At 37.8% G+C, this 280,733-nt stretch overlaps 2 protein-coding genes across 10 annotated transcripts; both read right to left on the bottom strand.

Moving 5' to 3' along the window:
- Positions 1 to 11,747: 11,747 nt before the first annotated feature.
- On the bottom strand, positions 11,748 to 76,321 carry MAPRE2 (microtubule associated protein RP/EB family member 2). Of its 6 annotated transcripts, XM_083360766.1 has the most exons (9): positions 76,197 to 76,264; positions 62,904 to 62,965; positions 41,084 to 41,240; positions 34,552 to 34,679; positions 23,332 to 23,477; positions 21,141 to 21,354; positions 17,027 to 17,166; positions 15,335 to 15,493; positions 11,748 to 14,270 (listed from the first exon to the last, which is right to left on the bottom strand). In XM_083360766.1, exons 4-9 carry the CDS (start codon positions 34,670 to 34,672, stop codon positions 14,199 to 14,201), a joined length of 852 nt encoding a protein of 283 aa, XP_083216892.1. In that variant the 5' UTR covers positions 34,673 to 34,679; positions 41,084 to 41,240; positions 62,904 to 62,965; positions 76,197 to 76,264; the 3' UTR covers positions 11,748 to 14,198. The 6 variants fall into 6 exon arrangements, with proteins under 6 accessions (XP_083216892.1, XP_083216891.1, XP_083216890.1 ...); XM_083360765.1 differs by lacking the exon at positions 41,084 to 41,240 and having other exon boundaries at positions 76,197 to 76,321; XM_083360764.1 differs by lacking the exons at positions 41,084 to 41,240; positions 62,904 to 62,965; positions 76,197 to 76,264 and adding an exon at positions 51,366 to 51,635.
- Positions 76,322 to 85,999: 9,678 nt separating this feature from the next.
- DTNA (dystrobrevin alpha) lies at positions 86,000 to 217,538 on the bottom strand. 4 transcript variants are annotated; one of them, XM_083360757.1, is made up of 24 exons: positions 217,410 to 217,538; positions 170,378 to 170,445; positions 163,994 to 164,074; positions 148,520 to 148,733; positions 145,578 to 145,663; positions 143,363 to 143,517; positions 142,228 to 142,333; positions 140,421 to 140,587; positions 138,709 to 138,833; positions 135,639 to 135,716; positions 134,078 to 134,167; positions 127,726 to 127,803; positions 126,681 to 126,773; positions 118,950 to 119,037; positions 110,613 to 110,719; positions 109,707 to 109,820; positions 108,948 to 109,044; positions 107,664 to 107,684; positions 99,675 to 99,834; positions 98,478 to 98,567; positions 97,134 to 97,302; positions 96,051 to 96,183; positions 91,176 to 91,223; positions 86,000 to 88,571 (listed from the first exon to the last, which is right to left on the bottom strand). In XM_083360757.1, exons 1-23 carry the CDS (start codon positions 217,424 to 217,426, stop codon positions 91,206 to 91,208), a joined length of 2,355 nt encoding a protein of 784 aa, XP_083216883.1. In that variant the 5' UTR covers positions 217,427 to 217,538; the 3' UTR covers positions 86,000 to 88,571; positions 91,176 to 91,205. The 4 variants fall into 4 exon arrangements, 2 of the variants coding, with proteins under 2 accessions (XP_083216883.1, XP_083216882.1); XM_083360756.1 differs by lacking the exons at positions 96,051 to 96,183; positions 97,134 to 97,302; positions 98,478 to 98,567; positions 99,675 to 99,834; positions 134,078 to 134,167; XR_014492262.1 differs by lacking the exons at positions 86,000 to 88,571; positions 91,176 to 91,223; positions 96,051 to 96,183; ... (6 more) ...; positions 127,726 to 127,803; positions 134,078 to 134,167 and adding an exon at positions 131,645 to 131,669 and having other exon boundaries at positions 110,668 to 110,719.
- Between the last annotated feature and the right edge of the window lie 63,195 nt (positions 217,539 to 280,733).

Here is a 280,733-nt window from a genome sequence, read left to right as displayed (position 1 = left end):
CAAACTTGGCCCTTTTATGACTTGTGGACTTCAACTCCCAGAATTCCTCAGCCAGGCATGCTGGCTGAGGAATTCTGGGAGTTGAAGTCCACAAAATCATAAAAGGGCCAGGTTTGAAGATCCCTGATATAAGCTATAGCAGGGGTAGGCAACCTCGGCTCTTTTATGACTCATGGACTTCAACTCCCAGAATTCCTGAGTCAGCATAGCTGACTCAGGAATTCTGGGAGTTGAAGTCCATGAGTCATAAAAGAGCCGAGGTTGCCTACCCCTGAGCTATAGTGTAAGATTCCATAGCCCCTGAAAAAGCCCCCTCAGGCAGGGTTTAATTACCGCCATCCAAAGCTTAATATTCGCCTTTCTAGGCAAGCGCAACTTTCTACCCTTCGTTCTCTACAATGCTCATGAGCCCCCGTTATTGAGAATTCATGGAAGAAGACTCCAACGTCCTACTCTCCGGGCAAAGCCGTTCTCCCTCCCCAGAAAATAATTTGGTACCTTCCTCACGGCCATCTCCCCTCTTCAGAACGAGTCGCCCGCTTGTCACGTGACGAAAAAGAAAGCGCTCTGCCGTTTGGGGAGGGCTGGTATAAGGCATTCCAAGCTATTCAACGGCAGTCGAGAAAAACGTTTCTGTAGTAGGTTAACTGGAGGGAAGCCACGCCCCCTCGCTTCCAGCTTGGCGCCGTTTCATCTGCCGAGCTCTGGATTGGGGAAGACATGGCAAGATACGTCTGACGTAATACTGAAAGCGGATGACAGTCCTGCTTCTCAGCTATTCGCTTTGGCCACACGGGGGCTGTCCGTTTCTTCTCAAGTCACATGTATGTATAATATATGTATTTATTTAGTAATATGTAGCAGCATATTATCGTTCGACTAGGACTGAAAAAAAGCGACGCACCAAATCGTTGTGGACAATTCATTTTTTTCCTCCCTACCCTATTTCTAAAGATATCCCGAGCAAGTTAGCGGAATATGAATATAATAAAAGTATGCCATGCACAGAATACTCAATAATGCTGCTCAAGTTACTGAAGCTCATTTAATCTTGTCTAATTTAATGGAACTTAAAAATGCATTCAAATCATTAAAACACAATTAGAAAAGAAACAGAAAACCTAACCTATCTCACCAACTGAAGCCTATTTACGAAAAGCGTCGTGTACTAAAAAAATTACTTTCCTGTATATATAATGAAACCATCAGAAAATACTTGCACTGACATCTTTTAAAACTGAGATACTAATATAATTTTCCTCTGCCAACTGTTGTGAAGAAAATGATATAATTTTGACCACCGTCCTAAAGGCGGTACAAAATAATATCTAAGAAGATGATATAAAGAAGGGTAAATGTATTTGCTTAATGACTGCAATGTTTACTTAATGACATCACAAAAAAGGTGGTAAAATCAGGCTTGATTATGTGTTTACCTGCTTAACAACTGCAATGATTTATGACCATTTATTCCCAGCTCAATTAGTCAAAGACTACCTGTTTTATGGACCTATGGAGCAACATGTTTTACACCACCAGGTGACTTTCTTTCAATCCTTAGTGAAAGAAGTTTTAAATACAAATTTAGGGACTTAAAAAAAATATTTTGGAATAAACAGCACAATGGAGATTAGAACTTCGATTTTGGAAATGGATTAAAAATGGATGAAGCTCCGAGATGGATTGGAAGTAAAATAATGGAATGAATTATAAGAATTGTAGGAAAATGCTTTTCTTTTACATTCTCTTTAAAAACAACAGGATGAGACTTTGAAAGTTAGATACTAGAGGGAACCAGAAAGAACTAAATATTACAATAACAGGAGAAGGACACTTAAACTTGACTTATTAATACAGACTGGAGCAAAATATTTTAACACTGGACATTTGCATTAGCAAATAGCATTAACTATTTATAGTTTATTTCAACAAACTAAGCTTTAAGATAGATAATAGGCAATTTCTGAAAGTGATTAGAAATGAAGATTTGAGAACTTAATATCGTTTAAAGGTCTATGCTGTGGTTGGCTAATCCCATCATTTCCTGCACCCAAACCTATAGAATATTGCTGTTCTATGGTCGCCTTGCCTATTTAACTTATATGCAGAGCACATCATGAGAAAGGCAGGGCTAGATGAATCAAAAGTTGGAATTAAGATTGCCGGAAGAAACATCAACAACCTAAGATATGCAGATGATACCACTCTAATGGCAGAAAGTGAAGAGGAACTAAAGAGCCTCTTGTTGCGAGTGAAGAAGGAGAGTGCAAAACGTGGGTTGAAACTAAACATTAAGAAAACCAAGATCATGGCATCTGGCCCTCTCAATTCCTGGCAAATAGATGGGGAAGAAATGGAGGTAGTGACAGATTTTATTTTCCTGGGCTCCAAGATGACTGCAGATGGGGACTGTAGCCAAGAAATTAAAAGACGCTTGCTCCTGGGGAGGAAAGCCATGGCAAATCTAGACAGCACACTAAAAAGCAGAGACATCACCCTGTCAACAAAAGTGCGTATAGTCAAGGCTATGGTCTTCCCAGTTGCAATGTATGGCAGTGAAAGCTGGACCATAAGAAAGGCTGAGCGCCAAAGAATTGAAGCCTTTGAACTATGGTGCTGGAGAAGACTCCTGCGAGTCCCTTGGACTGCAAGGCGATCAAACCGGTCAGTCGTAGAGGAGATCAACCCTGACTGCTCTTTAGAAGGCCAGATCCTGAAGCTAAAACTCAAATACTTTGGCCACCTAATGAGAAGGAAGGAGTCACCGGAGAAGAGCCTAATGCTGGGAAAGATTGAGGGCAATAGAAGAAGGGGACGACAGAGAATGAGGTGGCTGGATGGAGTCACTGAAGCAGTAGGCGTGAGCTTAAATGGACTCCAGAAGATGGTAGAGGACAGGAAGGCCTGGAGGAACATTGTCCATAGGGTCGCGATGGGTCGGACACGACTTCGCAACTAACAACAACAACAATGGTCTCTGCAGCCAGGAGCAACTTTCCTGAGCACATGTGGTCACTCTTGCATTCTTTCCTTCTGGAGAGGTTCCAAGAAGTCATCAGTTCCTTGGTCTTTACCTTGGTCATCAGTGCTGCTTTTGCAGAGCTGTCATCAGTTCGCCATATCTCCCCTGGAAGTCCACAAGGATTTTACAGTTCAATAAAACTGAGGCAGTTTCTACAGCCAAGTTTCTTGTTGTCTAGTATATAATATCACAATAACTATATATTTTAGTTATTATCTAAACAAAGTTTGGCACCAGTAAAAAAGTAAAAATAGGTTTTAAAAGGACTTTTTATTTTATATTAGACTGCTATCTCAATAACAAAGTCACAGAACAAAAAAAAGAATGGCTTTCCGTGTCTCTTCCAGTTATTGTTGTAATATTAAGAAAACATATGGAGCATATTTTTCTTGAAAAATAGATGTTAGGAAACATTTTTATCTATTACATTCCTTGAAATCATTTGATTGCTATTTTATTTATATTGATGTCCTTGAAAGCAATTTTTTTATTTTTCTGTTCTTGTAGCACCAAGGCATACATAATGAACATAAAATAGTGACTCAATATAGAATACTGATTTTCTTTAAGTTCTTTGGTCTTTTTTTCCTGGATGAAGTCCTTGTTTCAGGACTTTTTGGAAATAGATACATATAGCCAGAATTGTGTCCTCTTTATTATATGTGGAAATGAGAATTGAAAAAGTCAGAACAAATATAAAAGTCAAATGTAATGGAAATGGATTGCTTAAGAAATGTAAGTGGTAAAACAAAGAGATAAGTTTAAAAACATGTATATAATTTTATTACATAGAATATAAAGCACATATGAAGGAAGAATGAATGGCTTGAGAAGAAATGCGAGAACTTTATGAAGGAATGGAGCTGATGGATTTAAAGAAAAAAGGAATATATGAAGAGGTCTGTTAATATGGTGAAAGCAAGGGTATATTTCAAGGTACAGAGCAATACAGTGATGTATTTGACTTCATTGTCTTACTATTTTCTACTGTTTTTCTGCAACCTCTGAAATGGCCTTTTCTTTTTCTGATATCATGTCTAAAAAGTTTACTATAGAATAGAATGTGAGAAAAGAAATAGAACCACTTTCTCATAGTAGTTATACATCTATTTTAATATCAAATTATAGCAGAAAGACAATTGTGTTTATTTCTATTCTTTAACCTCTTGCATTCAGTTAACATACCATGTTTCCTCGAAAGTAAGACCTACCCCGAAATAAACCTTAGTTTTGGGGCACACCTAAAAATCAACCAAGGGTGGGGGGTGGAGTTGCCCCATGTGCCCGGGACCCACTTATCATTGTAGCCAGGCCTCCCATGAAACGACACCTGCCTCGCCTTGCTGGCCCACTTCTTCTGCAGTACCCCCCCCCACATGCATTTTGCCATCAGAGGCCTTCCAGAAAGGCCTCTGCAGCTGAGAACCAAGCTACGGATTCGCCTCTGACAGCGAAATGTAGGCTGGGGGGTGCTGCGTGCATCAGTCCTGAGCTCCATTTTCAGCTGCAGAGGCTGAATGGGGCTAGCTGGCTGGGGCTGTTGGTGAGACCATGGAAAAGACCCCCCCCCCTTGAAAATAAGTCATAGTGCCTCTTTTGGAGGCAAAAAATAAAAAAATGAGACTGGGCCTTATTTTTGGGGAAACACAGTACTACATTTGAACTCTGTTTTTAGTAATCTCATTATTCATTAAAAACTGTTTAGAGCAATACAGTAAATAAAGCTCTTAGGAACTTAAATTTAAAAGGCATGATAATAACTTGCCTCAATAACAACTTTTGTGAATAGTTATGTCCTTTCAACATTATAGTAAGACAATTTAAGGACAGCAACTGGTAGATTCCATGACTTTGAGTATAGTGGGGTGGGCTTTGACAATTGTGGGCATGGGTCAGAGATGGAGGCTAACCCTCTTGTGGGACATAATGCCAATGTAGAGATGTTTGGTGTCGATAACATCACTCAAGCTTACTTCTAAAGATAAAAAATACCTACAAAGTGAGTATGAAGGTTTATGAAGTAGAAAATGAATGCAGCATGAAGTAGAAGGGAATTTTCATGGTACATTGCTGAAACTTCACTGGGGCCTGTCCGCCATCCCACTAACCATTCAACTGGTCTATTTTTGGACAAAGATTTAATAGTCTTTCAGGAGACTAAATTGTCTATTTTCCTTTCCTTTCAGGTTAAAAGTGATAGAACATGTCAATTTTCATTCCAACACCCAAATAAAGTATTCCAAATCTTTTATGTTTTCTAGGACATCTTAAAGGCATTCAGAAAATCTTACATTCATTTCAGAGAACTAGCAGTACCTCTCAGTTCAAATCAAATAGGATTTTTTTTTAATGCAGGTCTACTGTTCTTTTAAAAAATCTTCAAATGTAGTAACAGAAATAGCGGTCTTCCAAAAGATGGTATATCAGTATGTATAAAGAGCCAATAAATATCTGATGCTTTGCAAAATATGGGCTACATTATGTATGGGCAAATCCTTGTTTCTCCTGCAGCCCAAGACAAAATGGCCATGAAAGGTGCTGCCTAATGGAGGAGAAGCAACTTCAACTGTCCAATAGAACTTTAGCAAATGCTAGTCCCTGACTGCATTATCAACTGCATCACATCCAGAAGCTGGGCTGTAATTCCCATGATTCATAATTAATGGCCATATTAACTAATGTGTGTGGGAGCAGCAATATTTGAACAATTTTGCTCATCCTTGTCCCAGATTTTCTACTCTAAGGATGCCTGTTGTATTATGAAACCAAAAGTGTTGGTAATCAGCATGTCTAGCCTGGTTAAAAATTTCATTTCATATAAAGAATAAATAGTGAGTAGCTAATAGCCTTTGACTGGTTTATCTGCTTTTCTTTTGTTCTTTTCTGTTGCTTTTCTTTCTAAAAACTGAGAATTTTGGTTTGCAGCAGGATAGGGCTAACATCAAGCATCATGCTGCTTTATCCTTAGTATAATATAATGCAGATGTTTGACTGCTGTATTTACATAGCTTTTAATGCAAAAAAGTTTAATAGAAACCATAACTACAGTGCAGATTAACTATAGGCAATTCTGGAAAAAGCAAGCTCGAAAATATTCAGGAAGGTATTCTAAATACTTAAGATCCTTCTTGTGGGAGATAAAGTAGATGTTTATATATAGTACCACTGCCACTCTATTTTTAGAGGAGCAGCGGAGGAAATTACAAAGTACTTACTATGCTAAAATAATAAACACTGGGAAAATGAGATCTGAAAAGAAATCCTAAAATCTTTTTAAAAACAATTGTTTGGGACCAAAGATCTATATTCTTAGAGCTTTCTCCACAACCTGGCAATATGCATATCCAGGGAGCGAAGCACCAGCTTTGAGAAACTGTTGCCCCCACCCTGTCCTTGCTCTGTCTCCAAAATGAGGCCAGCAAAGTTGCTGCTCTTACACGAGAGCAGGGCTGCAGGTTTTGTCATACTGTTAACAGTGGGTGAAGCATGGAGGTAAGGGGAAAGAGGCAGAGTACAAAGAATCCCTGGCTCTTTAGGTTTTTCTTCTCTCTAGCTAGCCTTTATATCATTTATATGATAAGTCTTCAACTTACAACCATTCTTTATTGCCCATTCAAAACTACAACTGAACTGAATTGAAAAAAGTGACTTATGACCATTTTTCACACTTGGAAGAATGTTGCAGCAGCCCCGTGGTCACATGATCAAAATTCAGATGCTTGGCAATTGGTTCATATGATGGCTGCGATGTCTCATGGTCCTGTGATCATCTTTTGTGACCTGATAAGCAAAGTCAATAGGGAAGCCAGATTCATTTAACAACCATGTTGCTAATTTAACAACTGCAGTGACTCACTGAACAATTGTAACAAGAAAGGTCATAAAATGGAGCAAAACTCACTTAGCAACAGAAATTTTGGGCTCAATTGTAGTCATAACTCAAGGACTACCTGTATCTCCTTTTCCACATAGAGTTCTAATCTACACTGGATAACTGCAAGGATTATTTTGCTATTTTATGTACAGGTTATTGCATGATAATTTGCACACACTCTAAATCTCCTTTCTTTGGGATTACTATGTAGATTGACCATTTTCAGTCAGTTGGCCACTCTGTCATTTTCCAGATTTCCTGGGATAGCTTGGTAAAAACTTGCTGATTCTTCTTTTGTTGCTTTCCATATTTTTGTAAATATTCCATTAATTCTAGTAACCTTCCAACCTGATAATGACTAGATTCTATGTGGGGAATATTTTGTAAAGTATCTTGGGTGTTGATATCTCCACTGTTGATATGGTTTCAGTATACTATTTAAATAATTTATTAATTATAACATTTTATAATTTGCTTTGATTAAAGTATTGTATTTTATGGATTAAGATTTTTGGTGCATTTTAAATGGACAAAGCTTTCTCATTTTCTTGAGTATAACTCACATGTATTGATGAAATAAATTATTATTGGATCATGCTGATCTATTGATCACTGATAATTGAGGTTAGCATTCACCTATATTTCTGGTTCCAGCATCTTTGTTGGCATGGCATTTAGTACCATATGCATAGCTTTGCAGTGTAGTTTGAAGTGAAGTATTTTTATCCATTAATTAAATTTCTAGCCTTTCAAAATGAAAACTGTATTGTTAAATTGTAACACAAAAGTTAAAGATGTCTAGTCTACCAGTTGGACTAATTAAAATAAGCCTAAATCAAGAAAGATTATGGTTAACATTATACGATATTACTCAATTTGAGACCTCCAGAATTGGGAATATAAAGCAATGCTGCTAGGCTGGATGCTTGTTCCAGTAAGAGACACCATTTATTGCAATACCATTTTTCCATTCTCAATGGATTCTTTTGTTGAGTTCAGGTTCTGTTCCTCAGTGTGAAAAGCTAGCTTTGTAATTTTCTGCTTCTGATATTATCCAGACATATTCAAGTCAATAATAATGAGATTCTTAAAAGAAAAGACACATTGGCAGATGTTTCTTGTTATGCAGCAATTTACTGTGGATTTTTTCAGTAAGTTACAAGTTTCAAGGCATTGATTAAATCTTGTGTTAAAAGAATTACATGTTTGGAAGGCAAAAGTTTTTTTTTCATATTTCATAAACCAAACAGCAATATCCATGGTTCTCTTTTGAGATAATTTAGTGCCCCAGCAGTTTCAATCAAATTCTATAATTCTGTACAAAACAGATGGGGTTGTGCTGTCAATGTTTGCAACCCAAACAGTGGCCATCTTTGTTTACCTCTTCTGTCTTTCACAGCATTCAGTTGCTGTTGCTGTTCAGTTTCCTGTTACAAAATGTTGCACGCTTTCATTCAGTGCTCTTAACTGCCACAATCAATTAAATACATACTATTTGTCTTTCAACTAACACATACCATCCATTTGTTTACCCAGCTCAAAACCTACAGAATTTTAAGAGATTGTTGACATGGATATGTTAGAAGAATTTACAGTTGGATTCCAAGCTTGGTTGTCCAATGAAGGACTCAGGACAACTGCTTGAAGTTGAAGTAGTAGTAGTAGTAGTAGTTGTTAGTTGCGAAGTCGTGTCCGACCCATCGCAACCCCATGGACAACATTCCTCCAGGCCTTCCTGTCCTCTACCATCTTCTGGAGTCCATTTAGGCTCATGCCTACTGCTTCAGTGGCTCCATCCAGCCACCTCATTCTCTGTCGTCCCCTTCTTCTCTTGCCCTCAACCTTTCCCAGCATTAGGCTCTTCTCCAGTGAGTCCTTCCTTCTCATTAGGTGGCCAAAGTATTTGAGTTTCAACTTCAGGATCTGGCCTTCTAAAGAGCAGTCAGGGTTGATCTCCTCTAGGACTGACCGGTTTGATCGCCTTGCAGTCCAAGGGACTCGCAGGAGTCTTCTCCAGCACCATAGTTCAAAGGCTTCAATTCTTTGGTGCTCAGCCTTTCTTATGGTCCAACTTTCACAGCCATACATTGCAACTGGGAAACCCCATGGACAGTACCAAAAGGAAAGAAAGTTGAAGTAGAGTTTATTCAAAAAGCGAGACAATGAAACAGAGAGAGAATTGAAGGCAGCCATAAATTAAAGGCAGAAATATTTATAGGGGAAGTTGGTTTCTTGTTTGTGAATTCTGCCTGCCAGTGTGTTTTGTCCTGGGAAATGCATGGGCTCCGGAGGGAAGGAAATTCAGTTTTCTCACCCAATGCAATATGATAACCTTGTCTCTTTTGTGTGTCTCGGTGTTGGACTCTTGCTAATGCTGGAGGACCTGCATTGTCTGGATAAAGGATTTCCATATCTTGAAGGGATTTCTTTAGTTATGATTGCTTTGGTATTTGTCAATTTCCTAATAGGAAATGTGCTTAATGTGTTTCAGCCAATCTGTTAATGTAGTTAAGCAGTCTTTTGTTTTATTATTTGTGGGTTCACTGATGGGTTGAGGAGATCTGAGCTGTGCGAGAGGAGTGGATTTTAAGGGGTGAGGTGGATGACATGAGAGGTATGTGGGCATTTTCTTCCTACAGATGCTTCTGTATTTTTCTGGTATCCACCTTTGCATGAAAAGTTTCAGTAGTGACCCTGGAATCACTTGGTTAGTATTTATTTATAAGTATCCTCTGACATCTCCAGGTAGTTAGAATGCCATTAAATATATTGTTTTGTTTTTGAAAACCTTCACTGTGAAACTGAGCGGCTCTTTCTTTACTTTACTTTGGTCATTAACTTTGCAGCAATTTTTTAAAACCAGAACAGTAACATTTGATTTGTTGTTGAACAATAACATAATACCCGTGAACCAATCATCTGAAATTTGGAAAAAAATTATCACCTATGCCTAGAATATATTTCCAAGTTTGCCAAGAAATAGAATATTATTTTCAAAAGAAGGAAAAACATTTTCCTTTAATACATCACACTGCAAACTTGGTTAAATTTCAGACTGTTTTTAATTGAAAGCAAGGTAGAAAATGAAGAAATTATAACACACAGGAAAAAATCTAATTGTTATTTGGTATTTCTCATCTATAATGGGAAAATGTAGAGGCTTGCAGTTTCCAGTCAAGTTGCCAGCCTAAGCTTTATTTAATTTATTTTAATTTCGAGTCCCACCAGGCTCAAGGTTGACTCAGCCTTCCATCCTTCCGAGGTAGGTAAAATGAGGACCCAGATTGTTGGGGGCAATTAAGCTGACTTTGTAATAATGCCGCTTGGGGTGTGTGTGAAAGCCCTAATAAGCAGGCATATACATAGAATGAAGGCTACTGCTAAGCTTGTAAGCCGCCCTGAGTCTTCGGAGAAGGGCGGGATATAAATGGAATTAAAATAAAATAATAAATAAATAATTCATCAAGTAATCACAGTGGAAAACAACCAGCTTGGGCCAGAAATAAAGACTAGCTCCTTTAGAATCTACTGGAGGAGTAGTTAGTGTCAAGAGAAAGATGCCCCCATTGAAGTGTACCTCCTGTGTCACACACGCTGCACCAGCAATGCAGCCACTTCTTCAATTTGTCCCAAACAGCAGAACATGGTTTGGCAAGACCACTCAGAGTGCACCTTTTTTTCTGTTGCCAAGCATGGATAGCATTCTACCTTTCTTTGTATTTATCAGGCATCCTTTGCCAGGATACGCTAAGATATCATATCACTGCTGCTTTCTATGCCTCTACCCTCCTTTCCCACCATTCTTTTGCACTCCAGCAAACAGCTGGGGAGCACAAGGAAGCCATGAACTATGCTGTCCTCACTCACCTCTTGGCTGTTATTTCACTTCCAACTAGAGTAAGCAGGATGAATGGCAGACAAATGGGAATGTCTCTTCCATGCAGCTTTCCCTGCTCCCATTGCAGTTCTTCACTAACAGCAAAAAAAGGCATTTTCAACAAGTTTTTCAGAAAATAGATGACAAAGTTGGCAGAGGAGTCAACATCCGCAAATATAAATTACGGTAAGATACCTTCCTTATGTAGACTTATCAGAGTACATTCAATAATTGCGCTGAAATAAGCAATGCATACAAAATTCTTTCTTTGCACTCTCTTTACTTATTTTTGTTTATAGACTGACTCCATACAAACTCATTTCCCATGCCCTTGCACAACCTTTGGATGAAGTTATATATTCTGTTAGTACAATACTTGTAGTCATTTTTTTCTGTTCAATCATGTCCGATTAGAAATTGCCTCAACAAGTAATTGCCGTTGTCTTTGCAAGTTTTTTTAGAAGAGGTTTGCCACTGCCTCTTTCCTAGGGCTAAGAGAAAGTGATTGGCCCAAAGTCACCCAGAGGGCTTTATGCCTAATAACTCATAGTCTCCTTGATACCTTATCTAACTTGATTCCTTAACTACTACACCAAACTGGGTCTCACTTGTAGTTGTAGTGGAGTGTTTATATCTGTTTCTATATGTCTATATTTATCTATCCATACGTTGGCAATGGTAACAATACCTAGAGGGTTTCTACCCTTACAGGTTACTCCATGACTCCATATTATGTACATTGCAGCCTCTTTGCAGTTGTTTCAGTGTGGGATGTCTATCACTGAATTCTTTAAACTGGATTGGGTTTAGCAATGGCATTTGCTATCCCTTCAAAAATAAGTATTAATAATAATTTAAAAATGCCAAGTAAATTATGTAATGCTGTGTATAAAACTTTGGCAACTCAAAAATCGTATACCATTTGTAAGTCATAAATCCCAACACAGGATCTCACAAAGCTCACTTTAGCAAGACAGATTGTAACATTTTTTTTATTAAATAGGTAAAAAGATAAACGCAAATCAAATTATTCACATATTCAGAGACAAAAAAAGTATATTCTGTCATGCGACAATTGGTGGGTAATGCAAAATGACTGGTACATCTGAATAAGACCTTTTGCATCTATTATGTCATTATCTATTTATAATTAACAATACATGTTTACATTCCTTTCAGTTTACATTTAATATATAACCAAAGCTTTATGGTGTGCTATTCAGTAAAAGTAATTGCAAATACATATTAAAACTGTAACGGAATAACAGGATTACTTACCACAGGGGAGGGGGGGTCCTCTTTCCTTCCAAGAGTCTCTCTCTCCCCTCAGCACAACTGAGCAGATCAGGTTTTATATTAAACTATTACCCTGCTGCCTCCTAAAGCCAGCCACTTCCCATCTCCAAATGGGGGGAAAAATGCTCCATCGACTAGTCATACAAAGGGGACTGAAGAAAACCAGATACATTACTCTCCTCCCATGGAAACAAAATATTCTTATGTGACAGGATGGGGAGCAGAGAGGCTTTGGATGAGAGCAGTTTAGAAATAAACCTTGAAAAGCCCAAAAAAGCGCTTCAAAAGGAAGTATTTTAAAAGTTTTCCTAGAAGGAAAAAGAAACACAGACATGACTGCATTGATGGTGATGGGAGTGTTCAAAAATAATGACTTCCTCTGGTTTTTTTTTAGCACAAGAAACATTTTGGAGGTGGCATAACAATAATAAATATTATGTATTTTTTTTCTTGGATTATGACAGCATATAGCTTTTGAAAAATAACACTATTTATAATTTGATTATCGCCTGCCAAGAGAAATCAAACCCTTTTCCTTAAAAATATTATTTTTTTAGAAAAGGTGAAAGTGTTATTTTAATTGTGATGAGTTGACATAGTATAGCTTTGTAAATTCATCTAAACTGAAGAGATGGAATTAAACTTCAGTTGAGCTACAGGATTTAAGAGATTGTAGTACATGCTGCCTGAGCTGTAATTAAGTATCATTCTGAAGCAAGAATTTTCAGAGAAAAAAAAACTTTGAAAGATGCAACACATCATTTATAGTAATAATAGAACTAGCATTTATGACCAGATCTAGAGTAGACTCGAGACCTTCAGTGCTGATAACCTGTACATTGAATTCTATTTGTTTTTTGCTAGAATACTTAAAACCAATCCAATTTAAAACCAAGCAAAACAAAACAGTGAATACAATAAAAAAATACTATAACTAGACTGTGAAAATGTGCAATTTAAACAATAAGGAATGTTTCAATATGATTTATTTCTATTATAAAAATGCCACAATCTAAGTGCAAATTTAACTGGAAGTTAATGGAACTCATGGCAATGAGTATTTCTGTAATCCAGCAATTTGTTTCTTCATGCTACCAATCTATTCAGTTGCCACAGGCCGACTAAAATAATGCTTAACTTTTCTTTCTGGATAAGTAATCTCCCACCAATACAACCTGTCTGGACACTGACATTGCATCTGTGTGTACTTGAGTTACTGACTTCGATTTCAAAAAGATATATGAAGATCTTTAGAAGATAAACTGTGTAACTGCTAGTAAATATTCTGAGATGGCCAATCACTAGTTTCTCCTCTTACACAGAAGAAAAAGTAAAAGTTTGTTTTCATAATCAATATAGCCAGCAGTGGGGATTGGAATATAGGTGACATCTTCAGACATATATACTGTAAAGATTGGTATAAATGCTTAAATTGACAAACACTGAATATAGAATTGAAACAGGAATAACCTTTCTAGAAGAAGGAAGTGTCCAAAGAAAGGTTAGGCAGGCATATGTGCATCTTCCAATACTACAAGATACACTGTATAGCTTTCTAGCATGCTTTGGATTATGACATCAGAAACATTACAGCTCTAGTATGTGTGCTTTTGTTCTAATTAGGGAAAAATATTTGAAATTACTTGAATTTATTTGTTTCAATTATTTCCCACTTTTGCCTTTTGTCCCAGCTAATGTCCAAGTGCACCGAATTACCATGAAACATGAGAAACCTAACTGAATAGTACTTTTTGTTGTAAGAGATGCCCATATAAATAGTTTTGAACAAATTACAAATGTTATTCATACTTAAAGACAGAAGGAAAAATAAATATATATATATATTATATTTATATATATATTTTAAAAAGCTGAACAAATTTCAAGCAGCCAGATAGTGACGTTGCAGTGGCAGAAACTGGGAACAAAGCTTGCAGACCTTCTTAGGTGCAAACGCTGATAGAAGACTTCTGCAAAACACATCTTGGCAAGTTGGCTGACACTCACTATGGTACATTTATGTTAATGGCAGACAGAGAGTGATTGGTTTCAAGTCTGAGGCCACACACATTCCATTCTTCCAAAGAAAGTTCCCACAGAAAATCAGAAATAGCCAATGTGCCAGATGGTCAGTATTCTTCCTGCTGCTGGGGCTGTTCATGAACCTGTTCTTCACCTTCATGTTCTTCTGTGTGGCTCTCCTATATAAAGTAGAAAACAAGAACAAACAAATTTGATCAAACACTGAAAACAAAATTCTGTCTGCTTATCTTTCTAAAAAAATGTTAAGTGAGTTCAATATTTCTTAATCTTTGCCACCTAGTTAAAATTGTTTAATTTAAAGCAAGGACTGAGGAAAGACGGAGTAAGAGAGCTTCATTTTTTTTAAAAAAAATCCATTTATATCCCGCCCTTCTCCGAAGACTCAGGGCGGCTTACAAGCTTAGCAGTAGCCTTCATTCTATGTATATGCCTGCTTATTAGGGCTTTCACACACACCCCCAAGCGGCATTATTACAAAGTCAGCTTAATTGCCCCCAACAATCTGGGTCCTAATTTACCTACCTCGGAAGGATGGAAGGCTGAGTCGACCTTGAGCCTGGTGGGATGCGAACCTGCACTAATTGCAGGCAGCTGGTGTTACTTAAGGAGGCATTAGCCCACTGCTCCACCAAGGCTCTTGGTTCATGGGGGATCATGGGATGGTAAGCAGACATTTTCTCTATTTATTGATCTAATCTGTATCCTCCAGGTTATTTTTATTATAAAGAATATTCATAATTCTCTGTGGGCGCGCCAGACCTATGGAACCGCTTGCCAGTTGAGCTCCGGACGGCCCCCAACCTTCGCTCCTTCCGACGCGATCTAAAAACTTATTTATTTGAACAATCCGGCCTGGTCTGATGGGGTTGGGGTTTGGATTTGGTTTTAACATTGTTTTAATCATTGTTTTATATTGGGCATAATTATTTAATTCCTTTTTTAACTTTTGTATGTATATTTTGATATTTATTGCCCTGTACACCGCCCTGAGTCCTTCGGGAGAAGGGCGGTATAAAAATTTAATAAATAAAATAATAATAATAATTTTTTATGGACTATAATTTCTACAAAGAAATTTTGTGCCTTAGCTAAAACCATTGTGGAATAACTAGCACAGAGAGCCAAAAACTGGAAGACCTTGAATATGAATGTTATTCAATTCCATTAAAGCTACATTATTTATGCTATTGTGTAAAGAAAAAAATAGATGATGAAGACTTACATGTTCTTCTGAAGCATACAGAACTTCCATTAACCGTTGAACAAGACCATTGTTTTCTTCTCCGTGTTCTTGACATAGAAGCTCAATCTCCCTTAATTTTCCAAAATAGAAATCTCTCTCCTTTTCCACACCTTCAAGTGCAAGTTTTAATGAATGTACCTGTGAAAATAAACATTTAGGTAACGGTATATTTATATAGCAAATCATACAAACTGCACAATTGCTAGGCAAAGAGAACGTTCACATGCATTCAACATGTAGAAACATATTTGTACCACATACTGAAGAATTCAATTGTTTCTAACTTTGATGTTTCTCCATAATACATCACAAGCATTCTCTACCATCATTTGCACAAGCTTTAAAATGGCCATAACTCACAATGATCATATTGCTTAGCGATGGAAAGTTCCAATCCCAATTGTGATCACAAGTCAAGGAGTTTAGCTGTGCTCATTAGCAAAAAAGATATTCCAGACAAACCTTAAACCAGCAGAACACTCCACCAACTCTGACAGGGCAAGCTGCCAGTATATAAAAAGAGAACAAACCCCACTCCCTTCTAATGTTACCTAGTTTGGTAGTGAAACACCTGCAAGAAAACAACCAACCTCAAAGAGCACCAAGGACCCCATAAGGAAAAGAACTAACCTCTTGGGCACTTCATATTGGGTGCCTGGGAACTCAATCTCCACACACACACACACACACACACACACACACACACACACACACTCACTGGACCCAACTACTCTACTTCCTAAGTAGAACAATCATATAATGGTGCATCTTAATCCTGTGATAGGTGTTTCAGAAGGATACTGAAATATTAAAAGTCTCCTCAAAGATCTAACAGAAGGTTGGGTTCCCACCATTCACACCTCACTGCCAGCTATCTGTGACAATGATCAGTGTGGCTTCCATTGTACCATAGCTTGAATCCTGACTGCCAAGATTCTAGAAAATCTGTTTCTTCCAGAGTCTTATGCAGTTTTAACCTCTCTTTCTCCACAACCTTTCCCTCCAAAAGGCCCATCTTTAGGATACTAACAGGAATTTATATTAAGCTAATTTAAACTTGCAAGATTTTCTTGCTCTCAGGTATATAAAAGGCAAGCAGGAAAGACTAGATTTTTACATAGAAAATCTAAAGGCACCTTCTAACTGTAGCATCTATTCTAGCTATTCTTCCCATAGACCCTCTATGCAGAAAACCAATAGTATAGGGTTTTCTTGGGGAAAGGAGGTCAAATGATTATATTTTGGGTGGTTCAACAAGGCCACCCAAATATGTAAACTCTTCGAGGACACTGATTTATATTACAAAATTACTATGATGATATAATGAGATACCACTTGACTAAATGTTTACAAATCATTTTTCATGTTATCATCCCAGGTTTCTCCACTGGCATAAAAATAACTAAGGTAATTGGTTGAAGATGTAATGATCTTTCAAGTAAGTCAGCAGTAAGCAGTGCTTAATTGTATTATGAGGACACCTGAAAAACTTGGTGGAAAGAATAAGGAAGAAATTTCTGTTGCAAAATGAAGAGTGTTAAGAGCTTCAGTGAGTCACATGGCACCAAAGTGTTCCGAACTGCTATGGTTATCTGTTTAAAATCATACTAGATTTCACTGCTTTGCTCATATGCAGAGTTATTTCCCATTTTGTTGGCCTAAGCATATTACCTGTTCGCTGAGCTGTATGACTTGTGTCTCCAAATCTTTATCAGATTTTGACACTGAACTGCTTGGCGGTGTTTTTTTTGCTGAAGATGGACGAGATGATGTGGACCCAGGTTTTGATGCAGGACTGGATTTGGCAGCACCTGAAAAAAATATGTTAAAATAGTTTTTAAAATATTAGTTAAAACCAAGACTTAAGGAAACAACTATAATGGATTTGGAGAATGAGTATGTAAAGCATTGTATGATTCAGTGGGCAAAGAACTTTGGATATAATGTAATGCTTAAATAATGGAAGAATATGTGGACAAAAGGTCTAAAATTCATATTAAAGTATAATTTAAAAGAAAATTTTTATAAGATGATGTCTCGATCTCCAATATGTTGTCAAGAAAGCATAAAGGTATCTCAAATGAATGTGGGAAATGTAAAGGTAAAGAAGGATTTTTTTTATCATTTATGGTGGACATGTGACAAAACAAAGCAATATTGGAAAAGGATTCACATTTTAATACAGAAGATTCTTAAAGTGAATATAAAGATAAAAACAGAGGCTTTTCTTTTAGGCCTAATGGGCAAAGAACTTGGGGAGAAAATGGAACTTTGATGTTATATATGTTGACAGCAGCATAATTACTTTATTTACTGCCTTAGCAGGCAGACCTCACAAAGATCTCTAGCTGCAAGAAAAAAGCAAGCTGCATTTGGTGCACAAAATCCTGGTAGGCATTGGGAATACGCAGGGGGATGTGTGATAAGCTGAGACTGGAAAAGCCAGGAGCCTGGGGGCCAGGGTGGCACAGGGGCAGGGAGCCCAGCAGAAGGTAGAAGATGTCAAAGATCAGCAAGGTCAGCAGAGGTAGCCAGCAGAATGCAGGCTAGCCAAAGGGAAGAGATGGGGTGGAGATAAGCAATCGGGGAAGAAATGGAAGCGAGCACAGCAGGGTAGAAGTCTGAGATCCTCACCTAACAATGGCATGATCCAGGCCTAACAATCACAACTGGGACTACTGAAACTGCTGTCACTAAGTGGTGCATAAAGTAAAGGTAAAGGTTCCCCCGCACATGCATGGTAGTCGTTTCCAACTCTAGGGGCCGGTGCTCATCTCCGTTTCAAAGCCAAAGAGCCAGCGTTTGTCCGAGGACGTCTCCGTGGTCATGTGGGCGGCATGACTAGACGCCAAAGGTGCACGGAACGCTGTTACCTTCCCACCGTAGTGGTCCCTATTTTTCTACTTGCATTTTTACGTGCTTTCGAACTGCTAGGTTGACAGAAGCTGGGACGAGTAACAGGGGCTCACTCTGTTACGTGGCACTCGGGATTCGACCCGCCAAACTGACGACCTTCTGATCAACAAGCTCAGCATCCTAACCCACTGAGCCACCGCGTCCCTTAAGTGGTGCATAGTGTTCATCTAATAACCACTTCACGTAGCAATAGAACTTCCAGTCCCAATTAGGCTCCTTCAGGTCATTCTGTGAGGATTACCTGTACTATTTTCCCTTTCGCTTATCTCTTCTTCCACAGAACTAGAAGAATCTATTTTCTTCTTCTTTTTTTAATAATATTTTTATTAATTTTCTAATTTTACATTTAGGTGTTTAAAAAGCAACGTGGTGGTTGGGTTAATCAATAGTTCACCTAACATACAAAAATCCTAAGTACAAATCTCAAACAACAACTTCAAATATTTCCTCTCTTTTTCTCTTAATATCTACTATCTCATATTTAAGCTAATACAGTTCTTATTATATCAACTAAATAAAAACATCATTATTACATTTATCAATAAATTTTTAGCTGATACGTATCTTAATTACTTTTACATTCAATCTTTGCAATGTCCTGTTATTGGTTTTTCCCAATTTTTAGTTTCCCATCAATATTCAAATTTAACATGTGATATTTATAATTTCCAGGTTTTGGGTAACCAAAGTTTCCTTTATCTCAATAACAGAATCTAATATTCAAAATACACATCTTATCTATTTGGGTATGATCTTGTTCTATTTCCTAAAAGTTATCTATTTCCCCCCATCTTACATCATCTAATTGATAATACAGTATCCTCTTTAATAAATCAAAGCCCATTATATATATATATTGTCTGAGTTAATCAATAAATCAAACATATTCATAGTATTTTTTTCTTTTGGATCTAATTTTTAAGTATTAAATAGCATCCTTATTTTCAACTAATTTCCAAATGTTTAAAATTAAATTTCCCTTATTTCAACTTCTCCCTTTGACCCTCTAAGTAGTAACATAAAATCCCCTCTGATAAACCAAAACCCCAATTTTCTTCAGCCTTATTCTAGCTTGCTTTCTTTACAGCTAGCCTTCCATCTCAACACTTTTAAATCATTAATAGATCTCCCTCTATTATTATACATATTGTTTGGAATAAGAAAGACCATTTAGTTGCCTTTTTTTGGAAGGGCTAGCCCATTTGTATTTCTAAAATCTTCTCCCTATTATTCCAAATCCCCATAATTGTCCTGGTATGTTTATCTTCCATTCAGCCTATTCCTCTTGCTCCACAAATTTCTTCCTATTTATACAGAAAGTCTTTTTCATTTTCAGTGTTGTCAGTCCCTTTTCTGGATATTCCACTGACTGTATTTGTTGGTCAATTGAGTCCTCTTGTCTTAATATTTGATTGTTCCACTTCTTCTGTTACCTTCTGCGTTGTTAGTTCTTTAGTTGTAGTTGGAATTTGGGTTTGTGTATCTAAGCTGACATCTTGTTCTTTTCCGTAATGTCTTATTTCATCACAAGCTGAAAGGATAGTTTCATGTATTGCTTTTAACATGGAAAGAACCTTTTCCTGGTCTTCATCCATCTTCTCTTAATGATGCGTTAAGTTGAGGACTTTGAAATCAGACGATGAAAATAATTTTATAGCTGGGCATGGGACCTCTATTTCACGTGTTTGTAGGTAGATTTTATAGTAAAAGTCCTTTTGTCAAGTAAGATTTTATAATCCAAGGTATTTTGATCCAAGGTATTTTGTCATCTCCAATAATGACCAATATTCCTCAGACAAAAAAGTAGGAAGGCAATTCCCCACATATAGCTCTAAAAATCAATAAAGGTTTACATTCATATTTCAAGGAGGCCAGCCATGCCACCCAGAAGTTCTCTTTACAGCTGAACATCTCACAGTGGTGTTTATCAAAGTTAAAAGAGTCTTATCTGTAGTCTGGGCTTCAAGCCAAGTCTCCTCTAGGCCAGGGCTTTTCAACTTTTTCACCCATTGTACCACTTTTAGGATATGGCAACATCCGAGTACCACCAGTCACCTAGCAAGGTGTCAAAAACTTGATGACCAAAAAAAAAGGAAAAAAGTGATGAAGTACAGGTAGTCCTCAACTTTCAACAGTTAGCTTAGTGACTGTTCGAAGTTACAATGGAACTGAAAAAAGTGCCCAAACCACAGCTGAGCAAGACACCTTCCTGCCCACCCAGCGGCACTCTTCCTCCTGTCCAAGGTTTTCATTGTTGTGAGCATTTCTGTTGAGGATTGGTTTTTATTCCCCCCCGTCTGCTGGGTGGTTGCAGCAGTTTTTGGTCACTTCACATGACCCTGGGTCACTGTGACCGTCATAAATATGAATCAGTTGCCAAGCATCTGAATGTAAATCACAAGACACTGGAGATGCTGCAATATTCCAGCTGATCGGCGCTTCTTCTGGGCTCAGAAGCGCCAGGATCAGCGCCGAGCTCCAGCTGGAGTCTGGCACTGATCCTGGCGTTTCCCCTGAGCCCTGACAGCCCTGCAGCTCCAGCTGTCTCTTGCTCAGGGTTGTGCGGTGCTGCCACCGGTTCAGCTCATTCCCCTCCCCCGCTACCACTTTTCTAGGATGGTCGCGTACCACCTGCCAGGTGCCAATGCACCACAGGTGGTACCCGTACCACTGGTTGAAAAGCCCTGCCTTAAATCACGTTATGTGATGTAATGTAGAAAGAAAGCCATTGTCCATTAAAATTAACTTCTTAATGAAGTTGTATTTTAACATATTATTCAAGTTGAACATATTATTGAAGTTGTATTTTAACATATTATTCAAAAATTACAACTGTAAATAGCAACAGTTTACAATCATGGATAAATACCTGCTGTAGGAGAGTTTGCATGATGAGACTTTTTTGGCAGATTAAAAATCTGTTCCCCAGGATCAGGTGGTGGAATTGCATCTTGGCCTTGCCGAGCCTCTACTGGATCATATTCTTTCCCATCATAGTTAGCATCAAAAAATTTCTTAAACCACTGTATGAAATCAAGGTTATCTTGGAAACGTCCCTTTACTAATTTTTCCACTGGAATGACCTGTATGACAAAACAAGGCAAATCAGTGATTTAAAATGCCCGAAGAATTTCAGTAAACATGTTTCCAAATGCTAATAACAACAATGCAACACCAAATAGTAAATGTAATAATATTACTACGCAAAACTTTGCATTGTTTTCCTCCATCCAAACTTACAGCCTTTATCTACATAATTTCAACAAGAAATTTAATATATTTCATGTGTTCAAGTGCTTTTTAAAAGACTAGAGAATAATTCTCTTTTGAGCATATTTATTTATAGGAATACCTAGCCAATAAAAGATTACATTTATTTTAGCTACTATAAAAGGAGTCATCACTTTTAGAATGACTTTCACCAATTTCAAACATCATTTTTCCATTAAATAGATGGTTGAATAGTATTATAGACAGCTCAGCATAAACTGGAATCTTTCTAGTTAGGATTCACGCTGGGTATGGAATTAAAAACCCACATTTTCTTTTCTTGATGACCTTTGGTGGAACTGGGATGGATGAACTATTCTAGTTCTGCTTGGCCTTAAGACAGCATTCAATAACACTTGCCATTATAACTTCCTGGACCAAGTAATCAGATTGGGATGGGGGCGGGGCACTATTCTTCTGCAGTTCTCTTGAGTGGTCTCTTCTACTAATCGGTGATGGTGGATGAGAACAGATCAAACTCTTGGGTATTTTTAAGTCATGCCACACAACTTGGTCCTCACTCCACTACCACTTAAAATATACCTGAAGGTATCCGTAAAGGTTACCCAGAGTTGTATTAGCACCATGATACCTAATGTTATATCTTCACCCAGGGCCAGCAAGATATGTTGTGGTATCAGGAAGACCTAATAGGATACGTGGATGGTGCTAGGGTCTGGTTATGGATGGAATCCTATGAAAGCCAGGATGGATGTGGATTTGGAATCCAAAGATAATCCGTCTATGACTCTCAGTGGAACATACAATCAAACCCTTTGAACTTATTTTGAGTGTGGCTTGAAAATCAGGTTATGCAGACTTCCACACTTTTACTATGAATACAGACAAAAATCCCTTGTTTGGTGGGCGGGTCTTGAGAGCTCATGAAATCACTGTTTTGAATATTTTAACAATATATGTTTATCTTCTTATATACAGATTTTAGAAAAAATAATGTTGAAAGCTAGTAAGGCACATTGCAACTGATTTTAAGCAATATTATCTATATTTCTGTAGGGATTTATCTTATTCTATATGTTGTTTAACATCTATAAAACTGACAGGCACAGTGATTTGTCATTTTGCAATAAGTATCTAATGACAGTCTTCTCTATTTTGCCTTTCTGATTCTAAAGAAGCAGTGAGCATGCCTAAATGTTGCTTACAGTACATAAAGAGCTAATAAGTCCAGACACAACAGAGGCACTATTGCTAAGAAACCTGGATTCAGGGACTAGTACTAGTCAAGTATGAGTACTGAGGTACTACTGTACATGGGAAAAGTCCTTTTTGTCAACTCCAGGCTATGATATGCATTCTTCAAGCTAAAGAATTTATCTCCCACTTTACTAGTACTTCGAAAAAGGTTAAATCAATTTGAATTCACTTGCTTGTAATGATGGTGCTTTTTATTTTGCCTTTATTGTAATTATTATTTTTATTCTTACATTTTATAATGTTAATTATTTTAATCCGCCTTGAGTGATGTATAATAGAAAGGGCGGTAAAATGCATAAAGGAATCAATTAATTAAATAGGCCATATGTTCCAATGTTGAAAAGTGCTTTTGAGTTAAATAACATCCATCTCATTTAAATTTAAGAACCAGTCTTTTCTCTAACATACATACAGTCCGTCTCACTTAACATTTTGTGCTACTTAAATTTTCAAGAAAGGTTAAAATGGCTCTAATAAATAAATAAAATATAATAGTGCATCATTGAATAAAAAAATTTCTCTAAATGCACCATTGATTTGTTGCATGAAAAATTCAGGTTTACCATGTTTACCTTATCCACATTCATTCTTTTAAATGATGCTTGCAGAAGTTTGAAGTTATGAATATACTCATGTTCAAGCTTTGCTTGAAATTTTACTTTCTTCAAACTAATACACCCTGGGAACAACATATCCATGAACTGACAGTAAGCTGCTCCTAGAACAAGAGAACAGAGCCCATATTAGTTACAGTGCAAGCAAATAAACTAGCCAGGTGTCACAAGAAACAAAGTAAATAGACTTACTTATCACCCAGCCCAAAAAGGAACAAAAAGATGGAGCATCTCTCCACCAGCAATCAGTACTCAGATCAGCATAGATTAACTCTAAGGTTAATATCAGACCAACAATCAAGTAAACAATACCCCAATCAAAAAACTGCCAAAGATGCCAACTGCAAACAGCCCTATGAAAGAATCTCTAAGACAGAGGTGTCAAACTGCCAGCCCGCGGGCCGGATGCATCATGCCGAAACCACGCCCACCCCATTGCCGGCAATGGGAAAAAAGTCGCAATACGTCGCAACACGTCACGTGACGTTGCAAGTTTGACACCCCTGCTCTAAGACCACCCCCACCAACACCAACAGGGAAAGCCACCTGAATATAAACTGAGAACATACAGCACTCCTTACTAGAATTGATGTTACCTAGTTTGGGTAATGAAACGTCTGTAAGAAAACAAGCAAGCTCAGAGAGCACCAAGGACCCTCATGTCAAACTTAAACTACAAATATTCTTCTTTGTTAGATTTACTTATTTCAGTTGCAACAATAGAGTTAAATAACAAACCTATCTTGGTATCAGATTGAAGTAATATGTACATTTAGTTTTAACATGTGGCTGCTTTTCCAAGCATATCTGCAACATTAGAATTGTAACAAATGTTACCAAGACACATTCCAGGAAATACAGTACAAAATGTCTCTACAGAATATATGTCAAAGACAAACTAGCAAACTGGACAGATCTTAAAAGTTAAAAGCGCTTAACTGATTTTTAAGAACCATTAATTTTCAAAGCATTTACTTTTTAATATTTAAGTATTATTTTATCTATATCCTGTCTTTATTATTTTTTATAAACAAGGTGAACATATCTTATATGCCTTTTTCCTCCTATTTTCCTCACAACAACTTTGTGAGGCGAGTTGGGCTTCAAGAAAGTGACTGGCCCAAACTCACCCAGCTGACTTTCTTGATTAAGGTGGGACTAGAACTCATGGTCTCCTGCTTTCTAGCCTAGTACTTTAACCACGAGACCAGGGGTAGGTAACCTTGGCTCTTTTATGACTCGTGGACTTCAGCTCCCAGAATTCCTGAGCCAGATGGCTCAGGAATTCTGGGAGTTGAAGTCCACGAGTCATAAAAGAGCCAAGGTTACCTACCCCTGCACTAGACCAAAACGGCTCTCTGTATGCTTAGAGATTCCTCGCTAAAATTATAAAAATGTTGTATTTGTTCACAGAACAGTACTTATAGTCCCAGTGAAAACTTTAGATAGCCATTAGAACAATTTTAAAAAAAAACAAGCCAGAATTCAGACAAAACTGAGTGGGGGGAAAATAATAAAAATTTTCAGTTGCAGAATTTCAGTAAGAGGCAGAAAGACTAATAAATTCTGACAATCCAATATGATGTTCATCCTAAACAATACCACAAACAATGGCTTATGCTACCTAATTAGCTGACAGTGTTAAATTAATCAGCAATGCTGTCAATTAATAGTGCAGTGGGCAAGAGCAGCCTCACTTAACTGTAAGTCTAGCAAAGATTATAATCCAATGCAATGATGGCAAAGAATCAGTTTTCTAATCCAGTAAATACTAGTGAAATCTTGCACAAATCTACATGCTGTTAAGGGACTATATCTGTCCCTTACTACAAAAACTAAACTGAAGCTTTGTTCTTAGAGATACTGTATAAAGCTGGGTGTCATCTGCATATTGATGATAATTTCAATATCAGGTTCTGTTAACATAGGAAGTTTGGGGAGAATACTGCTGGCTCTTCGGCTTTGAAACGGAGATGAGCATCAGCCCCTAAAGTTGGAAACGACTAGCACACATGTGCGGAGGAACCTTTACCTTTATGTATCAAGGTGGCTGAAAGAATGTAACTCAATTTTATTGGGGGACACATTTTTTTTCGGAGGCTGTTGGAATTGCTAATTTGCACTTATTTATTTATTTATTTATTTATTTATTTATTTATTTATTTATTTATTTATGGGACTTATATCCCGCCCTATCTCCCGAAGGACTCAGGGCGGCTAACAACAATAACATACAATAAATACAGAAATTAAGATAAAATTAAAATTAAAGGCCTCTGTACAATAAATTAATAAGTAACAAAGTACAAACATTAATTTGTTTGTTGTTTTGGGGAGTAGGTATATGTTCTCCTTGTAGAAACATTTCAATTCAGCTGAGACAAGGTTTGGCTCAAATTTACTTATATGTTTCCATATGGAAGACATTATCAATCCATAGCATATAGAGAAAGCTTGTTTCTTCATGAAAGTTATAAATTGTGCAGCTGTTTAATGGTGTTCTTTATTTACGAGGGCAATTTGGAAATAAACCTGTGTTTGGTTATCAATGACGGACACATGCAGATAGAGAACTACACAGTAGAAAACTACGACGTTACATTACTTTTTGACATAATCGCCATTCAAATTGAGGTATTTGTCATAACATCTCAAAGGTTTGAAATTCCTTAGTAGTAGTCACCACGATGTAAAAAAGATGTTGAGACTCTAATAAGAGTACAGAGAAGAGCAACAAAAATGATTAGGGGACGGGATGGGATGGGAGGCTAAAACATACAAGGAACGGTTGCTAGAATTGGGTATGTCTACTTTAATGAAGGATGAAGGCTGATATCTTAGGGGTTGCCACAAAGAAGAGGGAGTCAAGCTATTCTCCAAAGCACCTGAAGGCAGGACAAGAAGCAATGGATGGAAACTAACCAAAGAGAGAAACAACCTAGAACTAAGGAGAAATTTCCTGACAAAACAATTAGAACCAACACCACATCAGAAGTGGTGCCATAGAAAATCCCGCCAAATGTGAAGATGCCAAAGGAGTACTGCTAGTGAAGTTCATGGAGCGTGGTTCGACCATCAGTTCAGAAGTCTACTGTGAAACATTATGAAAACTCAGATGAGCCATCCCTAACAAGTGTTGGGGCATGCTGACTTCCAATGTGGTGTTGGTTCATGATAATGCTCGCCTGCACACCGCTAGACGCATCCAATAACTTTTGAAGCAGTTCCGTTGGGATGTTTTTTTATTACACATCTATAGCCCAGATTTGGCAACGAATAATAATAATAATAATAATAATAATAATAATAATAATAATAATAATAACAACAACAACAACAACAACAACAACAACAATAATACAAAGTTGGAAGGGAACTTGGAAGTCATCTAGTCCAACCCACTGCTCAGGCAGGAAACCCTATACCATTTCAGACAAATGGCTGTCCAGTTTCTTCTTAAAAACTTCCAGTGTTGGAGAATTTACAGCTTCTGGAGGCAGGTTGTTCCACTGATTAATGGTTGTAACTGTCAGGAAATTTCTCCTTAGTTCTAGGTTTTCTCTCTTTGATTAGTTTCCATCTGTTGCTTCTTGTCCTGCCTTTAGGTGCTTTGGAGAATAGCCTGACTCCCTCTGCTTTGAGATATTGGAACACTGCTACCATGTCACCCCTAGTCCTTCTCTTCATTAAACTAGACATACCCAATTCCAGCAGCCATTCCTTATATGTTTTAGCCTCCAGACCTCTAATCATCTTTGTTGCTCTACTCTGTACTCTTTCCAGAGTCTCAACATCTTTTTTACATCATGGTGACTACTACTAAGGAATCTCAAACCTTGTAAGACATTATGACAAGTGCCTCAATTTGAATGGTGATTAGTAATGGCAAAAAGTAATGTAATGTTGTAGTTTTCTAATGTGTATAATAAAAGTTCTGTATCTGCAAGTGTCTGTCATTGATAACCAAATGGTGGTTTATTTTTGAATTGCCCTCGTATTTATATTGCATAACTTGTAGAAAGGAAGATAACTTTAAAAGAAGCATTTCAAAAGGCACACTCTGCATCAACAAGGAACCATAATTAAAGTCAGGCAATCACATATTTCAGGGGTAAGAATTATTTGGCCAGATGCTGAACTTTACATACTTTACATATGAAGTTAGCTTCCCATGAAAGTAATAAATGTAAAATATCAGTATGACTCAAAATTAGAGATGATTAGGAATCAAAGCATATTGGACCATCATAAAATTTTTAAAAAGTGTTTCGACCTCCCTGAAGACACAAGGGCAAAGTCTCTATAAATAAGGAGTCCCATGAAATCATCCTACCTGCAGTGCTGAAGGGCTCAAAGTGGCTCTGCAAAAAACCAATTATCAGAAATTAATTGCTATGTAATTATAGCTTTGTGAGTTGAATCCTATTTAGCCATTTGCAGCAAAAGCAACTAATCTATCTTTCTGATGTTTATGAAAACCAAAATAATGTGTTTTACAGTGAAAAATACTAAGCACTGTATGATCCATATTTATCTAGCAGTAATGGGTTGCATTAATATCTTGTTCTCAAGTTAGAAAACTAAGATGTAATTCCCTTCTTGGATATAGAAGCCGAATGTTAACTTGCATGATGTAATCTATTTTTTTTTAAACAAGGAACCATATAACCATATAACCAAACAGAGCTTGGGTGAAAAAATTATGAAGAAAAAAAGCTTACGGTACAAATATTTTCGTTGAGTCTTTTGTGTGTGTTAATATTCTTTAGTAAGCAGCCAGAGTACAGCACAGGTTCCCCTGTGCTTTCTGATAGTCTGCTGTAATGTGCCAGATGATCTCAGTTCTGTAGTGTCTAAATTTAGACTGAAGTTCTACTAATGTCACTTTTGTGAAGCTACAATCGTTCATGCATACAAGAGGCCTAACAGTTTAATTGTAGATGTATATATGTTCTCAACAGGAAATTAATCGTGAGGATTCTAGAAATTTTTTTCAGTTCTGTGTATTTATGCACTTGAATGGGAAAGCTATGACATATACAGTTCAGATAACCTTATTAAAACAGAATCATGAGGGTGCAAAACAGAATGCAAATTTTGAAGCAAAATCTATGTCACAAGCCATCTTGTTTAATGCACTTGTTTAACTATATATATGTAAGTCATAAGGAAACCATTAACTAAAAGCCTATTGTTTGGCTTAATCCTACACATCTATATGATACTTTCTCAATATTACATCCATATTTGGCCTAAACAGTCTCTTCTACTATATAGTAAATTATGGTTTATGAAGCTATGGCCATGTGGCTCCCTTACTCATTGACTTCAGATACTGGTTAGCATTAATTCTAAACTATTCAAATTAGTGTAACATTTTGAAGTTTCTTCAGAGTTCAGCCAAACACAAAATTCTAGAAGGGGGAAAACAAACTTTGTGTAGAGCTCCTCAGCCACCACATATTAAGTGAAAAATCTCTACTCAAGTTATGTACTTGAGCACAACTCTTCATTCACAAAAATGTGGATGTAGTTTCTACTGAGACTTCTAGTTGACTGGGCATCAGGAAGAGAAGTGTGGGACCAGTATCCATACCTCAATCTCTACTGTTCGACGTGCTTCATGCCATCCACTGAATACTTGGAGAAGAAGTATCTTCACTACATTATATCAGGGTATCATAAACAGTAATTTTGAAAGTTGAGTGTCATGATTATATACTCTTTTCTCCCCTTAGCTTCCCTTACTTATTTGAGAAATGACTTTCTACATATGCTCAAATATTGCTATATTGCCATAGCTAATTGAAAGTCAAAAAAATGAATAGAGAAAAACATAAGCTAAATAAGTAGTCATGCAAACATGAAATCAATCATGGATTTCAAAAGAATTATCCATAAGCAACTGGAGCATGACAGGAGCAAAATTATTCAATAGAATAATTGGTCTCTGATCAAAGACATACAGAAAGTAAAAAAAAAACAAAACCATTAGTTTCTGAAAAATGCAACTGAAAGGAATTCATAATTTTAAAATTTTACATGAAAAAAGTTGATTTTATATTCAAAAATGTTACCAAAGAAATTTCTATTAAAAAGGGGTTTACAATATAATTCATGTTAACTGCTACATATGGAAATCTTTTGGAAAGGACCAATAATAATAATATATGCATCATGATGTCCTCATGCAAATGATATGATTTACATGCTTATATCAGTTATTGTAGTAAATTATATAATAATGTCCTTGTAGAACATATGTCCTTTTGATCTTTTAGTCTGAACTAGACCAAAATAATGCCCTTTAAAAGCAGAAAATACACATGGAACCAGTATCAAATAGCATATAAATATTCTGTGAAAACCTATAAGTAAGGTGACAATCGTGCTTCTCCTTGCTATTATTTGTACTTTGGTTTGGGAATCTCAATTTGACAGTATTCAGTATTGTTGTTAGCTGCGAAGTCATGCCCGACCCATCGCGACCCCATGGACAACGTTCCTCCAGGCCTTCCTGTCCTCTACCATCTTCTGGAGTCCATTTAAGCTCACGCCTACTGCTTCAGTGACTCCATCCAGCCACCTCATTCTCTGTCGTCCCCTTCTTCTATTGCCCTCAATCTTTCCCAGCATTAGGCTCTTCTCCAGTGAGTCCTTCCTTCTCATTTGGTGGCCAAAGTATTTGAGTTTCAACTTCAGGATCTGGCCTTCTAAAGAGCAGTCAGGGTTGATCTCCTCTAGGACTGACCGGTTTGATCGCCTTGCAGTCCAAGGGACTCGCAGGAGTCTTCTCCAGCACCAGAGTTCAAAGGCCTCAATTCTTTGACGCTCAGACTTTCTTATGGTCCAACTTTCACTGCCATACATTGCAACTGGGAAGACCATAGCCTTGACTGTACGCACTTTTGTTGACAGGGCGATGTCTCTGCTTTTTAGTGTGCTGTCTAGATTTGCCATGGCTTTCCTCCCCAGGAGCAAGCATCTTTTAATTTCTTGGCTACAGTACCCATCTGCAGTGTTTTTGGAGCCCAGGAAAATAAAATCTGTCACTACCTCGATTTCTTCCCCATCTATTTGCCAGGAATTGAAAGGGCCGGATGCCATGATCTTGGTTTTCTTATTGTTGTTTCAACCCAACTTTTGCACTCTCCTTCTTCACCCGCAAAAAGAGGCTCTTTAGTTCTTCTTCACTTTCTGCCATTAGAGTGGTATCATCTGCATATCTTAGGTTGCTGATATTTCTCCCGGCAATCTTAATTCCAACTTTTCATTCATCTAGCCCTGCCTTTCTCATGATGTGCTCTGCATATAAGTTAAACAGGCAGGGTGACAGTATACAGCCTTGCTGGACTCCTTTCCCAATTTTGAACCAATCAGTGGTTCCGTGTCCAGTTCTCACTGTTGCTTCTTGACCCGCATATAGGTTTCTCAAGAGACAAATAAGATGGTCTGGTACTCCCATCTCTTTAAGAACTTGCCACAGTTTGTTATGATCCACACAATCAAAGGCTTTGGCATAGTCAATGAAGCAGAAGTAGATGTTTTTCTGGAACTCCCTAGCTTTCTCCATGATTCAGCGTATGTTGGCAATTTGATCTCTAGTTCCTCTGCCTCTTCGAAATCCTGCCTGTACTTCTGGTAGTTCTCAATCCACATACTGCTGGAGTCTAGCTTGTAGGATTTTAAGTATAATTTTACTAGCATGTGAAATGAGTGCAATGGTGCGATAGTTTGAACATTCTTTGGCACTGCCTTTCTTTGGAATTGGAATGTAAACTGATCTTTTTCCAATCCTTTTTCTTCAGTTTGACTTACCAGGTAATAAGCATTACAAAAACTACTACAAATAAGGTAGATATCACTTTGCAGTTCTGTTCACTGAACTTCAAAAAGATACTGTAAAGCTAGAAAAATGCAGAAAAAAACAAGAAAAAAATTAGAGAGGTGGCACGTACAGCAGCTGTACCTCAACAGGGAGGGCAACTGTTGTCCGCCAGATACTGCAGAACTTAAATTTCTCAAGTCTCAGCTTTACAGTCAACAATGTGTTGTATTCTGCAACAACTGCAAAGCAATAGAGGTACTGATGGCCATCATTTTATACAGAATAGTATAATGATGCTTCCAATGTTTATATCCCTTATTAGTTCACTTGTCCATCTAAAAAAGTTTATTTTTTTCTCAAAGAAACATTTTATCCTTGGAATAACTGAAGAATTGTATGTTATCACTTTCTAAAAAGGCAATTCCTATTTGTAAGTATATCATATACTTAATAATGTTTCCTCATCTAACAAGCAAAAAAATATCTTGTGCTTTCTTACTCAGGCTCAAATATTCTGCTAATATTTTACAGCTTCAATAACAGAGGGTAATACATCTAAAATAATTGGGTAAGGATTCCAGAACCAATTCCTTTCACATCTGAGTCAATTAAGACAGTGGCAAACCACTTCCTATGAAAGCTGCATGAAGCCAGTGATGTATTACTTAGAATCAAGCTTCACTCAGGGATAGCTTTACTTTCTTAATTGTGCACATTACATTTAACATAGCTTCTAAAGTTGTTGTTTCACATAGGAATGCAGACTGAGGAAAATGTATCTTTAAACTTTACGTCTAAGCTTGTATCTGTATAAATAAAAGTCAAGAGACAATATGAATGAGAAATTTCAATAAATAGTTAATGCAAAACAGTATGTAAATAGAATTGCAAGAAACACTAGAATGATATTACATCACTTCTGGGATGTTCTCAAATCCTGATCAATGAAGAAGCATGGATAGTGAATCAGAAAGGGCAAATTAGCACCTGAGATCAAGACAAGAAAAGTTGATATATCATTTTATCAAGATTCTAGCCAACCTATTAAAATGATGAAGATTTTCTAATATACAGAATTACTTTGAAACTCAAAGACTCAGGTATAAGGGATAGATTAACAGAATTCCTAATTGCAATGCATTTATTAAGATAAAAGCCAAATATGAGATTTAACCAATTGATTTCCTGTCCACTCAGGAAATTCAACCAACAAATTCAAATCTCAGATTGGAAAAGCACATTAAAGAGCATTGCTAGGATATTCACAAGCACAAATTTGCAATGACCTATATTATTATTCTCCCTTCAAACCCACAATCATCTCTAGCTTCCACAATCCTCAGTTCCCTCAAACTAATACAATTGTATTCATTGAGCATTATTTGCAATTTATTGATAATTATCTGAATACTTTCACTGTAGATATTAATGTACAATAGCTAAAAGTGTAGGATAAGCATAAAGTTATGCAACATGAGCAATTAAGTCTTACTGCACCTATATTACTATTCAAGGATCATACATTTTCCTATTATCAAAATCTTACAATAACTCTTTAATAATCCTCTTTCCAGTGGATAAAAACATACATTGCACTGGAACAAAAAAGTAGAGAAAGGTTGAACAATAAACATTAATGACATCAAATAATAATTTATATTTAAACAATATAGATTAAGAACAACACCATTTTACCTCTTTCCCCTTGCACCTGCAGTTACTATATCTACATTCTCCCCTGGAGTTCTTTTAGAACCTGTTGCATACAAAGGTGATCCATGATACCGATTTAAATGCTTTTCTTTAATCATGTCAAACTGCATAGTTTACCAGATAAATAGATGGATGGAAAGATGGATGGATAGATATTCATTTTTAACAGCCTTGTCACAATTACTGTTGCTTTCAAGTCTTAAAAATTACCAAGTCTTCTCCCTGTGTGATTCTGTGATCTGCTTAACCAAGCTCAGACAGTGCTGTCTAAAGTGACTGTTAACTAAATTACTAAAGTAGTTCATATATAGATATGACTGATGTGGAAAGATCATAGAAGTAGTTGTAAACATGCATATTTATTCATTTGTATTCTAAAGGTGCCAAACTTGCCTACAATTAATTTTTATGGTGATTCTATGCTACAGGTGTTCTCAAAATGTATGTTCTATCCACCCATTCCTGTCAGTAGATAATAAGCCTATCTCCCTATATGTTAACAATGCAGTCATTCTTTTTTTTCCTAGTTCAGATTGGTGGAAGGCTCAGGCATTAACAACATTCTGCCATCATGTAATATTAGAATTTAATTTATTTAAAACAAAAGAAGTATTCATTGCTACCATGATTTTAAAATCAGTGGTATCCAAACTGAACAGATTCAGGTTTTAAAATGTTTAGGAATCCACTTTCAGTCTTCCATCATTTGGAAACAACAAAATCAAAAAATTACAGAATCTGCCCCCAAAGGCTCTATCACTGTAATTAGATTTGCTGTCTCTCATAAACAAAATACATAAATATATACTATACAGAAGTAAAAGGTTATTTTATACAATGTGGTTGTGCATAGCTCAGAAATTTGGGAACAGAATATTCTAGCAGCCTTCTAGTTCCCCTCTAGATAATGCCAATTTTCCTTTGTTCAGCAGTTTTTTTGAAGCAGATTCTTTGAACTACAGGTGTTTTGTGGTTTCCCTGACTTGGAGCTTCCAGACAAAACATGCCTGTTTCAGGTTCAGGCCATCACCTAGAACAGGCATGTCAAACTTGCAACGTCACATGACATTGCGCAACATAACATGACTTTTTCCCCATTGCTGGCAATGGGGTGGGCGCGGTTTTGGCGTGACGCATCTGGCCTGTAGGCCAGCAGTTTGACATGCCTGACCTAGAGTGTGAACAACTTTCGTTCAATATAATCTACTTCCAGAAATTGTTCGACCATCTTGAATGTCACAGTGTGGAGAGATTTGGCATGGTCTGGAAGAATATAATGTTCCAAAGCTATTAAAACATCAGTAAGTTTCTTCCTACCTGCAAGTATTTCCAGAACAATTAGGAAAATAAAGAGTCACCCTGAATTAAGACTAATGCCAGTAGCTGGCCAACAAAACTGCAAACAGAAAAAAATAATTTGAGCTTGAATGCCAAGACAGGAGGTAAAATTTTTACTTTACTCTAAAAGTTCTATGGTACATTTTCAGAACAGATAAAAAATCTTTCCAGAAAGCAACATCTTAGTAAAGTTAACATACAGTTCTGAATACCTAATAGAATGAAAAATGTCAACTATGTTTTGGTCACTGCTATGATTTTTAATTCTTAAATGTAATTTTTATTAAAAAATATCTTACCTGAACACAGTTGTTCAACTTTTGTGTAGTTTAAAGCTACTATGTCATTCACCCATGCAATGATGTCATGTCTGCTCATAGTCTCTTGGGTTATAGAGGTAGAATACACGTTGACCGCCATTCCCCAACTGCAAAATCATACATGAATAGGTAAGTTTGATACCAGAACATTTGCCATTCTGAATCCAATATCTATATAACACATACTAACAGTGGGAAAACCCCCAGTATTTCCAAAATATATTCATTACCAATTTAGTTTTTTCAGTCTCAAGCATATTTATTGATCTGTAACCCCTATAATCCTCACTTAGCATGATATTAATATCCAAATATAAATGACAAAGAATTAGTTAAAGGAACTGAAGTCCAATGCATCTTGAGGATTCTCTGTTATCTGAATTTTCCCATTAAGAAAAAAGAAATTGCATACTTTTATAAAGACTGGTCTCCATTGTTTGACAAGAGAGAATTCTTTAAGCAATTCTTATCTTAAATTCTCCCCTAAAACAGCATTGATGGTACATTATATGCAAGATGATGCATTATTAACATGCCTATGGAAATATGAGAACAAGTTCTCACATGGTCAAAAGTTCAATCTGAGTCCTTTGCATTGTGTGGGTATAAGAAAGTCCTAAAATTTTGAAAATTGATTTCATTATAAATAGAGTATGCATTTGAAACATAATAGTCACCAGAATTCTTCCACATCTTCAAAGCTTTTCTGCAATAAATTTACTTCCTTCTCTCAGATTTTGAGTCTTTACAAATATATTCTCAAAGTTTTCATCTTCCCAACAGTTGGAAGCCTGGCTTGTATCAATATACAGCAACTCCCATGGTATAGTATTTGTAAATGTGTTGGACATTTTAGGATGAATCCTGTTTATTGACTAACTTGTAGTATCTTATCTGTTAATTTGGGAACTGTATATCTATCAGAATAGCTTAATTCTAAAAATCAATCATTGTTTATATCAGTAAGTAGCATGGAGAAATATGTATGTTATGCCAAGATTATTATTATAATAGGCTTTAGCTTTTCATATGAACTGTATGTTCTTTAACCGAAGCATAACAGTACTTTGTGTAGTACAGTAAAAGGAAATTAGTTCTTCTATTTTAACCTGTAAAATTCTTTACTCCATTAGCTCCTCATCTCCCAAATTCAAAATGGACTTAATGGACATACTTGGCAATAAATTATCACTTTAGCAAAGTATATATCACAAGTATTTTGACCAATTTGGGGAATAAACAAGATTTCATAGAACAAGCCTTACTCTTCTGGAATGTAGGAGCTGACAGTTATATTTTACCAGAGGAGTGTAATAAGAGCCTTGGTGGAGCATTGGTGGAGCAGTGGGCTAATGCCTCCTTAAGTAACACCAGCTGCCTGCAATTAGTGCAGGTTCGCATCCCACCAGGCTCAAGGTGGACTCAGCCTTCCATCTTCCGAGGTAGGTAAAATGAGGACCCAGATTGTTGGGGGCAATAAGCTGACTTTGTAATAATGCCGCTTGGGGGGGGGGGCAAAAGCCCTAATAAGCAGGCATATACATAGAATGAAGGCTATTGCTAAGCACATTTGATTTGTGCTTAGATTGTAAGCCGCCCTGAGTCTTCGGAGAAGGGCGGGATATAAATGGGATTAAAAATAAATAAATAAATAATATGTAAAATATTTTACCAAGCTACCTATTAATCAGATAGAAAAAAAACTGATAATAGAATGGGTTACAATAAACAATCACACTTGTATTGTCACTCATCGCATACATCAAATATATATTAAAACAACAAATACAAAAAATGAAAAGATCCACATTAAAAGATAAATACTACAAAAACAAATGATGCCTGTGACATGAATTAAGATCATATAAAATCTACTGTTGCTTATTTCATGGTGAGAAATGATTTATTTGTTTATTTATAGATACATATCCCCACTTTTAATTCATCTGAACATTCATTTTAAAAATATCAAAAAGAATATCAACAGAAGACTAAAAACAAAATATTACCACAATTAAAATCCCAATTTTAAAAGTTTCATCTTTTTGAAACATTATTTTAAAGCTTTTATTTAAACCAACTTCAATATTTTCAACAAAATATGTAAAATAATTTACCAAGCAAGTTATTAATTGGGTGGAAAATACTGATAATAGAAAGGGTTACAATAAACAATTAATCAACACTTGTATAGTCAACATCTGTCGGATAAAATCGCTTGGATTCGGACCGGTTTGGACTCCAGCTGGGCAGAGTCTGACGACCAGGACACGGGCGGTCTTGTCAATGTTATCTGGGAGAAGATTGATTCTGTGACCCCTGATGAAGTGGACAGGATTATGGGGAGGCTGAGCTCCACCACATGTTTATTGGATCTGTGCCCTTCTTGGCTGGTTTATGCAGCTAGGGAGAGGACACGAGGCTGGCTCCAAGCGGTTATATCAGCTTCTTTGAGTGAGGGTAATTTCCCCACCGTCTTGAAGGAGGCGGTGGTGAGACCTCTCCTCAAGAAGCCTGCCTTGGACCCAGCTGTATTGAACAACTTTCGTCCAGTCTCCAACCTTCGCTTTCTTGCGAAGGTTTATTTATTTATTTATTTATTTATTTATTTATTTATTTATTTATTTATTTTATATACCGCCCTTCTCCAAGGGGACTCAGGGCGGTGAACAGGGCAATACATAAAAACTAGATACAAAAATTAAAATTATTAAAACATGATTAAACAATGCCCATAAAATTAATACAAATTTAAAATTCAAATCGTTTATAAAAATCCCACCCCGTCCCATCAGGCCAGGCCAGCTTGTTTAAAAAGATGGGTTTTAAGATCGCGCCGGAAGGAGTGGAGATCGGGCGCCATCTGGAGCTCAACCGGAAGATGGTTCCATAAATCCGGTGCACCCACAGAGAACGCCCTCCCCCTGGGGGCCACCAGTCGGCATTCTTTGACCGGTGGCACCCTGAGGAGGCCCTCTCTGTGGGAGCGTACTGGGCGGAGGTTGTTGAGAGTGTGGTGGCGCATCAGCTCCCTCTGGTCCTGGATGAAGCGGATTATTTGGACCCGTACCAATCGGGTTTCAGGCCCGGGTACAGCACGGAGACGGCATTGGTCGCTCTGGTGAATGATCTCTGGAGGGCTCGGGATAGGGGATATTCCTCTGTCCTAGTCCTATTAGACCTCTCGGCGGCTTTCGATACCATCGACCATGGTATCTTGCTGCGGCGTCTCAGGGGATTGGGAGTGGGAGGCACAGTTCTTCAGTGGTTCTCCTCCTATCTCCTGGGACGCTCGCAGTCGGTGTTGGCAGGGGGGCAGAGATCGGCCCCTAGGTCTCTCGTTTGTGGAGTTCCTCAGGGGTCGGTTCTCTCGCCTCTCCTGTTCAACATCTACATGAAACCGCTGGGTGAGATCATTCGTGGTTTTGGAGTTGGGTATCATCAATATGCCGATGATACCCAACTTTTCTTTTCGACCCCAAACCACCACAGTGATGCCCTCACTGTGATGTCCCGTTGCCTGGAGGCGGTTCAGGTCTGGATGGGGAGGAACAGACTTCAACTCAACCCTGACAAGACTGAGTGGCTGTACATTCCGGCATCCCGGAATATTCAAAATGTTCCATCGCTGTCTATGGGGGGTGAGCTCTTACCCCCCGTGGATAGGCCTAGCAACTTGGGAGTCCTCCTAGATTCACGGCTTACCTTGGAAGATCATATAGTGGCCGTGACTAGGGGGTCTTTCGCCCAGGTTCGCCTGGTGCGCCAGTTGCGGCCCTATCTGGACCGGGATGCCCTGTGTACGGTCACTCATGCGCTCGTGACCTCTCGCCTTGACTACTGTAATGCTCTCTACATGGGGCTTCCCTTGAAGACCACTCGGAGGCTCCAACTGGTACAAAATGCGGCCGCGAGAGTTGTCTTGGGAGTTTCCCGGTACTCCCATGTTACACCTTTGCTCCGCGAGCTGCATTGGCTACTAGTTGTCTTCTGGGTGAGGTTCAAGGTCTTGGTCATGATCTTTAAGTCCTTACATGGCATGGGTCCGGGTTACCTCGGGGACCACCTGCTGCCGGCGTCAACTTCCCTCCGCCCAGTACGTGCCCACAGAGAGGGCCTCCTCAGGGTGCCTCCGGTCAGGGAATGTCGACTGGTGGCCCCCAGGGGGAGGGCCTTCTCTGTGGGTGCTCCGGCATTATGGAACCAACTGCCGGTTGAGCTCCGGATGGCATCAGACCTCCGATCCTTCCGCCGCGGGCTGAAGACCCACTTATTTGAATTAGCTGGTCTGGCCTGATGGGGGAATATGGGTTTTTAAATTGGTTTTTTAGTATTTTATTATTGTTGTATTTTAATTGGGCACTGGTTTAATTTCCTTTTAACTTTTGTATCGTTATTTATATATGCCCTGTGAACCGCCCTGAGTCCCTTGGGAGAAGGGCGGTATAGAAATCAAATAAAACTAAAACTAAACTAAACTAAACTCATCTCACAAAAAGTGACCCTGGGTGGGGTACATTAAATAAATGTTAAAACAACAAATACAAAGAAGTAGAAAATCCACATTAAAAGATAAATACTACAAAAACAAATATACAAACCTTGGGCAAAGAGGGGATAAAAATCATTACCTCTAACTAAGCCTCTGGTTCCCTGAGAGCCCCAGGCCTGATAACTTAACCAGGACATGAGGGAATTCTGGAATGTCAAAAGAGATGGAACTAAACTAATCTTGGTGGAAGGGAAAAATGTTTCATAATTTGGGGTCCACAGCAGATCTGGGACTTACCAAATGTAGGTTCCTAGCTGATAATACATCTAATAGGGCAGGGTGAGATAAGACATTTCACAAATTTTGTTAACACAATGAAGCATCAATGACATACTTCTGGAAAACAGATAACCAGGATCAATATCAATTTGACCAGTCTTTTGGATTATTTGTTTAAACAACCTATCTACATAAGAATAATTTGGAATTTCATATAGCAGTTCTCCCTTGCTTCAAAAACATTCTGAAACCAAATTTAATTGTACTGAAAAGGACAATAGGATTCGCAGATCAGTCTCATGTTCTGGAAGAAAAATGAGAAAAGCTATTCTTAGATATCAGTGTTAATAACTAAATACCTTTTACCTTCATTAACACATCTAAGTCACTAACTAAAAATAAAGACCGGGAGAGGGGGGAGCTATAAGAGAGTTAAGAAACTGAAAATCAAATACCGTAGTCAACTGTGCCATGAAGAGCATAACAATAATGCACCAAGAATATTGAACTTTGAATTTTATGAAATATTCATTCTTAATTTCAATTTTGAATGGTGTTAGTTATTCAGGATAATAAAGTTTGATTTCTCTTTTTGCTGTATTTGAATCCAGACAGTGATAGTTAAGTCATCTTCCAATCACATGATATCAATGGAACACTAACAGTTTTATTATAGACAAGGAATGTTGTTCTACTGATTTTCCATATAAGTACTCTTGAAAAGGATTGATTGGTTAGAAGATCAACAGCTCTAGATTTGAAAAACCACCAAGAGCACTTAAGTTAGCATTTTATAACTGCTGCAAGGACTAAACCAAGCAACCCTTTCAAAAGAAAAAAAAAGTTTGAAGACAGATGACAAGAAGTGGATTAAATGCCTCAGCTCCTTCCACAACCCCCCCTCCCACTCATTCCAGAAAGAAAACCAATAATTTAATGCTGGAACCTAGTCTCTATTACCATTTTTATTTCTACAGGGGAAAATGTCCAGATCACCAATTCTAAAAGCAGACTTCTCTGCTTTCAAAGTGTCAGGATATAATGTATCATTGCCAAAGCAAATTTATTCAGATGCACTTGGCCTGCTCAGTATGCAAATAGTCAGGCAACTAAATAATCCCAGAATGAAAAGTCCTGGGAAAAGAGAATCGATTTAATAGAATATGGCTTTTAAATTCAATGAGATTGAAAAACCATGGCTTCCAGGACAGAATAATGTAACTTGTACCACTTAGCTTGATGTATCTGTATTTTATAAAATATCTAATGGGAATGTGCGGAGAGACTATTTCTTTCCTATCAGTTCTCATTCTTGAATCTTCCTAGAAATATTTTGCAGGCAGTGAGTGCATGATTTTTTTTCTTCCATTCCTGATAAAGTAAGCCACCAAGCCACCTGTACATTGAATTAATTATGTACAGATGTTTCTTGTTGGAAATTTGATGTTTAGAGGAAAAGAGGAGCAATTACAAGTTCCAGGAATCATATGATGCCTGGCCAAGATCTAGGTTTTTGCTTCTTGATTATTTGAAGTGATGACATGTGGTTTACCGGTATATTATAAAATCATGAAAATCCATATTTATTCATATATATAACTTGGAGGGTGAGGAATGAAACAAATATTGGAATGTTCTCGGAGATTTGCCTATGGTCTATAAGTCTGGTAAGCAGAAATAAGCATTAACATTTTTTCATGTTTCTTAGCTGATTTTGCTTTGGCAATAAGTAGTCTTTACCTTGGTAAAAGAGGCAGTTGTTGTTGTAGTTTTTAAAGGAAGTATTATAAGCACCCACTTTCTCATTGGCTGAAGAACCCAAGCCGTAATGGAAGATTTACAGTATTCTCATACTGACAACTGGGACTTGTGACATTTAGGAATTTGATTACTTCTCCTGTTATGACGAAAAGAAAATAATCAGTCACAGTGCTTGGGTTTTGATTGTTTGGGCTATCCATGTCCAGGCAACATAAGGATAGCATTCTTAGATTCAGTACAATTTCAAAAGATACAACTAAACAATTTCTTGCAGAAATACAGGATAAACAGCTATATGATAGATTTCTATAGCAGACTGCTACATTTCAGTACTTAAGAAACCGATCGTATCTATAATAGAAAAACTGCATACATTCCACTAAGTAAATCTTTCACGAGTGTTACCACTCAGATTCATTTTAGCTAGGCCACTGCAAAATTGCTTGGGCATTTGCTCATGTAGGTGCCTCCCCTGCCTGCCCCAGATCATACAGTTGAGTTTGTGCCAAATTGAGGCTACCTATTCCTGTTAGAAACCAAAACCAAAGCAGCAAAAATAAAACAAAAATACTGGGTGCTGTATTTTTATTCCATTGGAAGAAGCCTCTTTTTTTTTTTTACTAAAAGTGAAAAAGTACAGATCAAATGGGGAAAAAAGCAATCTATCTGCTCTCAACCTTCAACTCAGAAAAAGAGAAGCTCATCTGGGAGAGCAGAACCAGAACAAGGAGAAGCACTCAGCTCTAAGAAAGGAGAGATCGGTTTTGTTTATAAATCTGTTTCCTGACAGGAAGTGGGTTTTACTGGTTCCTCCCGAGATTCCCACACTGAATGAGAATGCATCCACAACCTTTCCTAATGTGGAATCCTCCACAAATTTTACATAGCAACTGCTATTGCCACTTCTGACTACAAGTGTAGCTTAAACTATCTGAAAGGGATTACATTAGAAAAGTGATAGTATGTATTCCTCAGCATAAAGTTCAGTATCATATAATTTAGGGAAATAATTCTCATAAAGAATCATATCCACATGCTTATTACTGGGTCTTAAATTCAGTTACAGAAGTTATAATTTTTGCCTGGACTCTTCAAGTGACTACTTATTATTTTTTGCCCCTGTATGATTCATTCAGCCTAGGAATCATCACTGCCCAATCTGTTCCCTTCAACTGTGTTAAGACTCTAAGTCTCAAGACTGCCATTTTATCCACAATTAATAAATACATGCAGCTCTCTTTTCTTCTCTTCCCTTTTTGGGCTACAATTCTCTCTCTCTCTCTCTCTTTCTCTCTCTCTCTCTCTCTCTCTCTCACACACACACACAAACACTTCCACTTTTATACAGAGAGTTCATTCATGGAGAATAATTGCAGCATGAATTATCTATTAAAAAAGTGGGAATTTTTTCTAATACACCAATATGTTTCATCTAAAAATGGGATTTACTGAAATGAAGAATATAATCTACTTTTAGAACTTCAGGCTACGTATGGCCAGACTGACATTTTAAAGTTAGCTGTGAAGGTGACATAACTGTTGCTTTTTGGGGGTTGTTACAACTTCTGACACTAAAAGGAATGAATCAGTATTTTTTTTTCAATTAAAAAACTATACTACATCCTAGTCTTCTTGAGAGACTCCACATCTGTGTTATTTTTACATTTCATTTTTCTCAAACCTTAAAGACTCCAATTAAAACTATGGATATATTATACCTGCCAAGTCAGGATAGCTTTTTATGATTTAATAAACTGGATTCCAAGGTTTCGTAATAGATCTTTTAGTCTGAGATGCTGCCAAAGTTTTTGTTATTTCTGCAGCAGCAGCAGTAGGCCATCATAGCTTCACTTTTATCAAAGGTTACTTACTGTAAGCTACCAAGCAGCTGCCCGTCTTTAGAATATAAACTTTATACGCAAGTTTGAAACAAGACTAAGATGCTATAAAATATATGCTTAAACATGCTGAACAATTTCTTTTCAAATTCTCAACAAAACTGGGGCCAGGCAAGCAGGAAATACTCAGAATAGGCCATTTTTGTAAGGTTACCACAAGAATAATATTTAAAGTAGACTAAAAATATATGCCACAATTATCATGTAAGTCAGATGTAATTTTTCACGAAACACAAGGATATATTTGCAGGGATTGTTAAATGAGATAATAAGAACTTATATAATTATTTGAAATAATCTGCCTTTGTTCAAGCAAAACTTACATTTATTTCTCTGGAGCAGTATTCAACAGAACTGGAATTTTTATTCTTGAAACAACTGAATACAGGTGTTAAAACATCTAGCTCAGTCATGAACATTAAGAATGTCAATAAATTAGAAGAAGAAATATTGTAGCTAAAACTAGCTACATTCCTACTCCATTCTATTTTGGTTCATTCACACAAGAGATTTCATTTCTAACTAAAAAGGAGTACATTTGCATTTTAATGGGAAAAAAATGAGTTGGAAAACTTCTTCCACATGCAAAAGAAAAAAAAAGAAGAGAAGGAATGTAAGGAAATCCCTTGGATTTCCTACTAAGAATCAAAGAAATGTACATGACCTGGTCCATTGCTACTGAAGATATACTAGTTAGATATGTATCCCCAAAGGTTTAGAGATGTATGAATACAAGGGTGAATGTGTATTTAAATTGTTGTTAGCTGCGAAGTCGTGTCCGACCCATCGCGACCCCATGGACAGCGTTCTTCCAGGCCTTCCTGTCCTCTACCATCTTCGTACTTAAATTACCATATTTATAGTTCTTTTATAGTATTTCTTTTATTCAACATAAATATATGATCTTATTACTGTTTTGTATTTTTTTGTATTTTACATGTTGTATTCTGATATGTCCTAATCACTAATCACTAAACTATTACTATTACCAGCATATATAGAATGTACTTAATAAAATATCAGATTCATAATCTGGAATTCTCTAGTCAGTTCCGTAAAAAATTAAAGCTTTTCAAGACTTTAGAAGGATGGAGGAATTTCATATAGATAGTCATCAATTTATTATCAATCGCCTAATGACTGTTCAAAATTACAAAAGACTCAGGAAAAATTGCTTATGACCCATCTTTGAAGTTACTGCTGCGCCACCTAGGAGGTGAAGAGGAACTAAAGAGCCTCTTGTTGCGAGTGAAGGAGAGTGCAAAACTTGGGTTGAAACTAAACATTAAGAAAACCAAGATCATGGCACCCGGCCCTCTCAATTCCTGGCAAATAGATGGGGAAGAAAAGGAGGTAGTGACAGATTTTATTTTCCTGGGCTCCAAGATCACCGCAGATGGGGACTGCAGCCAAGAAATTAAAAGACGCTTGCTCCTGGGGAGGAAAGCCATGGCAAATCTAGACAGCACACTAAAAAGCAGAGACATCACCCTGCCAACCAAAGTGCGTATAGTCAAGGCTATGGTCTTCCCAGTTGCAATGTATGGCTGTGAAAGTTGGACCATAAGAAAGACTGAGCGCCAAAGAATTGAGGCCTTTGAACTCTGGTGCTGGAGAAGACTCCTGCGAGTCCCTTGGACTGCAAGGCGATCAAACCAGTCAGTCCTAGAGGAGATCAATCCTGACTGCTCTTTAGAAGGCCAGATCCTGAAGCTAAAACTCAAATACTTTGGCCACCTAATGAGAAGGAAGGACTCACTGGAGAAGAGCCTAATGCTGGGAAAGATTGAGGGCAAGAGAAGACGGGGATGACAGAGAATGAGGTGGCTGGATGGAGTCACTGAAGCAGTAGGCGTGAGCTTAAATGATCTCCAGAAGATGGCAGAGGACAGGAAGGCCTGGAGGAACGTTGCCCATGGGGTCGCGATGGGTCGGACACGACTTCGCAGCTAACAACAATGACTGTTTAAAATTACAAAAGACTCAGGAAAAATTGCTTATGACCCATCTTTGAAGTTACTGCTGCGCCACCTAGGAGGCCACATGATTTTATTTCACAGTTGGCAACCTTACGACCGGTTGCCAAGCATCCTGCGATCATGTGACCACCATTTGCAGTCTTCTCTGTTGGCTCCCTCAGAAAGTCAGCATTACCGGAAAAGAACTTTATACTTACTGTTCAGAAAGATTGCATTTGCTAGCTTTCTAGCCAAAATGCAAATTTTCTGAAGGGTAGAAAAACTAGCACACAGAAGAGGAGGGCTTACCATACTTTCTCCAGCCCAGACCAGCCATCATCTTTTGCACAATGAGGGGAGAGGAATCACCTTGCTGGGCCAGAAAAAGGCAATTCAGGATTCAAGCTTCCTTTTTCTGGCCCAGTCTGGCAGTTCTCTTTCACACATGAAAGAGAGGGAAGGGTTTGTGGTAGGCAGGAGAAATGAAGCTTGGCTCTTTGGTATCCAATTTTTGTTTTTCCAGAACAGCACAGGATTTCCCTTCTGTGCATGGGGGAGAACTGCCTGCCCTCTTTCAGCGGGCAGCTCTTTCATTCTGCCTGCTTAGTGACATGACTATAAGGGCCAGGTTTGCAGTTGTTGAATGAAGCAGACACATAGGCACCTCGCTAAATGACTGCAATTAATTAAACCAAAATTCCAGGCCTAATTGTAATTGTAAGTGGAGGACTACCCATACCATTGTGAATGAATATTGGAGAAAGGGGTCCTTCTCTATTATTTATCTGATATTAACTCCGTATTTTCAGAGAAAAGTACAGTATCACATATCTCCAACTAAGAAGTCTGTATAATGGCTGTGTCAAAATTCATTTATTTTTACAGTTAATATTCTGGTTGCACGGCTTTCCTTTATTATAAAGATTGGGCCAAGGTTAATTAGTTCCTAGTAATATCATAGACTACTATACCAGGGGTCCCCAACCCCCCGGTTTGTGGACCAGTACCAGGCCGCAGCATGCCAGCAACCAGTCTGCACAAACAAACAAAGCCCCATCTGTGGGATGCAGGCAGCACACAAAACCACGCACTCTCCGGTTCCTGGACAAACCTTTCTCCATGGAACCAATCCCTGTTGCCCAAAAGGTTGGGGAACTCTGTACTATACTACTCTCTGTATTGAATTATAATGCAATACAGTTATAATCATACATAATGGCTTGTGGAGAATTTTGTTGGCCATCTCTTAATGGAAATTGGCAATAAAAACTTAGTTTAAAGCTCCACATATTAAAGATTTTTTTGTAACAATTTTTTTTAAAAAATCTATTAGACAATTACATAAAATTGTGTTCCAATCTTACTTCATACAAATAGCCAATTAGAATTACCAATACACCTCTTATTGCTAACATTAATAGAAAAATCCTGATTTAGTTCTTGAAAGTAGGATTTGGAAAGCATAAGATTCAATAGGAAGCTATATATGAGGCGCCTATTTGGTTCCTAGCTACTGCATTTTAAAAAGTGTATTGTTCTCAAATCTTTGTGATAATGAGGGCTAGAAAATTCTAGCATAAGATTTAATGTTGTATTTTTTAAAATAGTTTCCCACAGCTTGCACATTTCCTAAAATGGAATATAAAAAAATATGAAACAGTAGAATTATCTGGAGTTTGAATAATACTGCAGTTTTACCGTACTTTTTTGAATATTATCTAGATTATTTTTTTTAAAGAACTAACATTAACAATATCAAGTGAATATCTTTCTCAAAAACTAATTCTTTGCTTATTCAAATATAAATTCCTCCCCTATACTCTAAAAAAAAATTTCATCTTAAATATTAGCAACATAAATGCCATGCAAACTTATCTCGTCCTTGCTAGCTATAGGGAAAGAAACTATCTTTGGTTGTAGGGACTTTCAGCGTCCACATAATTCATTTATTTTTTGAAGTAATTATTCCAAAGTGGTGGCATGACCATTTAGATCAGGGGTCTCCAAACTTGGCAACTTTAAGACTTGTGGACTTCAATCCCATAATTTCTCAGTCAGCCATGTTGGCTGAGGAATTTTGGGACTGAAGTCCACAAGTTTTAATGTTGTCAAGTTTGGAGACTCGCAATTTAGACATAAGATTAAAAAATAAATGGAGGACAATTATGTATAAAATTTAACAAATTAAATTATAAATTTAAAAAATGAATATTACTGTGAAAAATTATTAATTCATGCAGTAATCTGAATTAATTTAAAAGAATTCTACTACAAATTATTGAATTAATTGAAGTTGTTAAGTACTAATCCAAACAGTTCATGCATTTTTTATATCACAAGATTACAATAAATTTAAAACTAAATGAATCAACTGCCATCTAAAACAGAGGTCTCCAATCCTCTGGCCGTGGCCTGTTTGGAACCAGGCCGCACAAGCTATGGGTGAGTTGTGCACATGCACAGCTCCACTTGCATGAGTGACTTTACAATTATTAATGCACTTAGCAGAAAATACTGTTAATCTTCCATTTTCTTTCCAGTCCATAATACAAGAAATGTTCACCAAAAATTAGATAAGAGATATGGCCGTATCCAACATGTGTAGAGCCATAGAAAAAACAAAAAAGCAGACTCCTTACTAGGTCTGCTTAAAATGTCAGGGAACTTGTAGAGCAGTATCAAGCAAATGTTAGTCTGGTTTTCTGGAGCCTTTTCAAGTGGTTATGCTTTATCAACTCTCACAAAAATGGAAATTGCATACATTAAAGACTAGGTCCCCAATTAATCAAAGAACTTATTAAAATTACATCTGGGAAAGTGAAATTCTGCAATATAAATGCTACCATTTATTTTTAAAGATTATGTCAACTGAAGTTGGTTTATTTATATTTCAAAATACAGTACAAATAGAGACAGATACCAGTTCTCAGTTATAATACCCACAAGAAGAGAATGCTGGCAGTCTCTGGAAAGTCCTGAGCATGTTTGTATTCAATTAAGAGAATTCGTGTTAGTAAAAAGTAAGATAATCTTAATTCAAACAATATTTTGGGTGACCCAATAATTTACACTTCTGCACTTCCCCATTTTGTGCAGCATTCCTCTCAATTTGATCAGCATTTTTCCCCAGCAAAGTGAAACAGTTGTGCATGAACAGAGATAACAGGGAACAGCTTCCAAAGTAGCCACTCCTAAGAACTCTGAAGAACATTTTTAAAGGGTTTTTACAACATTAAAACCAAGGAAATTTCATATTTAAAGTACATTTACTTAGCACATTTTGGCATATAAAGCATAATAGCAACTAGAGACAAAGCTAAACAGGAAATAGAAACCTCACTCAAAATCAAAGAAACAAGCATTCAAACTATAGCTTGTGTCCTACTTTGCATCCAGAAGAGTGCAGAAGTGAACAACTTTTGTGAGGCTGAGGGCCAATTGGTGTTTTAAGTGTTGCATCAGGCAAAACACTGCTACATGTGAGCAGAATAAGGAAAAAAACCTGGGTTTTTAATTTAAAATTCAATACATAGTTAATATGATTACTTCTCACATATTTCAACATTTCTCAAATTGGAATGTTAAAATTCCAATTCTGTGGCAACTTTTGCAAGGCGTACCTCTGTTTTTAGAAAGTTGTATATGACCCTAAGAACAAAATTTGCACACCTCCGATTTGGCAGTCTTATATGATTTCTGTTTTAGGGATCAACCTTATTTGTGTCTCTGCATGCAAAACTTGAGGAAATTATTTGAGAAAATTCTAATCTTTATCTTAAAGTGTGTTATACTTTTGTTAGCTATTAACCACAATCTATTAATCACAACACTATGGAGATGCAGCTGGGAGTAAGTCTACTGTATATAATGGGAATTATGTTTGTATAAGTATGCTGTGAAGATAAAATAAGATCACTGCCAGAGTGGCACCATAACTAGATAATTTACATTCTTTGTTTTTCTTCTGGAACTAAATATACATGAAATCATATAGTTGGCCTTTTGATGGATCAGAAGTAGTTCAAATATCAGCTTACTGAGGCTTCCATTTCAGTTGATCTTGGCATACTTTAGAGGATCAGACCAACTGAAACAATTACAATTTCATGGTGGCTGCTAAGAATGCACCCTGGTGAAATATGAACTAAATAATATTTGGCTTTCAGATGCCAATCTGTCATAAATTTGTATGTTGGTGTTTTTGTCTTGTTCATATTTCTCCACTGATGGGGGAAATATGTGAAATGGGTTATCTGTAATCATATAGTTAGCACATGTCAGAAATAAAACACAACAACCATCAAGTAGTAGCAATTAGAGTGCTGCAGGAACATTTTGCTTCTGTACCATATTTATTTCAAAAAACTTTAAAACATATTGAAGAAGGCAATAAATAAAACACAAGCCTATTACCTTCTAAACCAAGCACTTTCACGATCCTTTGAAATATATTTGCAGTTGTCTCCAAATAATGTGTTTACATGTTTGCAGTAGTCTAGACTTTTACAACATAATTTTTTTTCTCAACTAGGTAAAGAAGTCTTTTTCTTTTTAAAAAAATCAGTATATAATGTTAATCAGGTAATAAGTTATTTTCAGTAGTAACATTACAGTATTAAGACTGATATCTTCAATGAAATTGACAATTTATCAACAACCATTAAATGTTCTGTTCTTGATGAGATTAACATTAGACAGATCAGTTTTTCAATAAAATGTTTATCAAATAAATTTTCCAATAAAAATCTGCACCATGGAATGAATGAAGAAATAAGAGATTCTAACTTCTCAGTAAGACTTAAACAAAAATAATTCAAATTTTCAGGAATTATCCCACATTTTCAAGGTCCAATTAGTGCCACACCTAACAGATGCTATATATAAAACACAAGGGAGAAAGAAGTTTAAGCAATTGGTGCTTTTCAAATTAGTCCAGACTGAATGGATGTTAACAATATAAGAAAAAGGACTTGGATTTCACAAATAATTCAGAGTTTTATATTTTAAAACATGTTTTATGACTTCACCCATTCATGAACAAAATAGGGACTTACAGTTAGATTGATTTTAGCTGAGCTAATGGCATGCAGCAATACTTCTTCGAAGTAATATTCATAGACTAACATTCAACTGATCACATTTTTTCTGATTTTACATTTCACAATGTTGTCAAACATGTTTACAAATTTTCATTTTCAGAAGCTTGCTTCAGAGCATGATATTTTTAAAAAGAGAAAGATTGTAGGTTATGAGGAAGAAACATAAAGATATTGATGCATCCAGTTGTGTTATTCAACCATTCTTACCTTTTCAGAATGCAGGGATAAGCAAAGTCTCAAACATGAGGCTCATTCTCAGCTACACTATTATCCTTGCTGAAAATGGAAGCAATCTTAATGAGTCTATCTAGGGGAACATGCCAGATATGCTAATGTGTCTAGGGGGAGGGGCAGAAAGCGGGAAACATCTTACCAAAGGTACATGCCAACAATTATTAAAAATGTTTTATAACTATGGATAAGAAAAGAGCCAACAGCCTCTATCAAAACAAGAAACATAATAACACTTTTTTAAAGGAAAAAGACAGGGATGTCAATTTATATCCTTAGTGTCTCCTATTCTTTTAGCAGCTACTGTACAGTCCACCTAGTTTCCAAACTCGACATTAAGAGGATTTTTAATATATTCCTGACACTCTGACCTCTACTGTCAAGCTTCCACCAATCAGGGGGTTCCATTTCTTACAAAGCTCCATCAATCTGGTGATTTAACATCACAGACTGCAGCTTAATCTAGAGGATTCCATTTTCCCTCCTGCACACCAAAGCAGTGCAACCATTATATAAGTCTGCTTCTTTCTTCTCTCCCAGCCTCCTCTTCCGCGATCTTCCAAATGCCCGCTTTACACACACACAAAAATGAAGAAAAACACCAGCACTAATACTACAGCCCTTTGATTTTTGTGTGTGTGTGCGCGCGCGCGTGTGTACCTACATACAATCACTCACTCCAGAATGCGTATCCTTATTTTCGCTGTGCAAATAAAAAGAGAAATAATAGGAAGGGGAGGGGGGGGACAGGAAAATAAAGAAAGGGAAAGCGCCTCTATAAGACAGAAAGCATATTCGCGAGATGGTTTTTCGCCGACAATGCAAGCAGCTCATTCAAAACTGCTCAACACGCCACACGAGGAGACACGCTAGATTAGAGAGGTTTTGGTGCCCCGCTGTTTTTATATTATGCAATGTCCTGCAACCCTGCTCTTTTCCACCCGACACTGCAGCAATTCTCCAAGGGGGTAAAGGGTGTGTGTTTGTGTTAGTGTGTGTGTGTCCACGACGCACACGCAGCGCGCACGCCCAAATTCGCACCCCGGGTGGTGGGAGAGAAAAGAGAGCGGGTTACCTGTAGGAACGCTCCCCTCGCACTGTATGTTTCCTGAAAGGGATGATGGTGCCGTTATCCTGGATGATGTCGTTGTTGTTCTCTCCATTTGGGGACAGCGCTTGAGTAGGACCAGGCATTTGAGCGCTCCCAAAAGCAAGCAGCCCCAAACCTGGGTGCCTGGGCGAGGAGAGGCTGGGAACGGGCTGGGCTGCTGCTTTTCCTTCGCTACCGATCCTTCCGTCTCTCTTCGCCGCCGTCTTCTTTCCCCTCCTTTCTGCCCGGTGACGTCAAACAGCCGGGAGCAGCCCCCGGGCCACGTGACTAGCTCCTCGCCATGGCAACCAGCTAACTCATCAGATCTCCTCGATTCACGCAGGGCTCGAGCGCGGCCGCACCGAGGCAGCCAAACAGGCGCAAGGGGCGGGGCTAACATCTGGCACGTAGAACCCACTCGGCTTGGCGCGCGCCCCCCCCCTCCCCCGCTTCCTCTCCGATTTCCCTCCAGCCGTGCACTCTGCAAATGCAGCTGCCGATACAAAGAGCCACCTTTAGAAAAAGGGCAGGCATCGAGGGAGACCGGCTGCGCACGTTCTGAAAAGGCATCCCTCCCGTACTGTATTCGGCTTAGCCTTTTTTCTTCACGCCTCACCCAGTTCGTAAAATTTTTGCAGAAATCATCCTGCTTTTTCAGGGAATTCAACTATACTGGATCGAGCGTGACAGAGGACGGAATAGTATAAGCAAAACATGCGATCAACTGCTGGAAGAACCCGAGCTTTAGAATAAGAGGTTCTCTTTACTTGTCAATAATCACCCCGGATGAAGCTTGGAAAATGTGCACAGCATGGCAAGTAATTCTCAGTAAAGAAAAGGAGATGGCGCGCTAAAGGCCAGTTTTCTATACAGTTATATTTAAATGGCTATTACACTATTCTCTCTTGCTTTTTCCATTAAGGAGACTCATTTTTAGGCAAAGGACATGATAAAAAAGCTCTTCCCACTCCTACTTACGGAGACAAGCAAAGAGGCATTTCCAGTTATCTCCTTTCTCGACAATAATAATAGTTAATTACAATTATAACCCTAGCAAACAAAATGAAAAGTCTTTTGTTCATATCTTCATAATCCACTATCATCTCCACCCTGATAATAGCAAATTATCTTTGGCCCCATGACTGAAAGCGGTATCAAAACCGCTGTAAAAAACAGATGGCGTCAATAATCTAAATATTAGAAATGTGGACATAAATCCTAATGTGTTTGTACGGTATTCAGACATATATTCTTTTCTTCCTTACTGTGAACAAAAAATTGAGTAAAGCAATGCTGCTGAATTTTTAGAGTGTATTAAAGATCCGACTATAAAGTCTGATTGTGTTGTTAAACATTTTTCATTTGCCTCTTACATACTCTTAGCAGGAAAAAGAGTATATAAAAACTCTTCTTCCTTAAAGGCAGGGCTTTTTTTCTCATAGAATGCTCAGAATGGAGTTCCGGCACCTTTTTTGGATGGAACCTTGTAGGGTAGGCAAGGCAGGTTGTAAGACGTGTGAGTTCCGGCACCTTTTTCTTTTACAAAAAAAGCACTGCTTAAAGGCATTTGAAATCACCTTGAAAAGTTTAAATGCATTTTAAAAACCTCAAGAGTATTCACTAAATCTTTCCGATGGTTTTCTTCCTTCAAAATATGCATGAAGAGGAAGGCAGTTAAAAATGTTTTGTAAAAACCTAACAGATCTTAACAACAATCTTGTTAAGTACCTGAATAACCACACTCCTTTGGTCTCAAGTGTCCCTGGCCTGGCAATTATTTTCATCTACTTACCATAAAGTAATAAACAAAGCTTTGAGTTTACAATATTTTAAGCAGGAAGAAGAGAAATATCCACTCAAATTACAGTTTTTTTGAAGAGGATTTTACAAGATTAATTTAGGTCACTTGAGCAAGTTGGAAACGACTAGCACGCATGTGCGGAGGAACCTTTACCTTTACCTTTATGTTAATATCAGTCAAGGTAGGTAACATCAGTTAGGGCTAGTACACTGGCTAATACAGTTTTTTTTAAAAAAGTTTTGGATCTAGATAGAATGGAAGATCATCAAGACATCTCAAGTTTATAGTGTGGACTAGAAAATTGAAAAATAGCCTAGAAGAAGACAGTGAGAATCTACTTTTGCATCATTGCCTTTTATTTCCATATCAATTGTGATATGGTTCTAAGGAAGCCTGATTTCAAATGGATTGAGAACAGCTTTGGCGGAAAAGAAATCTAACACAAGCTGAATCAAATCCACTCTGTGTTAATTTTTTTCTTCTATTCAAGTTGTGTCTGATTCTTGAAGACCGCCTGGACAAGTCTCTGCAGTTTCCTTGGCAAGGTTTTTCAGAAATGATTTACCGTTGTCTCATTCCTAGGGCTAAGAGAAAGTGACTAGCCCAAGGCCATCCAGTGGACTTTGTGTCTAAGGTGGGACTAGAACTCCTCCTGATGCTTTAACCACTACATCAAATTGGCTCTTTAACTATTCAAGAAAATGCAACTCACACAAATTCATTACATTTCTTAAGAAATATTGACCAACCACAAGATATTCCTCCACATCCATATTTGTTTTTTTTTAAAGAAACCTTAGAACAGTAGACCATTACATAGGGAATAGTGCCAGTTTTTGGAAATTGGTTGAACTTCTCAATCAAGACAACTGCTACAGTCTATCCATCAATTTTGATAGACTGCAATCCGATAGCTTACTTTCTCATATAAACACTGAACTCATCTTTATTAACAAGTACTCTCTCTATATGCTTTTTCCTCCCTATTTATTATCCACCACTTTTACAGTACTGTATCTTGATTATGGAACAAATAAGAGAAAAGCCATAAATTTTCATATAAGATTCTCAATTTACTACTTCTTGCTTTGATTCTCAAATGCGTAAGTACTGGCTTCTGTCTATTCCAGGATCCTGAAGAAAACTCCCCAAGAATGTCTCTATTTTTATGTAAACACTCAGCTCCTCCCAGTCTTCCTGACTCTATCCTGAATAGGAGCTACAAGGTGATAAAAAGGGAGTTTTTTATGTAGCACCTGTGTTTCCCCGAAAATAAGACTGAGTCTTATATTAATTTTTGCTCCAAAAAACCCACTAGGGCTTATTTTTGGGTAATGTCTTATTTTTTTCACAGAGGAGGCAGTGAGTGCACGGGCCTACGGCCACTGCTAACTCGGCCTGAGGAGGGGAAGCAGATGTTGGGACAGACTGGGCAGGCAGCCATCCAGTGCATCTGGCAGACTGGCACCTCCGTCACGAGGGGAGGCAAGGCAGGTGGTGGGGCAGGGGTGGTGCCACGCAGGCCAGATTGTGTGCCTCCCCCGAGGCCTCTGCCACACCATGGTCCCTGCACACTTGGCCCCTGCTGTCCAATCCCACCTGAGCCCTGCCCCGGAGCTGCCCCCACATGACCTGCACCTGCACACCTTGGGGCCCCGCAGCCAGGCTGAACGTACCCTGCCACCTGCTTCGCTGGCACCCAGGGAGCTCAAGGTCTGGGTCAGGCACCCTCCGCCCAGGGCAGCCTGTGCTACTGTGAGCGATGTTCAGCTGGCCACACCCATGCCCAAATAAATGGGCTTATTTTGGGGGTTATATTACGAGCATCGGGAAAAATCATGCTAGGGCTTATTTTCTGGTTGGGTCTTATTTTGAGAAAAACACAGTATTGATACATCTTTGCACATTATTTTACTTGTACTATATTTTATATCTTGAAGGACTCCTCAAAAACACTTTTGCTTTTCAATTTTTCAAACAGTTGCAAGATGCAATCACTCTTTGTTCCCCCAATCCCACTTTTTTTTAAAAAAATTGGTAAACCTTTTCTGGTTTTCATGCTCTATGTAATTCCACCTATAACTAATCTAGCTGAAGCAGTTTCATTCTGTTTTTCTGTTTACTTTTACTATAAAAGTTTGTACTTTACTTGCATTTTCTCTCAGCCACATTATATTATAATTTGCCAAAGGCATATCTCTCTCTTCGTGTACTCTGCAAAGCATTACATGTTTACAGTGCTACGTAAACAGTAAGACAATAATAGTTTACCGCACAGTTGTCTAACCTTTTGGCTTACCTGGACTGTGTTGACTGAAGTGGAATTATCTTGGGCCACATATAAAATATATAGTTAATGTATATAAACAACAAGCTTCATATATATATAATTGTCTTGCAGGGCTCCACTAGCTGTCCAGGGCCACGTCCAGTCTATGGGCTGCGGGTTAGACATATACAGTAAATATTTAAGTATCACTATAGATGTTGGATTGTATAAATGTTTTATCTTTGAGAAATGTACTTTTGACACATTCTTGCACCATTAAAAAATAACATGACTGCAAAATGACTTAATGGATACATCTAAAAAAACCTGGAAACTATGCTGAGATAATAGTTCTGGATATTGTAAAATATTTTGAGTTACCTTTTTAAAACTGAAATTTAAATGTCTAATTCATTGAGCCCATTAAGAGAGCAACAAATCCTAAAAATACTGAACATAACATTGTAGCATTACATGTTAAATTTGTTTCCGTTCTGAAAAAAATCAAGTATATTTCCAGGAAGACCTATTCTCAACACCAGCTGTTTTATTCCAACTGTGTTGGTAAAATTAAGGTGTAGAAAGGAGGAAAAGGCCTACATTTTTTTCTTTTGCTTTATAGTTACGGTTTGGCCAGTGCTATTTGAGAACACAGAGAAGAAATAAGTTCCATATGAATAGCAGACTTTTTAGCTTGGTTAACATTCACTGCTTAGAAACAATGCATATATTACATATGTACTTAATTTTACCATCATCACAAGCTGCTACTAATACACTAAATCATTTAGTAGGATTCCATCTCCCACAGCTATAGTTGTACATGCCAGCCCAAAGTTCCACTTCCATTTATGAACCAACGTATATAAGAACACAGAATGAAAGCAGTTAGAATACTGTTTGGTTCTTTAATTACGCCTTTTAAGAAAATTAATAAATAGTAATTTGGGTTTTTGAACTATGCCTAAAGAGAGTGCTTTACATTCACCCTCCCCCCACCAAATGAAAGCAAAGAAAATATTTCTTAGTAAATAGAACGATGCAATGCTTTTTTTAAAAAAAACAGTAGACTAAATATCTTTAAAACATCTTTTAAAAATATTGGCCCAGTATTTCCCTTTCTTTCTACATAAAACTCATTCCAAGCATTGTTTTAAACTGTTCCACTTGGGTAGTTCTCATCAGAACAGAAGAACCAGATTCAAACAATAAAGCATTAAAATGAAAAAAAAGAATTACTTATATTTTGTTAGCATTTGTTATTCCAGGGAGAACTTTGATTTGGGAATTTTTACATTAGGTTATTTTGTTTTCCCATTTTTGTGTGTTTTTAAAAATGGCTGAGATTGTCACAGACAAGCATCCCATGCTGTTGCTAAAAAGTTGTTCTGTGTAAGAAAAGAGAGAGCACATGCAAATGTGTTTCAATCAGCATACAGTATCTTTCTTGGCTCAAGAGTCTCCTATGTCACAGCCATTTCTTTCCCTTTTACATTAATGATTATCAGATGCTCACATAAATAACAGGGAAAAGGCTCAAAGGACATTTAGTTTGAAAATATTTTGTGAACAACAGTGGCTCTTCTGTTCCTCTAGGCACTGTTCATGTATCCAGATGCAACAGTCCCAAGATTGAATTTGCCAAGAACAAAAAGGAGGATGAACAAATTATCTGCCAAATAATACTGAGAACGCTATTCACAGCTTCCATTCTCTTTCATTGTCTCTCACGCATACTGTTGCAAACATTTTATGAAATGCCTCTCTCCATCTCAATGTGGAGTAATAAACAAGAGTGCTAAAATGAGACTGAAACAAATAACTAAAACTCATTAAGTTGATTGGGATGGTTATTATTCCTCACCCTATTAGCGTTGTTAAGAATGTAAAACATGATGTATGATTCTGAGTTTCTTATGAGAAAGATGAGATCATTAAAGCCATTTAAGAAACGTTACTTCAGGAGGATTTAAACATTTCAGTAGCAAGGAGAGAACAGCAAACTCTGCCAGGGATAAAAATTGTGAAAATAACGTTTCATTTCTACTGTGAATGGAGAGTGCAACTTTTCCTATTCTCTTGGGATACAATACTGTCATTTCCTTGTAAATCCTCCCTATTCTTTTACTGACCAAAAGATCCCACGACAAATGTGTCCTCTATATGAAAAGGACTGGCATCAGGACAGAACAAAAGAATCACTTCCTCTGCCAGGATTCCTGCCTTTTGCACACATCAACATTCAATTTGTTGTTTAAATTAGCACTATACTGTGGTAGATCTCATGGTAAGGGTTCTAAAAAGTCACAAGCAATAAAAGAGAAAGTGGGAAAGGTAATTTCTGGGGTTTTTTCCAGTGACCCCCGTTTGTTGAGACAGCCGCAAAAGCTGAACTGACTTGAGAGAAGAGAGATCAAGAAGGGATGACTGTCAGTTTTACCTCCTCACAAAACTTCCCTCCACACTTTCACTTCTTATCATCTAATTTAGAACGTTAGCTCTTTGGCTTTATGCAATTTAATTTTAATTTATTTGGAAATGCCCTCTATTTTAAAGCTGCTTTGGGATATTTCCAACTGGTATAGTCTTCAATCCTCCACAAATCAATTTGAAGTTTATCTTTAATCATCTTCATTTCTGCAGCCTCCAAAGAAGGAGAATAGGCAAGGAATAGTATGAGCCAGTCAATTCTCCCTGTTGCTGACCTAAATACACAAAGAAAATAAATTGCCAGCATCCTGCTGCCATCCAGGTTTTCAGTAAATCCTGTGAGCAGCTGTTACAGGAAAAAGCTGCCTTGGTGTAAAAGCACCATCTATTTCGATCAAAATATCTGCAGTTGCCATTATGCTGAAAGAAGGCATGGCAGTTCTTTTGCAAATAAAAGCTTTCAAAGTAGCTTTATCCATCATTGTAAGTTTCCGTGTAGCCTCTGTATGAGGGAGGGAGGAAAGTGAAGGTATGGTTTGCTTCAGCTTAGAGCATGGGTGTCAAACTCGCCACGTCATGTGACGTGTCGCGACGTTTTGTGATTTCTTTTGCATTGCCGGAGCTGGGGTGGGCGCGGCCTCTGTATAATATAACCGGTGGGCCGGCAGTTTGACACCCCTGGCTTAGAGGATAGGAAGTGATTGAGGCAAGAACTGGGTGCATATTACTTATATAAACTATTAGGAAAAAATCAGTGCACAGTTTTTGAATCTTTGTTTTTTAATGTGTTTGTAAAATTAAGATAGGATAGGATCTGCTTACTGATAAAGTTACTAATATTTCTTCCTTAGCATAATTCAGCTGCAGTGGCTATTTCACAAAGATCTGTTTGCATCCAGGAAAAACCTATAGAAGAAAAAAACCTCTTTACAAATCCAGTACCACAGAAGAGGAGGATCAACTGCTTTATTCTTTTGGTTTCAGATGAACTAATGCAGCCTTTAATGTCACATGACCTTAAACAAGAATAAAAATAAATGTAGGAGACAGAGTGGAAAGTTTGACATAGTCCATAAAGGCAGTATTTTACAAAGAATTTTCTTATTTTCTAAATAAGCCTGAAAATGTCAAGCAAACAGTTGAACATACCAGAACATATCAAATGAAAAGTTTCAAAGAAAACTAGATAGTTTAGAATTCAAGAACATCTGAATTCCACAGAAACAAGCTGCCTATTTAAAAAAAGCATTAGAAAATATTCTATTAGTTCCTGAAGAACTACAAAATAAGATCAAGCTAGAAATCTTGGTATGATAGACAATACAAAAAAGAAGTTGTAGAAGGCCCTTGAGTTGAAGAAAGATGGAAAAAGATGTGCTTCATATGAAACAGTTGTAGCTTCTGTAATGAATAGTTATTTAACTCCATCTGTAGAACCGCCCATCTCACATAATAATTCTGGGTGGCATATACAGTAAGAAGCATACATTAAAAATATTAAATCAATCGATATAAATTAAAAACAAAACAAATAATGGCAGGAAAACAAACAGGGTGCAATCCATTAACTTTCATATAATCAGCTAATAGGCTCCACTCTACCATGGAATCACAAGATAATTAACAGAGCCAGGTTTTTAAGGCCTTCTGGAAGGCCAGTATACTATATACTAATACTATTAACATTGTTAACTAATCCTCTAACAATATGATTCACTATCTCTTTGGGTTTTTCTCTGCTTGTACCTTTTGATTGCACAAACAAGCTCTTGCAACTTATTGGTTCTGCTGCGCTCCATGACAATGCCTTCATCTTGTTCCCAGCTCATGAATGAGACAGGGTTAACTAATCTTTAACAATACTAGTACTTCAGTACCATTTCCCTTCTTATTTCAATACTTTTTTAAAACTGTGGAATGACTCCGGGGCAATATCATTGCCCAGTACTGAAATAAAGGAACTTCATGATAATTAGCATTTTAAAAATAAATATTCTGTTGCAACATGGTTGCTGAATTTAGAGTAGGAGAGAAATGTATTTCAAACATAATTTTAAAAATCAAAAATGAATTTAATGTATTAATCATGATTAGAATTAATGAAATTCAGCTTTTAAGTTTAAACACAATAGTTCTTCCTAGTTTACATTATTACTTGAATTATTCAAGCTGTGCAGATAAGTCTATGTTTTATTTTTAAAAATGAGACTTATTATTAGTCAGATAGCATATTTTCCAGGCAATAATTTCTGATTATAGAAAGAGGCAAAGCCAAAATAGTAAACTTCAGGTTATTTTAAAGCAGGGCCCTAAGAAGGCTCTGAATTTATCTTATCTTACTAGAATAGAAGAATAATTTTATTGTCACTTTGAATGTACACTAATTGGCGTACATTAAAATGAAATTTTGTCGCATAAAGCTCTCAAAAGGGTCACCACCATATACACTACATAAATATGACAAAAATAAATAAATACAGAATTATGCATATACCCATATATTATATGACATAGAGAAACAACAGTCTAGTTTGGATTATATATACATGTGCATGGCAAGAAAAATGAATCTTGTGAGTTTACCAGACGGCATACGGAACAAAGCTATTACAGAATTGAGTAGTCCTACTAGAAATTAGGTAGAATTGGGTAGTACTACTACCACACATGTACTGGAGCCTTAAATAAACATTCAAATAAACTTTTATTTATCATTTTCATCAAGGGAAAATATCTACATATCTCTCCAAGTTTTTAACTAAGAAGAAAGACCTGTAATTAAAATATCTCCACTTGATCATGGCACTTTGCAATTACTTTAGGAGTGACTCAAATCAGATGTTTGCACACATGATATTAATATTACTGTTAATAAGCATCATAATGTGAGAAATGGGTATACAGTAAATTCCATTTATACATCCATAAATATTTAATGTGTAACTTAGTTAAACACTAATAAGTTCAAAGATCAGCCTGCCAATTGAAAATATTGTAGCTGTGCTATTTTCTGATGGCAAAAATAATCAGAAGTCTGGTAATACTTTTCATGATTACAGGTAATCCTCGATTTACAAACATTTGTTTACTGTGTTTCCCCGAAAATAAAACCTATCCCCAAAATAAGCCCTAGCTTGATTTTTACATATGCGCCCAATATAAGCCCTAGCTCAAAAATAAGCCCTAATTAAGATCCAACCCACTCCATTGCACCTGATTGCATGAGGTGAGGCAAGGAACACGGGTAACAATCAAGCTAGGACGGGGATGGGGGAGTGGAGCTGCCCCATGTGCCCCACACCCACTCACCTTAGGACAGTTGCAGCCAGAACTCCCATGCCCCGACACCTGCCTTGCCTCACAGGTCCACTTCTTCTGTGGCCACTTGCATGCATCGCCCTCAGCCTCCGTTTTGCGGTCAGAGACCTTCTGGAAAGGCCTCTGCAGCTGAGAAATGAGCTTCGGATTGATGTGCACGGTGGCCTTGGGCCTCTGCTTTGCTGTCAGAGGTCTTTCCAGAAGGCCTCTGATGGCAAAACAGAAGCCAGGGGGCACCACGCATGAGCGGCAGTGAGCGGCCACAAAAGTAGTAGGCCGGCAAGGCAAGGCAGGTGTTGGGGTGTGGGAGGCCTAGCTGTGGCAGTCCTAAGGTAAGTGGGTAAGACATCCTCCGAAAATAAGACCTGGTGCCTCTTTTGGAGACAACAAATATAAGACCGGGTCTTATTTTCAGGGAAACACGGGTAGTGACCATTTGAAGTTACAATGGCACTAACCATTGTATGACCTTTTTTATGCTTACAATTGTTGCAGTATCCCCATGGTCAAGTGATCAAAATTTGGACACTTGGCAACTGGCATGTATTTATGACAATTGCAGCGTGCCAGGTCATGTGATCATCTTTTGCAACTTTTTGACAAGCAGTCAATGGGAAAGCCAGATTCATTTAACAATCATGATACTAACTTAACAATTGGAGTGATTCACTTAGTAATTGTGGAAAGAAAGGTCATAAAATGGAGCAAAACTCACTTAACAAGTCTTACTTAGCAAGAGAAATTTTGGGCTGAATTGTGGTCATAAGTTGAGGAGTACCTATAGTAGATTTCATTAAAAAGATATAAGCGTCTGTGAACTGCAGCTGACTTCATCAGATGAGACTAGCTAATCTGTTCAACTGATAAAATGAACGGCAGCTCACAAAAGCTTATGCTTTTTTTAAATAAAATCTGACAGTGGGAAAAGATACTATGCCAGACTCTTGATTTCTTACCAATTGCAGAAAAATGTATTATATTTAAAATCTCAGAAATAAAAACTGATTATGAGAAAAAAAATCATTAAATGCATCAGCAGAGCCAAATCCTGTCTGAAAGGTGCTAAGAAAGAATTTTTTTTACATATTTACAGGGGATTATAAACCTGCTTCATTAAAAATTAAACATTTATCTCTATTAATTGATTTCAATAAAACAGAATTGTAATAATTATTGTTCATTTGCTTGAATACTTCAGTGTTTACAATAGTTTAAGGGCTGGATGTTTGTTGTGTTCTGTGTTAAACTGAAAGTATTTGTAATAGACTTTTTCAAGCCCCAAATAAGATCTTACTATTTCTGTAGCAACACCAAGAATCTCTGACTGAAGAATAACTTTTTCAGAAGCTTTCTAGACATTGCCACCTTGTGGCTATAGCTGTATATCACTTCTTATGCAGCTTATTGGATATTTAATTGCTGTAATGCAGTTGTTATTAAATGGGGTAGTTTAAACTGATGTTATCTTTTTCCAATATCTTATATTTAATAGTTAAATCATTATAAATTTATTATAGTACTGAACTGTTTTATTGATTGTGTAGATATATAAGCATCAACATTTGATTGTAATATTGATGTTGTGGGATAATTGTTTTATACATTTGGTCAAGTACTTTAGACTTCATATCAAGAGCACAATGTGTACAAATGTGACATTTAATTTATTGCCTGCAAACTAATGCAACAAGTATTGAGAACTTACTTTGTATATTCATCCACTTGTACTGTCTGCTTAGATGAACTCTTTCTTGTAGTAGTTTGATACTATAAAAGAAAATATTGCAATTTTTAGTTTAACACAAAATATAAAAAATATTCAGTACATTGCCTTTGTATATCCTGATTGACATCAATTTAAACTTGTTTTAGAATCCTCTTATCTGAGTAAGATATCTGAAAATTTGAACAAAGCATCACTTTTTCATGCCAATGAGCAGACCTCACATCCCTCAGAATAATGAGGATGATGATGCAATTCTTACACTACAGCTAATAGAATCTATTAAATACTATATCTCTAGGGCATATCATTGCATCTGTTTAAATGTTGCATCATGCAATACAAAACTGTCAAACCACCACCACACACAAAGCAGATGCTTCTTTAGAATGTTTTTAGAGATACTAGGACTGCAGTTCCCAGAATTATTCCAATGCTTATGTAGGCTGTGGAATTTTGGTAATTATATCCAAACACCTCTAGGAGGCACCAGGTTGGAAAAGGCTCTCAGGAATTGTAAAACTAACCCCAAACCAAAGGAAAAAAAAACATGCTAACATGCCCTCTCAGAATTAATTTATAACAATACAATGCTGCTAAGAAAATATGTAAATTAACATATGCAGTTATTATTATCTTTGTTTTGATGGCCAAGCTCTATTGTAGTCTTTGAGGGACTGTAAGTTCTTATGTGCAATAGAAGTTGCATTTGAAAGGCTTGTTTAATAATTCTAAATCTCTCCTGTCATATTGTGATAAGCACAGAGATATATTGAACACAAGGGTTCCATTGATTTCAGTATCAATGCTGCAATATATTTATTTTAGAATTCTACTAAAATAAGAGGATTTCAGAATGTATGCATAAGATCGCAATCTTTGGACCCAAACCAAATACTATTAAGTTTTTATTGATATGCAGATTAATTTAAAAGTGTGTTTAGCTATTTAATGCAGACCTTGAGGACAAGCCAGAATTCAACCTAATGTACTAAGGGAGAGTTGACTGTTAGCAAAGTAATCACCAGTAAATAGACAGCACTGCAAATGCTAAATACTGGGGGAAAACAGAAATAAGCAGAATTCTACCAACCACTTGAAACATAAAAAAAAGTCACTTCCCTCTGTGGAAGACAGAAAAGACCATTACTTTTAATAGTTGTTTCATTTAATAGGACAGACAAATTTATACCCTACCTAGTATTTCTGAATCACATGCACATACACATATAGATACATATAGAAAGAGAGAAATATGAAGAATGGTTGCAGGGAACTGGGTATGGCTAGTCCAGAGAAAAAAAAGGGCTAAGGGTGACATGATAGCAGTATTTCAGTATTTGAGGGGCTGCCACAAAGAAGAGGGGTTCATCTTATTTTCCAAAGCCCCAGAAGACAAGACAAGAAACACTGGATGGAAACTAATCAAGGAGGCAAGCAATCTGGAGAAACTTTCTAATAGCGGGAACTGTTAACCAGTGGAACAACTTGCCTTTAGAAGCTGTGGGTGCTTCATGACTGGAGGTTTTAAAGAAGAGACTGGACAGTCACTAGTCTGAAATAGGGTCTTCTGATTGAGCAGAGGGTTAGACTAGAAGACCTCCAAGGTGCCTTCTAGCTCTATTGATTGATTGATTAAATGAAAGGTACTTCAAAGTATCCCATATAATATTGTATTACACTTCCAAATTGGATTTCTTTACAGGGATCCCTTAGAAAAGAGATGTACATCCTGAGAGTATATATAAAATGTATATTGTAAGTATATATTCCGCATATAAAATATGTTTTCATTTTCCACTAGCTAAACCCCTACTCTGAAACTTAAAAGTTACACAACAGCAAGGTAAATCCTCTTTCTCTTATCAGATGCTTTTTGTTTCCACCCAATTGCAGCTCACAACATAGTAAACAAATGTCTCAAAGTTTAAACACAACTGATCCAGTACGTATCAGAAGACAAAAACGTACTGTGTTTATGATGCTACAATGTGTGAATTGATTCATATGTCATAATTAATTTCTAAGGGATCTATTATCTGTACTGAATTGGATTCAGCCAAATTGTTCTTTAAGAATAGTCTCCCATTGTAGACTAGAATGAATCAATTAAAACGTGCCCGCAGAGTGGGAAAAATCATATAGTCATAATACTTACAATATGAAAATAAATTATTTCCATCTTAATATAGATGGAAATAATTGATATATATAATAGAGCAACCTTGAAATACAGCATCCCATTTTATGTATCATTTTATTTGTACACTGTTTAATTTGACTCAATCCTTTGTGGCTGCTCTAAGAAAATAGCATTCTATAAGCATTGGGCCTGTCTGGAAGTTTCTGACTAACAAGATACAAATTTCTGACTCATGGTAAAGCAGTTCCTTCTCCTTTTTGATTACAATTTGGAAATTTGTCAAGGGAACTGCAGTTATATTTCACCTGCCTATTCATACAATTGGTGTTTGTTTCAGTATATTATTTGATCTAATATTTCACCACCGGCAAATCCTTGTCCGGGTATGGACATTTTTTTGCCAATGTTCATTTTTCAACACATAGATATGCAGGAAGTGCTAATTTAAAATTAATAGAGTGTTAAGCAAAAATATTTTAGTGATTAATATTCATCTTTGTGAAGCACAAAATCTAAAACAGAAAAACAAGTTCATTGTAACCATAGAAAGAATACATTAAATGAATAGATTTAACTGAAAAATATTTGATGGAAAGCAATAGAGGACAAAACTAAATATATGTAAGAATATAGCCTAAATATATTCTTATATTTATAAGGAGCCTTGGTGGAGCAGTGGGCTAATGCCTCCTTAAGTAACACCAGCTGCCTGCAATTAGTGCAGGTTCGCATCCCACCAGGCTCAAGGTTGACTCAGCCTTCCGTCCTTCCGAGGTAGGTAAAATGAGGACCCAGATTGTTGGGGGCAATAAGCTGACTTTGTAATAATGCCGCTTCGGGGGGGGGCGGGCGAAAGCCCTAATAAGCAGGCATATGCATAGAATGAAGGCTATTGCTAAGCACATTGGTTTGTGCTTAAATTGTAAGCCGCCCTGAGTCTTCGGAGAAGGGCGGGATATAAATGGGATTAAAATAAAAAAACAAAATATCGTTTGACCAATAAAAGGCTCAAACGGAAAGAATGCGTACATTAAATGAAATGTAATGAAAAGTTGGATACCTCACTGAAAATGAGAGAGATTAGAAATGATTTGTATAATACATTTAATCATCAGCCCAACTCATCTCACAGGGTAGTTGTTGGGAAGGAAATAGGAGGAGGAAGGAATACTAGGAAGAAATGCTACCAGTTGCATTTACATTGTTTTCCCAGGGGATTCTTTCATGTGGTTTCTATGTCAATTGGAACCACCAGAGAGCAAGCAATCATTATGGATCATGTTAACAACCAGGTTGTATTCTCTTTTTTCTGCATGACAGATTACAGTTAGCTCATGAAACCTGCATTTTATTTTATTTAGCAAAACTGCAAAGGTGATCAATGTGCCATTTTGAAATTCCAGCATTTATGAGGAAAATCTTGTTACAGACAGCCTAGAAAAGAATCTTAAATTACTGTCAGTCTAGAACTGACACCCTTGCAAAGGTCACCAAACCTTGCAGCATCAGAATCCATTTTTTTAAAAAAAACAAAAAAAAGCCAAGATGCATGCATAGTTAAGACAACTATAAAACCTGAATCTAAATAAGCCCAGCTCTCAAATATTTTGGCTCCGATTTTGTATTTGTATTTTGCATTTCTACTCCAGGCCAAAGTTTTTCTCCATGAGCAAGACCACACAGCAGCTGATAGTGATAGGATCACATAGTACTCAGCTACAATGCTTATATGAGAAAAATATGGCAGCTTTTGCAGATCTCTAGTCATGTTGTGTAGTTTTAATGACAAAAATATTGTGGTGTCTTGGAAATTAAAAAAAAATACAATGTAGCACAAACATTCATAAACTGCATGTCACTTCCTCAACTTTGTCTTGACAGAAGAAATTATGCAACTAGTTCCATGTACTGTATTTTGGGCCACGAGTGAGAAAGAGAATAGTAAAAAGATCAGAGGAAAATAAGACATAGGAGGTATGTAAGAAATACCGGTAGTTATTGCAATATAATTGGGCATTCTTGAAAAGTCATTTTGATTTATTTAACACATGCAGCTAGTACACTATAAACCAATTCCTAGTTATATTTAACATAAAACATTTTCCAATAGCTGGTAGCACTTGGCTGACCTTGTATGCATGGTATGAGAAGTATAACGGAGTCAGGGCTGGTTAATATTTGTAAGAGATAGCATAGGAATCCTGGGACTGAAGTTACTAAAAAAAAAATTTAAGGAAAAAGGCAGTGGAAAATCAGTATGAACTTCATCCTTAGCTATGCATCCTCACTAAATGACTGGACTAAGCACTGTCTCTCAGCTCACTCTTATCATACACTCTATTTTATGGTGGTGAAAAAAATGGCCGCATGCTATAAATGCCATTTGGAGCTGCAGGAAGGAAGATGGGATAAAAATTAGTCAAACAAACTTACCAAGAAAGCACTTGGGCATGTTGAGGAGGTAAAGCACACTCACTTTTTCACCCACATTACATTTTACTGATATGACTCTAAGTACCTAATATTCCCAATTACTGCACATTATCTGCATGAAAACTTGCTATATTCAGCCTCTCTCTGTAGTTCTCTTGATGCAGCCTAAAACTGCATTTACCACTTTTGCATATAACTGTGATAGCACATAACACAAAGGACAAAAAAAATATAAGTTAAATATAACAAAATGAATCAACAATAAAAATAGCTTTAACAGAGGCAACTTTTATCAAATAAACTGGGGCTGAATTTTTATTGAAAGAATACAGTTTACAACAAACTAACAAGGTTGTGCTTATTTGTGTCTAAGGATGGCAACTGGTTCCAAGTGCAAGTACTGCAAAAGCCTATTGTCTGGTCTACCTTCTATGTACTTCCCAAAAGGGATGAAGTTCTTAAATCCCTCTAAAAATAACCAGATCCATATTTGTCTAATGTTTTTCTGAAATCAAGCAATATATATGTATATATATATATGCTAACTTCTGCTAATTAACATTTTAAAGATGTTTACAGATCAATCTGCATATGATCTGCTTTGGAATCTTCCCTGATATTGATATCTTACTGATTTATAGTTCCCTGGATCCTTCTTTTGTTTGCGCTCTTCCAATCACTTAACACTTCACCAGAACATAGTAAGTAGGCTGATATAGCAACTCTTACTCCCACCTAAAATAGATTTTGCTGTATGTTGGCTGTGATTTCAAGAAGTTTCATTTCAAAATATTTGGATGGCACACCATTGGGAAGGATGATATAGATTGTTTAAGCCAAATGCAAAACTTTGGTCATGTGGTTTTAAAAGGTAAAGGTAAAGGTTCCCCCGCACATGCGTGCTAGTCGTTTCCAACTCTAGGGGCTGGTGCTCATCTCCATTTCAAAGCCGAAGAGCCAGCGCTTGTCTGAGGCCGACTCCGTGGTCATGTGGCCGGCATGACTAGACGCCAAAGGTGCACGGAACGCTGTTACCTTCCCACCGTAGTGGTCCCTATTTTTCTACTTGCCTTTTTACGTGCTTTCGAACTGCTAGGTTGGCAGAAGCTGGGACGAGTAACAGGTGCTCACTCTGTTACGCGGCACTTGGGATTCGACCCGCCAAACTGCCAACCATCTGATCGTCAAGCTCAGCGTCCTAACCCACTGAGCCATCCTAATTAAAGATCAACTATCTGCAGTACTCCCGATCTTATTCTACTGGGAGAAGGATGCCTAAAGCAGCATTTCTTATTTTGTTTACTGGATGGAGCACTAATTTTTCTCTTACTCTGCAACCACAAACTATTTATTTTATGTTTACTCATATCAGGGAAATATGATTAAAAGAAGGCAGAAAGTTAGTTTACATTACTTAGGGGTTAATTTCAAAATAGAAGTTAAAATAACCTAAACTACAATGGGAAGAGTATATGTCAGATAAAATAAGGTTAATAGCAAATGCAATTTTTATTTGTGCAATTAAACCGTGTAATTAGAGTATTAGAAAAGCTAACGAGCAAATCAATGATCTGCACTAGCTTCATTTACCATTCCATATGGCCATAAACCTTTCAGATTTATAATCTTCACTATGATTATTATTTTAAGAGGATCACAAGACTCCTCAAATGTTAAAAGTAGGCCTGTTTAGAGGAAATATGCTAGTCCCTTTGTTTCCGGTTACCCTAATACACAAGAATCCTTATGAAAAATCCAGCTGCCCTGAACTTTATTAAACTGCAAACAAGAACATTTGACATGCTATTGAAACTTCTCTGGTGTCTCACCTCTTTTCTTCCTTTCAGAATTTCCCACAGTATTTATTCATACTCGGAACTAACATAGACACTTATAACTTTCTCTGCCTATATACATATTCTGCAAGTCTCCACTGATAGGTCTTAAGGGATAATAAAGAGATGGAGTAACACTGGATTATCCTTCAACAATATTGCCTTCTGTCCCTGTGCAGAACAGTATTTCCACATTTATCCAATAAGTTGTTTCCCTCCTCTTAAATCTTTCCTCAGTAGCTTTCCTGACTCTAGTCTGATTTATCTATTCTGGATTTATTTCTACTAGAATAGTTCATTCACTTCATAATCAAATCCAGATCTTTCCTACTGTCATTCTCTGCTTAGTTTAAAAATCTACCTGGCAGGCACCCTGTTTCAGTTCTCCATTCTGTAGAATGTCTAGCACACGCTGTTGATGAATTACTAATAATAACTTAACCTTGAACAGCACAAGCAACAGACAGATGGTTGACTGTAAAAATAAAATATTTTTTAACATGCATTTTAACATCAGATTTCTGTATTACTCATGCTGGAAAGAAAAGTACTAACTTAGCCAGAGTTTATAAAGCACAGCAATTTAGAAGAAGAAATGTATTCCAAATCACACCTAGGTGGATTTTTTGGAATATTACTGCTGCAATCTATATGCCTTTCTGGCACTGTACAACAGTAGATCAAACTTCACCTTATCTCCTATTACAAGAGTACTTCACTGAACTTCTGAAATCAAAGCATAAAATGCTACCTGAGTAGATCTCAGAAAGGGTTTAATTTTGCTTAATCTAATGCCTTATTCCTACCTAATTTACAATTAACATTCCTTTGGAATAGGGTGAGGGGTTGTATTCCTTTTGAATACAAATAGGTAAATCCTTGTTTGCCAAACCATTCTGCTGTATATTTATTAGACATTTATTCCCTAAATAATTTTATAAATCATTCTGCTTATAGAGTTGGGGAGTGAATCCTAAAATGCTGTATCCAAAAGCATCAGAAGGAAATCTCCTCCATCTGCAGTTTTTCTGCATCCCATTCTCCCACAAAAGTTCTGTCTTAAGAGCCACTGGGGATCTTCTGAAAGAAATAAATAATAGAATAGAGGACAATACACACCTATTAACTTCACTAGGGCCTGGAGGAACATTGTCCATGGGCCTGCGATGGGTCGGACACAACTTCGCAACTAACAATAACAAAGGTTGCAAATCTCTAGCACTTAACCAAAAGTAAGCCTTATAGCGGGTGTGTGAAACTGCCAGCCCGCGAGCTGGATGCGTCATGCCAAAACTGCATCCATCCCAGCTCCAACAATGGGGAAAAAGTCACAATATGTCGTGACACATCACATGACACCCCTGACTTATAGCAATAGCATTTAGGCTTATATACAACCTCATAACGCTTTGCAGCACTCTCTGGGCAGTTTACAATGTAAGCATTATTTACATATTGTCCCAAACAATCTGGAAGAATGGAAGGTTGAATCAACCTTGAGTCCCATCAAGATTGAACTTCAGGCTATGGTCAGAGTTTGCCTGCAATATTGAACTGTAACCATTGCGCCACCAGGACTCCTTAATGAACTCAACAGGAATGTATTCTGGGCAGATACAGTATGTATGTTCCATCTTCCTACACCTCACTCCATATAATTCAGGAATATCCTCAGCCTCCAGAAGGGGTTTCATTGAAAACAGATGATGCAATAGGAAGGGCAGAACTGCAAACATTCTTTCTGTGAATCATTAAATTAACCTTTTTAGGATCTGTAACTGTCTTTTCTGTCTTCTTTAAATTTAAATTTTATCTGAAGCATTCACAACAGCTGAGTTGGTAAATTCAAACCCCACTTTTGAAAGGATTCACTTGATGTTAATTGCTCTATGCTGCTAGTAAAGCTGTTGTGACTAACTGCAATATAAACAAGGGAACAATAGCTATAAAAGTAATACAGAAAAAAGATCCAGAAATGGGATACAGAATACTAAGCAGTTTTTGAATGACTGCATATGTAAAAAAAGTATGCTCCACTTTATGACTTGCATTTCATATAGCAATACTGTTTCCAAAACAAATATGAGAAGTATGGGACATTAAATAGAAATGTCTTGGCATTCCTTTCTCTATATTTCTTTTGCTAATCTACTGGGCTTTTCTCAGTTTGTTTATGCTTTGAAATTAATTCCATATTTCCTCCCTTAAAAACTATTTGCTATATATTTAAAATGAGGTGTGTTAAAAATACAATATATTTAGTCCCAGCTATAACACTGGGTTAAGGGACGCGGTGGCTCAGTGGGTTAGGACGCTGAGCTTGTCGATCAGAAGGTCGGCAGTTTGGCGGGTCGAATCCTGAGTGCTGCGTAACAGAGTGAGCGCCTGTTACTCGTCCCAGCTTCTGCCAACCTAGCAGTTCGAAAGCACGTAAAAATGCAAGTAGAAAAATAGGGACCACTCCGGTGGGAAGGTAACAGCGTTCCGTGCGCCTTTGGTGTCTAGTCATGCTGGCCACATGACCACGGAGATGTCCTCGGACAAGCGCTGGCTCTTCGGCTTTGAAACGGAGATGAGCACCGGCCCCTAGAGTCGGAAACGACTAGCACGCATGTGCGGGGGAACCTTTACCTTTTTACCTTTACCTTATAACACTGGGTTATAGAGTTCAAAGTTTTCAAACAAAATCTCCTTCATTTCTTTCAAAATTTATTCTCCTAAATAAATTTATGACTGTTACCCAACCCTACCATGAATAGGGAAAGCATCCCTCCCTCCCAGAGTACCCAATAAGAAAAAAAAAATAATCATCTCTGATTATAGCAATAGCAATAGCACTTATATACTGCTCCATAGTGCTTTACAGCACTCTCTGAGAGATTTACAATGCCAGCATATTGCCCCCAATGATCTGGGTCCTTATTTACCATGCTTGGAAGGATGGAAGGCTAAGTCAACCTCAAGCCCTGTCAGGATTGAATTCCAGGCTGTGGGCCTAGGCATTTATGAACATTTTGCTGTTTTTACTTATAACATTTAAAAGTGCCTAGGCATATGAAGAGTATACTATACCCATTAGTCTAATTTATTTTCTGCCAGGGCTTTGGGAGTGACTGATGTACTCACATGCTAAATCCTATAAATCAGATATTAAATGTACTTTTAACTCAAGCATACCTGCAGATTATTACAAGAGCAGGAACAGTGTTAATGAAAGCAGAAGCAGAAACTTCAAAACATTTGTTCTGATTCTGCTGGTCAAGTTTGTGGATGAATAACTAGGCAATCGACCTGTTACTCTGATATTTCCTTCTCTAAAAATAAATTATCAGTGAAGAAAATATTAGTAAATTTCCACTCTAAATTCAGAAACTGAAAACAATATACCTCACATTTTAATAACAAGAATAGAGACAGAGTGTATTTATTTTATTACTAGCTGCTACAACCATATGACTCAGTTTTGTACATAGCATAAAACACCATAGTATAATTATAACAGGTCTAACTGGAGGAACTATATAAACATTCCTGTCAGATTCACAACTAATTGAAACAGTTTTCCACAGAACTCCATCTTAACTTGCTTCTGGAAGGCCAATAATAGGGCCTAATTTAACTTAGCAGAGACAGCCATTCTAGGGTAAGGGGACCATCATGGAAAAACACCTCCTCTTGATCTCTGCCCTGATGTCATTGTGGAAAAGAACACACACATTCCCCTCCATTTTTTTAGATGTATCTACTGATTCTACCTAAAGACAGTCCCAAACATACCTTGGCACCAAGTCAAAAGGAGCACTTTTACATTCAGAAAGTATCTGCAGCCAATGCACCAGCATAAGTGGTTATGGCAGATAACACCACTTTAATATACAGAATACATTTGGACCAGTTGCATCCAACCTCATGCAGACAGCATTACAGTAGTCTATCCAAGTAAGGAAGAGAGGGTGAGTTACTATTGCAAGGTCTTTCAATTCAAGGTGTAGTTATAATGAGTATTCAGTTGGGCAAATGCCCTTCTAGCTACCAGCAATAGCAAATCAGGATACCAAAGCTACGGACCTGCTCCTTCAGATTCAACGTCACTTCTTGTGAAACACCAGAGCCTTGCTGGATGAACTGCAATTCTCTCTTGTTTTGGTTCAACTTCAGCCCATTTCTTTCCATCCAGACCTCAAGGGCACCAAGCACCAGGCAGAATTTCATCTGCATTCTCAGTGCAGCCCACTGTTGGACAGGTGTCTGGAAGATTTGCCACTTTAATGGGAGCTGGAGGAAACAAATTAACTAACCTATTTTTGAAAAGTTGCAGGCCAATTATAGTAATAAGAACATTGATTCTATAATATATTTGGGAAATAGAAAGCTTATTTTTTCTGTTTTCAAATCATAGTTAATCTGTTAGGCAGAAAGTAGTGATGTTGCTGTACCTCGAGAAAAGGTCACCTTAAAATAGATATCTCTTGACAAGTAAATCCTTATGCCCCGGAAAACTAAGTATCACCATGCCTACACACACACACATACACACACAGAGAGAGAGAGAGGGGGGGGAGAGAGAGAGGGAGAGGAAGAGCGCTTGCCAAGTTTATTTGTAAATGCATAAACACTCCTACAGAAATAAATCAGATTATTTTAGATCCTGGATGTAATGGTTTTTACAGACTGCCCTCAACAAATGATCAAAATATGTTAAGCCAATTATAGTGCACGTGGAAAATTTCCTGCTCATCTAATTGAACAGCACCCAAACTCCTGTGTCCAGACATAAATCAAGGTTCACCAACTTTTCAGATGGACACACTACTCACACAAATTTAAAAAAATACAAAGGGTCTAAAAACTCTTGCCTATTACAATGCAGAGAACTTGAAAGATTTGGCTATCTAGAGATTTCAGCTACTATATTTTGTTTTTAAAAACTGTTTGGTTTTGCTATATGCACCTAATTGCTAATCTCCAGTTTAACTTACATCGTATTCCATCTACTCTGCAGGATGTTTGTGTGTGCAAGTATTTGTCTAAAATTAACAAAACCAGAGAGATATTTGCTCCAACAACAGAGACCTAGGTAAAGGTAAAGGTAAAGGTTCCCCCGCACATGCATGCTAGTCGTTTCCGACTCTAGGGGCCGGTGCTCATCTCCGTTTCAAAGCCAAAGAGCCAGCCCTTGTCCAAGGACATCTCCGTGGTCATGTGGCCGGCATGACTAGATGCCAAAGGCGCACGGAACGCTGTTACCTTCCCACCGTAGTGGTCCCTATTTTTCTACTTGCATTTTTATGTGCTTTCGAACTGCTAGGTTGGCAGAAGCTGGGACGAGTAACAGGCGCTCACTCTGCTACGCGGCACTCGGGATTCGACCCGCCAAACTGCCGACCTTCAGATCAACAAGCTCAGCGTCCTAACCCACTGAGCCACCATGTCCCGTACAGAGACCTAAGCACAGCACAAATCAAAATTACTCAACTAAGTAATTTTGCAACTGTTCCTGCTTACTTATATGAGTAACTTGGGTCATGTTATTATGCATAAAAAAGTTATCAAAATTTCCTAAACCAGGATGGACTGCTGATTCAGAATGGGGTGCCAGTTCCCCCCCTTTTGCCATTTTGTATACTAAAAGAACACACTTTTCAGCAGAAAACCAGTACAAGGCCCCACTTCAAACTGCCTGTCACTATCACATTTGTGCTCAAAACAAAGGATAGTTGTTCACCCTGACCCCAAGATTTCCTGAATTAATAGTCTTCTAAAATCCGAATTGGATTGGCTCCCTGACTGAGAAATCCTTATAAAGACATCAGGGCTGCCAAAAGGATCGATGGCAGGTTTAGCAAGTGGACTAAATTTTGGAAAAGCCGAGAGTTCAGTAAATTCGATAAGCACAGCTCTACGACAAAATGCCTCAACCACTGCCGTTGCCCACAAGGAGTTAGGCGGAATAACCTTGACCTTGACCTTCGACATTTTTTACAGCGCCTAAAACAGGGGTCGGCAACCTCGGCTCTTTTATGACTCGTGGACTTCAACTCCCAGAATTCCTGAGCCAGCATAGCTGGCTCAGGAATTCTGGGAGTTGAAGTCCACGAGTCATAAAAGAGCCGAGGTTGCCGACCCCTGGCCTAAAATATTTACTCCAGATAAAATGAGCTTTGTATTTGGAGCCCAAGGTTGGCGACATTCCCCTATTTTCAACTCAGTCCCAGGGTTCAGAGGTCCAGCCCCATTCACCCAAACCCACCAAGAACTCTCAGCATCCCAACTTAGCCCGGATTTCCAACAACTCGGCTCTATAGCAGCTGTGTCCACTGAGCTATTTTAACTTCAGCCGGCCGGCAACCCGGGGAGGTTCGATCCAACCCACCCCGAGCAGCTTCCTTTGTAGAAGCTTCTTCCGCCGCGGGTAGCAGCAGCCTCATTTTCTCCACAAACAGGGGTTTTTTCCCCCCCCCCTCCCGTGCCTACCTAGGAGTTCCTTCCTACTAAGCAACCTCCTCCCTCCCTCGCCGCCAACTCAACTCTTTCTTCCTTCCAACTTCAGGTTTTTCTGGGAATCCCCCGCCCCCACCTCCGGCTCCCCTATCAACCAGGAGCGCGCCTACTCCGCGCGGGAAGCCTTCCAAAGAGCCTCAGGGGTTGCAGCGGGGCGACCGGCGCAACGCTTCCGTTTCCTCGCCTCGGGCTCCGCAAAGCCAAGGTGATTCCAGACGGCCAGAGACCGGACGGCTGCTGCTCTTAGCCGTTTTTGGGGACGCCTGTCGAAGAAGGGTCCCATTCCGCCCCTCGCTTCCTTCCCTGCCCTTCCCTTCTTCCAGAAGCGCCAGTCAGCGCCTCCTTCGCCCGCCCGTCACTCACCTGCTCTTTTACCGAGCCGCCGGGCGCTTCAGCTCCCCGCGCCGCTGACAGCTCCCTTTTGTTTGCCCCTCCTTCCCCGGCCTCCGCAACGATTGCCGCCGCCGCCGCTGCTGCTGCTGCGCCCGAGTGCCACGTGAGTCAGACGGGCGGGCAAGCTGGGCCGCTCTGGAGATGGGCGGTCCTGGTGCGCAGCAGCAGCAGCAGGGAGGGAGAGAGAGAGAGAGGGAGGGGGGCAATGGCCAGGATCCAACCCGAAGGCGGGGTGCGTCAGGCCCCTGTGGGGCTGCCAGGGAGGCAAAAGAGCTCTTGTCACTCCTGCGACTCCCTGAGCAAGCCTTATTGGGCGTTCTCCTGGCTCAGCCAAGGCCTGGGCAGCTGAGGCCACCTGCGGCTGCAGCCAGAGCAAAATACTAAAACCACGTTCTTTTCTGGAGGGGAGAATGACGGTGGGCTTTCGTTGCTAAGTCACTGTAGCTTTGAAATGACGACTGGCCGAATCTGGATACGCAGATGGATTTCTTATCCCCATACTTTATGGCTGGGATTCCTACTAAAGGAAAATAAATAAAGGCTATTCTTTTATAAAAGGTACCAAATGTAACACCAGTGAATTGTATAAAATGTAACACTAAAATGTGGGGCTATCTGCAGTATTTCCTGCTTAGACAGAGAATTCACACTTGGTAATCAACAAAGTTCTTTTGAAATGTCAAAAAGGATACTCACCTCAAGAAGGTGAGTAAAACAAGATAGTGTAGTGACGGATGTAAGGAAGTTGTTACAATAAGTCTTTTGGATGTAAAAGTTCAAAGAGGATCTTTTAGAAATGTAAATGACTTCAAAGACTAACTTAAGTTTCTTAGGGGAGCATGTATCGAGAAAAGAAAGTATAAATGCCTAGTTTGAAACTTGCTCAGTGCGCTCTTTGAATTCAATCCAACTTGGGAAGGGTCTAAGAGGCCGTGTTTGCAAATGCTTTCTTTCTTCTTTATTTTCTTTATTATTTTCAATTTTCTTTTCAATAAATCTTTGCCTTTGTTAAGCAGACTTGTCTTTGAGTTGTGAGTATCAAATTTTGGGTTTTTAAATCTCACACTACCCTTTCTTTGCACATTGGATTCAGGAAATTGCTGTTTCAAGTCCACCGCTTACCTTCAAGTCAAAAAATTATTGAGAGCAAACCTTAACTATTGCACCAAAGTCATCTTAAAGTCCAAATCTTGATCTGCAACTCATATTTTGTGTGGTTGATTTTGCAGTTACGAATATGGGTTTGTTTGTGTTTTAATTTACGGGGTGTTCTTGTTTAATTTTTTAAAATTTTAATGTAATTGACTTTTACACTTATTTTTTGTGAGTTCTCTGAGGAATTTAGCGTTGGCTTGATATAGAAATAATAAATTAATTAAAGCTGGTACATTGGGGTAGGATAGGGTGAGAAAAGCTAGAGGAGGCTGCTCTGATGGATCTCTGCATAAAAGACAATTCCTTCAGGTCCTTCCTCCCCTTAACTGAGGGGAGGAAGAGAAAGGAAAATGCCTTTTACTGAACTTAGAAGTCAGCAACCTTTGGACTCTGGTCTGCTGACTGGACTTGTCTTACATTTTACTCTCTATATTATTTTTGTCCCTCTATTCTAAACTCAGCTAAATTTGGATCTGTACTCAAGTCACTGAGAACTGAAGTTAATTTCCTCCGTTTCATTAACCTTTCCCTCAATTATTTCATACTCCTTATGCTGACTTTATTTATTTCACTTGTCAATTTATATAGCCACCTAACTGACATATGACTCAGGATGGGTTACAAAGACAACAGTAACACATAAGTAACATAAAAAATAACACAACAAAACATATCACATTTGAGAATTTTAACCCCAAAGAAAATAATCAAGATGAGCACAACAGATTGCCTGGGTGGATGGGGAAGTAAAGTCAGGTCTTAAGAGCCTTGTCAAAGGCAGGTAAAGTCTAATTTATCCAGATCTTGGGAGGAACACCACTCCATAAGAGATGCCTGGTAACAGGAAAGGTATCTCCTGGGTCCTTTTAGGTGACACTATTTAAGCAACAGGACCCAAACATGCCTAATATAACACATCTTGTCAAACAGATAATCTGAGACAGAGTTTTCTGTAATTACTGGTCCTTCATTATAAGCATATGAGCATAACAGGCCGCAACCAGCACCCTAATTTGTACCTGGTAGTCAGTGCAGATCATGGAGCAGCGGTGTTACATGAGCACATAAAAGTACACACTTTTAGCTTTAGTTTTAGCTTTATAGTGGTTTTTGAGGGCAGCTCCGTGTAGAGCATATTGCAATAATCCAGATAGGAACAAGGCAAGCTTGACTTGTGACGTATGGCTACAACCATCTTCAAGTAGAAGTCATGAGTCCAGACAGACTTCAAAATTGTGTACCAGTTCTGTCAGGAATAATGTAGCCCCATTCAGAACCAAAGGTGCAAATTCCCTAAACTCAGATATAGTCCCCAAATCCAGAGCCACCCTGGTTTTCTAGGACTTAGCTTGAGCCTAATTTCCCCCATCCAGGTCCGCATTATACAGATACTATAACAGAATTTTGGTTTATAAAATTTGCGTGGAATGGTATGTATATTTATTTTGAAAGTTCATAGTAATTAGAATTTTGAAAGATGCTGAAGATTAGCTCATCTTCCACTATCTCTGATGTGAAGGCTCTCTGATAAAGAATTTTATTTTTTTTCCTCATGTACAAGAGAGAAAATAAACAAGTTTATTTCTTCAAGCAAGAATCTGTTTTACTGTAAATGTCAAGTACAATCAAACTTTCCAAAATGCCGAAAGGAAGATGGCATGTGCTTGAGCAGAAATAATAGCCTTTCAATCCTATAAGTTCTCATAGTAATGAGCATGAAAATTAATATATTGGCAACATAAGAATTAAATAATACTTAAAGCAAAGTTCATGTTATCCAGTGTATAATATGTGATGTTGAAGCTACAAATGCTATTTATTGACGTTGCAACTGTTTCCTCACTAAATTCAGCAAAGATACAATCCTGCTGACATCATGTTTACTTCTCTAAAGATAGAAAGCTGAAAAGCTGTAAAGTTATAAAGCTGAAGGGAGGCATAACAATGAATGCAAGATTTAATTATTTCCTCTCAACTCCTTTAATATTTGCCTGGAGGAGGTTGAATTTAATGCTTGTCAGTTCAAATAGACTACTATACTATTTCTCTTCCTTTTTTTGGATATATGGTAACATTAGTGATCTCTGATGCTCCTTAGTTACAATGCTGGATCTACTTGGAAAAGCCAACTAACTGGCTGCTACAAAGCTGTAAAAATAATTGTTACATAAATGGGACCACGGCTCAAAAGTTGATATAACTTGCATTGAAATGAAAATTACAACGGCGTTCACATCAAAATTTTCAGTCCTATATTGTGCTGCTTTCTTTTTCATCGGAGGATATTCAAGTAATAAAATTAGAGTATGATAGAGTATGGACCTGCGTAGCTAGTATTCTGAAAGGATTATAATTAGTCTAGTGTTTCTTGTACTTTCCCCTCTGGAGCTTTTCCTTTTAGGTTCTTTATTTTCAAATTCATAACCTATCATGCTTGAGATATTTTAATATCCAAATCCCTTCAGATATGGGGAACAAGTATTGTGGGGTGATTAAGAGAATAAGCTGTAGAGTAAATCTCAACTATAAAATTGTCACATGGCCTTTAATTTTCACCTCAGCTATAAACTAGTTAGTTGATCTTTTTAGTATTTATGGATTTATTATAGTTTCTTGAGAAAATATCTCCATAAGTAATATTAAACAATTACAACAATATTTTACTCTGTACGCCTGCAATGTTGTACCTGCTTACTTGAGAGTAACTTCTATTTAACTTGTTTTTGAATAAATAATGATAAGTTAGAGAAAGAAAAATGTAAATTGCAGCACCATGGTTCTTTCTGTCCGTGATAATTTCTCTTTTCAAATGTTTAATGCATACCTTTTGAATAAGAAGTTCATAAACATCTAGAAGTTAGTGAAATGATTAATGGAGCAGAATAAATATCCTTGAGGCTGATAGATTATAATCCAACTTTAGCCAACATATCATATCCAGATGTGTTGGGATTTCAATTTATTACACTTTCATGGCTAAACCAATGTTTTTTTTGTTATCACAATTTGCTACCTATTTTTTAATTCAAAAGGACAAGTTGATGATCTGAAGTTTATCCTAGGTAGCTTATCAAGACAGAAGTTCTTTTTGCCCTCGATGGCAGTATTCTTGTTCTCAGATTCAAAATTTAGGTATTTCTCCAGATTGAGGGCTTTGTAAAAAAGCAAGGAAGGCTCTGTACCATACATATACGCACTCAACATCATCTATATTGACTCTCCAATGTTGAAAAAGTTCAGCTGCCAATTGTGCCATCTTCCATACGCAAAAGGAAGGTGGGTGCATTTTGATTCAACATTTTGGAGACAAGATTTTTTCAACCAGTTTGATCTGTCATGCTATATACAAGTATATACAAAATTGTTTTCTATACATATATCAGAAAAAGTGCATGCTAATCTACTTGCATAATAAGCATTAAAAGAACTCCAGGACTCTTGCCCAGTAAACGTAAGGAATAAAATGCTATTTCTATCTGTAATCATTCTGGCTGTATTTACTCTTAAAATTTCTGACAAAAGACAAAAATGGGTATATCTTATGTGCGTTTTAGTGAACTTCTAAACTGAATACTGTGTATACAGTATATATTGCTGCAAAGTTTTGAGTAAACGCCTGTGTAATTCGTATATCATTTTCAAAAACCAATTCATCTAAAATCCTCAGTAGCCTTCTGTAAACTTGTGTTTTTCCCCCCTATGTTTCTTTATATGACATAAACATCCCTTTTTAAAAAAAAAAAACTATAGAGGGAATTTCCTAGCAGCAAAGTCCCTTGAGCAGCAAAGTCCCTTGAGCATTAATTATGCTGCTTGCCAGGATATACAGCATGGTTTGTTGGTCTTTGGAAGGAATAAGTATAGAAAAGAAAATATTCCTGCCATGACAGAACTGTAAATAAGAGATACATATAAAGGGAATGCTACTGTCAATATCCTTTCTACTCTATATTGAAGAAAACACTTAAGCCCTAATACCATATTGTTGAATAGCCAAATATAGAGTAGTAAAAGTGAACACATTGAGCACTTTCAACATGCTCTAGTTCTCTTAATAATTATCTTTTTCTTAAGTCCCAGACATTCATCTAGATTTCAGTCAAAATATATAATTCTACAATTTGGCTGAATTTACATCTGTCTGCAATTGTTTCAATTCTGTGAATTCCTCTTTCAGTTGCATGCTTATTGTAACCATAAGACTATAAAATCTTCCGCTGCTCATGCATCTTATTGAAAGACTTAAGTTTAAACCTAGGCCTGTGGTAGGAAACCTGTGGCACGCAGAGCCCTCTGTGGGCACGTGCGCCATCACCCCAGTCCTAGGCCTTCAGCTAGGTTTTATAAAACCTTTTCACTTTAGGCCTCTGCCATGTGCAAAAAAAAAAGGTTCAATCAATCAATTTCAACTTCTCACAGGGAAAAAAAAGATCTCGCAATGTTGGAATTGATTGAACTTTTTAGTCCCACCCAGTCTGCCATTACCACTGCAGCCACGCCCACCCAATGGGCCACACCCACCTGATGGGTCACATCCACCCAATGGGCCACGCTCACCTGGCACTCAATACATGGCTTTTGGGTTGCAGTTTGGGCAGTCTCCATGAGCAAGTTTTTTTTAACTTGATAGCAATGAATAAATTAAAAGCATGCTATTGTGCATGCCTGCAATTGTCACAATCCAGAAGATCATCATTTTTCAGTATGCAGCAAGATTTTTTTTCTACCTAGTGTTTTCCTGCAAATTCCTCAGAATTTTCTTTTTTCACATCAACCAACCTTTGATCCACTAGTTGTGACAGAAATTGTTCAACTGGCTTGTTGCCCAAGCCTGAAGTCATGAGCTGAGGAGAGTGGCAACACAAAAGTAACTAACCCAATAAGCAGGGAGAATGCCTGCTGTCTCTCATGTAGAAGATGGTGAAACGCAAATAGCAAAAGTGAAGAAATCTACTTGGCATGAAGTTTGGGAACAGTCAAATACAAGATCTGACACCTCAATTATCCAACAAGCCATTTAAAACCATTCTTTGGAAAAGTGGGAGGAATATCTTCTGAACTGACCTATTTTGCAAATCACCCATTTGGGGCAGGTAACTTTTTTTCACTACAGTATCTTGATAAGAATTCCAAACATACTAGGATAATTATCAGATGAAATTCAGTCCATTTAATCCAGCAGATTGCAAAACCAGGATTGACATATTTCTTTTAAGACTATACATGCATTACACATATGCCTTGAGAAAACAGAGCTTATTCTATCAGATTTTATGATCTCTATCCTGCATGACTGAATGTGTGCATAAATGCATTTTTAAAAGAAAAATGAAAAATAAGAGTTCTCTTACCAAAGCCAGTAACATCTTTCAAATAAAATTCAATTTAAAGTTTAAAGAAAATGAGTAAAATAAGAGATTATATAACCATTTTTGCAAAATATGGCTAAAGTACAATTGCTGCATCTTTCTCCTTTGGCTATGCTGGCTAGGAGCTAAAACAGTAATTTAATATTATCTGGGAGGCTATTAATTCCATACTTCCAAAAGGAATCCAGTAGCATGACTTGTCTCCTTCAAATTAGGTCCTGAAGAATTAGGAACAAAATCTTGTTCTATTAATAAAAATTCACTTGTGCAACAATTGAACACTGACCATAAAAACAATGGGAGGGAAAAAGCTGGTAATTTTTGGCTAACAGATTGCCAGTGTAATTCTTTATTCATCTAAAGCTGTACCTGTAAGAAATCCAAGATTCTCCTCCTCATCACCATCATTCATCCATGCAGTTCTTTTAAAAGTATTTTTATAAGATTCAAATTATAAATTTCCCTGTTTATTAATTCATCTGAAAATGTTAAATTCTAACAGAGTTTCAATCTGATTGCAGAGTCATTACATCTGTCAATAATGCTGGTGACCATACTCTTTGAGATAATCGTGTCATTCTGATGTTAGCAATCTTAGATATTATTGTTAAAAAATATGTATCTCCATACCTCTTTTTTCTAAATGAATCTAAGAAAGAATTCTGTTGGAATAGGGGAAAATGTATCTTGGATTTAGTGCAAACAGCAAGAATGGAGACTCGATGAATTATTTTTAAAAATTCTTTTTAATGAAGAAATAATTCCATTCCAAAATATAGACACACAATTAAATAGTTTAATCACTTCAAAATATGTCCCCAGTAGGCACGCACGCACACACAAAACAATACTTAACAGCAATACAAAAAACCCCATACAATAATAGTTCTGTTTACAATACCAATGGATAATGTAAAATTTGCAGTGTGTCTGTTCAGACTGGTGTGAAATAACAGTAGTTAAAAACATCAGACGGTTAGTAGCTTCAAGATGTCATTCTTCATACTTTTTGGTTCACAAATAAATTCCTGTCTTGTCATTCAAGGCTCTGGCACTGGATTGAACCAACCTAACTGCTGCAACCCGCAGTTGTGGTATTTACAAGATATATCTACAGCAATTCCAAGGAACTTATAAGAATGGAGGAAAGTGGCTAAAGTAAAAGGCAGACATCTGTGCTAAATAATGATGCAACATTGTTTCTCATGCATATAAGAAAATACATATTATCACAACAAAGGCCACACACCTTTTAATGCAGTTTTAAAGTTAACATTACTACTTACAGAGATTCTATCCTCTCTTTTCTTTCAACATTCAAGAATCCTCCTATTTTCACATTCTAATTCCTGCCTCTTAATGATCTTTCCATTAACAATCTACAAGGAGTTTTAGGCTATGGTAATTAGCCATGAAAAATGGCTATTTCAACCATTCCAGTAACTTTGAAGTTCACCATCCAAACATGTTTAGCAAACAAAAACTGTATGGGCTAAAACATTGGCCCATTTGAGACAAAACTCTCACTCAACTTTCTTTACATGCTTGCTTCATTGTGCATGGAAAGGTATGTCTGTAACACTAGCTTTGGGCCTGGATTCCTTGGGCATGCAAGTTGATGTATATCTGAATAAGGACATCCACATAATATCCTATTCCGTTAGGAATAGACAAAATGGACAAAATAGACAGAAACAGGTGATCTGATTAAGGCCTTTGTTAGTGAAGTTTTGTGCAAGCATATCTTTATTCAATTGTTATACTCACACATTGGTTCATGGCCCAGAAGGTTGAGTTGCTCTGTTAGATCATGACAGTTTTGTTTAGTTTAGTTTAGTTTAGTTTAGTTTATTTGATTTATATACCGCCCTTCTCCTTGGTGGGACTCAGGGCGGTTCACAGGGCATACATAAGAAACACTATACAAAAATTAAAAAGAATTAAATCCATGCCCAATTAAAAACAGAAGTACAGATTAAAAACAATTAAAAGCCCATAATCCCCCATCAGGCCAGACCAGCTAATTCGAACAGATGGGTCTTCAGGCCCCGACGGAAAGTTCGAAGGTCTGGTGCCATCCGGAGCTCCACCGGCAATTGATTCCATAAAGCCGGAGCCCCCACAGAGAAGGCCCTCCCCCTGGGGGCCACCAGTCGACATTCCCTGACTGGCGGCACCCTGAGGAGGCCCTCTCTGTGGGAACGCACAGGGCGGAGGGGAGTCGATGCCGGCAGCAGGTGGTCCCTGAGGTAACCCGGACCCATGCCATGTAGGGCCTTAAAGATCGTAACCAACACCTTGAACCTCACCCGAAAGACAACTGGTAACCAATGCAGCTCGCGGAGCAAAGGTGTAACATGGGAGTACCGGGAAACTCCCAAGACAACTCTCGCGGCCGCATTCTGTACCAGTTGGAGCCTCCGAGTGGTCTTCAAGGGAAGCCCCATGTAGAGAGCATTACAGTAGTCAAGGCGAGAGGTCACGAGCGCATGAGTGACTGTACACAGGGCATCCCGGTTCAGATAGGGCCGCAACTGGCGCACCAGGCGAACCTGGGCGAAAGCCCCCCTAGTCATGGCCACTATATGCTCTTCCAAAGTAAGCCGTGAATCTAGAAGGACTCCCAAGTTGCGAGCCCTATCCACGGGGGGTAAGAGCTCACCCCCCATAGAAAGAGATGGAACATTTGGAATGTCCCGGGATGCCGGAATGCACAGCCACTCAGTCTTGTCAGGGTTGAGCTGAAGTCTGTTCCTCCCCATCCAGACCCGAACCGCCTCCAGGCAACGGGACATCACGGCGAGGGCATCACTGGGGTGGTTTGGGGTCGAAAAGAAAAGTTGGGTATCATCGGCATACTGATGATACCCAACTCCAAAACCACGAATGATTTCACCCAGCGGTTTCATATAGATGTTGAACAGGAGAGGCGAGAGAACCGATCCCTGAGGAACTCCACAAACGAGCGACCTAGGGGCCGATCTCTGCCCCCCTGCCAACACCGACTCCGAGCGTCCCAGGAGATAGGAGGAGAACCACTGAAGAACTGTGCCTCCCACTCCCAATCCCCTGAGACGCCGCAGCAAGATACCATGGTCGATGGTATCGAAAGCCGCTGAGAGGTCTAATAGGACTAGGACAGAGGAATGTCCCCTATCCCGCGCCCTCCAGAGATCATTCACCAGAGCGACCAATGCCGTCTCCGTGCTGTACCCGGGCCTGAAACCCGATTGGTAGGGGTCCAGATAATCCCAGATGCTGGATAGAAATCAGGGGAAAGTATTGTCTATGCTGAGCCACTGTCAGCTTAACACTGATTGATGTAGCAAATTTAGGTTTTGATTTTGGAGGCAAATGAAAAAGTGCTTTAACTTGGACTTCCAGAGTATAAGAGCCTAGAGTTCTGCTTTGGGGAATCTGTGCTGAAACCAGACTGAGAGAATGGTGCATATGTTGTAATGATGGTAAGTTTTGCACAGATTTTCAAAGTTTAGACTTACACATGAGCTTTACATGCAATATGGATGTGTAAATTAAGGACTATATCAGAGAAACACAATCACTACTCTAACTGTTAGGTATCTAGCTGGATTTAGATCTTTTTCATAAAATTTTGCTTCTCTTTAGGAAATACTTGGCTGGAGTCCTGAGCTGTCAGCAAGAATTGCCAATATACTGTCTAGTATTAACTGATGTGTGCTAGGCACTAGTAGAGAGTAACCAGTTCCTGAGAGAAGGGCGTAGGAGAGGTAAGTTGTCAAAAGTTATGTATCCACCATGTGAAGATGGTAGACATTACAGGAGTAAAGAGTAATTATTGCGAAGGTGGGGTTTCTGGGGTGTCTCTATGTAAACAATTTTTAAAATAATTTTCTGCAGTTCTCTAAATGCTGTGATTTGACTACATAGAGACAATATTGAGAAAGACACAAGAAGGAAGATGCCAGGAATAACAATTATTTTGTGCATGAGTGAGGAAATAGCTAGAGTTATTTAATTCATATATCTTTGATCTGAAACATGTCCCTTGTAGAATCAACAGAAAGATTCCTCTTTTAATTTGGACAATACAATATATAAGCAAGTTTAAGAAGTTATTGTTATTCTTTTAACAATAACTTTGGATTTACATATTTGAGCTATTCTAAATTCATGCTTAATGATAGAATTGTTGCATCATTAATAAACATTGCCCTATACACCTAACAATTTCTAAATCATTTGCTGTTTTCCTCAGGGCTAAAATTTGCTTGTAACTAATTTACTGTATAGGGAAAATAAGATTGCAAAGTATCTTTTCCATTTATAATCCACAGGGGAGCAGCCTCCTATTATTTTTAAATAGCGTATTAAGATTTACTCAAAAGAGATACTGCTATAATTACATAAAGTGTTTTTTTTTCTTTTTAGAAAGGACACATCCTCCCTCCATGTGCTTTTCATATTTAGCAGTTTACCCCATTTGGCCCCTGAAGAAAGTCTCTCTACTCATTCCAGGAGTGTCCAGAGGGTAAGATTAAAAAAAGGCAAAATGGCAGCCATGATAATGTGATAAAAGCTCCGCCTGTTTATGTACATTGCAAGACGTGCATGGCAGCCATCTTGATTTTTTGACAATACCCTGCAAATACACCTGGCCCATTTCCAAGAATGCACACAAAACAACTGATGGTTGACTAAGGCAATGCACATTCAAAAATAAGAGAAGAAAGTAATCACAAGCAATCTTTTAAAGCCTGTACATTTAAAGCTGAAGGCCTCAACCAACAAGATATGAAAGATGGAGATAATGTGAAAGAAAGTTCTAAAACTGCAACAAAATAATACAATGAAGATTATACAGTTAGTTTAGGGATTTTATGGCACCTGTGGTTTATAAACAGCTTTAGTAACGAGTATTTCAAAACATAGTTCACAGTTTTAAGAAGATCTGCACTGATTTTAAAAACTAGATTCTATATAATTTGAATGTTGTCTTTTGTATATGATTTCTATTTGGAAAGAAAATATTTACACTAACTTCTATGGCTGATTTGTTAGATTATATTTTGAAAGAAAACATTCGTTAAGTTATGTAGTAGCCCTAAGTCATAGAGATACTTCTTAGTGCATTTTGTACAAGTTTGTTTTTAAATTTTCATTTATTTTGCAGTAATATTAAAAACAAATTGCTATCCAAAGATGCAATATTGTAATATCAACATGTGTGCAATTCCTAGTAGTATCTGTAAGAATTCTGCAAGTATGTTTGGGTTCAGTATTGCAACTATAGTTCATTTTTGGGCTATAAATATGTACACACAGGAGTATATTTATTCAATGATAAATGCATCATTATACTTTTAAAATTCCCTCCATGGAAAAACAATATACAGTGTGTATGAAAATGTTCTAAAACCTCAAATTATTTGGAAATCATACTCCTAATATAAACAGTAGTCATTGTAAACTGAACAGGTTTAAAAGTATGTGCAAAGGGTTTATATTTTGTTAGTACGGTATATCCAGTGTTCTTCATCAATAATAAGCCATGTTACATATGATGTAGCTGATATAATTTAGCTTTAAATAAAAATCATGGTTTTTTAATCTTCAAAAATAAAACACCTACAAACTAGAACTTGGCAAACAAAATAATTGTCCTACAGTCTGGAGACCTAGTTGGTTAGAGAGGCTGCACTTGATTTTTCACTTCTTCGTTGAAGCTGGCAGCCAGGCTATCTTTGCCATTAGTCTGAGTGTTGTCTTCCTCCTCTTCCTTCTTCTCCTTCCCCTCTTCAGTTTTTATATCACTTTTATTATCCATTTGACTGCAGCTTTCCTGTCAAGAAACATTTTAATACTATTTATCACATTTCATAGAAGCATACCTTCTATTTAGGCTTCCATTTAGGCACTGTGGAAATGTGGAATACTCACCATGTGAACATTCCTGATAAGTCCCCCTCACTGTTTCTCAGATTAGGCTAGCTTCCTGCAGACACCTGATTGGGTTTGTCTAGCTAGCTTTCAGGATAGGTTAATCCTAACTTTCTGTTCTGAATGCACAGTTAAGCATGGTTGGTGGGAGAGTAGTTACTGAAAAGATGTGTGTGATGACTATTCCAATTCATAGAATACCTGAATAATATCATTAAACGTTTGTGTGTATGTGTGCTATGAGTGAATCTTGACTCCCGATCCATGCATTTTTCTTAGCAGAATTTTTCAAAAGCAGTTTACCATTGTCTTCTTTCTAGGACTGAGAGAGAGTAACTTGTCCAAAATTACCCAGCTGGCTTTGTATGTAAGGCAAGATTAGAATGCCGACTTCCAGTTTCTCATCTTGTGCCTTTAACCCTTATCCCAAAATAGCTCTATATCATCAAAGTGGTATATCCATCATACCTATTATCAAGTGAACAAAATCTATCAGATCTATAGCTCTACCCTATTCTGTTGCACACATGCACAGTATATAGATCACACACACGTTTTTGGCAATATTTCTGATTCTTTAAAAGATTTCCACAAACAACGAATGGTAGTAGACCAACAGAATGTTAACAGCACATATAGATTATGGTAGCTAGGGTTTCTTTGTTTAGCAAGGACATCACTTGAGAAAAGATGCATCATGTCATGAATTAAACTTGGGCCCCAAAAGGAGTTCCATCTGAAAAAGTTGCCCTCAAAATATCATGACTGATAAAAGTTGAAAGCCATGGAAAGATGGAAAAGTAATAGCAGGATAAGTCCTATTATCCATCTAGAAAAAATAATTGTGGCTTTAGGATTTAAATCTTGGAAACTAGCCTTCCTCAATATTATAGTACTAGATTACAGAACCACTTCCAGTACATGCTGGTTGAGAAATTTGGGGTAATATTAGTAATAGACCTGGAAAATATCAGGTTGGGGATATTTTTTACATGACAAAACCCCAAGCATTATTAATAAAAATATGAAAATCCTACTAGCTTCTAAACAAGGAATGGGAACAGATCTTATGTGGCTTGGTGATATAATTTGGGACAGAAACAAAATGGAAGCCCACTCCTTATGATTAGTAGCTCCTGGGAGAAAACTGCTGTGAAGTTAGTAGATGCATTTAGAAATGGCTCTTCCTTAGCTTTCCTGCATCTTTACCCACTTTGACATTCTGGTCAGAGTTCCAGATAAAGAAATATTTTGTTTGAGGCCAGATAATTTGGATTGGCAGGCCAGATTAGACATGTATTCTGAAGGTCTTGCACATTGATAATATTTCCAGCCTGATATTCATCTAAAAAAATGAAGCAGGACTTGCTATTTCTATTGCTTACCAAAAAGACAATTCAAACTTTGTCTACATATAATTCAAAGTACTAATGATTCAGCAATATTACTATTAAATAGTTTCAGGTAACTTCTACTGATCTATATGAAAAGCAAGTTGTGTCTAGATTGTAGTAATCAAGAGCATTCTAGCCTTTAAAAACGGTATTAATTTAAAATAATCTGAAAATTATTTATAGTTTGATTATGTGAAATTAAGTATTTTTTAAAATAACCTTACAATTACATTAAAAGATCTTCCACAGCATTTAAAAAAGGATTAGAGTGCTAGAATTCAACCTTTTGTACTAATGTAAAATAAAGTATTAATATTCAAAATTACTCATTGTTTTTAAACAAATTCTGCCAAAAGCATTTGTCATCTGTAATTCTTTGATGGCTAACTTTTTAGATTGCACTTCATAATTTTTAACATGAGTTGTTTAAAACAAACTAGAAACACTTGAATACTATTGGCATTGACAAAATCATGATCAATCAATTTCAAAAGGCTATTTATTTGGAACAGCTTACACCCTGTAACAGTACAGGGTTGCACCATCAAACATCATCTGCCCATCCCAGGTCTTTGGAAAGGACTTGATAGGTGGAGAAAAATGCCACATCGAGTCTAAACATCTGGCTGACTCTGTGACCATCCATAATTATATTGGCTCAAAACATTCTTATGCTATGTTACAAAATATTACTTTGAAAAGTGTAGACACTAATACATGATAACCCACATGCAACTTATTTGCATCCAGAAAGTAGATTTATCAGCTAAATCAGTAAATTATAGTTTGGGGACTTATGTTTCATATCATTCTTTCCAAAGGTGTCATTCATTCCATCCAGAAGCAAAGAGTGATTGATATTAGAGCTCCATAAAAACAAACCATGTTGCCTACAATCCTCTCAATAGCTTTCCCACTGCTCCATAATAGGAACATATTCTCATTTGACAGTTACAGTTAGAATTACAAAATGATTGTGGTATATTATAATGTATTGGTGAAGAGAAAATGTGGCCAACTTCTTTGCCTCCTCCCTGCCCCCATGCACTCCAATCAGCACAATTGCTGAATGAAACTGATTGATATCAGCTTTAAACCAACTTAAAACTTACTTGAGAGGAGAGTGATACAAGGATGGTTACTTATCCTTGTAAGCTGACCTGTAAAAAAGAAAGTGAAAAGAGAAAATGTGAGCAGCCAAATCAGTGCACCAATGGGACTCAAGTGAGAGGTGCCATAAGAGCATGCAAGAATAGTACACACCAAATGAAGAGGTTAACATGCAAGAAGAAACTGTGAGAAGGCTTTTGCTGCAGAAAATGCTAGAAAGGATGAAGATTCAATTTGTTCTTTTGAATAAAAATGGCTTTTGCTACAAGAGCCAACAAAAACAGAGAAAGAAGATAGTCTTGTAAGTCATTTCTAAATACTTTAGGCAGTTATGGGCAATCGTTTCTCATTTGTATTTGTAACTTTTACAATATACTCTTTTAAAGGATATATACAAGTGGTCTTAAAACTACAAATTTTCAACAGCATTTAAAAGTACTTCCTAAGGTAGAGTTAATTTGCTCATTAATCAGTATTCCTTACATATAGTGAAACAGAAAACACATTCCTATATTGATCAGTGCTTCCATCTCTTTAATATTTCTTGTACATATAATCCATAATACCAATAAATAAACATAATGTAGGCAGATTATCTGTTGGTTTACTTGGAAGTGACATTTCAACAAACTATACCAAGAACTTTACACTTTAGACTGATATCTATTATGCCAAAATAATGGTAGGCAGAGATTGCTATCTTTTAAAATTACTAGAAATTTTTTAAAATACCAAAAAATTACTAGAAAAATAATTTAGTTATAATTATACTGTTATAATTACAAAAGCCCCTTCATGGATTACTGCCTTGTCGTGGCGAAGGGGCTTGCGTAATTCAATGAAGCTATGAGCTATGCCGTGCAGGGCCACCCAAGACGGACAGGTCATAGCAGAGAGTTCTGACAAAACGTGATCCACTGGAGAAGGAAATGGCAACCCACTCCAGTATCTTTGCCATGAAAACCCTATGGACAGTACCAAAAGGCAAAACGATATGACGCTGGAAGATGAGCCCCTCAGGTCGGAAGGCGTCCAATATGCTACTGGGGAAGAGCAGAGGGCTAGTACTAGTAGCGCCAGAAAGAATGAAGCGACTGGGCCAAAGCCGAAAGGACGCTCAGCTGTGGATGTGTCTGGTGGTGAAAGGAAAGTCCGATGCTGTAAAGATTTTTTCTCCATAGGAACCTGGAATGTAAGATCCATGAATCAAGGAAAACTGGACGTGGTCAAACAAGAGATGACAAGACTGAACATTGACATCTTAGGTATCAGCGAACTAAAATGGACAGGAATGGGTGAATTTAATTCAGATGACCATCAGGTATACTACTGTGGGCAAGAATCCTTCAGAAGAAATGGAGTAGCCTTCATAGTCAATAAAAGAGTAGGAAAAGCAATACTGGGATACAATCCTCAAAATGACAGAATGATCTCAGTTCGAATCCAAGGCAAACCATTCAATATCACAGTAGTCCAAGTCTATGCCCCAACCACCAGTGCTGAAGAGGATGAAATTGACCAGTTCTATGAAGCACTACAGCACCTTATAGAACTAACACCAAAAAATGATGTTCTTATCATCATGGGGGATTGGAATGCTAAAGTAGGAAGCCAAAAGATAACTGGAATAACAGGCAAGTTTGGCCTTGGAGTGCAAAATGAAGCAGGGCACAGGCTGATAGAATTCTGTCAAGAGAATACGATGGTCATAGCAAACACTCTTTTCCAACAACCCAAGAGACGGCTCTACACATGGACATCACCAGATGGTCAACACAGAAATCAGATTGACTATATGCTGTGCAGCCAAAGATGGAGAAGCTCTATACAGTCAGTAAAAACAAGACCAGGAGCTGACTGTGGCTCAGACCATGAGCTTCTCCTTGCAAAGTTTAGGCTTAAACTGAAGAAAGTAGGGAAAAGCACTAGGCCAGTCAGGTATGAATTAAATCATATCCCTGTTGAATATACAGTAGAGGTGACAAATAGATTTAAGGAATTAGATCTGATAGACAGAGTGCCTGAAGAACTATGGACAGAGGTTCGCGACATTGTACAACAGGTAGCAACCAAAACCATCCCAAAGAAAAAGAAATGCAAGAAAGCAAAATGGCTGTCTGAGGAAGCTTTGCAAATAGCTGAGGAAAGGAGGGAAGCGAAAGGCAAGGGAGAAAAAGAAAGATACACCCAATTGAATGCAGAATTCCAGAGAATAGCTAGAAGAGATAAGAATGCCTTCTTAAATGAACAGTGCAAAGAAATAGAAGAAAACAATAGAATAGGGAGGACCAGAGATCTTTTCAAGAAAATTGGAGAAATGAAGGGAACGTTTAATGCAAAAATGGGCATGATAAAGGACCAAAATGGCAGGGACCTAACAGAGGCAGAAGAGATTAAGAAGAGGTGGCAAAATTACACAGAAGAACTATACAAGAATGAGCTTAACGTCCCTGGTAATCACAATGAGGTGGTCACTGACCTCGAGCCAGACATCCTAGAATGTGAAGTGAAGTGGGCCTTAGAAAAGCTGAGCAACAACAAAGCTAGTGGAAGTGACAGTATTCCGGCTGAGCTATTCAAAATCTTAAAAGACAATGCAGTAAAAGTGCTACACTCAATTTGCCAGCAAATTTGGAAAACTCAACAATGGCCACAGGATTGGAAAAGATCAGTTTACATTCCAATTCCAAAGAAAGGCAGTGCCAAAGAATGTTCAAACTATCGCACCATTGCACTCATTTCTCATGCTAGTAAAGTCATGCTTAAAATCCTACAAGCTAGACTTCAGCAGTATGTGGATCGAGAACTACCAGAAGTACAGGCAGGATTTCGAAGAGGCAGAGGAACTAGAGATCAAATTGCCAACATACGCTGGATCATGGAGAAAGCTAGGGAGTTCCAGAAAAACATCTACTTCTGCTTCATTGACTATGCTAAAGCCTTTGATTGTGTGGATCATAACAAACTGTGGCAAGTTCTTAAAGAGATGGGAGTACCAGACCATCTTATTTGTCTCTTGAGAAACCTATATGCGGGTCAAGAAGCAACAGTGAGAACTGGACACGGAACCACTGATTGGTTCAAAATTGGGAAAGGAGTCCGGCAAGGATGTATACTGTCGCCCTGCCTATTTAACTTATATGCAGAGCACATCATGAGAAAGGCAGGGCTAGATGAATCAAAAGTTGGAATTAAGATTGCCGGAAGAAATATCAACAACCTGAGATACGCAGATGATACCACTCTAATGGCAGAAAGTGAAGAAGAACTAAAGAGCCTCTTGTTGCGGGTGAAGAAGGAGAGTGCAAAACTTGGGTTGAAACTTAACATTAAGAAAACCAAGATCATGGCATCTGGCCCTCTCAATTCCTGGCAAATAGACGGGGAAGAAATGGAAGTAGTGACAGATTTTATTTTTCTGGGCTCCAAGATCACTGCAGATGGGGACTGTAGCCAAGAAATCAAAAGACGCTTGCTCCTGGGGAGGAAAGCCATGGCAAATCTAGACAGCACACTAAAAAGCAGAGACATCACCCTGTCAACAAAAGTGCGTATAGTCAAGGCTATGGTCTTCCCAGTTGCAATGTATGGCAGTGAAAGTTGGACCATAAGAAAGGCTGAGCGCCAAAGAATTGAGGCCTTTGAACTGTGGTGCTGGAGAAGACTCCTGCGAGTCCCTTGGACCGCAAGGCGATCAAACCGGTCAGTCCTAGAGGAGATCAATCCTGACTGCTCTTTAGAAGGCCAGATCCTGAAGCTAAAACTCAAGTACTTTGGCCACCTAATGAGAAGGAAGGACTCACTGGAGAAGAGCCTAATGCTGGGAAAGATCGAGGGCAATAGAAGAAGGGGACGACAGAGAATGAGGTGGCTGGATGGAGTCACTGAAGCAGTAGGCGTGAGCTTAAATGGACTCCAGAAGATGGTAGAGGACAGGAAGGCCTGGAGGAATGTTGTCCATAGGGTCGCGATGGGTCGGACACGACTTCGCAGCTAACAACAACAACAAATTACAAAAGGCCATGCTGCTTGGATCCACACCTATACTATGCTGATACTTTATGACATCCTAAGGTCTTGAGAAGAACTTGGTGAATATGATGGCCTGTAGCAGCTAAACACCTGGCAGCTGTGATTGCACACTGTTGTTCATATATTTGTAAAACAGGCTGTATAATTACATCAGAGCAATTGTGCTATCAGTGACTCATATCTTCTACCACTGTTGTCAGGAGTTACGCTATTACTAGTATCTGATACAGTTTCTATGGACTTTGTGAACTAGATCACTGATTTTTTATGTCTTTGCCCACGTTGAGCGAGCATAAGATTCCTACTACTATCAGTTTATACTAGTGGTAGCTCTCTTTGGGGGGGGGAATAGAATTGAACTAACCTCCTTTGCTTACTTGCATGATAGGTAATTAGGTTTTAATTTAAAATTATTTTGCTGAAGAAAAGACATTGTATCTGAGATGATTCTGAATAAGATGAAAGTTCTACCTTTGGAGAGTGTCTTGATGGCTCATTCACACATGCAAATTACCACTTCCTTTCACAGTATAAAAATGCCAAGAATGCATGTGTGAACACCCACCTACTCTCAAAGAGATTTTGTGAAAATAGAATAGCACACTGTTGACAGAGTATGTTACTAGCATTTGTGATGGACCAACTAACAGCTTGTGAAGGTTAATGTCAGCTTATTAATTTCAGTACAAAAAGTACTTCCTGATTATTCACAGAAACATGAGTGCAACTCACTATTATTTGGAATGTACACTCTTATCACTATATTGTTCCAAAAGAAATAAAATCTAGGACAGTGAAAATTCTTTCATCTATGTAATTTTGTTGAGTTTTTATCTTAGTTTTACCTGATAAGCTTCATCTTGCAGTTTCTGCTTCAAATACTCCTCCATCTTGAGTTCATTCTCTAGTTGGCGGACAGAATCATTTTCATAGTTCTCATCATCAGCTCTAACATAAGCATCTCCATCCTCTGTAACCCTAAACACAATTATTAATAAATAGGGTTGTGCAATTACTGCCTGACCTACTTTGTACTCAGATACTCCTATCTGAAAGCAGTAAGTTCCATCTGTTAGTCTAAATTTGCAGTGGTGGTGGTGGGCAGGCAGCGTATACAGCCCACACTGAGTCAGGTGAGTTTAGAAAAATGAATTATCTTTTTTCATAATTTAACTTTTGTAAAACAGATTGCCTAGGAGGGTCTTTTTGAAAATCAGAATAGAATAGAAGTGGCAGAAAAGTCAGGGAAGATTCAAGGATGTGGTAGCTTTACAGTGGCTTTTTACACTTTCACCTTGTCCTGTTCATCTGGATCACATTGATATCTGAAGCAATGACTTCAAAAGATAATTAAATTTCATTTGGTCGTTTGCTATAATGTTCCACTGTGGATCAAGATCTTTCCAAGATCTCTGCATCTTATAATAAAATGTCTGAGTGGACGTGTATAATTATAGGATCACCACTATGTAACTTTGTACACAGATAGATCATACACTCAGTTCCTAAATTTACATCTAAAATCACAGCAGTATCCTGATCTTCAACAGAAAGCAGTCTGTTCTTCTCAAAGGAAATAGAAAACTGCACCCAATTTTGGCATATTTTCTGAAATGCCCCTTTGAATGGATTCAAATGATCTTACTAAAAGAGACTTGGTTATTCTTTGGTATATATTAATTATCAACAACTATCAACCTGAGTTCAAATACAAAAATCACTGCAAATTGTTTTTCTTCACAAAATTTTATGAGAGTTTTATATTGTGGTTCAAAAGTCACCCTTTATTGCCATCCTTGGCTTAATCTTTAGTTTAAAAAGCATCCCAATATTAAATGGAAACTTATTTTTAAAAGCTTTGAGTGCCCTATTGAAGTCAAGAAAAAGATAGAAATCAAAGAGAAGGCAAAACAGGATGGAGTACCCACAGGTCACTGCGAATGGTTCCAGTAGCAGCTACATTGTGAAGATATCCTGGCTTCCGGGCATGGATTTGCGCCAGGAAAGCCTTTTCAGAAGTTGGTGATGGAACAAGATCATCAAAATGAGTCCGACCAAACTCTGAATCCACATTACTTTCTGTCTCACTTCCAACTTCTGTATGAAGAAATAGGTTGGTATGATAATTATATCTTTCTCTCCTATTTCTAGCATGCTTCTTTCCTGTTTTTATTTTTAGCATACTGTACATTGCCATCTTATATTGCTAAAGAAACACCATATTGTCTACATTAAAAAAACATGCAGAACTCTCACTTTTGTACAGTTCAAACTTGCCATTTATTATAACTTGCCATACACAGACAAGTAAAGCTTTGATGCCAAGTGGGGTGCCTCAGTGTACTCTGTATCCCTAAATTAATCAGGGAATATTCTAATGGCTGGGTAAGCTATTAAGCGAGGAAATAACAGCTAGACACAACACTGGATTGCCTCCTATTACAGTACTGATGCATGAACCCATGGACAGTGTTGTTGTATAAAGAAACTAAACAGCACTGAGCTTCTGTTTAGCAAGAACACACATTGCTGCATTTGAATTCATTTAAGTTAGTTCAATTATCTTCAATGAGATTTAATTTTTTAAATATTTCAGTAAAAGGTAAAGTTTCCCCCGCACATGCATGCTAGTCGTTTCTGACTCTAGGGGCCGGTGCTCATCTCCATTTCAAAGCCGAAGAGCCAGCGCTTGTCCAAGGACGTCTCCATGGTCATGTGGCCCGCATGACTAAATGCCAAAAGCGCACAGAACGCTGTTACCTTCCCACCGTAGTGGTCCCTATTTTTCTACTTGCATTTTTACGAGCTTTCAAACTGCTAGGTTGGCAGAAGCTGGGACAAGTAACAGGTGCTCACTCTTACGCGGCACTCAGGATTCGACCCGCCAAACTGCCGACCTTCAGATCGACAAGCTCAGCGTCCTAACCCACTGAGCCACCGTGTCCCTTAATATTTCAGTAGAACCTGTTATTACAAGAGATACCAAGGCTATACTCTACATAAACATAATAAGGCAAACAAACTCTTATTCAATAACCATAAAATTAACAAAAATCCAGGCATATAAAAAGCACTGAAAAGAAATAAATTTCAGAAATTAAAATGCTGGAATAAGAAGGAATCTTGTCCTGAAAAGACTATAAGTCTTGTCCTGAAAAGACTGTTAAACTAGTAGTTTAAAAATATTTTCCAGCACATTTTTCTAGATTGCAGCTTGTCTTTAGACTATATATTAAACCAGTATAAAACACTTATGCTTTGAATCATCAGACCTGAGTTTAACTCTTTCACCAGAGAAGACATGGTATTGGTGATTGAATCAGCAGCTACCAACAAGTCATTTCTTAAATTTCTTCTTGTACCTAATCAATAAAAAAGCAAAGTGCAAAATATTTTTAGCAATATTTTGAGTTTTTTGTGTACATTTTGTACAGTTAACAAGGTAAAATAATAAATGATAAAAAACTCAACTAAGAAAACAATTTAAAATGTATGAATTTTAAAAATCTGTTTAGGTAGTTTTTACAGTAGCACAATCTCTGATTACTACACATGTATTAATTTCTTTATGACCTCTGAAGAATAAATAGGCTTTAATAAGAGTAATTAGTTTGAAACTAGTATACTTTTTTAGGTAGGCAGTATAGTGCAATATATAGACAGCATCAGATGGGAGAAAGTTAGATTTGGGTTATAGAAAAATTCTGTCTGAATTCTGTGCTTTCTTCATGAAAAATTAAAGAGAAATTACTGATCAAACCAAGAGAATTATGCTAGAGTAGAGTAAAAAACCTGTTGTTTTTAGTTCTAAGATGTTTTGCATTTTTAAAATTATGATAGTCTGAGATAGACAGCATGAAAATTATACCCAACAGCTTGGCCTCTGAAGTACTTGGAGCCATATTATAATAGGACCTTGGAAGCCAATGTAGAAGCCTCCGGACTGTCGAGCAGTTGGCACAAGGAACAATAACTACAAAGCACAGCTTACAATAGCACATTATAAATAAATACAATTGCTATTGTCTGAGAATAAAATGCATCTATAAGTACATTTGCCAATAAAAGGTGCTGTATCTGTTGCAGATAATTTAGAAAGCGGGACATTACATTGGAAGAATTTTTTTCTCCTATTATTTTATTATGCAGCAATAAAAACTAATGTTATTTTTTCATTTCTGCTCCAGCCTGTCATGAATTTTCCTCTGATGCTGCTTGTCCCAAACACAAGCTCTGAATTACTTGATTATTTCGTTTTAAGAAAAACTCTTTTCAGAGTTTTTAATACATGGGTGTCAAACTCACCGCGTCACGTGACATGTCGCGACGTATCGTGATTTTTTTTGCATTGCTGGAGATGGGGTGGGTGTGGCCTCCGGCACTTTGACACCCCTGGTTTAATAGATATGCCATGAGGAAAGAAGCTATGGATTATCAATTTTTCGACAGAGGACGGTTTGTACCATTACCTTGCGCAAAAGCTTCTTGCACATCTCCTCCCACCCCTGTCAGAGAATCTTGTGGTGTGTGGGCAGGAGTTGAGCTGGCAGATGCAGATCTGATAGGCATTGGAATTGGCCGACTGATCGTGTGGCTGGGAGATGAGCGAGGAGAGCCTGCCCCTTGGGTCTAGGGGGAAAAGGAAGCCATGAGTGGTTCAGGATGAAGTAGAGAAGAAGACACTTCTGCCCCATCATCTCCAATTATATCTCTGCTGTAGAAATGATCAGAATATGCCCATACTGGATAGTGTTACCATCCTGATGGAAAATGAATGGATCAATATGCTGTTAGTTCCTACAACCAAAAGTACACATGCTAAAACAGAGATGATCAGAAACATAGGGAAAAAGTATTGGTGAACTTGCTCAGAGTCTTAAAGATCACATTCACATATTAATCCCAGCTATTGCAAAAATGAATTTGTTTTTGATGTTTTCTTTTTCTAGTTGCCTGAAAGTTAAACAACAACAAAAAGACAAATCAAGTACTAATTATGTTTTTCTTTTGTTTTAATTATCTGGCAGCAGCAATGGAGAAAACTGTTGGACACCACACTGTTGAGTCATGACAGAAGAGGTACTGAATTCTTATGTTATGTTAGAACTTAGAGCTGGCTGGTGGAAGCAAGAATAACTTGGTCCAAACTTCCCAAGTAAGAGGAAGGTAAAAAAAAAGGCAAATGTAGTAAGAAAAAAGTAAAGTTGTCACAGGGATGTTTTATTACTTTCCATGGAACTGAGTGTTTCTATGTCATCAATGGTCCCATATCTTATGTTTGTGGGAATGGAAATTAAATTTGGAGTCTCATGACTTTTGAACTAAAAAGCAGGCAATGCTCTATTCCAGATATCCTACTCCATACAGATGGGAGATTTTCTGGGATATACAGGGCAGAAGTCAGAATCCAGTCTAGAAACTGCCATTACCCTCTAACCCTAACCCCTAATCTATTTTAATTTAGATTCATCAAGTTCACGTAAGGATTACTTGTTTCCTTATCATGCAGACACATTTAATGAACCTTATTCATATATATGTGGGCAATGTAGTCAGACATATGTTTACATTTACTAAGAAAAGTCTCTCCCACCCATTCTCATTTATTTATTTATTTGGCATATGGCATTCTTAATACAAAATATGGTTAAGTGTGTTTTGTCTTTGCTATATAGCTCCCTCTGCTGGAACCTAGGATAACTCATAATGCAGAATTTTGTAATCAGTAAAATAACTTTTAATAACTGAAATGCTTAGGAAACATCATTTTACAAATACAAGAACTAATAATACACCATTTTTCTATTATTATTATGGTTTGTTGCATAGTCTATGTTGTTGTTGTTGTTGTTAGCTGCGAAGTGGTGTCCAACCCATCGCAACCCTATGGACAACGTTCCTCCAGGCCTTCCTGTCCTCTACCATCTTCTGGAGTCCATTTAAGCTCACGCCTACTGCTTCAGTGACTCCATCCAGCCACCTCATTCTCGCTCATCCCTTTCTTCTATTGCCCTCAATCTTTCCCAGCATTAGGCTGTTCTCCAGTGAGCCCTTCCTTCTCATTAGGTGGCCAAAGTATTTGAGTTTTAGCTTCAGAATCTGGCCTTCTAAAGAGCAGTCAGGGTTGATCTCCTCTAGGACTGACCGGTTTGATCGCCTTGCAGTCCAAGGGACTTGCAGGAGTCTTCTCCAGCACCATAGTTCAAAGGCTTCAATTCTTTGGCGCTCAGCCTTTTTTATGGTCCAACTTTCACTGCCATACATTGGAACTGGGAAGACCATAGCCTTGACTATATGCACTTTTGTTGACAGGGTGATATCTTTGCTTTTTAGTGTGCTGTCTAGATTTGCCATGGCTTTCCTCCCAAGGAGCAAGCGTCTTTTAATTTCTTGGCTGCAGTCCCCATCTGCAGTCATCTTGGAGCCCAGGAAAATAAAATCTGTCACTAACTCCATTTCTTCCCCATCTATTTGCCAGGAATTGAGAGTGCCAGATGCCATGATCTTGGTTTTCTTAATGTTTAGTTTCAACACAGGTTTTGCACTCTCCTTCTTTACTCGCAACAAGAGGCTCTTTAGTTCCCCTTCACTTTCTGCCATTAGAGTGGTATCATCTGCATATCTTAGGTTGTTGATTTTTCTTCCGGCAATCTTAACTCCAACTTTTGATTCAAGCCCTACCTTTCTCATGATGTGCTCTGCATATAAGTTAAACAGGCAGGGTGACAGTATATAGCCTTGCCGATCTCCTTTCCCAATTTTGAACCAATCAGTGGTTCCGTGTCCAGTTCTCACTGTTGCTTCTTGGCCCACATATAGGTTTCTCAAGAGACAAATAAGATGGTCTGGTACTCCCATCTCTTTAAGGACTTGCCACAGTTTGTTGTGATCCACACAATCAAAGGCTTTAGCATAGTCAATGAAGCAGAAGTAGATGTTTTTCTGGAACTCCCTAGCTTACTCCATGATCAAGCGTATGTTGGCAATTTGATCTCTAGTTCCTCTGCCTCTTCGAAATCCTGCCTGTACTTCTGGTAGTTCTTGATCCACATACTGCTGGAGTCTAGCTTGTAGGATTTTAAGCATAATTTTACTGGCATGAGAAATGAGTGCAATGGTGCAATAGTTTGAACATTCTTTGGCACTGCCTTTCTTTCGAATTGGAATGTAAACTAATCTTTTCCAATCCTGTGGCCACTGTTGAGTTTTCCAAATTTGCTGGCAAATTGAGTGTAGCACTTTTACTGCATCGTCTTTTAAGATTTTGAATAGCTCAGCTGGAATACTGTCACCTCCACTAGCTTTGTTGTTGCTCAGCTTTTCTAAGGCCCACTTCACTTCACATTCTAGGATGTCTGGTTCGAGGTCAGTGACCACCTCATTGTGATTATCAGGGATGTTAAGCTCATTCTTGTATAGTTCTTCTGTGTAATTTTGCCACCTCTTCTTAATCTCTTCTGCCTCTGTTAGATCCCTGCCATTTTGGTCTTTTATCATGCCCATTTTTGCATGAAACGTTCCCTTCATCTCTCCAATTTTCTTGAAAAGATCTCTGGTCCTCCCTATTCTATTGTTTTCTTCTATTTCTTTGCACTGTTCATTTAAGAAGGCATTCTTATCTCTTCTAGCTATTCTCTGGAATTCTGCATTCAATTGGGTGTATCCTTCTTTTTCTCCCTTGCCTTTCACTTCCCTCCTTTCCTCAGCTATTTGCAAAGCTTCCTCAGACAGCAATTTTGCTTTCTTGCATTTCTTTTTCTTTGGGATGGTTTTGGTTGCTACCTGTTCTACAATGTTGCGAACCTCTGTCCATAGTTATTCACTCTGTCTATCAGATCTAATTCCTTAAATCTATTTGTCACCTCTACTGTATATTCAACAGGGATATGATTTAATTCATACCTGAGTGGCCTAGTGCTTTTCCCTACTTTCTTCAGTTTAAGTCTAAACTTTGCAATGAGAAGCTCATGGTCTGAGCCACAGACTTGGACTACTGTAATATTGAATGGTTTGCCTTGGATTTGAACTGACATCATTCTGTCATTTTGAGGATTGCATCCCAGTATTGCTTTTCCTATTCTTTTATTGACTATGAAGGCTACTCCATTTCTTCTGAGGGATTCTTGCCTGCAGTAGTATACCTGATGGTCATCTGAATTAAATTCACCCATTCCTGTCCATTTTAGTTCGCTGATACCTAAGATGTCGATGTTCAGTCTTGTCATCTCTTGTTTGACCACGTCCAGCTTTCCTTGATTCATGGATCTTACATTCCAGGTTCCTATGGAGAAAAAATCTTTACAGCATCGGACTTTCCTTTCACCACCAGACACATTCACAGCTGAGCGTCCTTTCGGCTTTGGCCCAGTCGCTTCATTCTTTCTGGTGCTACTAGTACTAGCCCTCTGCTCTTCACCAGTAGCATATTGGACGCCTTCCGACCTGAGGGGCTCATCTTCCAGCGTCATATCCTTTTGCCTTTTGGTACTGCCCATAGGGTTTTCATGGCAAAGATACTGGAGTGGGTTGCCATTTCCTTCTCCAGTTGATCACGTTTTGTCAGAACTGTCTGCTATGACCTTTCCGTCTTGGGTGGCCCCGCACGGCATAGCTCATAGGTTCATTGAATTACGCAAGCCCCTTCGCCACGACAAGGCAGTAATCCATGAAGGGGAGTCTATGTAGTTGACTGCAATGAACCATACTAACTGAAAACTGATTTGTTAATTGGAAGAACAAGCCAATGCATAGCCAATACTTGAAGGATATAGATTTTAAAAAAATCCCAGGTGGATTTGATTAAGATCAGGAATGTTAAAGAAAGAAACTGAAGGCTTTATTTTAGCAGCTCAAAAACAAGCTTTGCCAACTAATTGCATGAACATGCAACAAAACAAAAGCAAATGTCACTTTTGTAGTAAAAAGGGTGATTTCAACTTTACAAATGAGCATGGTTAAGCCATTTCTCATTTGACGTTGCCACATAGAATGGAGGGAGGGGGGTTGCCCAGGTGGTTCACTAGTCAAAATAATCTTTTCTCCCATGGGAACCAAGGTCATAGGCTGCTCCCGAGACTAGAGACTGGGCATTTCATAAAAAGCCCGCCAAATAAATATATTGGGGACTGTAGTTGCTTACATAGCTTTTGTGGGTGGGACATTTAACTTTGTACTGGGGAAATGTTGCTTGTGTATCCAGACTTGGTTTCACTTTTGACAGGCCGATACTTTGTAACTAATAAACATGTTCTTTGAGGAATATGCAAGCCTTGGAGTTCTGCTTTATTCATCTCTGTCTGTCAGAACCATGACAGGTGAAACAATTAACCATTTGATTACTGCTGCAGCAAAATTTCACAGACTACAAGAAGTGTCATGACTGGATTGCCAGAATTATTCACTGGAAACTTTGCTAGAGGTTTGGATTTGAATGTAATAGAAACTTCTGGGGCCATCAAATTGAAAAGCTTTTGGAAAATGAGTGGCTTAAGATTTTATGGAAATTTAAGAGCTAAATAAAGAGGCATCTTGTTCATAGCATGCCTAATATAGCAATTACTAAAAAGAAGAAAGTCTAGTTCACCAATGTTGCTATTCCAGGTAATGCTAGGATTGAGGGGGGGAAATTGAAAAAAATATGAAATATTGGGACTTGCAAACCAAAGTTGAACACTTATGGAAAAAGAAATCTGTTGTTATATCAATAATAATTGGATCCTGCAAAGTTGCACCAAAAGGACTTCCTCAACATATGGAAATATTGAGCACCCCTCAAAAAGTTCAAGTTAGGACTTGAACTATTAAGTTTCCACCAGCGTGAATCTAACTATAGATTACCCCTACATAATAATATCATACACCATGTAAATGTATTATCACATAATTTACATAGCATGTTTTATACATAGTTTATATATATCATATAATATATTGATACATAATATAGTGATACGTAATATATAACATCTATAATATTATAAATGTTTGTCCTCTAAAAGAGTATGCAAATAGGGATAAAAATAGATGTTTATCACAACATTTGTAACTGACATAAAGCCCTCTTACAGTTGATTTTTTCCACATACTTTTGTGAAGTAATATCACAGGGCTTGCAAAGGGGCAGGTTTAAAGACAGAGAGAAGAGAGTATTGCAATTGATTAGATACAACTAAAGAAATGAATGTGCTTCATATCTGTGAAAGTGATGCTGCAGTTGCAGTCTTGGAGGGATTCAGATTTCCCAACCATCAGGATCACTGGAGGAGAATGCTAAGACATGTAATGTCAACCCATCCAGAATCATGACTGGGGAAAGCTGCTATGAAAGTAATACATACACAAACAACTCTACAATATTGAAATGCACATATAAATGGAACACCAATCATTTGCCATTTGATTTCTGCCACTAATAGTTATACGTAAGATGTACTCAGAGCAAATTATAGTAAAACGTTGCTAATATTTGTTCTTACATGAATCAAAGTGAAATAATGAGTGGGTTAGCTTTATTCTTCCTGTAATAGGGTATTATATACTTTTTCTTCCCGATCTACTACTTCTGATTGGCTGGATGTGGTTAGTTATTATGGTTAGTTCCTTGGATATTTTTATGAAAGAAGATATAATTTAAACCAAAGAAAATAAAAACAAAGTGCTGTCAGCTACATCATTACTGTATCTATATGAATTGATATCATTATCATGAAATGATCCACAATAAGCAGGAGTTACACCTTAAAGGAAAAACCCCTCTTAAGATATCAACGATGGAGTTGATACTGGACTAGCTAGTTAAAACATAAAAAGGTAAAGGTAAAGGTTTCCCCGCACACATGTGCTAGTCATTTCCGACTCTAGGGACCGGTGCTCATCTCCATTTCAAAGCCGAAGAGCCAGCGCTTGTCCGAGGACGTCTCCGTGGTCATGTGGCCGGCATGACTAGACGCCAAAGGCGCACGGAATGCTGTTACCTTCCCACCGTAGTGGTCCCTATTTTTCTACTTGCATTTTTACATGCTTTCGAACTGCTAGGTTGGCAGAAGCTGGGACGAGTAACAGGCGCTCACTCTGTTACGCGGCACTCGGGATTCGACCCGCCAACCTGCCGACCTTCTGATCGACAAGCTCAGCGTCCTAACCCACTGAGCCACCGCATCCCTGACAGTTAAAACATACAAGATCATTAAGAAACGGAGACTCGGAATTTCCCATGTTCCTTGAACACAATTTTTGTGCTTGAAAATACTACGGAGTGCAAAACACCTCAACATAGCAACTGAATCATTCTGTGTTTAAATTAATATAGATTTCAAGATGCTCTATAATTATTGCTGCATCCTTAAACAGAATATATTAAAGAAAGTAAAACAGTATCAAACTGACCTTAATACTTCATATGTTTATGAAACTGATTCTATTTTTCCCCAATTCTTTTACTCCAAAAAACTTCAACAATGCAATTATTTTACACTTTTTGTCATACTAAGCATTAACAAGGGTTTTTTGCTCCAAAATACAACTTGCCAAAATTGAGTAAGAAGCAGATATTGACATAGAAGTTACTCAGTGCTACTACTTTGTCTTTTGACAGTGAGCGACTATGCCTTCAATTGCACTGAACTGAAAATCAAAGTTCAGCTTTGTTATCATGGGAAACTTCTCACAGTACCTCTTGACCAATTATTCTGCTACAGTTTAGTAAACCCATGGAGTTAGTTATTCACTGAAATTAATATATTTACAAAGAGCATGCAAATGCAACAGTACATTTTGTGTACCCTTTATGAATCTATGTTTGAATTTTTTCTTGAATTATTAACCCGCATGCATTCTTGGAAAAGAAGAATGTAAACTGAATGTTAGACTAGATGGGACTTTGCCTGATTCTGTAAAGCTCTTATTGCCTTACTTTTTAGAAGTTATTACAAGTGATTTATCTGGAGAAATAAAATCAAGCACACCAAGTATATTTATCAGCAGCCTGAGTATTCCTGCACTATAAAACTCATATACTACTATGGTTTATATTACACAGGGTTATTACTGTTTAATGACAAAGTGCTTTTAAGGCCATGCAGATCTCTTGCACTTTTAGTGACATCTCAAGAAAACTATCTCATAATTAGAAGATTGAATAAAGTAGTTTAATTCAGTGGTGGGATTCAAATATGTGAACAACCAGTTCTCTGTGTGGATGCCACTACCGGAAGTCCATTCTCTCCATTTTGTTGCCTGGGCAACAAAAAATTAGCTACCGGTTCTGCCAACGTGGTGCAAACTAGCTGAATCCCACCACTGCTTTAATTCCTTAGATAAATGGTTAAAGGCATGCAAGGTAGTGTTGTTTAATTGACCACAGCAGTATACACATTTTATGTACATGTATTTACAGCACACATTTGGATCACAAGAACATTCCCTATGAGTTAGTGACATTGACAGGCTAAATAACTTACTCCCTGCTTCAATTCTTCTTCCTAAAGAAAAATGGGATGATTATGAATTAGATGAATCTAACTTTAGAAAATAAAATAAAAGAGAAGTGAATTGCAGTGCAGTGCAACAAAACATAATTGCTATTGCCAGCAACGGTGTGCAACTCTCACAATTTTGGGAGGAGGTGGCAACATAAATATTAATAGAAGAGAATAATAAATATTAGCAATGCCTTCAAGCCCTGTTGATAAAGTTCTTAAATATTTTGTTTTGTCTCGAGCCATATTACTTTAAGGGAGACAAGTTGGGAGTTGCATGCTTAGGGCATAACATAAAGCTACTAGCCAGAGCAGTACCTTTTCCTCATCTCCTTCAGTCTCCATTATTCTTCTCTAACTTTTAATCTCTTTAATCGTTTTTTTCTTACTTAGCAGACTCCAAGGGAAGGGACAGATTTTTCCTGTTTAATCTGGGCTGATTCCTTATAAACAGCTCTGGAGACTAGGCTGAAGTGTTTAGGTTGTGCACTTCTATTCTTCAAATACCTGCTTGACTACTTTTGGAACCAGTCTTCCACGTTCAGTGTTTATGCCCTAGTAGCATTTATGCTTTCAAATTAATTTTTCTGAAAATTCAATGCCCAAAGAAAATTTACTCTTAGTTAACACTGAGAGACAGAATGAATTTAAGATGCAGGAAAACTGCCTAATAGTCATTTCACTGAACAATTGCTCTGATTTTATTCTGAGAGTACCAGGATCAATCCCCCCTCAACTTCACAGTTTATCTCTAGTAGGTCAAGCAAGGTTCTTGCAGTTTAGGACAAGTCTAAAATTTTATATTTTCACAGAATTCCAAACAATTACACTTGGCTACTTCCTCAACTTATTTTCTTCTCAGAAGCATTAATACTTTTATATTAATCATTCTTCAGGTTAGTTGTGCTGAAGAGATTGTCAAAAGACATATAAATTAGTTCCCTACAGCACTTAGTATCTTCAAGGAGTAAGGAGGTAATTCTTGATTTACAGAAAAAGATAAATAAACTCAGTTCAGACTGTTTCATGAGCATAGTCAAGGTGCAAGTCGCAGAGCAGTAAGGTAATGCAATTATGTGATTTTACTTTAGAGAACAAAAGCAAATGATTGCTCTAGCAAGCGAGGAACATATCTGACCACCAACATCTCTACCTCTCTGTAGCATGGGTAGAATGAAAATGATGATACCATAATAACATTGTACTGCCTTCCTTTTTTATTGCAATTTTATCTGTTTTGCTTAATAGAGTGCTGGAACATTTTACCTTGAGTAGTTTCATGAGGCCTTCTAACTGAACCATGAGTTCTCTTCGGCTTTCCTGAAGAGCTGACATCCTCTGTTCCAACTCGTCTTTCCTCTGTCTAAACAATAAGCACTGAAGATGAAAGCAGTGCATTTGCTGCAACTGAGGTATATGACAATCTGAATATAAGAAGTGCACTTCATTTCCTAAGTTCTTCCAAACTTAGATGTGGACTGGGGAGAACAAAAGCAATAATTCTCTATTCATAAACATGTCAGCATGCTTTACTTTTAGTACTTCTCTCACAGTATAGAGTGCCTTAGAGGTCTTCATTAATTTTATCAACACAAAAATAACTCTGCAAGATGGATTTGATGCAAAGTCATCCAGGGAGCAAGAACTTAAACTTGTGTCCCCCTAGACTATGTCTAACGTTTTAATCATAATATATAGTCTATGTCCATTCTACACTGGATATTAAACTATGCATATTTATTTTGGCTCTTTGAACAGAACAACTGGTTTTATTCAACCTTGGATGATAAAGTAAGAATAACTCCTGTTTGTATTCAAAATGTTAACGAAAGCAACCTTACAAAGGGCTGTGTGCTTTCACTGGAATGTTAAAATAATGAATATTCTCTTGTAAGTTTAAAAATGGACACAGTAATTATTTCTTTTCCAAAATAGATAAGTCTTACATGGAATTGAACAAAAGAGACAAGAGCTGTTACGCTAAATATGACCTTCTACCTTCCCACATCTCTTTCGCATATTTACCTCAGGAGGCGAAGTTCTGCCAGGAGTGTAGGGTTTTGTGCTGCCTTCTCTGGGGTGGTCTGAGATGCCTGCTCATGTTCAAGCCGTAGCCTGTGAATCTCTTGTAAGATTTCTCTGGCATAGAAAGAGAGAATAAAAAACAGTGATAAGTATGTTTCTTTTTTCTATGAGCAAAGTTTTTTAACACAGAACATTGCAAATAATGTCAACTAATTTGAGATATTTATGGATATCTTCTGGATCTTAATGAGAAAATCACAGCACTCAGATAAGCTTTACAATGTTTAAGGCTGCTCTTCTGACAACTAGCCCTTTGCCCTCCATTCGGGAACTCTTCAAAAATTGTCACAGATGTAATTCAAGAAGTTGCTGCCCGAGACAAACACTTCAAAAATTGGTCAGGACTACGGCTACCAATCACCAGCAGACCCATTAGAATGACTGAGAATTCTCTCTAGTCACCTCATAAGTCTGAAAAGATTAAATATTATCATGATAAAATGGGTGGCTTCATGCCTACAGTAAGATGCCACTATACTCATGGTTTCTAAATTGGTGCCTTAACCACTGTATGAAACTGGTTATATTGTAATATCAGCATATTATTTCTCCTTCAACCTTGCTATTTTCTTTCTCGCACTTCTTACTAAATCATGTGTTTCCTGAAGAAAAGGGCTAACAGATTTCTGCCACAAGAAAATGTATATTTTTAAATATTAACTCTGTAACAATGTCATGACAAAGAAAAGAAGGAAATTTTTCTGTATGATGATCACCTGTAATATATCTATGGGTTTCTTATATAGGCAATGTTGTGAATTTTGCCTTGTTACCAACTACTGTATATATGCAATATGTTTTATCCACAGACATATATTTGGCTTAATGTAGGTTACGGGACTTTACCTGTTCTTATTTTCAAGTTCTGCAATAAGCTGTCGTTGTTGCTTATTTGCATCAAGAGAGAATGAAATATCTGGAGCACCTCTTTGTTGTGGTTGCTGTTGTGGCTGCTGTAAAACAAATCGAACATGTTACTACATAAATGAATATTATTTAAAGGAAGTAAACAATAGTTTTGTCCCTTAGTATATCTAACTATACTGTACATAAGCATAATGTCATGCATAGCTAAGTCCTTGGTTTCAAAATTCACATTAGCTGAAATTTCATATTATATAATTGACAAATATATAATTTCCCTCATTTCACCCCTATGGCAACATAGATGATAATAACTTTGCATATAATTTATAGTGTAACTGTTAGGACTGGGAAATTTTAATAGAAATCTTACCCATCTAGAGTAAGGGCAGAACTAGGGTTTTTTCATAGACATTGTGAGCTAAATAAAACACATTTGTATTTAAGTCTGTGTGAGGAGTCTTTTATTTTATAAAGCAGCAAAATGGTGGACAGATAGTAAACTTAAAACACAACAGACAATACTCTGCCTTAAGCTGTAATCCTAGACCACAGGTCTGCAAGCCGCGGCTCCGGAGCCGCATGCGGCTCTTTCAGCCGTCCCCTGCGGCTCCCAGTCCTCTGCCATGTGCAGTCCAAAAAAAAAAAAAAGTGGGACTAAAAAATTTCAACCAATCAATTCAAATATGCAGGGTAGGTGCATATCCCACCTTGGCTCCACTCTTCAGTCAAACCCCGTTCTGCACATGCGCACATGTACGCGCATGCGCACACAGTTTTTGCGACTCCCAGTTTTTCCTTTTGTGAGGGAACCAGTTCCGAGTGGCTCTTTCACTGTTTCAGGTTGCTGACGCCTGGGCTAGTTCAATGGGTAAGTGGATATAACAGGCATATCCAACCAGACAAATCTCTGGAGGTCCCTGGATTATAACCTAAACTCTTTTTTCACTAGTAAGAAAGCCCAAGAGGGTCTGCTGACTAAATTTTTGGCCAAATACAGTACAACTCCTTCCTCTTGAAAGTAAATGGTCAAGAAGGAGAGTGCTAGCGTGGCTGGAAATGGTATGAGGAAAAAGAAAGTCGCAGCAGCAAATATAAGTTAAAGCAACCTCTGCTGACTTGGTTGGGTAGGGCAGGTAAATGGAGATTCTTACAGTTTCATTAAACTCAAGGGGATATACTTTTTTGAGGAGAAAATCTATATGATTGTTATTATTTAATGGGATAGTGAAACAATGTGACAGGAACCAAAAGGTATAATCTCATGATCTTAAAAATAGCTCTGGGATTTTTCTTTCTGACCAACCAATCTCAACATAAAAATAAGAATTAGCAAATAATTTTAGATCTCCTAGTGCTGGGCACCTAGCTATTATTTTAAGTGACTAGAACAGACAGAAATCACTAAAACTTTTTGCAATGTCCCTAAAATTATTAAAATGATATACTCTATTCTGGATTCAGCTCTAATCATAGTACACAGCTTTCTTTCCAGGCTTGCAAGTAATGGGCTATATGTGGAATTTTAACCTATTGGCATATTACCCTGTAAGAAATTTCAAGTTGAATCCCTGATTCTGAGAAAAAATATGGGAAAAGCACTCATTGATACAACCAATCCCTCTGGTCCAGAAGAAGTAGAAATTAATCGTCAAGTTTACTTGTAGCCTATATAAATTATTTCAACAAGTTCCCCTTTACCTTAGCTAGTTATATTGTTTTCACATTGTTTATTGGACTGAAAACATTTGCTGGTAACATCCCAAGAAGAATTTGGTATCTATATCTTTCTCTTTGAAAAATTTCCATATCTTGACAGAATATTACTCACTTCATAGTACCATCAGTAGCAAGGAGAATCTAAATAAACATTGGGTTGTTAGGCCCTGATCCTGTAGATAGTGATCAGCTGGCAAATCTATGAGTCATATACCAATTCTCAAATCTGAGTATGCAATATTTAAACTGCCACTCCCAATTGGTGGCCACCATTCTGAGGACATCTAAGAAGAATAATGAAGGAGTCCCTGTTAATTATCAGTAGAATTGGCACAGCCAAGCTATCTCAAGATATAAGTAGGTTTAAGTAGAAGAGTAAGGTGATAGCATTTATAGAGAATTAGCAGTATCAACAACACCATGAAAAAGATGGAAGTAGACAATGCCTTTTGGATACAGTGATTCACTGCACTTTTAGCAGGACATTAGTCTTTAAGCAATCTAACCTTCATCAAGTAAGTCATACTCAACTTCCAAGAATGCCCTGTCTTAGCTGGAGAAGATTTTGTGCTGCTTGAAAAAAAATGGTACAATAGGGCAAAATGGTTAAGACATTACAGTATTTATGAAAACTGTGTTTAGTTTTCCATCAGCTGTGCTTTATTTATTTATTTTATTTTATTTTATTGGATTTATATACCGCCCTTTCTCAGGGCGGTTTACAGGGTATTTAAAACAAGGAATACAAAAGTTAAAAACAATTAAATGTTTTATGCTTTATGCAGTCCCATCTTTTCCTAATCTCTGCCTTAAGAAAATTGGTATCCAATTCATCTCTAAATCTCACAGACTAACAACCAACAGCCATTCTAAATGAGAAACTCCCTAAGACTTTCAAGAATTCCAACCTAACAGAGCATCCTTATCAGAAGCAACATCAGTGTATCAGACCCTGGTGGCTTGTTAAAGGGCACTGAAGACCTGGTTTTTTTCCTGTAGGTCACTAGGGCTGTTTTCATATATTATAAGTGGCCTCAGGTGTGATATATTCTTAATTTTATTTGGCCATTTTGTTGTTGCTTTTTAACTGGATGTAAGGTTCCAAAGTCACAAAGTGAGTAGGTAGCCATAGAAATAGAACAAGAAAATGGACAATCTTAATTAAACCCTTCCTTGTCACATTGCCAATGTCATATTAAGTTGGTGGTTTCCTGCTACTCTTTTATTCCACTGATGTGATTAAATTAAGTATAACATTATATCTCTGCATCATGGGTATCAGCCTAGAATGAATCAAGAACGGGGAATCAAGAGGAACCCAAACTCTTAAATAGTTAATTCAGAAAATTAAGAATTAAAAAGCAAGAAGAGAAACACAATCTATGTCAAAGAGGTCAAGTAGACTTTATTAAGTTATGTTCAGTTAGAATATGTTTTTCTTTCTGGCCAGTACAATCCAATTGCTAAGTAATTAAAAATTATTTTCTATGATACTGTCAGTTGCCAGCTGCACAGTTAACATTTTACTGAGAGCAAATTATACCTAGTAAATATTTCTGCTGCTGCTGCTCCGGAGGAAAAGAACAACAACAATTACCAGAAGCAGTTTTCTAGGCTTTTTCCCTCAAAGAACAACAGTTTGGGGAAACCAAATCTCTCATAGATGGGGTACAAAGTTATTGCAGCTGCCTTAGGAATATCTTGTACTATAATCTATTCAGTGATCTGTGGTCTCTTTTGATATTCTAGGCCTGAAATGTTAAGGAACAGCATCTTGAGGGACCTCCTTATATAATATAATGCTTCTAATAAGAAAGCTCAGACAATTAGGTACACAGTGATGTAGATGTTCATAGTAGACACCTACACAAACATTCCACCACCCTAAAAAGATTCAAAAGTATCACAAAAAGTGAAAGAAATTAATTAAATCTGAGGAAATGACCAGAAGCCTCTTTGAGAATTAAAATAAGTTTTTAGAAATTGGAAGACAAATATCACTATAGTATTAGGCAATCATCCATTGCTTAATGTCATCCAATAATTTCTATTTTCCGATGAGTTGCTATATAATCAATAACTTGCTTGTCACAAGAATTTATTCTGCACATTGCAAAGCTGACTGCATAATGTTCTTTGTTTACCTGAATATAATGTAATATTACATTGATCCAAGGCTTTCCAAACCAACTCAAAACATAAACAACAAAGTACAGATCATTTTTCTGAGGCACAGAAAAACTAAGATCTTCAATATGTCCCAGACAAATTTCAAAGCACACAGGGGTGAAAGAAGAAGAAAGCACGCCTGCTTGTCAAGGCCCTTTTGCCCTAAGGATACATCGTTGGGTGAGATTCTCCTTTTGTTGTCCCTGCAATATCAAATCTCCAAAGCTCTTAGTTTAGTACTTAGAAATTGCATCTGCATCAGTGGGCACCTCCCAAAGCTACCATTTGATTTTTCTTTAAGATGAAAAGAACAAAGAAATTAAGTCTCAAAGTCTTGAAATAAAAAAGAAGCAAAGACAAATAATCTCAAAAGCCCAGCTTTAGCAACACCAAAGACTGTGTGCAAAGCAAGAAGCTAGATTTTTTATCTCACAGAAGACTTTTAATAGAACAATTTGCGTTCTTCTTTAAAATTTGCTAGCTCTTATTAATATTGTTATCGGTACTAATAATTGTCATTAATTTGTTTTACATATAAATTCATACCCTGCTTTTAAGAACAAAATATTTTTGAAAAGCATGCTAAAACAACAAAACAATGAATAATGAAATAGCATAACTTAAACACTTAAACATGTACAGTTATAAGACACTGAAGGGCCTAAATACTTTCCACAAGCAGAAACTGAGAATGTGAAGTTTGAGGGACTTCCATCTACAAACATACTACACTAATAGGTATTGTTAATTTAATAACCGTACAAGCGGAAGGTGGCTACTCTAGGACACCCAGGACTAGTTCTGTAGCATACAAAACTGTAACTCCTAAAAGAGAAAACAGATATTTCAGAAGGAATACATAAAAGACTGCCATGTTGCACTTCATCAAGTATCCACTATCTGAGTCAATTCTCTCAGTTGCCTAATGGTAGGCCTGGTGCTTGTAACCAATTTTTCTTTAACTATATTTAGGTTCATTAGATGCAAAACAAGCACATCCAAGGAAAAAGGAGAAAGCCAACTTTAGAGTAATATGTGCCAGACTGCGTATATATATGTCCGACCCATCACGACCCTATGGACAATGTTCCTCCAGGCCTTCCTGTCCTCTACCATCTTCTGGAGTCCATTTAAGCTCACACCTACTGCTTCAGTGACTCCATCCAGCCACCTCATTCTCTGTCGTCCCCTTCTTCTATTGCCCTCAATCTTTCCCAGCATTAGGCTCTTATCCAGTGAGTCCTTCCTTCTCATTAGGTGGCCAAAGTATTTGAGTTTTAACTTCAGGATCTGGCCTTCTAAAGAGCAGTCAGGGTTGATCTCCTCTAGGACTGACCGGTTTGATCGCCTTGCAGTCCAAGGGACTTGCAGGAGTCTTCTCCAGCACCATAGTTCAAAGGCTTGAATTCTTTGGCGCTCAGCCTTTCTTATGGTCCAGCTTTCACTGCCATACATTGCAACTGGGAAGACCATAGCCTTGACTATACGCACTTTTGTTGACAGGGTGATGTCTCTGCTTTTTAGTGTCCTGTCTAGATTTGCCATGGCTTTCCTCCCAAGGAGCAAGCGTCTTTTAATTTCTTGGCTACAGTCCCCATCTGCAGTGATCTTGGAGCCCAGGAAAATAAAATCTGTCACTACCTCCATTTCTTCCCCATCTATTTGCCAGGAATTGAGAGGGCCAGATGCCATGATCTTGGTTTTCTTAATGTTTAGTTTCAACCCAAGTTTTGCACTCTCCTTCTTCACTCGCAACAAGAGGCTCTTTAGTTCCTCTTCACTTTCTGCCATTAGAGTGGTATCATCTGCATATCTTAGGTTGTTGATGTTTCTTCCGGCAATCTTAATTCCAACTTCTGACTCATCTAGCCCTGTCTTTCTCATGATGTGCTCTGCATATAAGTTAAATAGGCAAGGCGACAGTATACAGCCTTGCCGGACTCCTTTCCCAATTTTGAACCAATCAAAGGTTCCGTGTCCAGTTCTCACTGTTGCTTCTTGGCCCGCATATAGGTTTCTCAAGAAACAAATAAGATGGTCTGGTACTCCCATCTCTTTAAGAACTTGCCACAGTTTGTTGTGATCCACACAATCAAAGGCTTTGGCATAGTCAATGAAGCAGAAGTAGATGTTTTTCTGGAACTCTCTAGCTTTCTCCATGATCCAGCGTGTGTTAGCAATTTGATCTCTAGTTCCTCTGCCTCTTCGAAATCCTGCCTGTACTTCTAGTAGTTCTCGATCCACATACTGCTGGAGTCTAGCTTGTAGGATTTTAAGCATAATTTTACTGGCATGAGAAATGAGTGCAATGGTGCGATAGTTTGAACATTCTTTGGCACTGCCTTTCTTTGGAATTGGAATGTAAACTGATCTTTTCCAATCCTGTGGCCACTGTTGAGTTTTCCAACTTTGCTGGCAAATTGAGTGTAGCACTTTTACTGCATCGTCTTTTAAGATTTTGAATAGCTCAGCTGGAATACTGTCACCTCCACTAGCTTTGTTGTTGCTCAGCTTTTCTAAAGCCCACTTCACTTCACATTGTAGGATGTCTGGCTCGAGGTCAGTGACCAACTCATTGTGATTGTCAGGGACGTTAAGCTCATTCTTGTATAGTTCTTCTGTGTAATTTTGCCACCACTTCTTCATCTCTTCTGCCTCTGTTAGGTCCCTGCCATTTTGGTCCTTTATCATGCCCATCTTTGCATGAAACATTCCTTTCATCTCTCCAATTTTCTTGAAAAGATCTCTGGTTCTCCCTATTCTATTGTTTTCTTCTATTTCTTTACACTGTTCATTTAAGAAGGCATTCTTATCTCTTCTAGCTATTCTTTGGAATTCTGCATTTAATTGGGCATATCTTTCTTTTTCTCCCTTGCCTATCGCTTCCCTCCTTTCCTCAGCTATTTGCAAAGCTTCCTCAGACAGCCATTTTGCTTTCTTGCATTTCTTTTTCTTTGGGATGGTTTTGGTTGCTACCTGTTCTACAATGTTGCGAACCTCTGTCCATAGTTCTTCAGGCACTCTGTCTATCAGATCTAATTCCTTAAATCTATTTGTCACCTCTACTGTATATTCAACAGGGATATGATTTAATTCATACCTGAGTGGCCTAGTGCTTTTCCCTACTTTCTTCAGTTTAAGCCTAAACTTTGCAAGGAGAAGCTCATGGTCTGAGCCACAGTCAGCTCCTGGTCTTGTTTTTACTGACTGTATAGAGCTTCTCCATATTTGGCTGCAGAGCATATAGTCAATCTGATTTCTGTGTTGACCGTCTGGTGATGTCCATGTGTAAAGCCGTCTCTTGGGTTGTTGGAAAAGAGTGTTTGCTATGACCATCGTATTCTCTTGACAAAATTCTATCAGCCTGTGCCCTGCTTCATTTTGTACTCCAAGGCCAAACTTGCCTGTTATTCCGGTTATCTTTTGGCTTCCTACTTTAGCATTCCAATCCCCCATGACGATAAGGACATCATTTTTGGGTGTTAGTTCTATAAGGTGCTGTAGGGCTTCATAGAACCGGTCAATTTCATCCTCTTCAGCACCGGTGGTTGGGGCATAGACTTGGACTACTGTGATGTTGAATGGTTTGCCTTGGATTCGAACTGAGATCATTCTGTCATTTTGAGGATTGCATCCCAGTATTGCTTTTCCTATTCTTTTATTGACTACGAAGGCTACTCCATTTCTTCTGAGGGATTCTTGCCTGCAGTAGTATACCTGATGGTCATCTGAATTAAATTCACCCATTCCTGTCCATTTTAGTTTGCTGATACCTAAGATGTCAATGTTTAGTCTTGTCATCTCTTGTTTGACCACGTCCAGCTTTCCTTGATTCATGGATCTTACATTCCAGGTTCCTATGGAGAAAAAATCTTTACAGCATCGGACTTTCCTTTCACCACCAGACATATCCACAGCTGAGCGTCCTTTCGGCTTTGGCCCAGTCGCTTCATTCTTTCTGGCGCTACTAGTACTATCCCTCTGCTCTTCCCCAGTAGCATATTGGACGCCTTCCGACCTGAGGGGCTCATCTTCCAGCGTCATATCGCTTTGCCTTTTGGTACTGTCCATAGAGTTTTCATGGCAAAGATACTGGAGTGGTTTGCCATTTCCTTCTCCAGTGGATCACGTTTTGTCAGAACTCTCTGCTATGACCTGTCCGTCTTAGGTGGCCCTGCACGGCATAGCTCATAGCTTCATTGAATTACGCAAGCCCCTTCGCCACGACAAGGCAGTAATCCATGAAGGGGAGATATATATAGATATATATATACACACATATACATATACATACATATATATATATATATATATATATATATATATATATATATATATACACATACATATATATATATATATATATATATATATATATATATATATATATATATATATGAAACATCTCTCTACCTAATTAAAATTACTTACTGATGAAGTAGTCTCTGCTGCCAATCTTGCTGCATAACGGGCAATCAGTCTATGTTCTTCATCAAGATGGTTCGGGTTTTCCAGTAAACTGTAATAGGAGAAGGGAAAGGACGAATGAATAATCATTAATGTAAAAGTTAAGAGGTCAGTGCTCCTTAACGTCTACAGAGAAATGATATCTGTGATGGTGATGGTAGGGGAGACATGATAGACGTTAATTAAATCATGCAAAAGATGGGGGAAATGGACATCCTATATTCTTATATAACCCTGTAACCCTAGATCAAGTGAAATAGTTTGATAGCAAATTCAAGAAAACTAAGCAATGTGAGGAGTTCCCAGCTGAAAAAGAGGATACAAATTACTGACTTTAGCAACTTTAGAAAGGGATTAGACAATTTCATAGTGATTAGATTAACCAAAGGCTACAATCATGCCATCAAAAATTACCTGCCATAGTCAGAAACAGCATGCCTCTAAAAAAGGAGCTTTTTTGTCAACCCCAGTAGGGTAGTCAAAAGTTTTTGAGTGGTTATTGCTGGAAATAGGTTGCTGCGTCAAAGGATGCCTACAGGGTATGGTTTAAAAATGTCAAGATTGTGGCTGCAATGGTGTGATTGAAGATCCACCTATTTTTATGTGCATCATGTTTATCTGTCTGTCTGATTCTCTTCTCTCCCTCTCTTGAGTGCGAGCACACACACACACACACACACACACACACACACACACACACAATGCAGATTCAACTGTATTGTCATGGCCATCATCTTGACTTTTTTGTGTATACTCCTGGATGACTGAACCATATCAGAATCCAAATGTATAGGTAGTCTTCAACTGACGACCACAACTGAGCCCAAAATTTATGATGCTAAGTGAGAAATTTGTTAAGTGAGTTTTGCCCCGTTTACGACTTTTATCACACATGTTAAGTGAATCACTGCAGTTCTTAAATTAGCAACCTGATTGTTAAGTGAATCTGGTTTCCCCATTGACTATGCTTGTCAGAAGGTCACAAAAGGGGATCACATGACCCTGGGACACTGCAACCACCATAAATGTGAGTCAGTTGTCAAGCATCCAAATGTAAATTACGTGACCATGGGGATACTGCAATGCTCCTAAGTGTGAAAAATGGTGATAAGTCAATTTTTTTCAGTGCCATTGTAACTTTGAATGGTCATTAAATGAACTGTTGTAAGTAGAGGACTACCTGTATTAGGACTTTCCTATTTTTTATTGTTAATTACATTCCTGACATTATTTTACATTTGTGTTGGTTGAAGCAACATAAAAGCACTTGACATAAATAAATAAGTAAATAAGTAAATAAACACCGCATTCAACACACCCAGGGGGAGTCTATTTGGATAGGCAGTTGTAACTTAGCACTTTTGCCACCGTTGCTAATCTTAAAATAATTCTGTCACTTCTATTTCTCAAAGCAAATATTTTCCCCTCCCCTAGCAAAATTTTAAAATCAAGGCATCCTTGTTTTTCTGAAAATTAAAGCCTAACAATGATAATTTGGATTTAAACAAACTAAAAGATTCATTTCACCCTTTTTAGCTTTTTCATTCTAGTGTGCCACTGTGGTAAGGACTATGAAAGATAATAACACAGATATTTCTTTGTAACAATGGGGAATAACTTTATTACATTTTAGTTATTGCTCATTACTTTCAGGCTAATGAGCCTATACCTGTGATGAAGCTTTCATGATATACTAGACAGCCTGTAACCCACTGGGTCATCCTTTCAGATATATTTCCTCATCTAAACAGAGAATGGAAGTCCAAACCTCTGCTGCACTCCTGCCATCCAGCCACAATCTTGTGATTCCCACTGACCTTTTTCCCTGTAAGCTTCCCAGCCTTCCTCATTGACTTGTGGGAAGGTGTCAGGGAATGTTGCAGATGAAGTTTATGTGACCACAGTAACATATTTAACATGAACATTTCTGCTCCAAACCTAAGACTAGACAAAGTTACGCAAATAACATTTTCTTAATCTTTTAAATAGCAGGTGCAGTAACACTGAAAATTCTGAATGGAGAATATAGATATAGGCTGTGGGATACATTTTGCTCTACAGTAAGATATTATTTATCACCTCTCCCCCAAAACACATCTGCCTAAATTGTGTGGGCATGCACACCCATACAGATAATTAACAGATAGATAAAAGAATACAAATAAGGGTTGTGTAGAGTATTTTTTTTATCCAAAAGCTCCCTAAAATATAAAAAGAATGTAATAATGCATTAGGCTGAAAAGGAAATGCAATTATTCAGTGATGTAGTAATTATACTACATTTTAACCTGATCAGGAAAAGAATCACAACTTCACTGCCACTACTGCCAGATACTTCAGGGCAAAAAAACAGTAGCAGACCAAAGATTATCCACATAATTCTTAAAGTTAAAAGACTGCTTGATGGAATGATAAAGCAGGAAAAGCTAAATACCGCAACTCCAAATAAAAGTAGTCTATTTCTTGTTTAGTGCCATGACCCCTGAACATGTGAATTTATCTTGTTGTCTTTGGTTTGGTGGGAAATTATAAAATGCTGCTGTGATATGCACACAACAAAAAAGACAAGGTTACAAATGAGTTATTTCTCAACTGATACAATGGTGAGATTACATAATGGGACTAATTTGCTTTAAATCAGTTCAGATGATTTAGGTCTATTAATGTGTCATGATATGTTGGGAGGTAAATTACATCCACACTTTAATAAATACAAGGCACTGAGCTCTGAAGTACAATGTAAAAACAACAGCTAAAAGCAAATTGAAGCAAACTATGTTATTTTTGAAACCATCAGGTTCCCAAATAACCACTTGTCCATATATATCAATAGAATAAAATGAGCAAAAGATCTCCACACATTGAAAATTTTAAGATTCTGAGTTCTTATGAATGAATGTATGAACCTTTATTGTCAAAGTACAACCATGTATACATTGAGATTGGCTGAGCCTCCCTTTGTGCCCCCCCCACAACTCACAGTGACAACAAATCCACCATCTTGTTACACCATGTGAGCTAATTGCACAACATACCGGCCTCGCAAGTTAATCATACATAAAGTTATTTCCCCTTTAAGAGCCTGACAGCCCATGGATAGAAGCTGTTCTTCAGCCTGTTGGTATGGCTGTATCTCCTACCCGATGGTAGGAGAGTAAAGAGGTACCGACCATGGTGTGAGTTGTCCCTGAGAATTTTTCTCACTCTTCCAAGGCAGCGAGCCCTGGCGATGTCATCCAGTGGTGTCAGGGGACAGCCCACAATGTCTTGTGCTGTGCTCACCACCCTCTGTAATAGTTTCCTATCTGCAGCTGTCAGGCCAGCATACCAAACCACAATACAGTGCAAGAGGATGTTCTCTATAGTAGACCTATAAAAGAAGGTCATTAGCCATTGTTCTACCCTGTTCTTCTGCAAGACCCTGAGGAAGTGGAGTCTCTGTTGGGCCTTTCTGGCCACCTGGATTGTATTGACTTTCCAGGTAAAATCTTCACAGAGGTAGACTTCCAGGAATTTAAAGGAGGAAATTCTCTCCACACAGCCCCCCCTCCCGATGTAAAGTGGGGCAGGTTCCTCTCTTTTCCTCTGGAAGTCTAGCACCATCTCCTTTGTCTTGCTGATGTTCAGGTGCAACTGCTGGTAAATAACATGTAACAGTGGGCCACTTTCTCCTGACATCTTAGAATGATCCAAATATCTTAATGCTTTTCAGTTCATTCAAACACCCCCCCACACACACATAATATACAAAATTCTGAACTTCTTGTGCTGTTTATTTCTACGAATATGTATTTCTCATTTCACCCAATAGCATTTCTTTAAGGAAGTCAGTGCATTTTGACTTTACATACTGGACCACAATATGACTTGGAAAAGATAAATAGATGAATAGATAGAAATATAGAATATCTATATATCTATATATCTATATCTATATCTATAGATAGATAGATAGATAGATAGATAGATAGATAGATAGATAGAGATAGAGATAGATATATAGATATAAATATAGAGATAGATAGATAGATAGATAGATAGATAGATAGATAGATAGATAGATAGATAGATAGATAGATAAAGGATATTGATACAGATATAAATATATGTGTCTGCCTATCTCACTGATTATTTGTTGGGTTCCAATCATAGTAGACTCCTAGTGATGTACATATTCAATACAACAATCCAATTAAAAATAATAAATAAAAATATTAGCCCAAAGATCTCGGGGATTATTAGCAATAAATCACATGCAGTTAATTCTTCTGCAGGCAGGAACAAGATAACAATATGTCCCAAAGGCCTGCAAAAAGCAGATCTTTTGAAAACTCAGGAACACAAGAGCCAATCTAATAACTGAATGAATTGTGTTCCAGAATTGGGAGCAGCAATTGAAGAAGCCTTGCGCCATGGGTCATGAAAATTACACTCCCTGAAAAAGGGCCTGGGATAAAGTGCTTTCTTACTGATCTTAATAGATGGGCAGAATACATGGCTCCACAGATACACAGGTCCTAATCTACATTGTGCTATGAAAGTGACAACACCAGGACTTTAAATTGCACCAGGAAGCAAATTGGTAAATAGTACAATTCTCATAGCAGTTACTCTTGAACTGATTAATAGTCATCTGTCTGAGCCGCTTTAAAGGGAGTCCTATGCAGTGCTTTTTTTGTAAAAGAAAAAGGTGCCGGAACTCACACATGTCATACAGCCCATCTTGCCTACCCTACAAGGTTCCATCCAAAAAAGGTGCCGGAACTCCGTTCTGAGCGTTCTATGAGAAAAAAAGCTCTGGTCCTATGTAAAAGCATTGTGGTAATCCGAACAACAGGTGACCAAAGAATAAGTAAAAGTGAGCTGGGACAACTTCTTGAGGAAAGATTATACCTGATGCACAAGACAGAGCTGTGTGAAAGATCTCCTCTCATAACTGCTACTTGCTCCTCATCAAGGAGTAGTTGTGAAAATAGAAGGACCTTATTTTATGGGCCAATTCTGACTGGCAAAACATGTTCCTATTCAGAATTAAAGATCAAATTTATCTGAAATCACAATATTTCTATACTACTTGTTGGGATTAAGTCTAATCATGTTTGTCTCTATCCAGATCCTAACAGCATTTGGACCCTGGAGCACTTCTATTCAGTTGGTAGCTGAGATGTAAAGGCGAGTATTTTCAGCATATTAATGATTCCTGACTTCAACTTAATAGATTGTCTCCCCTCACCTTCCTGCAGCTTCTTGTACATACCAATAGAAAGAAAGCTACGATTTTTCTTCACCTTCCTGAAATGATTTGTTTAGGAAAAAAGAGAACCATCAAAGAGCAGTGCCTTCTACCTCTAACTCTTGCACACAGTTCTATATGTGCAACATGAAGGCTTCTGAGGATAACATGGAGGCTTCTGAGAAATCAAACAGTCATCCTTCCCTTATCTCAGTCTTGCCACAAATCCTCCATAGGAACAATCGGTGTGGATTTGTTTCCATACTGTGCAGGACAAAATCCAGATATAAAAGTATGCTGATAATCCATTTCCTCCAGAGCTCTTGAGAGATTCATATGCTCTCAATAACCTTTTATTTTATTATAAAGTGAAAATTACAGCTAAATATCCAAACTTTTTTATCATGTTTTCTATGATTTACAGTCATGCATGAAAAACATGCTTCTTACCTGAAAATCTAATCTTCATAAAATGACCATACAGAGTATTGCCCTTCCAAAGATTGCAGCTCTCTGGGAGAGGTAATCAATCTAATGTTCTGGATAAGAGTGGATGGCTGACTCCTGGGAATATAGCTTGGAGGAATGTTGCAAATGTTGCTGCTGCTCATATGCAATGAATATAAATTTGAAGGCAGACTGATGTTCAGCTATCTTATAGCAAAGTGCCACCATGCATTTGGACTAATGCTGACGAGAACAATCACATATTTTATATGGCCTTGAAAGACCAAAAATAAACACTGGTCCAGGCAAAATGGTGCCAGATGATCCCGTTATGTTCCTGGTGGGCTGTACTGCAAACAGACTTTTTGCCCCAGGGTGATTTGATGATGGCCACCGTGACACATTTTATACTATGCCTGTTCTGTATGGCTGAGTTGGTGAGGTAGGATATTGTTTCTTCCAAGCACATTGAATCTCAGGATGAAATTGGAGTGACCAAACCCTAATCTATAAAGTACAGTGCAAAAAAAGGGGTGGACTTTGTACCACCTTGTTTTTGTGTAAGTCACTGGGCTAGTCAACTGGAAGGAAGGCAACTTAGTTACCAAGGTTAAAAAAGTCAATTTATGCCTATCTGAAGGAGATAATTTGCTCTAGCAATAGTGGTAAGTTTGAAAAAGAATCCTTAGGGATATAAAACTAAAAGACAGATGACATGGAAGGAGAAGGTATCCTTACACAATTCTAAAGTATTTTAAAGAAGAGAGGAGAGAAAATAAATTTGATGATCAGTTCAAGGACAAATGTGCTGATGTTGTGACAATTGAAAAACAGAAAAGCTGGGATTGTGTCTATTTGTACAGTCCCACCAATAAATTCTATAAACTCTAGAAGAGTCTCAGTGTGACTGTATACAAACACATAGATCAACAGTGTGAATCACAGAGACCATGATGAAGTACCACTTTGATTGATGTTGATTTACTTCACTTTTAATAACTGAACACTCCCTTACAGATTTTTGCTAAGAGGAAATCCAATACAATCTAACTGATATAATTTTAGGGTTAAGAGAAATAGGCAAAAATCTTGGTTAAGCCATGTGCTTATTAGATGCCTAATCAACAATTACATCTTTTTCGCAAAGTTAAAATGAAACATAAGTAACAAAAAGAGTGGAAAATAACCACTTGCACATTAAAAACACAATTTAAACAATTATCAGTAACATTACTATTAACAGTTTGATCCACAATTCTCCAAGTACACTTGTATGTTGAATCAGTATTTAACTCAGGTTTTTCAGCAAAGGTTTTAAGTTTTTGCTTAGAAGTCACTCCCATATAAAAAAGAGTGTGCTGCACAATATTTTTAGACCAGGAGTTTGAAAACTTTTTTGAGCTGACAGCTATAGTTGCCCCATGAATGGATACATTCAAGAAAGGAAGTGGGATCAGGGTAAAGTAGTAAGTACTAGGACTAAATAAAAATTTAAATGTATATTAAATTTGTAAAATACAGTTAATATTATGAAATGCTCAAGGAATAATTATAATTATTCCTTATTTAATCATTTATCCTTTGTAAATTTAACATCTTAATTTTTAAAAACTAAAAGCTGCAATTTGGCAGCAAGTATTGTAGGGGTTGGGAGCTACAACCAAATATTTTTGGGTACTCAGAATATATAAAAAATTCCTAGGCTGTCTCATATGTTTGTACCCCAATTAGTATGTTACTAAGATAAATGAGTCTCATTGAATATAATATTTATAAATACATGAACGATTGCATCATGAGCACAAATACAAATCAATATTCATGGCAATAATTCTAATCAAGGCAACTATTTATGAAATTTAGCAAGTTGTTGTAATAAAAGGAATGAGGACACCAATTTAGCCAATTCAGATCTGCTCCATTCTTGAGGAATCTCCATTCTGCCATAACTTGGATGATCAGGCTTGTGTCCCTCTTCTCTAGAGACCCCACCAAGGCACCCAGCCTGCACTAACCGTGAAGGGTTGTTCTGGAGCATGTTGACATACAACCCAATGAGAACATGTTCATCAGCCAGCCTGTCTGCAACATCGAGGCTATACTGTAACCTGAAACAGGGTTGAGGGGAGGAGGGTGCAGTCCGGACAGACAAAGAGAAATAAAACAGAGAAAGCAGGAGCAAGTAAGAGTGCGAAATGGGACTTTACAAATGCGTAGTCAAATGTTCTTCAGTTTGTTACCAAACCCAACCATTGCAGGTAGAGCTCAGGACAGAACTTAAGACAGTGGGCCTATAGAGCAAAGGTATCAGTTTGCTAGTACAGTACATACAGACCACCTACAAAGTTTTATAGGGCAGTGATGCTCAAGAATGTGCACAAACTAGCCTAGGATTAGTGCTACTATGAAGCATAATGTAAAAAAAAATCCTACAAAAATTGCTAATTTTATCTGCAAATCCTAAGCAAATATATTCAGAAGCAATTTCAATGATAGCATATATTTTACTGTAGTGTTAATCTTTATAAGCAGAGAAGTCATGTTAAATGGTTCCAGGAATGAAAACTTTCAAACAGCATGCAGAAGATTACATGTGAAGAGGTTTGTGCTCATAAAATATTCTTTACATAAGGCAACCTAGTCTACCAGAGAGAAGGTTAAAGGTGGTTCATCTCGCTGATATGCTAGGTTTTCAATGGAAAAGATTTTTTATGGGAAGGAACAAATATATGATTTCTCCAAATGCAGGTTAAAAGGACAGAGTCCTAGGAACAGTATATTGCATTACTGAATTGCAAAAACAGATTAGCTGTTTAAGATAAACACATAATATGAAATCCGCATAAATAGACAGCAAAATGTAGAATTATATTTTAAGAGATTATATTCAAAAATCATTAAAATTTTATAATGTGTGCATGTGAACACACCTAATTCCTCTGGTGTGGTAATTAAAACTATCTATACTTATATTCTTAGTAAAATACATAATATATTGAAAGGAAAAGGCATTTGCTTTAGTTGTGTTAGTATAAGCTACTAATGCCTTTTGAAACTTACCCTTTGCCTTTCAAAAAAACTGGAACAGCCCTAGCCAGCAATTTGTCCTGCTCTACTTCATTATTCTTGTAAGATGAGCTAGTTAATAAGACAATAAATATTGATATCTATTACTGAAACTTATTCACTAGCTCAAACCTAAGTAATTTATCATAAAAATTATGAATAGCTACTTAAAACTAAGAATGCTTCTCCCAGTACAATATAAATACCTCATCACAGGATTGCAATCTAAAACTATAATTATAGAAAGTAAATATTGCGTAAGTGTAAAATAACTTGCAACACTTTCGCTACAGAATATTTTCCACAATTTTAAATGCCCTGCCCACTAAATGATAACAACTTTGGAATAACTTGATAATAACGTACTTAAATCGAAACAAATTCTAAAAAATATTTTAAGAGTTGCTAACTAGGTATTGTATGGAACAAAAGTGAAAAATACTAACACTTTAAAAATCATTTTAAATATAGGGTTTCTGTAGGAAGCATGAGAATGCAATAAAAACACAGTTCTTTTTGTTACCACAGAAAAATAATCTTCCCACATGGATATATTCAAGAAAAACTACATGAAACTGAAGAAGCACTTAATGAAGATTTTAATCTTAGGAAAGTATATTTATTTAGGTATCTCTGCACTGATAGTTAAATACTACATTTTAAGTCTTATGTTAAAGTGTACTTCAAAAGCCAAAAATTCATTTCTTAATGCAGAGAACAAATATAATTTAAAAGGATTTTAAAAACATATTTCAAATGAAATGTATTATAAAAACTTGTCCCTGTTTCATTTTACTCCATTCCTATTTGTCAGTGCGAAACCAGACTTTTCGTGACAGCTACTGGCTATATAATGTGTATTATAGCCAAACTATATATGACTGCATGTCATTCAAAATTGTGGATTCCTCTGTTTAAAACATAATACCAGAAGTTGATATAAAGGGAAAAAACTTTACCTAATCCACAATGCAGTTAGTCCCAAAGGAACTTTTTATTTATTTAACCCAACTCAATCTGCAGCTGCTACATTAATATAAAAGTGTGGACTTAAGTTTTCATCCACATCATCATATCACTGACATCTAATTCAGGAGATGAAGATGATCCCAAATACCATGAAGCAAGTTTCAGCCTGAACAGAAGTTGTATATGTGCAGGGGACAAAAGTAGGACATCCTTTTGTCATTTATGCTATGGATAAATGCTAGTGTTTAAGGGCTAATTCTTTCTGGTATGAATATATCAGATTTCCAATATAGCCAAAATCTGCAAGTGAATTAAGATGATCTAACCAAAAACATGATCGGTGTTATTAAATCCTACTTTAGAAATTTAGCAGAAAACATTTTAAAATCTCAGTCCTTTTGGAATTTGACATAGAATCTGCTTCTATATAGCTGATGAATATCATAGGTTCCATACATTTCTTCAACATGGTAGATTTCATCTCTTTCATGTGCTGCCCTTTCACCATTCCATTGCCCCCTCCTCCTGATCTATCCTGGGGGTCTCCCATCCTATTGCTAACAAAGCCAATTACAAAGTCGGGTCTCCTCACCTGGAGAGGGAGTGGGCCTTCCTCTGACCCACACATTTTGCCCTCTTGCACCCACCATGAGTAACCTGGCCAAGGAGAGCAAGCACAGCAGCAGCAGCCTTGAGGAGGAGGTAAGTGCAGATGGGTGCCCCCTTGGGGAAGTGGGGCTGGGCTAGGTACCACAGGAGCTTGAGGGCTGGGCTGGGCATTTGACCTCTGTTGCCCAGGGTTCCGGGCAGCCTGGAGCACCGTCCAGCCCCCGTGCATGGCCTGAGAGGGACAGTGAGGCTCCTCCAGTGGACCATGCCTTGGCACTCCCCCCCGGTCCCATCCCCCCTCTGCAAGAGACCCTCGAATCTTCCCTAGTCCTGCACAGTCCTCCACAGGCACCCCTGATGCAAACGACAGTGAGCTGGCCACACCCACCCAGTAGGCCACACCCACCCCAGCCATGCCAACCCTGGCCATACTGACCTGCCCCCCCAAGGGCAACCACAATGCTGATGCGCCCCTCAATGAAATTCAGTTTGACACCTCTGGTTTAATAGATTGCACCCTGCAGTGACTGCCATCCGACTTGTTTGTACTGCTGGTGGCTGCCACAATGAGCAAAAAAGGCCGAGAGCAGCACCATGCATGGTGAGGGGATGCAGGACTTAGGAATAAATGCTTTATCTCTCTAGTTTCCTGATTGGTGCATACAGGAGGCCACCAAGTATTAGCTGGGGTTGTGGCAGAGAACCGATTGTTAAATTATTTGAATCCCACCGCTGCATACATAGTAACAAAATATATATGAAGTACAGGAATTAAAATAACATGAATTAAAGGAGAATTTAACTTTCATGAAGGGAAAAATACTTTCTAATCTATATGTTTTAGCTTGCCATTTATCTGATTTCATTTCAAACACTTCTAGTAAAAATATTTATTTTCAAATAAGAAACCTACTGTCCCAGAGATCTATATAAATCTTGAGGAAACAAGTCATTATATGTTTCAATAAGGGAGCAATATAGACTAACCCAGGATTGCACTAGTTAAAGGCTTTGCATCATACAAATAAAGCTGATTTTTAAAACGTATTTCAGGACCCAAAATAAAGTGAAATATTGCAGAAGATTGAAATGGAATCAGATCAAATTTCTATTTTCTCAGCATCAGCTAACAGCTAAATTACAGTTGGGTGTTTGTATCAGTGGGTTCAAGTAGAAATTGGGGGAAGGTATTTGATTTTTAATTTTGATATGTCTGTTTGGGAGCTTATACCACGTTTTTCAACAATTTCCCATTTCAAAGGACAGGAAGGTATGCCCTCAAGTTTTAGCAATAATGCACAAATAATCTAAAGGTTGCAAAAAGAGAATTCAAGGAGTAAGCCTGAAGACTGGCTACTCCTGCTCTACTTCATAACCTTCTGGTGTAATGGAGGCAGCTGGGGTTTCTAGGAATTGCTCTGAATGCTGCTGAAGAGTATCAGATTGCAAAGACTGAATTGGCTTAATTCATTAAGTATTATTCAGGTGATCAGTATCTACCAGAAATTGATTAAATGCATTCACCATGTTCTCATTTATTTTTAAGTGCAAACCTGGTAGACTCTTTGCTTTGTCACTTAACAGCAAGATCCACTTTACTGCTTCTGAAATTTCCTTTTTTAAATTCAGAATATGGTTATTATATATATATATATATATATATATGTGTGTGTGTGTGTGTGTGTGTGTGTGTGTGTGTGTGTGTTGTTTCGACACTCGGAACAAATTACACTGTACTTTGAATTCTGCCTATATTGTTTTAGCCGATGTGAAAGTAGGCTGTTCCTTCATTTGATTTTTTTTTGTGGATGGCTGTGAGGTGTGTAGGAATATGAATAATTTGATGCAATATGTAATAATACAGTTGGATATATGTATGAGAATGGAGAAAGATTCAACAAAATGAATCTACATATATTACATTCTTTCATAACCATATATGTTTTAAAAATTATATTCATGATGTCATTTGTGAAAATGCATACTGATTTACTGATACTGCAGTCCTGTACCAGTTTATTTGGAAGTAAATTTATATAGTTAATGAACATTTTCCCTGTTAAAAATATATAGAATTGTGATCTTAACTTTATGAAATATCTATAAAATCTGATTCAAATCAGGCACATTTCACACATGGAGTATTATATGTTTCTTTGAAAAATGAATAGATTTTAGAACACTTATTGTACAGGTAAGCACATTAGATCAACAGGTCAGTATATTCAAACTTTCATCATGCAAGAATGCCCGGCCAGCTATTTCTAAGAATCTCAAAGGTAGGACACTGAGGATATTTAAACATAATTGCTGCATGCGTGAATAAGACCTGTACCTTGGGAATTCTTCTGAGAAAATAACTATTGGAAGTAAAATGAAAGACATCATTAATAGGATTAATCAAACTGAATAATTGAAGGGGGGAAATATTTATTTACTACATTTCTAGGACACTCAGACAACTCTGGACAGCTATACAAAACACAATAAAATATAAAACAATATAAAATCAAGCATAAAAGAAAAACAAGTATATGGAGAGAAACCACCAAGAAGCACAACATACAACCACTACATCCATTACTAAAAGAGGACTTGCCCAACCTGCATAATACCAGGCCTAAAGACATAACAAAGTTTTTAGAGATACTTTGAAAGCTGGTACGGGAGGTGAGCAACACACTTGGCAACCAGTGAAATTCACATAGTAGGAGTCAAGAAAAATTCTTAGGACCAAGAGGACCAAATATCCAGACTTTAGGGTTGAGCATAACCCTGTTCATCCTCATTCATATCTCAACAGCTTCCCATGCACTTGGAGAAGTTTGGACGGCATTGCTTTGTTTGCTAGTGGTTGAGTTGTATAACTGGGTACCATCTATATACTGATGATACCTGACCCCCAACTGATGAATACAGGTAGAAGTTAAACTGGAGGGGCAAGAGTGTTGACCCCTGAGTCACTCCACAAAATTAGGGCTTTGGAAGTCAACCTCCCTCCTCCTATCAACACCAACTGTAACCATTCACAAAGAAAGGAAGAGTATCACTATAACAGATATCTCCTATTCCATACCCTGCAGCTGGTTCAGAAGGATAATCTGACTGGTATTAGCAAAAGCCCCAGTCTGAACCAGCTGCAGGATATAGAATGGGGGACACAGTATTATAGTGGTACTCCTCCTTTCTCTGTGAATGGTTACAGTTGGCCAGGTTGCTTGTAGGATCACCATCCCAGCCTTCCCATAAGTCATTAAGTTCTGTCTCAGTTTCTATATCCCAACTTGAAACCTAACTGAAAAGAGTACAGATAATAAAAGGTTGGAAAATGGGTGAAAATTTTCCAGGGAGGTTGGATTTAGCAATGTCTTCTTAACAAGGGGAAGTACTACCACTCCCTGGCAGGTGGAACCACCCCATCTTGTGGATGTAGATGTCAACAAATTGACTCAACCATCTATCCCCTCTGAAACAGCCTTCAGAAAACATGGGAGGCAAGGTAAGGCAATAAATAGGTAGTTGGGTTGACAAGCCTCAAGAGTTCATCCATTTCCTCAGAAGTCACAGGATCTAACTTGTTCCACTTAACTGGGCCAGTTCATACTTCTATTATCTCATTTATGTTTGCCTGGTTAGAGTTCAATTTTGAGCAAATCTGAGTGATTTTATCCACTGGATATCTAGAGTATTCCTCACAGGGGCCCAAAAGATGTTCTTGTGGTTCATCCCTGCCTATCAAAAAGTGGGATAAGCAAAGAAGGTAGTGATCTGTTAACAGGAGATATGACAAGAGAAGAGAAATAACTATATTTCACCAATCTTATTAATATGATGTTATCCTTAATATTACATATGCTTGGTTGTATTTGCTCTCCATTTTCCTCTAATAGCATTCTGTCTCTTCTGAAAACACTTCTCTGGTTTTTCAGCTCCTGGAGTTCCTCATAGGAACAATCTAATCTAAGGCTTCAGCCATCCACCTGTTCCAATTAATCACCATGATTAACCCATCATGGTTAATCAGACAACCCATCAGACTCTTGGGCAAAACCTCAAATACTATTTGAAACCCTAATGAGTCCATTAGGAGCTTTGGGTGGACTGACTGAAAATATCCTACCTCCATATGGGGAAGGGGAGTACTAAAAAGCAATCAGAGGGTTATATGACTATGTTACCTAGGAGTGAAAATGTCTTTAGATCAATTTCCAACTGTCCTGAAATAAAAATTAGAACACGTGTGATGTCTGTCAAGGATTAGTCACTCAATAATTTAGGACAGGTCCATGGCTGTATTGATGGAGCAATCATGGTTCTTGAGGAGGTAACTGCCAAGCTAGCCAGGAAATCCAGTAGCTCAGGCAAGGATGTCACAGTGCAACAGAGAGGCCAATGGAGCAGTAATAAACCTAGCTGCTTCCTGGAATGCAGCAAACCCAAATCCTTTGTGTATGTTGTGCCATTATCAATAATAATAACAACTACTGTAAATTACCCATACCTAGCATCTGCTAATAACAGTATTTTAACTACATTGTGCATTTGAATGCTTACTTTGTACAAAGTGTAAGTTAAACATTGGAAATTTCAAATTAACATGGAATTAATTTGAAGCCCAATTCAAACTACAAAAATATTCTTTATTTTAAAAAGAAAAGCCTACTTCTTTGATTAGTATTCTTAAGAAATGACAAATGTGTAACATATTGGTTTTAGTGTACAGGTTACAAAACTACATCAGTTAGTAGTTTAGTGCTCTCATACTGACCGTGAATTGTTGTGTAGCTTATTTACATACAGATTTATAATAGCATGCTCATCAACCACCGGACTGTCTATATTTATACTCTCAAGTAACCTGAAGGAGTTAAACAATGAAACCTCATTAACAGGATGTATATGCAGAAATACACATTGGGGACACATATGATGGGGATTTAATGCATCCAATTGAGTTCCACTGCAGAAAGACTACTGCCTTTAAATAATAACGTATAAACATGTAATTCAAGTTAAGAAGACCTAGGAATAAAAATAATTAGAAGATACTACTAGTTATATCACTGAGTGAGAAGAAATAGTCTTAAGTGTAAAAAAATCCCAACAATTGATTTATCATATCATAGGGTATCAGTTGACACTCATACAACTTACAAAAGAGTTTTGCCATTGTAAGAGATTTGTGAAGCCCCAATAATTAAAGAAGGGTAGCTTACATATTCTTCATAGAAACTCCAATAAGCAAATTAAACACACAGCACGTTGACTATGATTTTATATGCCTTTATACAGTATTTTTACTGTGTTTATGATAGAATCACAAAGTGTTGTACAACCAATGTGATTCTGGGCAAAATAACAAACATGGCTTACAATATTAAACTACATGGCACACACATATAGTTTTCCGCAGAACTTACATAGAATGATTAGATGCCATCTAGACTGATTGTGAGATTAGGATTTTTTATGGGATCCAGCTGACACTTAATTTGAACTAGTTATCCTATCATTGAAGTCTTATATCTGTTAATCCTGATTGTGGATATTTATTAACACAAAACCTGTTTAGATTTGGCCAGTGTCATTTCCAGGCAATCTGAGTGTTTCCTTGTCCTCAGGGATGAATGAAAAACCTGAACTATTTTATTTGTTTATACTTTAAAGCAAATACAGAGAACCCTTTGGTGTCCTGGAGTTTCATTTAACTTTTGGGGAGGTAACAAGAGATGCAGCATGCAAACCAATATTTAAAAGTGATGAAGGCACCATTACACATTGGTCAAACTGGAATTTTCAATTGAATTCCCCTCCCCCCTCCGATTTCTCAGAGGGGAAGAAATAGAGGATTTTCCTCTACAAAATCTACATCTCTTTCAGGGTTTACACCACAGTAGTTTCCATTTTAAAAAAGAAGTTCAGTATTTGCATTAGCCTTTGAAATGCAAATCACCAAAACTTATTTTAAACAAAAAATAAATAAAAGGGTACTATGCTTACTTAGCAGTTCGAAAGCACGTAAAAATGCAAGTAGAAAAATAGGGACCACTACGGTGGGAAGGTAACAGTGTTCCGTGCGCCTTTGGCGTCTAGTCATGCCGGCCATATGACCACAGAGACGTCCTCGGATAAGCGCTGGCTCTTCGGCTTTGAAACGGAGATGAGCACCGGCCCCTAGAGTTGGAAATGACTAGCACGCATGTGCGGGGGAACCTTTACCTTTACCTTTATGCTTACTTTGTACTGTCTTTTCATAGTAATATTTAAAATTAAAATAAAACAATCCTGGATTTAATTATATGCAATGGGTTTAAAAAAATTCCACTCACCTGTTTGTGAAAGGGCTTCCTGAGGGAACAGAGTGGGAGAATATTGTGTCATTCATGCTGGTGACCGGTCTAGGAGGCCTTGAAAGAAAACAGAAAGTCAAAAAATGTCTTGTTTGTAAACAACAGGGCATGAAATAAAAAAATTAAAACGTGAATGTGATCAGTCAATAATACTGCAGGATGTCCTGCAATTATACTTTTCTTCTACATTAAAAATGCAAAAGTTTTATATTTTATATTTTTTACATACAAGGCTGAATGTTAGAAATGCATTCTTTTCACGTCACCCATGCAAATTCTCTGCAGCCTTTCTTTCTTTGCTTTGTTCTTCCTTTTTTTTTTTGGGGGGGGGTAATTTTTCCAAAAAAGCTCACAGAAATGTTTGATAAGTTAAAAATACTGAATTTCTTCAGAAGACATTAAGTTATTTGACAGAACATTTGTCCATTTTTGAATGGCCAAATAGGTCTACTTTGAACTCCTAATCAGGCATTCAAAAGGACAAGTACTTATCCTGTAAGGCTAAGCCAGTGTTTCAGTTTTGACAGCTTGAAGATGTAAAGTGAGGAATTCTGGGAGTTGAAGTTCACATATTTTCAAACTGCCCAGGTTGAGAAATACTGGTATAAGCATTTCCATTAAGTGCCATCTCCCTCCAAATTACATCAACATACATAAGACATCCACTCAGTAGTTTTCTGCAGCGGAAAAAAACTACACAGATAGTGACTTCTGTGCGAGGAAGGTTCCTGATAATATTGTATTCTTAGCCATGTAGAAGTCAATATATTTCTGACAGCATATGTAACATCTTTCATATAGCAGACATCCATTACTATAATTTGAGCAAAGTTGGTTACCAAAAATAGCTTACAAATTCTAAATACATGGAAATAGCCTATAAATTCCAAATACCTGGAAATATACCTTCTTTGTGACTATCAGAAAAAAGGGGCTTCAGAATCTACTTGAATTAATCATCTGATCTCTTCTATATTTTAAGGCAGTTTATTCATACAGCAAAAAAGAGAAAATAAAAATATGTACTGTAGTTATTACATACAACTGATTAATATGTGCAGTAGAACCTATTTTTTAGAAAATGTAAATCAGTGCCTGGCTGAGGAATTCTGGGAGTTGAAGTCCACAAGTCATAAAAGGGCCAAGTTTTGAAGACCACTGATGTAAATTATACTTGAAAGGCAGACAGTATTCAACAGTTTGTATGAGCTTCCCAGGTGGTTATCTTTTAATTAATAATTTAAAATTTTGTTTCTTCCTCATTAAAATGCTTGAAGAGATAATGTATTACTTACCAGGTGTCTCTTTTGCAGGCAAAATAAAAGTAAGAGAACCTTATTAGTTAAATGCAGTCTTATATTTAAAAAACAGTGGAGGAACTTATAGCTAATATTCTGATCTTATAAACAAAGTATTAGTAAGGACTGTGCTGATTTGCCATGTTGAAGGATAACATGATTGTTCTTACATATAGAGTATTTCAAATGCTATAAAATCAGAACAATTGCATACTTTTGCCATTGTTCTTGTCATTTGAGGAGATTTCTAATAGGAGTTTTCTTTCCATTTCCTGTAGTCCTCCATATTTTCTCAGACCATTTCAAAATATTCCCTAGCTTATAATATTTACTTTTGTTTAAATTCTGATGTTACAGAGTGAATTTGTGAGGGAATATGCAAAAATATAGGTAGTTTTACAGAAAGAAGGAGGAAGAGGAGGAGGAGGAGGAGCTTAGTTCTCGATACTAATGGCATCCATTCTTACCCTTTCATTTTAGAACAGATTTTGAGGCAATTGGAAAGTTAAAGTTAATGTGGGAATGTTGAAAATTTATGTAATGAAACTAAAATAGGCAGAGATACACAAGGGCCTGGGAATGAAAAAAACAACCACATGGAATTTATTTTAGAAGATTAATGCCTTGGATTTTTTTTTATTAGGACCTCCACCTATGCAGTATACAAAGCATTGTGTAATACATTAGGGATTATATTATGCTGTGAACTGCAATTGAAATTAGGGTAAATTCCAAAAACAATTTGTGAAATGATATGAAACTACTTTGAACTTTGATGTGCATAAATTAGTATTTTCAATTCCTTCAGTATATGTTACATAAACAAGATAAGACACTCTGATAATTAACAATAGTCACAGAAAAATATGTTAAATGCTATAGATTATCCTTCTTATTCTACACACTTCTCTACACACAATTCTCAACTTTATCAGTAATAATGACCATATCATATAATCATATAAATAACTATTAGGGAAGCTACTGTCCTAACATCATATGAGACAACTGCAGCTAAAATGTTGCATTTTTCTAAATACGTTTATAGATACCAGGTTTTGTAGAAATTCTGACTTATTTTACACAAAAGTCATAACACTGCTGTTTATAGCATTTGTTGGATCAACTTGTGTGTAATTTTTCTACATAGTACAACATGTACTCCTTGAAAGAAAAACAGAACATTTGATACACAATGGTTATTCAAAGATATTTCAAAAATTAAGGCATCCTTGCATAAAGGAATAAATAATTTTAAATATCAAGGTTCCTTTTCCATATAACAAAGGTTATTTCATTTCATAACACATAACAGTATTGTCTTTTGGAAGTAGCTACCTATAAGTGGTATATGTGTATCTATAATGTTCACTTTGGAAAAATGTTTATTTTTCACTTTTGTTTATCCTCAATATATGTATGTGTATGTGCTGCATTAAAATTATAATTTATTAAATTAAATTAGTTTGAAATGTGTAGTGATAATTCCCAAATGATAAATTGTAGTTTATTTGTCAACAAAATAATGTAATTTTAAGATTTAATTCAAGCATTTAGTTTTTAAAAGCTTTTAAAAATTAGCTACTGCTTTTGTCAGTGTGAGTTACGCCTAGGTGAATAAGTTCTACAATTACTATACTTATTATAGCATTAATGCAATTTTGTAAATCATAACATTAGGTGGTTTCTTTCTATTTAACCTTAAAGTGAAGACAAACAGCATATAGAACAAAGAGCGTGCAAATACTTACACTATATGTGCCAGGTTTAGAGGTTTTTCAGGCTGATCAGGGAACATTGGATGCAAAGGTTCACGGCTGGAAGCACAGCTTAAAGACTTGCTAAGTGCATTAGTTAACTTCTTAGCAGGTGATTTCTGGGAGAAACAAGAAAGGTAAAGGTAATTTGGATAAATAAGGACTGTAAACTGTTGTTGCCAGCAGTAGAAGGATAAGAAAACAAAACAAAACAATATTCTGCTGGTTACTATCATGCATAAACTCCCAAAGTCCATTTATTCTGTGGTTCTGGATGATTTCATCAGCATATGCTTATAAATCTATCAATGGACCTTAAAGAGGGTCTGACTTTTACAAAGGACATTTGGCATAAATATAGATACAGTATTTCCCAATTCACTTTTCACCTTTCCTTTTGTGAAAGAATGCAGAGGATACAAGTGAAACCCAAACTTGCCATGAAACTTCATCTTTCTAAAAGCATAAATCTCTAAATAACTGCTAATAAAAAATCAGATCTGGAAGCTAATCGTATTGATTATAAAACAACTAAGAAGAAAAGAGAGATACAGAACCACATTTTTCTACTTGTCTACCGGCCACTCATCATTTAGATACATTTCTGCTACTAAGATACATTTCTACTACTAAGAAGTGAGAGCTCATAAGCCATAGCAGAATCAGATCTTTCATTCGCTGCCCGCTGAACAACCAATCTAACTGGTATTGCTAATCACCCGATCAGAGATTCTCAGTTTTTAATTTTTCTTTGTGATACAAAATAAGAAGCATCAGCTTCTTATACCACACTTTTTGTACTGCAAACTTTAATTTTTATCTAGTATCTGTAGTACAAGTCCAAGTGCATTTTTAGTGTGGCTATTGCATTCTTTCTAATAATACAGCTGTGATCATCTCAGGATGTGGAGAAACAAAAGAGATTTCATTTTCATAATGCTTTCTCTGTCATAGAGTTTAATCTGCAACCTAATTATTCTGCAGTTGTTGAATATCTAAAAGCAAATCTTATTGATCTAACAGAATTGCTAGGAATATGTGCATAGACGTCTACCACATATAAGTTTGAATCTAATGAATTAGATTAATTTAACTGTGGCTTATATTAGCAGTACAGTGGATCACAGATATAATTTTAGATACTTGTGGAAAATGGAGAAAGCCCATATGAATACGTTCAGTTGAGTATAAAGTAGAGTTCATGCACTAGAGCTTATATGAAAAATGTGAACTGCTAAGGAGCAGTTAAACAAGTGAGCTGAATATGTAGCATATATATTTACATCAACATCTAATGGAGTTTAGTAGTAAAGCAGTAGTTTTCATAAATTTATTATTATATATAGCAAGCAACAAATAGAAAAGCCAACATATTGACTATGTCCTACAAAAATTAGTAACTTACTGTGGAAATAATTTTATATTCCAAGATCCTCCTGCAGCTGTTCTGTTATCCACCTAGTTTAACCTGTTAGACTGCTCAGATCCACATTGATGGTAGTAGCCACACTATTCAGTTCTTCCCATCTGACATTTTAGAACTGATTGAGCCAGGAACCCAGACAGGGCTTCTCCATTATAGGAACTTCTAGTATCTTGGCAACAAAATCAGCTTCTTATATGTGATCTTAAGGAAAATAATTCAGTCATTTCTAAATCTCTGCTAAGTTCAAACAGTCTATAGTAATTTATGAAGCTTCCCTTACCCATGACGTATATTCTTTCATTTGGTGTTGGTTGCTATGGGAACCACTGGCATGTCCCCTCCAGAAGCAATCTTGACAGAGCTGGTAATTGTGACACTGCTGGCATCGGTAGCGAAATCCCATCATGCTCTCACTATGGCAATAGGAACACTCAACAGGGTGGAAGACTGCAGGGGGGATATATATTCAAACCAAATAAAAGAATTAATCAGCATACTGTTAAAACTGAAGCTATTAAGAAGTCTTGGAAACATCCTCTTGTGATTATAATTTTCAAAATCAGATTTATTTCTAAATCATTGCAATTTTCTCTCAATGAAACATCTGGTTCTAAGAGGGAAACTACAGCAAAAATATGAAAGAAAATATTCGGGGAAGAAATCTACTAAGTTCAGCTTGGAAAGAAACGAAGATATAGATCAAAGATGCAAGAATAATGGTTACATTTGGGAGATGGCTGCTTTTGGTGTATCACACCAGTTTTACAAAGATAAGAGGAGACAGAAATGAAATGCCTATGCTATAGGAATTTAAACACATTCCAAACAATCTTTTTCCCCCCAGTTCCGTGGGACCATAAATTAAATCCAGACAAGACAACAGAACTGCAAGTAGTAGAAAAACAGTCATGGTGATTTGAATTCAGTCTTTCTAGATGGAACTCCCTGCCCATTGAAAGAGTAACTGCAATCTTTTCAATGTTGCTAGAAGTCCAGATGGAATAGTGCCAAGGAATGGCTTTCCATGATTATATCTAGGGCACCAACTCAGAGGTAGTTACAGCTATGTTCTTATTTTGTTTGCATAGTGACTGGACTTTCAATATATTCTATATGGGACTAAGCTTACATTTATCTGGAGACTTGAACTGATACAAAGCACAGGAAGTAGGTTGCCAGCCACAGCACAGTATGAGAACTGTATCACACCCTGATTGTTATTTTCCAGGTATAACTTACGTTAGTTATTTTAAATGTTAATTTTAACATGTAAAACCTAATTACTAAACACATACCTTTTTGCAGGGCTTATTGTGATTCTGCATGCTAAAATCTACATCTCTCTCTTAAGATGCCATCACTTTCAGACATACTGTAGAAATCTTTCTCCTAAGTTATGTAATGTATTCCATTTGGAGATACGTCTGGCCCCTCACTCTTCAAATGTTCTGCCTCTTCATTTAAAATGTTGCACTGGTATTTTAATATTTATTTAATTATTGGTTTTTGTTGGAACTATGCATTGCTAGATTTCTTGATCAGTCTTGTTATGTCAGCAACTAATTAAATTAATAAAATTTGTGTTTTGTTTTTAGAAACATGCTTTTAGTGTAAATATAGGATAAAAACTGTTCTCTTTATAATCATATACATACTGTTGGAAAAGAGCATGTCCATTTTTCCTTTATTTTCAAGGATTAAATGACTCTTTAAAAAGATGCAGATAGAAAGTAGTGGAGTGAAGAATACCTGACAAAGTTTCTTTAGTATGTTTTTTCTTACTTTAAAAAAACTCCTAGATCATTGTAATTGCATGTGTAATTCTCTGTCTTCTTCTCTTTCAAAGTTACATTGTTAGACAATTGTTTTTTGAAAGGAAATGCACAAACAGGTATGTTTGTAGCAGCATGGTGGCTTTTTTAAAGTAAGAAAAATATACCCTTTGCTCCAATAAATAAACAACTTTTCTTCCCAAATATTGTGGAAGGAATTTAATTTCTTCTACGAATCATCATGAATGGGATGAATTAAGGATAGCCAGAATTATTACTGCTATCTCAGTTGTTCTTCATGTTTTAACTACATACCATTCTCAACATTTGCCAGTCGGTGTAGAAGTGGCAACCAGACAAGACATTGTGGTGGAGGATCAGACATAAGAGTATCCAAAAAAGCATTCAGTGTAACTTTTTTCTGTTTAAATAAACAAAGCAAGAAAAAAACATTAGCAAATAATGGGATGAGAAAAATATACTGTATTTGTAGATGAGAAAAGCAAGCAATTAAATTATAATTCACTTATGATGTTGTTTAAGGTAATTTAAAATCCAGAAGTCCCTTTTAAGAAGACATCACTAATTCAAATGTGTTGTAGGTTCACAGCCAAACTATAAACCACCTAACTGATCAAAGAAATAATTCAATTACTGTTATGAATTCCCTCATGGTATATAATAGCAGCATTCTTTTTCTTTTCAACACTTGAATTGAGTACTTCTCAGAGATTCTGTTCCTGCTCCATCATCCTACTATAAAGGACACAAAAATAATTGCTACTTCCTTCTGAATGTGCCTTCTCTATTGTATTGAGAAGATATGGTGGGATCAGAGGTGACTGAAAAGGGAAAAAGGATGTATATAAAATGGGTATATTAAGATGTAAGAAATAGAAAAACACAGTTTTACTGAGTAGTTTTGAATCTTCTCTGATGGCCACAATATTGGCTATCTCTATGGAGATAATACTTTAATATTTCAGAATGTGATATCGTATCATTTCACCAACAATATTTATCTGAGAATAATATCAAGATGAGATATCAAATAATTTGGTTGCAAATAAGGCTACAGAATTCTAGATTTCCTTAAGGCAAGAAGAAAAAAGGAAGAAGGGATAGGGAGTTCATTTTTCTTATCCAATTATTCATGTACATACATTTTTCCTATCCAGCACGAGAGAAGATAATCAAACTCATTCTGTGGCTTTCATCAAATTCACAGCATCTCACAGGTCCATTTTAGGATATTTTATCTTAAATAGGGAGATCATTTACATATATTCCATGCCATACCTATATGAAATTCTATTACACTACCATTCTGGATTGCAAGTGCAGAAGATTGATCCTATTTAAAATTAAGTAAAATACAATTGGATTTTGACACTGTATACCAGTATGAGTATGATGAAAAGCAAGAAATCATAAATAACATTTTATTTACCTGTTGAGAAAAACAAGACTTTGCAGATTGTTCTGTATAACCAAAAGAAGGACCTTCAAAGACTGCAGTGGGCAGTTTAAGAACTTCTCGCAAAAACAGGTCATATTTTCCATACACCATTATCCCACTAGTGTCTGAAATCATTGAGAATATATCTGATGGAGAAAAAAAGTGGAAACTTTGAAATGAAAAGCTATGAACTACAAACTGCAAACATATTCTAAGTGATGACTTACATCCTCAATATGTAGCACCACACTGCCATCACTATGGCAAATCACACAGAACTATAAATTGCTACAGAGATGACCTCAATACAAGTATAGGACTGTGTTTATTAGGAACAATTAAAAGTACTGGGTAAATAGTAAAGGATCGAGGCAGCCAATGTTTATTTTTCCCAAAAAGAAATGTTATCAAAAGATATGGGAGGGCATACTTTTAAATAGACATGAATAGAAATGGATTATAAATCCATTTTGCACTTAATGTCTAATGTTTATTCCTTTGTTGTATAATTCAAGATGTATTTGTATAACAAGCAGTATAGACATATATTCTTAAACAAATGGCTAATATAACTAAAACAGAATACCACTTTCAACACTTGTTATCTCTTTTCTCCCTAAGATCCTTCTTGAAGATGTCTTCAGGGAATCTCAGTCTTTTTTTGGGGGTGCGTGGGTGGTCAGGGGTCAGTTATTTTAGTAGTTTAATTTTACTTCTGTTTCTCATAATGTAGCAGCATGTGACTATAGTTTGGGTCTCAATGTCTTCTCAAAATATTAAACAACACATTTTTCATTTTAGCCTGTGTGTTCCTTGCTCTGCTGTATGATAATATTTTTTAGCTTGCAGAATGATAGCAGTAAGCCAGAAGATGGTTGTTTATAGACTGATAAAATGAAAACACAGAAAACCAATGGCAAAAAAGGCCTAGTGGTCCATCCAATCTACCTTTGAGTTTGTTTTTTGTTTTTTAAAATGTATTTATTATTTTAATTATTATTATATTATTTATTTTTGTTTTATTTTTAAAATTTTATCAGATGATGGACATGTGTTTATCCCAAGGGTGTTTAAACTGACTCACTACATCTGCTGGATATATTCTGAGTTTCTTGATCTGGTCAGAGCAAATAAGGTCCTGTTTAAATATAGAATTAATGAGTAAATACACAGGTGACGGGTTATATATATTTGATATTAGAGAACTAGTTTTAAAAATAAAATATGCAATGTTTTATATAGTGTGATTCTATATCAGTCATTATATTATGCTTGTGTACTCTGTTTCAGAATGTTTTACTGAATTTGTTATTTAAAAGCAGTATTTTAATTGGAATTGCAACCTGATTAAGCAAATTTGATTAAGCTAATAACCAAATTGGCCTATTTTTCAAAGGTGTTGCTGATTGCTTTTCTTTTTGCTTTTGGACTAAACAAAAATCAGTCCTATAAAACAGCAGTTCCCAATCTTTTCAGCTGTGTGGACTGGCAGCGGCAGAGGGCAGCAGTGGAGGGGGGAGAGAACGGTTTCATGCATGTAACCTAATCCCACACATGCACAAATGTAGCTTTGCACAGTTTGCACAGGCTGGTTTCCAACAGGCCACAGACTGGTAGCGGTCTGCGGACTGAGAGTTGGGGACACCTGCTATAAAACATTTAACAAATATTTTATAGGTAATTAATATAGAGTCCTCAACTTTTTATCTTTTTATCAAATATTAGTTTGATGGACAATAAAATGTTATGACATTGCATAAGCTGGGGAATCTTTGCTCATCTGAGCCATGCTGAGTAACCAAGGAGGTATTTTTTACTCCTCAAACACTGGGGTGGGTGTGGGGAGTGATCCTATTATGCAAATTTTATAGTATTTTTGCATTTTTTTTAACATTATAAAAACTAGTCAGGAAAATAAACGGCAAATTATGCATTTTACTGGACACATAATTTATTTGATCAATTGCAACATGATTATTTTTAATTCAAAAATTCTAAAAAGAAGTCACATATATCTAGCCCAGATGACAGACATTAACAACATTAACAATACTTTTGTTGTTGTTAATTTTCTATGAAGTCCTGATGCAAATTTGCTCAAGAATATTTTTGCTGATTTGGTTAACGTTATTATACAGTATTAAAAACCAAACACATATTGTTTCCTAATTCTTACAAACTATTTTATTAAAATTCATAGACTTACATCTTAATTTATCCATAATCTTTCCTCCACAAAGTGTTGCCAAGGCCATTTTGACAGCAAACACAGATATTTTCCCATGTCCTTCTCTAAAACATAAAACATAAAATAATCTTTGCATAGTTGTTGAATAACATAACATAAATATCTTAGGCTTGCATTTTTTTTCAAATCTGAGGCTACGATCCATAACTAATTGAGAATTTGGAACAATTTGCCTTCTAAGTAAAAATGGAGATTCTTGACTCTGTCAATTCTTGATTTTCTCCATTTCTTGTTTTTCCAGTTTCATTTTTCCCTCGATATTATTTGCATTAATTTGTGAATATTTCTACAATCTATGCAAAATTAATACATATGCAAGTATTTTCCCATAATAGAATGGATTTTTATATTTTTATTCATGTATGCATTTTTGTCTAATATATACACTGTAAACTTTTTTAAAAAATCAAGGTGTACAAATTACAAAATTGCAAAATATGCTGAAAGATCATTATATTTTAGTTCAATTTTGAATTTAAGAAATAAACACCGAATTAATTCTTCTTCTATCCTTGATTCTTTTTTTAATGTATATGATTTGCTATGAAGTATTATGCTGATGGCAAGGGCCATTTTCAAGTTAAACTTGGGCTTTATGATTTCAGAACTGAGAAATTAGCCACTGCTACTTTTCTATGCATACCATAGCATGAGATCAACAAACAGTTAAATTAATTCAGTCTGGAAATTGGCATCTTCAGTTTGAATCTAAACTGTAGACGTCAAAAGTGCTTTTATGCAAAACACTTTGGCAGATGAAGTAAAGACCTTGAGACACTTCTATACAATATGAAAGGCTTTGTTGATGCTACCTTTGATTACATTTTTTAGGACTCAGTATGTTGTACTGATCTGTTTGGTTGATTTGTGCTTCAGTGTATTGTGCAGCCCCCAAGAGTTTAATTCAATAATCAAATTATGTGTAATGGAAATATGGAGACAAGAACATTAGCTAAATTGTGAGAAAGTTTCTCCCTTGTTGTGATTGTTACTTGTTCTACCATACTGCCCAATGAAAACTTCTTGAGAACCTCAAAACTTATGCATTTCTTTGTAGCAGTTAGGTTAGTTCTATTCAAAGCATTTCCCATTGTGGACTTCAGATATTTTTTAAATTCACATATAAGAAATAAGTCTTCATTTAGTATCATTTGATCCCTTGATGACTCCATGGACATATTCATGTAGTTTTCTTGGCAACATACAGAATTAGTTGGCCATTGTCTTTTTCCAGCAGCTTTTTTTCAACTTTCAATTCTAGCCTGAGATCTTTCAGCCAACTTCTAACCAAATCTGAACTGCTTATCTTTTTCAGCCTAGGATGGTAGATACTTATTAATAGTAGTATAGCACTTTTCTTCATGAAAATGCACTTGGATATTTTAGAGATGAGGTGTTTGTTTTGCAAAGAAAAGATTTATAGAAGGACAGGACTCTGCTTTAGCAGCAAATTCATCTATAAATTTTCCAAGGTGGACATAAATATCTCCAATTCTAGCATACATTGATCATTGTTTTATGGCAGAGATCAGATACTAAAGAGGAGCGTAAGTGTTTTGGGGACAGATGAATTATGAAAAAGTGTAAATCCTCTATAATGCTCTAGATCTTTGATTTCCAGGGATGAAATATTTTATTTTACAACATTTACTTGAGATTAAACACAATTTGATATCAGGAAAGGATGAGTTGTGCAGTGATTCAAAGCGCCTCCCCTCAAATTTACTGTCTGCTTTCAGCTTGAAAGTGTTTATGTGTGCATGGATGTAGATATGCTTATGTACACTTGGGCCACATGCTGCTATAAACATTGTTAGATGAAAAAATGTTAGGACATTTTACATTGTTACAACTGATTTGCTACTTTTGCCTTATCTTTAATCCCTTAATGAAAGCTCTTACAAATTCCAAGTCTTCTGTCTGGACACTTCAGTACTGCAATTTGCACAATTAAATGAATTGCTATACTTGAGCAAACTGGAAACACGCTTACATTCCAGTTCAATTATTCAGCTAAGAAAAACCTACATACCATTCACTAAGCATATTCTACAGACTTAACTTCAATGTCCTTCTTTATTTAAAAAAACAGTTTCACATCTTTCTTGGTTTATTGAACAACAGAAAAATGTATATCATAATGATCTCATTTTCACAGCTATGATTTTGTGAGAGTGACTTGGCAGTGAGCAATAAAGTACGTGTCCAAGCATTTGCAATTAGTTTCCTTCCTGTTTTTGACTCCTGTTAGAGTAAAAAATTCAGGGTCTGCATATATTAAAAAGACTTTGCCCTCTTACTGTACAGCCTTTCAAAAATCCTGAAGGCCATATTTCTGCAGCCTACTGACAATTTCTCTTTGGGGAGGGGAAGGGAGATATTTGGATGCAAACATACAGCGCCTCTGCTGCTTCTTCATGTGGAACAGTTGCTTCCCCACCAGCTCAGCTGTTTCCATGGTGACTAAGCTGTACTAGTTGATCTGGCTCAGGAAAGTACACAAGTGCCAAGTGAAAGGTCCATCAAATGCATATTGGAGAGGACACAAGAGGGTGATAGGCAAATGGGAAGATAAATAAACTCATCAGAATGTTCTTTAATTGTGTTGACTTCCAACCAGTACAGTTCCAAAATAAAATGCAGTTAAAGCAGTAATGCAGTAATAGATAATTTGCACGGAACAGAAGTCAGTCAGGCTATTCAAATGCTTTTATAAGAAGGACTCCTGAATGTGTATTTCCCAATTCTTTGCAGAAAGTGAGATTGAAAGGAATACAGAAATGTGTAATTTTCAATTTTGTATAAGTTCAACATTTTTCTGAAATCGTATTTTGCTCAAGAGCTAATGTTTTCCTATAACATACAGAAAAACAGCATTCATTATTATTAAAGGGACTTACGGATCAAAAGCTGCCAGCAAAAAGTTGAGCAATAAACTGATAGATTGTTCGACATTAATCTGGTGGGTTGTTGGCATACGTTTGTTGAGTTGATAAAAAATAGTGGAAAGCACAGCTTCAAGTCGAGCCACATTCAGCTCTATAGTTGGGTCCAGGTTGTTCAAAGAGTTTTCCCGCAATGCTTCTATAACATTCCAAATGTCCACTAGGTGCACTATGTATAAATTAAAAAAACAATAGTTAAGTATATTGGGGAAAAATATATCACGATACAGCATTTTAAAGTAATACTCATATATTCACAGTAAACCATAAGAAATGCTAGACTTTACATAGCTCCTTCATCCAAAAGTTTAATTAATGGCTCAAGAACTTTTAAGATTTATTTTGTTATAATATGTAAACTTCAGAATTCTAAGTTATAGAGTTATAGAACTACACTAAGATGGGAATCCTTTGGTTCTTGTGCTTCTGTTTTGTTCCTGTGGCTGGAAACTCATTATGCAGACTCTTTTGCTCCTGGCTAGGTCTTGGCTATTCCTTCTGCCTGAATTCTTCTGATCTAATGAAGTTCTCTTGGGCTTACTATTTTATGATGGATTGATTACCATGTCCTTGTTTTGGATTTTCTGATTTCCCTCCTACGTACCGTTCAAGGCTGATTTTGCATTGTTTATTATCTGTATAATGTTTAACTTAGTTCTTAGACATATCCTACTGAGAGATATCCAGATTTAGTGTAACATAAATACCAGCTTTATAAACATTAGCCTGAAGTCAGTAATAACTGTAAAATGTAGAGCTCTTATAAATTTTATGATTAGGAAGCAATTATATTATTTTTACTTTTAATTAGAATAGAATAGAATAGAATAGAATAGAATAGAATAGAATAGAATAGAATAGAATAGAACAGAACAGAACAGAATAGAATAGAATAGAACAACAGAGTTGGAAGGGATCTTGGAGGTATTCTAGTCCAACCTCCTGCTCAGGCAGGAAACCCTATGCCATTTCAAACAAATGGTTGTCCAATCTCTTCTTAAAAACTTCCAGTATTGGAGCATTCACAATGTTTGGAGCCAAATGTCAAGCCCCGTGGGCTTGACATTGAAGGGTAGAGGGAGGGAGATGAGGACGCCTGGGAGAAGGCCAGCGGCAGTCTTACCCGTATGCCGCTGAACAGCTGAGTGGTTCCATGGCTGGCCCACCGGACAGCTGTTCGGCACGGGGAGGCATCAAGGAGGAGGCCAGCGATGGAGACGATGCCAGCGACAGCCTTGCCTGGACTGGTGGAGCATGCAGTCGCTGCCAACCAGCTGGGCAGCTCCGCGGCCAGTTTACCGGATAGCTGTTTGGTGTTGGGGAGACATTGGGGACCTGGAGGCATGCTGTGTGTCTGACAAGCAGCTGACTGACACGGGAATGTTATTGAGAGGCCAGGCACCGGCAGCGTGGCCTGAATGGCCGAACAGAGCTGGAAGCTGGAGGCCTGCATTCTGCATCAATGCTCTTACCCCTTCAAACACCAGATGATGGTTAGATGGGTGGGGGGTGGAGCTAGGTGGAGAATGCATGTACGGCGCTGGGAGAGGATTGCTCCCAGCGCTAACTTTCTGCCAGAGTCCCAATAAACCCCTGGTTCCAGACAGAAGGAGGTGTAAGCACAGGGCTGTAGTGTCCCCTGTTCTTCAGGAGCAGAACTGCCCCGACTGCAACGTCGTCCAAGCTGATGCTAGCGATGTTGCAGTTGGGGTGGTTCTGCTCCAGAAGAACAGATAAAGGACACTACAGCCCTGTGCTTTCATCTCCTGTAAGCTGACGGACACAGAATGGGCGTGGGCAATATGGGGGAAAGAGGCGTTCGCAGTATGGTGGGCATTGTTGACTTGGCGACACTTTTTGGAGGGAGCCAAAGAGCCGTTCGAGGTTTGGACAGACCATAAGAATTTTGAGGCCTTGCAGACACTGCGGCTCCTGTCCCCAAAACATATACGATGAGCACAATATTTCTAACGATTTCGCTTCCAATTGAAATATGTGCCAGGGATAAGAACTTCTTAGCGGATGCACTGTCACGTATGCCCCAATATAATAGCAGGCGGGGGGAGGTGGTACAGGCCATTATGCCTCCTTTCAGGCAGTCGGCCCTAAGGTGGTTGCACAGAAACTGGCAGATGACCTGGTCCAGGAGCTACGCAGAGTGAACCAAGACAATCCCTGGCTGCTGGGACATCAGGCCCCGCTGACTAAGAGGGAGGGGTTGGCTTGGAAGGGCGATAAGCTCTACGTCCCACAGGCAATACGGCCTAAGGTATTACAGAGGTGCCACAATGTGAAACATGATGGTCACTTTGGGTTTCTCAAAACCCTACACCTGGTAAGACGCGAATTCTGGTGGCTAGGGATATAGAGGCATATGTACGGGGCTGCCCTGTGTGCGCCACCACAAAGCCCTGTACAGGGAGGCTGCCAGGGTTGTTGCAAAAGGTGGTGAACCCGACCCAGCCATGGGAGGATATAGCCATGGACTTCATCATGGAGCTACCAGAGAGCCATGGTTGCACAGTTATCTGTACAGTAATCAACCTCTTTTCTAAGCAGGCCCAGTTTGTTCTGTGTAAGGGGTTCCGTCTGCCCATAAGCTGGCCAAACTATTCATCACACAGGTGTACTGTCTGCACGGGGTGCTCTGACGGATCATATCAGATTGGGGGGTGCATTTCACAGCTCGGTTTTGGCATGAGTTCGTCCGTTCCATCGGATTGTCCCAAGGATTCAGCTCGGCTTTTCATCCCAGTACCAATGAGGCGGCCGAACGGGCCAACACAATGGTAGAACAGTATCTGCGGTTCTATGGCTCTTACCAACAGATGGACTGGGTTGACCTGTTATCGTTCGCCGAAGTGGCATATAATAATGCGTTTCACAGCAGCACCGGATTCGCCCTCTTCCGGGTGGTACATGGGATGGAATTTGTCCCTATTCCTGAGTGTTTGCAGGGGGACCCTTCCCTCTGTCAACCCCAGGATTGGATAACTCACATTGGTGGGTTTGGGGAGAATGTGAAGAAAGCTTTACTAAGGGCAGAGGAGGCCTCAAAGGTGCAGGCAGACAAAAAAAGGATGCCCCCAAAGCCTTTTCGGGTGGGGGATATGGTATACCTCTCAACTAAGTAGCTGCGCCTGAAATTACCCCGCAAAAAGCTAGGGCCAAAATTCATAAGCCCGTTCCAGATTACGCAAGTTATTAACTCAGTCATTGTGTGGCTACAGCTACCCCGGCTTCTGGGAAAGGTACACCGGGTCTTCCATTGCAGCCTATTGAAGCCAGTGGAGAGGCCCTCATTTAGGTCTGTGAAATTGATACCGGGTACCATTATGAGATTCAAGAGGTGTTAGACTCCCGTATCCGACGGAGTTGGTTGTAGTACCTGGTACTGTGGAAGGGGTACCCTGTTACAGAGACATCCTGGGTGTGGGAAGCAGACATCCAATCCCCCCAGTTGTTGCAGATATTCCACCAACGGTATCCCAGTAAGCCAGGAGGGGGGTTGTCTGAATCATCCACCACGGCATATGATTAATCATACATTTCTCCTTGCCTTCCAGGTGGAGCCTTTGTAGAGGGGGTTGCCTGTCAAGCCCTGTGGGCTCAACATTGAAGGGTGGGAAGAGGGAGATGAGGACAACGCCTGGGAGAAGGCCAGAGGTGGTCTTACCCATATGCCGCCGAACAGCTGAGTGGTTTCATGGCCGGCCCGCTGGACAGCTTTTCAGCACGGGGAGGACAGCAACGGAGATGACACCAGCGACGGCCTTGCCTGGACTGGTGGAGCATGCGGTCACCGACAACCAGCTGGTCAGCTCCGCAGCCAGTTTGCAGGATAGCTGTTTGGCGTTGGGGAGGCGTTGGGGACCTGGAGGCATGCTGCGCGTCTGACGAGCAGCTGATCGGCACAGGAACGTCATCGGGAGGCCAGTCACTGGCAGTATGGCCCGAATGGCCGAACAGAGCTGGGAGCCGGAGGCCTGCATTCTGCATCAATGCTCTTATCCCTTCAAACACTGTATGCTGGTTAGGGGGGTGGGGGGTAGAGCTAGGTGGGGAATGCATGTAAGGCGCTGTGAGGGGATTGCTCCCAGTGCTAACTTTGTTTGCGGTTGTGTGATTAAATGCAGGCCAGAACGTTCCTTTTCTGTTGCCAGCCACCTGTGAATTCTCCAACTTGTTTTCTGTCTGGAACCTGGGGTTGGTAAGGACTCTGACAGCAAGTTGTTCCACTGATTAATTGTTCTGTCAGGAAATTTCTTCTTAGTTCTAGGTTGCTTCTCTCCTTGATTAGTTTCCATCCGTTGCTTCTTGTCCTCCTTTCAGGTGCTTTGGGCACCTGATAATTATATTGAAATGAAATGAAATTTCAGTTTTTATATTGGCTCCTCCTGTTATTTTTTGCTTCTAGGACATCATGTGTGAAATTCTTCCATTAATTGCAATTAAGATAAGAATGGAGATAGTTCAGCTACAAAGCACGTGATCATGGACAACTAAGACAGAGCCATTTCTTCATATCAAATGTCAGAGGAACCTTCATTATGAGATCTTGCTACTAGGAAAAAACAACCCCAACGTAAACTAGCTTTCCTTTGATCTTAGTAAGCCACTGCCTGATAGGATACTAGATTGTACTAACATGGTAAACAGAGGTGGGCCATTTCTGCTTACTGGTGGGCTTACTGCTAAGCTTGTAAGCCGCCCTGAGTCTTCGGAGAAGGGCGGGATATAAATGGAATTAAAATAAATTTAAAAAAAATTCTGCTCCCACCAGGTAGTCAAGTCAGCTGATATGGAGTGAAAACCCAGTTATTTTAATTGTTTATCAAATACATATTCCAAATTTTAATTGCTAAAAACTATTCCAAAGAAGATTAAAATTCTGGTCTCTTTGTATGCTCTGAGTTAGGAATCCTGGCACTGATAGAAAAATTTCTTTTGTCCTCCACCCTTTTGTCCTAGGCATATGGCCATCAATTGCAAGAAATATTGTATCTCATAAAATGTAGTGGATGACAAGGCTGAGCCCAAGGATGGGGTCACATGCACCATAAGTCTGGAATCCCTGTGCCTCCAAAAGAGGCCTCAGTCCAGCTTCCCTTGAAGTCCCTTGCCAATTTGCCTGGACCAGGGGTAGGCAACCTTGGCTCTTTTATGACTCATGGACTTCAACTCCCAGAATTCCTGAGTCAGCTGGCCTGGACCATTAATAGATCAGATTCTTGTGTATAGGTTGCAGTGCAATACACCTGACATAAAATTATGATTAAGATTTTTTTTACAGAAATATTTTTAAAAGTATCCAAATATTTTTTCAGGTGTAATTTGATTTTAGATTATAATTTCTTTCACTTAAAACCAGTTATTTCTCACACGAACCTTTTGCACAGGCTTAATGGGGACAAGCTGATGGTAGCAAAGTTTGGAAAATACAAATGGAAAAGCTAGTTGAAATTAGAACTGAGCCATAATGCTTTCCTCTTTGTACAGATTTTAAGGGCCTAATATTTTATGAGAAGCAGTATGGGTATCATGAGGGAATAACGTCCAGCAATTTTATTGTCTATGAAGCTCGGTACTATTAAATTTCTTTCTCCACTTTGCACTCATACGGTACATATAGGGACAGGAAGGACTGGCTTCACCTCAGTTTGGTTTTGTGATGCCACATAACTAATGAGATTTGGCTTTGTGTGAGTGGCTGAATCCAAAACAAAGCCATTCTTCTTGTCCTTTTTTCGACTAATAAAAAATAGAGGAAAAATAATTTAATTGCCAATCATCTTCATTATGCTCTATAAAAAGGTGAAAGGATATGCATGTGATACATCTTGGCCCTCAGTTATTTTGTTTTAAGTTTGTTAAGGTGGCTTTAGGAAAAATAATATATTTTAAAGCAATTACTGTGGTGTCATGCCAGATTTATGATCTTGGACTGGTGATATATGTTTACTCTCTGCTTGTGAATGGACCTTTTTTAATGCAATGGAAAAACTGATCAATATTATTCTGTGTGGTCAGTGTTTAATGTTCAGTCAATCAAATCTTTAATACGATCATGTTTAATGTTGTGTTTAAAAACTGAGCTGTTTTGTACGAGTGCATATCTTTTGTCTTTTTTTAATGTCCTTTCTGCCTTATCTGTTTTTGGTTTTATTTTTTTGAAATCTTTTTTTCTTTGCTTATGTATTTTTTTTTAATTTTATTTATATACCGCCCTTCTCCCGGAGGACTCAGGGCGGTGAACAGGGCATATATATAAAAAATACAAAAATACAAAAGTTAAAAGGAATTAAACATATGCCCAACTAAAAACAGTGAATACAAATATTAAAATAACAATAAAAAACCCCACCCATCCCCCATCAGGCCAGGCCGGCTTGTTCAAATAAGAATGTCTTTAGATCGCGATGGAAGGAGCGAAGGTCGGGTGCCATCCGGAGCTCAACCGGTAACCGATTCCATAGCTCCGGGGCGCCCACAGAGAAGGACCTCCCCCTGGGGGCCACCAATCGACATATATAAGAAGGTGAGATAACAATACCAGATTATTGGCTGTGTGCTAAATAAAAGTTGCACATGCATCTACAAATGATATATTGTTGTAATCATATTTTATATATCTATTATAGTTCTCTCAACTGCAGCAAAATCTTCAAGGACAAAACAATAAAGCAGTACACAGAAAAGTACTAGAAGAACCAATTGATGGCTATTTAAAATATCTCCAAAGCTGTCTGTCTGTCAGAAGCTGTAGAAATATTACAAAGATAAAACTATTAAAAGAGTATTTCAGCATGACAGGGAAAAGCAGAGGAGCTAAATTATTATTATTATTATTGCATTATTAATGTGCAATAACAACTTGCTATGTTTTTTCTTCAAATAGCTAAAGGAATTTTCCCTCTGTTACCCACAGCTTAACTCGACTAAGATTTGTTTAACTTTAGTAATATAGCAACCTAATTTATCCCCATACTTCAGGCCAAGGGTCTACTACTTTTCGGAAAAGTAGTTTTCACTGGTGTCTCTCTGATTTGTCTGTCCATCTGTTTATGTAACATCTATCATTGTTTCCTACACTGAAGATACCTTGATTAAAAATGGTTTCCTTATTACAGAAAGAAATATCAACATGGAATTTTGGCTACTCAAAGGGTAGCCAAAAGGGACAGTAGAACTAGGAGAGACCAGGAAGTTGCAAACCAGTTTTACATCAAAGCTAAAGAGATATAAAGAATGCAGTATAAAGAAACTGAATACACTGTCTCTGTCAAAATGAACAGAATAGCTAGGCTTGCTAAGGAAATAGTGATAGTTAAAGCTATAATTAAGTAGAAATAGCTTGAAATTTCATATGAAAAGGGGAGCCCAGAATTGTAGATAATAAATTTTATATCACTTCCTGAAGATGAGGTAATACAGATTCTATTTCTAATGGAAAAAGACCAATTACTAACCACTAGATGGCAGTGGGCATATTTTAGAAAACAGCATATATTTGTATTCTTACACATTAACCACATTAGCTTTCTAACAAATTAATAGAAATAAAGATTTCTGCTGTTTCCTAAAACTAATTTATATCTGTGTATCTAAATGAACATTGCAAAGGTTTGATTACCTAGCTAGTGATACCATTTTTCACTGCCCTGACTTACAAATTATGAGCTAAAAGAAGAAACAAAAAACATTTCATTGAGAAGTATGCATAAGGCATGCATTTATCCTATTTCTATTACATTACATCACCAAGAATCATTTGTAACATTAAACTTGCCTACTCTACAGGATTATAAAGATTACCAGGATCATATATACAAAAGATGTCCAAGGGCATATGTAGAGGGGGCAAATTTAAGATGGCATCAGTGACTATGTAGCTGAAGTCTTGGTCCCTTTTTGTTATGAGTTGCACACAAAATAGGGCACAGCTTTGATTGAATGATCCTGGCTCTCATCTTTTTTGACCCACTCTCCCCTCTTCTTGCTACAGATGCATCCAGTGATAAGTTTCTTGTATTAGGTTCTAGGGCAAAAAGCAACTTTTCATTTAGACCAACAATAGAAGGGTTTTTTTGTTTCTTGTTGCTCCCTAGTTATGTGGTAGCTCTAAGCAAAAGTTGTTGATTGGCATCTGAACCTTTCCTAGCTTCCCAAGACTTTATATCCACATATAACAGAATAACAGAAGGGACTTTGGAGCCTATCTTGAATACTATGTTAAGTTCTGGGCACCAAACTTTAAGGATTCAAAGATGTTGGGACAAGTTCAGAAAAGGGTTATGAAGATAAATCAGGGACCAGAAATCAAGATCTATGAAAAGAGACTGAAGAAGCTGGATATTCCTTGAAGAGAGACTGAAAAGTTGGATATGATGATATGCAGGAGACCAAGAATGAGTTTACCTCATTCTAGACTGCAGAACATGGAACAGATCTAACAAGAATGATTCCTACTGAATATTAAACTATTTTTTCTTTAAAAAAATCCTAATAGTAACAGAAGTTTTTCAATTATCTAATTAATAAAAATATATCTTTTATTGGGTGGCTTCACGCAGATGTTAAAACTGCTTTATGTGTGGGATGTTTTAACTTGTGACTCCTGCACTAAGCAGGGGCTAGTAGTTCAATGGGTAAATGGCTTTTCCAGCTATCATTCTATGTCTCTCTTAATACAAATACATTGACAACTTTTTCAGAGGTGGTTTGTTATTGCCTTATTATTAGATTAAAAGAAAGTGAGAGTGGCCCAAACTCACTAATCTAATTTTTGTGCCCACGGTAGAACTAGAATTCATGTTTCTCTGCTCCTAATCCAGCACTTTAACCAATAGACCAAATTGGCTCTCTTAGTAAATCTAGCCAATCTATGTTACTTTTGAAAGATACAATTGAATTATACAATGGAAGTAATCTTCCTTGCCACGAATCTTTTATTCCTACTTTTGTAATAATCTGTACTAAGGCCTGTTTCCATAGTGCAAGTTCAATACTTTGAAAAGTTATATCTGTTACCTGTTTATTTACCTTTGTAATGTTTCTATAGGTAATTTGAAATGAAATTATAACATAGCCATAAAGCTTGACTCTACTATTTTGTTACCCTTATTATAGTTGCTAGAGGAAGGAGGCTTTAAGACAACAGCTTGAAAATAACTAGTGGGATAACCTGCCTTTGTTTATATATGGGTCAAGCTGACATAACTGGGACTGATGAACAAATATGATTTGTGGCTGGAAAATCCAAACAAAACTCTCCAGTTACTAAATTTGAAATGATTGCCTTTGGCTTGTCTAAGATAAAAGGTTAGTTATAGCTACCAGATCTAGGCAGCAAAAATCCGATGGCCCCTGGATAAGAATAAAGAGGTTTGCTGGATTTTTCCAACCTAGTTCTAGAAGCCTAGGTTAGTTGTTGGGGAATAATTGATTGTTGACTGGAGGGGCACTGGAAGGAATTTAGTAGCAGGAAAAACAGTACAAAGTCAGAGAAGCCAGCTGGGAGAAGGCATAAAGACCAGAGGTCATTGCAGATCATACGATGTTTTCAAGCAGATAAAAGAAGGTGATTCAAACAGTGGTACAACCAAAATGTGAACTTTCACAAATAGTGCTAGAAACTTTTGAATCATACAAGAAACCAAAAAGTGGATATTCAGGCAAAGAAATACAGCTGTACAGCAGATATTCCTGGCTGTGAGTCTCTAAGGCAGACATGTCAAACACAAGGCCCGGGGGCCAGATGCGGCCCGCGAAGTGGTTTCATGTGGCCCACGAAGCCATCCTGGAAACAGTGAGGGAACGGCCCCCTCTGCCTTGGCCCTGGCCCAGAGACCCTCCTTCTGCCAGAGACCCTCAGATCTGTCCCACTCCTGCCCAGGCCCCCATAGGCACCCTTGATGCCAACGATGTAGAGCTGGCCACGCCCACCCAGTAGGCCATACACACTCTAGACACGCCCACCCAGTAGGCCACGCCCACCATGGCCATACCCACCCGGCCCCTTGAGGGCAACTGCAATGCTGATGCGGTTTGACACCCCTGCTCTAAGGTAAAGAGGAGGGAAATCTGCTCTGAAAGGCAAACCAGTTTAACCCAAACCCCTACTTGTTCCAATGAGACCAAACAATCAGCTGTATTTCTAAGGGTATAGAGGACTTGTTATGACAGCAGTGGTCAGAGATTTTATAGCCAATGCACCATTTTGCAACTGGGATATCTGAGGTCTTCTTGCATCTTCTTTAAATCCAAGCACCAATGCTTTTAAAAAGATAGATATGAAGAATAGCTATAATATTTCTTTCTTCATTTTTAGGTGTAAACAAGACTTTTTAAAATCAGTTAAGTGTTAAAGTAAACATGGTTAGGTCTGAGTTACCAGAGCTTTTAAAATTTAAGTAGTACCACATCTTTTAAGCCTGGAGATAAATTGCTTTAAGTCAGACATGTTTTCTCTGCTTCTATTTTATGCACTGAATAATATTAAAACCCGGTCTTAGGGCTACATTAACACTTCAGCAAAATTAAATACTGCATTTTCAAATATTCAGGATGAATGATAGTAGCAAGCTACAGAAACAGGAACCACTTAAATTAACATAAAAATATCTTATCAATAAATACAGTATTAACAGTGAAATTAAAAGGAATTTAAAGCATCATATGTATGCTGACATTTATGTATTTACAATCCACAGGAGCATCGCAGGAATTAGATTGAGTAGGAATGCACATAGATGGGTTTTTATGTGCAATCTAGTTTGCTCTTAGAGGTTCTGAAAATGAATGGCAAATTCAAGCCAAAAATGTTTTACAGGAATCAAACAAAACATTAGATCAATGTATTTTTTAGCCTTGGCAACTTTGTGTGGAATTTGATTCCCATGCCTATCAATGTGACTGACCACAAATATAATGAAGGAAAAAAAGAACTAAAGGCATGGAAGTGAACAGGTTTCCTTCATAGTCACCACAGCACTATTCTATTTCCCATAAATAGCCATCTTTTCTCTTTCGCTTTTAGAGTTAGGTGATGCTGGGATGTGGATGAGAGTCCAGTTAGTCGTAACAACAATAACTCAGCCCAGAGCTGATAAAGATTTGGCAGGCTGGAGAGCTGGGGAGAAAGCCCGTGCTTCAAGCTAATTGGGGAATGTGATTTATGACTGTTAATTGAAGGAGGGAATTGTGTTTTGCTACTTTGTGCCCATGGGGAGGAATTCCGTTTCTGGTTTTAACTATGTAGTGCCAATACTCTGTTTCTTGAATAAAAGATTCTTTAAGGTAAACAATGCCTCAAAGTTATTTTAAAGAGTTTCATCTGTCGGAACCATGACAATATAGTTCTAGAAAAGTGAAGAGTAAAGGAACACATTTAACTCCAAAATTCCAAATTAAACAGCATCAAGGATATGAACTCTCAATTTGGCTGCTTTAATGAAAGAATAATCAGCCTGACTTTATATTTAAAGCTTCTGACCATCAACTGTTTGTTCTCATCTCAGCAAATCAGCTATCTTTGCTCTTTCTATAGTTGTCACTATAGAATAATCACATAGCATACTGAGTAAAATTCAGCAAGTCTGGTGATACTGTAGCTCTCCAGCTGTATAATAATGCTTTCTTGTATAATTTTAATTATGGTATGTGGCTACACTCTGACTCAGTAGTTATAGACCAGTGTAAAAAATGGCAGATTTTGTCTTACTAAATGCTTTTAAGAATAAATGACTAAAAATAAAAGCAAAAAACCTTCACTATGAGCATATAAAGCATTTTAGACTAAGGAAAACTGAACAGTAGTTTTGGAATTCCAATTTTTAAAGACATACTGTGAATTATCCCAGTGGCCCACTATTCTGAAATCAGAGCCAAAATTCATGTTGGTATTATCTGTACTTTTAACTTGGGACCCCTCACAATTTTCATCACATACTCTATTTCTATAAAATATGCACAGTCCATTTTGAATTTTGCAGAAAATATCCTTACTTTATCAAGACTTTATAGGTAGTCCTAGACTGACGACCACAATTGAGCTCAAAATTTCTGTTGCTAAGTGAAACATTTGTTAAGTGAGTTTTGCCCCATTTTACAACCTTTCTTGCCACAGTTGTTAAGTAAATCACTGCAGTTGTTAAGTTAATAACACAGTTGTTAAGTGAATCCGGCTTTCCTATTGACTTTGTTTATCAGAAGGTTGTAAAAAGTGATCACATGACCCCGTCATAAATATGGGTCAGTTGCCAAGCTCCTGAATTTTGATCACATGACCATGGAGATGCTGCAACAGTTGTAAGTGTAAAAAATGGTCATATCACTTTTGTCAGTGCCATTGTAACTTTGAACAGTCACTAAATGAAGTATTGTAAGTCAAGGACTACTTATAGATCCTGTTCAAATTTATATAAAAATCTTTGTTGTTAGCAACTGTGATATTTGTTCATGGCTACATATCTGTAAACTTATACATTGTTTCTTTTAGAACTTTTCATAGTCTACAGATGAGTCAGTGTTGTGATTCAGGGTCAGCCTGTGGGTTCGGCAGTTGGGTCGGACGACTCAGAGGAGGAGGAGGGGGGTGTTGAAGAGCTTGCTGAGGGGATTGGACAGCTTGATGAGAGCCCCCAGCCAGGCCCCTCTCATCTGGTCACGATGCAGACCCAGCTGTGTGAGCCTGACAGCGTGGATGAAGATGACCCACAGCTGGCCCTGTTCAAGGACGCCCGACGCAGGAGGCAGTCAGTCAGGAGTAAACAGAGGAAGGCAATGGGGCACCTCGGAAGGAGGCACAGAGAGGCCACGCCCTGAACTGTATTTAAGGGGAATGTGTGGGAGGGCTGGTTTGCTGAAGGCAACTGCTTAGATTGTTCCTGCTTCTTAGCTCGTGTTTTATGGTTGGTGTCTTGTCTTGCTCTGTTTTATGTGAATAAATTTGGCAGGCTTTATTCCAGCCTCTTGCCGTTTGTAAAGGGGTTGTCCCTGCTTTTGCTGCAGGGCCGGTAGCAGGCTGGTACAGAACAGTCAGTCCAAAATATAAAGTGGACAAAATAATAGAGAGGAATGATGGGAGAAAAAGGTAAAGTTAAAAGACTAAAGATAACTGCTCTTCAAAAATAATGACGTTTGATTTATTAAGGACATCATGACTTTGTGAAAACTATGAGTTTTGAAGAAGATACATCTATGAGAATGAAAAAATGAGATAGCACAATGCCCATGTTTAAGGAGAGAAGAGCAGCAGTGAAAGCTGAGAATGAGTCATGCTGATAAGTAAAAGGTTTTTAAGTGGTTGAGAGTGGTGAAGCGAAGGCTACAGTCAAGGATATCATGAAAATTGAAAGTCAAAACTTTGTGTAAGTCAAGGCTACAGAAAGCTGAACATAAGGAATGAAGTTTTCATTATTAATGACATATCTACTATTAAATGCCTTGGAACTGTTCATTCAGGTATGTACTCTTACACCATGATGTAGGTAATACTCATGCCTCCATCTTTACAAGACTCTGGCTCAAACAAATTATGCACATGATTCCTGCTTTGAACCATAGTGCCAATTTTCAAAGTGTTTGAAATGGACTTTGGTACTCATAAAAAAGAGGCCCAAGAGCACCATAAACCCTGGGGGTTACAGGTTGCCTACTCTTCTTCTAGACCAGGGGTGTCAAACTGCTGGCCCATGGGCTGGTTTCATCATACCGAAGCCGTGCCCACCTTATTGCCAGCAATGCAAAAAGAGTTGCGATACGTCGCAGCATGTCATGTGATGTGGCAAGTTTGACATCCGTGTTCTAGACCAACAGTTGAATCAATACAGGACACTACTACTTTATTTGTGCTGCACATGGAAGAAGGAAGTGAGATGGTGGAAACAATATTGGAGATGGCAAAGAAATAAGGGTCACACAGAAGGATTAGGCAAGATTAGTACAGTAGTAGAGAAGAAGGGAAGGAATGGTAAAAATCAAGAAGGAAATTAAAGGCAAAGTTGGAGGAGGATAGGGATGTATTAAAACAACTTTAATATTGCCACTGAATGAAACAAGGTCCTTAGATAGACATTTAGAACAAAGGAGAAGGGTTAGCACATAGGGATATCATAGCATTAGCATTACTTACTCTTTTACTGTTTATTAAGAGAGTAGATCTTTAAAGGTGTGGGTTCTTCATGGGCCACATACAAATATAATTCTATTTTTGTCATCCCATCAATTTTAAACAATATGATTCTTCCTTATATTATACTCTGGTTTCCAAATTTATAGGAAATCAACAACCAGCCATCCAATGGGAAATGCAAATGGGATTTACTGCTGTTCTGAAGGCCACATTATTTTTGCAACCAAGGATTACATGCCACACAGATTGCCCATGCTTGGTGTAAACCAATGTACAGTATGACATTCCACCAACACAAATGGAGAGATGAATATCAGGAAAGACACCGAGCAGATTCTACATGTATTAGTTCTCGTGAACAGAAAAGGCTTCATTTCTTCTGTTTTTAAATACCCCCTAAACCAGGGGTAGGCAACCTCGGCTCTTTTATGACACATGGACTTCAACTCCCAGAATTCCTGAGCTTGGCTGGCTCAGGAATTCTGGGAGTTGAAGTCCATGAGTCATAAAAGAGCTGAGGTTGCCTACCCCTGCCCTAAACTATGAAAGCTGCGTCTATCTTAATTAGTGATTCAGGCAAAAAAATAATCATTGCATTCAAGTTTCTACAAAGTAACAGTAAATAATGAGAGATGAGGTCTGCTTTGCAAAGAGCTGTACTGTATGAAGAAGTTCTCATGATCCACCTGGGAAGCAGAGCCAAAGAAAGAATCCTTCCCACATAAACTCCCATAGACATCTTTTAAATGCTATTGAATGCTACAGTGTTTGATTTCCGCAGCATGGAAAATGCTAATAGATATTGCCAAATAATTGTATAGTGCTGATCATTTGAAAAGCATGTCACATTCCCAAGGATAGCTTATATAATTAATTCTTTGTATGTAAAAACATGCTAATTTGTTTACCATTCTAACAGTGAAATTTTTAAAAGCAAAAATTAGTATGTTATTACTGCAGGCATTTAAAAGTTACGTTACACCAAGGTGCAAAAGATAATACCCAATAAAATAAACAAACACAATAGTATTAAACAGCAAAATTGTGACAGGAAAGCTTACAATTTTACCTCAGTAACATATAAGCTCTATCCTCTTTATATTTGCATGTAGGTTTAGAAGTTTTGATGCAGATATAAAGAGTTGTGGATTACCTTGCTCTTCTGAAGAGTCAGGTGATGTCATTTGCATTTTCTGAAAGATTATTAACATTAATTCCTAACAGATGTAGAACATGCACAATTCTACAGTAGTAGACTAATGAAGGTAATACAAATTAATCAGTGATATACTTACAGTTGCATTTTTTCTGCACAAATCTAAGCTTACATGCTGTTCGGTAAGTGGACAAACGGATACGATCCAGATCTTGAGCCCCTAATGGTAGAGAAATATATATGCTAAGATATATGTTTTCTGTGCCTAAACCTCACCCAACAGTATTCAAATAAACTTTCTCTAGGATATTTTGGGGCTTTTTATTACTTACACAGAATAAGTTAATTTTGGGTAAAAGATTTTACCAAAGGGGAAGTTCAAACTTTCAATTTACTATATTGAAAGCCAATATAGTTTAATAACAACAACAACAACAATAAGGTTGGAAGGGACCTTTGAGCTCATCTAGTCCAGGGGTGTCAAACTCAATTTCATTGAGGGCCACATCAGCATTGTGGTTGTCCTTGGGGGGGGGCAGGTGGGCGTGGCCTACTGGGTGGGTGTGGCTAGGATGGGCATGGCCTACTGGGTGGGCGTGGCCAGCTCAACATCACTTGCTTCAGGAATTCCTGGGTAGGACTGGAGCAGAACTGAGGGTCTCTGGCAGAGAAGGATGGGACTGGGGCGAGTGCCAGGACATGGTCCCTCCCACCCTCCCTCCCTTACATCCTCTGTTCTTTCCTTCCTCCCTTCCTCCCTCCATTCCTTCCTCCCTCTGTTCCTTCCTTCTTCCCTTCCTTTCTCTGTTCCTCCCTCCCTCCCTCCCTTTGCCTTCTCATCTCTTTCCTTCCCCTGCAGTCTGGAAGAGGTAATGGGAGGGGGAGGGATTGCCAGCACTAATATGCTGCTGCTGGCCATTCCTATACTATGTGGGTAGGTGGGGGTGATCCTGTTGAAAGGAAAGCTTCATGGCTGCAAGGCTGGAAGTGCTGGTGGGGGTTGGTGCTGATCTACAACTTGGTTGCGTCCATCAAAGCAAGAACACACTCAGCCTAAGATCGACTGGAACCAGCAAGGAGCTGCCTAGCCACCTCTGTCCTGCCCCCCCGGTGTGCACACAGGAGATCAGCACCAACCCCCCCCACCAGCACCTCCACCCTCGCAGCCACAAGGCATCGCTTTCATTGGCACAGACCCCCCTCCCCACACAGGATAGCAAGACCGGCAGCAACAAGGCAGCGCTGGCAATCTCTCCCCCTCCCATCACCCCTTCCTGAGCATTGAAAAAGGAAAGATGAGAAGGAGAGAAGGAAGGAAGTGTAGCAGAGAGGAGAATTGGGGGGGATCGGCGCTGGCTGGGAGGCTTTGCTAGAGCTCTGGGGATTCAGCAGAGGTCGGGAGCTCCAGAGGCCTCTGCGGATGCTGGGGGTGGGGCGGGGCTCTTGGAGAGGGATTTTTAAAGGGGAAGAGGAGATTGACTGTGGAAAGAAGATTTTAGTTTCTCTTTTCCGGAGAGACAAGCCAGAAGGAGGGAGAGTGAGGTAGGAAGTTTATTCTCTGGAGAGAGAATAAAAAAACCTTTTTGCCTTCCTACCTTGTTCTCCCTCCTTCTGGCTTGTCTCTCCGGAAAAGAGAAACTAAAATATTCTTCCCCCAGTCAATCTTCTCTACCCCTTTAAAAATTCCTCCCCAAGAGCCTCGCCCTGCCCCCAGCCTCCACAGAGGCCTCTGGAGCTCCTGACCTCTCTGCTGAAACATCAGAGCTCTGGCAAAGCCTCCCAGGCAGCGCTGATCCCCCTGCAATTCCCATCTCCGCTACACTTCCTTCCTTCTCATCTCTTTCCTTCCTCCACACTCAGGAAGGGGTGATGGGAGGGGGAGAGATTTCCACTGCTGCCATGTTGCTGTCGGTCTTGTTATCCCGCATGGAGAGGGCGGGGTCTGTCCCAGTGAAAGGAAAGCCTCATGGCTGCAAGGCTGGAAGTGCTGGTGGGGATGGGGGTTGGTGCAGATCTACAAACTGGTTGCGTCCATCAAAGCCAGAACACACTCAGCCTAAGATCCACTGGAATCAGCAAGGAGCTGCCTTGCCACATCTGCCCCACCCCCCGACTGTGCGCACAGGAGACAGCCAGTGCCAGCGTCCTGGACGAAGTCAGCATGCATAACAAGACAGCCAGTAGGGACACTGGACTCTGCTTGCGCGTGCACGGAGGGGGCAGGGCAGGGCTGCCCCGTGGATTTAATGCTGAGCACGTTTGGCTTTGATGGCTGCAACCAGGTTGTAGATCAGCGCCCGGTCAGCCTGGGCCAGGCCAAGGTGCAGCGGGCCAGTCCTTCGATCTTTTCAGAGCAGGTCCCCGGGCCGGATGGAACCACATGTCGGGCCGCATCCGGCCTGCGGGCCTTGTGTTTGACATGTCTGATCTAGTCCAACCCCCTGCTCAGGCAGGAAACCCTATACCATCAGCCAGATACATCATGCTGAAACCGTGCCCATCCCATTGCCAGCAATGGAAAAAAGGCACAATATGTCGCGACACATCACATTCCCAATTCCAGCAACCGTTCCTTATATGTTTTAGCCTCCAGTCCCTTGATCATCTTTGTTGCTCTTCTCTGTACTCTTTCTAGAGTCTCAACATCTTTTTTACATCATGGTGACCAAAACTGGATGCAGTATTCCAAGTGTGTCCTTACCAAGGCATTGTATTAACACTTCACGTGATCTTGATTGTATTCCTCTGTTAATGCAGCCTAGCACTGTATTTGGCTTTTCTGGCAGCTGCAGCATACTGCTGGCTCATATTTAAGTGATTATCTACTAGGACTCCAAGATCCTTCTCACAGTTGCTACTATTGAGCCAGGTACCACCTCTACTATACCTGTGCATTTGGTTTTTCTTGCCTACTGTAAATGTAGAACCTTACTTTTTTGCACCATTGAATTTCATTTTGTTAGATAGCGCCCAATATTCAAGTCTGTTAAGATTCTTCTGTATCTTAAGCCTATCTTCTAGAGGGACAATCCCTATTTCCCAGTGTGTGTTTGTGTGTGTGTGTGTGTGTGTGTGTGTGTGTACCTTTGAATGCATGTTGACTCCTTGCTATTGTCTGGTCAAGTCCCTGCAACTGGCAAGATTTTCAAAAATGGATTGCTCTTGCCTTCTTCCTAGGCCCAAAGTTATCTACCAGACTTTAGCCTAAAGCTGGGCCAAAACTCATGATCAACTGGTTTTTAGTCTGGTGCCTTCACCACTGCGCAAAACAGTTGTCATTTCCAATTGAGTGTTCCTCAATTGGAAATAAAGTAATTGGAAATTGCAGTATTCCAAGTGTGGCCTTACCAAGGCATTGTAAAGTGATATTAACACTTCACATGATCTTGATTCTATCCCTGTTAATGCAGCCTAGCACTGTGTTAGCTTTTTTGCCAGCTGCAGCACACTGCTGGCTCATATTTAAGTGATTCTCCACTAGGACTCCGAGATCCCTCTCACAGATGCTACTGTTGAGCAAGGTACCACCTATACTATACTTGTGCATTAAATAAATATGTTGCCTTACTCCCAGTATGATCAAACCACAAGTAAACAATATAAAGCAAATACCAAAAGCTGAGTTCTAATAGAAGGAAAGTTCTTAAAATTAACAGTTTAGTTTATATAAAAAGCTCTTTTGAACTGAACTCTTGGTGACTTCATGGACATTTCCTACTGGGGTATTTTTATTTATTTATTGGCAGAGGTCCTCCTGAAGAGCGGACAAGGCATGGTAAGCTGAGTAATAGACTCACACAATTATTTCAGTGGAGGTTTAATCTATTGATTACGACAGGGAAAGAAAATCTTTCAGCAACCAAGGGCAACAGTTGTTATTTTTTAGCAACCATGAGCTAAGGCAGGGATCTGACACCATTATTGAAGTGCCAGACTGGGTTTGAAGACTTCTTTGTTACTTGGAAAATTAAATTTTATCAGTAATGGACATGGAGAATTAACACACCTGTTCCTTTAATTCTCTTTCTAGTATTTGCAGGAAATCGTACTAACATAATTTTGTGGTTTACTGTCCCAAAGAATTTGCTAAAGAATTTGGGAGGCACCAGACCTGCATAAAAAAGGCTTTTATTGTTAATAGTGAATTGCCCTTTCCCGATTTATGTAAACCAAGTTAGAAAAGCAATCAGATACAACTGTTAGCATCAACTGTGAATCAGTATCTTTGCTTGACTGAAGCTGATATGTTATCTTTAAACCAGATATGACCTACTTACGGTCCTTGGATAAATTTGTTTATAACATTCACTGGAGAACACAGATTGCAAGAGGACTCTTTGCCTGAGCACTTACTATGTTCTAATTCATCCAGTCTATTTGTAATGTTGGAGCAAGGGTTATCCTAATCTGGGGATCTGTGAGAAAAAGGCAGGAAAAAGAAAAAAAATAGTGCTCTACTCTGCAAACACAAATCTGTTTTTTATTACAACTAGGCTAAGATAATTCTCCAAGGTAAAATCAAACAATTTCAGCCTTATGATTCAAAGATACTGTTTACTGTTTTCAGAATATAATGCAATATGCTTTGGTTATGATAAAATAATGAAATTTAATTAGCAAAATGGAAGCATTTCATTGGTTAGCCCAGGGGTAGGCAACCTCGGCTCTTTTATGACTCATGGACTTCAACTCCCAGAATTCCTGAGTCAGCACAGCTGACTCAGGAATTCTGGGACTTGAAGTCCATGAGTCATAAAAGAGCCTAGGTTGCCTACACCTGGGTTAGCCCATTAGCAAGAAGGTTTTATTTAAAAGATGTTAAGAAAGGGTTGCTCTAAGACAGAGGTCTCCAACTCTCCACTCTTTATTGCCACTAACAAAACTTTTACTTATTTTTGACTTTTCACCCACCAAATACTCTAGACAAGTTCCTTTTACCAACTAACTGCTTCAGTGCCATTTATTGCTGGCAAAGATTGCCCTGAATCATTCAGTGTTTCATCCTGAGAATTTACTTTAATCACTGGTCATGTTGTCAAACACATAAGAAACCATTCCAGTGTTCCCCAGTTTTTTTCTTTTTTTATTGTCATATGTTAACTATTGAATATTACTAAATTAGCTTTTTTCTTTTTTTAAATATTTCTGGGATTTTTTAAAATTTTGTTTTAGCACAGTTCTGTTTCATTCCCTGTCAAAGAAATACATTTATTTTTTTAAAGAATTGAGTCTTTTGAAGGACTTCCATAATAATAATTCCTCAAGTATTAATTGGGTCATTTAACAATGAGAATAAATATTAGCAATACAGATCTACAAGATCTATTTGAAGGAGCAATCCATCACATTAATAAGTCAAGATGCAGTTGAAATGCATCTGCAAAACACTGATATAGCTTTGGATCTTTACTTACATATACAGTAGGTAAGCTTTAGATGGCTTTAGATCAAGGGTCTTCAAACTTATATGACTTATGGACTTCAACTGCCAGAATTCCTCAGCCAGCATGCCTGGCTGAAGAATTCTGGGAGTTGAAATCCACAAGTCATAAAAGGGCCAAGTTTGAAGACCCCTGCTTTAGATGTTTAGATGACTTTAGTTTGCTGACCAGGTGCATTGTGAAGGATTCAGTTCAACTGCAAGTTATCTTAATTAGAATGCACAGCGCACTAAATTTGAAGGAAAAGAGATCCTTTGAAGTGTGTGGCATTAGTCTGCATATCTCTTCCTGCTATTGCATAGATGTCCCTCACTGGTATCACACGATTTTGGGAAAATATACATTCAGGTTAAGAACTGCACTCGGCTGCTACACGTATGACTCCTTATCGTTCAAAATCTTTTGTTGCTTTTCAGCCTGAAGCATTGCATAGTTCTAATATTAATGTCAACGTTATACTGTTTCAATTCTACCCACAAATTAAAATGTCAAACATTTGTATTCTGACAAACTTTTAAACATATTTAAAATTAAGAAACCAAAAGTGTGATTTTAAGAAACCCAGAAAAATCTCAACGCATTGGTTGCGATTGAACAATCCAAAACAGATTACATAGATTACATAGAACAAGACGCACCTGAGATTATACAGAATTAGAACAACCTTTGCCTTTGCTTTCTAAGCATTGGGGAAAATTCAGTCCCAGCAAATTGGGTCAGCATCCAGTGAAGAAAATTGAATTATAGTGAGAAAATATATTTGAGTTTCAGTATGGTTATTGGTGAGAAACAATTGCTTTGATTTTCACATTCCTTTTCTCCCAAAGACAGAATACTAGAGATATTTAGCTCTATGTCTGCATTGAAATAATAAAAAAGCAGCATTTTGTCAATTAAATGTAATTTCTTGCTCCTGCTTTGTGTTGGAAAGTCTTGTTTTGTAGAACAAACTGCCTATAGCTCAGAGCAAAAATCCATGTAATATTTACCACGGATATATTCTATCCTGTTGGCCTTTCCCAAGAAATCTTACATCTGTTGGAAAAACAGTAAAACAAAATATAAAATGCCATAGCACTTACGCATTTCTGCAAACAGCTGCCTCCTTTCTGCCATGGTAGCGCCTCTTTTCCCACAATCTTCAATCATTCTAATAAAAAAATTATAAACATATCTTCAGGACCATTTGCAATCTAAGGACATTAAATATAAGAAAAATTCAGTGCATTGTTTTTCTAATTCTATATTCAATATTTATTTATTTATTTGATTTCTAAAGCCTCCCATCTCAACAAATGACTCTAGGCATAAAACATAAAAACCATTAAAATTATTAAAGGAGTACAAAATAAATATATATGGCACCAAGTAAAAGTGTTATTATGGATATCAATACAGTCTGGAAATGGGGCCAAATCCAGTCTAAATATCTGGATGACTGTGCAACCAATCATAATGCTTAAAGCCCTTTGAAACTTTTAGACAAAATATACTGAAATGTGTTCACCATTGGGAAACAAAAGGAAGAACATAGGTCAGCTTCAGTTTAATTTCAATTCAGTTTAGTTTAGAGTGTCTTATGGAGAAATAATGCACACCTTCCCATAATGGATTTTAAACTTCAGATTATAAATTTCAGTCTGATTCCCTTCCTGAATTTAACAACAAACATTTATCTACCAGCAGTTTTTCTCAGCTATACATTTAACACCAATTCTTGGATAATATCAGAAAATAGTTCTGTGTTCTTTCATAAGACTTTTTATAATTGAAAAGTGCTAGTAGCATCGATCTCTTCTATTCATAAATGAGGTATGTACAGCGTGAAAGGGAAAAAAAGCTGCTAGTTTACACCAAGTGTGATAATTCAATAAGTGTGTGTTCAATTTTTGCCTTGCAAGAAGGAGAAGACGACGGAGAAGGATTTTTAAAAATACTTCTTTGATTAAACTCTATTGATGATGGCAACCATTATTTCTATTGATAAAAATAGTTTTTTCTTGTCATTTCACTATAAATAATGAAACAAATAAATAATGAAACAAATTAAATGTTATAATTTGATCCATAATTAAATTATGTTTATTTTACTTTAGAGCTCCTGTTGGAGGTTTCTTGTGTGAGAAAATTTTTAACTGTTGGCCCATATTATTTTTCTGATATAAACTTCCCCCAGAGTCCATTAATATTTTTTTCATTATATACAAATTCCTATATATTAACAATTTTTCCTCCAGCAGGGTTATGAACAGCAAGAGCAGAGAAAAGTTAGCCCATTTTTCAAAGCTAACACAGATTTTAACAACACATAAAATAATATTATACAGGAGATCCAGAAATCATGTATTTTCCTTTGTTTGTACAATATAATATAATATGAGTCTACAATAATGTGTCTATTTATACATCCATCCCACTTCATCCATGCATCCAAGAGTGATTAATACAACAGAAACTAGAAACAGAAAAATATTTATTTTGGCTTCTGCCTTCTTCAGCTGTTATATTCAGTGAATATAGTACACAAATTTCTCTGTAATATCCCAAGTATCTACATTAGACAAAAGGAAATGTATAATAGTTCACATACTAAGTCAATTTTTATTTATTAAATTAATAAGTTCTGGCAACTGTAAGTGTAACATCATGGTCAGGATAATTAACCAAGTTGACCAACATTACAACGGTAATGTAGCAATGTTGATATTGGACATCAATTATATTCCTTCAAAATAGTTGAATTTCCTAGATCAGTCTTCCAAAATAGGCAAGTACTTTATATATATATATATATATATATATATATATATATATATATATATATATATATATATATATATATATATATATATATATATATATATATATATATATATGCAATGAAATCTTGTCATAACACGAACTTTATGTCAACATGCTTTAAACTAACTATGCAGTATGGCAATCTGAGAGGATAAATTCTTTATGGCTACTACTATAACAGCCCATGAAATGGGAATAGGATTTGAATCATCCACTATAAAAACATATGAAGACTCTGAAAATCTTACGTTGGGTTGTATTTAGGAAGAACCAGTACAGCAGATTAGAACGAGATGAAAGTTGTTCTTTCATTTATAATACATCAAAAAGGACATCATAATCAAGAAGGTAATTTATCATCACTGGAACCTCCACAAAAGGACCTCACACAAGAAGGCAGGTTATACTGGTCCCATCCTTAAAGTTAAGCTAAGCATGTTTCCAATATGATACAGATGCAATACAAATTAACCTTGTTTTAAAGCAGCAAAGCAGTTGTATCAGTATTTTCAGAATTGCTCTAGAAGAGGCTGATGGGTACCTTTTGAAGTGAAACAGTTTGTTAGTGGAGTTACTGTTACCTTCCCTTATAGGTATTTAATGGTTTCTTCTGAGAACTGAAATGATTTAAATTACCTGAAGAAATAAATGCCATGCATCACTCTCAAGCAACAAACTCAGGTAGTTAAGACTGAAACAAAATGGGGGCTTCTGAAAACAATGAGAGAGATAATAGCACTTATAAAGGTAAAGGTAAAGGTAAAGGTTCCCCCGCACATGCGTGCTAGTCGTTTCCGACTCTAGGGGCCGGTGCTCATCTCCGTTTCAAAGCCAAAGAGCCAGCGCTTGTCCGAGGATGTCTCCGTGGTCATGTGGCCGGCATGACTAGACGCCAAAGGCGCACGGAACGCTGTTACCTTCCCACCGGAGTGGTCCCTATTTTTCTACTTGCATTTTTACGTGCTTTCGAACTGCTAGGTTGGCAGAAGCTGGGACGAGTAACAGGCACTCACTCTGCTACGCGGCACTCGGGATTCGACCCGCCAAACTGCCGACCTTCTGATCGACAAGCTCAGCGTCCTAACCCACTGAGCCACCGCATCCCTTAATAGCACTTATAGATAAGCCCAATTGTTAAAAAACAAACAAACAAAAAATGACTGGCCTAAAGTTACTCAGTAAACTTCCATGGCTGAGGCTAAATTTGAACATGTTCTCCTGGTCCTGCCTAGAGCACAAATCAGTACACCACATTACCTTAGATAGTATGGGCCCCTTACAGCTTGCTGAATTCTTGGGAAAGGGGTGGTACAGCTACAAAGAGAAGTACTAACAGAAGCAGTCATTTTAATATGCAAAAATATATTGCTTTTTTATTACAGAGGCAAGCTGTGCTTTCATTTCTGAACATTTTAAAAAGCAAGCATGGAAAACATGAAAAACCATGTGAATCTTTCCGAGAAACAATATGCCATTATTCATTATTTTGAAATTGTTAATACTGTGCAATTCAGCTTTCTCTGATGCTTTATGTAATACTACTTATGCTCTTTCTCTGTATTTCAAACGCAAAGCGTCAACATCAATCTTCCTTCATTTGAGTAAGAAATGCCAAGGATAATGTTTACTGAGATGCAGTTAGAGATACAGGTAATTGTGAGGCTTGTGGAAATGTATTTTTAAAACTTTTGTTTTCTAGTTGCAGCAAAGATTGAACAAGACCATTCCATTCTTTTTCCTACATCCACTCCCTTTTCTTGAAGACTATTCATGTAGCTGAGCAACGTTACCAAGATGGACTCTTCTTGGTACTCTACTTAGCAAAAATGATTTCAAGATTTCCACTTTGCATTTTAATGGCTTAATCCAAATATTGATTTTTTTCTCCCAACCATTGATGGGCCAAGTTCTTGACACATGTCTGATATTATTTACAGCATATACTGTACATGATCAGGCAAGGGTTGTATGGGGATCAAAAAATAGACCTTTCCTTATAAGATACTGTTAGCTCAAAAGATGGGCATTTTGTGTAGGTTTAGAAAAGTTTTCTTCTGAAAAACCAGAACCCAAATCCCTCAGTACCATCATTCCCTCTTTGGCTACACCAGGATGCTACTAGCTAATTCAAATATCAAGGGTGAAATCCTGTTGAGCTCCATAAATCTACATATCCATGATGATGACTGCTGGGGTATTTCATCAAAAGAAATGGCTTCTTGGGGAAAAATTAAGCTTTTTTGAAAATAGCTCCCTATTTCTAAACATATTTCTGATTATCTAATTTATCCCTGAAAAATTAGATTTTGCAACTAAGTATAAACTCTGGAAGCAGGATCATAAAAGTTTTCAGTTAACTGAAGACCAATGCTACAGCAACATTCAATTACATTTTTTTCTTGCTGCTGTCTCATTCTTGATAATAGGATTTTCACGAGCTTAACTGCCTGGATGTGCTAACCAGTGCAACATGGCACCCATTGAGTGCAGTCTGCTCAGTATCTGATTGTCTGTGCCTCCTGAATCTTGCTTTGTAGTTTAATTTATAACAATCATCATTTGTTTGTACTATGGAACAGAATTAAAATATCTGTTCTAATGGTGCCACCATTCTTAATTTCCTTGGACCACCTAAGATGAATTAACATTTTGTTTGCAATGTTGTTTTGCTTCCAATTTTCAGTTCATTAAGTGTAACCTACTACTCCAGATCCTGGAGTAAACAATATTCTGCTAACTTCACCTCATCTAGATGTGCTAGACTTCAACTTTCATAATTCCCAGAAAATAAGGCCAATAGTTATGCTGCTCAGACTATGATTCATAGAATATATGGTGGGCCCTGCATTAGTACCAAAAGCTATTAAATAGGATATCCAGTTCCTGAAATATTTTTCTTATTCTTAGCAATCAGGCACAAACGGATGATGGAGTGGGATAACTCTTTCATGACTGTACTGCTATTGGGTGCGTTAAGAAAAATGTGCAGAAAAAATTAGTTTTGGCCTTGAGAGGAATGAGGGAGAGGCAAAAACAGTTGCTTAGTTGTGGGAAAATGATATGATATTGACTTAGAACAGCCCTATCTTTACCTTATTGTCATTCAAAAGGAGGCAGGGAAAAATTAGAACAGACTTTAAAGATTCTGTTAAAAATACCCTTCAACAATAAATAACATTCCTGGAATCCTTGTTTTTTTCCCCTTGTTTGTCTTGAAGGACCTTGAAGGAAGTATGAGCAAGCTGAGTCTATTTAGCATCTTCAGTCACAAATTCAGGAACCAGTTCAAGAAAGTTGTTATGTAAGGGCTGAAGGAGCTTTAGTGGCTTCCTAAGCTGCATGGGGTTTTTTGAACTAATTATAGCTTCTTTTCTGACCATGTTCAGTGAGAACAGCACCGTTCACACTATTAATACCTCTTGCTCAGGTTGTGGTCCACAGTGAAAGAGGCTCAGGAACCAGGGTTCTGCTACTGACTCTGCATGCCCAAGAATACTGTATGCTGTGCCTATTTCACCTCCAAATTAATAACATCATGGGCAAGGGATTTGCACTGAAGGACTGATATATGAAGAAAACCCATTGCTGGTTATGGAAGAGAAATAAATTAGGACTTTGGGTAATGCTTCCAGGTTGGATTGGTATTTGGTGCTTGGCATAAGGAAAATTAAGAATATATCTCTGCTGAGTTGGCCTTGGGCAACAATTGTTCCACCAAAGCTGGATCAAGCAATAACCAACCTAGAACTGCTATATGCTTGTATGCACATGCATGCATGTGTGCATAAGATAAATCTGGGAAAAAGAAAACTTTGCCTATTAAAGTACTGTGCTAATTATAACAAAGAAAAAGCAATTAAAACGATAGAAGGCAAAATGAAACATATCGGAGTTTTTTGTTCCTGCATTTAAAAAGAAAAAAAAGAATTTTGTATATTAATTTTAATCTAATTAAGATTTGACAGATTTATTATTCAACATTATTTTTACAATAGCACAAAGGGCAGAATGATAACAGCATTATTAAGCAGAACATTTATTTTATACAGAGACACCATATGGGGATGAGGTGCTAGCACAGAGACAAAAAAACAATGCATTAATAGACAATAATCTTGCCCGCTAAAGTCATTTTAATGAACTCTTATTACTATAAGCAGTACAAAGTGCAGTTGAAGGAGAACATTTATAACAAAGCAATGCTTACTTTTGCACACAAAATGTGCTTTTTTCCCCTCCTTGCTTCCTATGGCATTATATATTTGCTTGTCAACCTTCTGGAATGAAGGGATATCCTTTAAAATATGTCCTAGAATTGCTTTTCAGATGGTGGGGATGCAAACAAACAGAAGAAATGGGAAAAGTCTATGAGTTCATAAGAAAAGTAGCCATGGAAAATTGTTTTGGAAAAATGTGTTTGCATGAAATTGCATTAGATACCAGGACTTTTGTCAAATTACAAAATTTAGTGCTGGGTTAGAGGGTGTGCAGAATATCAAGAAGTGTATATCCCCCCTTCCTTTCTTTCGCTTTCTGATCAAGTAAAGTTGTTTTGTTTGTTTGTTTTGGTTACAAACCTGTTTTGGTTGTTTTTTTTTACGAAGAAGAGATTGGACAACCATCTATCTGAAATGGTATAGGTTTCCTGCCAAAGCAGGGGGTTGGACTAGAAGACCTCCAAGGTCCCTTCCAACCCTATTATTCTGTTCTGTAATTCTGTAGCAACTTTGGGTGAGGAATGATTTCCCTTCTCTTTTTCTTCATGTCAAATCACAGATCACTTTCAAACTGCTTCGGTAGGGTTGATGAATGAAAATGATAGCAGTACAGAAATGCTCTAATTATGCTATGCAAACCAGATCACACTCAAGACTTCTAACTTCAGTCAACTGGCTTTATAAATAAAACAAACTGAGTTTAACGGAGGATTCAGCTGGATTCTAGACCTTGTCTCCTGACCAGCTGCTTTTATTGCTGACCTATCCTGTGTAAGCTGTTAAACTAAAACTAACCAAGAAGGTGCTGAATGCTACTTGCGAGGGCTGCAAACAAAATCTAGCAACAATATAAATGAAAATGTCAGCAGTAGAAAACACTGCTACAAGAAGACTGAAAGATGCTGCCATTAGACTGATCATCAGGCAGTTAGTTTCTAGGTCAAAAATTTTATTTATTTATAACCTTTGTTATTTTTCCCAGAAGGAATTCCAAGAAAGAATGCAACACGAAGCATATAACAAATATAAGCAGTAGAAATGTAAGGCAACATGTGACACCAGCCACAGCAGCAATATAACCTAATTGTAAGGGACAGATCATAGCCAAAGGAGATTTTTGGAATGCAGTAAATAGATAATGTTGTTCGCAATAAAAGGGCAGCATCCTTTGAGAAGGGATCTCATTTTGTCTCATTTCTTTTAAAAAAGAAATCAAAAATCCAAGTAGTATTGTGCACAGAATTATCACTAAATGGATAAATTAATATACATAGTTTGCCTTCTTCCACCGATGGAGATTGTTGTCAAAATATGCCACAGCTCTCAAAATCTTCAGATTCAGGCAATGTTATCTCAAATCCTAAGGCAAATTAATTCTGCAGTTGTAAGCTGCAGCTGAGCTCACTGAGCAGAGGGCACTTTGTGCCTTTCCCCTTCACCTTCTGTAGCATCCACTTAATTTGTCAGAAAAAAAGAAAGAAAAAACAGCTGCAGGACAATGTTTCTTCTGCCATTGAGCATACGTTGCCAGAACTCCTCTTCAATGGGAGACAGGAAATCTGAAAGAGAAGCAGCTTAGGAATGGAAGATCCTGACACCTAGAGCAGGCTAACTGAAAGCAAGAAGCAATTATACATGCTTTCAGATTTTAAGAACACAGAAATGAAAATCCTCAAACTGCCACACAATCCATTATTTCTGATGGAACAGATTATTTCTTCCCCATCACCAACATTAAATGGGAGTGTTTAGTTCTCTGCTACACTGTAATCCCTCATGTAAAAGTAGCAAGACAATCAATGGCTTGCTGATAATATAGAAGTGAATTGCTATACTCCCACTACTACATTTTTTCCTTTGAGCTTGGTATTACTGTGGTGGATAGGTAGTTCTCAACTCCTGGAGAAAAAGTGAATTTCAATGATCAATCATGAAAATATTGGTGACGATGTTACAAGTAGTCCTTGACTTACAACAGTTCATTTAGTGATGGTTGAAAGTTACAATGGCACCGAAAAAAGTGACATGACCATTTTTCACAGTTACAACCTTTGAAGCATCCCCATGATCATGTGATCAAATTCAGATGCTTTGCAACTGGTTCATACTTATGTCAGTTGCTGTGTCCCAAGGTCATGTGATCACCTTTTGCGACCTTTTGACAAGCAAAGTCAATGGAGATTCATTTAACAACCAGGTTACTAACTCATCAACTACAATGATTCACTTAACATCTGTGGCAAGAAAGTTTGTAAAATGGGGCAAGACTCACTTAACAAATGTCTCATTTAACAGCAGAAATTTTGCTCTCGATTGTGGTCATACGTTGAGGATTACCTGTATATTGTTTATACTCAGTTGGTATCATCTTCTTGTATGAGCTGAATATATGATCAGCACTCTGAATCACTTGATAATTTTTCAGTTCTGGCCTTGATTAAATTATTTCAAATAGCTTGCTATTGAGCAGCTAAAATCAAACCTTCAGTTCCTTTTTTAATGTTGTAAGTCATTGCCAGGTTTTATCTTTCTTTACTTTCCCCAATCTTTTGTAAAATCTGATCATGTAATGCTTTTCCTTGCCAGTGTTTGCTTTGTGTTTTTATTTCATTATTTCAAAATTAACGTTTTGTTTCCTGTACCATTCAGTAAGTTCCAGTTTTTAACTTGCATTAATGCTTCTTGGCCATCTTTTACGTACTTAGCCAATGATTGTTTTTCTTCTTCTGCCTCCATTTCTGGGGGCAGGTTTAATATATCAATATTACTACAGAGATATAATGCATAGAGAATAGTTATGAGTTTTCTTGTTCTTTGATAACAAATTGTCCACTTCATGTTATAATGTATAGTAAATTATTAACTGTTAATAATTCCAGCCATATTTTATATAATATTTTGTATAATAGGTATGGACCAGGTATTAATGACTTTGATGTTTTCACTGTTCAATTTTGTCTTTAGACATTTTAGACTTTAGGCATTTTCTCATTCTTTGGATATATTCTTTACTAATCACATTTTTAACTTGTCTATGCTTAATGTTTATTTTTATTTATTTTTATTAAACAAATATATATGGCTGTCCAACTCACACATTCCAGGCAGCTTACAACATTAAAAATGACAACATAAAAATTCAAACTGGTTGTCCAATTATAAAGTGCCCAGTTATTTCTAGGCTTCATCCTGATGGGTCCAAATGATTGGCCATTCAGCATTTTAATTCCATTAGTGTTCATGACTTTTTTTCTGGTTTGTTGCTACTATAGCACATTTCTTTAGGCCATATTCCATTATTCTATTTTGTGCCAAAAATTCTAACAGTATCTGTCAGTGAATTAAAAGAAACTAAAGAAATAAATCATGAAAGCTCACAAGACATAATAGTTTTCCTTTGAAACATGCAGTACAAACATATGTTCAGAGATAGATAGATGTTGACTTCGCTAAATCTAGCAAACGTATATTATCCTTGTGATAATGAAATCTAAAAATTGAGGTATTTTTCATGGCTCACCTAGTATTTGATTTTTAAAATACTTTAAAATACTTTAAAATAGGCTATCCTACATTATTTCCCATAACTAAAGGATATTAAAATGTTATAGTTTAGTTGTGTGTATATAAATTATAGCTTAGTAGTGAACATACCTTGCAATAAAGTTGTGCAAAACAACATATGAATGACGTACAAGAAGCATCTCTCTTTGAATTGCTAAAACATCAGCATCTTTTGCAAAGCTTTTGTGGTAGCTTCCAAAGCTGCCTCCCCTAGCTGTCTGTGCATCTACTCTACTGATGTGAAAAGAAATGCTTTATTCATGTTCAGTTTCACTGCAAAAATGTTCTTTCAAATGCTATGTGAAGCAAACAGAGCTGTGAGAAAACAAACATGATACTGCAACAATTATTTGCTAAATGTTGTCAACTTGAACCTTTCAACATTTAAAAGCCAGGCTTATCCACTATTGGAGAAATCAGAGCCTTCACAAGACATTAAAAAGGGCAATGGTGTTTCTTTTTTGTGAACAGTGCAGAAATTAAATAAATAAATGTGTTGCAAATAACAGACTTCTGTTTGCCCTCCCACAACAGCTGTGGTAAAAACACTCCAGGGAAAGTTCATGCATCATCATGTCAGCTTACTTTTCTGTATCTTTATGTCACATTATTCAGGATTGGAAATGATAGGCTGTTTTAAAAAGAGAGGAAATTAACTGAATGGCCATCATGTAGTCAGTCATTTGAGTTACCCATTTCAATAAATGCTGTCTGTTAGCAGTGCTGAAATTTAAAGGCAAACAGTATTAATAAATTCACAAAATGAAAAAGGTACCACTACTGAAAATCATTCTCTCTTTAAACAGAAAATTAGGAATGACAAGTACTGTATTATCAGCACAGCAATTTATCTGTAGATTTATAAGAAAATGAGAATGGGGAAAATACTCTGTAGTATCTACAGAAAACTGTGGGTTTTTAAAAATATTTGATGACATTTTTTTTTCAGAACCTTCCCCCTCCAAAGCCTGTGCTAAAAATTTTCGAATGTTTTACTGCTGGTAATATAAGAATTCACAATTCCACAAATTGGTGATTAAGCCTCCACTGTTAAAGACCTAAATATAGAAATGTGTTTTCTGAGCACTGTAAAACTAGCATAAAATTTAAATACCCACTTTTGGGTGGCTTGAAGGGGCAGCAGAGAATAATAATAATAATAATAATAATAATTTTATTTATATACCGGACCCCAGGCATGACTTGAGAGTTGTGCTGTCACATTCACTCAAGCTAAATTACGGCAACCAAAGACCCATTCAGTCCCAAGTGCTTAAGGCTTACTAAGAGTTGCCAGCAACTGCCTGTAGCCATTGCCACATATCTACAGTGCGAAGGGGTTGATGGGTAAGTATAGGTTGCAGATGGCTGCAGGTGGGTTGATGCAAATACCTTCCAAATCCCAAATGCACACTGTGAGGAGGTGCGTGTCCTACATACTGATTGGTTGATTTGACTTCCTGTTCTGTGCTTTGCTGTTTGTGTGCTCCCTAGCCAGAACATTACATTTGCAGAAATATAAATGGAACACCTATGCAACTGTCTCAAATGCCAGACTCATACATTCCCTCACGTGCAGTGCCAGAGAAGTCTGCTCGACCCTTTAACAGTGACACAGTAAGCTGAACTGTATCTCTGCTCTTTATCCTTTGAGCCTATTAGCAAACGTCTCCCATTTTTCCTTCTAATGTGAACAAACCCCCTTTTAATATTGGCCCGATGTACTTTGTTCTTTCCTTTTGAGTGGCTGGGACATAGTTATAAAAAGACAATTCCTAACCATCAGAGTAGAAAATCTAATGATGTCATACAGATCCAAAAAAAGCAGACACAAAGGAAGTGCGAAGGAGAAAGCCACCAATGTTGTTTCTCTCTTTGCCTTTTGCAATGTGGAAAACATAGCACCCATTTCCTCCTTCAGGAGAAAACAACAAATGCCCTTGAAAACTCTAAACATTTGTTTTCAATTATAAACAGACAGAAGTTTGATACCCTGAATTAAAATAACACAATTAAAAATTAATACTGTGTAATTGAAATAAATAAATTATCCCCATGAAGTAATTCAGTTTCTGCTAAACTTTATATCTTAGTGTTTATTTGGAGCTTTTCCTTTTCACTATTCATAATAACCTCCCAATATTCCATTCTAAACTGGAAAGTGATCATGTTAACTAGTGATCATGTTAAGACGAATGATTCCTCAGGCTGGTGGCTTCAGCTTCGTTCTTCTGGGAGAAGTGTGTGAGAAGAAGAACGAAGCTGAAGCCACCAGCCTGAGGATGACAGATGAGATTTCGTCGAAACGTTGCTCCTATACCTTCAATTCTACTTGGGGAAAAACCCAAATGACCAAAGATCTACATACAAACACCCGCAAAAACCTCAGAAAACACACACACACACACACACACACACACACACACACACATACACATATATATAGTTCCTGTGGATAAGCCCTGAGCCGGGCCAAAACAGGAATGAAAGAGTTAATTAGCAAGGTCCATTCAAAAAACCTTGACAAATACTTAAATATATATATATATATATATATATATATATATATATATATATATATATATATATATATATATATATATATATATATATATATATATATATATATTCTATTTATTTACCTGATTTTTAGTGCTAACCAACTCCAAGTAACAAATCCTCCACTTTCAATTCTCAGTCAAAATCATATTCAAAAATTACTTAGCACTTTCAGATTTCACCACAATACCAGTATATTGAAACAGTGTCTCTAAAAATAACTTAAAAATAAAAGCACTATGCTGTAGCACTTGCTTTAAATTACTCAGTTAAATCTAACATTTATAAAAATGCAAATTTATAACAAGAGCCACTTTCTACTCAAAAAAAAGATCCTGATGATTTCATAAAATCGAATTAATAATTGGTTTTCTATAATTTGCTTGTTTTAGAACTTCCTTACATTTCTGCCAACTGATCTGTATTATAAAAAGGCATGTGATATATGGCACTATACAGTAAAGAATGACAAGTAAGCTTCAGATAGTGTCCTTTGCTTGAAAAAGTTGGGTAGTACTTTTTTCTGATTAACTAGTATTATTAGAAGGCAAAAGCTTTTGTGACCTGTAGTTCGTGATAAAATTTATTAGTTGGAAAAAGTACTGTCAGACAAAGCCCTTCTTCTGACATTAGAGACCTACATGCTCATATACGGTACCTTTCTTAGTCTTCTAAGTCTTACCAATTATATTGGCCCACTTTGGGGTTCATTGTAAAAAAAATGGCACAAAATCACAAGTGAGTGTTGTGTGGATATGTGTGTGTGTGTGTGTGTATTCCATCCTTAAAGTTCGAAATAAAAGTTTAAGCTGATTTTTATATATATCTGCTTTTGCTTTTTGCATGGATGCTAGCTATAGATATAAAAACAATTGTAACTGATATTGCTACCTAGTGGAACATCTGAAAATATTAAATTTAAAAGATAAGCAGATAAAAGGTAATTACATGTAGTCCTCAATTTACAACAGTTCATTTAATGACTGTTTAAAGTTACAACAGCACTAAAAAAAGTGACTTATGACCTTTTTTCACAGATGACTGTTAAATCATCCCCATGGTCAGGTAACGTACATTCGGACAACTGGTTCATATTTATGACAGTTGCGATGTCCCGGGTCATGCAATCATCTTTTGTGACCCTCCAACAAGCAAAGTCTATGGGCAAGCCAGATTCACTTAACAACCGTGTTACTAATTTAACAACTGGAGTGATTCACTTAACAGTTGTGGCAAGAAAAGTTGTAAAATGGGGCAAAACTCACTTAACACATTTCTCACTTAGCAACATAAATTCTGGGCTCAATGGTGGCTTGTAAGTCGAGGATTACCTGTATTTCTGAAATTTAACTGAATATAAAAGTTCTCCCATTAAATTTAAATTCATACTAACACAAATATTTTTCATTTGCCAGATTCCCCCCCCACTTCTTTTTAATAAACTAAGGACTTGGACAGATGATTATTAATTCTTTCACCTGCTTTGCTGAAATTGAATAATATTTAAAATATAAGATTGTGCTAAGGAATGTAGTTTCACATTTTCCTACACAGAAAATTTATATCTCATTATTAAATATATATACACTGTGGCACTTAGAACCAATATTGAATACATCCAATGAAGGGGACGAATAATATGTAAACTATGAGTAACCTTTTACTTTATTTTGTGAAATTTATTTTCCATTTGTACAATCTTTATACATGCATTCTACTATATAGAAATAGCATACACTGTTATCCTTTTTTTAACCCCCCCACTATAATTTGCTTTTGAAGAGCATTCCTTTCATAATTGTTCATAAACAAATTTAAATTTGGGTTACTACTATATCTCTTCCTAAAGGATAGTCTGTTTTAATCATGTTCTGCTAGGATGCCATTGCTTGTTAAAAGTACTAAGATATAAGTAAGGTTTATAAAACAGTAGATACATTCACACACTTTTAATATCCGACTTATGTTGTTATATAACATATGAAAACCAGCTTACTTTCATTTAACCATTTTTATTATAAATTCTCTTTAATTTTATTCTAGATAACTTAGATTTTGCATTTATGTGTCAACTAATTTCAGGTATCAGAAGTATTCTGCAAGCTTATGTATGTATTCATGTATGGATTCACTCTTAATTCATCCTTTCTTTCATGGGTTAAAATAACTATCTTCTCAGTATTAGAAGCAGGCAAGTTATAATTATGGCAAAACACAAGCCCTTTTCTAAACATCGCTGAACTTAGTCAGAAGCTGCTTTTGAGGTCCCAAATTAGAGACAAGCCTGATTAGCTCTGATATGATTCACACCCCATAGCAAACTATGGTTTGTACAAACTAGAAATGAGATGGCACAAGGGAAAAAAAAGGACTGTGTAAGCATTTTTATATCCAGAAATCCTCATACCTGCTTAGAAACTTTTTCAAAAGGACAACACTGAAAAGTTGTTGAATTTAATTATTTATGTCCACTGAAAGGAACTTTCATTTATGGTATTTTACAGAAGAAAGGGCAAATTATTTCTTCTAATATTAATATTTCCCATATTAAAATCTAATAAATACTATTTAATTAGGAAAAAAAGAGTTCATGCAAGGCTACATGCAGAATGGCAGCAAGGAAGCATACTTATTCTCAACTGTCACACATACTTTAAGTTATAAAAATATTACTAGCAAATATTTTCACCATACCAATTAATATTGTGCCTCTCTTTGAAAGGCATTTTATTTTCCCAAACTTGCAGTTGCATCTTACAAACTACCTTAAAACATGAAACAATTTATGCAATGACCAACTGACTGCATATGTATAAATATGTATTAATAAAGTTGTCATATATGATAAAAGCATAATTTATTATAAAAGAATCGTCTCCATTATGTTAGATATTTTCACATTCATAGAGTCTGAAAAGATTATTGCATTCAATAAGCTGTTTTATTTGGTAGACCAAGTTAGGCTTCCAAACTATTATCTAAAATCATGAGAGGTACATCTTGAACACTGAAACTAATTTTCCTTCCACATGCAGACACACATGGAATGACATAGAATAGAAGCATAGAATCATATGGCTGGGAGGAACCTTGAAGGTCTTCTAGTCCAACTCTCTGCCCAGGGCAGTTGTTATTCCATCCCCGACAAATAGTTGTCCAATCTTTTCTTGAAAAAATCCAGAGATGGAGCACCCACAACCACAGAAGGCAAGCTCTAGCTATCAGGAAATTTATTTTTAGTTTTTTACTTTATACATACATACAAACATATACATATACATACAAACACCAGCCTGATGATGACGGATGGGATTCCGTCGAAACGTTGCACCTACACCTTTAGTTCTACACGGAAAAAACCCGAATAACCAAAGATCCATATATTTCAGCCTAACCCAAGGCCATCCACAGGCAGTGGTCACAGTAGTGACAGCTCATATTTGTGTAAATTTTTTTTTATTGCTAACAAATCAGTCTCCCTTAATTCTTTGTTAGCAATCCATACATATATATATATATATATATATATATATATATATATATATATATATATATATATATATATATGTACTGTATATATATATATTTTCTTGGCTTGCATTAGTCTTTTATCTTTGTATTTGTAAGCTTTAATAAAATTATTACCAAAAAGAAAGCATTGTAATAATGTAGTATAAAATGTATTCAAAAGTACATTCCATAACTTCCTCTTAGATGAAGAGATAAAAGGGTACAAATTAAATGTATTCATGATTTTAATTACTGGTATCAGAGCAAAAACACTAAACCATAATGATGCTTAAACTTGGCAGGCATGTTAAAGGGAAATCTTGAAAATTGTCTTTCACATCTGCATTTTTAAAGCAACTTTTTTTAGTTCAAATGTTAATAAGGCTACTGTGCATTTGAAAAAAATAATATTGGGAATTATACAACAGAACTATCAGCCTATGTTTGGATTTGCACTACACAAAATACCTAAAATAATTATTTGTCTGGGAAATATATTTTTTGGCTTTTCCTGATGTAACAAAATAACAGTAGTTGTAATTTTATAAGCAATAACACTAACAGTACTAGTGCAGGCATGGACCTAGGAAACCTAAGAATGAATTACAAAATATTATTGTGAACTAGATCATGATTTACAATTAAAAAAATTCCAAATATTGAAATAAAAATACACAGGTGCATTTTAATTAAATATGTTTAAAATGGAGAGCAGAAAACGTTTTCCTACAACATACAGTGATGCTTCATTTTTTATTTTATGAGTGAAAGATGAAATATATGCATGTATCTAACCATTTACGAATCGACAATTTTAATAGAAAATATTCTCTGTAGATAATTGATGAATAGTGAATTAATTATAGACATTACAAATCAAGCTGTAATGACTACAACAATCAAAGCAGCTCAACATGCAAAAGGACTGTTATCAACATAGGGAAGATGATTTCCTATTGTTGGCTGTGAATGGGAAACTAATTCTTAATTCTAAGAAGCTTATATTTTTAATTAAAAGGTAGAAAAAAGAAATAAATGAAATAAATTTTATCAGCTCCTGTTTTTTTATCAAAAAGTCGAAGGGGATAATTTAGCTTAATTTGGTAGTATTTTGTCCCCTCAAGGGTATTTTGCAATCACCAGTATAAAAGCCAACACACAAAAATCTGTAAAAGCAAAATGCAACCAATTTTGTTATATAGCAGGCTCATAATTAGAAAGGCTAATTAAAAGGCTAGTTGTATCTGAGCTGGAAGCCTGCCAGTTTTATTTTGTTTTTACTTCATTTTCAAGTACCCCTCTGGTGTTCTATTTGGTCACTAAAACCAAATTCAGAATGAACGGTTTGAGAATTTTGTCACTGTTCTTGAACATATGGAAATATTCAAGCACTAGTGATGATAATGGACCTAGTTACGCTGATACAAAAGATTTAGAAATGGGAATCATCTACTTGTTCAGATTCCTGAAGGATGCCATATTATTCTCAAGCTTTTTTAGCCAAGATGCTTCTTCAGTTCTGACTGAAGTCTAGGTGCCTTTTTAAAGGGCATCTTTGGGACAACCATGACCTGGATGACTGAGAATCTCCAAAAGACATTCTTGACCATATGTAACAAGCTATGGATCATCAAATGACATTAACTACAGGTAGTCCTCATTTAGTGACTGCCTCATTTAGCAACAAATTGCAATTTCAATGGTGATAAAAAAATAACTTTTCAATGAATCCTCACATTGATGATCTTCACAGGTCTGTAAAGCAAAGGAGAGCTGACATAAGATCATAACCACAGTGATCTTAACAACTGCTTTGCATAATGACCAAGTTGCTAGTCCCAATTGAGGTCACTAAATGAGGACTTTTGTTTGGTTCATTATCTGGAAAACAGAAAACATTACAATAGACAATGATGTTATGTTGTGATATGAAGACCCTAGGAAAGCTAGAGTATTAACCATTTTGTGAGGATTACAGTCTTGATAAGACCAATACATGCAAAAAGAATTTTTTTCCATTTTGAGGAAGAAAGGGCAAAATTAAAAAATGAAAACAAGTTTTAACTTACCTGAATCTGCTGTTTAAAACAACATCACAGCACTAACTTTTCTAGACCATTGACCATAAACATTTCTACACAAGAAACTCCAAAGTAACATTTAACTTTTTGCTATTCATTCCTGACTTGTGCTCATGCAGAGCAACCTAATATACCTTATCGTGTGGCAGGTTGCTATAGTAACAGTAGAGCCAGCTGCTGCAATACAAAAAACTAACAAAAACTTGTTTTCTTTCTCCTCTTACCTAGTTAAGGGACGAGGTGCTTTTCTTGTGATATGCAGCATATCTGATGCGAAACAGACATCCAGTACCCAATGCTTTGCCTTAAAATATGAACTGGACTGTTTTAAAAAACACCTGTGAAATTCAATTGTTTCTAGTTTATATATATTAATGAAAACAAATCAGATACAATTGCTCTTGCTGTTTAAAATTACTATAAAGGAGCCAGAGAGATTCCTTTAATCAAATAGAAAAGATATTTTTAGCAAACAGATAAGTTACATATTTTTTTAAAAGGATGCAAGTGCATTCATAAATAAATTCACAACACATATAAACAGATTTGGCAGACATTCTGTTTAACCCTTAATTAATATTGAATCTGATGTAAAGCTTCATAAAGTGCTAACCTGCTAATACAGGTCAGTATTCAAAATATTAAGGATCCTATGTCATTCAGTTACAAAAATTCAAGGGGAAAAAGGAGATCTCTATAAGGAAATGGTAAAAATTCTGAGTTCAATGATAAATTTCTGAAAATGAGTTTGGTTTGGAATTGATTCTTCTACTCAAAGACAGAGGGAGATAGAGGAACACTCAATTGGAAATGACAACTGTTTTGGGCAGTGGTGAAGGCACCAGACTAAAAACCAGTACATCATGAGTTTTGGCCCAGGTAGATAACTTTGGGCCTAGGAAGAAGGCAAGAGCAACCCATTTTTGAAAATCTTGCCAGTTGCAGGGACTTGACCAGACAATAGCAAGGAGTCAACATGCATTCAAACGTGTACACACACACACACACACACACACACACACACACACACACACAGGGAAATAGGGATTGTCCCTCCAGAAGATAGGCTTAAGATACAGAAGAATCTTAACAAACTTGAACATTGGGCGCTATCTAAAAAAATGAAATTCAATGGTGAAAAAAGTAAGGTTCTACATTTAGGCAAGAAAAACCAAATGCACAGGTATACTGTAGTAGAGGTGGTACCTGGCTCAATAGTAGCAACTGTGAGAGGGATCTCAGAGTCCTAGTAGATAATCACTTAAATATGAGCCAGCAGCATGCTGCAGCTGCCAAAAAAGCCAAATACAGTACTAGGCTGCATTAACAGAGGAATACAATCAAGATCACATGAAGTGTTAATACAATGCCTTGGTAAGGCCACACTTGGAATACTGCATCCAGTTTTGGTCACCATGATGTAAAAAAGATGTTGAGACTCCAGAAAGAGTACAGAGAAGAGCAAGAAAGATGATCACGGGACTGGAGGCAAAAACATATAAGGAACGGTTGCTGGAATTGGGAATGTCTAGTCTAATGAAGAGAAGGGCGAGGGGTGACATGATAGCTGTGTTCCAATATCTCAGGGGCTGCCACAAAGAAGAGGGAGTCAAGCTATTCTCCAAAGCACCTGAAGGCAGGACAAGAAGCAATGAATGGAAACTAACCAAAGAGAGAAGCAACCTAGAACAAAGAAGAAATTTTCTGACAGTTAGAACAATTAATCAGTGGAAGAACCTGCCTCCAGAAGCTGTGAATGCTCTCCCTCTACTAGTGAATTAAAATTAAGAAAAGTGAATGCAGCAAGAAGGGTTGCTAACATTACTAGCATTAATAAGGTAGTCACATTTCTTAAAAGGAATCAGTCTCCCACATGTGACAGTACAACACACACACACACACACACCGGTATCTTTTGCATACTAGTTTTCTAGTATATTGAAAGCAAAGCATTAGGGGGGAAAATCTTTTGTATGTTTTGTTACATTTAAACATCTATTACAAGACAAAAAATTCTGTCTTTGGCAAATTAGGATTCAATATGCTCTAGTATTGTGGTTGAAAGGAGTAGCAAAGCTGAAAATGTAGCACCTCCTAGTTCTTTATAGATGCTCTGATAAGAAAGTTGAATAAAGCTAGTCATTGAATTATTTATATCTGTTCTGGCATGCAGGAAATAAAGGCAGACTTCAGTGTCATTCACAGGTAGAGTTTGGTGAGTGCTTCTCTTGTCAAGGCCTTATTTAAATAAAACAAACCGGCTATATAGATTTAAATAATTCATTCTGTTTCAAAACTGGCCATAAGTTCTACATTTCTCTTTCAAAAAGAATTCCGTCTATAACCTTCAATGTTCTCTATGCAGTAAAATTATTCAGAAGAGGTTTGCCTTTTATGCACTATAATATAGTTAGTGGTTAGTGGTTAGTGGTTAGTTAGTGGTTCAAATACCATAAAGTTAAGAAAATGGTGCTTTATCTTGTCAGAAGGCAGTTCAGATTCTTGTATAACTGGGCACATTTTCTTTCACCCAAAGATGTTGATCCGAACAATTTTCTTCTCAATAACACCAATTTGTATTACTGTGCACAAGCACAATGAATAACTGATCATTAAATTAGGCCACAACTGAATTCATAATTATCAATCCTAACTTGAAAAGGAAATGAAATAATATACGGTAGTGGTTTAGTGAGAACATCTTAAGATTAACTGAATAGTTATCTATTTACAGTAGAATCCTTTGGCACATGGGGAATATTTCTTCTTCCTCCACCTCAATTGTTGTGCTTCCCTACTACTCAGTACTACTAATGCCACATTTCTATAGATAGAAATCTTAATAGTTAATTATGCGACATAACTTGGCTGGACCTAAATTCTCAAGAAAGGGATGATATCAACCTGGCAATCCTACTTATTGAAATAAATAATATGAACATGTTTCATGATGATATGGCTATACATCCTATGATGATAAAGTCTTAGGAATCAATTGTCTATGGAGACTCAGTCATCCAGGTCATGGTTATCCCAAAGGTGCTTTTTCAAAAGGCAACTGGAGTTTCTTTGTTTTGCTTGAAGACATTTCTGACTTCTTCAGTTAGAAAACAATTGTTTTTATATAAAGGCAAATATCCATCCATTTTTATTTACCAGAAATTGTGTTAAAGAAACCAGCTTCTTCATAAATATAAATGGTATCCAACAATAAATAGATCCAATAATAATTATTTCAGATTAATACCTAGGGTAGTTTCTGGATTTTATTGATTATTTGAAATTTATATAGCCATCTCAATAAATGTTATATGCAATATAAAACAAAATAAAAAAGCATATAAAAGCCATACAAAAATTCTTTCAAAAACTATACAAATCAAAGTCCAGGATGTAATTAAACTCTTTTTGTGCTAATTAAAGTTTAGGGGCATATTTTATAGTACCAAAAGCAAATGTGACAAAAATGATATTAGACACACTTTCTTTATGCAATAATTATCTATTTCTTATATTGTGGTATTTTATTAAATTTCTATATTACCCATCTTCCCTATTTACAGTGCCAAAGTAGATTAATCTATTGTTAGAAGACATGTAGAATTTTCCATTAGTTCTATAATATTTAGTTCCTTTTCATTTTTTTTTAAATCTACAGACGAAAGAACTCCTTGTCCTAAAATAAAATGCTGGAATGTAATCAACATTTCAGCAAGGGATTTTGACATCAATCTTATGAATCTGCTTTGTTCTTTTATTAATACCACTCAAAATAGAATTATTAACGTACAGTGTTAGAAGCCAAAGTTGACTCCCAGCTCAAGTGCACTTGCCAATGGAGTCTCTATTCTAGACTCTATGAAGCAGCAGGCTGACTTTATATGTAGTGATATTCAATCTGAAATGAATCAGTCTGGTCTTCTCATGTACTCACTCAAACTGTCACCTGATTCAAAAAACCCCCAAAAACCTAGTGAAAGATAGACATATTCTACCTTCCCAACCTGATGTTCTCCAGATGTACTGAATCTCAGTCAGTACTGAGATTCCAGATGTACTGAATCTCAGTCAACCAGTAAATGTATGCAACATTTTAAAGAGGCTAGATGACTTTTTTAAAAGGTACTTTTGCTTGTAGGTTATATTCCTTGCTAGAGAGAAAAAAACCCCAATCTTTTTCATAAAGTGTAAACAGTAAAACATGCAAGCTAATAACTAGCATGTCAGATATTCCTGGCTTTAAAAATATAGGTTAGAGTATTGTAATGCAACAGTTTATCTCCTCAACCAGTTATTTAGATTATTGAATAAATGTAAAGTCTATTTCTGTTCAATATCAAAGGAGAGGTGTAATGAGATATATGAACCACTCCTTGTCAGTTATTAAAATGTGCTCTGACCCCTCATTATCAACCTGAGAAATTAGCACAAAATGATGAAGGAGCATCCTCATGAATGTAATTATCTCCTAGTAAAAAGGGAAGTTGGGAAGTCTACCTACCAAATTTGGAATAATTATAAAGGAGACAATCCAGCCAAAGCTAAGAAGATGTAGCTTTGCAACTGGAAAATAAACCATGTCTGTAATATTTTCTATTCACTGTGGCTTCAAATACGCTTATATGCTCTGTATCAGCATGCAAGGTGGCAGAGCTGCGTTTTAACACCTTATTTGGAAGGCTTTGGGGTGGTGGTTAGGGTGGGGGGGCTGCCTCTTAATTCTCTTTAAAAAAGTTTTCTGAAATTCCGAAGAACCATTTTAAGTAAGAGTAAAAAGGATTGTGTTAGGTGACCTAAATGCTTTGATTCCTGATAAAGAGGTCTCTGATGTTCCTGTTGAGGATGTTGAATAAGAAGTGAAAAAATGAAAACAGTAAACCAGCAATTATTTGGTATGTACATGAAGACAGTCTCAGGACAGTCTCAGGAGATGGCAGCATTTGGAAGCTAAGCAAGATAACCCAGGGTTAGTACAGAGATGATACAGAGTTGGAATTTGGGACTACTGATTAGCTGGGAAATTGGAAAAAAAACACTGTGAAAGAAAGCGAAGCAAACTTCTTCCGTAATACTGTCAAGAAAGCTGTATGGATGCAGTTACTTGGCTCAAGGACTTTTTTACTCTTTACCAAGCATGAAAATTGATTTACTCTGTAGAAAAAGCTATTCTGCTTGCTAGGCTTAGAGTTGCCATAAGATGACTTTTTGCACTCAAAATAAAATAGATTAATTGGTTTTGCACTGGCACCATACCAGAGTCTTTTTAAAGGGGGACAATAGAGGCAATGCTGGCAGGCCGTTTCAAGCAGGGGATCCCATTTGAAATATAATTCAGTATTTGAAATGATCAGTGCAGGATGTAGTGACAAGTATTGGGATGGGCAGGCGAAGTGTTCAAACATTTTGCCTCTGGGCCTTCTGGTATCTTAAAGAAGTCCTGACTGGTCCTTGAGTAAACCTGCCAATTTCCTTTTGAAAAGTATCACCAACTGGAGTTCCAGAAGATTTCATGAGAAGGAAATGAACTGGCATTGATAGAGCTATTATACACTTCTAAATTAGTGTAGAGCTTAATTCAGGCACTTAGATAATTGCATAGAAGCTTCAAACTGGGTAGAAAATGAAAGTAAATGCACAGCCACACCCCCTATTTCCCACAATTTCCATGCATTCATCTAGAAGTCTGAAGCAAAGTTGGACTCCACTTAGCTGGAATATGAGTACACCTCTTAATAGTATGCAGGATTTTTTTTAAAAAAAAATTGAAGTCCCGGTGAAGATTTATCTCCATATTCATGCCAATTTTCTCTAATTAGTATGTGTCTATTAAATGTTTAAATTTAAAGACTGCTTCGTGATTTTTTAAAAACCTGGGTCCAACTACTTACCCCGACAGTAAAAGCCAGTTTAGTGTAGTATCTATCACACAGATACTTTATGAAATCTTTGCTAAGGGAACATTCCATGATTAGAAAAGTTCAACCAAGTCTTCCCATTACAGGTTTATGACAGAGACTGGAAGAGTGATTTCTACTGCTAAGTGATACAGTCATAATGTGCAATGTTAAGGACTGCATTGCTTAGTGATGGCAATCCTGGCAGTCCTTGTTATTGTCATAATCCCTGGACTCCGATGGTTGTTAAATGGAAAAAGGCAATAATCTCAGACAAGAAGGCTGGTGGGTGCATAAATGCTTCATAGAGTAAAAGAGTATTGTTGACAGGCACAGAAGAGGCAGGCAAAGAATGAGCAGTGCAACTTCTGACCAGGTTCCCCATTGACTTTATTTGTGGGAAGCTGGCAGAGAACATCAGAAATTGCAATGACTATGGCTTGCTGCTTTGTGGTAATTGCAAGCTGGGCATCAAACATCTAGATTACAATAAAATGCCATGGAGACCCTGTGGTGGCTGAAACTCTGAGGACAGGTTGAAAGTCCCCCTTGTTCAGCTCTGTTATCACTTTGAATGGTCACTGAATGAATGGTTGTAACCTGAGGACCACCTGTACAATTGTAACAAATGGGCAAGAGTATCTTCATTTAGCTACTATTTAGGGTCACATTTTTACAAAGCAAGATTCAGTGAATGAAACAATGATGCATGATACATGAGAGCGATATGAATTTAGAGTAGAATAATGCATGAAGAACAAAAATAGAGTAAGAGATTAGTAAACAGTAAAGTAAATCTTATTTCCATAGTTAATCACTAGCGTTTTTAACACAGTGTTATAAATAGATGTTGATTATTTTTCAATAGCTTACCTTAGATCTACCTGGACTTAGACTATTTTAAAGCCCAATTTACATTCAAAATTAATATTTGCAATTAATTTTTTATAATATTGGTATTTCCCCCACACACCCCCAATAATGCCAGAAAAGTCAAAAGTTCCATAGGTGAAAATTATAGATAGAAACTGAAGCAATCCAGAAGGATTTTTTGGATTTGATTTTAGATGTTAAGGAAGTAAAGAGATTCTGCAATGTTAATTTCCACAGGAGCAAAACATAGTTTCTTGATCCTGGTTAAGAAATGAAGGTAAAGACTTTTATACTGTTAAATTATTTCTTATAAAAAAAGAAAGACCTTCCTTCCTTCCTTCCTTCCTTCCTTCCTTCCTTCCTATTCCTGCTGGCTTCCCCATTTATTTTCCTTGTGGGAAGGTTGCAGGGAGAACGTCAGTGGGAAAGCCAGTAGGAAGTTGCAAGTCCAAGGCCAGAAGATAGGAAAAGGGATGCTGGCAAGTGAGGGGAGGAAGTAAGGGATGCAAAGGCATATGGGACAGGAATGGTACTTGAGTATGCATTCCATGTGTGTTGGGAAAGGTATGTGCTGTCTTTTTTCCTCAGTCCCTTCTATTTAAAATGGAAATAAGCAATGACATCATACAAAAGCAAGGTAAGGTCAGATTGATAAGTGAGAGAGGATTTACTTTCTATACACAGTAGGTACAGATTTTGCAGTCTAACATACTATATCTTCATCTAATTATTAGCATGCTGTGTCTTTTCAAAAGTCAGCAGACAGTTAACTGGAGAAAGGTTATAAAACAGTTTATATTAAATTGCTGCATACATTTGTTCAGACAAATTAACTTTACTCATGACTTCTAGTTGGCTTTATAAACTTCTAACAATCTGAACATGGGGAGAAACATATCTATGGTGAGACTCTAATGTTCTGAAATAAGGAAGAAGTCCTTCACCTTTAAAGGGCATGTAGAAATCCTACACAAAAGTCAAAGTTAATAATAATTTTAGGCATCTGGAAAGCCTGAAACATATATATTTTTTACAATGGCTTTGTTTAAAAAAAAAATAAAGGTATCAGGAAGGCATGATGTCCAGAAGGGTATCCCAGCCAGTAAATGCTCAGCTCCATCCAGTTGCCCCAACTCTACTCCAAATTAAGGGATTACAGGGTGGAAAAAGGGAGTTTTGTTTCAGAAAAATATCTGTCATTCTAAGTTATTGCTCTTGCTCACTGTATCCAATTACGGTAAATCAAAGAGTCAGAAATGTTGATTTTTTAAATGATGAAGATGTTTTGCTGCTCCTCGGCCTTGCCTACTCTTTATACTGTTTACATAGCAATGTGCACCGACACTTCATTGGACATGACCTTTTATACACAATACTCTGATTCAACATGTTTAACAACTATAAAAGTTGAACTGAGAATAAACATCTTGTTATCCAGTGTTGATCTCACTAGCTTTTTTGTTGTTGTTGTTACGGCCTGTGCAAAGAAAACCCTTAGGGAGATTTTGCAAAAAGGGACTGTCCTCCAGACTGACTTCTCTGCTTTGTCCTTTCTGAAACATCGCACTCTAAAGGACTATGGCAAACTGAAATATAGCTGCTCTCACAATTGCAATGCTTTATAATATAGGTTGCTTTACAGAGTTTCAAGGATGTATCAGCAAATGCAGAGAAGAAAGAATATTGATGCCGAGGACCTGATAGTGTTATCAAGTCAGTTTTCCAGAGCCTGGGGAGCATTCACTGATATTTTGCCCACAAAATATGGCTGCTTATAGGTGGTTGTTTAGCTGCCTTGCAAGGCCAAGTCTCCAGCAATGCCTACAGAAGGAATTACTGACTCAGTTCCAATAGTTGCATGCTATCTTGTAGTCCAAGATAAAACTGAGTTTTACAGGCAAACATGCAGAGATGCGTATAATATTAACCTTCTTTCTGACTGTATGTCATCAGGAAGAGTATCTGGCCAGTAAACATTCAGCTCCATCCAGTCACCCTGTCTCTCCCCCAAATTAAGGGATTACGGGGTCATAAAAAGGGAGGGGTTTTCTGACAGAACTGTATCATGATATGCTTAGCAATTTTTATTGGATAAACCATAAGTTCAAACATCATGCTTAGCCATTAATGAGAATTATACTAAGTTGAAACCAAATAAACCACACTATGTTTTCATCCAATCTCTGGTTAAACTGACAGTGTATGTCAGGGGTGTCAAATTTCATTGAGGGCCGAATCAGCATTGCGGCTGCCCTCAGGGGGCCGGGTGGTTATGGGCAGGGTGGGCGTAGCCTACTGGATGGGCATGGCCAGCTCTACATCGTTCGCATCAAGGGTGCCTATGGGGGCCTGGGCAGGAGTCGGACAGATCTGAGAGTCTCTGGCAGAAGGAGGGTCTCTGGGCCAAGGCCAAAGCAATGGGGGCCGTTCCCTCACTGTTTCCAGAATGGCTTCGCAGGCCACATGAAACCACTTCACGGGCCGCATCTGGCCCCCGGGCCTTGTGTTTGACATGTCTGGTGTATGTACTTAGGAATGATATACCTGCAAACTCAAAGGGAATGCTACAATCTGCAGAAATATCAAAGAGGTTTACAGGCTAAGGGGGACTAGCCCCGCCTAACCTAGACTATTTGAAAGAATCCCCTTCCCCTGTCAGTGAAGTAAAGCAACAACAGGGGAAGAAAGTCAGATTTCCTTTCTTCTTGCTCTAATTATCAACTTCTGCATAGAGGAATGTATATTAAAATAAAACCCCATAGTACATAGATGCAAAGATGGCATAGGCTACCACAGATACTTTATTTCCCTAAGTACATGCCTAATTTGAAGTTTATTAGACAACATGGAAGTAGCCTTTGAAATACCGTATGTAAAAATAAGAGGAAAACTTGTCCCCATTTTATCATTTTTTCTTTCCAGTATAACAGATGCAAACCATATTTCAATAATGTTGAGCTATGACAAAGTCAGGGAATATGACAGACTATTCCATTATATACTTTTTTATTTACCACTTAGAGTAAATTCATCATGGAACAGATCACTGTAAAAATTTGGCAGACAAGTACCATGAAGGGCTGAAGCCAAATACATTTCATATCCATATTAGGCTATGGAACAAGTTTAGAATTAGTTTTAGCAACAATTCTCTTTATAACTTTGAAGACGTTAATGACCATATCGTACCAGTACATGTAAAAGCCTATGTCTCTGAAAAGTCTTTATGCTCAATAGCAATGCCCACTAACTTAATAAATAAGCAATACAGTATATCTAAACTGAATTTGGAATGAAAACCAAGAAATCATAGAAATAAGTATAGCACAAAACATTCTATTAATACAAAAATATGAATTGCATGCTGTAGTAAGGACGCTAAAAAAGAATGCTAACCCATATTAATCTGATATTAAAGTATCTGAATCAAATAGAGCTACTTCACTCAGAAAACTTTCAAAAGGGTTACGATATAGTGGAGAGGCCCAACCATTATTGGGGAAAGCCGCACCTATATAGAAGATTCACCTTATACCAGTGGTGGGATTCAAATATGTGAACAACCGGTTCTCTGTGTGGATGCCGCTTCCAGAAGTCCATTCTGGGCCTGGGCAACAAGAAATTAGCTACCAGTTCTGCCGAACTGGTGCAAACTGGCTGAATCCCACCATGCCTTATACCCACAAAAAGCTTGATAAGCCTGCCACAGAAGGATTACCATCAGTGACTTTCAAACTTGTTGTTGTTAGTTGCGAAGTCGTGTCCGACCCATCGCGACCATATGGACAACGTTCCTCCAAGCCTTCCTGTCCTCTACCATCTTCTGGAGTCCATTTAAGCTCACGCCTACTGCTTCAGTAACTCCATCCAGCCACCTCATTCTCTGTCGTCCCCTTCTTCTATTGCCCTCAATCTTTCCCAGCATTAGGCTATTCTCCAGTGACTTACAAACTTACTGTTTTGTAAATCACACAAGTTTGTTGTTACAATGAGCAATTATATAAATCTTTTAAAACAAGCAAGCAAGCAAGCAAACTGGAAGAGGAAACCATTTAGAGGTTTTGATTATCATGTCTATTTCTATTTCTACTATTCACCTAGAATTTTGGATCTCCAAGCAATATAACTACTGCCTAGTTTCCAATTCTCCCATTTCACTGGAGGAAAATTCTGAATAAAAGGGTCCAGAAATCCAGAATGTCACATAATCACCTCCTGCCTTAGCCAAAATAAATTGGGGGAGGGGACTTAAATAAGACAGATGATTTCCCCATTCGGCATCTCTTCACACTTCTCCAATTTAGGACTAATGGGAAAGCTTACATTTTTATCTATGCAAAATTTTAAAAAGAGGAGAGGGGAAACATATAAATACAACTTTCAAACAGTAAATTATAATTTTACATATATTCAAAGCATATTTATATAAGAGAATTGTTGACATTTAAATCAGTTTTGCAAACATGAAAAATAAACATAAAGACTAGTTCTGGTGCATGCAATCTAATTTCTCCCTAGTCTCCCAATTTCAAATCATTTTTCATATTATTGCAGAGTTAACAGTTTAATCAGTAACTTCTCAAACTTGTGCTATAACTTGGAGGAGGGGGGTGATTATAAAAGCATCCAACATCCATTTCTACTATCCTCCTTTTATTTTTCTTTTAATTCAGAGCAACTAGTCTTCAAAAACAATAATATTCAAAATAACTTCTATCCAATTATTTCCAAAAGGATAAATCTATAGGAAATTTGCAATCCAAGTCAGGAACCCATGTCTGAAAACATGAATCTATACAAAAACTATAACCAATTTCAGCTAAACCTTTAAAGATTTATGTATTTATAAATATCTGAAATATCTTAATTGAATTGTGAAGCAATTTATACATTTTATTTCTTAAAGGACTAACAAGCATGGACAGCATGTATACTGTACCTGACTCTGTATCATGACTACATGAGAATGGACAATAAGTATTCTTTCAGAATTGCTGTCCTGTAGCTATTTATACAGTCCTTGCCATTGCAGAATTCAAGTGTGTTTTCATTATCCCAAAGCCTGGGATGTCCTATTTATGTAGTAGCAACTCAGCAAATTCTCAAATCAAAGCATACCGTGAACAAATGGGATGCTGACTCAGGAAAGGACAACAGATTATATTTTATTTTAATCCATACTTTCACAGATTGCCATATATGCTGAGGTCCTATCAGAATAAGAATTCTTCTTGTACTGTCCTAGTAAGCTATTTGCCGTTCTCATGTCCACGGTTTTGATTACATTGTTTCAGAAATAATATGCCATATTTTAACATGCATTGCATTATTGTAAGCTGAATTTCATACTAAGTTATTATTTCAGCAAAATATTTATTATTGAAGCTACAGATTACTTTACATAGCCATATACAAGTACATTATGCCTCATTCGGGAAATATTGGTTGCTGTAATATTTAATGTTTTAAATTAAATATCATTAAGTAAAGAACAACTGAATGAACAAATACATATGATAGCTCCTGAACTGGGAAAATGTCTATGAAACACAAGAGATGGTTTATTACTACCTGCTACTATCGTAGTAAAAATAATTTGTGCAGTTCATTTCTACTTTTCTAAATTTTCTCAGGAGCATTTATCAATATATTATACAGCAGACATGTCAAACACCAGGCCCGGGGGCCGGATCCGGCCTGTGAAGTGGTTTCATGTGGCCCGCGAAGCCATCCTGGAAACAGCGAGGGAACAGCCCCCACTGCCTTGGCCCTGGCCCAGAGACCCTCCTTCTGCCAGAGACCCTCAGATCTGTCCCACTCCTGCCCAGGCCCCCATAGGCACCCTTGATGCAAACAATGTAGAGCTGGCCACGCCCACCCAGTAGGCCATATGCACTCTAGCCACACCCATCCAGTAGGCCACGCCCACCCTGGCCATACCCACCTGGCCCCTTGAGGGCAACCGCAATGCTGATGTGGCCCTCAATGAAATTGAGTTTGACACCCCTATTATACAGCATATAAATATATATGAATTAGTCTTTGACTTATGACCACAATTGGGACTGGGTATTCCATTTTAAGCTGCTGTGGTTGAAAGTCACATTAGACTTGATTTTATGACACTTTTTACACCAAATCACACAATTCTTAGGTGAATCCAACTTCACCTAAGTTGGCAAAAAAAGAGATAAATCACAATCATGTGACTGGAGGATGCTGAAACCAGATGTAAGCATCCAAACTGGGATCATGTGACTGCAGGGATGGTACAATGTTTTAAGTGCAGTTATGGGTTGTAAGTCACTTTTTTCCAAAGACATCATAACTTTGAACCACTGTTAAATAAATAGTTATAAGTTGAGGACTACCTGTATACAATTATCCATGTATGAAATATCTGAAGTCAAGGACTGGAATTGAAACAAAAAGGCCATAGAAGCATCAACCATATTAGAACATTAAAGAACAGAAAGGTTAAAAACTTCATGAAAACTAGCTAGCCAAAATTTTGAATACCTAATTCAGAGAAAGCTGCATCTCTTCTCGCCACCTATTAAGCAACTGGCAACAAGGTATATTTGGGAGAAAAACATGACTATTGTGAAGTTTAGGCAGATTATTCCTATAACAGGCACAGAAAATGACCAGACCTACCCAACCTATCAAAGACTATGATTAACTCCTAGAACATTAAATCATACCTATAAATGTTCTGATATAAATTATCACAGGTTCTGAGGAAACATATTCCCCAAAGTTAGTTCTCCAAAGCCTGACAACTATCATTATTCACACCCCAGTTAAAGACTAGTCCCAGGAAAATCCAGTTTTGAGTTAATTCTGAGCTATGGAAGTTCACTAGATGTAGTGGTATGTGGGAATGACTTTGGGAGATAGGAGGAAGAACTGTGGCCAGGGGTATGGTCAGATAAGAGGCATCTTAACCCATAGCAGGAATGTGAGCGTGGCAAACATCTCAGAAGGGATCCTTCCTGGTTTCTTGGGCTGTGAAGGCAACAGAGGAGAAATGACTTCCATACTTGCAAGATTTATGTCAACCTTATGAAGTAGTCCAGATAGGAAGCACATCTAGATGAATTAATTCTACTTTAATGAAAGGTTGGATTAACAGATTACAGATGTACATTATCAAATCCATTCCTGAACTCAAGAAATGGTAAATAACCCCTTGGTCAACAACTGGCCAAGCAAAAAAAATCTGCCCTATGTATAGCCTTATGATTATTCATTTAACAGTGGGTAAAAGAAATAGAGGCATGTTTATGATGTCACGGTTGCAGAGCTCATCAAAATCAGGGGGAAGGGGGGATTTTTAAAGGAAAATTGTATTTTAAAACTTTTCAATAAAAAAAAATCAGCACTAGCTAACCAAGCTGCATTTCAGCCTGCCAATAACACTTTCAGATCAGGTTGATCTAGGAAAAACAGCTAAACATATTTGAAAGTGATCTGTAAAAGTCCATCATTCCCCAGGCACTAAATGTATAGCCTGAAGGCTCAGTCACTTCAGTCCAGTTTTGCTTTAAGCATCAACAGTTCCTTAAAGCTTGGAGGACTTGCTAATTGGTTAAACAATTCAGTGTTTGAAAGAAGAGAATAAGCTTCAAGACCTTTTAATATAAGATTCAAGAATGAAGGACTGTCAGAATATTAACACTGTCAGGACTTTTGTAATTACTCACTCTATAGAAAGACCCATAAGCAACCAAAGCCTGATTAAGCATGTTTATGGCAAAAATATGCATTAGACAGGTCCTGTGATCACCATTTGGAACCTTCCCAGATGGCTTTTGACAAGTAAAGTCAATGGAGGAAGCCAGATTCACTCAATGATGGCATGATTCACTTAACAACTGCAGTGATTTGCTTAACAAATGTGGCAAAAAGGTTGTAAAATGGGGCAAAACTCACTTAACAGCTGCCTTGCTTAGCAACAGAAATTCTGGGCTCAGATGTGGTCCCAAGTTGAGGACTATCTGTAAACACTAGAAAGAATAACTTCAATTTACTTGAGGAGCAGAAATTGAAGAATCTGTAGCCTTCTCACAAAAGGCCAGAATAATACAAATAACAATACAAATATAAAGTTATAGTGATCTTGTGATCAATCAATTTGAGTTTATTTGCTTGGTTTTTTTCATCTACCAAATAGAATAGGCTACATTCTAAGAATAGCATACATTTAAATGTTTTCCACCTTCATTATAGAGAATTGTAGAATAACTTGCTCTGTAACTCTCTAATTTTCTGCTTAAAGTTGCTTCCAACATGGATTTCAGTAGATTCATAGATTCTGGAAGTAACATTGTCAACACTCTGGCTAATCTTTTGCAAGTTTGTTAAATGTTGGTTGATGCTGGTTGAACTTCATTTTTGTTGGCACTGATTCTTTTACTCTAAAGCAGGACTCTTCAAACTTTGCCCCTTTATGACTTGTGGACTTCAACTCCAAGAATTCCTCATTCAGGCATAAAAGGGCCAAGTTTGAAGAGCCCTGCTCTAAAGAAAAATGGAATGACTGTAAAGTTCAGGTAGATGACATCTGATAGGGCAACATCACCAAAAAAGTAGCGACAGAATAGATAAACTGGCTCAATTATTTCCTGGAATGGCTACTAAACCATTTTTTTTAAAAAAATAAATCTCTAGAAGATTCTATAAAATTTAAGTTGTTTCCATGCTTTATACTATGAAATTTAAAAAGTTTTATTATACTATTTAAGTCAAGTACACACAGACCAGAGAAGTTGATCAATTAGAAGTTTTTCTTTGTAGATTGTTTTTTTTAAGAAAATTTTATTAAATGTACATTTAAAAACAAAAGTGGACATGATTCAACTTCCCTAGCTACAACACTACTATTAGTATTACCTTATGTTACAGTAAAAATAACAAAAACTTAAAATACATTCTATGACAGGACAGAGTATAACAAACTGTACATATAACATCTGTAAATTTTTTAGTAAACTGTCTTTCAGTTGTCAGCATTATATTTACATATCTTTCAGTTGTGTCCTGATATAGTTGCTAATAAGAAATCCTTACATTATCAACTAATCAAACAATAGTCATCTCAGCGATCCTCCTTATCTCTAACCAATTGTACAAATTTTGCCAAATTTCATAATACTCTGTTTCAGTTTTATTTTTAATCTCTAGGGTTAACCTGTCCATTTCAGCGCAGGATAAAATGTTATCTATTATTTCTTCTTCAGTGGGTGTTTCCTTTCTTTTCCATTTTTGGGCATATGCCAATCTTGCTGCGGTTAAAATATGCACTAATAAGTAGAAAGATGCTTTGCTGAGTTTATAGTTAATAATCCCTAATAAGACGGTTTCTGGTTTTAAATCATTTTTTGTAGTAATATTTCTTCCAACCAATTTTTTATCCGCTGCCAAAGGTTTTGCACTTTTGAACATTCCCACCACATATGATAGTAAGTCCCTGGAAGCCTTCTGCATTTCCAGCACATTGTTGAGATTTTTTTATCTATTTTTGCTAACCTTGTAGGAGGAAGTTACCATCTATAAAACATCTTGTACAGATTCTCTTTATAGGAGGTGGCTAGCGTTAACCTCCTATTTCTATCCCATAGTGATTGCCAATTATCTAGGTCAATACTGTAACCAAAATTTTTGCTCCAGATTAACATTGTTTCTTTTACCTGTTCTTCTAACAAATCCTGTTCTAATAAATATTGATATATCTTTTTTATCATTTGGTCTTCTGTTCCTAAAAGAATTTTATCTAATTGTGTATGTTCTAATTTTATCCCTGGTTCTTTTTTGTCTTTTCTGTATCGTGACTGTATTTGTAAGTATGTCCACCATTCCAACTCTATACCATCTTCTTTGTAGATTGTTGATCACTCATTGAATCATGATAAAAGCTAGGACTGATTTATATAATCACTGCCTTTAGTAAAGAAACATAATCCTCAATTAGAATTTTTTTTAATGGAGAAATTCTATTCACGAAAGACTTATTGTGGTCAAACACTTTTCTGAAGACTATCAACAATTTACTTCCTAACAGTGACATCCTAGTTATTATGCTCTTTTATATTCAGTGGAACATATTCCCAAGTATGCTCCCCCAAAATTGCAAGCTCATCTTGAAAAATTAAGTAGGAGAAATACACAAAAAACTAATCCCTACGTACTCACTGGAATAAATGTACAGGGTTAAATGTTAGTCTCATAAAAGAGAAATGCATTATATAAAGAGAGGTAAAACTAAAAACTTACAGCCTGGTTATGGCTTGGGTTTTTTAGGTCTCTAAGCTGAAGGATAGTTTTTGCTTCGCTGCTGAACATTCACAGCAAGGACAAAGACAAAGCAATCCATTTTGTTCACTTGCAGCTTTGAACTCAAGAAAAATGGAATGTTGTTCTCATATTATTTCCCGCCTCCCCCTCCCCCCAAAAAACACTTTAAGTGCTGATTGTGTGGGATTTGGAAATTATGTACAATTGCATTACTGGGAGCTGGAACAAGTAATTTCTGTCATCAAAGCCAGCCAAAATGGATGAACTTTTGAGATTCATATATACATACATAAATCACAATAAATTTTTAACAACACTTCCATTGGGGTGTTGCATAACCTTCATTTATATTATATTATAAAACAATATAATTTATTTAATTATCCTTATGTATTGATGATTAGTGTCTACAAAATAACTCAAATTCCATAATTGACCATCCCCCTGTTACACATATTCATGTATATTTACAAATATACTTTTCAGAGGCAAAGCAAAATGGTTTGTTAACTGCAGGATTTTTTTCAGGGCAGAAATATGCAAAACTAAATAATTAAATACGGGATATTTACATAGACAATGCCAAGAGCATATATTACTGGCTTGAGAATCAGGGTTAAGATCATTTTCTATTGCGTATTTCTTCCATTCCAGAAATATATATGTTTTTGCAAAACCTATCATTCACCTCCATAGGAAAAGCAACAATAATGTCTTGACTTTTTTTTTTAGAAATCTGGAAATGTTTGCATACAAGGTGCACTACAAATGAGAATCTGTAAGTAGCTACATATCCCCAACTACCAGTCTAAGTAGTCAGTAAAGCACTTTGAAATCCTTAGATGAACTCTGATTTGTATGAAAGGCATTATTGCTGCATTAAATCATCTGTCTTTTTGGTATAAGAGAATGTGAAGAATGACAGATGTAGACATTCATGTATCAATGCTCTGTTCTAAATTAAGTGTGTTGCTATCTTTCTCTGATCTCTAAAGCTGATGGAATCCAAGGCTGGTAGATGTCAGTTGAATTTGAGCAAAACCAGAGGCATGATTTTGGATAGACAGAATATTAAGGAAAAATATAACAAGTACCATGGCATGCCTCAGTTTACTACAATATAAAATATTCAGATTTGTTAAATAAGCATAGAATAGTAACGACATAAGAACCTATAGTTGTAGTGGTTGAGGCATCGGGCTAGACACTGGGAATCTGTGGACTCTAGCTCTGCCTTAGGCACAAAGCCAATTGGGTGATCTTAGGCCAGTCACTCTCTTTCAGCCCTAGGAAGTAGGCAATGTCAGACCACTTCCTTGCCAAGAAAACTGTAAGGACTTGTCTAGGTAGTTGCCAGGAGTCAACACTGACTCAAAGGCGCGCGCACACACACACACCATAATCTCTCCTGTCAACAGGAAAGCTTTTCAATTTAGTTCTTTGGCATTACTAAGAAGGTAATTTTAGTGGAACAACACAGGAACAGTTGGGGAGAGGCAGCCTGAAAGTGAGGGTTATATTAAAATCATGAAAGAAGACAAAATAATCATATATGCCTTTATTTTTGAGCAGGATATAGACACAGAATTACTTATCAATAAGCATTAACACTTGGAGCAGGAGAAAACAATGCTTGTCAATCTGGAGAGAGAACATGCATTTAAAGACCTAAGCAGACTGCTACCTTTTGTGGGTAGACACTCATATTTCATGTTATTTCACATATATCAAAGAGTTTTGCCAATTTATTTATATTCAAATCACAGTTCCTTACCAGTAGAACATTTGAATGTAAAATAGGATGTGATAGTCATAAAAGGGTTAACATTCACTTTCCTTGCTTGGAGAGGGAGAGGAGGATGTTGACTATTGATTAAAAGATATAATTAGCTCTAAGGGTTGTTGGGGTAAGAGGTGTGAACAAAGATAAAGGTGCATTCACTGGTTTCAGCTCTGGTGAAGTTTTTTTTTTAAAAAAAATCCCTAGGGTCCAAGTAAAGGAAAGGATTACAAGGATAGTGATGAAGGAGTTAAATTAAGAACATCAAGTAAAATGGAAACTAATCAAGGAGAGAACCAACAAAGAACTAAGGAGAAATTTTCTGACAGAACAATTAATCAGTAGAACAACCTACCTCCAGAAGTTGTGGGTGCTCCATCACTGGAGGTTTTTAAGAAGATTGGACAACCATTTATCTGAAATGGTATGGGTTACCTGCTTGAGCAGGGGATTGGACTAGAAGACCTCCAAGTTCCCTTCCAACTTTGTTACTCTGTATATAGGCAGCAACCATAAACTCATGAATAAATATACACAGGAGCTTTCATTGCTTATTAAAACACTTTGTACACCAGAAAAGACTTGCCTTAGGTCTTTTTGTTTGATATCTATCTGGGAAAAGGCTGAGGAGTGCTAGGAATAAAAAAAATGGTGGTGTGAACTAGACAGATAGAAGGTAGTTCAATTATAGTATGTCATCAATTACTACTTCCCAAATCAATTTCATAAATATAAATGACAAGCCAGTAATTCCTCATTCCATAGGTGTTTATTTGAATTCTTTTTTCTAAGTAAGATGCCTTATGTTCATAGCATTATCACAATCTATTCTGGAAGTTACATGATTCAGGAAAAAAAATACTCAGCCTAATTCGCACTGTAAACCACACTTTATAGAATAAAACTCCTGATTACACTTTCTACTAAGCCATAAATCTTAGTAATATATAAAAATTAAAGTGGCTGAACATGCCTGGCAACTAAGTCAAAACCAAACAAATCTCAATATAAATAAGCATAACATATAGTTTAATCCTAGTGTCTATATTGACTGTATCACATGGGAAATATTCCATGGAAAGTATCTAACATAGAATAAAACATAGCACATTTAATGCTCTTCAACCAGTTCCTTAAATGGCTGTAGATATGAAGGATGCCTAGATAGACAAGATCTACTTCCACTGTATTTAAAAATCTGAAAAATCGTATCAACTTCAAAAGTCCGTGCAGCCCAATGTTGGTCTGTATTGAATGACTATGATTTACCAAGAAAGGACTTTTAGCTGATCATCCTAGGCCACAACAGCTATGTTTTATTATTTCTTATGACACCATATTCCTATCTACTTATTGTATCTTGGGTTCATTTGTTCAATGGAATTTATTAATTTAGCCCCTCCTGTTCAACATCTATATGAAGTCGCTGGGAGAGATCATCCGTGGCTTCGGGGTGAGGTATCATCAATATGCTGATGATACCCAGCTTTTCATCTCCATCCCGAACCAACCCAGTGATGCCCTCGATGTGATGTCCCGTTGCCTGGAAGCGGTACAGATTTGGATGGGAAAGAACATGCTCCGGCTCAACCCGGCCAAGACTGAGTGGCTTTACGTACCGGCATCTCGTTTAGTCCAAGAGGTTCCATCTTTGGTTATACGAGGAGAGATGTTACCTCCCGTTGATAGAGCACGCAATCTAGGTGTCCTCCTGGATTCACGACTCAGTTTTGAAGATCATATTGGAGTCGTGGCTAGGGGGGCATTTGCCCAGATTCGCCTGGTACGCCAGTTGCGCCCCTTTCAGGACCGAGATGCCCTATGCACAGTCACCCACGCACTTGTTACCTCCCATATAGATTACTGCAATGCTCTCTACATGGGGCTGCCCTTAAAGACCACCCGGAGGCTTCAGCTGGTGCAGAGTACGGCTGCACGGGTAGTGATGGGAGCACCCCGATACTCCCATATTACACCCCTCCTGCGTGAGCTGCATTGGTTACCGGTTGCCCTCCGGGTGAGATTTAAGGTGCTGGTACTTACCTTTAAAGCCCTACATGGCTTAGGCCCGGGATACTTGCAGGACCATCTGTTGCCGGGAACGAATTCCCATCGCCCAGTACGCTCACACAGAGAAGGCCTCCTCAGGGTACCGTCGGCTAGACAATGTCGGCTGGCGACCCCCAGGGGGAGGGCCTTCTCTGTGGGAGCACCAGCCCTGTGGAACCAGCTCCCCCATGAGCTTCGGATGGCCCCAGATCTCCAGTCCTTTCTCCGCGGCCTCAAAACACTCCTTTTCCACCTGGCTGACCTGGACTGACAGGGATTTTAATTATGTTTTTAATTTTTTAACTCTAATTTTTAATTTATTTTAATTTTAATTTTAATTTATTGTACAGAGGCCTTTAATTTTAATTTTATCTTAACTTCTGTATTTATTGTATGTTATTGTTGTTAGCCGTCCTGAGTCCTTCGGGAGATAGGGCGGCATATAAGTCCCAATAATAAATAAATAAATAAATAAATAAATAAATAAATAAATAAATAAATAAATAAATAAATAAAATTGCTGATTCTGGTCACGCAGAAAGAAGGTATGTTAATAAATTTATAACTGAAAGTTTATCCTAGTGAGGAAACAGTACAAAAACAACAGAATGTGGGGAGCAAAGAGAAAAACAAAGGAAGAAAAATTCTACAGCAGAAAGCTCTCTGTGATGCTGACTTCAATTTTAATAAAAAAAATCAACTAAAGTTTTAAGTAACAAAGCTACTGTAATATATTTTTTCTAACGTAACTAAATGTGATAAAATGCAATAAAATGAAAAAAAAATCCTTCCAGGAAGGTAACAATGCCCTTCAGTTGTCCTGAATGCAGCTGCCAGCACAGGAGCTGTACAAGAGCCAAATAATGCCTGTGGCAATATCTATTAAATGACTGTCTTATGCTTCAAAGCATGTCTGATTTATGTTTCAGAATCCCAAATATTAATTAGTACTATACAGTTGCTGAATCAACCTATGCCAACCTTCTCCTTTCTCCCACTCAAAGCTTTTGCAATACCTACAAGTGCTGTTTCTCTGATGTGTGAGTATTTAACAGTTCTGCCGATCTGAGTTGGTTGCTGTGTGATAAGCATCATAGGAAGTTCAAAAAGGCAACTGCAGAGATCCAGTTTGTAAAAAGATTAATTAATATCACTCATTCTGCATATTTTATACATTAAAAGAGGCACTGGACCTACCAACTGCTTTGTACCACAGGGCTTCTCAGTGACTGTGAGGGGAGCAGAACCCCCAGTACATTGACACAGAGCTTTTCTTTCTGTTAAAATATTTTCAATTTGTCCCATCCCCACTGCAGCTTAGCCTTGCAGGAACAGTAATCCACAGGCTGCTGCTGCTGCTGCCATCTTAGTGCCAGCTGCCTTTGAGTTATTACTTGCTTCTATTTGTAAAATGACCCAGCAGCACGCTACTTAACATTATTTGTGCCAGCATTCTCCCCTATCTACACAGCATCTTGGATGAAGATTACTAGAACATAAAAGAAAAGAACGTTCAGCAAATACCAACTAGTTTTAGCTCACTATGATTTTTTTTTCTGGTATGGAGAGTTGCTCCAGTCCTCTATTGCAGGGCTTTTCAACCAGTGGTACGCGTACCACTGGTGGTACGTGAGCACGTGCCTGTCGCGGCATCGCCTTCCTCTCCCCCGCCTCCCCCCTCCGCTCCTTCCCAGCACTTGCTGCTGGAAAACAAGCTGCTTGGCGGCGGCCTGCCCTGCAGGAACCCTACTGAGGGCGTGCAAAGAGCTCAGGCACAGAGTGAGGCCCCGCCCTCCCCAGGGACTCATTGTGCAGCAACCGGATTGAACTCTTCTTGTGCGGGATCCATGTCATCCTTCCCCCCCTCTTCTTACTTCAGAAGCAAGGGGACAGAGCCATCCACTCCCTTGGCAGGTAGGCCCCTTCCTTCTTTTCCCCCTTCTCTCTCTCTCTCTCTCTGTTGCGGCCTCTTCCATCTTTTTTTCCTCCCCCCCGCCCGTGAGCTTGCGATACCCCTCACAGCCCTGTACGGCCAGCCCCAACCTCCACTGATGGGCTCCAGTGTTTTGGTGAAAACGCTGCATTTTTACTACTAGAGAAGCATTTTTTTTTATTTCTAGGTGCTTGTTGGTTACTCTGCCTTCAGTGGCCAAAAATAATTTGACTAACTTTGCGGATGCGGGGCAAGCCAGGGAAAGGGGGGGAGAAATCCCCAGGTTGCTCACCAGCACGGCAGCCGTCCTCTGCGCGCTCTTCTGTGCCCTGCCGTTCCTGGGCTTTGGCAGCAATGTGCAGTACTGTCCAGGCATCGGATGGCGTGCCAGCAGCCTCCACGCAGGACCCACCTGATTGACCCACAAGGTGCAGCCGCACCTTCCAGACTCCCTCTGGGCGCACAAGGAGCTAGGTCAGTTGGTCCTGCTGGCGCTCAGGACCACCCTTTTCACAACCTGCTCCCTGCCGCTGATAGTAAGTAGCTGGGGGAAAGAACTAATGGGAGAGGACGGACAAGAAGGAAAACTGTTCCCAGTTCGGCTTCGGCGCCTGCCGAATACCCTGTGGCTGCCGTCGATGCCTTTCTTCCCCCAGGATGCAGCTTAATTACCCAAAATAAATACGAGGGAAAAGGAAAGCGCTCCAAGGGGTGGGGGTGGGGAGCGAGTGCCCGCTTTGCCTTCAGAATTTCCTGTTGGGTCTCACTCTTTCCACGCGGGGCTGGGAAAGTTTGCTTGAAATCTGTAGCAGTCCATGCCAAAAGCGCAACAGATGAACCTGCATCTGCAGGAGAGGGGAGGGAGCAGTGACGCCCCCTTGCTGTTTCAGTGGGGTGGAGTGGTTGGGCTGCTTTGGGACTTCCTTCGAGTCAGGATGGTATTGTCTGCAAAATTGGTCAAATTATTTTTGGCCACTGGAGTAACCAACAAGCACCTAGAAATTAAAAGAAACCCTAAAAATGCAGTGTTTTCAAAACACTGGAGCCCGTCGGCGGAAGTCAGGGCCGGCCATACCGAGTCTCCAGCTGATCGGCTGCCCTGGATGTGGCCTCCTGGGTGCACAGCGTTGCGCCGACCCACCGGGAGCTCTCTGCGACGCTGTGCGCCTGGAAGGCTGCATCCAGGGCTGCCGATCAGCTGGAGACTCGGTACGGTTGGCCCTGACCTCCGCCAACAGGCTCCAGTCCACAGAGAGCTCCCGGCGGGAGAAAAGAAGAGACAAAGAGGGAAGGAAAGAAGGAAAGGGAGGGAGGAAGAAATGAGGAAATCCCAGATGTGGGGCAAGCCAGGGAAAGTGTGTGTGTGTGTGTGTGTGTGTGTGTGTGTGAGAGAGAGAGAGAGAGAGAGAGAGAGAGAGAGAGAGAGAGAGAGAGAGAGAGAGAGAGAGAGAGAGAGAGAGAGAGAGAGAGAGAGAGAGAGAGAAATCCCTGGCTGCAATTTCTGGGCAAGATTTCCTGCTTGCAAAAGGAAGGGACAAAGAGGGAGGGAAGAAAGGAAGGAAGGAAGGGACGATGGGAGAGAGGAAGGGCACCCACCCCAGTCCCACCCCCCTCCACCAGAGACCCATGGATTCCCCCCTCACAGGCACCCTGCAACCTGAGTGATGAGCTCCACCCCCCCAGCCATTGACTTCCCTTGTCAAAAAGTTGCAAAAGGTGATCACATGACCCTGGGACACTGTGACCGTCATAAGTATGAATCAGTTGCCAAACATCCGAATGTAAATCACATGACCCTGGGGATGCTGCAACAGTCATAAGTGTGAAAAATGGTCATAAGTCACTTTTTTCAGTGCCATCGTAACTTCAAACAGTCACTAAGCGAATTGTTGTAAGTCGAGGACTACCTGTACTTTATCATTTTTTTCCTTTTTTTGGGCGGGGGTCAAGTTTTTGACACCTTGCTGGGCGACTGGTGGTACTCGGATGTTGCCATATCCTAAAAGTGGTACAATGGGTGAAAAGGTTGAAAAGCCTTGCTCTATTGCATGTTTTATCAGCCTGACTCACACCTGTCATTCAGTATAGTTGGATCCTATAATCTAACTTAATCTTAGTCTTGAATGCTAAGCAAAGAGAAGATAGTAACTAATGCTCCAATGATACAGTTGACTGAAGAAAACACTACTTTCCAAGAGCAATGAAAGACTGAGATAGTTACATTAACTGCTTATCTGTTGAAGGACAAAAATGCCCCACCTTTTTAGGCTAAGGCAACAGTTAGCCTCTGCATGGCAAACTAGGGGCTACCAACAAAAAGAAAGCATGGCTAGAGCATAAACAGAAACAAGATGTAATTTTACTTTACTTTAGGTAAGGTAAAGTTTCCCCTGCACATGCGTGCTAGTCGTTTCCGACTCTAGGGGCCGGTGCTCATCTCCGTTTCAAAGCCGAAGAGCCAGCGCTTGTCCGAGGACATCTCCGTGGTCATGTAGCCAGCATGACTAGACACCAAAGGCGCACGGAACGCTGTTACCTTCCCACCATAGTGGTCCCTATTTTTCTACTTGCATTTTTACGTGCTTTCGAACTGCTAGGTTGGCAGAAGGTTGGCACTTTACTTTACTGCTAGGTTGGCACTTTACTTTACTTTACTTTAATTAGATATGGCTAATATTACTTTCCAGGAGCCATGATGGCTCAGCGGTTGAAGATGCTGAGCTTGTCAGTTGGAGAGCTGACCGTTCAGGTTCAAGTCCTGAGCTCTGCGCAATGGAGTGAGCTCCCATTACTTGCCCCAGTTCCTGCCCACCTAGTAGTTCTAAAGCACGCAAACGTAAGTAGATTAATAGATACCACTTTGGTGGGAAGGTAACAACGTTCCATGCACCTTTGGTGCATAGCCATGCTAGCCATGGAAATGATCTTCGGACAACCCTGGGTTCTTCAACCAAGAAACCGAGATAAGCACCATTCTCTAGATATGACTGACAGAGGAACCTTTACCTTTACTACTATTTTCCATGTGTTTCATAATTCTTTGAGGAGACTGATGAAGGGTACCTCCAAACAAAATATATGTGTTCCATTTCTAAAGTCAATTCAAGGTGCTAATACCTTTAAAACTCTACATTACCTGGGAGCTAAATAGCCTCCAACTCCCTATTTTTGAATTTTGAGATAATCATTCAAATTATTTGGAAGGAAGAGCAGCATAAAATTAACTAATAATTAATTCTGCCTCTGCCTCCAGCTTTTTTTTTCCAGAGAGATCCCTATAGTCACTTAGATCTTCTAATCTTCTGTAAGAAGAGAGAGAGAGAGAGTTTTCAGAAGCACCAATTTGGAAATATGGCAAACAATAACTGAAGTTATAATAGTAAAACTAATAATTGCACAATGTATGCAGTAATATCAACTCTAGTCTAATAGAGCAATTTTAGTTTAATAGCTTTTATATTCAAAGCTGAATACTACTTTTCATGCATGATGGACATCTACATTGGTCAAAGAACTGACTGAAAGACTGGACTATTTTCACAGAACATTATTATATTCAGGAATGTACAAAAATATTTTTTTTCTTACACAGAATTTTTGATCTGGAGTTTAAATCATTAAAATGAGAGACAGTTTCTGAATACAACTCATAACATACCCAAATATGATTTTACAGCCATGTATTTACAACGTTTTTGCACACTGAGTCATACTGGATGTCATAACTTTGCCAGCTTTAGTAAAAGAAAATGTAAACTATGATAAAATGGGACAGGACTGTGCCTGTCTGATTTATTTCTATCCATTTCTCTTTGGTAAATAATTTTATCAGTTTTTCCTTTCTAGGGAATTCCCCCCCCCCCGCTATGTAGTTTCCCATTAACCTATAAAGAGATCACAGAGAAAAAGAAACAGGATTAATGATCTGTGAAATAGGTACAGTACAGTGGGTACTGGCTAATCTTTGCTAACTTAGTCCAAACCCACTTAAACCCTGGCCAGCTTTTGAACATAATGAACAAAAGTGGATTCAGAATATATTTTCTGGAGCTAATATAAAATGATTGTGGATGCAAACAATTTGCCAAAGAACAAATCCTGAAATTACTGCTAAATATTTTTCATGTTATTTTAGTAGAAGAGTGATTACTGATTTCAATAAGTAATAAAGTCATTTGACCTTATAGTATAAAAAAGTTAAATATCTAAGCATCGTAGGAAGCAGTTAACATATTAAAAGCAACAGCTAAGTTTGTTTCCACCACAAGTTGCATTCACAATAAATGTAATCAGGGTCAGCCTTGAGCATAAGGATTATTTAATCTAGCGATTTTAAAACTTTTTCACTTTCAAACAGCTTTGCTTCAGTTTCTCTAAAGAGAGATCCTTCTATATTGCAATGTGTTCCAACCCATGCTCTATCATTCTCAGTCAATACAGAAAATGTTGATTAGATTGGTTGGATCTTGCTGCCTCCATTATCCATTCAGGAGAAATTCAGTTTAGTGGCTGAACTATATCTTCATAGAAATGAAGGAATCCTTGATAAATTACAAAACTCATGGGTTCTTCAGAATACAATTTGAAACCAACAGTAATTTACTGTTTTGACATTATTTCGTAAGTGTATTCTTCAGCATATTATGTTTCATATCAAATGTTCAGCTGAATTAGGAACAAACTAGCTAGCTGCTGAATAGTTTAATTTTACATTTAACATTTACCTTATATTTATAGTTTTGTTTTATTGACAAGCACTATGAGAATCAGTGAAAAATTGTGAGGTTGCCTCAAATACACATTTAAAAAGTTAAATATGGAAGCATTTACTGTACTCTTATGATACAGAATATTTATTTTCTAGATCATAAAAGCTACACAAAAATGTCACATTTGAGATGTTGCTCAAGGCAAGATTTATTGTAACCAGAAACAGCTCTTGTTTGATTATATTTTTGAATTTTCCTTTGGACTTAGAATCAAATCTCACTGGACCACAGTTTGACACATCTGGTAGGTAGCAGGTTGTATACCATGGTTTAGGATGTGGTATAATTACACACACCCCCAAACATATCCTAATGCATACAAACTGCATTTGAGTAGCTGGGTCCTCAGCGTATCCCTCTCCTTATATATAAAAAAACCATGTAAAGAAGGATTCCCTCCCCATCCCCAGTTTCTAGCACAAATTATCCTTCTGGGCATTTCTTACTATTCCAAACATACATGGTATCACAAATTGCAGCTATTATAACCAGTTATAATCTCCATTTTATTTCCTCTGAAATTTTAATTTGTTCTTATACATTTTTCTATTTCCTCTCAATCATAACTGGAAAGAAGAAGAAAATAACTAAACTTCAAACATTTATATTTCTCGTTATAGCCCTCCTCCCAAAATTTGCCGGAGCATGGTAAGTTGGAATTAGACAACTATCAAAAGGAACAAAATGTCAAATACATAAACTTTTCCATCAAATAAGAACTGTTGTAGCTAGTATGGCACTTTATATTTTAGAGAAATATTCTCTGATGTCTATAAATAACTCTTGAAATATTAACTAGAGGATTAGGAATTCCATACTGGCTATAAAAATCAAAAACCCACACCAAAGCAAACCTGAAACACTTTATTCTCCTTCAGCTACTTACTTTTTTACACATAATTTCAAACGTGGGAAGCACAGAATATATATATATATATGTGTGTGTGTGTGTGTGTGTATAGTACAATAACGTTTTTTATAAATTGCAATGACTAAATAAAAGATGACCATTTAAAAACTATAATATGGAAATACACTATATAATATACTTATTTGGGGAACACGGAAACAAGTATGCCAGAGGTCCTTTCCTAGTTAGAATTTTTTAAAATTCTATTTTAAAATTTAAATTCAATGTTTTCATAAAATCCACCTTCCAAAGGCCAATGCATTTTACAAATAGTTGTGTGCAAACCTCTATTGTTAAGTATATTATCTGATGTTTTCACAAATTCTAATTTGTTAAATACATATTTTTGATGCCACATAAAATACATAATACAAAGATACAAAAGATAAAGATTGCCAAGTAGGAGAATTAGGGGGAAAACATAAATTTTTCAGAGTACTAAAATATATTTGTGTTCCCAAATTGCAATTTGCAGAACGATACTGAAAAAGAGTCAAGACAGAATTAGAATCACCAGGCTGATGTACAATGGCCCGCTATTGAGCCTGTTTTAAAAAATGAGGGAGAGGCGTAGTAAAATCACTGAAAAAATACAATTTTTCAGTGCAACAAGTGAAATAGAACTTGCATTTCTCTAGGAAAATTAAATGAGGTTGGAATGAAATGCCACTTTTAAACTACAATGTTCGAAACAGGGAAGAAAAGGTATTTTTAAACAGAGTTCTATCATAATGTCAGCCTGCCAAAGCACCCATTTTGAGCCTCATAAAGGCCAACCATGGAACATTATCTCTAACTATGAATTTATGAAATGCCTAGAGCAGGGGAAGCCAAGCATTGTAAAGTACCAAATTTAAATAAAGCACTTGCTACTTACCCTGTAGTTTGCACCATGATCAGCTCACCCTCCCTAATAATTCCAGTGCATTGTCTGAAAAAAATGGGAACTAAATCCTGGGGGAAGCAAGCGGAAAGTTCCAGAAATCCACAGATCTGTAAGACTCTCGAATTTAAACCCCTGCCCAAGATGCTGGGTAGTCTGTGTGTCTATCTTTAACTTGTAACTGATTTGGTTTCACATTCCATTGAAGTCCTGCTGGCAAATGCATTTGCACAGCTTACCAATCACAAACAGTCAGATCCACTCCCTCTCGCCTCCTCTCTCCCACCCCGTTACGCCACCCTCCTAATTCCTCTCTTTTGGAGAGCCCACGAAACTCCCTCGCCCCTGTGCTTTAACCTATCTCTGATGAAAGGAAAGTGTTTACTAATCTTTGCTATCCAATCATAAATAGACATCACTAGGGCTTCGCAGCCAACAGTAAACTAACTTCCAAACGTGGCTGTCCAGGAAAGACATGTTCTGCTAGTAACATTCCTGAGAGCCTGCAGCAACAGAGTACAGGAACTATCTTGCCTTTCACTGTGTGCCTAATTCTGTACGTTTACATCATAGTGTGTACATCACTTCTTAACTCCCGAATGAAAAGTTTAACATCCACTGAATTCAGGGTTAATAAGCCCTAAAATAATATTTACACATGGATCCCCAGCTGCTCAGGAAGAAGGGGTTAATATGTAAATAAATCTATCTGAGATGAATAAAGCAACACTGGAGAAAGAGTATGTAGGAATGCAGTCTGACATAAAGTATAAAAACTGTTGCTGCTCCTGATGGAGGCAACTGGAGATTATCCAACTTTGTGGGATTGTTGTCATATTCAATTTTGCAGACATAAAGTACATTTTTTTTGTTCTTGCCTGGGTTGTTTTTGTGGTTCCATTTGGTGTTAGTGTTGAAATTGTCTGATTATGTCATCCCAATGTAAAGCTCAATTTTTGATGACTCTGTGGACAAATCCCTTTATTTTTTCTACTGTTTCTTCTTTTCCAGGCAGCAGTATGGAAACATGCTTGCCACTGTTTTCTTTTGAGATTTTTCCTGGGATTTCCTATAGTTTTTCATCTAATACTAGAACAGTTCAACTCAGCTTAGCTTTCTGAGGTCAAAGCTGCCTAGGTATGTTCATATTAAATTAATGAATTGTCTTCTGCTATGTCATATTGGAAGGTCAATACAACATAACGCTCAAAAGAAGCAATCCATGTGAGCATGAGTGTGTGAGTGAATGAGTGTGCAAAGAAACGAAAATAGCTATCCTAAGATGGCATCTGCAATTTGTTATAATTATTTAGTTAAAAATAGAAGAATACTAGGTTAATTGATCCAATATTTTATTGACAAACCCCCCTAAATAAATTGCTTTATGTTTCAGTATATTCCTACAAAAGCAATCCGGTGAGGTAGCCTAAACCAAGATGGAAGGAATTATGCCAAGTCACCTATTGAGCTTCCTGTCCTGAGAATGAACATGGACTTGAATTTCTATCATTCAGTATCTTAACTACAAACTATTTAAACTGACCATTTATTATAGTATTTAAAAAAATTTCTAAAAACCATCTAAGCCATTTACAAAAAACCGTAATTCATCTTTGTGTATCTAACTTAGCTGCACAAACTTAAACTTTACAGTTATTTACTCTTATACGTACATATTTTGTTGGCACAGAGACACGAGAAAAGAATTGCCAGCTAAATTCCAGGAAAAAGATAGATGAAATGTGATACTCCTGCCAGATCTATTATTAATAGTTCCTTGCTGACCTGCCTTGTATTAAAGCAATGACTGGCTGAAATCCTGCACACATTTTCTGAGGAGTAATTCCTACTGAATTCAATAAGGCTAGTTTCTGAATAGCTTATGAAGCATGAGAGGAGACCATTGGATTTCCAGATATTGCTGAGTTAAAATTTCTAACATCCTTTCTATTTGCTAAGGAGCTGCCAACATTGATCTAATTCTTCCTAATCAACTGGAAAGCCATTTTGGCCAGAATAACAGAGTAACAGAGTTGGAAACTTAGAGGTCTTCCAGTCCAACCCTCTGCTCAGGCAGGAAACCCTATACCATTTCAGACAAAAAGTTGTCCAAACTTTTCTTAAGAACTTCCAATGTTTAACATCCCGCAACCTCAGGAGGCTAGTCATTCCACTCAATAATTGTTCTGTCAGGAAATTTCTCCTTAGTTCTAGGTTGGTTCTCTCCTTGATTAATTTTCAAACATTGCTTCTTGTAGTGCCTTCAGATGCTTTGGAGAATAGGTTGACCCCCTCTTCTTTATGGGAACTGTTAAGATATTGGAACACTGCTATCATGTCACACATAGTCCTTCTAATTCCTGCAATCATTCTTCATATGTTTTAGCCTCCAATCCTCTAATCATCTTTGTTGCTCTTCTCCGCACTCTTTCTAGTCTCAACATCTTTTTTTTATATCATGCTGACCAAAACTGAATGCAATTTGTGGTCTTACCAAGGCATGGTACTAACACTTCATATGATTTTGACTCTATCCCTCTGTTAATACAGCCTATCAACTCTTTTTCAATCACATGATACTTCCTCGGTATTCCAGGATCTTTGAAAGATATGGTTCAGTGGTTTTGAGATTGCGTCTGCCAGTTTCTTCCGAACCTTGGGGTGATTTGATTTTAACCTAGTTAGAGTAGTTGTCTCTTCTTTTTCATATTGCTGGAGTCTTACACAGGGTTCAAGCAGCATTTTTCATTTTTATATCCCTGTTTCATCTTTTTCATTCAGCTATCTTTGAGACTACCCACTCGATGTCTTTTTAGGGCAGCTGATAGAGTCACAGATCGCTTGCTGTCAATTGGTAACTCTAGAAAAAGTCCGACTCTGCAAATACATATTGCATTAGAACTAGAAAATGTTAGAATCACAATAGTTATAGGCTAGAGTTATAAGTATAATTCTCTAATTGATATAATAAATATCCATCCACCAAGTTTTAATTCATTAAGATCAAATGCATGCTCAAATATGAATTTTCTTAATGAACACTTTTCAGTAAGTTGGGAAACAAGAACCAAGACAGAAAGTAAATTATATGAATTATTAAGCTCTTGGAGATGAAATCTGGAAAAATATAAATTCATAATTGAAGCAGTTTCAATAGAAGAGTAACCTGGCAACACACTGTATTTTTATTGAGTTCAAACCTTGCAACTTTTACAATTTAGTTGCTAAACTTAAAAACTGTTTTATTAATATTTACAATTGAACTAAACTCAACATTGAACCTATGACAGAGGATTAACTAATTTCATGGTAGATTCTCTAACGTATACACAATACTTAATACTAACAAGAAAAATATTCAATATATTGTTGCTCAATTCATATGGAGAGACCTCTATGGTTGGTAAGTAACTAATAAATACCACCAATTTGTTGCTAATTCTACTTTTTCACAGAGAATGATATTTGCAAAGCAAAACTCTTCCAGCAAGAACTCTTTTTTCCCTATTAAGTCTGAGGAGAAATTATTTTAACAATTTAAAGCTTTATACACAGTATTGGTAGAGAAGGAAATGATTTTTTTTCTGAGCTAGTAACACTCCTTTGCATGTCACTTCTCATTTCTACAGAGTGTATAAAACTTGCTCTCCTCCATAAGTGACTATGTGAGAGAAGATTTAACAACAGCAAGACACAAGTCCACTGATAGTTCATCTGGAGTCTCATATATACAATGCTTGTAATTTAGAGACTGCCACTATTTATTTGTGCTTCATTCCCTGGAAGGACTTATAAGGATAAATTAAAGGCCTCGATTAGAAAGTGTCCTTTCTTTTTTCTATATTTCTGTTTCCATTTTTTTCCTTCATAGATAAAATCGGGATCTTTCTTCATACTGCTATTACTAAAATCAACTATTTCTGGACACCATCCATGGTTGCTTGCATTAATTTCTGCATGAATAACTGAATTTTAAAATGATATTTCCTCTGAATCAAAATTTAAAAGCAAAAAATGGCATTTTTCAAGAATAAATGCTATATGCTGTATAAGGGATATATTGAGGCATTTATTTCTCAGTGTATTGCTTGCTTTTCTAGTTTTTCCTAATTGCAAGAGATGGGTGGCAAATAAAATGAATGAATGAATGAATAAAAGTCCCCAAGACTAGCAAACAGCATTACCTTTTATATATCAGTGGCACACACAGAGAGGTATTTTTAGTCCAAAGTGCTTATATTCAATCATTGCTTCTATTTTTTAAGAGACATATACTGAAATCCATTTACTAATGACATTTATCCTCTTTGCTACATTTTGCAATAAGAAGTATAAATAGTGTGGACTGATCCTAAGAGTTCATCTCCTCCTAGCACTATAAAGTCCAGAAAAGTGAAAACATCTAGTTCCTTCAGACAATCTGCTGGATCATTTCCCTCTCTGATAATCCAACTGTAACCTGAGAAAAAAGAAAATCACCAGAGAAGAACAATAAGGGACAATTTTGATTACTTCACAATCCTAAAGTGGCCCTAAGATTGTGACTCTTTTTTTGCAAATGTGAAGTAAGATCTTCTTCCAGAAAATAGAGTCAGCGGGGCTCCCAGCCCCCTCAAATACAAAATACTAAAGACTACTTACAGAGGTATCTACAGTGGTAGTCAAAAAAGTCAAGATGACAGCCACAACCATAATTCTACCTTTGTTTACATGCAACATTTCGTCACACAGAAAACCCTACAGCAGAGGTGGGATTCAAATATGTGAACAACCGGTTCTCTGTGTGGATGCTGCTTCCAGAGGTCCATTCTGGGCCTGGGCAACAAAAAATTAGCTACCAGTTCTACCGAACTGGTGTGAACTGGGTGAATCCGACCACTACCCTGCAAGTTTACTTTACAGAAGTATTGTAATATAAGTCCTGTATTCACAAAATGTGCATATAAACCTCAGCAAACCTAGTAGGACACACTTCTATCAGTTTGCTCTCTTGTCATTTAAAATGTTTTTTTTCCTGTGCAAATTACTTACCATGCCTAATCATAAAGGTGATGCTATTCAGCTTTGAACTCTAATAAGATAATACTAGGGAAGTCTCATTTTAATTACGGTATATCCTAATTCATATGAGTACTCCAAAAAAATATGTAGCAAGCACACAATCTCAGGTTATATGGCACCAAATCAAATTCCTGAACAGACCAAACATTCGTATTTCCACCAAATGTTCATTTACCATCTGTGCTTTTTCAATTAGTTCAAGCAAATATTTGTATAATTCATTTGCATTCAGGGATTTTCCAGCATTTTTCCTTAAAGTAACAAACTGCTGTGCTTCCATGGCCACAATTACCAATGCAGATTATAATTTTCATTTGTTTATCTGTTTCTATCCTGCCTTTATTATTTTTACAAACAACTCAAGGTGACAAACATATTTAATACACCTTCTTTCTCCTATTGCCCCCACAACAACAACCCTGTGCAGAGAGTTCAGATGAGAAAGAGTGACTGGGCCAAGGTCACCCAGATGGCTTTCATGGCTAAAACAGAACTAGTACTCACGGTCTCTTGCTTTCTAGCCCAGTGCCTTAACCACTAAACCAAACTGGCTCTAATAATTTCTTTACAAGATGAATAACTGCAATATAAAAGATTATTGGCATGGACTCCACATATTACACATTTGAAGAATTGTTTCTATTAAAAGTCATTGAAGACTGCAAAAGGTATGACCTGTCCCATATACCTTTATTCAATGGAACAGTTCACTTACAGTAATCTCAGACTAACACACTTTGCTTCTAATTACTAACAACAACAACAACAACAGTAAAGTTGGAAGGGACCTTGGAGGTCATCTAGCCCAACCCCCTGCTCAGGCAGGAAACCCTATACCATTTCGGACAAATGGCTGTCCAGTCTCTTATTGTTGCCAAATAAACTCTAAATTGGAGAAAACACATTTGTTGCAGTTCTAAAATTCTATAAGCTGCAGCCTGAGGCTACATGTGGCCTTAGAAGGCTTAAAGAGCAACTTTCAGAGCTTCTGTAAAAAGTTAGGAGTCTGGTAGCACTTTTTCTATTTAACACATTTTATTAAAAAACATAACCTGAGCAAACTGATGGAAATCTGTGGTATCATCATAAATGAGTTGGATTATATTGAGGAAGCTAAAAAACAACTCTCCAATACCACATTCTACCAATTTCTCTCCTCAGATCCCACAATAACATATCAAAGAGAACTATGCAATGTGATGAAGATAAAGACATATCTGTAAATCAATGGCAGAGCTATGGACACTCGTGACTCCTCACTTTGCCAATATCTCCATAGTTTCACTTTCTTAACTCTCTCACTCCCTTAAGCCCCTCCTGTATTTGAGATTCATTTATGACATTTTATCATGTGGACTTATGGAAAGAATCTCTCATCAAATGTCAACATGTCTTCAACAACTTCCAGCCCACCATTAACCTCAGTCTAGAATGTACCCAGAGAACAAGTCCACTTCCTTGATGTCACCCTAAAACTATTCAAGGGACATATAAATCCTCTATTATACAGGGGGCCTACTGATTGTTCTTACAAACCTACATGCTTCCAGCTTCTACCCAAAACACATCATCACCAAATCTATCATCTATAGCCAGCCTCTAAGCTACAACTATATTTGTTCTGACCCACCCAAGAGATGCTCAATTGATGGAATTAAACCAAGTATTTAGAAGACTATACAATCAATCAATTACTACGGAGGTCCTATTAAAACACAGACCAGAACAGACAGAAAAAGACAGACAGAAACTGAACAACAGAACACTAATGGTTGTCTCCTACAGCTCATAGTTTAAGCCACTCAAGCACATTATTAATAAGTTACACTTCAGACCAATGACATTGCACTTTCTCAGACAGGCCCATACTTACATCTAGATAACCACCAACAAAAAGCAGATTCCTACAAGCAACAAGAAACAACAATGATGGTAATATGGGAATCAAATCCTACAACACAGATGTCTACTTTGCCCCCACATATACACAAACAGCACCATCAAATGCCAATGAATACATGCATAAGATTAAAAGCAACTTAAATATGATATATGCCATCAGCTGCCAATACCTCTCTAGTTTCTACATGGCACAAATGGGACAAGCTTTGCACAAAAGAATCAATGAACACATCTGACATCAGGACTCAAACCAAGGACAAATTTACATCCAGGCATTTCAGTCTCCCATGACATTCCATAGCAGACCTCAATGTGACTGTTTTGGAAAAGTAGAATTTTAACAGCACCATTGTATGAAATACTATTGAACACGTGGCTCAAAAGGTTTCAGGCAACTTCATAAGAACTTAACAAATTCAGTAAGTTTTAATGCACTACAATGTTGTTGTTGTTAGTTGCGAAGTTGTGTCCGACCCATCGCGATCCCATGGACAACGTTCATGTCCTCTACCATCTTCTGGAGTCCATTTAAGCTCATGCCTACTGCTTCAATGATTCCATCCAGCCACCTCATTCTCTGCACTACAATAGTTAATTATAAAGTATTCGTACACTGTTCAATGTGTAACCTGCATCTGCATAACCAAGTTATCTTGCCACACATTTTCTCCTGCCCCAGTTTATATCTACATCAATCTAACCCCTCTGTCTCTGATGAAAGAGTTGCAGCTCACAAAAGCTTACATCTTTTAATAAAATGTATTAGTCAGCAAATGTGCTACCTGATTCTTTTGGTACCATAGCTTGAGATGGTTCTCTTCCTTCAATGTCTCCAAAAGTTGCAACTTGTCAGAATTATTAAATACATGAAGAACAGTCATATTCTCCATGATTCTTTCTAATTAAGTTTGCATTTAAATGATACAAAATTTGAAAGAAAATACAATCCTTATCCAGACTTGCTTCTTTCTCTTTTCCATTTTTTAGACTACAACTTAAAAGCCAAAAGTGTATGATGGTTGTTCCCCCAACACTGTGTTTCCTGATTAGCTCAAAAGAAGCAGTTCTGAATAGTGGCTTCTAACTTTATTTCAGAAAGTTTAGGCAAATTAAAGTTTCCTGATAAGGTAGGAAATTGTGGCCATACTGAATAACTTTCAGTTCAGTTTCTATGAAACTTAAGTCAAGATGAATTACCATGAGCTTTGCTCTCAAACTGATCAGTTTTGTGATAATAATTGAATGAGGCCTCAGTTGAGAATTAGGAATGAATAGTAGACTCTTTCATCCATACAGACTGATGTTAACTCTTCATACTAATTATTTAGATTAAGTGTATATTTAATATAACAATATGTTGCTTTTGCACCACTTTAAGGCATAAAGTAGATTAATCTAGGAATAATTTGGTAAAACAAAATCTTTAGAGTATTTGGCCAAGTGGTTTTAAGACTGAGGTGGATAACAAGAAGAAAAAGAACAACTTCCCCTATGTTTGTTTTATAATGCTCCACTAGGTCTGAAGGAACTAGCCTAAGAGTTATTTATTCAAAACCTACCTTGTCGTCCAAACAAAAGGGAATACGTAAAACCCAAAGCATTATAAAACTTAAAACCATTCCTCCCTTTTCCTGTCATATCAGTACTGAATATCTGTGAAGAACCTCAGTCATCCAGGTCATAGTTATCTAAAGGTGCTTTTTTCAAAAGGCAAGTGGACTGTTTTTTCCTTGAGGAAGAAGAACAAAATGTTTCGTTTCTCATCCAAGAAACTTCATCAGTTGTGATAGTGCAGGGGTGGAGGTGGTGATGGAATAGAAGGATAGGTACTGAGAGTTGAGAGTCTATCTAGTAGGTTTTGTTCTTCCTTCTCAAGGAAAAAACAGTCCACTTGGCTTTTGAAAAAAGCACCTTTTGAGACAATCAGTACTGAATGTGTAAGCTCACCACAAAGTATAGGTAATGCAATTGAAAATTGCTTCTCTTTGTTTAAAAATTACTGCTCTCTATAACAGACAGCTTATTAAAGATAATGATCTCATCTTAATATAAAGATGGATATTATGATAAGCTGTTTCACTCCTTTCAAAAAAAATGCCAAAACAGTTGTCCAAGCACAGTTGCTTATGGCAACAGACTCATAAGTTATATAATTATTCAGTAAATTCTTCACATTCCATGGTATGCTGCAAACCCTGGGAGGAATTAAACCCCTGATTCACAGTAATGCTGCCTTAGATTAAAAAATATATAATTTTAAAATATCAAATATAAACAAAGCAAAAGAATGCCCTATAAAAATGTTAAAAATGATATTAGAGAATTATTGAAAAGTCAAATTGCTGCATGTTTGACTTTTATCAGACAAGCTTATATTTTGCAAGGAAGTCAACATGCCATCAGTGTTAGATTTCTTTCTTAGCTGATAATATCAATATCAACTTTGATTGTAGTTTTAAAGTATTTACAATCTTGCATTTTTAGAGAACATGTAGATGAAAATATTGCTAGGATATGTAGAGAGACTACAGAAAACAGATGAGTGTATCGTAACATATACAAAAATATACATTCATGTTTCTTTTTAAGAAAACTTTGAACCATTTTGACCAACTTAGCAAAATTGGCAGACTTTCACGATTTGGTACTTTATAGAAAATATTCCAAAAATATTTTCAGATCCCCTTTGAAAAAATCATAAATCCCCTGTGCTGGGGAAACATGCATCCATGAGCTAGATAATAAGCATGATTTCTTCTCAGAACAAAGATGGACTTAGATAGTAACCACATGCATCCATCTAGTTCATACAAATGCTCAATATCTGAGTGAAGTATTTACACTGCATCACTTCCAGGTTGTGGAATAATTTGGAACTTGGGTTGGTCCACTTTCTTTGTGCTCTCTCTCACCTGCTGCTAAGTCATGGGACATAGCTTAGGATCTGCTTTTTTCTGAATATCCTTATAGCACTACCTTCATCTCATCCAAGCCCATAACCAAAGCAGCTTAAAATTGTCCTTAGTTGTTCTAGCTTTAAAGTAGTATTTTCTCTTTTCTCCTGACACAATCTTTGTAATAATTTGGTGGATGACAGTCAAGGGTTGGGATTTTCCTAGCTCTACTGGCCATTTTAGACTAATGAAAGTAAATTCCCTTTGGTCACTGAGAACTGTCCTCCATGGCCATTTTAATCTGAACTGTGAGCCAGATTGGATCCCTGGTTTTTGCCAGGGTATCAAGATATTTTCCAAAGCAAGACAAGAAGCAATGCATGGAACTAATGAAAGAGAGAACCAACTCAGAACTAAGGAGAAATTTCCTGACAGTTAGAACAATTAATCAGTGGAACAACTTGCCTCCAGAAGTTGTGGGTGCTCCAATACTGGAAGTTTTTAAGATGACGTTGGGCAACCATTTGTCTGAAATGTTATAGTTTCCTGCTTGAGCACGGGATTAGAGTAGAAGACTTCCAAGGTCCCTTTCAACTCTGATTCCTTCATAAGCTCTCTATTCACAAAAAACTGTGTGGTGCTTTCCATAGTGCTCATCAGATCTTACAGTGAGCTCTTTTTTTGAAAGAGCACTACATCTGTTATTTAAATGGATTTAGTACTCCGCTAAGTGACCACTAGTCATGGGCTAATTTGAAATTTGTTTGATATGACCAGTTTGGTCACTTCTGAATACATTAAAGGTTTTTTATGGCTTCTGCCTACTAGGGATTGGGGATGGCTGTATATTTTTTTACTGATTTCCTACTTTTATTATATCTAAGGACTTGGTAATGAGGGCTACAAGCATCATTCTGTGGCCAGTACAGGTAGTCCTTGACTTACAACCACAATTGAGCCAAAATGTTTTGTTGCTAAGCAAGATAATTGATAGTGAGTTTTGCCTTGGTGGCTCAGCTGTTAGAATGCAGTATTGCAGGCAAATTCTGCCTACAGCCAGCAGTTCAATCCTGACCAGCTCAAGGTTGATTAAGTCTTTCATCCTTCTGGGAATTGGTAAAATGAGGACCCAGATTGTTGGGGGCAATATGCTGACATTGTAAACCACACGAATAGTGCTGCAAAGCACTATGGGGAAGTATATAATTCTAAGTGCTACTGCTATTGGCCCATTTTACAACCTTTCTTCCCACAGTTGTTAAGTGAATCACTGTAGTTAAGTTACCGTATATACTTGAGTATAAGCCGAATTTTTCAGCCCACTTTTTGGGCTGAAAAATTCCACTTCGGCTTATACTCCAGTCAACAAAAAAAACTTACCGAGGACTTGTGTGCGGCCGAGGCTTTGGTGCTTCCGGGATCGCGCGCACCTCTCCCAAGCCACTGCCGTCCGCAGACCTGCCGAAGTTTGGGGAGGTTTGGGGAGGTGCGCGCGCACCTCCCCAAACCTCCCCAAACGTCGGCAGGTCTCCGGACCTCCGTGCCCTGCCTGCCTGCTTCTTTCCGCTGCGGAAAGAAGCAGGCAAGCAGGGCGCGGAGGTCTGCTTCTTTCCGCAGCGGAAAGAAGCAGGCAAGCAGAGCACGGAGGTCTGCTTCTTTCCGCAGCGGAAAGAAGCAGGCAGGCAGGGCGCGGAGGTCTGCTTCTTTCCGCAGCGGAAAGAAGCAGGCAGGCAGAGCGCGGAGGTCTGCTTCTTTCCGCAGCGGAAAGAAGCAGGCAGGCAGGGCGCGGAGGTCTGCTTCTTTCCGCAGTGGAAAGAAGCAGGCAAGCAGAGCGCGGAGGTCTGCTTCTTTCCGCAGCGGAAAGAAGCAGGCAGGCAGGGCACGGAGGTCTGCTTCTTTCTGCAGCGGAAAGAAGCAGGCAGGCAGGGCACGGAGGTCTGCTTCTTTCCGCAGCGGAAAGAAGCAGGCAAGCAGGGCACGGAGCACGCGCACCTCCCCAAACCTCCCCAAACTTCGGCAGGTCTCCGGACGGCGGCGGCTTGGGAGAGGTGCGCGCGATCCTGGAAGCACCGAAGCAAGTCCTCGGTAAGCTCCGGGCGGTCACTTGCTTCGCGTCTCCTGAGGGAAGGGGGGGCGACTGGAGCGGGCATGTTTCCTCGCCTGCTGGGCGCCGTGATTTGCCCGGGGAACGCGCGGGCCCCGAATGGCAGCGTGGAGCGAGGAAGCGGACAGCCAGGGCTTCCCCGAGAGCCGTGGCCACACAGGGTATTCCTGTGTATTCAGGCTTGCAAAATGGCGGATCGAGCTTCTGCTGGCGGCAGAGGCTTGCAGAGCACGGATCCAGCCTCCGCCGGCGGCGGAGGCTTGCAGAACGGCGGATCGGCTTATACTCGAGTCACCAACTTTTTCCAGTTTTGGGGGGTGAAATTGGGGGTCTCGGCTTATACTCGAGTCGGCTTATACTCAAGTATATACGGGTAGTAACAAAGTTGTTAAGCGAAACTGGCTTCCCCACTGACTTTGCTTGTGAGGAGGTCACAAAAAGTGATACATGACCCAGGGACACTGCAACCATCAAATATACAAAACATCCTTTAAAAATACTATATATCCTATATTTTAATTACCTTTATACATTTTGACTAATTAATTTAATAATAAAATGGGTGTCAAGTTTCCGATGTATGGGCTTTTCAAGTGACTCTGAGGCACTGTTTACCTTAAAAGTCTTTTATTACATTTATTACATACATTTATCGAATGTTATTGCTTGACAATGGGATAGAAATAAAATATGTACAATATACACAAAACTGTTACAAGGAAGAGACTTTAGGATTAATATCTGGATTGTCTGTCTGTCTGTCTGTCTGTCTGTCTGTCTGTATCTATCTATCTATCTATCTATCTATCTATCTATCTATCTATCAATGTATAAGCATGAACATTTTTTTACTTCTTTCTCCCTTTGCAAAGCCTTTATTACTCCTGGCAATCCCCAGGTAGGATTTGCATTTATGCTGGAATATAAAATTCTTTCAATGGCACACAACTAATCTACATTTGTTAAAAAGAAACACACTTCCACTTTATCAGTTAGGGCTTTCTCCAAAGCAAAGGTGCACAGGAGAGATACTTGGCCCCTTTCTCTCTATATCTGGGAAAACAGCAAAAACATTTCTCTGTCACAAGGCTTTAGACTGTAAATTACCGTATATACTTGAGTATAAGCCGACTCGAGTATAAGCCGAGACCCCCAATTTCACCCCCAAAAACTGGAAAAAGTTATTGACTCGAGTATAAGCCGATCCGCCGTTCTGCAAGCCTCTGCCGCCAGCAGAGGCTCGATCCGCCATTTTGCAAGCCTGAATACACAGGAATACCCTGTGTGGCCGCGGCTCGTCGGCTCGTCGGCAGGTCTCCGTTCCTCCTGCCGACCTTTGGGGAGGTTTGGGCGCCTCCCCAAACCTCGGCAGGTCTCCGTTCCTCCTGCCGACCTTTGGGGAGGTTTGGGCGCCTCCCCAAACCTCCCCAAACCTCGGCAGGTCTCCGTTCCTGTTTGGGGAGGTTTGGGCGCCTCCCCAAACCTCCCCAAACCTCGGCAGGTCTCCGTTCCTCCGCGCAGACCTGCCGACCTTTGGGGAGGTTTGGGCGCCTCCCCAAACGTCCCCAAACCTCGGCAGGTCTCCGTTCCTGTTTGGGGAGGTTTGGGCGCCTCCCCAAACGTCCCCAAACCTCGGCAGGTCTCCGTTCCTCCGCGCAGACCTGCCGACCTTTGGGGAGGTTTGGGCGCCTCCCCAAACGTCCCCAAACCTCGGCAGGTCTCCGTTCCTGTTTGGGGAGGTTTGGGCGCCTCCCCAAACGTCCCCAAACCTCGGCAGGTCTCCGTTCCTCCGCGCAGACCTGCCGACCTTTGGGGAGGTTTGGGCGCCTCCCCAAACGTCCCCAAACCTCGGCAGGTCTCCGTTCCTGTTTGGGGAGGTTTGGGCGCCTCCCCAAACCTCCCCAAACCTCGGCAGGTCTCCGTTCCTGTTTGGGGAGGTTTGGGCGTCTCCCCAAACCTCCCCAAACCTCGGCAGGTCTCCGTTCCTCCGCGCAGACCTGCCGAGGTTTGGGGAGGTTTGGGGAGGCGCCCAAACCTCCCCAAAGGTCGGCAGGAAGAACGGAGACCTGCCGAGGTTTGGGGAGGTTTGGGGAGGCGCCCAAACCTCCCCAAAGGTCGGCAGGTCTGCGCGGAGGAACGGAGACCTGCCGAGGTTTGGGGACGTTTGGGGAGGCGCCCAAACCTCCCCAAACAGGAACGGAGACCTGCCGAGGTTTGGGGACGTTTGGGGAGGCGCCCAAACCTCCCCAAAGGTCGGCAGGTCTGCGCGGAGGAACGGAGACCTGCCGAGGTTTGGGGAGGTTTGGGGAGGCGCCCAAACCTCCCCAAACAGGAACGGAGACCTGCCGAGGTTTGGGGACGTTTGGGGAGGCGCCCAAACCTCCCCAAAGGTCGGCAGGTCTGCGCGGAGGAACGGAGACCTGCCGAGGTTTGGGGAGGTTTGAGGAGGCGCCCAAACCTCCCCAAACAGGAACGGAGACCTGCCGAGGTTTGGGGACGTTTGGGGAGGCGCCCAAACCTCCCCAAAGGTCGGCAGGTCTGCGCGGAGGAACAGAGACCTGCCGAGGTTTGGGGAGGTTTGGGGAGGCGCCCAAACCTCCCCAAACAGGAACGGAGACCTGCCGAGGTTTGGGGACGTTTGGGGAGGTGCCCAAACCTCCCCAAAGGTCGGCAGGTCTGCGCGGAGGAACGGAGACCTGCCGAGGTTTGGGGACGTTTGGGGAGGCGCCCAAACCTCCCCAAACAGGAACGGAGACCTGCCGAGGTTTGGGGACGTTTGGGGAGGCGCCCAAACCTCCCCAAAGGTCGGCAGGTCTGCGCGGAGGAACGGAGACCTGCCGAGGTTTGGGGAGGTTTGGGGAGGCGCCCAAACCTCCCCAAACAGGAACGGAGACCTGCCGAGGTTTGGGGAGGTTTGGGGAGGCGCCCAAACCTCCCCAAACAGGAACGGAGACCTGCCGAGGTTTGGGGACGTTTGGGGAGGCGCCCAAACCTCCCCAAACAGGAACGGAGACCTGCCGAGGTTTGGGGAGGTTTGGGGAGGCGCCCAAACCTCCCCAAACAGGAACGGAGACCTGGGGAGGTTTGGGGAGGCGCCCAAACCTTCCCAAACGTCGGCAGGTCTGCGCGGAGGAACGGAGACCTGCCGAGGTTTGGGGAGGCGCTCAAACCTCCCCAAAGGTCGGCAGGAGGAACGGAGACCTGCCGAGGTTTGGGGAGGTTTGGGGAGGCGCCCAAACCTCCCCAAAGGTCGGCAGGAGGAACGGAGACCTGCCGAGGTTTGGGGAGGTTTGGGGAGGCGCCCAAACCTCCCCAAACGTCGGCAGGTCTGCGCGGAGGAACGGAGACCTGCCGAGGTTTGGGGAGGCGCCCAAACCTCCCCAAACGTCGGCAAGTCTCCGTTCCTCCGCGCCCTGCCTGCCTGCTTCTTTCCGCTGCGGAAAGAAGCAGGCAGGCAAGGCGCGGAGTTTGGGGAGGTGCGCGCGCACCTCCCCAAACCTCCCCAAACTTCGGCAGGTCTCGGACGGCGGTGGCTTGGGAGAGGTGCGGGCGATCCCGGAAGCACCAAAGCCTCGGCCGCGCACAAGTCCTCGGTAAGTTTTTTTTGTTGACTGGAGTATAAGCCGAAGTGGAATTTTTCAGCCCAAAAAGTGGGCTGAAAAATTCGGCTTATACTCAAGTATATACGGTACTTCAATGACATTTTAAGAATAGCATTTCCGCTTCTGATATTATGGTTATGTTTTCTGTTCTACATTTTTTTAAAAAATGTAAATTGCTTTGATTATTTCCATAAATGAAAAGGCAGGGTAGGGTATATATTTAATAATAAATATTTTTTTCTTAAAAATGATTTTATCCAAGAATCTTTTCAACATAATTGAAATGCAATTAAATACTTATTTGGTAAATCACACGTATATATCTCCTTTTCCAGAAAAGAGATCAGAATACAGTGCTTTTCTGTACTCTGCTGCCATAAAAATACTCCTAACTGTCACAATCTTGACTTATGATTCTTTCTTCCACATGCCTTAAATCAGCAGTGGAATGAAAGGTAGAACTACTTTTTTAAAATGTTGGTTTTGATCATGTGTGGTGGATCTAACCTATTGAGACACTACAAACTAAAGTGTAATTTATTGGTAGTGCAAAGTCCTGGCCCAGAGCTATGTGACTAACATCACATACCTCAGAGTGATAAATGTAAAGTAGAAGAGAAAGATTAATTCAGGGTTTGGTTTCCCACAGGCAGAAATATCTGTCTACTTCTCCACAAACCTTTATTATGGAACATATGGATAATATAGGAGTATCTAAAAATCCACATCATTCATACTCCAGAGGCAGTACATTAAAAGAATGAAAGAGTTCCACAATTAAACTTATAAAATTGTCTCAGAATAAGCTCAAAATATAGAAATCGGATGAGCAGTTGCTTTTAGACTACATATATTACAGTACAGTAAAGGAAAAATTGTATGCAGCTCTCACGGTTAAGATTTTCACAAAATAAATTAGTCTTTTGAATTTCCAAACTAAACTTACTTAACGTTCCTATTTTAATACTGAACAGATTTGTCTTACTGACATTTCTCTACAGCTGCATGTGGGCCACATTCTCTCAAAAATATGTGTATGGATGTTCAAAGTGGTAATTTCTAGAAAGTAAAAATTAACAGCTTTCAGTCTGAATTTTGCAATACCCTGAGCAGAAAGGCCCAGAAGATCTTTGACCTTCTTCTCTAGGGTGATATAATGTCATAGCATGTACAGTGGCAAATGAAAAACTTATAATATTGTATCAAATAATGCAGCACACATTGCAGTCTAGAGCTTCGTAAATTATGCTTCTATTGCAGGTCATCTTTTTCGCAATCTTTAGTGAATTGGACATACATATGGGACAGCAAATAAACTTAATACATAAATAAAATATTTAAAATATAAATACATAAATAAAATAAATAAAATATAAAGTATATAATCCCACCCACACTTTAAAAAAATAATTTGCTGATTTGTCATGTTTTAGCAAAAACAAAATTTGTCTAAAACCAGAGACTGCTGTTACAATACGAGAGAGAAAAGAATTCCACAAGCAATTTTTAGTAATACATTGATTAGATCCAGTCCTAAGGGCAGGAAAAAAGCATGCAAGCTTTAGAATTCTCCAGAACATTGCATCAATTAAGTTCGCCCACAAAAACTCCAGAGAATTCGGGGGGGGGGGAGCCTAAGAACGGGACCATTCTTTCATCTCAAACTAAAGATATACTGAGTATAGTGTTTCATGCATCAGTTTATACTTGGCATTGTTGAACAAAGAAAATTGTGCTAATTCTGAAGACATAAAAGAGGATTTGAGACTATTTGTTGGCCAGATAAATAATGGGAACATAGCAATATTGAAGTTAATTAATAAGTTTCAGTGGTTAACTGCTGATAGTACAACTGAGACTGGATTTCAAGAACTGCCCAATGTATAGACTACAATTCCCATAATTCACAGCATCTTACCTGGAAGTTCAAAGAATTGTAGTCCAATGTACAGAAACCCATCTGTTAAAGGCTTTTACAGGCTAGAAGAATAAGAATTCTTTATTACCCAATATTTCCACTAACAGTAGCATAGAAATACTAGAAAATAGCATTTTTACTCAATCAGTGAAAAGCAATAAAACATGGCCTAATACATTCAATATACGTACAGAGGTATAATAAGACTGCAAATAATTTAAACATAAAGTGTTCTACCTCCTATTTTAGGTTTTTCACTATGTTGATCTAAGTCAGTTCACTTTGGAACACTTCAGAACAAATCCATCATTGAGACAAAGTATTTGTGTGACACCACAACAGAGGACTTATTATACCACCTACTTCAACTTCAAATCTACAATATTCCAACTGCAGTGACAAGTAATGTCAGATGCAGCTTCCATCACTATAATGCCAAGATAAACACAGTTTACTCATTTAATCAAACAAAGTGCAAAATCATTTACAGACAGTACAATTAATATGTTTGTCTTACACTCACATGCATCAATCCATAATAGGATATCAGCACAATGTGGAAAATGATAAAATCATTGCCTTTAAAAGCACTCAGGCTGAGTACCAAATCAATGTTATAAATAAATAGTAGGGCACCTACTGAGGTGCTTGGGAAATCCTGAGGGTTTTCAAACTTGTACTTTGGTTAGAAAAATCTGCTTCTAATCAATATGCTTGATGGAATTGGGTCAGGGAGGGCATGCAAGTGGCCACAGTAGGTCAGGAAGGGTACACAGGGATAAATGAGAGGGGTTGGTGGGTTGGATAGTGAATGGGAGATGCTGCAAATTGAGAAGAGGTGCATAAGAGATGCCACATGAATTGGTAAAAATGTATGGAGGCAGCACAAGTCAGGGAGAGTGCATGGTATGTGGACAAGGTGCTGCACAGGTTGGGGTAGGTTCATGGGGAGTGATATGGACTGGGAAGAGTGGGGGGGCTTCCTCCCTCCTTTCCTTCTTATTTTTTAATAATAGCAAATAAATTCTTATATGGAGCAAATGTTGGATTTAATAGCCGTTTTGATTTCCATGTTGTTGTTGTTGTTAGCTGCGAAGTTGTGTCCGACCCATCGCGACCCTATGGACAACATTCCTCCAGGCCTTCCTGTCCTCTACCATCTTCTGGAGTCCATTTAAGCTCACGCCTACTGCTTCAGTGACTCCATCCAGCCACCTCATTCTCTGTCGTCCCCTTCTTCTATTGCCCTCGATCTTTCCCAGCATTAGGCTCTTCTCCAATGAGTCCTTCCTTCTCATTAGGTGGCCAAAGTACTTGAGTTTTAGCTTCAGGATCTGGCCTTCTAAAGAGCAGTCAGGATTGATCTCCTCTAGGACTGACCGGTTTGATCGCCTTGCAGTCCAAGGGACTCGCAGGAGTCTTCTCCAGCACCACAGTTCAAAGGCCTCAATTCTTTGGCGCTCAGCCTTTCTTATGGTCCAACTTTCACTGCCATACATTGCAACTGGGAAGACCATAGCCTTGACTATACGCACTTTTGTTGACAGGGTGATGTCTCTGCTTTTTAGTGTGCTGTCTAGATTTGCCATGGCTTTCCTCCCCAGGAGCAAGCGTCTTTTAATTTCTTGGCTACAGTCCCCATCTGCAGTGATCTTGGAGCCCAGGAAAATAAAATCTGTCACTACCTCCATTTCTTCCCCATCTATTTGCCAGGAATTGAGAGGGCCAGATGCCATGATCTTGGTTTTCTTAATGTTAAGTTTCAACCCAACTTTTGCACTCTCCTTCTTCACCTGCAACAAGAGGGTCTTTAGTTCTTCTTCACTTTCTGCCATTAGAGTGGTATCATCTGCGTATCTTAGGTTGTTGATATTTCTTCCGGCAATCTTAATTCCAACTTTTGATTCATCTAGCCCTGCCTTTCTCATGATGTGCTCTGCATATAAGTTAAATAGGCAGGGCGACAGTATACAGCCTTGCCGGACTCCTTTCCCAATTTTGAACCAATCAGTGGTTCCGTGTCCAGTTCTCACTGTTGCTTCTTGACCCGCATATAGGTTTCTCAAGAGACAAATAAGATGGTCTGGTACTCCCATCTCTTTAAGAACTTGCCACAGTTTGTTATGATCCACACAATCAAAGGCTTTAGCAAAGTCAATGAAGCAGAAGTAGATGTTTTTCTGGAACTCCCTAGCTTTCTCCATGATCCAGCGTATGTTGGAAATTTGATCTCTAGTTCCTCTGCCTCTTCGAAATCCTGCCTGTACTTCTGGTAGTTCTCGATCCACATACTGCTGAAGTCTAGCTTGTAGGATTTTAAGCATGACTTTACTAGCATGAGAAATGAGTGCAATGGTGCGATAGTTTGAACATTCTTTGGCACTGCCTTTCTTTGGAATTGGAATGTAAACTGATCTTTTCCAATCCTGAGGCCACTGTTGAGTTTTCCAAATTTGCTGGCAAATTGAGTGTAGCACTTTTACTGCATCGTCTTTTAAGATTTTGAATAGCTCAGCTGGAATACTGTCACTTACACTAGCTTTGTTGTTGCTCAGCTTTTCTAAGGCCCACTTCACTTCACATTCTAGGAAAGGTCAAGGTCAGTGACCACCTCATTGTGATTATCAGGGACGTTAAGCTCATTCTTGTATAGTTCTTCTGTGTAATTTTGCCACCTCTTCTTAATCTCTTCTGCCTCTGTTAGGTCCCTGCCATTTTGGTCCTTTATCATGCCCATTTTTGCATTAAACGTTCCCTTCATTTCTCCAATTTTGTTGAAAAGATCTCTGGTCCTCCCTATTCTATTGTTTTCTTCTATTTCTTTGCACTGTTCATTTAAGAAGGCATTCTTATCTTTTCTAGCTATTCTCTGGAATTCTGCATTCAATTGGGTGTATCTTTCTTTTTCTCCCTTGCCTTTCGCTTCCCTCCTTTCCTCAGCTATTTGCAAAGCTTCCTCAGACAGCCATTTTGCTTTCTTGCATTTCTTTTTCTTTGGGATGGTTTTGGTTGCTACCTGTTGTACAATGTCGCGAACCTCTGTCCATAGTTCTTCAGGCACTCTGTCTATCAGATCTAATTCCTTAAATCTATTTGTCACCTCTACTGTATATTCAACTGGGATATGATTTAATTCATACCTGAGTGGCCTAGTGCTTTTCCCTACTTTCTTCAGTTTAAGCCTAAACTTTGCAAGGAGAAGCTCATGGTCTGAGCCACAGTCAGCTCCTGGTCTTGTTTTTACTGACTGTATAGAGCTTCTCCATCTTTGGTTGCAGAGCATATAGTCAATCTGATTTCTGTGTTGACCATCTGGTGATGTCCATGTGTAGAGCCGTCTCTTGGGTTGTTGGAAAAGAGTGTTTGCTATGACCATCATATTCTCTTGACAGAATTCTATCAGCCTGTGCCCTGCTTCATTTTGCACTCCAAGGCCAAACTTGCCTGTTATTCCAGTTATCTTTTGGCTTCCTACTTTAGCATTCCAATCCCCCATGATGATAAGAACATCATTTTTTGGTGTTAATTCTATAAGGTGCTGTAGTGCTTCATAGAACTGGTCAATTTCATCCTCTTCGGCACTGGTGGTTGGGGCATAGACTTGGACTACTGTGATATTGAATGGTTTGCCTTGGATTCGAACTGAGATCATTCTGTCATTTTGAGGATTGTATCCCAGTATTGCTTTTCCTACTCTTTTATTGACTATGAAGGCTACTCCATTTCTTCTGAAGGATTCTTGCCCATAGTAGTATACCTGATGGTCATCTGAATTAAATTCACCCATTCCTGTCCATTTTAGTTCGCTGATACCTAAGATGTCAATGTTCAGTCTTGTCATCTCTTGTTTGACCACGTCCAGCTTTCCTTGATTCATGGATCTTACATTCCAGGTTCCTATGGAGAAAAAATCTTTACAGCATCAGACTTTCCTTTCACCACCAGACACATCCACAGCTGAGCGTCCTTTCGGCTTTGGCCCAGTCGCTTCATTCTTTCTGGCGCTACTAGTAGTAGCCCTCTGCTCTTCCCCAGTAGCATATTGGACGCCTCCCGACCTGAGGGGCTCATCTTCCAGCGTCATATCATTTTGCCTTTTGGTACTGTCCATAGGGTTTTCATGGCAAAGATACTGGAGTGGTTTGCCATTTCCTTCTCCAGTGGATCACGTTTTGTCAGAACTCTCTGCTATGACCTGTCCGTCTTGGGTGGCCCTGCACGGCATAGCTCATAGCTTCATTGAATTACGCAAGCCCCTTCGCCACGACAAGGCAGTAATCCATGAAGGGGTTGATTTCCATAAGACTTCCCTAATTGGTCTTCCCTAATACTGCAATCCTATTACATACAAGAAGACTTACTACTCTTCCGGTGGTGGCGCGGCGCCGAAGACAGCCTTCCCGGGCTGCCCACGGCTCAGCTGTTTGTTTTTTCGCCCGAAACAGCGCCGATCAGCTGTTCGGGCGAAATTGAAGCCCCCTCCTCGGGAGAAGAGGAGGGGGTGAGGCCCCAGGTAGGGGTAGAGTTCTCCGGGGCCGCCTGAGCTTGGAGCTCGGGCGGCTGAAGGATTGAACTCCCCCGAAGCCTGGGTTGCTCCCAGCTGGCCGGCGTCTCTGCTCCGAACTTCTTGGAGCAGAGCCAGGCGTCTGCGAACCATCCCTGCCTGAAGAAAGGACTATGGTTTAAAGGAGCAGGCAGAGCGGTACAAGAGGAAAAGGTGAAGAGGATTATTTTGCTATACTCTCGAGTTTGTTGGACTTTTTAACTTTTAAGTGAAAGTGCGTCATAATTGAGGAGTAAAAGATGGCGGCTAAACCTCCCCCTAAAACTCTTAGGAGTGGTGGATCCTCGCCGGTGCAACAATCATCACTACAGGCATTGCACCCTCCTGAAGTGCTGACACCGAAGGATTTACGAGATGCTCTGGATAAACTTTTGGACTCAATCAATCAATCAATGGGTGATAAATTTGCACAGATGGAGGAGAAATTGGAGAAACTGGAGGAGAGAATGGAAGAGAGGATGGAACAGAAGTACAGCGTGATGAAGGTAGACATTTTGTCTTCAGTGCATAAAGTGGCGGAATGTGTGGAAGAATTAGATGAAAAAGTGGATGATTTGGCTCAAAGGAATGCTATATTAGAAGTAAAAGCACGGGAGAATGAAAATGCAAGGGACAAAATGGAAAGGGAGTTAAGCCTTGCCCAATTTTACCAGATGCAGTTTGCTGTTAGAATTAGAGGTTTAAAAGAGAATATTAAAGAAGATTTAAAGCAACTGATCTCTGAGGCTCTCGAAGTGGTATTGAATCAGCCAGCATCTGAAATAAGAGTAGCTATGGATAAAGTGTTTCGGGTGAATTCATGGATTGCCAGACAGAGAAAGTTGCCTAGAGATGTGGTGGTTTATTTTGCAAAAAGAGAAATTAGAGATCAAGTTATACAAGCTGCCTATGATGCTAAAGTTGTGATTGCTGAACAAGAAGTCTTGGTTTTAAAAGAAATTCCTCCAAGGATATTAAGGGCAAGGAAGGACTATACATTTCTCGTGCATGAGCTTAAGCAAAGAGATATAAGGTTCAGATGGGAGATTCCAGAGGGGCTGATGGTGATGCATGAAGGTAAAAGGTATCGGCTGATTACTGTGAAGCAAGCGCGTGATTTCTACAATAATGTCTTAAAAGCAACCCCATTAACACTTCTGGAAGCTGTAAAGGGATCTGGAGAAGGAGAACATCAAGAGGACGAAACAGAGGAAGATGGTGCTGGAGGAGATCAAGCTACAATTTCTTTGGATGATCCTAGAGAGCAAAGAGTAACGCGTGCTGCTTTAAAACGAGCAAAGAAAATAAAAGAACAAGATCAGCAAAAGTGTTCAGATTCTTCACAACGTACTTATAGTCAAGCTGTGGGAGGAGCACGGCCTAAAGAAGTAAGTCCTATCAAAGCTGTGGTCCAAGAGCTTTTTGAGGATATGCATGGCAACTAAATTTCTAACCTGGAATGTTAATGGACTAAATTCACCGCAGAAGAGGAGGAAAGTTTTTCAATATTTAAAACAATTTAAGATAGATGTTATATGTCTGCAAGAAACGCATATTAGAGTTTTGGATCAAAAGCATTTACTGAACTCGAGACTGGGTACGCAATTTGTTGCTTCTGCAGAGAATAAGAAAAATGGAGTGGTTGTTTATGTTAAAAGTGCCTTAACAGCAGACTTAATTGAAGCAGACAAGCATGGAAGATATGTTATGATTGAGCTGTTGTTAGAAGGTAAAAAGACGCTTTTAGTTGGATTATATGCACCTAACCAACAACAAGCTGACTTTTTTAGCTTACTTCACACAAAGCTTACCCAGTTGGATTATAAGTCTTTTATTTTTATGGGGGATTGGAATGGTGTTTTGGATGTACAGATGGACAAGGCTGGAGCTTTTAAGCGCATCCCAAGTCATGCCAGACTGCCTAAATCTTTTTTTGAAATGAAGGATGACTTGGAATTGCGAGATATCTGGCGTGAGAGACACTTGCGGGAGAAGGATTATACTTTTTATTCTGACAGACACCAATCTTTTTCGAGGATTGATTTTATTTTGTTGACTAATGATTTCTTTTTGAGAACTAAAAAGGTGAAGATTTGTGCAAGAACTATCTCTGACCACAGTCCAGTTTGGTTGAAGATTGATAAGGAGAAAAGAGATAGGCGCTCATGGCGCGTAAATGAGAATTTATTTAGAAATCAGAGAAATGTGGAAGAATGCAAACAGCGGATGAAGGATTTCTTTGAGATTAATATGAATAAGGGTACCTCTATGGATATGGTTTGGGATGCTAGCAAGGCCTATATGAGAGGGGTGTTGATATATATGAATAATAGACATAGACGTGCAGTGGAAACTAGAAGGAATGAACTGGAGAATGAAATAAAGGAAAAAGAAAAGGCTTTGATTTTGAACCCAGAGGATGTGAAGACTAAGGAGGCTATTAGACTGCTAAGAGGACAATTTGATAAATTAATGGCTGATCAAGTGGCGACCAATCTGCGGTTTGCTAGGCATAATACTTTTTGCAACGCTAATAAACCAGGCAGATGGTTAGCTTATAGACTGAGGAAAAAACAAAGGGCCTCTAATATAGATAAGATTGAGTATAAAGGAAGGGTTGTGTTTCAACAGAATCTTATTAAGGATGCTTTTGTGGATTTTTATTCGAAATTATATACTAAAGAGGAAATTAATGCAAAAGATATTGATATATACTTGGAGAATGCTAGCATCCCGGTTCTTACGCAAGTACAAAAAGAGGGGATTAATCAACTGATTACAGAAGAAGAAATTTTTACAGCAATTAAAGAACTGAAGATGGATAAAGCACCAGGTACGGATGGCTTGACTGCGGCCTATTATAAAAATTTACAATTAGAGATGATAAAACCGTTAAAGGAACTGTTCCAGACAATCCAGAGGGGGGGAAAGGTGCCACCGTCTTGGAGAACAGCTTTTATTTCTTTGATTCCGAAGGAAGACCAGGATGCTACTCAAGTTAAAAACTACAGACCGATATCGCTTTTAAATACAGACTATAAGATATTTGCTAAGGTTTTGGCTAATAGATTGATGAGGGTTCTGCAACAGGTGATCCATGGGGATTAAACGGGGTTTATTAGTGGTAGGCAAATGAAAAACAATGTGAGACATATAGTTGATGTGTTAGAGTTTTTGGAAAGGCACAACCAGATCTCTGCAGCGCTAATCTTTTTAGATGCTGAAAAGGCCTTTGATCAATTGAATTGGCAATTTTTGTTGAAAGTTTTAGACAAAATGGATTTTGGGGAAAAATTTTTACAACCGATTAGGGCATTATATCGAAAACAAACTGCCCGAATTATAGTTAACAATAGCCTGACAGCAGCATGTAATATTGAGAAGGGCACAAGGCAAGGGTGTCCGCTATCGCCCTTGTTATTTGTGTTAACATTAGAGATATTACTGGTTAAGATTCGGAATTCGGAAAAAATTAAGGGGATACAAGTTGGTGATCAGGACTATAGATTGAGAGCATTTGCAGATGATCTGGTTGTTACAGTGACCCAGCCAGAGAACTCTGTTGTGGACCTGATGGAGATAATAATACAATATGGGAAGGTTTCTGGATTTAAAGTAAATACACAGAAAACTAAAATTTTGGCTAGAAATATGACAGTTTCACAGAAGGCCCTCTTAGAAGGATTAACTGGATTTGAGATTGTTAAAAGGGTTAAATATTTGGGGGTGATTTTGTCGCCCTCTAATACAAAGCTATATAAAAATAATTATGAAAAACTATGGGGGAAAATTCAAAAAGAATTGGAGAGTTGGGAAAAATTGCAATTGTCTTTGTTGGGACGGATTGCAGCAGTGAAAATGAATGTCCTGCCCAAATTTTTATTTTTATTTCAAATGATACCGATTCTTAAGAAAGATTCTAACTTGGAGGAATGGCAGCGTGGTATCAATAAATTTGTGTGGGCAGGGAAAAAGCCACGAGTTAAACTTAAGATTATGCAGGATACTCGTGAGAGAGGTGGCCTTAAATTGCCTAATTTTAAACTATATTATGAAGCTGCTGCATTAGTAGGAATAAGCGATTGGATTAATTTGACGCAACCGAGGTTATTAAATCTTGAGGGCCATGATTTGTTGTTTGGCTGGCATGCATATTTGTTGTATGACAAGAAGGTAGATACTGTGTTTAGGATGCATATTTTAAGGCAGGCATTGCTGAGAGTTTGGAAGAAGTATAGACATAAGCTAAGCAGCAAGATACCATTGTGGGCAATTCCAAAACACGCAATAGAAAATATACATGCTGGTTTCAAACATGATGTGACTACGTACAAGGAAATTTTAAGCTTGGAAAGGAATGTTTGGTGTTTGAAATCATATAGCCTCTTGCGAGAAGAGAAGATTGTTCAAACTTGGTTTCAATATATTCAGTTACGGGCCAGGTGGAAAGAAGATCAGAAAAATGGATTTGCAATGACTGATGAAAATTTGATAAAGCAAATTAGAAATCAGGGACCAGCACATATCAAACGGATATATCTTGCACTGATAGAGATTGACTCAGAAACAGAGCTTGTTAAGGATTGTATGATAAAATGGGCCCAAAACATTCAGGAAGTTATTACAATGGACACGTGGGAAAAGATTTGGGTGAGGAATGTAAAATTTACTCAAGCTCAAAATCTAAGAGAGAACTTTTACAAAATGTTTTATAGATGGCATTTAGATCCCAAAAAGCTTGCAAGTATGTATCCGAATTATCAGCCTAAATGTTGGAGGTGTGGTGATGAAGATGCAACATATTTTCACATATGGTGGACATGTAAGAAGGTTAAGGCTTTTTGGATAAAAATCTGGTGGAATATGCAGAAGATTTTTAAACGGAGGATAAAGTTTTGTCCGCAACTTTTTTTGTTGGGAATAATGGTTGACGCAACAGTTGTGGACTCCAAGTTGATGTTGAATTTAGTTACGGCAGCAAGACTTTTGATAGGTCAATATTGGAAGAAAGAGGAACTGCCGACCATAGAAGAATGGACTTTAAAGGTTTCCGACCTGGCAGAGATGGCGAAGATTTCGGCCTATTTGAAAGATCATTCGCAAGAACGTTATATTATGGAATGGAGAAAATGGATTGAGTTTATCCAGAACAAGTATAGGGTTAAGAAGTTTTATGTAGCATTCGAATAAGTCTTCTTTCATTGTTTTTTTCTTTTCCTATTCAAGTTTTTTATATATATTTAATATTGTTAAGGTTTGTTTTATCCTATATAAGCTAGAGAGTGATGGATTTTAGTATTTATAGTTGTTAGTATATGGTTGTTTATGATTGCTTTTTTATATATATATACCTTGTATTTAGCTCTGGGAAGTCGGGGGGGAGGGGGGGAGGGGGGGAGGTAGGGGGGGAGGAGGGAGGGGGGAGGGGGGGAGGTAGGGGGGAGGTAGGGGGGAGCAGGGAGGGGGAAGGGTTTTTTTTAAAGGAAAACTGTATTTTAAAACTTTTCAATAAAAAAAAAGAAGACTTACTACTGAGGAAATAAATATGCACAAGGTTTTATGGTTACAGTGGGATATACGTTCTACTGAACTCACTAGAAACACTTCCAAATTCAGAGAAGTAGGAATAAACTATACTTCTTAGAAACATGTAGCATTATTTGTAAATACTCAGGTTTTCCTTCATCTTAATAACTTTTTAAAATTATATTAATCTAAGAAAGATGATTATTATTCAAGCAAAATGTTATATGGAACATTGTACAAAATAATTTTGTTTGTGCATCTCCTTGATTAACATAATAATACAATAGATAAGGATCTCTGCTCAGATACTATGTAAGATACTGGCATTTCTATGCAGCATTGAAAGCCAGGCTGCTAAAAAGAAAAAGGCTGTAAGTCTGGAAAGAATCCAACGAACACAGTGCAGTGAGAATTCATAAGCGCACATACACAATAACAACTTTATCTATTTCACATAAGACAGGATCCAATAGTTTGCCTTTCTATTCTTGTTTTACTCTCTTCCATTAATACATAATGATAATGAGGCATGGTGATATTATAAAACCTTTGAGTCTAACTGCTGCTTGATCTTACTATACTCATACCCTCCAAATTAAAACTGTAACCCAAGATCATTGGCATATTACTGTTTCTTTTTAAATGGACGAGACCTGCAATGGCTTTATAATCTAACATATAACCTAAATCTATTCAGTGCACTAGAGCACAGAAAAGCATTTTTCCCTGTACTCTTTGAAAGTTCTTCTGAACTATTCAAAATTCATCATGGTCCACACCATAAACACAGAGGAAAATCTTTTGAAACCAATGTAAAGTTGTATATGAATACATACACCAGAACAGGTATAGGCAACATATGATACTCCAAAATTTGCTTCCATAGCAAGCAGGATTAACAGTGAGAGATGCTGAAGTTACAGTTCAACAACATCTGGAGTACCAGACTATCACTTCACAGAATATGCTACTTTGGAAGATGTCATCTGACTCCTACATATGCTGCAACAGATCAATGTACTAGCTGCCATTTGAATTACATTGCCAGCTTTTCACTTAAAGCCCGACTCTGTACAAAGTTCGTATTTAGCATTTACCTGTGTAACTAAAATCATATGCTACAACAACATATGGCAGCTGTTCAAAGATATTTTGCTTAAACTGCTTAGTGTGCTCTATAGAACACAATGTGTCTATTAGATTATATAGCAATATCTTCCCTTTATCAGCTTCTTTAAATCAGATACAGTTATTTTTATGCTTTTATATAATTGTTCTCCTCCAGAAATATCTTTCACAAACTTGAGTACTCACATCATTGTGCCACTTTTGATATTTTTAGGAGAAATAATTTTAACATATAGATGGGGATTTCAAAAGAATTCTTCTGTTTTGGCCCCATCTCCTACTATGGATATTTGGGGATAAAATGAAAAAGAGAATTCTTAGAAAAGTGGAACTTACCCCCACGAGGAGTCAACCTCTATATTTTTCCAAATGAAATTGCATCAGTTGGGGATTGTGCACCAATAGGATGAGTTGTGGTGAGACATGAATGAGGCTGAAATCAAGATTAAATGGCAGAATTTAATCTCTGACCATCCCCTTTCTTCTTCTTTTAGTCCTTTTGGTAAGGATAGATAGTTTTGACTAAGGATTTACTCACGGAAGATATCTGAAATCAGCTCAAAGCCCCATATACTATAAGGTAAAGGTAAAGGTTCCCCCGCACATGCGTGCTAGTCGTTTCCAACTCTAGGGGCCGGTGCTCATCTCCATTTCAAAGCCGAAGAGCCAGCGCTTTGTCTGAGGCCGACTCCGTGGTCATGTGGCTGGCATGACTAGATGCCAAAGGTGCACGGAACGCTGTTACCTTCCCACCGTAGTGGTCCCTATTTTTCTACTTGCATTTTTATGTGCTTTCGAACTGCTAGGTTGGCAGAAGCTGGGACGAGTAACAGGAGCTCTCTGTTACTCGGCACTTGGGATTCGACCCGCCAAACTGCCGACCTTCTGATCGACAAGCTCAGCGTCCTAACCCACTGAGCCACCGAGTCCCTGTACTATACATTTAAGCAAAAAGGGGATTAAAAAATTTATTCACCCTTCCTGTTTTAATTTAATAGGCTATCCATATTATCCAATGTTGTTTATGAAGCACTAAATGGCCTGTGTCCAAAAGATTTAACAAATCTGGGTGTTTTGTTTTGTTTTTCAAATAAGTCTATCTGAGAATTCTGTTCCACAGCAGCAGATACAGTTTTGCTAACATTTTTAACACAATTTTTCAGCTGTTTACTGAAGTTGGAACGCATTCTACTTCTAGCTATATTTACAAACCACAATTCTGTGGAAGTATTTGTCCCTGCAGAGAATCTTGAAGGATGATAATGTCCACATTTGTTAACTCTCTTGAATGTGTTGTTATGTCACTTAGAGGGAGAAGATTGCCATACAACACAACTGGAAATTGCGTGGAAAAGTATCCCAGACTGTCTGTTGACTATCTGGCAAGATCAGCTGAGGAATAAAGTGAATGTTTTCCTTTAAAAGGCTGGTAACATTTTTTACCTTTAGAATAGTATTGCAGGAGGAGAACTTATGGCCACTACTTAGAATCTTTAAAAATTTTTCAAGCAGTGCTTGAAAAATGTATGATACCTGAGTTGCTGCTTTTATTCGATGTGGTAACCATGTAGCGTGTTAGATTCTAAAAAACCAAGGGCTTGAGCCTACAGGATATGCATTTGCATGAAATGTATAAAATGCTCATTGTAGATAAAGATACAAATATAGATAAATTTCAAATCATAGAAAAGGAATATTGAGGCCTTCAGCCTCTTGCTCAACACAGGAATCCAACATTTCAAGTCTATTCAGCCTCCACCTGAATACAGACAGGGAAGAAGCCACGATCTCACGTCTATGTGTGTTAAAATTATGCACATCTACAGATATTATTTTCTACACCTAAAAAGATAATGCATTTGAAATAAGAGCTTGATTAAAATCAGATTATAGTGTATAATAAGTAGTAATTTTCTTCACAGGATTTAACTATATACAACCTTGTATAGGAGGAGCATCCTACTACTTATACCCTGATCTCTTTTTAAAAGACTGACAAGATTGGCAACAATTTTTGTGCTCTTTATGTGGATATGGATATGCGTGCATATATTATTTTTCCCTACCTTGGAATTAGAAGCTTACGACTGCTATTTAAAAAAAAAAGTCCTGGTAGCTCAGATCTTAATTTAATTTTTGGCTCAGCCCAATGTGTGAATTCAGTCACATAGTTTAAAATAGGCCATCACCTCTTATACCCATTGTTAAAAAAAGGTTGTCAACCTTTTCCCCCCCTCTGAATATGCTTAATACATATACACATACGATGACAGTCATTCTAAACTATTCTTCCATCTCAACTACCATTCCTAGGAAATCTCCCCTTTTGCAATTTAATTCTTTCAATGTTCCACTAACAATGATGCAAGAAATTTTCCCCCTGACTTAACTTCCATATGGAAAATAATATTCAGAAGCATGTATATAGAGAGGGAGAAGAGGGTTAGTCTTTCCTTCTCCCTTTATGTTTACTGAAAATCTCACACCCCAAGCTTAAATAATAATAATAATAATAATAATAATAATAATAATAATAATAATAATAATAATAATAATAATAATAATAATAATAATAATAATTTAATTTCTATACTGCCCTTCTCCCAAAGGACTCAGGGCAGTGTACAGGGCAAATACAATAAAAATACAATATACAAAAACTAAAAAGGAATTAAATAGTGCAGCCCAATAACAATAAAAATAATACAAATTAATATTAATATTAAAATACCCCAAACCCATCCGACCAGGCTGGCTTGTTCGAATAAGTATGTTTTTAGATCACGTCGGAAGGAGCGAAGGTCGGGAGCCATCCGGAGCTCAACCGGTAAATGGTTCCAAAGGTCTGGCGCGCCCACAGAGAACGCCCTCCCCCTGGGGGTCGTCAGTAGACACTCTTTGACCGATGGCACCCTAAGGTGCCATTTGACAAACTCTTTAAAGGTGGATCTTTTAAAAAAGCTATTTGCACATTTTAAATAAAAGATCACTCTCTTATATCAAGTATTTGGGGACAGGACAGGAGCTGTTCATTGGCACCAATGGACAATTACTTCTATAAAGTAAATTTTGGGCCAAGGACTCCTGGAACATGCTTTGAAACACTGAAGTATAAACTTGATGCACAGGTAGTATAAAAGTTGCATGTAGTCTTTCTTTATCTAATAACGAATAGCAGAACTTATGCAAATATGCAAGTTATTTGTCTTTACGGGATTACAGCATCTATTTTAGACTTAAGAGATCTCATGAAAGATCCTTTTAAAAAAATAATGATTATTGAAAAATTTAATTACAATAGTAAAAGCAGATACAGACTATACTCAAAGAGAAATAACAGAGCTGGAAAGAAAGAATATAAAGTACATGGAAAGAAAAAGAAAAACGAAGAAAGGAAAAGGAAGTAAAAAATATTTAAAGAAGTGATTTTTGATCTTCATCACAAGGATAAACAAACTTAATAACTTCACTCCCACATGGTTACAAACAAATATTTCTTCCTATTACCCATCCCTTATTTCTATGCAAACCCATAAATCATCAACTTTTCAGTCCTGGTCTCAGCAAAAAATCCAAAAACGGTTCCCAGAGCTTTATAGAAATATGTCTCATTAGCTAAACTGCCATCTCATTTTCTTAAAATACTGTTGTAAATTAAGTTTTATCAATCAACTTCATTTCATAGTATATCACCAATCTTCATCATTGCTAAGTTAAATCCCCATTATTATTTTTAATTTAATTTATTCAGTTTAATTCAAATTAATTTAGATATTATTTTTCTGTTCTTTATCTGCCTTACTGCTAATTAACTACAACAGAATAGGCACTTACTCAACAGAGTTCTGTTGGACTGGAATGGCACATAAATTCCAATAAATAAGCAAGCAACCAATCATTTATATTTCTGTGGCAGTGTCTGAGGCTGTGCCAATCTGTTGCATATACCTCTGAGTTGTGAGATGCAAGCAACAGTATGTTGTCCTGCAAAGTTACGTCTAGAACAATTTAAGAATGCTTTGGGCAAAAGTGGGCTTTAGTTATGTTTGGGGGATGATCTCTAAAAATGGGCTAACACTGATTGGTTCTGTTGTTACCATTAACAGAAAATGCTGTATGTGGCACAAGATGCTAAGTTAATCAGAGCTTCTCATTCTTACTAAAAAGTATTAGTATGGCTTCCAAAAACAAAAAAATATGTGAAGAAATAGGGTAATATAAATTGGATTTATCAAGAATTTCCTTTCATTTTTTAATTTGATGACTTTAATTTCTTAGTATACTATTACATGCTTTCTGTGTTCTACATATTATTGCTTACCTCCCCGCAAGAAACAGTATAATTGCATGCATGTTTTTATGTTTGTATGTATATATTTCCATACATTCAAGAGACAGATGGGCAATCTGCAACCCACAAGCTGCAGGATTCTTTTTGGCACCCTAGAATTATGTCCAGATTTGTTGCCAAAATATCAATGCTTTGCAGCATGAACTGCTTTTTTTTCTTTAAAAGACTAAAGTGTCATGAGCTGTCACCCAAAAATGGGCTGAAATATTCTATTCCTCTACGTAATGACATCATACCATTACTAAATACGATTCCTATGACCCTGCAGTAAATATATTAAACATAACAATTTAAAGTGTAACTTCAAAATTTAAATTAATTTAAAAATTGTTTAAAATGAAGATTATTTCAATCAGTTTTCAATACTTTGTGAACTCTGTGTTTTACTCTCTATTTCAAACTGGATTTGCCAACATCCTCTTAGGAATCCAGTAAATAGAACACAGCCTCTCTATAAATCTAAAAGCACGTCTTATCAGATTTGTGTACACAAAGAATATGAAACAGGCTCCTACAGTACAGGGTGATATTAAGTTTAGTTCTCAGAGTACCCCCAATACAGATTACAATGAGCATGTAGACTCAAGTTCATTATTTTGTCTTCTATGCTTTCAGAAAAATTGCCTTATGGCTTATTTTGTTAAGCACTGTCAATGTGTTGTCTAAATCATCCAGCTGGGATCTGATCTTAATAAAGTAATTACACTTATTTTCCTTCCTTTATTCTATCAGCATATCCATATCCATATCTTTGTCCATGCTGGGGTACAGAAAAAAACATAAAAGCCTCCTATTAAATGGGCCTGAATTATTAATTCAAGATTTGGAGTGTCCTATTAAGTTTTTAGCATGGATTCTTTTCACCCTCAGCACCATCCCATGAAATGAACAGATCTGCATGAGATTCAGCAGTTTTGAATTGGAAGTAGTCAATCCATATTTTATTGGAAGATGGTCAGAATTAAAGTGGATCAGAGGCAGATATATAATTGGATCTGCCCTGGATAGATAAATTAAAATAACTGATGGGTGGCAGGTATCTGATAAACAAAGCAGGTGAGGGAGATTTAAGTTTTTCCACTATTTTCCTATAGTTTCTTAATGCATTTAAATGAAGGTTGTGGTTGAGCTTACTTGGTTTGAAGGTAATTTCTTTGAATTACTCCATCAAAGGAAATTCAGAAAATAAGGAGTGCTTTTATTCGTTGGATCAACATATAATGTTATCAGTCTGCTCCTTCAGCAGCTTCCTGCATGTGCACAGAGTATGCATAGGAATGATTTCCCTCAAAGTGAAGCAACCAGTTCATAAGAGCAGATTGCTTGTAGACACAGACTTTGCATGGATAAGTACAATGAAATATGGGACTCATTTATAGATTTATATTTATGTATGTATGCATGTATATGTATATCTACATGTGTATATATTGTCTAAGATTTTAAATAAACAAATACATAGAGAATTGAAATTATTTTGTTGTATTTTTTCACTTTTTTGTCATAGCAATTTTTGTGGATTTTTTTTCCTTCTCTTTGACAATGTATGTATCACTATCACTATTATTTTTGTGTTTGGCTCAAAATAGTAAAGCAGCCATTTAAGGTGTATTGGCCTTGATGCTTTATAAGACCGATCATATTATCTTTCCCAACTGAAATAAAACACTCTCTAGCAGGTTGCACTCACTTTGCAAAGACCTAGTTTCAGCTCCTTGAAACTTTATGAGGAAACAAAAGGTTTGTTTCCTCATTACGTTGCTGGGTTTTTTCAGACTAAGATATCCTAGTAATCGAGAACAAGTACCTTCTCAGCACCATGCCTTTTCTGCTTCTTCTATAAATTTGGTGATGTACTGAAACAAAAGCACATCTAGTTGTGCCACAGTAATTGTCAATTCACCAACATCAATGGGTGTGATTTTCAGCTTCAGTTAATGATTTCATCAGCAGAAAAGCTGCAAATGTTGATCTGCACCACCATTTTGATAACCATCTTATCTGCATTTTGATTTCTAGACTTGCCAGCTTCCACATCCTCTTCCTCTGTTTTTTCTTTCAGTTCCTGGAGCTGCTGAGACATCCTCCCCCCAGACAGTTACATCACAAAGCAAATTCTGACCTTATTTTATTTATTTATTTATTTATTTTAATTCCATTTATATCCCGCCCTTCTCCGAAGACTCAGGGCGGCTTACAAACTTAGCAGTAGTACTTGTATTCTGATATCTGGCAGTTTCAGAGTTGCAAGATTATGTTAATGTAACCTGCATATTGAAAGTAGAAATCTCCCTTTTTCTTGCTTGATAAATTAGGGCAGATCCTTCCTAGGTTTCTTTCTTCACCTATTATTCAGCTATGGGTCCTTCCCCTTTTATCTAATCATCCCCTAAGCAGCATCTCTCATTCCCCCCATATCAAATTGCTCTTAGAGAAGGAACTTTGTGGGGTTTTCTTTTTGCTATTGTTGTATTGCTTTATTTTTTCATGTTCTTTTCTTTTTTATATTTTATACACTAAGTCAATGAAAATAAACAGCTAACAAATTTATAAACTATCACCAAAATGGCATCCAGGCCCTTGCCAATAATAAAAATATATTCCTTGCAGTGATGGGATAGAATATAGTAGTCTGATTGGTTGGCAGTTAGAGATCTGTCATGGGAACATGTGACAAGATGAAACTTTGGCTTTGATGTCTATTCTGACATGAAACACTAAAAGTCCAGAGCAGCAGATGGATTGCTTCAAAAACTCAGTGATATCCAACTGGCCAACTGTCATGGCAGAGCTGCAAGACTTCTTCCCTCAAAGGAGGAAAAATATACAGCTGGCCAGTTTTCTTCATTTCCAAGGAAAGGGGGAAGATGAAAGAAGACCTCCTCTCAGGATCATCCATTTGAGCCTACACATATGATCTTGTGCTTGCAGAACAGTGATTCAAATAGGGCAGTAGTTTGGCTTCTGGCTTCCAAATCTAATAAAATGGAATTAGGGTGGAGCAGTGGGCTAATGCCTCCTTAAGTAACACCAGCTGCCTGCAATTAGTGCAGGTTCGCATCCCACCAGGCTCAAGGTTGACTCAGCCTTCCATCCTTCCGAGGTAGGTAAAATGAGGACCCAGATTGTTGGGGGCAATAAGCTGACTTTGTAATAATGCCACGGGGGGGGGGGGGAGGCGAAAGCCCTAATAAGCAGGCATATACATAGAATGAAGGCTATTGCTAAGCACATTGGTTTGTGCTTAAATTGTAAGCCGCCCTGAGTCTTCGGAGAAGGGCGGGATATAAATGGGATTAAAATAAAAAAAAATAAAATAAAAAACATTTCTAGGCACAGGATGCAGGTAGTGTGGCTCATAAGGTGTAAAGTAATCTGGCTAATGGAATATGGAATCAGTCTGCTGACTGTTCCAGCTAAGAGATATTTAAGTCCTGACAAATAGTTAAACCTGTACTGCATTAGACTGTTTCTCTTTAAATGGTAAATCTAAACCTCCTTCATTCCAGCTTAATCCTGAGCTAACAACATATCTTGTCATAAGCAGTAGGGCTTGTAGCTGGAAATCCTTGTTTTATCAAACTTAGCGCTTAGGAGCAATGTTGGTGTAATTGTCCAAGATCAGGCTGTTCTGTAGAAAAAGAGGGATTTCCCTTTTTGCAGTTCCCTCTGTCAGCAGGCCAACTGATTGACTATATCCCAGCTTTTCATTCCACAGAACTCTGACCATCCTTATTTGGGCATAGAATAGTTCTCAGTCAACAGCTAAAATGTCTGTTATAAACTGATAATCTGTGGGCAGTCATCTAGCATTTCCAGCAGGAGTAAATAGCAGTTCAGGAGGAAAATTTCTGTCAAACATTGAAATGTTTAAAAAGAATCCTCCAGCTTTCTCACATATTGGATAGATAGAGAAAGAGATCCTATGGTTAATTTGATTTTTAAAAGAACAAGAACTGTCCTCAAAGGAGATACTTGATTTCCATTAGGCTCCACAGAAAAACAGCAAGCATATTTAGATTACTTTCAGCCAGATAGTCTCTTTTGGAGATCATTACATATAACCCAAACTGTCAATAATTATGCAATGCAGAAACTGCACATATGGCTGGATTAATCTGTGATAGTCCTCTGATGTCTACAAACAGCATATCCACATATTATGTACATATCTCTGCCTGTCCACTTTGAAATACCACAACATGGTATTTCAAAAAACATCTCTAAAATCTGAAAAATAATGTTCTCTGTGAGTATACAGTACATGTGTATAATTGTACATGTGTATGTATATGTTTCCCCTTCATGGATTACTGCCTTGTCGTGGCGAAGGGGCTTGCGTAATTCAATGAAGCTATGAGCTATGCCGTGCAGGGCCACCCAAGATGGACAGGTCATAGCAGAGAGTTCTGACAAAACGTGATCCACTGGAGAAGGAAATGGCAACCCACTCCAGTATCTTTGCCATGAAAACCCCATGGACAGTACCAAAAGGAAAAAAAGATATGATGCTGGAAGATGAGCCCCTCAGGTCGGAAGGCGTCCAATATGCTACTGGGGAAGAGCAGAGGGCTAGTACTAGTAGCGCCAGAAAGTATGAAGCGACTGGGCCAAAGCTGAAAGGACGCTCAGCTGTGGATGTGTCTGGTGGTGAAAGGAAAGTCCGATGCTGTAAAGATTTTTTCTCCATAGGAACCTGGAATGTAAGATCCATGAATCAAGGAAAGCTGGATGTGGTCAAACAAAGAGATGACAAGACTGAACATCGACATCTTAGGTATCAGCGAACTAAAATGGACAGAAATGGGTAAATTTAATTCAGATGACCATGAGGTATACTACTGCGGGCAAGAATCCCTCAGAAGAAATGGAGTAGCCTTCATAGTCAATAAAAGAGTAGGAAAAGCAATACTGGGATACAATCCTCAAAATGACAGAATGATCTCAGTTCGAATCCAAGGCAAACCATTCAATATCACAGTAGTCCAAGTCTATGCCCCAACCACCAATGCTGAAGAGGATGAAATTGACCGGTTCTATGAAGCCCTACAGCACCTTATAGAACTAACACCAAAAAATGATGTCCTTATCATCATGGGGGATTGGAATGCTAAAGTAGGAAGCCAAAAGATAACTGGAACAACAGGCAAGTTTGGCCTTGGAGTACAAAATGAAGCAGGGCACAGGCTGATAGAATTTTGTCAAGAGAATACGATGGTCATAGCAAACACTCTTTTCCAACAACCCAAGAGACGGCTCTACACATGGACATCACCAGACGGTCAACACAGAAATCAGATGGACTATATGCTCTGCAGCCAAAGATGGAGAAGCTCTATACAGTCAGTAAAAACAAGACGAGGAGCTGACTGTGGCTCAGACCATGAGCTTCTCATTGCAAAGTTTAGGCTTAAACTGAAGAAAGTAGGGAAAAGCACTAGGCCACTCAGGTATGAATTAAATCATATCCCTGTTGAATATACAGTAGAGGTGACAAATAGATTTAAGGAATTAGATCTGATAGACAGAGTGCCTGAAGAAGGAAAAGAGCCACTGGGAACCGGTTCGATCACACATAAAAAAAGTGGGAGCCGCGTGCGTGCGTCCATGCACACGCATGCACAAAAACGTTTCTTGCACATGCACGGACGCGCGCGGTTGCCTTTTTTTTATGTGTGATGGAACCGGTTCCCGGTTGCGCGACGGCGACAGCCCGTCTGCAAAGCTGCCGAAAGCGGTAGCTTTGCAGATGGGCCGTGGCAGCTTTCGCAACAAGTGGGGCCGCTACCCATTCCAAGAGGTACGCGCGCACCTCCCCAAACCTCCCCAAACGTCGGCAGGTCTTCGTACGGCGGCGGCTTGGAAGAGGTGCGCGCGCACTCTCCAAACCGCCACCATCCCGTTTGCACAGCTGCCGTGTTCGTCAATGTTTGACGAACGCGGCAGGTCTCCGGACGGGATGGCGGCAGTTTGGCGAGTGCGCGCGCACTCTACAAACCGCTGCCATCCTGTTTGCACAGCTGCCGTGAACACGGCAGGTCTCCGGACGGGATGGCAGCAGCTTGGAGAGGTGCGCGTGCACCTCCGCCCTTCGGAAAGGTGCGCGCGCACCTCTCGGAACGGGCGGTGCCACTCTCCATTTGGAGAAGTGCGCGTGCACCACTGCCCGTTCGAAGAGGTGCATGCGCACCGGGCGGCTGGGAGTCGCAGGAGACGGCTCAAAGAGCTGCATGCGGCTCCGGAGCCGTGGGTTGCCGACCCATGTGATAGACAGAGTGCCTGAAGAACTATGGACAGAGGTTCGCAACATTGTACAACAGGTAGCAACTAAAACCATCCCAAAGAAAAAGAAATGCAAGAAAGCAAAATGGTTGTCTGAGGAAGCTTTGCAAATAGCTGAGGAGGGAAGCGAAAGGCAAGGGACAAAAAGAAAGATACGCCCAATTGAATGCAGAATTTCAGAGAATAGCTAGAAGAGATAAGAATGCCTTCTTAAATGAACAGTGCAAAGAAATAGAAGAAAACACTAGAATAGGGAGGACCAGAGATCTTTTCAAGAAAATTGAGAGATGAAGGGAACGTTTCATGCAAAAATGGGCATGATAAAGGACCAAAATGGCAGGGACCTAATAGAGGCAGAAGAGATTAAGAAGAGGTGGCAAAAATTACACAGAAGAACTATACAAGAATGAGCTTAACGTCCCTGATAATCACAATGAGGTGGTCACTGACCTCGAGCCAGACATCCTAGAATGTGAAGTGAAGTGGGCCTTAGAAAAGCTGAGCAACAACAAAGCTAGTGGAGGTGACAGTATTCCAGCTGAACTATTCAAAATCTTAAAAGACGATGCAGTAAAAGTGCTACACTCAATTTGCCAGCAAAGTTGGAAAACTCAACAGTGGCCACAGGATTGGAAAAGATCAGTTTACATTCCAATTCCAAAGAAAGGCAGTGCCAAAGAATGTTCAAACTATCGCACCATTGCACTCATTTCTCATGCTAGTAAAGTTATGCTTAAAATCCTACAAGCTAGACTCCAGCAGTATGTGGATTGAGAACTACCAGAAGTACAGGCAGAATTTCGAAGAGGCAGAGGAACTAGAGATCAAATTGCCAACATACGCTGGATCATGGAGAAAGCTAGAGAGTTCCAGAAAAACATCTACTTCTGCTTCATTGACTATGCTAAAGCCTTTGATTGTGTGGATCATAACAAACTGTGGCAAGTTCTTAAAGAGATGGGCATACCAGACCATCTTATTTGTCTCTTGAGAAACCTATATGCGGGCCAAGAAGCAACAGTGAGAACTGGACACGGAACCACTGATTGGTTCAAAATTGGGAAAGGAGTCCGGCAAGGCTGTATACTGTCGCCTTGCCTATTTAACTTATATGCAGAGCACATCATGAGAAAGGCAGGGCTAGATGAATCAAAAGTTGGAATCAAGATTGCTGGAAGAAACATCAACAACCTAAGATATGCAGATGATACCACTCTAATGGCAGAAAGTGAAGAACTAAAGAGCCTCTTGTTGCGGGTGAAGAAGGAGACTGCAAAACTTGGGTTGAAACTTAACATTAAAAAAACCAAGATCATGGCATCTGGCCCTCTCAATTCCTGGCAAATAGATGGGGAAGAAATGGAGGTAGTGACAGATTTTATTTTCCTGGGCTCCAAGATCACTGCAGATGGAGACTGTAGCCAAGAAATTAAAAGATGCTTGCTCCTTAGGAGGAAAGCCATGGCAAATCTAGACTGCACACTAAAAAGCAGAGACATCACCCTGTCAACAAAAGTGCGTATAGTCAAGGCTATGGTCTTCCCAGTTGCAATGTATGGCAGTGAAATTTGGACCATAAAAAAGGCTGAGCGTTGACTTCCGGGTGGCACTTCAGCGGCGCGGACGGTCGGATTCGACCGCCGGCCTTTCGATCCCGTTGAAGCGGCGGAATAGCCAACGATCAGCTGTTCCGCCGGTCAAAAACCCCTCTCCTTGGGCAAAGAAGGGAGGGTGAGCTTCCAGGTATGGGTAGAGCTCCCCTAGCACCCCAGAACATTTGTTCTGGGGCATGAAGGATGAGAGCCTCCCCGAAGCCTAGGAATGCTCCGGAACGAAGGACTCTTTTGCTTAAGCAGAACAAGACGCTGAATCCACTCCTGCTGGATCTGATTGTCATCTTGAGTTACGGTAGCAGCAGAGCTGATGCAGGAGCAGTATAAATAGCAAGTACAAAGCTGTTGTGACTCAGGGCCAGCCTGTGGGTCCGACAGCCGGGTCCGATGTATCGGAGGACTCAGATGTGGGGGAGGAGGGAAACGAACCGGCTGATGATGATTTGGAGACTTTGCAGAGTCCTCAGCCGGGAACCTCTTCTCAGCTGTGTGAGCCCGAGAGTGCGGAGGATGATGACCCACAGCTGGCCCTGTTCAAGGACGCCCGACGCAGGAGGCAGACGAGCAGGGACAAACAAAGAAAGGCTATGGGACTCCTCGGGAGGAGGCACAGGGAGACCACGCCCTGAGCTCTCTATAAAAGAAGTGTTTGGGGAGGGGCTGGTTGCTGAAAGCAACTTTTCCGTTTGAGAAGTCAAGCTCTTGTATTCTTGTAACAGTGTAATTAAAACTTGGCAGAAGCCTTTTGGTCTTGGACGCTTTCCAGACTCTTCTTTTGATTAGGGGTGCGAGAAGAGGGCTGGTTCAGAACAAAAGCTTTAACTTTGAAACTCAAACTCTCTTCCTATTCCAATGTTTTAAAGAAGGGGAAGATGGCGCCTGACTGATTTTTTTTCTAACAAGAAGTGAAAGTGTTTTTCTTCAAAGTAAAGTGACTGCTTGAACTGAGTGGGAATATGTAAAGTGGACTTTCAAACCTTAAAAGAGCTTGCTATAATTTGGAGATGCTAAAAAGTTATTTTCGAGTTTAACTACAAAGTAATAAATGGACTAGAAAGTGAAAGTGTGTATTGAAAGTCATTAGTTGCAAACCGCATAGACCCATTTTTAAAAGTGCGGAGGCATTGCTTGTTCAGCAGTCTGGAACACAGTCTTTGAAGTTACCCCCCGAAGCTGCTGCATCTGTATTGACTTTAAAAGATTTACAATATGCTTTAAACGATGCCTTAAAAATTCAGTCTGAAAAAATATTTGAGAAGGTAGCAGAATTCATTGAAAAGGAAAGCAAGAAAATAAGGGAGGATACTTTGATGGCACTTCAAGTGTTTTCAGGCTGTATTGAGAACTTGGATGAACGTGTGGAAGAAGTGAAACAAAATAATCTGATGCTGGAGGCTAAAATAGGTGAAGTGGAGAATAAAATGGAAAAACTTGAAGATGAAATGATGATGATGCAATATTTGTTGTTGTTAGTTGCGAAGTCGTGTCCGACCCATCGCGACCCTTTTAATTTCTTGGCTACAGTCCCCATCTGCAGTGATCTTGGAGCCCAGGAAAATAAAATCTGTCACTACCTCCATTTCTTCCCCATCTATTTGCCAGGAATTGAGAGGGCCGGATGCCATGATCTTGGTTTTCTTAATGTTTAGTTTCAACCCAAGTTTTGCACTCTCCTTCTTCACTCGCAACAAGAGGCTCTTTAGTTCTTCTTCACTTTCTGCCATTAGAGTGGTATCATCTGCATATCTTAGGTTGTTGATGTTTCTTCCGGCAATCTTAATTCCAACTTTTGATTCATCTAGCCCTGCCTTTCTCATGATGTGCTCTGCATATAAGTTAAATAGGCAAGGCGACAGTATACAGCCTTGCCGGACTCCTTTCCTAATTTTGAACCAATCAGTGGTTCCGTGTCCAGTTCTCACTGTTGCTTCTTGGCCTGCATATAGGTTTCTCAAGAGACAAATAAGATGGTCTGGTACGCCCATCTCTTTAAGGACTTTCCACAGTTTGTTATGATCCACACAATCAAAGGCTTTAGCATAGTCAATGAAGCAGAAGTAGATGTTTTTCTGGAACTCTCTAGCTTTCTCCATGATCCAGCGTATGTTAGCAATTTGATCTCTAGTTCCTCTGCCTCTTCGAAATCCTGCCTGTACTTCTGGTAGTTCTCGATCCACATACTGCTGGAGTCTAGCTTGTAGAATTTTAAGCATAACTTTGCTAGCATGAGAAATGAGTGCAATGGTGCGATAGTTTGAACATTCTTTGGCACTGCCTTTCTTTGGAATTGGAATGTAAACTGATCTTTTCCAATCCTGTGGCCACTGTTGAGTTTTCCAAATTTGCTGGCAAATTGAGTGTAGCACTTTTACTTTTTATGATGCAATATAGAGATATGGAATTTGCCTTGAGGATCAGAGGTTTGAAAGAGAACCTGCAAGAGAATCTGGAAGAGACGTTGGTGGATGCTTTGGTGCCTATTTTGGGGTTTCAACCTGAAGATTTTTTTGGGAAGATAGATAAGGTATTTCGTGTTAATTCTTGGATTGCTAAACAAAGGAAACTGCCAAGGGATGTGGTTGTGTATTTTACAAAGAGAAAGATTAGAAACGAGATCATTCAAATCTCTTATAATAAAAGACTTAAAATGGCCAATCAGGAGGTTTTGATTCTGAAAGAGATTCCTCCAAGAATTTTGAAAAAAAGGAAAGATTTTTTCTTTCTGGCAGATGAATTAAAGAAGCAACAGCTTCGGTTCAGGTGGGAGATACCAATGGGGATTGTGGTGAATCATTCTGGAGAAAGATATTGCCTTAATACAGTAGGGAAGGCATGTGATTTTTATTCTAATGTATTGAAAGCATGCTTACCGTCATCTTCAGAAGTTAAAAAATGAAAGGAAGAAGGGCGACAGTTACAAGAAATAGTTTCGGAAACTGTGCAATCCTTGGCTTTATTTAAAGATCTCAAGATTCAAAGAATGACACGGGCTGCATCTAGATTCAAGGAATAACAATAATAATAACAGTAGAGATTAAAGTCAAGTGTATTTAAGGAGGACATTGACTGAAACAAAATTTAGTAATGGAACTTGTTAAAGATAGTAGGATAATCAAGAACTAATAATGGTGGACACTTGGGGATGGTATTTACAGTAGATCTTAAAAATTAGTATGTATGTATTTAAATTGTTAATCTACATGTTGGAGATGTGGTTGTGATGATGCAATGTATTATTATGTATGGTTGAATTGTACAAGTTTACAATTTTAGAAGTTAAAGTAATTTAGTGGAATATGTAAGATTTGTAAGAAAAAGATAAGGTTTTTCTTTTCTCTTTCTTTGTTTCTTTTTTCTTTGTATAATTATTTTTGTAGGGTACTATTATAGATTGTATTGTTATAGAAACTAAATTTAATAACTATAGTAGAATTTTTTGGTATTGTTATATTGGAAGCAGGCTGATTTGCTTATTATAGAACAATGAATTTTGAAAGTTTTCAATTAGGTAGAAATGGTAGAATTTGGAATATGTGAAGAATATTTGTAATGGAGATATATTGAGATGTTTAAGGAGAGTTAAAGTGCAATTGGATTTAAAGTGTAATTATAGTTAGTATATTTTAGATTAAGATTGTGAAAATAATACCCTGTATTCAGCTTTGGGAAGTCGGGGTGTGTGTGTGTGTGTGGTGGTGGTAGGGGTATTGGGTGGGTTAGGGTATGGGTTAGGGGTAGGGGGTAGGGGGTTTATGTTTAAAAATGTACTTTAAAACTTTTTAATAAAAAAAGGCTGAGCACCAAAGAATTGAGGCCTTTGAACTATGGTGCTGGAGAAGACTCCTACGAGTCCCTTGGACTACAAGGCAATCAAACCGGTCAGTCCTAGAGATCAACCCTGACTGCTCTTTAGAAGGCCAGATCCTAAAGCTAAAACTCAAATACTTTGGCCACCTAATGAGAAGGAAGGACTCACTGGAGAAGAGCCTAATGCTGAGAAAGATCGAGGGCAAGAGAAGAAGGGGACGACAGAGAATGAGGTGGCTGGATGGAGTCACTGAAGCAGTAGGCGTGAGCTTAAATGGACTCCAGAAGATGGTAGAGGACAGGAAGGCCTGGAGGAACGTTGTCCATAGGGTCGCGATGGGTTGGACACAACTTCGCAGCTAACAACAACAACAATGTATATGTTTGTATGTAAGATTCTATGGCTTCATCCTTTTTTAAGACATTTCCAAGTTAAAAAGAAGAGACCTAAAAAGAAGAGTGGAGACCTAAGAATTGCTTAGCCTCCTTCTCTACACATGCATGACTATTCCAATACCAATTTCACTAGTTCTAAATCTATGCTAGGAGGAATTACCATAATTAATAAAAATTCAAAGTCCCTGAAATGCGCAGCTGCCAGAGTCGAGAAGGCATGGGAATTACAATTCTATTTCAAAAAAATTGAAAGGAATCCATTTGTTTTCTTCTTGTACACACTGAAATGCACCCCCTCCTCCTGCTCTCCATTGTCTTCCTTATTAGAACAGCAATGGCAGCCCATTGTACCAAGCCTGCAAGCTAGAGCTTAAAGTGTAAATGTTCCTTAGCAACCATGGTGGAGAACCACTTATAACTAACTAGTGATGGTTAACTCTGAAACTTTTTTCCTGCTAGAAAGCTATTCCATACAGTTCTGAATACATACCTCGTGGGTTTTGATAAAAGTTTTGGAACTTATACTGAAATTTATTTTTCTCAGTCATGTTTGCTAACATTTGCAAACCTTTCTTACTGGATAGGAAAACAGAAACAGCATTCAAATTCTTCTGCAGCTAATTATAATGACATCAAAACATACATCATGACTTCATGGTCCTAGTGTGTCTCTTATGTTTGTGGCTTTGCAATGCAAATACACTAGGGACCAAATTTGCATTGCATGCATGTTTGGTAACTTTCCCCCTCTTGCCCCCTTCTGCAAACAATCAAGTCAGTGGAAGAGAATTGCTGCTATGCCTGTGCATTAAATCATTTAATCTTAAAAACATGGCATTTTGATTCAACTCCAAGCTGCCACTTTGTTTTCAAGGTTCACAGTAGAGCCTTAAATAAAGATACACACCCACTTGTACAGTATGTACTGACATTAATGGAATTTCTGTGGTCAGAGGGGAGTGGATACACATTCAGCCCTAATCCTCCCAAAAATCAACATGCATTCTAATCCCCAAACCAGAAGCATGGAGAATGGATACCATCCAGAAATTAACTAATATGGAGACTAATCTATGATGTGCAGTGTACTGTTGAATTGAATTTGCAACTTTAGGTTCACTTATTTGCAAGCAAATCCCACTGCAACTAATGACATGTACTCCTGAAAAAACATGCATAGAATGAGACTATAATAGATTTGTTAAAAGAGATTCTAATGAAATACCTTACTTGGAATTATAATCATACTAGAATTTGCAGTCAGATACAACTGATAGCAGTTAGCTGGACAGTAAGAGGAGATGAGATAGACAGTCTTCTCCAACTTGGCAAGCCTTTTGGCTCAGTTTTCAGAGCATCAAATATCCTTGGATTGCTGCAAAACTAAGATGACCTTTTTATACTCAATGTGAGTTTCTCCTGGAATGTAATAGATTTATACTGTTATTTAGCCTTGACTGAATTGAATCTCTACTAATTGGTTTTCAGACCTATGGGGTACATTCAAAGGCAGAGATCCATAGTCAAATCTCCCTCATCAAGTTCAGCAATGTACTGGTTGAAAGAGATTGTGTCCTTTCCCATGTTTTCAGCTAAATCATCCAGAAGGCTACATCCCACCACAGGTCAAGAAAGGCAACTAAAATACAGCAATAGTCTCTCCAGCAAGAAAATAAGGACACTGAAAAGCACAGCAAAAAGAGAATCCCACCAGGTCTTCCCTTAAATTTGCTTAAATTTAAGCGTCAACAATATCATCATAAAATTCACAGCACATCAGAAATTGAAGGAACACCTTTTTACAATCAACTCCCAAAGACAGATTGCAGAATGCAAAGGGCGATATTTGCAACAGTATTTTTCCCTGTGCACATATATTGCATTTTATTTAAGATTTACAGAAACAGACTGCATAAATTCTACTGAAATTATTTAAGACTTTAATAGCTTGACAAATACCTGCTAAATTTCAGGGTTATATAATCAGTACTTTTTATTGAGCTAAACCAGAGGCCAGTTACTCTTCCAGTGCTCCCTAATAATATATTGTATACATTATATTATTATAATATTTATCACTTATGCAGCACCTCAGACTGTTCTGAAAACTGTGCATATATGCAATTTTGTAACTTTAGTCCAATGAACTGAGAAAGCTAGATTAAGGAATTCTAGAGATCAATTTTATAAAGTGGATCCATCCCTCATTTTACAGATTTAGCTCCGGAGGAAAAGAGTTTTGCTCAAAATCATCCTGGGATTTCATGATGGAAGTGAGATTTTGACTGAGAGCTTCCTCATTTGTAGCTCAAGGTCTTAGCTATTTTATATACTATTTCAGCTACATTTGGGTTCAACCAGACTTTCAACCCTTATGGGGAGATCCTCAATTTCTTTTCTTTTCATCTAGATGTCAGCTTAACACCATTCTCAGTCTTAGAGAGGAAACCATGTGATTTTCTCTATTGGCTATTAATATTTTAGGCCAAGCCCCTATAATAAAGCATCTATGTTCATATTTAAACACAACACAAATGGGAAAAAATGAATAAAAGGCCTCTCATTTGCATTGTAGTGAGAGGCATAACATATGTTTAAATGAATGACATTTTTCTTTATTTATTATTTCAGCAAGAGTGAATACATAAGAATTAAGGGAAAGCAAAAGTATTACTGTCTCACTGTAGATAATAACAAATCACCCAAAATAGCAGTTATCCCAAGGCAGTGGATAGCCATAATTCAACATGGACTGTTTTTCCTCCCAAAGGTCACTTTCTTGATTCAGACAGCAGCCTTTTTGGAGCGGAGTGAAATTTTCCAAATTATTAATATGCAAGCACACTTGCCCCACAGGATATGCATACATGTCCTGTTGGCTTGCTTCCATTTATGTCCTTCTGTTTGGATGGCACCCTGCCTATTAATAAAACATGATGGACTTTGATGAGCAGCCAACATTTGTCTCTTTTCCCTACTCTACACTACATGATCAGACATTGCAATTCAGAAATGCAATTTCAAAAATAAAGTTAAAGCATCAAATCTTTGGCAGTCTGTATTGTACTTCATTTCAGTACAGTACTTGCAGTCCACCCTGAAGCATGTTTTACTGACAAAATCAACAACTGCCACAAAGCCCTTTAAAAAAAACAAAGCTTAAAATAACATCTCTGAGGACAACATACTTCAGAGACACAAGGCCTAAGAAAAATATAAATGAATCGTTATGAGAAGACTTCCTAATTCTTCAGTGCATTGTAACACTCTAGAACAGTTTCCCAAACTATGAGGTGTACCTCCCTTAGTAAGTTGCAGACAGTGTCCAGGGGAGATGTGAAGAACCTTTAGTTGCATTTTACAATCAATCAACCTTTCCAAAGTTTCACTGTATTGTTTTCATTGTTCATTACATTCATTTTGGTGTTCAGATTTTTAGGGGGAGATTACACTAAAGGGAGGTGTGATGCCAAAATGTTTAGGAAATCCTGCTGTATAAATAGCTTGGTCACCATCATCTGGGAGGAAACAGTGTACATAAAACAGTTCTAATGTGCATTTTCAAATATCTCAAGGTATAGAGTTAATTCGCCAAAATAATTCCTTTCTGAAATACAGTCCTGTTATTATTCCTGAAAAATTGTCTAGACAGACATCATCCAAATATAGTAATTTAGATATACATTAAGACAAGAAGGGGCTTTGAAAGTTTCATATTAACTTATAAAAAATAACATTTCTTAAACATTCACATTTCTTCCTGTACTAATCTTACTTATGAACCTGATAGCAGTAGAAATGGGATCTTCTGCTAATCTTAAGAAATATTTTGAAAAAAATATTTTTATAATAATTTATTGCAGATATTACACAGATAAAACTAATACACTCTACCTAGTATGTGTGTGTGTGTGTGTGTGTGTCTGTTTCTGTGTGTGTATGTATGCAGAAAGAAACAAGAAGTATCTCCCTTTTTATTTCCAGCAGGTATAATCAACATTAAAAACTTATCACTATCTCTTAAAGTAAAACCAAGCAGCTCTTCATCCCACACCACACCCCATTCTTTATAAAACAATCTCTATAACCTCATCTCTCCATATTAATTAGTAAAAGACTGATGGTTCGATGAGCACCATGGAAAACGGACATCGCTAGAATACAGGAACATAGAAGCCGAAAACAGCAACCAAAGGCTGGATTCAGACATCCAAAATCTCTCCAGAGAAAGGAGAGATCTGAAGATTACCCACATTACTCCAGACAGCTGGATTTTTAAAGCAGATGGCAGGAACTGCATTTTTGCAGTTGGCTTGTGATCAGCTGGGAGTTGCATGATTTCACTAAGCTTTTAGTCACTAACATAGCCTATGCAGACTCTGGGTTCACTTTGGAATTATTATTATGGCTGCATAGAGACCAAGATATTTAGGCCGAATGTGGTATTTTTATTTATCTATAGCTGTTGTTGTTTAATAATATTAAAGGTATTGTTGCAGGATGTAAGCTGTTCCAATAAAGCTGCCTTTTGCAATTGACTGATAGTGATTTTGTCAATGCTTGATGGTGTTTAAGTGTGCTCTAGATGTTTTGGGATTGCACCCAAGGCACCTATCACTGTACTATGTTTGCTTTCTTTTGCTGTTTCTTAAAGATTGAGAACCCTCAGATCAGCAGATCTTATTGAATTCACTGGGTGAGTTTTCTTCAACCCTTTAAAAAAGGATTGAAGAACACTTACAAGTTTAAAGGTTTATAAAAAAGGAAACTACAGGTTTAAAGATTTATAAAAAGATTTGTTTTGAATAAACAGCAAAAGAATGTTTAGTATTAGCTTTAGAGTGTTTTAAATAGATTAAGGACTCAGAGGGACTTAAGATTTTGAAGTTAATTGAAAAAATCCTTTCCATGAGAAAATATATATGTTTATATTTGTAAACAACTGATAAAATGACTTTGAAGGTTGGATACTAGAAGGCAGGAGAAGGAAATAAATGCATCAATGACTATCTTAAAGAGTCAACTGCAATGAATGAGCTTAGAAAGTTTATTCACTATTATAGAAAAATTAGAAGGTATTACTGAAGCAACAAGTCTGATTAAATAGAAGTGAAATTGATTAGAATATGGATCCCAAAATGATAGTCTATAAGAAAGACATGATTTACAATTGAAACTAGATAATGATTTAATAATTTTAAAAGACATATAAATATTAAACCAGAAGAGTGATATGGACAATTTCTCTACACTGGGTATACAACATGACTTCTTGAATCTGTTAAAGATTTTCTGAGAAGAGACAATGAGAACAGTGACATGGATATATTTTTTCTGCTACAAAAGGGGCTTGATGAAGACACTAAGGATTTTGAGAAGAAGGACAAAGAGAGTATGACAAAGCAGATGTTAGTACTATGTTTGAAGGATCTAAAGATTCTTGGGTGAAAGAATAAATAATATAAAATTGGTTAGTTTGATCAAGGTTAAAATAAATGGGTTACTATTTCTGGTGATGTTTAGTTGTTTGCTGACTAGGAATGGTTTAAAATTTTTATTTGAAGAGAGGAAATGAAAAAATATTTTTAAATACAAATGGAGGTATAAATATAAAAGGAGAATTCAAATTGGATTTAGTATATATTGTTTACAATAGTTATGTTCTTATTTCTGATAACCCTTAATAATATAAATGTTCAAATAAACAAGAAAATAAGAATGAGAGATATTGCCTTGAACTTTTGGGGCATTACTTAACCAACACTTCTTGTGTCATCTTGCAGCCAACTTAAGTCAAACATATGCTCTTAAGTGCTCTGGATAAAGGGAGAAAAGTAGTTGTTATGCAATGCCAGTATCATTAAGTGCAGGTCTTTATTTTATTTTTTTTAGATGATATTTTCCTACCTCTATTCCCATTTGCGTGTCCAACAACTGGAAGAAAAGGAAAAGTATTAAGGAAAGGAAAAGAAAGAAAAAGTATTAAATAACAAGAACAACAATAATAATTTTACATTCATGTTGCATTTGGCTTCATTCGGGTTTCTACAGGCAGAGAAATCACTGTTTTCAGTGGATTCGTGGAGAGTGGTGGGGGGAAAAGGGGGGGTTCTAAGGCTTCATTTAATTCCACAAAAATGCAAAATGATGGCAGTCATTCTTTCCTACCTAAAATCAGGATGACAATAACATTTCTCCTTGTTGTGGCTCTTTGCCAGTTATGCCATTGTAATTCCCTTGAGCTTTAGAGAAAGAAAGAGTGGCTGGCTTTTTAGATGCAGTGTTATGGCAATAAGCTATTTTATTCCTTGACATTACAAGGAGGCTCTAGCTTTCTAACATTTCAGTAAACAGTATTCAAAAATAATAAAGCAATTGATGTTTCTTTTGCTTAAAAGATTTCCAGATCATTCCAACAGCATGTAAGGAATATCTACATCAGTAAAAGATGCAAAGGAATACAGTTTTAATGTGGTTCAGTTCTCTGTTTAGTGACTCCCTTTCTTGTTGCCGAGCACCTCACTTTACCTATTCTCTTGATTAATGCACCAGTTGGAAATGTGAAATTCCAACCTCCGTATAACTTTATGGAAATGATATCTAAAGAAATAAATGTGGACTTCAATCCACATTTTATGGATATAAGAAACAGGTTTGCCTGTAGACATTCTAAAAACCATTGTATAATACAATAAAGTACCTAGCAAATATGCAAACACCCCATTTTATCGGTTAATTCTCATTAAAACCAGCCTCTTATATGACTCTCAAGTTACAGATCATTTTCAAGAAACTTCTGGCACATCACATTTTAATTGTGCCCACTATTTTAGACAAAAAAAAGCTGAGCTACAATTTGCCAGCATTAAAAGAAAATAGATTAAATATGTTTGTCTGCTTCAGATAGACTTTTAAATTTAGTAGTCTAGAGAATATGATACCAATACAATACTAAAACAAACAAACAAATAAATAAATCACGGAGTACTGTTGTGGAATTACTCCAGATTCTACTTTATTTACCCGTATGGTCTAAGATTATCTTTCCACTTTGCATAAATATTTTGACTGCTTGGGCAATTCCTGCACATAGATTACAGGACTAAGACAAAAATTACATGACAGTTTGTTCAAGAATAGTTGCTGAGGTTTTAAAAAAAGGTTTGTTTCCATTTTTCTCCTTTTGGGGGTGGGTTTGAATGGAGGCAAAGGTCCTCTGCTCACTTTTGAGTTCTACTTCTGTATGTGGGTCAGAAGAAATAAAAGCCTTCAAACAAATTATTTTCCTTCAGATTGCTACAGAAATCAATCAAATGAGCACTGTTTACTAAAGACCCAGAAGAAAGAAAAATACCAGATTTGCTGCTGAAGGAAAGATTGGGAAATAATAAGATTCAACTTATATTCATGCTTTGATACTACCATCAATCAGTGGCATACAGCTGTCTTCAGATGGCAAGATGGTGATACTATTAATTAGAATTCAAACAGTCCATCCAGGACCTTTTAACAGCAATTGTACAGAAATGACAGAGATGAAATTTCAACTAGCATGAAGATCAGGGTTTGAGAAAATATTCTTCTGCCACCTTCCTTCATGCCAATAGCTTTTAACAGACAAAAGAGGAAAGCCAATAAAAATTGACAACTCTTCATTTATTGTGGATACTTCCCTCATACAATTATTATTAAGAAATGTCCATGTTAACATGATTAAAAGTAATTATACAAACATTATTCTGGCAGTCCCTTTATGCAGTAAATGCCCTTGGAGATAGAAATATGCTTCCATTCACTACCACACATACAATTAATACCATTAACTGCTATAATGTCAAGGTTGCCATCATTCAAGACCATATTAACTACAGAGCTCTATAGCATATCTAGTATTCTCTCTAGAGAAATGTAGCTTGCAAGTAAAATGGCAAGTTAAAAATGGCAAGTCTGCAGCAATAAAGGGAAGTAATAAAGTGCTATGTAACATGAAAAACTGAAGTCGTGGGACCAAATTACACTGCTAACACAAGTTAAACTTTTGTTTCTGTGTCTGTGTTAGTACATGCATAAATTGGACTACTGAAAGTGATGCCCGAGTTGATCCAATCAGAAAGCTGGATACCTTATTCCTTCATATTACACCCTCCTGATGAGGTAGACAAAAGTTTAAAAAAAATGTAACATGGGCCAATGAATATGTTTAGCATAATATACACAACATGAAGGCACAGCAGAACATATTTAGTATCAGCTGTAAAGTTTCACTTACTGTAGAATGGATTTCTGAAAAACATTTTATAGCTAGAAGTTACAGATTCTGTATACAACATATTCTTCACGATCACTAATGCTAAAGATTTTTGGATTGAACTTAAAGTTCCCCTTTACATTTCTATAAATATATGCAGTTTTTCAAAGAATTCGAACAGCTACTCATAATTATCTGTGGATCTGAAGATCTATCCAATTTTGAGTCTTTAAGATACTGCTGACTTTAAATGTGACCAGAAACAGATAATGTACATTAAGAGAAGTTGAACCTATTGAGCTGATGGATAGAATATCATTATTGTTCCAGGGTTATCCTAAATAAATACAGTTTAAATGTGCATTTCCAGCAGTGAAGAAATACAAAAATAAGAGTTAAATCTGGTAGCATAAAAAGCCATTGAAACAATTTCTATCAACATCTCTTTATTTCCCATATATTAAAGTAGTAATTAATGCACAATGATACAATTCTATGCATAATCACACAAGGTAGGGACAGACCAGTCACCATCTACAAGTCCCATGGTGCTTTACAAATTTGAATCAGTCTATGGTCTTCATCTGAAACAAATACCCATCTCTGATGCCTCTGCTTTACTAATTAAAAAGTTCACCACCAGAAATTAAAAATTTTCAGTTCTGGTATTTCATTTGTAGAGCTTACAAGTCATAAATGTCTCTTTGAATTTTAAAAAATATTAACTTTTTAAATTGAATTATAGACTTTCTGTTTTTGCTTTCATTTGTTTATTCATGCATTTTTGTTTTCATTATGTTTTAATCCAAAGTGTATGTAAATCAACTTCCATCTTCTGGTGAATGTCAGTATATCAGGCCATTCACAAAAAGTAGAAGGGAAAAAAGATTTAAAAAAAATTAAAGATACAATGCAACAACTCTAGATTCAGGTATCCCTCAAGTATGTAACATCATAGTTTACAAATGTAAGTAATGAACCATAGTGCCAGACAGAAAAAGAAGTAATATCTCAGTTACAAAACAGTCAACCCACATCCAAAGAAGTCTGAACAGAGACCCATGGGCTCCACAGAATAGAATTCAACTCTTATTGTAGGAACAATGTTCGTAATAGACATTGCACAGTATCCAGAGTGATATTGCATGAAAAGAATAAACATTTTGAAGGGCAAGGGACATGAGAAAAAAAAAAATAAAGTGAAATCGTAATTCAAATGGCACTATAAAAAACCTGAAATAGCAAAACACCAGTGAAATTGCTGTAAATTGCATAGTGAAATTCTTGTTTGAAGTTGAATTGTCACCTGACCTTAGAAATGGCTGGGAGAATCCACATAAACATTGATAAACATAGGGACCAATGTTGGCTCTTCACACACTTCAGAATGCATATAATCTGGTCATTCCTATCATATAGATACCAATTATTCTCAGTAAATCTGACCCACATGTCTTTGGTGATTGTCAAAAACAAGGAGATTTAGATTTTTTTTTAACTACACGGACTCATACTGGGCATGGTCATGCTGCAAGGTAGTGTAAGATGGCCTTCCTTAAGGAACATAGGGAACATACAGTAAATTAACCTTCATGATAATAGACACACAACTGAGACAAATAGAGCTTTTATTGATCAACATTGAAAATGAATTCCTATCATTTCCAAGCAACTGAGTGCTAATCTTCCGGTGCATGCACTGAAAGCTGTAGGATAGGTGAGAAACAGGTACAGCCTTTCCTATTGTTTAATATACCCATGGTAAGTGCAAACAATTGCTGCACTTCAGCTTCTGAAAAACAAGGGAGCATCGATAGGATTAAAATATGGGGGGGGGAACCCCAGGAGAATCATTGGATTCTCACAGGTCATTATTGCTGATGATTTGGATGCATGGTTACATTATTTTTATTAGGATAGGTAACTTTGTTCTCAACTACTGATTCCTTATGAGGAGACAAGAAAGACAGAAGGTTAGTAATGATTGTATACTTGTGTGAAATGCCATTCCTTCCTTCCTTCCTTCCTTCCTTCCTTCCTTCCTTCCTTCCTTCCTTCCTTCCTTCCTTCCTTCTTTCCTTCCTTCCTTCCTTCCTTCCTTCCTTCCTTCCTTCCTTCCTTCCTTCCTTCCTTCCTTCCTTTTGTTGCCCATCTCAGTCAATGACTCTGGGTGACTTATGCCCAGAGAAATTCAGTTATAGGAAAATGCTATCAAACTTGATCAAAAGTATTTATTGGGAATGCTGAAAATTCTTCTGCAAATATATTTGGAGACCTTATTTTGGGTTAGGCTTATCTAAGTGCTCTACAATTTTCCTACTGGGAGACCTTCTCATAAGCAATTTAATTATCGGTAGCAAATGATACTGTCATTGAGATACTCACCCGTTCCATGTAGGATATTTCTTTGGCTCCAGATGTTGGGTGGTCTACTTCCTGCTCTGGATTTAATTCTGCAACAGAAACAGGATTGTGGCGTTCATTCATAAAAGAAACATTGAAAAATGATTAATATTGGGTCAGACCATTAGTCTTCAATATTTTTTACACTGGTTGGCGGAAGCTGTTCAGAATTATAAACAGGGTAGGATCTACCAGACCCAGGCTACCAAAATCAAGATAATCACTGGCTATCAATAAATGATCAGTGTTTTCTGTATTGCTTTGTTACTATCTATTGATTATCCAGTTTTTTTCAGCAAATCTAGTAGGAACTTTTTTTAATGTGATCTGAAGGGATGGGGGGATTTTTAAAAGTCAAATTACTCATGGGAAGATCTGGAGATGCAGAACTGAACTTGAAATATTTTGCATGTGGTATGTGTATTGCCAATGAGCCGTTATGCTTTCCAATGTATAGCTATAGCTGTCCTTTACATGGCACATGGGAACTAGCTTGTATTCAGTTGATGTAGGAGAAGAAATGCCAGAACCTGGGGCTGGAGTCAAAAGAGGAATCAGCCTAGAGTCTGTATGTAGCCAAAACAGGCTAAGTCCAACCTCTCTTGAATTCTGTTGACCCTTATCTAGCACCAAAACAGCACTAACTTTTAGTTGAGTAGATTCCTGTGCATAGGCATAATAAACCAGTTTGATTGGAACTTCATATGTGGTCCTTGTCTTTTTCTGCCTGACATTTGATAATGAAATGGAATCCCATTTTATTCTTTAGTGGGAAATGCTTTTGCAATCTACCTGGTAAAGCCAGGTTGATTTGCTAATATGCATTCTCTACATATTGTCATAAGGAGAACTATGGAAGGTTGGAACTGCCATAGGCACAACAGCATTGGGAAACATAGCTTTCCCTTGCTGAACTTACCTGGGATTTAGTTATAGCCCCAGCTATAGATACTCAGATGCTGAAGCTCTATTGGGCCCTGCAACAGGTTGCTTGTGAGAGTTACCAGAAGGCAAACATTCCCCATAATTCTCCCTACATTGTTGTTCTCCCCAATTAACTTGTTGACTTTGCACATTTTCTTTCTCCAGACTTGCTGTAACCTGCTGTCACTTTCTATGAGTCCTCACTTATATGCTATACTTTTAAGTTCTCTAGCCAGATAGAAAGGCAGGATGTCAATCCTAGGCAGCAAGAACAACGTTGAGAGTTTATAAGAGTTGCTGTCAAACTGTGTTCCTATTATGCTAACCCTCAGAGAGTGAGCCATTAGTCTCCATGATTTAGCCCCACCTTTGGATAGGTAGTGTTTCTAGATCTAGAAATTTCATCCACAGTGTGGCCATAGTATTTAGTATTGGGAAAGGTATTATAATACACCTACATTAATACAGGCAGTCCTCAACCTACGACTACAATTGAACCCAAAATTGATGTTGCTAAGTGACACATTTGTTAAGTGAATTTTGCCCCATTTTATGATCTTTCTTCAAGTTTCAAGTTTCAAGTTTTATTTAATTTGTATACCGCCCTTCTCCTTGGTAGGGACTCAGGGCGGTTCACAGGGCATATATAAAAAAGACAATACAAAAATTAAAAAAGATTAAACCCATGCCCAGTTAAAAACAGTAATACAAATCTAAAACAACAAATTAAAACCCATAATCCCCCGTCAGGCCAGACCAGCTATTTCAAATAGGTGGGTCTTCAGGCCACGACGGAAAGTTCGGAGGTCTGATGCCGTCCGGAGCTCCACCGGCAGTTGGTTCCATAATGCCGGAGCGCCCACAGAGAAGGCCCTCCCCCTGGGGGCCACCAGTCGGCATTCCTTGACTGGCGGCACCCTGAGGAGGCCCTCTTTGTGGGAACGCACAGGGCGGAGGGGAGTTGATGCCGGCAGCAGGTGGTCCCTGAGGTATCCCGGACCCATGCCATGTAGGGACTTAAAGATCATAACCAAAACCTTGAACCTCACCCGAAAGACAACTGGTAACCAATGCAGCTCGCGGAGCAAAGGTGTAACATGGGAGTACCGGGAAACTCCCAAGACAACTCTCGCGGCCGCATTCTGTACCAGTTGGAGCCTCCGAGTGGTCTTCAAGGGAAGCCCCATGTAGAGAGCATTACAGTAGTCAAGGCGAGAGGTCACGAGCGCATGAGTGACCGTACACAGGGCATCCCGGTTCAGATAGGGCCGCAACTGGCGCACCAGGCGAACCTGGGCGAAAGCCCCCCTAGTCACGGCCACTATATGATCTTCCAGGGTAAGCCGTGAATCTAGGAGGACTCCCAAGTTGCGAGCCCTATCCACGGGGGGTAAGAGCTCACCCCCCATAGAAAGAGATGGAACATTTTGAACATCTTGGTACAGTTGTTAAGTGAATCATTGCAGTTGCTAAGTTAATAACATGGTTGTTCAGTGAATCTGGCTTCCCCAATGATTTTGCTTCTTACAAGGTCACAAAATCTGATCACAGGACCCCAAGATAGTGTAACCCTAATTAAATAATTTTTATGACATGACCATGGGATTGCTGCAATGGTCGTAAATGTGAAAAATGGTCATTAGTCCCTTTTTTAGTACCTTTGTTCAGTAACTTTGAATGGTCACTAAATGAGCTGTTTAAGTCGAGGACTACCTGTATTTCTCAACCTCAGCAACTTTAGAATCATGTAAATTTCATGATTCAGAATTCTGGGGATGAATGAATGAACCTTTATTGTCAAAGTACAACCATGTATACATTGAGATTGGCTGAGCTTCCCTTCATGCCTTCCCCCACCACAACTCACAGTGGCAACAAATCCACCATCTTATTACACCATGTGAGCTAATTGCACACAACACACCAGCCTTGCAAGTCAATCATACATAAAGTTATTTCTCGTTCAAGAGCCTGACAGCCCATGGATAGAAGCTGTTCTTCAGCCTGTTGGTACGGCTGGCTATACCCCTGTATCTCCTACCCAATGGTAGGAGAGTAAAGAGGTACTGACCAGGGTGTGAGTCATCCCTGAGAATTTTCCTCACTCTTCCAAGGCAGCAAGCCCTGGCGATGTCAACCAGTGGTGTCAGGGGACAGCCCACAATGTTTTGTGCTGTGCTCACCACCCTTTGTAATATCTTCCTATCCACGGCTGTCAGGCCAGCATACCAAACTGCAACACAGTGGGAGAGGACGCTCTCTATAGTAGACCGGTAAAAGAAGAGAGCTCTTGTCCAACAGAAGGAGCACATTAGCTTGACAAAGTTCTATGTAGTCCAATGCCAAACAGTGCAAAGTATGCAAAGTCTTCGAGTTACAACAATTCATTTAGTGACCTTTTGAAGTTACAACGGCACTAAAAAAATCCTAACTTATGACCATCTTTTTCATTTAGGACCATTGTAGCATCCCCCTGGTCATGTCATCAAAATTCTGATGCGGAGTCCCAGGGTCATCTGATCACCTTTTGTGAACTTCTAACAAGCAAAGTCAATGGGGAAGCCAGATTCATTTATCAATTGTGTAATTAACTTAACAGCTGCAGTGATTCACTTAACAACTGTGGCAAGAAAGGTTGGACTGCATATTGCAATTTTACCTTGTCAGCGCTACTTGCCTTAGGACTTGATAAAACCCTAGCTGAACTAATTTGGGATCCAGACATCCAAAATGACAGAGTCACAGGCTCTTGTCCCTTTTATAGCAAAATTACTTCTTCTCCCTGGACTGTTCCTAGATATTTCTTTAATATCTTACATACGCCACATAGAAGGCTATTTAATTTGGCCCAAATTAGGATACTACTTATTAGGACAGCATCTGGTAGATATATAAGCCTCCCAGACAAAAGCCTAAATTGTTTCTGTTCAGGCTAGGAGGTACAATCTCTCTCACATGTGCTATTAAAATGTCCACTGTTTGCCCAAGGATGATCAAGCTTAATACTTCCAACTGTTAATAGTTGTAATTGCCACTGCAACCAGGATGCCATCATCCTTTTCCTGGGTGACCGCTTTTCAGAAATCTCTAAGAGTGCAAAATTCATATTCATAACTTTAGCTGTCAGAAACCATCTGATTTCTTTCTCATGTTGCTAATTGTTAGCTGTTAGCTGCTTTAGGATGTACTCACAATTTTTAAAATTCCTTTTTATTGCTACTGTATTGTACAGGTGGTCCTCAACTTACAACTTACAACCATTTGTTTAATGACACTAAAAAAATTAATTTGTGACTTTTTTATCACACTTATGACTTTTGCTGCATACCCATGGTCACGTGATCAAAATTTGGACACTTGGCAACTAGCATGTATTTATGATAATTGCAGTGTCCCGGAATCATGTGATTGCTTTCTGCAACCTTCTGACGAGCCAAGTCAATGGGGAAGCCAGATTCACTTAACTGTTGTGTTACTAGCTTAACAACTGCCGTGATCCATCTAACAGCTGTAGCAAGATAGTTTGTAAAGTGGGGCAAAGCTCACTTAACAACTGTCTTGCTTAGCAATAGAAATTTTGGGCTCAGTTGTGGTCATAAGTCGAGGACTGTATATCGGTCTTTTACTGTGTTTGGTGTTGGACCATAAATAAATTTTGATACTCAGATTTGTCAAATGGAATCTATTCTTCAAGACTGTAGTAGACCCTAAATGCATCTACTACGGTAAATTAAACTTAACTGAAATCAATATAAATTAACAGTAACTTCATGAAGATAGAAGATAGCCAATTCTATGTATATTGTCCTGTGAGTAAACACAAAGAACTTTACTCCCAAGCAAATCCTAATGGGTTTGAGCTGTTGATTATTTACATTGCTAAATTATAATTGAAAGAATTACACCAGCATAAATGATAAATCAATAGCCTCATTTTCATGTATTCCAAGGACAGAAGTAATATACCGGTATGTCTTTTAAACATTAAATGTTTAAAAATATTAGACTATTTTTCCATACCTGAAATCCATAGAATTTAGGACAATTTTAAATTTATTACCAGAAGTGTGGCTTTATCATAGCTTTGTTTTTACAATTATTATCTTTCATGTATAGATGTTATATAGTCCACATTTAAAGTAGGATGGACAAAGTTCTAGACAGGCAAGTAACTTCACATGTAAAAATTGGATCAATTTAACAATCATGTCAACTTTATGCATCCTAAAGCTCCATGAAAATAAATACAGTACATTTTCTGTATGAATTAATATCTACAATTCTTGATACTTCTTTATAGGATGTACAACAAACTAATAGACCTAGTAACCCCAAGTTTTACAAGGACCACAGTAATCGTTATAACAGATCATTCCTAGTTTAACACAACCTATTTGGCAAGAACATTACTGATCAACCTAAGCCATCTTTTGCAATAGCATCAAATACCATACCAGACATAATATTTTAATGGTCATAATTATATTATTCTTAAATATTTCAATTCACCTATAACAATGTTCCCAATTCTACATCAGGTAATGTCTTGATTTAGCAGATTAAAGATAAGGAAGAAAGCCCATTAGTCCTAAATGTTTGCTAAAAAGCATATGGAAGGTTACACATGAGTAAACTGGCATTATGCAAGTGTAAAATGGAAAATGGAAAATGGGATCTTACCGAAACACAGAATAGATTTTCTCCACTGCATCCAAAGTCTGCTAAACTGTAAATTGTCAAATTATGTCATCTCAATTCCTATCTCCCTTTATCATAAGTTTACTTCTTTTCTGTCATGCAATAATAACAACAACAACAACAACAACAACAATACCGCATCTGGAAGACTGCAAGAAAAAAATATTTAAATTTCTTATATAGATTTGTCATTTCTCCCAGTTCCTCTTCCAGGACTGGTACTAGAGTGAATTAAAAAACTCGCATTGAAATCTACTTTAGAAAATATGCAACAGCCCTAGGAATGAGACATTGTGGGCACTATAAATCAGATTTCAGAAGCAGATATTAAAATGAATAAGCAAAAAGCATTTACATTAATTATGTTCCTGGAAATCTACCACCCCTAGTCATCTTACTCAGAAACAGAAATTTAACCAATATTTTTCTCATTATTCATATGTACAAAATAATGGAAAGGGTAGATTTCATTCATTTTTGACCCATATTCTTTTTAGTAGTAAAAATGAATTATATTTCCATTTTATTAAAAATAATGAGCTGCATACCAGAAAACAATATAAAGTCTATATCTCTAGCCTAGTTTATTTTCTGTGCATTTACTGATTATATTTGATGAACAGAAATATTTACAATGAACTTCCAAAAACTTAAGAAATGGAGGAGATGGACTGTTAAACTGGGAGAATAACCATTTTAGGCAGACAAACAAAATCTTTAGTGGAAAATATCATAATTTTCAAAATATATTTTAGGACCAGTTGCTCTATCAGAGAAAACTTCTAAAGATAGTTTTCTGGAACATAATGCTTTGTGTCAATGTAGCATATGTTACTATGAAAATAACACCAGTTCTATGGCAATAGGTAATGTTTTGAACCATTCCCTCAACAGATTTCTGAAATAAAAAGCTGAAGAAATCGGTACTCTATTTAAAATTCATTTTGAGAATAAATAATTTATACAATATTAATCTTTGTAGGCACCTAATGAAATAGGTTTTTTACATTTGAAAACTTGTTCAGCAATAATCATTAATCCATTCAGGTATCTAGGTCTTTTTCTCTCCTGCAACATGCTAATACTATACTTTTTCAAATGATTCTATCATAATCATGCCTCTGCTACAACTATGCTAAAAACGATGTGCTACCTTTCTAAAGTTATTAAAATATGGTAGTTTGGGGTGAAACTTTCAGTGTTGTTGAATTGAAAGAGTTAAAAGCTTCAAGCTACAATCACAAGTCAGCTTCAAGCACAGAACAACCAAGCTAATGTACACAGATTACTCAGATTTGCATTGCGTCGCTCTTAACTCACAGATTAAAAAATAGACTAAATATGTTTTTGCATGCTTTACTAAAAACAAAACTCCAATAACAAGAATGAATTTGCAATTTCACTTTCTGAGAAGATAACTCCCCAACATTGCTTTTAGCCTTAATATTTTTCCCCAAAGGTCTTTTAACTCTTTCTTGCTGACAAATTTTAGGATTTATTCATTCCCACCAGGATCTTTAAACATTGCATAAAATGTTATAAATGCTAGTTGAACTGCAAACATTTGCACTATATTTATGAAGATCTCTAGCAGGTCCAATCTCCAAAAGGCAGAAGTTTGTGAATGGACAGGTTACTAAACTCAGAACATGAGAAGGGAATAAGATGTTGTTAAATATACTTCCAGCTTTATAGAATTAATTATTTTTTCAACTGAAATTCAGACTTTCTATTACAAATAATTGTAGAAGAACCTGCATTAAACCCACTAGCAGATCCCATAGACACAACTGAAGGTATGGCAGGGAAAAACAAATCTATCCACAATGACAATATTCAACATTCCTGTCTGCACAGACAGGTGTTATATAAATTTGAGCCCAAATGTACTATTACGCTATCAAGCTCTTAAAATGGA

The sequence above is a fragment of the Vipera ursinii genome (assembly GCF_947247035.1).
Source record: "Vipera ursinii genome assembly, chromosome: 3".
Classification (NCBI taxonomy): Eukaryota; Metazoa; Chordata; class Lepidosauria; order Squamata; family Viperidae; genus Vipera; species Vipera ursinii.
This window is presented reverse-complemented; position numbering and strand designations above follow the sequence as displayed.

Coding starts and splice junctions, on each gene's coding strand:
- MAPRE2 (XM_083360764.1), bottom strand. CDS start 51,484: ATGCCTGGTCCTACTCAAGCGCTGTCCCCAAATGGAGAGAACAACAAC. Junction 34,680..51,365: donor CGAGGGGAGCGTTCCTACAG/GTAACCCGCTCT, acceptor ATGATTTTGCAG/TTGGGGAATGGCGGTCAACG. Junction 14,271..15,334: donor TGTATGCTTCAGAAGAACAT/GTAAGTCTTCAT, acceptor TACTTTATATAG/GAGAGCCACACAGAAGAACA.
- DTNA (XM_083360757.1), bottom strand. Junction 142,334..143,362: donor AGTCTTGTTTTTCTCAACAG/GTAAATAAAATG, acceptor TTATTTAAACAG/AAAAAAGTTACACTGAATGC. Junction 127,804..134,077: donor AAGCTACACAACAATTCACG/GTCAGTATGAGA, acceptor CTTATTAACTAG/CTCATCTTACAAGAATAATG.